The sequence below is a fragment of the Neofelis nebulosa genome, chromosome 10 (genome assembly GCF_028018385.1).
Source record: "Neofelis nebulosa isolate mNeoNeb1 chromosome 10, mNeoNeb1.pri, whole genome shotgun sequence".
Taxonomy (NCBI): domain Eukaryota; kingdom Metazoa; phylum Chordata; class Mammalia; order Carnivora; family Felidae; genus Neofelis; species Neofelis nebulosa.
Window position 1 is genome coordinate 54,680,951 of NC_080791.1, and position 234,049 is coordinate 54,914,999.

At 39.5% G+C, this 234,049-nt stretch overlaps 1 protein-coding gene, 1 long non-coding RNA gene and 1 pseudogene across 5 annotated transcripts; 2 read left to right on the plus strand and 1 right to left on the minus strand.

Annotated features, from left to right (window-relative positions):
* Positions 1–26,383: 26,383 nt before the first annotated feature.
* Positions 26,384–33,806, plus strand: LOC131487219 (uncharacterized). The gene is made up of 3 exons (XR_009249664.1): positions 26,384–28,763; positions 29,659–29,850; positions 30,807–33,806. It is a non-coding gene; the product is annotated as an uncharacterized LOC131487219 (long non-coding RNA).
* Positions 33,807–75,954: 42,148 nt separating this feature from the next.
* Positions 75,955–233,683, plus strand: PAK1 (p21 (RAC1) activated kinase 1). Of its 4 annotated transcripts, none has more exons than XM_058687674.1 (15): positions 75,955–76,488; positions 164,727–164,937; positions 185,049–185,149; positions 185,853–186,000; positions 189,275–189,312; positions 202,226–202,342; positions 203,979–204,153; positions 206,501–206,564; positions 210,398–210,446; positions 215,607–215,719; positions 219,020–219,137; positions 225,289–225,388; positions 227,418–227,614; positions 230,496–230,633; positions 232,352–233,683. In XM_058687674.1, the coding sequence occupies exons 2-15, from the start codon at positions 164,748–164,750 to the stop codon at positions 232,436–232,438; spliced, it is 1,635 nt and encodes a 544-aa protein (XP_058543657.1). In that variant the 5' UTR covers positions 75,955–76,488; positions 164,727–164,747; the 3' UTR covers positions 232,439–233,683. The 4 variants fall into 4 exon arrangements, with proteins under 4 accessions (XP_058543657.1, XP_058543659.1, XP_058543656.1 ...); XM_058687676.1 differs by having other exon boundaries at positions 164,730–164,937; XM_058687673.1 differs by lacking the exon at positions 75,955–76,488 and adding an exon at positions 147,024–147,222.
* On the minus strand, positions 99,919–147,921 carry LOC131486567 (uncharacterized; annotated as a pseudogene).
* Positions 233,684–234,049: the final 366 nt, after the last annotated feature.

The window sequence follows — 234,049 nt, forward strand, 5'->3', positions numbered from 1 at the left end:
GGGATACAGGAGTGCTGATGCATAGGGGCACTTATACCCCAATGTTTACAGCAGCACTTTCAACAATAGCCAAATTATGGAAAGAGCCTAAATGTCCATCAACTGATGAATGGATAAAGAAATTGTGGTTTATATACACAATGGAATACTACGTGGCAATGAGAAAGAATGAAATGTGGCTTTTTGTAGCAATGTGGATGGAACTGGAGAGTGTCATGCTAACTGAAATAAGTGATACAGAGAAAGACAGATACCATATGTTTTCACTCTTATGTGGATCTTGAGAAACTTAACAGAAGTCCATGGGGGAGGGGAAGAAAAAAAAAAAAAAGAGGTTAGAGAGGTAGGGAGCCAAAGCATAAGAGACTCTTAACTGAGAACAAACTGAGGGTTGATGGGGGGGGGGGGGGGCGAGGAGGGGAGGGTGGGTGATGGGTATTGAGGAGGGCACCTTTTGGGATGAGCACTAGGTGTTGTCTGGAAACCAATTTGACAATAAATTTCACATTTAAAAAATATTGAATAAAAAGCAATGTATCAGTTATAGTCTGTGCTCAGACTATACTATCTTGCTATACCTGTCTTGCGCAGAAATACTTGTCGAGAAATAGAGTAAAACCTCCTAAGTTCACAGAAATACATCCATTCATAGGCATTAAGATCTTGACATTTGCCTCCAGGTAAGCAGAAATGATTTCCAATGTTGTGTGGTAGTTATGGGAAATGGTAGAATGTAGTCCATCAGATTTCCACCTGGGACATCAGAGAAATATGTGTTAAAATTCTAGCTTTGACTCTTAGCTGCATGGTATTGGGCAAACAAAAATCTTTCTAGGGGTGCCTGGGTGGCTCCGTCAGTTAAGCAGCCAACCCTTGGTTTTGGCTCAGGTCATGATCTCACAGATTGTGGGTTCAAGCCCCACATGGGGCTCTGTGCTGACAGTGTAGAGTCTGCTTGGGATTCTCTCCCTGTCTCTCTCTGCCCCTCCCCAGCTTGTGCTCTCTCTCTCTCAAAATAAACATTTAAAAAATATCTTTCTAAACTTATTTCTTCATTTGTAAAATTTTTGCTCCTTAGATTTATTGTGACTTTCAAATAGCACATAAAAAGCTCTTGGTGAGTGTTTGACACTTAGCACTTAACGTATAGTAGCCATTATATATTAATTATTTATATAATAATTATTTATTGTTTTTCTCTATCTTTCTAGTGTTAGAAGTATAAGACACCTTAAAAACTATGTAGTGCTTTTTAAAATTTTAGAAAGTGCGAGTGGGAAAGTGGGGCAGGGAGAGATAAAGAGAATCTTAAGCAGGCTCCACGCTGAGCTTGATGCAGGGGCTTGATGCAGGGCTTGATCCCATGACTCTGAGATCATGACCTGAGCTGAAATGAAAAGTTAGACACTCAACTGACTGAGCCACCGAGGCACCCCCACACACAATTATGTAGTTTTGAAACCATCATAGAAACGTAACGATGGATGGAAATTAAAATGAACACACTAGTGTTTCAGCAAGGCTTGACTTAAAACAACAAATTTTTGTCTCCCTCTTTCTTGAAGCCTCCCCCTTCCCTTCACTTGTTTTTCTGTAGAATCCTTTGTTCCAGGAATGTGGTATCGATATTGACATCTTGCTGACCTCAGTGTATACTCAGTAAAGAGACTGGGATGGTGGGTGCCAGTGCTAGTCATGCGACCACCTCGAAGACATGATGGCATGGCTGATAGCATGTACCAGATTCCACCCAGATCCTGTATTTTCCTATTAAACCCCTCAGCCTTTTACCGCAGTCAAGCTTACAGTCTCGAAGGCATTAGCCTCCTGCAGCCTCATTTGCCTGACAAAGAAATAAACTGTCTTCCTTTTTTATACCCAAACTCTGTGTTTCATATTTCAGCTCCAGAGCACAGAGGTTGGTTTTTGACAACTGTCTAATGGTTCTCGACCTTGTGTGCATATTGGAATCATCTGGGGAACTTTAAAAAAATCTGTCTGTAAATTAGAGGCATCACATTTCCTGATTTCAAAATATATTTAGAAGCTACAGTAATTAAAATAATATGGTATTGACATAGAGACAGACAAATAGACCAGCGGAACAGAATAGAGAGCCAGAAGTAAACCCATGGATATACTACCAACTGATCTCTAGTAAGGGTGCTGAGATTATACAATGTGGAAAGGACAGTCTCTTCAACAAATGTTATTGGAAAACTGCATATCCACATTCAAAAGAATGAAATTGGATCCTTACCTTGTACCATACACAACAATCAACTCAAAATGGATTAAAGACTTAGATAGAGGACCTGAAACAGTGAAACTCCTAGAAGAAAACATAGGGGAAGAGCTTCTTGACGCTGGTCTTGGCAATGATTTCTTGGATATGACACCAAAAACATAAGCTTCAAAAGCAAACATAAATGAGTGAGATCATAACAAATTAAAAAGCTTGTGCACAGAAAAGGAAACAATCAAAGGTGAAAGGCAAAGTACAGAACAGGAGAAAATATTTGCAAACCATTTATCTAATAGGGGGTTAACATCCAAAATACACAAGGAACTCTTAAACCTGATAGCAAAAAACAAACAAACAAACAAACAAAAAACAAGTAGCCCAATTAAAAAGTGGGCAAAGGACTTGAAAAGACATTTCTCCAAAGAATAAATACAAATGGCCACCAGGTACATAAAGAAGTGCTCAACATCACTAATCATAAGGGAAATGCAAATCAAAACCACAATAAGGTACTACCTCACACCTGTTAGGATGTCTATTACAAAAACAAACAGATGAAAGGTAAGTATTGATAAAGCTAAATGAAAAATCGGAAGTCCTGTACATTGTTGGTGGGAATGTAAAATGATTCAGCCTCTGTGGAAAATAGTATGGAGATTCCTCAAAACATAAAAATAGAACTACCATATGACCCACAAATTCCACTTATGGTATATATCCAAAATAATTGAAATCAAGATTCTCAAAAAGATATTTGCACTCCCACGTTCATTGCAACATTATTCACAATAGCCAAATGTCCATCAGCAGATGAATGGATAAAGAAAATGTGGTATATACATACAATGGAATATTATTCAGCCTTAAAAAAGAAGGAAATCCTACTATTTGTGACAACATGGATGAACTTGGAGGACATTATAAGTGAAATAAACCAGTCTCAGAAGGACAAATACTGTATGATTTCCCCTTTTATAAGTAGTATCTAAACTAGTCAAATGTTTGGAGGCAAAGAATAGAATGGTGGTTGCCAGGGGCTAGGGGAGAGGGAAATGGGGAGTCGTTAAGTGGTGTAAGGTTTCAGTTACGCTAACTGAATAAACTCTACTGATCTGTTGTACAACATAGTGCATAGTTAATAGCATAGTATTGCACATTTAAAAATGTTAAGAGGGTATATCTCATGTTAAGTGTTTTTGCCACACACAAAAACGGGACAGTAACTTTTGAAGGTGATGGATGTGTTCATTACCTTGATGGTGGTGATAATGTCATGGTTGTACGTATATGGCCAAACTCATCAAATTGTCAGCATTAAATATGTAAATAATTATATCTCAATAAAGTTTAAAAAATATATATATATCTGCTGTCTGGAGGTCCAGCACCAGAAATTCTGATTTAGTTGGTCTGGGGTGCAGCATGGTCATTACAAGTTTTAAAAACTCTCTGGATGATTCCAATATGCAGCCAAGGTAAAGAAATACTTCGCTAGACCAATATCCTCACTGTAAAGATGGGAAAGAGGCCCTGAGAAAGGAAATGACTTGCCTGTTGATATGAGATCAAGAACTCAAACCAGGGTCCTCTTGAGCACATAACACTGCTTCAGAGTCACTTCCTGTGCTTCCACACAAACACTGCCCCAAATTGTCTCATGTCATATTCCCTGAACACATTGGGTCCACCCCTGTGTCAAAATCCACAGCAATACAAGCTGCCACTGGAGTGCTTATTGTGTGCCAGACACTGAACAAACCAAATTCTATGTGTTATGTGTAATCCATACAGCAAGCTTTCAAGGAAGGCATGAGTGTCCTCATTGGAAGAGGACGAGGCTGGGGGCACCTGGGTGGCTCAGTCGGTTAAGCGTCCGACTTCAGCTCAGGTCATGATCTCACAGTTCATGAGTTCAAGCCCCACATCGGACTCTGTGCTGACAGCTCAGAGCCTGGAGCCTGTTTCAGATTCTGTGTCTCCCTCTCTCTCTCTGACCCTCCCCCATTCATGCTCTGTCTCTCTCTGTCTCAAAAATAAATAAACGTTAAAAAAAATTAAAAAAAAAAAAGGAAGAGGACAAGGCTGATGTTCAAAGACTTGAAGAAACTAGCTGAAAGTCACAGCTAGTGAAAAAAAGCCAGGATTTGATTCAGGTCCACTGGACTTCAAATCTCTTTCACTACACTCACTGCCATTGTTCCCCCAACCCCTTACCTTCCTGGGTTATTTCTTCCCCAAGAACCAGCTCTAGTTTCACTCCATCTACAAAAGCCCTTCCACCCCATACCACAGGGATCTTTATATTTATCCAGCTTTCATGGCACTAATCACCCACATTAGCTACTTGGAAGGGTCTATCTCACATGGTAATTTCTTGTGTCATGTATATGATCTGTTTCCTTCTCCAAGAGGCTGAGAAGGAGAGGGACTTTCCTCCAACTGTGTTTCTGTCCTGGTCCTGTAGCTGTGTCGAGATACAGTGACTGCAAGATCATAATAGTATCTAGTCCTTTTTGAGACTCTTCCACTGGGAGTATCTGCAGAAGGGGAGCACCTATAGGCCCAAGTAGAGTTGAAAATTTGAACGGAGAAAGAATGGAATTTTCCTCAGGTTTGGATTTATAGCAACATTTACAAGTAAGCCTCTAGGTGTCAGTAGAAAGCCTAGTTTTAAGAGTGTGAGAGTCCAATGAAACCAAAATCTTCAGGCTAGGAGTTTTTCTCATTGTAACCATGAAGCTAAAGCTAGAATTCCCTCTGCAACATAACAACATGGAAGCAACATTCCTCTCAGCCCAGGGGTCAGTATAATAAGTCAGCCTCTTCCATGTTTGGACAGCTTTACTGGCATGCTGTTCTTGGTTTTATGTGAAACTGCTTCCTTGTAACTTCCACCTACTGTCCAAGGAAATTAAGTGGCAACAGCCCATGCACTGCACCTGGACCCAGGCATGTGGAAGGCCTGTTACAGCTGAGTCAGGCCTTCCACAAAGATTGATTACTCTAGGATGTTGCTGGCACCAGTGGGAGCCTTGCTGCTCTGGGCTAAGCATTATCCACCCTCAGAGCATACGGAAGGAGGCAAGAGAGCAACACACCTCTGGCAGGTTGTTATTCTCAACCAGGTTGCTATCATCTCTGCTAGACCCAGAGATGGAGAGAGTGACTCTTTCTAGCAAAGTCCAAAGACCTGGAAGGAAAGAAAAGCCCCCTTTTTACTCTGTTCTTCCCAAGGGCTCTTCTCCAATAGCCTGGTCTTTGCTTAGTCAAACCCATTCTTTCTCCTCAAAAAAATAGAGATTATCGCTGTACTTTCTGGTCCCAGCTGTATTCCTGAGAAATATATAGAACAAACCCAGTGTCTCTTCTAGGCATCTGAAGACAAAGATTAAGGCAGCCAACCAGCCAGCCACACATCCATCCATCCACCCATCCATCCATCCATCCATCCATTAAACATATCTTTACTGGGAGCTTACTATGTGTTGGGTATTTAGTATCCTAGTAGGCAGTTAATAAGTGGCAAATGGTATTATTAAAAATCTGATGATTAACTCAGTCACAAGTAAATCCACTTTTATATGGTGGATTTTTGAAAAGGGAATGGAGAGATAAGGGAACTAGCATTTACTGAATATGAACTACCTACCATGGCATTAACTGCTTGCTTTACAATGCTCTATATTATTAGAGACCTCCCACCATCTTTTGAGGTGGGTTATCTACATTTCCATTTTAAACAGGAGGAAGCTAAGGCTTAGAAAGCTTAAGTAACTTGACCAAGGAACTACAGCTAGTAAGTGGTGGGCTGGAGTTTGAATACTGAGCTCTCTAACTACAAAACCACCACACTGTGGGCCTCACACGGGAATCCTTAGGACAGTTGAAGCAACATCACGGTCGCTTCAGGCCATGTGTCTGAAATGAACACTTTTATTTTATCATTCTATTTTTAAAGTAATGCCCAACTCAGGGTGTGAAATCATGACCCTGAGATCAAGAGTCTCATGCTCTAGGGACTGAGCCAGCCAGGCGCCCCTGAACACTGTTTTAAATTAAATTAAATTTTCTTTTCAAGCTTTCAAACCTAAACCCCTCATTCTCTCTGCTGTATTTTTTAAATTAAGTTTACAAAGTGACTGCTTTGTTATTGTTTTCTATAGAAGTCAAATTTCCTGTCAATACTTTTCCATTATAAACTTGGACACATGACAAAGTATATGGAAATCAATAGCAGTAATTTGGGCATTCATCAGTTTCCCTCTAGAATTAGTTCTTTGATTATACTTCTTTTAATGGATAAATCATTGTGATCATATGAAAGAAAATTTTTAAGAAAATAAAAAAAGATTACCCCAAATCTCATATCCGAATACAACTACTTCCATTCTAATTCGTACCCATATGTGTGTGTGTGTGTGTGTGTGTGTGTGTGTGTGTGTATTTCAATTGTAAGTCCTTAATAAATGTAGGCTATTATAACTCCAGATGTTATATATATATATATATATTTTTTTTTTTCTTCACTCAACCTTACTTAGAATCATTTACCCATGTTTCTATGTAGTTTTCCTAATGGTCCCATTTAATAGCTGTCTAATAGTTTATCAAATTTCAGTCTATTTTTAAGGCCTTTAAAAAATGTTTTTAATGTTTATTTTTGAGAGAGAGAGAGAGAGACAGACAGACAGACAGACAGACAGACATAACATGAGCAGGGGAGGGGCAGAGAGAGAGGGAGACGCAGAATTGAAGAGGCTCCAGACTCTGAGCTATCAGCACAGAGCCCTACGTGAGGCTCAAATTCACAAACCGTGAGATCATGACCTGAGCCACCCAGGCACACCAATTTTAAGGCCTTTAGAAATGAAGTTCAGGGATTACTAACAAGATATATTCTCTCTCTCTTTAATTCATTATTTAAGCAATCTGCTTAACCATGACTTTCACTTTTTTTGTTGTATCCATTTAATGTATTATGACCTCAAGAAGACAAGGGGTAAAAAAGAAAAAAAAAAAAGAAAAGAGGACAGGGAAATATTTTTGTAGTCAGCAGGACATTTTCTTTTTGGTCTTAGAGGGTTTTGGTCAAAATCAGGTTTGCAATATTGGTATCACAGGAGAATGGTCATGAGTTTAATTGGTGTATGTTTCTTCTCAAGTCCTTAGTGTCCTGATCCATTCCCCTGCTGACTGAAGCCCTCAGCGGTAGCTTCTGAAAACCTATTTAGGCTTTCATGAGTCAGTTAACTCTTCAAGGCTTTGCTTTGTGGAACAGGTACTTCTTGGTAACTGCTTCTTATTCTTTCAGTGCCTGCTATCTCTGGCAGCAAGCCAAGTAATGAAGACCACCATTTGGTTGCTGGGTTTTGGTTTGTGTGTGAGTGCATGCATGCAATCTTAATTGTATCTTCCTGCAATCCCCTTTTCTTCAGCTTAAAGTTCGTCAGAGCCATCAGGAGAGAGACATAAATGTGATCAAAGTTAGAGTTTTTTCCAGCCTATACTGCAGGGTCCTGATGATCTCTAAGGTTTCTACTTGGAAAGGGGAGCTACTTTGACCATTTGACGGTCACCAGATGTCTATGAGGCCTGTCGAGGGGATGGGTCTTTCTAGTTATGCTTCTAGATCTGAAGACGAATTTTCTCTTGGTTTTAAGTAGGAGTTTAGACAGAGGAGAAGAAGACAAAATGTTGGATATGTTCATGCAAAGAGCTTCATCAAAATAGAAGAAATATTAAGAAATTGCAAACAAATGATAAAATGTTTCCTTTTATCTTTTTTTATATTTTTATTTTTTTCTTTTATCTTTTTAAAAAATATTTATTTATTCTTGAGAGAGAGAGTACAGGTGGGGAAAGGGCAGAGAGAGAGGGGACAGAGGATCCAAAGAGGGTTTTGCACTAATAACAGCGAGCCCAGTGTGAGGCTTGAAGTCATGAACCGCGAAATCAGGACCAGAGCCCAAGTCAGACGGTCAACTGACTGAGCCACCCAGGTTCCCTTAATGTTTCCTTTTATATTAAAACAAGCAGAATTCTTTCTGGATTGATTCATGCTAAACACTTCAGCCAGATGGAACTTCAGTAGGCTGTTGATATTTATGGATTTAGCATTCAAGGTTGATCTTCCTTGAGTAAAAGGAAGTCATATATCATTTTGCTGAGATCCAAATTGCATCCTGTGCACTTGGATATGGACACGAAGAAACGAATTATTTAGTTGGTATGTAACCTCGCTGATGGTCCATCTCTCACATTACGTAATGGCTTTGTAGTTATGTACTCAGTATTATGTATGAATTTTGTGGGTGAAAATGTATAATATAGTGGTATATGACTCTTTGGGGGTTCTCAAAGTTTTTGGATATATCCTTCAAAACTGTCAAAGTCTATCATTTTACAATTATACTATTATTTCCTGGCTCTGTGCCTTTGGTTTTTTACTCCTCTAGTCTGCCTATCTTTCCCCATGGCCAACTATTAAAATTATGCCTAACAGGGGCACCTGGGTGACTCAGTTGGTTAAGCATCCAACTTTGGCTCAGGTCATAATCTTGTGGTCTGTGGGTTCAAGCCTTGCATTGGGTTCTTCTGTGCTGACATCTCAGAGCCTGGAGTCTGCTTCGGATTCTGTATCTCCCTCTCTCTCTGCCCTTCCCCCACTCGTGCTCTGTCTCTCTCTCTCTCAAAAATAAATATTTAAAAAATTAAAAAAATAAAATTATATCTAACAAATGTATAGCCCCTCTCAGTGAAGTATTTCCTGATCATTTTCCATTAATGTAATCTCTCCCTCCTTTAGTATTCTTAGAATTTTATTTGTACCTTTTCTTGGTACAAATAAAATTTGTATTTTTTAAATTTGATATGACCTTGGATAATAATGACCTGTGTACTTCATTATATTTATGCCTCTGAGACTATATCATTTTCAGGGTACATCCGAGTCTTATTAATCTGAGAAGCCCCCCGCCCCCAGCAACTGCTCTATTTCCATAAAGCTCAGCACATTGTCCTCCTCATGACAGGGGCCAATAGATATTTGTTGGGTTGAATTGGGGTAAAGGCTGTTGTAGACTTTCTGTTATAGCAAAGGAAATGGACATCTTATGGATGATAGTTTTTTGCTGGATGTTGCCAGTACTTTTGATAGTGACCTAATAAATAAAACCATATTGCTATGTTCTTTTGATAACCTAACCTGGGGAAATATGTGAGCTCAACAGCTGCTGTAATATTAATGTTTAATATCATTTTCATCTTCTAATTTGACAGTTTTCTACCTGGTCCTGTTTTCCCTTTCTCATATCTAATTGTTATTCATGCCTCCTTTTTATTCCCTTTCTCATTACATCTTGTTGAATTCTCAGAAAAATAGAACACATGTTTTAAGGATCCAAGTCCAAATGAAGAGTTGACTTAAATAGACTTTCTCCTATTCAATTTACCAATTTAGCATCTATATCTTAGTGCAGTTTCTCTAGATTATAAAGCCTGGGGTCAAGATTAAAGTGCTGATTCTTGTGTTTATGTGTGGGAGGGGTAGGTATAAGCTCAGGAGAGTAAAAATAAAGGAGAAAGTCAAACAGTTCAGTGTGATGTGTTACCATGATGGCACTACTTTCAACAAGCCATGATAAGAAACAGCAGATGACTTCAGTAGATTCCTTGAGCCACAGAGCTTCTCTGCCATGGCCATAGGGAGAGATCCCAACCTTGATGTAGTCTGCAGAAGGGGAAAATGAGAAAAATGATCTGTCTACCTCACTTCCATCTCTAATGATAGATTTGTCAAGATTTCCCTACAAGAAGCTAACTCTCTTGTACTTTTATGCAACTTCTATGGTGCATTACCTGGTCCATTGACACCAGCTACAGAAGCAAGATTTCATGCTCTGTGGTATGACATTTCATCTTGTCTGAGAGTGAGGAGAAACCAGTGCAGATGAGAGGTTGTGCAGGTCATGCAGTTCTGGGGCTTCTATTCTGACTCCAGGGAACCCAGCAGAGGCAGCAGCAGCCCAGCAGGTGAGAGGTGCCTTTGGGAAGAAGGAAGCAGACGAGGGGAGTAAAGTTGTGTGGCATACATAGCCCACTTCTTCCTTCTTCCATCTCTTAAAATGAGTCATTGTTTGTGGTTTCGTTTTCAGTCTTCTTGTGTTCTCACACTACAATTAACTGTTTTCTACACACTAGTAATCACCAAGTTGATATTTATAGCCCAGATCTTTCTGCTCCAGATCCATGTATATGATGACTTACCTGTCAATACGTGGGTGTTCCACTCAGGACCTGAGGATGTCAGGAGTTCATCCTTTATCCTCTCCTCCAACTCCTACCAAACCTGCTTTTCTTCCTGTAGCCCTGTCTTGATAAATGTCACCAAGCCAAGAACCTAGCAGTTCTCCTAAATTCCTTTCTTCACTTCAGATTTCATACCCAAGGAGCTAATATTGATCTTTTTTTTAAACACCTCTCAGAACCAGACCTCTTCTCTGTTTTCACTACTGTTGTTTTATTTGAGAACTGTAATTGCTTCCTAAATATCCTCTCTGCCTTTGACCTTGTCTCTTTTCAATCCATTTTCCAAACTAAACCTGCAGTTATAATTTTAAAAGGCAAATCACCATGACCAAACAGGGCTTAATCCATGGATATAAGAAAAGTTCAGTGGTAAAAGTTACCTGTTTATATAATTTATGAAATCAATGTAAAATAGATTATGTATTGATCAATGATTTCAAGGAGAAAAATCATATGATCATCTTAACACAATGCTAAAAAGTTTGATAAAAATCAACATAAATTTTTGGTTTAAGAAAATCTTAATTAACATGTTAATATGTTAAGGAATATTGCTCTCAAACCAACAGCATATTATACCTAGCAATAAAACATTACAAGCATTTCCATTAAAGGTAATAATTTGACTGTCATTACCATTATTTAAGATTATTCTGAAGTGTCAATCGATGCAATAATGAGAAAAAGAGGTGAGGGAGGTATAAATACTTGATAGGAACAGACAAAATTATCATTATTTGAAGATTGTATGGTTCCTTGAAAAACTGTTAAAATGAACAAGAGAGTTCAGAGAATTTGGCAATTATTATTATTTTTTAGTTTAATTTTTTATTTTTAAAAATTTACATCCAAATTAGTTAGCATATAGTGCAACAATGATTTCAGGAGTAGATTCCTTAATGCTCCTTACCCTATTAGCCCATCCCCCCTCCCACAACCCCTCCAGTAACCCTCAGTTTGTTCTCCACATTTATGAGTCTCTTCTGTTTTGTCCCCTCCCCCCACCGTTTTTATATTATTTTTGTTTCCCTTCCCTTATGTTCATCTGTTTTGTCTCTTAAAATCCTCATAGGAGTGAAGTCATGTGATTTTTGTCTTTCTCTGACTGACTAATTTCGCTTAGCATAATACCCTCCAGTTCCATCCACATAGTTGCAAATGGCAAGATTTCATTCTTTTTGATTGCCGAGTAATAACCCATTGTGTGTGTGTGTGTGTGTGTATATGTGTATATATATATATATATATATATATATATATATATATACATCTTCTTTATCCATTTATCCATCGATGGACATGGACATTTGGGCTCTTTCCATACTTTGGCTATTGTTGATAGTGCTGCTATAAACATGGGGGTGTATGTGTCCCTTTGAAACAGCACACCTGTATCCCGTGGATAAATGCCTAGTAGTGCAATTGTGCTAGGTTGTAGGGTAGTTCTATTTTTAATTTTGGGGGGAACCTCCATACTGTTTTCCAGAGTACCTGCACCAGCTTGCAAGAAAATTCGGCAATTATGACAGAAATATTTAAAAACTAATACATATATCAGCAATAATTAGTTAAGAAAAACAATGGAATGAAGAACCCATATATCATGGTAATAAAAAAATCAAAGCACCTAGTAATAAACTTAATTATAAATATGCATATCTATAAAACTTTACCATGGATCTAAAAGGAGATTTGAATAAAAGGAGAGACATTATACTGTGTTGGAAGATTTAATATTGTAAAGATATTAATTTTCTTCAGGCTAAGCCTATTATTAACAAAATCCCAATAAAAATAACTTTTTATTTATTTATTTATTTATTTTTAAAAGTTTTATTTATTTTTGAGACAGGGAGAGACAGAGCATGAACAGGGGAGGGTCAGAGAGAGGGAGACACAGAATCCGAAACAGGCTCCAGGCTCTGAGCTGTCAGCACAGAGCCCTACTCGGGACTCGAACCCATGGACCATGAGATCATGACCTGAGCTGAAGTCGGCCGCTTAACCCACTGAGCCACCCAGGCACCCCAAAAATAACTTTTTTTTAATGTGAAAGAAATCTATTTAAAAATTTATTTTGAAAAATGTTTGCACTAGTTTTCAGTGAGTCAGAATGCTCTACTGCCTTTTCCTTAAGAAAGGATTGAAGTCTTCCCCTGGTCTGCACCCTTCCTCCCCTGGGGGTCCTAGCTTGTGTTTGCATGACTCCCCAGCTCCCAGGATCATGCTTTGAGAGGGACACACTGGCTGTAAACCTCGGGGGTAACTCTCCAGTCATGATGCAGACTTTAGAATGTCCTGTTTAAGATACAAAGTAAATGTTTTGAACGAAAACAAAAGAGAGAGAAGAAAAAAAAAGGGAAAAAGTAAGAAAGTCAAGCCCATCTTTAGGAAAATAATGCCAAAAAAGTCTTTTCCTACCAGATATTAAGGTGAACCAGCCAGATACAATAATTAAAACATCACTAGCTAAAAAGCACACTTCAGAAATGCATCCAAATACATGTAAGGATTTAGTACATTAAAAAGCCTGTGCCTCCTCCTATCGGTGGGGGATGTTAAGATAACTGTATCATTATGAAAACAAATCCAAATTCACAGTACATGAAGAAAAATTCCAGAAGGATTAAAAATTGTAATTTAAGAAGGAGAAAGTACAGGTGAATGTCAACAAAACTTCAGAGTAAGGAATGACTTTCTAAACATGAGACTAAAAGCAGAGCTCATAAAGGATGATAGATGTGGTTGTATAAAAATGTGAGTCTTTTACAGCAAAATTCACCATAAACTAAATTAAAAGACAGATGGTATAGGAAATATCCTTATTTTTTAAAAAAAATTTACATCCAAGTTAGTTAGCATATAGTGCAACAATGATTTCAGGAGTAGATTCCTTAATGCCCCTTACCATTTAGCCCATTCCCCCCCCCCCACAACCCCTCTAGTAACCCTCTGTTTGTTCTTCATATTTAAGAGTCTCTTATGTTTTTGTCTCCCTCCCTGTTTTTTATATTATTTTTGCTTAACTTCCCTTATGTTCCTCTGTTTTGTATCTTAAATTCCTCATAGGAGTGAAGTCATATGAGATTTGTCTTTCTCCAACTGACTAATTTCACTTACCATAATACCCTCTAGTTCCATCCACATAGTTGCAAATGGCAAGATTTCATTCTTCTTGATTGCAGAGTAATACTCCATTGTGCATATATATATATATATATATATATATATATATACACACATATACCACATCTTCTTTATCCATTCATCCATCGATGGACATTTGGGCTCTTTCCATACTTTGGCTATTGTTGATAGTGCTGCTATAAACATTGGGGTGCATGTGCCCTTTCGAAACAGCATATCTGTATCCCTTGGATAAATGCCTAGTAGTGCAATTGCTGGGTGGTAGGGTAGTTCTATTTTTAGTTTTTTGAGGAACCTCCATACTGTTTTCCTGAGTGGTCGCACCAGTTTGCATTCCCACCAGCTGTGCAAAAGTGATCATCTCTCTCCACATCCTTGCCAACATCTGTTGTTGCCTGAGTTGTTAACATTAGCCATTCTGACAGGTGTAAGGTGGTATCTCATTGTGGTTTTGATATGTATTTCCCTGATGATGGGTGATGTGGAGCATTTTTTCATGTGTCGGTTGGCCATCTGGATGTTTTCTTTGGAGAAGTGTCTATTCATGTCATTTGCCCATTTCTTCACTGGATTCTTTGTTTTTTGGGTGTTGAGTTTGATAAGTGCTTTATAGATTTTGGATACTAACCCTTTATCAGATATGTCGTTTGCAAATATCTTCTCCCATTCCATCGGTTTCCTTTTAGTTTTGATGATTGTTTCCTTTGCTGTGCCGAAGTTTTTATTTTGACGAGGTCCCAATAGTTCATTTTTGCTTTTGTTTCCCTTGCCTTTGGAGACAAGTTGAGTAAGAGTTGCTGCGGCCAAGGTCAAAAGGTTTTTCCTGCTTTCTCTTCTAGGATTTTGATGGCTTCTTATCTTACATTTAGGTCTCTCATCCATTTTAAGTTTATTTTTGTGTATGGTGTAAGAAAGTGGTCCAGGTTCATTTTTCTGCATGTCGCTGTCCAGTTTTCCCAGCACCACTTGCTGAAGAGACTGTCTTTATTCCATTGGATATTCTTTCCTGCTTTGTCAAAGATTAGTTGGCCATACGTTTGTGGGTCCATTTCTGGGTTCTCTATTCTGTTCCATTGATCTGAGTGTCTGTTTTTGTGCCATATAGGAAATATCCTTAACCAAAGGTTCATATCCTTAACATTCAAAGAACCTCCAAATCAATAAGTGAAAAATGAAACTGTATAATTGACCACAAAAGGTATTTTACACAAGAAAAATAAACCTCAAATGGCTAATAAACTAAAAAAGTTCAACTCTACTATTAGTCAAAGAAATGAAAATTAAAACCACACACAAAAAAATAAGGATAAATATATGCACTATTAACAAGGGTTAATAGATTCAAGCACTTTCAAACATTACTGGGTTCATCAACTCATACAGTCCTTGTAGAGGATATATAAAATCCATAAGGCAATGCTACTACTAGGAATGTATAACAAAGAAATAATTAAGGGTACATATCCATGTATATAATAAGGATATATATGCCCTTAATAATCTTTAATATATAACAGGGCACTGTCTATAATAATAAAGCATTGGAAACAACTTAAGTGTCCAAAAATAAGGAATGTATGCAGCCATTTCAAACAATATAGAAGAATAGGAACAAAAAAAAAAAAAAACTAAGGAAAGATATTTAAGATAAGAAAGTGATAATGGAAATGCAGCCAGTAGGGGGAAAGTATTAGCTGGACAACCTGGCACTAGAGTTCTGATAGGAAGGGACTGTTTTGACTTAGCAGAATAGCTTAGGAGCTCTTTGCAGTTTGGAGCAAAGCCAAAAGAGCCTTGAATTCCCTTGTGCAAAAGGGAAAGGGAATTGGAAATGAGTGCTTTGGAGTCTACATCTAGAGGAGATTGAAAAAGATAGGAAGGGAGGGAAGCTGGCAGCTGGTCCTGTCATAGTACCACATGGAGGGATGGCCTATGATAAGAATGACTAAGGGACTCAGAACTCCTCTCTGAAACTCAGTTTCAAGTTGTTCTCCAAATTGTGCTTCAATACAAGCTATCCTCTGTTTGCCCCCAAATCTTTTAAAAATATTTGCTAATATACCACCTTGTTTAGGCCATATTTGGAGGAAAGAAGGGATTGGAGAAGTGTAGAATGGACAATGTGCCCAAGAGGTGAAATAAGGGGCAAAGATCAGGCAGAAAATCAGTGCTAGAGGTTGTCAAAGAGAGCAAACCCCACCTCCATCTGTAACCTCCCCAGAACTCTCAGAGATATTGGAAGGGAGTTGAGTTCCATGTCATTCATAGGATAGGGGTTTGAGCAGAATTCTTTTACATCTCAAAAGTTGGGGAGGGGAGACTCCAGAAGGTTAGAGGACCCTGTAAAGTACATGGAAGATCGGGGTGGGAAAATTCACACACACTCACACACGCAAAAACTGCTGAGAAGGATACACAGCCTACAAAATGATGCTGAGATTATCAGCAATATTTATTTTCCTCTTTTAGTCATCTGTATTCTGATTCTTCTGTAATGAATCCATATTACTTGTGTAATTTTTAGAAATAAAAATGTACTGAGGTAGAGAGCTGATTGGTGGTAGCCAGGGCTGGGGAGAGGGGGCAATGGGGAGTGCCTGCTTAATGGCTATGGGTTTCCTGTTGGGTGATGAAAGAGTTTTAGATCTAACAGAAGTAGTGGTTGTATGACACTGTGAATGTGCCAAATGCCACTGAGTTGTTCACTTTAAAAAGATTAATTTTATGTGACGTGAATTTGACTTAAATAGAGAAAAAAGAAAAAACATCTATAGAGGCAAAAATATACAACATGAATCAGACTCTGTCACTCTTCTGCTTAAAATCCTTCAGGGACATCCTAACTCTTTAACATGGCAGACAAGGCTCTTCCTGCCCTGGCCCTGCCCCTGCTCCACCACAGCCACCCTTCCCCATCAACCTTACTCTCTAGCCATGCAAAACTGTGTGCACTTCTCTGAAGGAACCTATTCTTTCCTGCCTCCATGCCTTTGTATGGGTTTTCTTTTCCTGGAATGCCCTTCCCCTAGTTACTTTCCACTCATCCTTCAAAACTCAACATCTCCTTTGAGAAGATTTCCCTGATTCCATAGTCAGGGAGTGCCTCCTCCCTGTAACCCAAGAACCTTTGGGACATTGCCCAATTTTTTTTAAGTTTATTTATTTATTTTGCGGGGGGGAGGGAGGGACAGAGAGAGGGGGAGAAAAAGAAAGAATCCCAAGCAGGCTCCACACTGTCAGCACAGAGCCTGACTCCAGGCTTGAACTCACAAACCGTGAGATCATGACCTGAGCCAAAATCAAGAGTCAGATGCTTAACCAACTGAGCCATTCCGGGGCCCCATGGGCCATTTCCCAATTTCATCGGTGTAGGGGACTGTGAACCCTTGAAGGACAGGGCCTGAGACTTTCCTCTCTTTAGCCTCAGAACCTGGCACAGGACAGAAGCTATGATAAATGTGAAATGAATAAGAACAGACTTAGTCATTGAAAGTGACCCTAGGCATGAAATTGAAAATGATCTAGAGATGTTTAACTGGCTTACTGTGACATTTGTCACAGAAGAATGGGAGATCTTTTCTTTTTCTTCTTACTTTTTATGAATTATTTAGGAATTGAAGCATAGATCAAAATTCCAAATTAAATGTCAATATAAATAGCAAAATGGTCCCAGATGGGGCTTAGACGCTTGCAGAATACCAGTGGTCTCAGGAAAATAAAACTTAATTATTCAAAAAAGCTCAAATAAAATACAATAGAAACTTAATTACTTTCACAAAATACAAAAACAAGAAAAACTCATGATGGGTAGTAGAGAAAAGATTTTTTTTTGATACCTTGCTCCAAAACTAAAACATAATATTGCTATCTTAGGATTTTTGTTAAAAAATACCTAAGTCTTACAGGATTTTAAGTGACTCTAAACCCCTAATGAAATAATGGGTCTAGGCAAAATACAGGATTCTTACAGGATTTTAAGTGACTCTAAACCCCTAATGAAATAATGGGTCTAGGTGCTAATTTTATTAGGTGGAAGGTTGATGTGGAATTTCATAATGTATGTGTCAGGCTGACACCGCTGAACCCCTGTTCAACCTTAGCATTATTGAAAGTGGGACAGCCAGACACTAACTGCCTCCTAATAAATGCAGGAGGAAGTATACATCACCACTTTAGAAAAAATCTTGCCCAAAGGATCGAAACTGATTTAATGTCTTGAATCACCAGTTTGTGAGAAATATAAAGGATAGAGAAGCCTGTTAAACGACACCATAAAGATCTAAGGAATCAAATCAAGAAGATGGGAAATTCTACAAGACAAAGGACTCCATTTCTTCAATAAATGAGTCATAGTAAGCAAGAGAAGAGGGAAACCATAGATTCAAGGAGATAAAGATTCAACTGATATAAATTTGAATAACCAACAAGAAGATATTTTTGAGACAATCTGGGAAAATTTACATTGATTGGATATTGATAGTATTTTATAAAATAATTTTTTGTTGTTTACTTTTGAGATAGCATGAGCAGGGGAAGGGCAGGGAGAGAGAAAGAGAGGGACAGAGGATCCAAAGCAGTCTCTGCACTGGCAATAACAAGCCCAATGTGGGGCTTCAGCCCCAGAACCGTGAGGTCATCACTTGAGCTGAAGTCGGACGCTCAACTGACTAAGCCACCCAGATGCCCTGGCTATTGATAATATTAAGGAATGATTGTTAACTTTATGTGTGATAATGATATTTATCACATCATCATGTTTTTAAAAACTTTCTTATTTTTAGAGATTGAAGTATTTATGGTGAGATGATATGATGTCTTGAATTGGCATTAAAAAGATTCCTAAAAAATATATGTTGGGGGTAGATGAAACAATGACACAGAATATTAATAATTGTTGCTTCTGGATGATAATGAACACATGGATTCATTATACTATCCTTCCCCCTTTTGTGTATTAAAGAATAAACTTAACATTCAGCATCCATGTGGCACTGTTAATAAGTTCATCTACTGAGTCAGGACTATGTCATACTAAATGGCATGTCTTGGACCTTGTCTTGGAAGGTCTTGGACCTTGAAGTAAAAAAACCCCTGGGTTCAAATCCTAGCTCTGCTACTTACTAGCCCTGTCACCTTGAGCAAATTATTCACTTCTCAGAATTTGCTTGCTCATCTGTAAAGGGGGATAATATTACCTACTTCAGAAAGTTGGAGGAGCAAGTAAGATGATATATAAAGTGTCTAGTACTCGCCCAGCTCAGAATAAACACTCTGTAAGTGTTAACTACCTTGTATTAATCCAGCTATTTATTTCCTTTCTTGTTTTCTGAAACATAATTTAAATAATTCCAAAGTTGATGAAGTGAAAAGTGAAATCCCCCCAATTTCACTCTCCAGAGGAAGGAACTACCATTGACAGTTTGTTGCTGGTTTCTCTCCAGACTTTTTCTTTATATCTGTAAATATATAAAAGTACATTCATCCCTATACATATGGTATGGGTTATTTTTAAACAAAAATGAAATCATGTATTACATATTGTTCTGCAATTTACTTTTTCCACATTGCAATATTCAGCGTGTCTTTTTGTCAGTTCATGGGGCTCTGTACATGTGATTCAGTAAGTAATGTCGTTCATATGCATTTGCTCCCAGGTGTGAGCATTCCTGTGAACTAGAATCCTACAGCAGAATTGTTAGGTCAAGGGCACGTGTAGTATATCTATCTTCATAGTACCCAAAATGGTTCTACTGCCCCTCCACAAGTTATTGACTTACTTTCATATTAAGACCTATTGTCTATACATTTTTAAGTTGCATGCTGGGAGATACTGCCCTTACTGGTACCACTTATTTCTCAACAGGCACTGAAAATGTTTCAGAGGATAAATGTGTTGGATTAGCAAAAATCAGCCTCATGGAAAATAGCCGGGCTCCATTCTGCTATTTGTTCCCGTTAGAGGATAATGTGCTGCATGCTGTTTTCAAGGCTGAATGTAGCGGTGGATTGGATAAAATAAATGGGAGTCCTAGTTTTCTTTGTGAAAAGCCAGTGAAGATTATGTGAGGCAGGATCCTGAAAGAAAGCAGGGAATAAAAGCTCCTCTCAAAAGAGGTCCCAGCGGATGGCAGCTGTGAAAAGGTGGATGAGTAAAGAAAGAGGAAGTAAATCCTGCCTCAGTTCCCTGGGAAGTTCAAGATCACACTTTTCCCTTCCGTTGTTCTAGTGACTTAGGACAATTCCAGAGAAAGATGGTTTTGAGAAGAGAAGAAATCCAAATGGAATTCAATTTGGTCTTACTTATGTAAGAGCACCTGTCATGTGGTGCACAATAGTCCCAGGCAGAACTCCCAAGAAAGACCACTTTGTAAACCATCCTGCTGCTGTGGGGAGGTCAACAATTGTCCTTTGTCCGTGCAGCCCTCCCATCACCCCGCTATGGAATTGCTGGTCCAAACCGCTGCAGTAAGGTTTGGGCGAGGAGAAATTATTCCATTGTCTTTTAGAAATTAGATCAATAAGAGTGATGTCATTCATGATTTCCTTGGGTTCTGGCTGTTCCTGGTGTAGGAAATCATGTGCTGCCCCTTTGCTGCATATATTTCTCTAGATCCACAGGCAATATGGGCACATAGAAAATGACCCCATGTCAAGTGAGAATCTAAAGTTCCAAAAATCTTAACTTTTTTTTTTTAGGTGAAGTAAAATCAACATTTAGTATAGTGATTTCTAAAATAATACATGTAAAAACAAATAAGTAAATGTCTTAGTCTCTTTTGGACCTGGGGATAGTTTTTAAATCTAGGTTATTAATTCAATAAAACATGGATTTGTATTTGACCTTTAAAACATTTTTTCTCTTTGATTTCTTTTTTAGCCCTGGATCAAAGTCTTCTGCCGATCCATAGACAGGCGACCACAACAAATAACCAGTTTGCAAGTGAGTTTTAACATAGATATCTCCTTGATTTTTCTTTGACAGTTACCTTTAATTATTTCAGTAAATATTTAATGTCCCAGGTATACCGTCCTAGGTGCTAAGGATAAAACAGAAGAAAACAACAAAAATTCTTGCCCTTGAGGGTGTACATGCTAGTGGGGGAAGCTTCATTCATTCATTTACTCATTTGTTGAACAAGTGTTTATTGATTTTTTTTTAGTGTTTACTTTTATTTATTTTTTGAGACAGAGAGAGCAAGTGTGTATGCAAGTGGGAGAAGGGCAGAGAGAGAGAGAGATGGAGAGAGAGAATCCCAACCTGACTCCACACTCAGTGCAGAGCCTAATATGAGGCTCAATCTCACAACCGTGAGATCATGACCTGAGCTGAAATCAAGAGTCAGATGCTTAATTGACTGAGCCACCCAGGCGCCCCACATTTATTGATCTTCTAATATGACTAAAGCCTTAGGCCACACATTGTGCCTAAGCAGGATTTTATCTCTGCCCTCAGAATACAGTGGGAAAAATAAGACATGTGTGCATTTTTCCCTGCTGCTCCCCATATACAAAGAGTACGGAAGAGTGGTTCAAAGATGGTTTCTCAGAGGTGACAAGTCAGATGATACTGGAAGAACAAACTGATGAGGGGAAAAGACAGTCCAGGTGATGAGTAGTGATGAGACAGAGTGGGCCACAAGGTCCAGGACAGCTGAGGAGGTCAATGAATGCTGTTTAATGAATGACTGAAACTCCTCCAGGGGAACGTGAACTCTGAGAGGCAAGAGTTCTGGGAACTGCAAGTCCTTTCCTATGGCTGGAATTTAAAGTGTGTAGGGATGACGGGCAGGAGATAGGGCTTGGGGAAAGAGGCAGGGTCTGGATGTGAGGTAGGCCTGGCTAAGGAGTTTTGTTCCGAAGACAATTAGAAAATTCGTTGGGGGGGGGGGTGCCTGGGTGGCTCAGTCAGTTATGTGTCCAACTTCGGCTCAGGTCAAGATCTCATGGTCCATGGATTCAAGCCCCACATTGGGCTCTGTGCTGACAGCTCAAAGCTTGGAGCCTGCTTCAGATTCTGTGTCTCTCTCTTTCTCTGCCTCTCCCCCACTTGTGGTCTGTCTCTCTCTCTCTCTCTCAAAAATAAATAAATGTTTTTTAAAAAACTTAAAGAAAAAAAGAAAATTCATGGATCATTTTAAATAGCATTATGACATGGTCTGGTTGTGTTTTATTCTTTTCTTAAGAAAAGTGTATTTTTAAAGCTTTATTTTTAAACAGCATTTTAAAAATGATATATGTCTATTTTAGATGAACCTTTAGGGACTTTTTGTGTGAGCAATGATTTCATTATACTATTTCTGTAACTGGTACATTGCACATCTCTTTCTGCATCACAGTGGAGGAACCTTTCTCTCTCATTGGATTTGACACACAGAAGGCTCTCAGCAAAGATTTGCTGTTGTGAAATTCCACTCATGCTGGCAAGGGGCAGCTGGCTTAGATGAGGCCATGATCTGCCCCAAATATGCCACCCTGAGACACTGAAGCTTCACCACCTATCTGGGAATATTTAACAATTCCTTACTGCCACGTCATTGCCACTATATATATATTTTTTATCTCTTTCTAAAATTTTTACCATGGGAAAATTCAAATATTAATGTATAGGAAAGTAGAAAGGATGATATAATACACCCTCATGTTCCCATCACCCAACGTCAACAATTAACAACTCATAGCAGCCCATCTCATCTCATTTATATCCTTATCTCTCCCTGACCACTGCATTATTTTGAAGTAAATCCCAGACATCATATCTTTTCCTACGTGTCTCTAAAAGATAAGAACTTCTTTAGAAACATATCCACAATTATTACAACTAACAAAATAATTATTCTTTATTGTCATCAATATACAGTATTCAAATTCCAATTGTCTCTCTTTTATTTAAATTGGCTTATGGAATCATGATCTGCACAAGGTCCACATTTGTATGGACTGGTGTTTCCTAAGCCTCTTTCAATCAACATCTTCCTTCCTTCCTTCCTTCCTTCCTTCCTTCCTTCACCTTGCTAGCTGTTTATTTAACCTTAGGCTAAGTTGAAAACAACACTTTAAGGGTGCCATTTTCCTTCCTGCTCCCTTCATTGTTTTTTTTTTAATCCCTGACAATTTTTGAGATAAAGAATTGTATCCCATTATTGCAAAATATTCTTTGAATTTGCAAAGTATATCTAATGTTGCCTGGTTGTTTCTAGCCTGCCAGCTTTATTCAAGTGCCAAGTGCATACTGATCATGCCACATACACAAGTGAATTCTAGAAAATATAATGTTGAACATATTTTTAGAAAGGGAAAATGTTATCTAAACAGAAAAACAGTGGAGGATATCACAAAGAAAAATATCAATAGTGGGGTGACTGGGTGGCTTAGTTGGTTAAACTTCCAACTCTTGGTCATGATCTTGTGGTTTATAAGCTCAAGCCCCACGTCGTGCTCTGTGCTGACGGTGTGGGGTCTGCTTGGGATTCTCTGTCTCCTGTCTCCTCTCTCTGCTCCTCCCCTGCTTGCTCGCTCTCTTTCTCTAAATAAAAAAAATAAACAAACACTTTAAAAAGAAAAATATCAATAGAATTAAATATATGCTAAATTAGAATTTTTTGGCCAACAAACACAAAATGGAAGGACAAATGATGAGCCGAGGGGATAGTTGCCCTCTATGAGAGATATCAAGTTTGTAGCCTTAAACCATGTGATTGGGTCCAAATGGGTCCACTTACAAGATTACCCCAAATCCTGATTCTCTAGATCCCATCTTCCAGATTATCTGAAAGTTATGTTTTTCCACCCCCCCTCAGGATCCCCTGCCCCAATTATTCACTTGAGAAGCCTTAGGGTTGAGGGTGAGATTCTTACATTTAGTCCCTTTGTTCTATCTGTTGGTCTCACCATCCTGCTGCCCTATGGACCCCAGGAGCTATGCTGGGCCTCTGCTGACCTCATCTCTACCACCTGTTCCTTCCCTCCAGCAATCAGGAAAACACCCTTTACTTCTTATGAGTGATGATTTTCAAAGGAGTTTCCTGCAGAAGAGCTGCAGGGCCCCTAATGACCCAGTTCTTTTCATTATGCCATAGTCCCTTCTCCCAGAACTCACAAGCACGGTTGAAGTCAGAGGATGATCAGGCCCCTGTGGTACCTAAAACGTACCAGCATCTGCTGCATAAAGTATTTCCTGGCTACAAGGAAGGAAGCGGATGCTGACAGATGAAGCAGAAAAGGAGTCTGTTCAAAGAACATTGGGCCGCTCGTAAAATTGTTGCAAAGACTGGAGGAAACAATCTTCGAAGAAAATCACCCAAAACCATGCAGCTCAACTGGCCTAATGAGAAAACTAAGGATGTTGCCCCATCACCACTCAGCAACTACCTGCTGCCAAGAGCTCAGTTTGACTGTCACCACTGCTGCCAAAGGCATCTAGCTTCTTCTGCATCAGGAACTCAACCTTACAGACCATCCTGTCTCCCCAACCACATGGCTCTGCTGCCACCCTCGCCAGCAAGAGGAATGCATTATTCATCTTTTCCCCCTCCAAGCCCCCTTCCCCACCAGAATCCCACACAAGTGCATCTGACTGGAGGAGCGCAAGTCACATTCCTGTGTTCTTGCTGCAAAAGAGCAGGAGAGGGAAGGAAGATTCTGTCTTCTAATTTGGTGGAACTCAAAAGGGAAAATCCTGCTAACATCAGAAGGGTATTCAAAAGGTGCTTGGTACCCAAAGACCAGGACAGATGTCCACCAGAATGAATGACTTAGGCTGGGTATGATGGGGTGGTTTCTCTGAGATAGAGTGGTCTTACATTTACTGATTAAAATATGGACTGGGTTAAATATGAAATGACATGCAAGGTTATTCATGGAGGCATTATTTGTAATAACAAAAGATTGGAAACTATTCAAATGTCCAGTAATAGAGATTTGGTTGAATAAAAATCATGGTACATCAATACATGCATGGAAGATAATGCAGCTGAAAATAAAGGAGGAGGCATGATCTTTAAAATGTAAGTAAGTGAAAAAAACAAGTGGAGAATAATATGCATAATAGTTAATTTTTCTGTAAGAAAGGTTGGGGATATATATATAGGAATATGGGAATATATATATGGCTCAACCATAGAAATTATCATTTTTTCTGGTAAAATGGTCCATTATTGGCAATTTCATACAATTCAACATAATATAGGGTGGAAGAGACATGGGTGAATAAGAGATTCTGCAAATACATTATGTATTTCTTACATTGGAATCATATAGATGTGTTTTACACATTCAAAACATTAAATTGAAAATGAACTCATACGATTTTAAGACAAACTGCAAACAGTGTACCTGTTTATCAAGTTAATGATGTAGCTGCATAGAGAAGACAATTATTTGAAATGATTTCAAGTGATACTACAATATAGTATATTTGTTGTATGTACATTGTGGAATATATTTTAAGGGTAAAAAAATCTAATGCTTCATTCTATAGTTACATTGCTAGTAGTAGTCTTTGTGTTAGCATTTTGAAACTATTTTTATATAGTATAGTATATAGCAATAAATAATTATGTTAATGTTATTAGGAACCAAGATTTACAGTGTAAGAGAAGTAAAATGTAAAATCAAAGCATTAATATAAATATTAATGTTAAATTTGAATTAGAAATGTAATATTAAGAATAATTAGAAATAACAGTAGAAATATTAAAAATTTGGTATTAGAAATATGGTTTTTATTTTTTTCAAAAATATATCCTATTTCTGTGCTTTTCAGAAGGGCCTAGAAGGATTAAAAACCCATGGACAATGAACAACCTGTGGTGTCCAGATTGTGGTCCCTAAATAACCTTTCCCATTTAAAGGACCCGGGACTTCTTGGATGGCTGATTCCAAGTCTGGGACAGTACATGTACAAGATGAGGCAGGAACACCTTGCTGAGCCAAAAACTGTGAAGTTATCAAAGATCGGTGGGTTATATGGAAAGAACTCAAGAGCCCACAAGAAGGGGCCCCAATTGACCAAAAATGGGATAATTTAAGAATCTAAAAAAGTAGTGGTTGAATTTTATGGGAATACATAGAATATATAAAAGCCTACTGAGTTCGTGGGGGAGGAAGAGCACCAAAACAGACAAATTAACAAACTAGGTCACAATTCTTACTTTGAAAAATGGCAACTTAAGGGAAAAGAGTAAGCATTATGCTGCCTTTCCAATTAAATCTACATCCCAGGGTGACCAAATAGCTCTCTGAGGGCTATCGATGAGGAAGAGTTCTTCTTTACAGACAATTCCCAGCCAATAAGTGCAGAAGGAATGATGGAATTAGAAAGACCATCACTTTGCAATCCTAATGATATAACTGATTAAGGCAAAGATCAATAATGGATGAAAGCATTGGATGAAAAGCTTATGGAGAACTTTACAATGGAGAGATCTGGCTGACATCACCTGAATCTGCTGATCAATCTTTAGCAAGAGTAGGACAGCCAGATAACATGCACTTCTTGAGATGTCCCTTATGGAAAAAGAAAAGAACGTGAATCCAATAGGGCTTTTAGAACTAACCTCCGCTTACGTGAAATAAAGGAGGTAGAGGCTCAGATTTAAGTGCTGCTGCGAGGACATGAATGGATAAACTCAAAATATGAGATGTTCTTTTTTTTTTTTTTTTTTTTTTTTTTTTTTGAGAGAGAGACAGAGCATGAGCTGGGAGGGGCAGAGAGAGAGGGAGACACAGAAGCCAAAACAGGCTCCAGTCTCCAGGCTGCCAGCACAGGGCCTGATGCAGGGCTCAAACCCACAAACTGTGAGATAATGACCTGAGCCAAAGCCAGATACTTAGCTGACCGAGCCACTGAGGTGCCACCAGAATATGAGATTCCATAAAACAACTGAACATCAAGTCAATGGCATGAAGAAAAAAATGGTGGGGCAAAGTGGAGAGAGACTATTCTAAATTTTAAGACACTCGAACATAACCATCAAATGCAATGTGTGGACCTCATCTGGATGCTGAGTCTAAAAAAACCAACAATAACGAAGATATTTCTTCAGTATCAGAGAACTGTGAAAATGGTCTAAGAATTAGATGATATCAAGGAATTGTTACTTTTGTTAGGTGTGTTACTGGCATCATGGTTATATAAGAAAATATTCGTATATTTTAGAGATGCAAAGTGAAACATCGATAGACAAAATTACATGAGGTCTGGGACTTGCTTTAAAATTTTTTTTTAATGTTTTATTTAGTTTTGAGAGAGCGAGAGAGAATAAGTGGGAGGGGGCAGAGAGAGAGGGAGACACAGAATCTGCAAAGCAGGCTCCAGGCTCTGAGCTGTCAGCACAGAGCCCGATGTGGGGCTCAAACTCATGAACCCGAGATCATGATCTGAGCCAAAGTTGGACGCTTAACCGACTGAGCCACACAGGCGCCCCTAGGATTTGCTTTAAAAATGGTTCCACAGTGGGGAACCTGGCTGGCTCAGTTGGAAGAGCATGCAACCCTTGCTCTCAGGGCTGAGAGTTCAAGCCACACATTGTGCATGGAGCCTACTTTATTTAAAAAAATTTGTTTTTAATTTATTTTGAGAGAGACAGAGAGAAGGTGTGTGGGGGAGGAGCAGAGAGAGAGAGGAAGAAAGAGAATCCCAAGCAGGCTCCGCGAGGTCAGTGTGCAGAGCATGACACAGGGTTCGAACCCACAAAACAGATCATGACCAGAGTCAGTCGCTCAACCAATGGAACCATCCAGGCCCCCATAGGGCCTAATTTAAATAAATAAAAAAACAAACAAATAAAATGCTTCTGCAGAAAAAGGAGAAGGATAGACAAAGTAAGTGTTGTCAAATCCTAATAACTGCTGAATCTGAGTAATGGGTATATACTATTCTTTTTAATTTTGTTTTTATTTTTTTTTTGAAATTTTCCATAGTGAAAAGATAATGGAGACAGGCAAAATAGAAATCAATTCAGCCTGATCTTTGTATACCAATGGAGCACATACATGGAAAAAGTTATGGCAAAAGAGATTGACTTGCGGTCACTATCAGAGTGAAGGGGGAGTCACAAGCACCTGTGATGTCAGCGATCACGCCTTGAATGATGTGACCTTGGCAGGAGGACGGGCTGTTGGTGGGTTTAACAATTCTTTCTCACGTCTCCTTTTTCCTAACACCTGAGGTGGCATCTCAGCACATCCAAGTAGAGTACAGAGCAGTGTGCAATGTTCTTTTGCATCCAAAAAATGCTAATCACACTTGATATCTTTGCTAATTCACTGGGGAATAATTTTGGGTTCCATAGGTACATCTCAAGATTTAAATGGAACTGGGAAGAATTTAACAAGCATGTTGATTCTGTACGGATTGCCCCTCACCCCACCTCTCCTGACACTTCCTCTGTGACCATCCTGTTTGAGTAAGGGTGCTGGGTGAGGGAAGAAGAAACATTTTTTTTAGAGGAAGGATTACAAAAATTGGGGATGCAACCACAGCCAAGTGTGTGACCACTCTGCAGTCCAGAATGTGGGGCAGGTGGATATCATCAATTGATCAGCCCTCTTGCCCACGGGACTTGGCTTCTTGCCACACTACTCCAGGCAGCACCATATGGATGAAGTCTTCCTACTTGAAACGTCTTCAGACTGAATTGTAAAGCATTTGCCTCGCTGCTTTTTAATTTCTACAGTGGAACAAACGAGAAGAAAAATATCTTGAATAGAAACTCAAGGAATTTGGATTAGATTAGATGTGAAGAACAGCCTCACGCGAGGAAGCTGAAATGTGGAATAATTACGGCACTTAGAAAGATTATGATACTTTTTCTAAAACATCTATTAAAACTGGACAGATTCTGATTGTCTGGGATGGTCCAGGAATGATGAAGTTGACAACATGTTGTCTTTTGGCCTGTGTCAGGGCATCTAGCATTTTTGCCTGCCCAGCATCTTTTTCCCATCCTCCAACAGAAAATTCTTTCCTTTAGAGAAATGTATGTTTGGGAAGGAGCTGCTGCTTCCCTTCTACACTTGGTTTTAACTGTGCCCGAAGCAAGATTCAGTCCTGGAGAATTTAAATGTGAACAACAGGGGTGCCTGGCTGGCTTAGTGGGTAAAGTGTGTGACTCTTGATCTTGGGGTTGTAAGTTCAAGCCTTATGTTGGGTATAGAGATTACTTAAAAATATAATCTTAAAAAAATAGATACATAGAGAAATAAGTAAATAAGAACAACAATAAATTGCCTCCTCCTTCCCCTTAGTTTGGATTGTGCTAATGTCATTTCCAAGGAAAGAAAGTCTTGATTAGCATGGCATGTGAGATGCTTCATTCATTCCATTAACATTTATTAAGCTGTTGCAGTCTTTTTGACACCCTGGATATACAGAAAGGAAAGACAACCTTTGTTTCCAGGTGTTCACAGTTAAAGAGACAGTTACGATACAGTAGTTATATAATAGATGACATAGTACTTAATAGTTCCAAGCACTATTTTAAACATTTTGCATATACTAACATTAAATTCTTACAACAACCCTTTGAGATACGTTCTGTTACTTTTTTCGTTTTTGACACAGGGAAAGTGAGGCACAGAGAGGTTAAAGGAAATTGCCCACATTTACCCAGTTCAGGAGCTGAAGATCTGGGATTTAAACCAGGGTAGCCTGGCTTTTAACCACCACATTCTAGAGCTTTATTATCCCTAAGGATCAATGTTGGAATTATCCTGGAGAAAAATCAATAATAATGGCTACCATTCAGTAAGTGCTTCCTATGTACCCAGGTGCATTTCTGCCTTAACACATGAAGGCTTTTGAAAGATTTAATGCAGCAAAGATTAGGAGCCTCAGGGAACTGAGGCTCAGAGAGGTTAAGTGACTTGCAGAGATCACCCAGCGAAATGGCAAAGGGTGAATTTGGTCCCCTCATGTTCACTTACAAAGCCTTTGCCCTTTCTGTCACATTTCCCTCAAGGACCTTACCTTCCAGCTTTTCCACCAGAGGACGCTGTTCCTGGTCTGCACGTGGTCATCTTCTTGTAGCTTCACATGGTGAGGAGAGAGAGGAAGCAAGCCCTATCTTGTCTCTTCTTATCTCAGATGCTTATGACTCACTGCCAGTGACTGGGAAAGAGAATCTACACTGGGAATCCTCTAACATCAGAGAGTAGGTCATATTTTGCTCCCAACAGTACTCTTATAATTTGCGTATATACCTTGCAACCTGACTCCTGAGAATATATCTGCTCAGTGGGGGAGAGATTAAGAAGCTCTGTGTAAGTGTTCCTTTGGGAAAATAAAAAGGATGTTATTTATTTATTATTGTGGCAGCCATTCAAATGTTGAAGGAGGAGAAACTTGCTTTTGTTCTGCTTCCTGCCTTCAGGCCAAACATGTGAATAAGGCTCTTGGATAAGGTATGTGTCAGGTGTCCTGAAGACCAAGTGCCTATTTCATTAGAAGACCAGGCATTGGAGGCGGTATTTTGGTGGGAGATTTTCTGTGATCCACAGTAGGCACTTATGTCTAGTAAAACCACCCCCAATATAGAAGAGGCTCTGATGCACCTTCATGGAACTAACTCGGGATTAACTTCCAGAAAATTTATCAGCTAAGGCGCGTGGGAACTCCTGCATGCAAAAGTTTATGGGTGCTTACTAAGCACTTTAGGTAGATCAACTAATTAAGTCCTTACAACAACACCATTTACAAGTGAGAAAAATGTGGCACGAGGAAAATAAAGAACTGCCAATGGAGTTATAGATGTTTATCAGGAGGCAGTGATGGTTGCTAACAAACCCATTTCTTCTAGGCACATATGGTATCATTTAATTAAATAAAGTGTAAAGCTGTGAAATAGAAGTGTAGAAAGTTGAGATATTATTTCTATGAAAACTACGTTGAATGTTTTGGGAAGACATGAGAAAGGTGTTCCCTCCAAAAGCGCTATTGAATTAGGTATGAGCAAGACCACGCTCTTTCCTGTCTCCATGACTGTGCCTGTCACAGCTGATTAGAAGGTCTTTCTCACCTTTTCCTCCTCCGAATGCATCCTCCAGGATGACCTCTTCTTCTTCTTCTTCTTTTTTTTTTGTTTAAACAACAGAAATTTATTTTTCACAGTTCAGGAGACTGAGAAGTCCAAGACCAAGGTGCTGGCTGACTTTGCTCATAGTGAAGACCCTGTTGCTGATCTGCACATGGTCGTCTTCTTGTAGCTTCACATGGTGAGGAGGGAGAGGAAGCAAGCCCTCTCTTGTCTCTTCTTATAAAGACGCTCATCTTAAAGAAGATGTGGTATTACTCGCCAATCAAAAAGAATGAAATCTTGCCTTTTGCAACTACATGGATGGAACTGGAGGGTATTATGCTAAGTGAAATTAGTCAGAGAAAGACAAATATCATATGACTTCACTCATATGAGGACTTTAAGAGACAAAACAGATGAACGTAAGGGAAGGGAAACAAAAATAATATAAAAACAGGGAGGGGACAAAACAGAAGAGACCCATAAATATGGAGAACAAACTGAGGGTTACTGGAGGGGTTGTGGGAGGGGGGATGGGCTAAATGGGTAAGGGGCACTAAGGAATCTACTCCTGAAATCATTGTTGCACTATATGCTAACTAATTTGAATGTAAATTAAAAAAAAATTTTTTTTTTAATTAAAAAAAAAAAGAAAGATGCTCATCTTATCGTGAGGGCCCCACCCTGACAACCTAATTCCTTCCCAAAGCCTCCATCTCTAAATATCATCACATTGGTGATTAGGGGTTCAATGATTTTGGGGGTACATAAACCCAATAGTATAGGTCAAAATAAATTTGGCAACTGAAGTCAAGTCATTGCAAGTCTTTATATAGTTATTGTCTCAGTCACCAGGTCACTTTTAACAGCTCTCTCCCCATGCCACACTAGGATAGTGAATTGACCATTTAACCCTTTGATGACTGAAGAAATGTTGTAGGCCTTTACCTCCTCACTTTATTCTTCCTCTCACCACGTCCATTGCTTCCTTTCACCCACATGCCACCCCTCTACCAAAACCCTTGATTCTGAAACCTCATATGGCATTTAAGTTTCACTCCAAAATGAAAATTCTCTAAAAAACTTCTTTGTATTCTGTCATTTGAGGTCCTGCCCTTTCTCACTGTCCTCCAAGATGACCTCTTCTAAGAAGCCTTCTCTGGTAGCCTGAGTTTTACCAGTTTGGCTACTCATAATGGCAAGTTACTTACTCTCTCTGAGTCTTGGGAGTCTGCATCACTGAAATGGAGATAAGATTATCTACCTTGCAGGTCTGCCATGGAGATTAAGTGAGATGATGCTTGTAAAGTTACTCAACAAATGGTAATCATTGTGATGTGCTTGGTCCCATGCTAGGGGCTACAGAGCAGATGAACGAGACAGCCCCTTCCACAAGAAGCTGCAGATGAGCACATGACTGTCTGCCTGCTTTTGGCTTCAATTGCCCTGTAGTGAGCTGAAGCAGATTTTCACAAATATAAATGAAGACTTTTCTAGATGTTTTTAGACACCGACACCATTATGTCATCCAAGTTCTCAGTTAGCATTTGAATAATGCATCCTGAAGGCCTGAAGGGCATCACCACAGAGCCTTTCCAGATATGACTTTCTTATACTTCCTCACAAAATGATTTGTCCTGATGCTTAAAGGGCCATCAGAACGGCTTTAAGGGAAATAGGTTGTGATTCATGGAAACCACATGGAGTAGACTCTGGAATCTTTTCTCGCTGAGTTCAAATCATGGCTCTACTGGCTATTTGACCCCAGAACAGTTATACAATGGCTCTGAGTATCAATTTTCTCATCAGAAAAGTGGGAATAATAATTCTTATTTCATAAGAGGGTAAACAAGCAGACTGAGATGAAGCGTCAAGTGTTCAGTACAGTGCTTGGCAGATAGTCCATACCTAATTCATGTTAGTTTCCTAATAGGTGAATTTAAGTAGGTAGGGATGTAGTGGGTGCACATCTAAACTGTGAGCTGAGGGACTTCAAGCAGACCTTCTTCAGTGGTTTCTTTGTGCCACTGTCACAAAGACTGTAGTCTGAGCAGCCCATGGGTCTGACTTTGCACTTGGTCTCTTTCCAGTTTTCCAGTAGAAATGACTAATAATCAAATTATTATTCCATTATTTAAGTTGTGGGTTTCTCTTGAGTGAGGTAATCAGCTTCTGGGAGCCTCCATTTCTCTGTTTATAGCAGCTTGCAGATGCAAGGGCCTTGCAGGAAACAATGAAAGGAATAGAACTAATGAAATGCATCTGAGACAGCACGGATACTCATAGGTACCTGATGAAATGTGGCTACTAATAGCATAGCAGGAGACCTTCTTTTTGAAGTATAGTTGGGCCAGTTGATTCAAAAAGTTGATTCAGGCAGGAAATATTTAAAAAAAAAAAAATCCCTCACCATGCCCTACCAGTACCACTAAGATCATCAAACCTGTTAATTTCATCCCTCATGGTAGCTCCCATCCCCACTCCTGGCTTGTATGGTAGATGTGAGTCACCACCTCCAAAGGCTAGAAATACTGCTCCAGGCATAAAGTTTGGTTTGCAACTTTGCAGGCTTTCCTGCTCACAGAGACCACGTACGTGACCACAGGCTGAAGTCGGAGGAGAAGGGAGTGGGGGTGGCCCTCACCATGGACCACAGAAGAGGAAGATGTGGAGAAATCTGAAAGGAGGAGGTGGTTGGGGAGAACTGGAGGGAGGTGGAACCATGAAGTGGGAGCTACTTCCGTGGCCAGCTGTTCCTCATGCCGCTGAGTGCAGCGGGGCATCACAGCCTGCAGAACTGGGCTGGTCCTGAACACCTGGTTTGGAATGAGCACTTTTGCCCTGGAGGCCTTGGCAAGATTTCTTTCCCCATCCGACCCTTACCATGTTGGCACCATTGACTCTTGTAAGTCCCAGAATGTGGGGTGAAGAGATGTGGCCTCCTGGAGAGGTTATGGTGTCCTGAAGGGAAACCCCTTGTCTCCTTGTCAAAGTGATACTGAACTGAACCAGTTTGGCCTTGCCTCCATGTTGGGATGGCTGGGGAACACCCCACTATGTTAAGCATCTTGTAAATTATAAACTCTATTGATTTAGGGCTCTGTGTTTCTTTTTTCTTTTCTTTTCTTTTTTAAGTTTATTTATTTTGAGAGAGACAGAGAGAACGTGAGCGGGGGGGGGGGGGGGAGGGCGGTGCGGAGAGAGAGAATCCCAAACAGGCTCTGCGTTGTCAGCAGCCCCCCAATGGGGGGCTCGATCTCCCAAAACTGTAAGATCATGACCTGAGCCGAAATCGAGAATAAGATGCTCAACCGACTGAGCCACCTAGGCGCTCTGTAGAGCTCTGTGTTTTTGAATCAAACTGGAGCCTACCTCCACTCTGAACTGGAACCATACAGTTAATGCAAGATCCACCTGCTCATATTATAATCAAACACACACTTCTGATTTAGTTGTTCTTGCAGTTTAAAATTAGACGTTGTTGTCAGAAAAAAAAAAAAGAAAGCAGCTGTGTTTCAGTGCTATTCAGATCTGTGACTGACCCAGTTTTCAAAAATTAAAAATGTGGCATTGGTATTCATCACATCTTTGCGCCTTGCTCACATTCTTAAGATGAGCATTGAGAAGTGTTTTCTGAGCTGTGAGGCTATGGAAGAGAAAGGGCCTTGACCAGCCCTCCAGCAAAATTCCAGAGGTCCAGATCTTGCTGAGATTTACCTTCACATGCTGAAAGGAAGATGGCAAAAGAGACCGCTCCGAAGGGTAACCAGGAAAACCGTAAAAACCAAAATAATCATGGAATTGTTTATGCCAATGTTCTCAATATTTTTGCCACCACTACCCTCATGATAGAAGAGAGCTACAGAGTTGAAACCTTACTCAACCCTCCCCTCCCATCCCTGTGTGCGGAGGATCTGGCTGCCAGGATCCTCCCCCAAGCCTTGTGAGAACGTTGGTGGTTTATTCTAAAGATACCAAATAAATTAGGACTGTCCTCTGTGTCTGGTCTTTAGGATTTCCAGAGTGCCTGGTTATCTACGTGCTTGTTATATAAAGCACAGCTCTCTGCCTTCCCCAGTGGGAGTTACAGGTGGCTCCCCTCTTGTCCCATACTCAAGCATGTGTACACCATCAAACATGAGTGGACATTTAAGGAAAACAGTAAAGACAAGATAAACTAACAGAAACAAGTAGTAACACTAGAGGAAGTCAAGATAACTCAGGGGGAACAAACAAACAAAAAACTAAGGAAATGCATTTAAAAGAATCATCTGGGGCACCTGGCTGGCTCAGTTGGTAGGTATCTGACTTCAGCTCAGGTCATGATCTCATGGTTTGTGAGTTCGAGCCCTGTGTCAAGCTCTATGCTGACAGCTCAGAGCCTGGCACCTGCTTTGGATTCTGTGTCTCCCTCTCTCTCTGCCTTTCCCCTGCTTGAACTCTGTCTCTGTCTCTCTCTCAAAAATCAATAACATTAATAGAATCATCTGGGGGTGCCTGGGTGGCTCAGTGGCTTGTGTGTCTGACTCCTGATTTCAGCTCAGGTCATGATCTCAGGGTTTGTGGGGTGAAGGCCATGTTGGACTCTGTGCTGACAGCACAAAAGCTGCTTGACTCTCTCTCTGCCCCTCTTCAGTGCCCCTCTCTCTCTCTCTCTCAAAATAAGTAAATAAACTAAAGAAAAGAAAAGAATTGTCTAATTAGTATGCTCATAAAAGTTGGTGCATCCACAAAATAAGAGCAGCTTGTTATGAAAAAGCAAAAACTCAGAGTACAAAATGAAGGCTTTCCTAAAGGTGACAACAGTCCTAGTAGTTTCTATGACATCACCTAAAATGATCTGTGAAGCAACAAGGAAGTTTCCTAAACTATCAACTGCAAAAAGAATTTTGATTCAACCACAAGGGACTGAATTGTCTTTCTATGCTCTCCTTTGCAAATGATATTACAAAATCGTTATCCTATGAAGAGGGCTATCAAAAAGTAAGCAGCTAAAAGTTATAGTGAGAAAAAAGCATATAGAGGTGCGTCATGTGGTGAATTAATAACAAGCTTTGCTTTTCTCTGGCTGTGAGCCTTCTAAAAGTTGTGCTGTGCTATAATTTCTTTTCTTACTCTGAATAAAAATGTACCGTCAGCTATAATTTTGTATTCATAGTTTAATATCCTTTTTTTTCATGTGTGTGTTGCCAAAGCGAGTGCAATATTCTTTTTTTCAGGCCCCACAAAACCTGCATGTGCCCCTGGCAGTGAGCTCCATGGCCTGTGGATAGAACCGAGAAGTTGGCAAATGAACTGCAGAAGGATGTATGTATACTATCAGATTGCAATTCAGATACCATCAAACATATGGCTCACACTATTTATTGTGTATAGCTACATGTACAGGTAGTAAAAGTGTGAAAACATACACTAGAAGATACACACCATGTGTGAGAATAGTGGCCTTGGGGTCTGGGGTGCTCTACTTTGTACTTATTTTCTGAAGCAAGAATGAAAAAATGTTACCACATTTGAGCGATGGATACATGGATATGCTATTATTCCCAATGATTTTCTCTTTTCTATTTATTCATTTTTTAAATTTTTTGATGTTTTTATTTATTTTTAGACAGAGAGAAAACGTGAGCTGGGGAGGGGCAGAGAGAGAGGGAGATTGGAAGTGAAGCAGGCTGTGCACTGACAGCAGAGAGCCCAATGCAGGGCTCAAACTCACACCTCATGAGTGATGAGATCATGACCTGAGCTGAAGTCAGATGCTTAGCTGACTGAGCCACACAGGCTCCCCTCTCTCTTCTATTTAAATTGTACAGTTGTAAAGTCAGATTCCCTCCAAATTTGGGGGAAATTGTCAAACGGTCTTCTGGCGTCCAGTATTTCTCATGACACATTTTGTCAGTCAGATGGCATCCTTTGCGGGTGACCTGTTTTCCTCTCTTTATCCTTGTGGTGCTACTCTTTCATGACAATCTGTCAGCCTGTAGACGAGTCCCTCATCATGCTGGGCTTTTGTGAACTTTCCAAACTGAGAACCCTGGTCCTTTAGCTCCAAGTATTTCTATTCTATTAGTTCTCTGTCAATTTTATCCTTGCCTTTTCTGTTCTCTTGCTGGAACTCCTGTTAGTCAAATGGTAGGCTTTCTATTTTTGCCTCACATTTTATGTAGGCATTTCCCCCTATTTTATGGAAGGTTTCTTTTACCATCTTATAACACTTTTATTAAATTTTTGGCAATTATATTTTTAAGTCCCAAGATTTTTTACCTTTTTCATAACATCCTGTTTTTATTTTGTAGATGCTCTGTCTTCTATGAAGATATTAATGAAATGTTTTTAATTATACTAGCTGTTTCTTTTTTGTGTTGTTTTGTGGCTGGGTAGTTTAAAAGTATATACCAATGTGGAGTTTTCTTTAAAGCGTGAAAAGGTAGTGAGGGTCTACCCATTACAAATTCAAATCTTGCAATACAGATACAAAAACATTTCAGGATTCTAAAATATATTTTCAAAAACTCAGAAGACAAACCTGAATGCAAACAAAGTGGAAAAAGTTTATTCAAAAAGTTGATAAAACTCTAATTTTATCTAATTTATCTATTTAGATATTCTGATATCTAATTTTTAAAATTTTATTTATTTTTGAGAAAGAGACAGAGCAAGTGAGGGGGGGCAGAAAGAGAGAGAGAGAGAGAGAGACAGAGACAGAGACAGAGACAGAGAGAGAGAATCCTAAGCAGGTTCTGCTTGTCAGCACAGAGCCCTGTGTGGGACTCGAACCCATAAACCACGAGATCATGACCTGAGATGAAACCAAGAGTCGGACGTTTAACCAACTGAGCCACCCAGGCACTCCATCTAATATATAATGTTTAACTGAAATCTGGAAATATGTTTCTGAAGGTTTCAGTAAAATAAGTGAAAATTCAAGTCCTGATTTGGATGTGTATGCAACTTCCTACAGACTGTGTTACAGTATATGTTGGGTCTTTGTTCCTAGTTTCCAGCACAAAGCTCCTAAAACTGTCAGAATTTCCTAAGTGATAGGAATGCCTTTTGTTGTTCTTTATGAGCCCCTTTCAACCACACTTGGTTTATGCTAATGTGATGACTCAGAATGGGGCCCCATAATGGCTTCAGAGTGAGAGCTGGTTGCCAAAAAGACCAAATGGAAGAGTAGAGAGTGGGAACATTCCTCCCCACCCTCTGACTTCTGGGAAAATGAAGGGGACTGAAGGATGGGTTATAAAAGCTCTTGGGGCACCTGGATGGCTCAGTTGGTTGAGTGTCCCACTTCGGCTCAGGTCATGATCTCATGGTTCGTGGGTTTGAGCCCCATGTCAGGCTCTGTGCTGACAGCTCAGAACTTGGAGCCTGCTTCGGATTCTGTATCTTCCTTTCTCTCTGCCCCTCCCCCACTCACGCTCTGTGTGTGTCTCTCTCTCTCACAAATAAAATAAACATTAAAAAAAAATTTAAAGCTCTTGAACTACAATATTCAGAGAACTGAGTTGGTGAACACATCCATGTGCCAAGAGGGGGGCAAACCTTGACTCCCTGGGGACAGAGACTCCTGTACTCTGGCCCCATCTAGTCCTCTGACTATGTACCTCCTCATCTGCCTGCTTACCTTTTATGTGATAGTAAATATAGCACTTTCCCAAATTCTGTGAGTCATTGTAGTGAATTATCACCCAAGAAGGGCATTGTGGGAACCCCTGAATTTGTAATTTGTTGGGCAGAAGTGTGAGTAGCCTGGGTACCCACTTTGTGGCTGGCATCTGAAGTGGGAGCAATCCTGCGAGGCTGTGGGATCAGCGCTAACTCTGGAACTTAGTGTCAGAATTGAATTGAAGTGTTGGACACCCAGTTGGTATAGAATTGGTGTGGAACAATGACATGTATCTGGGGGCAGAAGACATCACAGACTCATTTGCCATTTGTGGTAATGTGTCCTGCAAACAAAAATTTTAATAAATTCTATTTTATGTGACTTCCATCAAAAAAGAAAAAATAAGTATATATTGAGTATGCCCTTGACAAGAGAGAATTTCTAGTTTGATTCACTGCCAATGAGAACCATATCCTCACTCTTATAATCTTACACATCAGATAATTGGAAGAATTGTCCACAGACTAACTTCAGGATCCATTATTGTTTCTCCTCCACTGCCCACATTCGTGTGCTGGACACCACAGGATGGGTCCACATTGAAAACCGTTGGACACTGCTGTCTCTGTGCTATCTGTCATAATTCTGGTACTGTTGGTAGAGTGGGCAGTAAGAATATTCTTGGAAGCTATTCCTATACCGGAATGGCTACTAATACCTATATGTGAAAGTGATTATGAACCACATAAATATATCCAGCTAGACCAAAACTAAAGTTATCCCTAAATTAGCTTATCTTTAGCAGCATCCCCCAAAATGCCTGTGGCCAACCACCACCACATTGCACAAGGCATAGCTGCAGTGGAAAGAAAGAGTGGTCTTAATTGCTTGTGGTGAAATGATTTTGCCTTTGCAAGATTTCAAAAACACATGACAAAGCAACCACATTGCTGCAGCTCTCCCCGTCTAGGAAGGGCCCGTGCAAGTGAAACTCCAGGAAGCTTCAGCTTCATGAGCGTCACAGGAAATCAAAATGCAGGCACTAGAGTCAGATTGCTCTGGTTCCAAGCACAGCGCCAGCAACTAGTAACTTCAGGACCTCAGGTAAGTTACTGTAATATGGGGGTCAAGATCATAATTATGTCATGGAGCTATTGTAAGGATTGCATGATATAATACTTGTAAATCACTTAGAGTAGTGCCTCACATGGTTAGCACGTCATTAACATTATCTTCCTGGTGTCTGGGGTGGGGGGGAGATTATCCAATCTCATGTTTTTGAACACTGTCTATATGCTAATGACTCCAAAGTTGAAAATGTGTATCTAAGCCCGATCTACCTCCGAACAATCTTCACAAAACTAATAATACCTGCTATTTATCCTTTGCTACCTTTTTTGTTGTTGTCGGGGTTCGGTTAACATATAGTATTTTATTAGTTTCAGGTGTACAACATAATGATTTGACATACGTATATGTGGTGGAATGATCACCAAAATAAGTCTAATTAACATATGTCACCTTCCATAGTTACAAAAAAACACTTTTTTCTTGTGATGACTTTTTTTTTTAATTTTTTTTTTAACGTTTATTTATTTTTGAGACAGAGAGAGACAGAGCATGAATGGGCGAGGGTCAGAGAGAGAGGGAGACACAGAATCTGGAGTAGGCTCCAGGCTCTGAGCTGTCAGCACAGAGCCCAACGCGGGGCTTGAACTCACGGACCGTGAGATCATGACCTGAGCCAAAGTTAGACACTTAACCGACTGGGCCACCCAGGTGCCCCTCTTGTGATGACTTTTAAGACCTACTCTAAGCAACTTCTAAATCTGCAATTCAGTAGTATTAACTATAGTCACCATGCTGTACAGTAAGTCCCACACCTTACTTATTTTATAACCAGAAGTTTGTACTTTTGGGTCCTTTTCACCCATTTCACCTTGCCCCTCCTCACTACCTTTTGAAATTAGTTCTTTGTACTATAATCTTTTAAATACGTTAAAAGGTAAGTAGTGTTGGAATAATCCAGTCGGAGATTATTCAAAAAAGTAAAAACAGAATTGCCATATGATCCAGAATTCCACTTCTGGGTATATGCCCCAAAGAACTGAAATCAAGGTCTTGAAAAGATGTCTGTACAACCATGTTCACAGAAGTATTAGTCATTTTGGCTAAAATGTAGAAGCAACCCCTGTGACCCAGTGCCAAGAACAGACCTGACGCATGGTAATAACTAACATTCGCTAGGTGCTTATTATATCCTGGGCACTTCAATGGGTTTTACATGTGTTCAATTATTTAGTCTTCATGTCAACTGTTTTAGGTATTATTAGGTACTACTATCACCGTTTTCTAGATGGTAAAACTGAGGTAGGGAGAAGGCTAGGCTTTACAGATCTAGACTCCAATCCAGGTCAGTTTGCTCCATGACCTTCACTCTTTTTTTTCCTCCTTAATTTCCCCCAGTTTTACTGAGATATAATTGACACATAACATTGTGTAAGTTTAAGTTCTATAACATGTAGATTTGCTACATTTATAAATTGCAAATGATTATCGCTATAGTATTACTACCACCTTCCTGCATCCAGCCACATAATTACCATTTCTTTTTTGTAGTGAGAACATTTGAGATCTACTCTCTTACTAACATTCAAGTGTATGATACAGTATTATTAGCTATAATCACAAGCCATACGTTAGAGCCCAAACTTGTTAATCTAATCACAGGGAGCTTGTGCCCTTTGAGCAATATCTTCCCCCCACCTCCCAACTCCTGGTAACCACCACTATACTCCCCATGACCTGCACTCTTAATCACTATATTACACAGCCTCTATGGCGCTCAACAACGTTACTCCTTTGCTAGTAAACATAATTTATTGTATCCAATACCACTCATCTTTTTTTCTTTCCTGAAGCTAAGACTTTCTCTTAAAATATGCTTATTTGGAGAGTTAACACTGTGCCAACTATTTCTAGCATACAGTTCATCTACCTACTAAAAAAGAGTAGGAAGGACCCTTAAGTTCTGGATTTGGGATAAGGAAATAATTGAGTCCACAAGAGTATCCAGTTATTAAAATAGAATGAATTCTACTCAGATTTTCTAGAAAAGGTAAATCTTTTTTAAAAAATAATTTATTTTGGGGGCGCCTGGGTGGCTCAGTCGGTTAAGTGTCCGACTTTGGTTCAGGTCATGATCTCGCGGTTTGTGGGTTCCAGCCCCGCATCGGGCTCTGTGCTGACAGCTCAGAGCCTGGAGCCTACTTTGGATTCTGTGTCTCCTTCTCTCTGCCCCTCCCCCACTTGTGCTCTGTCTCTCTCTGTCTATCAAAAATAAATAAATGTAAAAAATTATTTTTTAATTTACATCCACGTTAGTTAGCATATAGTGCAACAATGATTTCAATAGATTCCTTAATTCCCCTTACCGATTTAGCCCATGCCCCCTCCCACAACCCCTCCAGCAACCCTCTGTTTGTTCACCAAATTTAAGTCTCTTATGTTTTGTCCCCCTCCCTGTTTTTATATTATTTTTGTTTCCCTTCCCTTATGTTCATCTGTTTTGTATCTTAAAATCCTCATATGAGTGAAATCATATGATATTTGTCTAGAAAAGGTAAATCTTGGTTGCATGACAGATTGTATAGCTAATCTGCCAAACAATATTTGTGTATCTGGTGAAATCTCAGGGAAGCAATAGGAAAGGGAAGTCCACGATTTTACTTGATAGAAGACCACAGAGGAAGAAATAATAATACGTACCATTTACTTTGTTCCAGGCATGTCATTACCTTATTTAATTAAAAAATATTTTTTTACCCTTTGACCAATATCTCCCCATTTACCCCACCCTAAGCCCCTGTCAACCATTCTACTCTCTGTTTCTATGAGTTTGGCTTTTGTTAGATTCCACACATAAGTGAAATCATGCAGTCTTTCTTTCTGACTGGTTTATTTCACTTAGCATAATACCCTGAAGGTCCATCCATGTTGCAAATGGCAGGATTTATATATATACATATATATATGTATATGTATATATATAATATATATTATATAGTTATATATGTATACATATACACACACATATATATACATATATATCTCACATTTTCTTTATCCATTCATCTATTAACAGATTGTTTCTATATCTTGGCAGTTGTGAATAATGCTGCAATGAACATTAAGGTGAAGATACCTCTTTAAGATAGTGATTTCATTTCCTTCAGATATATCACCAAAAGTAGGCTTGTTGGATCATATGGTAATCCATTTTTAATATTTTGAGGAACTTCCATTGTATTTTCCACAGTTGCTATAAAAATTTACATTCCCTTAAACAGTGCACAAGGGTTCCCTTTTCTCCACATCTTTGATGACACTTTATCTCTTGTCTTTTTGATAATAGACCAATTTAACAGGTGTGAGATGATATCTCATAGTGGTTTTGATTTGCGTTTCCCTGATGATGAGTGATGTTGAGCATCTTTTCATGTGTCTGTTGGCCATCTATGTGTCTTCTTTGGGAAAATTTCTGTTCAGGTCCTCTGCTCATTTTTAAATGGATTATTGCTATTTGAGATACTTGAGTTCTTTATATAGTTTGGATATTAACCCCTTATCTGACATATGGTTTGCAAATATTTTCTCCCATTCCATAGGTCACTTTTTTATTTTGTTGATCATTTCTTTTGCTGCAGAAACTTTTTAGTTTGATGTAACCCCACTTTGTTTTTGCTTGTGTTACTTGTGCTTTTGGTATCATATTCAAGAAATTGTGGCCAAGGCCAATCCAAGGAGCTTTCTCCACATGTTTACCTCTAGAAGTTTTATGGTTTCTGGTCTTGAGTCTTCAAGTCCATTTTGAGTTGATTTTCATGAGTGGTATAAAGATAGGGGCCCAGGGGCACCTGCGTGGCTCAGCTGGTTGAGTGTCTGACTCTTGATTTATGCTCAGGTCATGATCTCGTAGTTCATGAGATCAAGTCCTGCATCAGGCTCTGAGCTGACAGTGTGGAGCTTACTTGGGATTCTCTCTCCCTCTCTCTGTCCCTCTCCCACTTGTGCACCCACATGCTGTCTCTCTCTCTCTCAAAATAAACATTAAAAAAGATAAAGATAGGGGTCCAATTTCATTATTTTACATGTGAATATCCAGTTTTCCCAACACCATTTATTGAAAAGACCTTCCTTTCCCCATTGAGTATTCTTGCCTCTCTTGTCAAATATTAGTTGATCATATATGCCTGAGTTTTTTTTAACATTTTACTTATTTTTTTGAGACAGCATCAGTAGGGGAGGGACAGAGAGAGAAGGGGATAGAGGATCCGAAGTAGGCTCTGCACTGACAGGCTGACAGCAATGAGCCTGACGTGGGGCTCAAACTCACGAATCACGAGATCACGACCTGAGCCAAAGTCAGACACTCAACTTACTGAACCACCCAGGTGCCCCGGGTTTTTTTTTCTTAATGTTTATTTATTTATTTTGAGAGAGAGAGAGAGAGAGAGAGAGAGTGAACCCATGAGTTGGGGAGGGACAGAGGGAGAGGGAGGGAGAGAATCCCAAGTAGGCTTCATGCTGTCATCGCAGAGCCCAACTTGGGGCTCAATTTCATGAACTGTGAGATCATGACCTGAGCTGAGATCAAGAGTTGGACACTTGATTGATTGAGCCCCCCAGATGTTCCAATGCATGAGTTTTTTTTATTCCTGGGCTCCTGATCTCGTTCCATTGGTCTATGTGTCTGTTTTTATACATTTGGTATTTAAAATATCTTTGTGTTAGTAGCTGGCATTTGCTTCATTTAGACAAAAGGAAACTGAGATAGCAGTATTTTGTATAATGTCACAGAGCTAGGGTGAAGGTGTATTCAAATCATTTTGATTCCAAACCTGTGCCTTCAGCTTTATACTATTACCTCCTGATATGGTGTGTGGAACTTGCTCCTAAACCTCAATAAACTTCTCTATTTCTTTTGTTCTCACCTGTTACCACATATAAGAACACAGGTGTATGCATGCTTGGATTTACAGGGTATTATTTCCATATGGGAGAACACGTACTTTCATATAATTTTGTATTATAAACAATGCCTTGTAAAGTTAACAATAATTCAGTGAGTTAATTGCATTTATATTGAGACTGTGTTGCAAATTGTTCAAACAGCACCACTTAAGAGGCATCCACACACACCACAGAAGCATGAGTGCAAACACAACATCTAGAGAGATGATGTTTACAGCAGCTTCAGCAACGAGGGTATGGATGAGTCACAACTGAATCATAATACATACATGTCTTAAAGTCTAGTTATTAGATAATGTTAGAACAAAAATGCTGCTGGTGCAAATACGTGTCACTACATCTTCTACAACACTTAACCTTAAACAAAAAAGGGAAAGCTAAATAACAGTAATTTTATTTTTTATTTTATTTTATTTTTTAAGTAGGCTTCATGCCCAGCACAGAGCCCAATGCAGAGCTTGAACTCATGACCCTGAGATCAAGGCCTGAACTGAGATCAAGGCTCAGATGCTCAACTGACTGAGCCACCTATGGTGCCCCTAAATAACAGTAACTTTAAAGAAGAAGAATACTAGCCATTGAAAATCCCAATAAGGGTGCCTGGGTGGCTCAGTTGATTGGGTGTCCGACTCTTGGTTTTGGCTCAGGTCATGATCCCAGGGTCATGGAATCAAGCCTCATGGCAGGCTCCACGTGGAGCCTGCTTGAGATTCTCTCTCTCTCTCTCTCTCTCTCTCTCTCTCTCTCTCTCCCTCCCTCCCTCTGCTCCTCTCTCTCCTTCATGCACACACTCTCTATCTAAAAATCAAAAGAAAATAAAGAGAATCACAACAAACTCAAGACAACACTATAAGGAAAACAGAGAATCTATTACCCAAGTTAAGAACATTCCAGCCATCTGGGTGAGGGATGAGCAATAGAAGGCTAATCGGGGTTCAAATATTGGCCTGGCAGCAAGACTTCTTAGTGGAATACTAAATTTAGAGTGTTTAATAAAGTCTGGTAATAGCCCAATTTTAGTCTCTGAATATCACATTTTAGTATTGGATAATTCACTTAGTGGATTACTAATGAAAATGAAAGCTTATAAAATATGAGCTCTGGGGTCAGTTTGAGGCCCATCAGTAGATACTAGCTCATTTTTTTAATGTTTATTTTTGAGAGAGAGAGAGAGAACAAATAGTGGGTGGGGCAGAGAGAGAAAGAGACACAGAATCCTAGGCAGGCTCCAGGCTCTGAGCTGTCAGCATGGAGCCTGATGCAGGACTCAAACTCACAGACTGCGAGATCATGACCTGAGCCAAAGTCGGACACTTAACTGACTGAAACACCCAAGTGCTCCAATGCCAGCTCACTTTTAAAAAATCTCTTACAGAGGGAAGAAAAGCATAAAGAATCAGAGTTATCAAAAAAGGCTGGTCTTCAATCCCCACTTTCCAGGGATGGGAACTTGAACAAGACTCTTAGCTGGTCTGGGCTTCAGTGTCTGTGAATCATCCATCCGTCATGGCAGTGTTAGAGAGCTGATTGTAAAATTTCCAGACATTTTGTAGTCCAGTTGTTAAACCATTGGCACCTTGATATTAGCCACAGTGGGAGTATTACACCACAAAAATTGGCAAAGGCTACAAACCAGGAAATGTTCCCCCCAGAAAACTGGTTTACCAGTTTTCATTCCTTACTCCCCTCCAAAATATCACCAAATTGTTGAAAGAGGAATAATGATTCTTCCGTGAGGATTAAATTGTTTTGGTGTTGAACCAGAGCCAGGTAATCAATAAACATTCATTTTGTAGGGTGGCCATCAGGCATAATCATGTTTAATTTCCATAGCGGCCTTTAGAGATAGAAATTATTATCCTCCAGGATAATTATGTTTTTGGAAACATGTAGAACACTGAAATTCAAAACATCATGGATGAATCTCACAGATATTACATTGAGTGAAAGAAGCCAGACACAAAATAATACAGACTGTATTATTCCATTTATATGAAATATATGAACTGATACAAGTGCGTGCACTGATGGAAGGTCATAGAAACCAGAATGCTTGTCTCTGGTGGGGAGGGGAGTGGTGAGAAGGCAAGTGAAGGACATGTTGGAGTGGTGGAGTGTTTCTCTCTCGTGATCCAGGTGGGGGATACACAAATGCATACCGATGCAACAATTCGTCGGGAAATACACTTATGATGATCACACCTTGTAATAAAGGACTTCTCACATCAACAAAAATTTAGTAAAAGGTAAATTGGATTGAAATTAAAAGGGAGGGTGCCTGGGTGACTCAGTCAGTTAAGCGGTGGCTCAGATCATGATATCAGGGTTTGTGGGATCAAGCCCTGTGTCGGGCTCTGGGCTGACAGTGTGGAGCCTGTTTGGAATTCTCTGTGTTCCTCTCTCTGCCCCTCCCTGCTCTTTCTCTCTCAAAATAAATAAATAAACATTTAAAAATGAGATTAAAAAGGAAAAGAAGAATTTGAGAAAGTATATTTTATAAACTGGAAAGCACCTTTCAAATGTTGGTTGCTCTCATTACACATCAAGCTTGAAGAACACAGAGCAGCAGTTTCCTTGACTATCTCTGTAGCTCCTGCTCCCATCATGATTTCCTGAACTCCAGGCCACAGCTCTCTTCTCCCCTGGACCCACACCTCTTTACTCCACAACTATATACTGGTGTTTTACTCCAGGTACCGTTCCTTTTTAAAAAAAAATTTTTTTTAACGTTTTATTTATTTTTGAGACAGGGAAAGACAGAGCATGAACAGGGGAGGGTCAGAGAGAGGGAGACACAGAACCTGAAACAGGCTCCAGGCTCTGAGCTGTCAGCACAGAGCCCGACGCGGGGCTCCAACTCACTGACCGAGAGATCATGACCTGAGCTGAAGTCGGCTGCTTAACCGACTGAGCCACCCAAGCCAGGTACTGTTCTTGGCACAGGGCCACATCAGTGAATGAAATAGACAAAGACCTTTGCCTTCATGGAGCTTACATGCCCTAGATATCTCTCCCTGGATGTACCTGAGATTGTCATGTATCCCCCACCTCCGTGATTGCACTGTCAACTTCTCAGGAACCTGGCAGGAAATCCCTGACCCCTCTCTCATAAATCACCCTTGGCTGACTATTCTGTGTCCCGAATGTCTCTCAAAACCTCCCACTTGTCTGTAATTTGACTGTCCTGCCCTATTCTCATCCTTTCTTTTCTGACTTCCTACAGGTCTCTCTGTCTCCAGTCTTTTTCCTGCTTATTTTTCAGACAGCAGCTAGAATGATTATAAAATGCAAATCAGAACCCAGTTGCTTTCTGCCTAAACCTGCCTGGTGGCCCTGACAGGTGAAAGTCTAAATTTCTTACCATGTCCTCATGTCCTCAGCTGTCAGGTGATGTCAGGTGATGGGCATAGCTGCTAAAACCTGAGTCGAAATTCCAGCTTACTAGCATGACATTGGGCAAAATTTTTTAGCTTCTCCATGCCTTATTTCCCATCTTTAAAATGGGAAAGACGATAGTACCAATCTCACAGTTGCTGTGGGGATTAAATTGGTTATTTCACACAAAGAGTAAGAATAGTGCCTGACCCTCAGTATAGATTTAAGAAGTGCTCATTTTCTAACAGCGTCGCTGTAATGTTTAAATAAGTTAAAACAGCTAAGAGGCTCTGCACAGCACCCATGTGTCTTTTTTTTTTTTTTCATTTTCTTATTTTGGAAAATATTTTATTTTATTTTTTTTATCAATATATGAAATTTATTGTCAAATTGGTTTCCATACAACACCCAGTGCTCATCCCAAAAGGTGCCCTTCTCCATACCCATCCCCCACCCTCCCCTCCCTCCCACCCCCGTCAACCCTCAGTTTGTTCTCAGTTTTTTTTTTTTTTTAATGTTTTTTATTTATTTTTGGGACAGAGAGAGACAGAGCATGAACGGGGGAGGGGCAGAGAGAGAGGGAGACACAGAATCGGAAACAGGCTCCAGGCTCCGAGCCATCAGCCCAGAGCCTGACGCGGGGCTCGAACTCACGGACCGCGAGATCGTGACCTGGCTGAAGTCGGACGCTTAACCGACTGCGCCACCCAGGCGCCCCAGTTTGTTCTCAGTTTTTAAGAGTCTCTTATGCTTTGGCTCTCTCCCACTCTAACCTCTTTTTTTTTTCCTTTTTTTTTTTTCCTTCCCCTCCCTCATGGGTTTCTGTTAAGTTTCTCAGGATCCACATAAGAGTGAAACCATATGGTATCTGTCTTTCTCTGTGTGGCTTATTTCACTTAGCATCACACTCTCCAGTTCCATCCACGTTGCTACAAAGGGCCATATTTCGTTCTTTCTCATTGCCATGTAGTACTCCATGTGTATATAAACCACAATTTCTTTATCCATTCATCAGTTGATGGACATTTAGGCTCTTTCCATAATTTGGCTATTGTTGAGAGTAGCACCCATGTGTCTTAAATGCTTTGTAATGTCATTGCTGTTATATCTCTAGCCTCACCCCTTTCCCCTCTTCACACAAACCTACCTCAGTCCTGCGGGTTATATCTCTCCCACACCTCCAGGCCTTGGTATAGGAGTTCTTCCCTTCCTATCTCTTTTCCTGTCCATCTCCCACCAATCCTTCATGGCTTTGTGCAGATACCAGTCCCTGGCTGCCCCACCCTCAGTTAGATTGGTTCCTCCTCCTCTGTGTTTCCCTCTTAGAACCTGTGTGCACTTCTATCACAGCACATTGTAATTGTTTATTTAATTTTTTAAATATTTATTTTTGAGAGAGACAGAGCTCAAGCCAGGGAGATGCAGAGAGAGGGAGACACAGAATCCGAAGCAGGCTCCAGGCTCTGAACTTTCAGCACAGAGCCCAATGCGGGGCTCAAACCCATGAACTATGAGATCATGACCTGAGCTGAAGTTAGACGCTTAACTGAGTGAGCCACCCAGGCTCCCCTATAATTGTTTATTTAAAATGTACTGAGAAGCATCCATCAACAGATGAATGGATAAGCAAAATGTGGTCTATGCACACAATGGAATATTATCCAGCCTTTAAAAGGAAGGACAGATATATGCTAAATCACAGATGAACCTTGAAAACATTATGCTAAGTAAAATAAGTCAGACACAAAAGGACAAATATTGTGATTCCACTTCTATGAAGTACCTAGAATAGACAAATTCATACTGACACAAAGTAGAACACAGGTTGCAGGAGCGGAGGAACAGGGAGAATGGGTACAGAGTTTCTGTTTGGGATGATGAAAAGGTTCTGGAGGTGGAGAGCAGTGATGTTTGCACAATATCATGAATATACTTACTACCACTGAATTGTACAATTAGAAATGGTTAAAATGGTAAATTCTGTGTTGCGTATCTTTTATGATAAAAACATTTTTTTTTGTAATGTGCAAAGAAACAATTTAGCCTACCTGTTCTAATCTTGGCTCGAAATCCTGGCTTCACCATGCTCTGTGACCTGGTGTAAGGTATGTAACTTCTCTAAGCTTCAGTTTCTACATCTGTAGAAATAGGTAATTTCCCTTCACTAAGTTGCATGTAGAATACTTGATGCAGAACCTGGATAATGGTAAGTACTCAGTAAGTGTTTTCTCTTATTATTAAATGGTGACCTCTTTGGGCGTAGGGTCTGTGTCTCCATCACGGTTATACCCCAGGTGCTCAACATGGTAGGTGCTCGGTGCATGTATGTGAAATGAATGAACGGCTCACAGTCTCCTACTTCAAGCCCCTACTCCAGCAATTCTCAAGTGTGGTCTGGGAGCCCATGGCGGATATGTCTGTGAGGTCAAGACTAGTTCCATAAAAATAGCATCAAGGTGCTACTTGCCTCTATTCTGGTCTTCACAGGAGTGCAGGGAGTAGGAAAATTTCATTGATGTGGCTTCAGATTCCACACTGCAACCAGTCTTTAAGAAACTCCCTCTAGTTGGGGCGCCTGGGTGGCTCAGTCGGTTAAGTGTCTGCCTCTTGATTTTAGCTCAGATTGTGATCTCATGGTTCGTGAGACCGAGCCCCACATCAGGCTCTGTGCTGACAGCATGGAGCCTGCTTGGGATTCTCTCTCTCTCCCCCACCTCTCTGACCCTCCTGCAAACTCTCTCAAAATAAATAGACTTACAAAAAAAACCTCCCACTAGTCAAGTTTTGGTGTAATAGCAAAGAAAAATATGCACTTACCTGAAAAAAGCAATTAAAATATTCCTCTCTTTCTCAACTACATATGGGTGGATGGATTTTCTTCATTATTCTTCAGCCCAAAGAACATATTGCAACAGATTAAATGTAGAAGCTGTTATGCATTTGTGTTCCATTACTCCAGATAGTAAAGAGATAATAAAAACATAAGCAATGCTCTTCTTTTCACTAAATGTTTTTGTTTGAGGAAATATGGTTATTTTTTATAAAAATATGCTCTTTAGGATAATGAACAAACATTATTTTGAAATAAACTCATAAGTATTTTAAAATTCCTCAGTTTTAATTTCTAGTCTAGTACATATTGGTAGACAGAACCCATATAAACAATGTTCTTTGGGATCAGTTATTTTTAAGAGTATAAAGGACCAAAAAGTTTGAGAACCACTGTCCTGCTTTGCACTTGGATCCCTGCCACCCCACCCAGGACAGCTGGTTTGTAGTGTGTGCTTGAACACTCCATGGGATGGAGAGGTCACCACCGCCTGGGTGGCTGGTTTTATCTTTGAACGACTCTGACAGCTAGAGAGCTCTGGCAAGGAGTCAAGAATCTGTGTTTTGGAGGCTCACATTCACTGGTTTTAGACCCACCCTTTAGTTACACACATCACAGTATAGACCCTTCTTCCAGGTCTGAGGACAGTCATTAGCTGCCCTTTGTGGTGGCCCCTGAGGGAATCAGCCTGTTCTTTGGATGACTAATGTGCGTGTGTATTTTTCTGAGTCAGCCAGTGATTTGTGGGAAGCATTGCCAAACCAGATAGCTACAGCTGCTTTTCCAGGAACCAGAAGATTATCTCCAGCCCCACACCAAATTTGAGAAACTCTTTTTGTTGTTTTTCCCAATATATTACAATTTTTGTTGGTTATAAATCGCACATACTTCTGAAGAAATGAAAATTGGGTCACAGCCCTGACTTTCCTGTGTTGGCATTTCTCTTTCAGGCTTGCCTTGAATGCCATTCTTTTCAAACATTCCCTGCAAACAGATATGTGCACTAGGTCTCCAGAGGTCTCTCGGGTTGACAGGCTGCCTGCCGCATGGTGAAGGGGGCAGCTGTTGGTCAGTCAGCAGCCCCTGAGGACAGCTGAGGCAAGGCACTCAGAGGGAACAGGAAGCTCCCCAGGAGTGTGATTCTTCTGCAGTCTGAAGGCACTTTAGGCCAGATCTCTTCAGGCTATGTGGGGTTGGAAGGGAGCTACGACAGCAGCGACTGGTAAATTCTTTTCTGCATTTTTTGGGGGTAAAATATGAAGTTCTTCCGGAAATTCTACTTCTGAGAATCTATCCTAAGGAAATGATGAGAGATTTAGATGGCATTATGTTCTGTCATTATTCATAAAATTTGGAGACAAGCTAAATGTTCTACAATAGAGGTTTAATTTTAAATCTATGTGTAAGGGGGCAGGGTTTAATTTTAAATCTATGTGTATGGGAAATCTCTGTATCTTTTCCTCAATCTTGCTGTGAAACTAAAACTGCTTAAAATATCAAGTCCTTTTTTAATATTTATTTTAAAATTTATTTTTAATGCTTATTTATTTTTGAGAGAGAGACAGAGTGTGAGGGCAGAGAGAGAGGGAGACACAGAATCCGAAGCAGGCTCCAGGCTCTGAGCTGTCAGCATAGATCCCAATGCAGTGCTTGAACCCACAAACTGTGAGATCATGACTTGAGCCAGTCAGACGCTTAACTGACTGAGCCAGCCAGGCGCCCCTGAGTACAGTTTTTAAATAAATATCTGTTGATGAAAATTTCTAAAAGGTAAATATTAGAAACTGTATATACATACAGTCTTGATTACATAATATTTTTGTGACAAAGTGAAAAAAAGTTTATCTTAATGGCACCAATATGTCTCATATGGAGGAAACTGTCTTTGTGGAAACATTCTGAAATGCCCAGCAGGCACAGATGTTAGCAGATGCCCACCTCAGAGAGGGGAAGCTGCTTTTCATGAAGCAAAGAGAGGAATCTGGTTTATTCTTTGTAAAAAGAAGGAGGAAGAAACAAGCACTCTTGCAATTGCAAATGACAGAAACTTAACTCTATCTAGCATGAGGGAAAAAACCCAGGTATCTAATTACAGATGGTTGGATTCAGGGACTCAAACTTTATCATTTATATGTGAGTTCTTTCTCCATCTCTTGATTTTCTTTTCTTTCGTTGGGATTCATTCTCAAGGGGCTCTTCACATATGGTGGCAAAGATGGGCACTAGCATTGCTAGGCTGACCTTTATTTCTACCAGTTCAGTGATCCTGAGAGGCAAGAGTCTTTCACTAACCAAGAATTCCCATAAGCCTGTCCCTGAATAGCAGTCTGGCCAGGGAGATGGAATGTACCGATTATTTGGGCTTGGCCACTTGTTTGAATCACTGGAATAGGGTGGGGTCCTCCCTGCACAAGTCGTTTGGAAGTTCTGAAAAGTAATTTCCAGGTTCCTGGCATGAAGCTTCTAAAACTTTTGGAATTTCCTGAGTGATAAAAGTGTCTTTATTACTCATGAGTCCCTTAGATCACTCCTGAGTTTATGCTACTGAAGACATTCATGGGGGGACCCTAGATAACTTCAGGATGGAGACTGGTCACCAGAAAGACCAACCTCTAATTAGAGGACTGGGACTTTAGCCAGCCCAGCCTCCAGGGAGGGGAGAGGGGTTGAAGACTGAGTTCAACCCCATGGCCCTGATTTAATCAATCATGCCTAAACAGTGAAATTCCAATAAAACTCTAGACACAAAAAAGCTCAGCAGAGGTTCCTGGTTGGTGAACACATTGTTGGGAGTATGAGGTGCTCTCATTCCATGGGGAGAGGATGCAGAAGCTGTGTGTTCAGGACCCTCCTAGACCTCACCCTGTGTGTCTCTTTATTTGGCTCATCTGATTTGTATCTCTTATAATAAAACTATAAATGCAAGTATAGTGCTATCCTCAGTTCTGTGAGTCATTATAGTGAATTATAGAGCCTGAGGGGCTTTGTGAGAACTCTCTGGATTTGTAGCCAGTTGGTCAGAAGTATAGGTGGCCTGGGACCACATTTGCTATAGGGGTCTGAAGTGGGGGCAGTGTTGGTGGGGATGGTGTTCTTAAACCTGTGGGATCCGCCAATGAGTCTGGGCGCTTAGTGTTTGAATCGAGTTGCAGTGTACCACATGATGTTAGAACAGTTGGGACTGAAACAGAATAGGTTTGAGTCGAATCCATACACCATAGAACATAGGAAGAGATGTGGAGTCAGTATCCCAGAGGCCAGGTGGCTATGGTAACAGAACATCTCTGGAAAAGAACTGAAATCTTGAGGATGGCTTCAGATTTCCACAGGATACGGAATTGGAGTCCAAGCCAATTTTATCTCAGTCCTTCAGAGAAGGAGGGTCCCCAGCTGAATGTGAATTACATATGTTCACTTTTATTATAGTAACCTGTGTTCAAAGGTTTTCACCTTTATGAACTGATTACAACCAGGTTTTCCAGGTGAGCAAACTTCTTTCGCTCACTCGTGGAAGGGCTTGCTATCTTACACATAGGTGTTCAAAGTCCTTCCAGTCACTCCCAGAGCCAGGTGTTGAAGTAGAGGATGGATGTGTCGGCTGATGCAGAATGGTGGGTTTGCCAGGTGAGTGCAAGAGAAAGTCAAGGGGGGCAAGATTTACTAGGATGTGTCTATTCTTTCTGTAGAAGCCAAAAATGCCAGGAAGTCCAGTGCTGTGTGTGTGTGTGTGTGAGTGTGTGCGTGTTGGTGGCACACGTCGACTCAGTGTTTTAGGAAGCCGTATGGACCCAGGACCAGTTGCCCTATAGAGTGGCCCCTCCACAAAAATATATAAGGCACACTATTGTGTTTTCCCCACTAATTAGCAATGAAAATTGTTATTTCCTTTGTCTTTTTTGCTTTTAAATCAGGGTTAATAATAAAATAAACTTAGTTAATATTTTATTACATTTATCATTATATGTTATTTATATAGTTATTGACATGGATATTTCCACAAATGAATATACAATAATTAATATAGTTATATATGTTGTATTATTATATTTAACAGTTTATAATTTTATTAATAGCTTATTATTTGAAATAAATTTATTTATTTATTTTTCCCCAAGCTTTTATTTAAATTACAGCTAGTTAACATACAGTGCAAAATTACTTTCAGGTGTAGAATTCAGTGACTCATCACTTACATACAACACCTGGTGCTCATCACAAATGCCCTCCTTAATCCCCATGCCCTGCCAACCTCCCCTCTGGTAATCATCAGTTTGTTCTCTATAGTTAAGAATCTGTTTCTTGGTTTGTCTCTTTTTTACCCCTATGTTCATTTGTTTTGTTTCCTTCTTTTTTTTTTTTTTAAATGTATTTTATTTTATTTTTGGGACAGAGAGAGACAGAGCATGAGCGGGTGAGGGGCAGAGAGAGAGGGAGACACAGAATCGGAAACAGGCTCCAGGCTCCGAGCCATCAGCCCAGAGCCCGACGCGGGGCTCGAACTCACGGACCGCGAGATCGTGACCTGGCTGAAGTCGGACGCTTAACCGACTGCGCCACCCAGGTGCCCCTGTTTTGTTTCTTAAATCCCACACATGAGTGAAATCATTATGATATTTGTCTTTCTCTGACTTATTTCGCTTAGTATAATACTCTCTAGCTCCATCCATGTCATTGCAAATGGCAAGATTTCATTCTTTTTTTTTTTTTTTTTTTTTTTTTAGAAACTTTCTTTTAAATTAATTTACTTATTTTGAGAGAGAGCACAGGTGGGGGCAGGGAGAGAGGAAGAGAGAGAGAATTCCAAGCAGGTTCTGCACTGGCAGTGCTGACCCTGAGGTGGGCCTCCAACTGTGAGATCATGACCTGAGCCAAAACCAAGAGCCAGACGCTTAACCTGCTGAGCCACCCAGGTGCTCCAGATTTCACTCTTTTTGATGGCTGAGCAATATTCCATTATACATATATATATGTACATTATACATATACATACATATATATCACATCTTTATCCATTCATTAGTCAATGGACATTTGGGCTCTCTCCATAGTTTGGCTATTGTTGATAATGCTGTTATAAACATTGGAGTGTATATATCCCTTCAAATCAGTATTTTTGTGTCCTTTGGGGAAATACCTAGTAGTACAATTGCTGGGTCATAAGGTAGTTCTATTTTTAACTTTTTGAGGAACCTCCACAGTTTTCCAGAGTGGCTGCACCAGTTTGCATTCCCACCAACAGTATAAGAGGGTTCCCCTTTCTCTGCATCCTCACCCATATCTGTCATTACCTGTGTTGTTCATTTTAGCTCTTCTGACAGGTGTGAGGTAATATCTCATTGTAGTTTTGATTTGTATTTCCCTGATGATGAGTGATTTGAACACCTTTTCATGTATCTGTTATCCATCTGTATGTCTTCTTTGGAGAAATGTCTATTCATGCCTTCCGCCCATTTTAATTGGATTATCGCATTTTTGGGTGTTGAGTTTTATAAGTTCTTTATATATTTTAGATACTAACCCTTTATCAGATAGATCATTTGCAAATATCTTCTCCCATTCCATAAGTTGCCTTTTAGCTTTGTTGATTATTTCCTTCGCTGTGCAGAGGCTTTTTATTTTGATGAAGTCCCAATAGTTTATTTTTGCTTTTGTTTCCCTTGCCTCAGGAGCCTAGTAAGAAGTTTCTATGGCTGATGTCAAAAAGGTTGCTGCCTGTGTTCTTCTCCAGGATTTTGATGGTTTCCTGTCTCACATTTAGATCTTTCATCCATTTTGAATTTATTTTTGTGTTTGGTGTAAAAAAGTGGTCCAGATTCATTCTTTTGCATGTTGCTGTCCACTTTTGCCAGCATCATTTGTTGAAGAGACTGTTTTTTTTTCCATTGAATATTCTTTCCTGCTTTGTCAAAGATTAGTTGCCCATATAGTTGTAGGTTCATTTCTGAGTTTTCTATATTATTCCATTGATCTATGTGCCTGTTTTTGTGCCAGTACCATACTGTCTTGATCACTGCAGCTTTGTAATATAACTTAAAGTCTGGAACTCTGATGCCTCCAGCTTTGGTTTCCTTTTTAACTAACTTGAATTTAAATAAGTAAAAAAAAAAAAAAAAAGATTGCCTTGGCTCTTTGGGGTCTTTTGTAGCTGCTCCATAAAAATTTTAAGATTGTTTGTTCTAGCTCTGTGAGAAATGCTGTTGGTATTTTGATAGGGATTGTGTTAAATGTGTAGATTGCTTTGGGTAATATAGACATTTTAACAATATTTGTGATTCCAATCCATGAGCATGGCATGTTTTTCCATCTCTTTGTGTTGTCTTTAATTTCTTTTATCAGTGTTTTATAGTTTTCAGAATACAGGTCTTTAACTTCTTTGGTTTATTTCTAGATATCTTATGGTTTTTGGCACGATTGTAAATAGGATTGATTCCTTGATTTCTCTTTCTGCTTCTTCATTACTGATGTATAGAAATGAACAGATTTCTGTACGTTGATTTTGTATCCTGCTACTTTACTGAATTTGTGCATCAGTTCTAGCAGTTTTTTTGGTCATCTGCAAATAGTGAAAGTTTGACTTCTTCCTTGCTGATTTGGATGCCTTTTGTTTCTTTTTGTTGTCTGATTGCTGAGGCTAGGACTTCCAGTACCATGTTGAATAACAGCGATGAAACTGGACATCCCTGTCTTTTTCCTGACCATGGAGGAAAAGCTCTTAGTTTTTCCCCATTGAGGATGATGTTAGCTGTGTGTTTTTTCATATATGGCCTTTATTATGTTGAGGTATGTTCCATCTAAACCTACTTTGTTGAGGGTTTTTATCATGAATGGATGTTGTACTTTGTCAAATGCTTTTTCTGTGTCTATTGAAAAGATCATATAGGGGGTACCTGGGTGGCTCAGCTGGTTAAGCATCTGACTCTTGATTTTGGTTCAGGTCATGATCTCATGGTTTGTGGGTTCGAATGCCACATCAGGCTCTGCACTGACAGATTGGAGACTTCTTGGGATTCTTTCTTTCTCCTCTCTTCATCTCCCCTGCTTGTTCACTCTCTCTCTCTCAAAGTAAATAAATAAACATTTTAAAAAAAAGGATGATATGGTTCTTATTTTTTCTTTTATTAATGTGGTATATCACACTGATTGATTTGTGAATATTGAACCACACTTACAGCCCCAAAATAAACTCCAATTGACTGTGGTAATTCTTTTAATGTACTATTGGATTCAATTTGCTAGTATTTTATTGAGAATTTTTGTGTCCATGTTCATCAGGGATAATAGCTTGTAGTTCTCTTTTTTTGTAGAGTCTTTGTCTGGTTTTGGTATCAAGTTAATGCTGGACTTATAGAATGAATTTGGAAGTTTTCCTTCCATTTCTGTTTTTTGAAATATTTTGAGAGGAATGGATATTAACTCTTTTTTAAATGTTTGGTAGAATTCTCCTGTGAAGCCATCTGGCCCTGGACTTTCAGTTGTTGGGAGATTTTTGATTACTGATTTAATATCTTTGCTGGTTACCAGTCTGTTCAACTTTTCTATTTTTTTCTGTTTCAGCTTTGGTAGTTTATATGTTTCTAGGAATTATTCCATTTCTTCCAGGTTGCCCAACTTAGTGGCATATAATTTTTCATAATATTCTTTTGTAATTATTTGTATTTCTGTGATGTTGGTTATTTCTCCTCTCTCATTTATGATTTTATTCATTTCAGTCATTTCTCTTTTCTTTTTGGTAAGTCTGGCTAGGGGGGTTATCAATTTTAATTTTTTCAAAGAACCAGCTCCTAGATTCGTTGATCTGTTCAATTTTTTTTTTTTTTTGGTCCCTATATCATTTATTTCTGCTCTAAACTTTATTATTTCCCTTCTTCTGCTGGCTTGATGCTTTTTTTTTTGTTGCTCTTGTTCTAGCACTTTTAGGTATAAAGTTAGGTTATTTTGGGGCGCCTGGGTGGCGCAGTCGGTTAAGCGTCCGACTTCAGCCAGGTCACGATCTCGCGGTCCGTGAGTTCGAGCCCCGCGTCAGGCTCTGGGCTGATGGCTCGGAGCCTGGAGCCTGTTTCCGATTCTGTGTCTCCCTCTCTCTCTGCCCCTCCCCCGTTCATGCTCTGTCTCTCTCTGTCCCAAAAATAAATAAAAAACGTTGAAAAAAAAAATTAAAAAAAAAAAAAGTTAGGTTATTTATTTGAGATGTTTCTTGTTTCTAGAGGTAGACCTGTATTGCTATATACTTCCCTCTTATGACAGCTTTTGCTGCATCCCAAAGGTTTGGACCACTGTGTTTTCGTTTTCATTTGTTTCTGTGTATTTTTAAATTTCTGCTTTGATTTTCTCGTTGACCCCTTAAGCATGTTGTTTAACCTCCACGTATTTGTATTCTTTTTAAATTTTTTCTTGTGGTTGACTTCAAGTTTCATAGTGTTGTGATCAGAAAATACACATGGTATGATCTCAGTCTTTTTATACTTATTGAGGGCTGATTTGTGACCCAGTATGTGATCTATTCTGAAGAATGTCCCATATGCACAGGAGAAGAATGTATATTCTGCTGCTTTAGGATGAAATGTTCTGAATATGTCTGTTAAGTTCTTCTGTGTCAGTGTGTCATTCAAAGCCCTTGTTTCCTTATTGATTTTCTGCTTAGATGATTTGTTTCTTGATATATGTGGGGTGTTAAAGTCCCGTACTATTATTGTATTTTTATCAGTGAGTTCCTTTATGTTTGTTATTAATTGTTTTATATATTTGGGTGCTCCATGTTAGGAGCATAAATGTTTACAGTTGTAAGATCTTCCTGTTGGATAGTCCCCTTTATTATTGATATTTCTGCAATACAAACATATAATGAATATAATATATGTTTATATTATATTAATCATTGTATTTACTAGTTTATAATTTTATTAGTAGTTCATTATTTGAAATAAACTTATTTAAAATGTACAATTTGGTAAGTATTGGCATATCTATATATCTATATATCTATATGTATCTATCTATCTATCTATCTATCTATCAATCTATACATATCTGTGAAGCCATTATAACAATCAGGATCATAAATATATCCATCACCCCAGTTTTCCATGCCCTTTGTAGTTGCCCCCTCCCACTCTTTCTCCCATCTCAGGCAACCACCTTTCTGTCACTGTAGATTAGTTCTCATTTTCTAGAATTTTCTATCAATGGGATCATATACTATATATTCTTTTTTACCTGACTTCTTTCACTCAGCATAATTGTGCTCATCAATTGTTCATTCACTCAACACTCATCAATTGTTCATTCATTTTTATTGCTGGGTAGTATTCCATTGATTGGATACACCTCAATTTGTCCATCCATTCACTTATTGATGAATATCTGTGCAATTTGATAAATTTTGACATACATCCACACCTGTGGCGTCATTGCCCCAACCAAGATACCCTTCACCACCAAAATTTACCTCCAGTGTTTGGCTATTTCAAGTAAAGCTGCTATGAATATTCATGCACAAGACTTGCTATGCATATATGCTTTCATATGCTTTCTCCCCAGTAACTATCTAAGGTTGGAATGATTAGCTCATATGACAAGTATATATTTAACTTTTAAAGACACCTACAAACTATTTTTTAAAAAACTGTTTTCCAGTCTAGTGTACATTTTACATTACCATGTGTTAGTGTTTGAGAGTTCAATTTCTTAGAAACTTTTTTTTATTTAAAAATTAAAAAACTTTTTAATGTTTATTCGTTTTTAAACTATTTCATTCATATTTATATCTTTTATAGCACTTACAGTCTGCTTAAAATACAGTTGTTTGTATACATTAAAAAACTTTATTTATTTTTCATTTATTTTATTTTATTTTATTTTTTAAATTTACATCCAAGTTAGCATATAGTACAACAATGATTTCAGGAGTAGATTCCTTAATGCCCCTTACCATTTAGCTCATACCCCCTCCCACAACCCTTCTAGTAACCCTCTGTTTGTTCTCCATATTTAAGAGTCTCTTATGTTTTGCCCCCTCCCACTTTTTATATTATTTTTGCTTCCTTTCCCTTGTGTTCATCTATTCTGTGTCTTAAAGTCCTCTTAGAAGTGAAGTCATATGATAATTGTCTTTCTCTGACTAATTTCGCTTAGCATAATACCCTCTAGTTCGATCCATGTAGTTGCAAACAGCAAGATTTCATTCTTTTTGATAGCCAAGTAATACTCCATTGTGTGTGTGTGTATATATACACACATGTATACGTGTATATGTATATATATACATGTATACATGTGTGTATATGTATATATATACACATACACGTATACATGTGTGTGTATATATACACACATATATACATGTATATATGTATATAACATATATATACACATGTATACATATATGTATATATGTGTGTATATGATATATATATATACATATATATATATTATATACACACATATATATATCACATCTTCTTTATCCATTCATCCATCGATGGACATTTGGGCTCTTTCCATACTTTGGCCATTGTTGATAGTGCTGCTATAAACATTGGGGTGCAAGTGCCCTTTTGAAACAGCATATCTGTATCCCTTGGATAAATACCTAGTAGTGCAATTGCTGGGTGGTAGGGTAGTTCTATTTTTAGTTTTTTGGGGAACCTCCATATTGTGTTCCAGAGTGGCTGCACCAGTTTGCATTCCCACCAGCAGTGCAAAAGAGATCCTCTTTCTCCGCATCCTTGCCAACATCTGTTGTTGCCTGACTTGTTAATATTAGCCATTCTGACAGGTGTGGGGTGGTATCTCATTGTGGTTTTGATTTGTATTTCCCTGATGATGAGTGATGTGGAGCATCTTTTCATGTTGGCCATCTGGATATTTTCTTTGGAGAAGTGTCTATTAATATCATTTGCCCATTTCTTCACTGGATTCTTTGTTTTTTGGGTGTTGAGTTTGATAAATGCTTTGTAGATTTTGGATACTAACCCTTTATCTGATATGTCATTTGCAAATATCTTCTCCCATTCTGTTGGTTGCCTTTAGTTTTGCTGATTGTTTCCTTTGCTGTGCAGAAGATTTTTATTTTGATGAGGTCCCAATAGTTCATTTTTGCTTTTGTTTCCCTTGCCTTTGGAGACATGTTGAGTAAGAAGTTGCTGCGGCCGAGGTCAAAAAGGTTTTTGCCAGCTTTCTCCTCAAGGATTTTGATGGCTTCCTATCTTACACTTAGGTCTTTCATCATTTTGAGTTTATTTTTGTGTATGGTGTAAGAAAGTGGTCCAGGTTCATTTTTCTGCATGTTGCTGTCCAGTTTTCCCAGCACCACTTGGTGAAGAGACTGTCTTTATTCCATTGGATATTTTTTCCTGCTTTGTCAAAGATGAGTTGGCCATACGTTTGTGGGTCCATTTCTGGGTTCTCTATTCTGTTCCATTGATCTGAGTGTCTGTTTTGTGCCACTGTATTTCTTTGAAACTCTTGTCAACACTTGGTTTGGCCAGTGTTTTTAGTATTTTACATTCTAAAAAGTATATAATAGTATTCCATCATGGCTTTAATTTGTTTTCTATAATGGCCAATGACATTCAACATATTTTCATGCACTGTGAATATTTTAGTGTCTTTCCTTGACTTTTTCCTGTTCTTTATATGTATATATCCATCCTTTGCTATATGAAAAAAAATGTTTTCCCAAATTCTTGCTCATTACTGAAATTTCATATTGGTAGCCAATAATATCCCTTATAATCAGTGTAATAACTGTGGTGTTTTTCTAATGGAAAAGTAACCTCAAGCTTGATTTTATAGTAATATTGACAGTGAGTTACAGCCTTCAGAGAACTCTAAATTGTGTTGTTTTATGAATAAAGGTGAAAAGTTCTCAAGCATCTGAGAATTTAGCAGTAGTTGCAGCGTTGATGTTTGCTCTTTCCTCATTTTTTGGCAGCTCTGCAAATTAGTGTGATGTGACAGTAACCAGTTTCCAGTGATTTGGGAACTGCTGTGTCCCAAATCAGAGTGATTTTGGTAGAAGCTAAAACATTTATTTCAGTGTAAGATGGTGGGCTCTGAGAACACAGGGAACATCAGCTAATGCAATCGTATTATATTCTCAGAGTCTCTAACTGCTCATCTTTAAATGGAATACTCTCTTTGGATTAGGCAGTTTCTGAAGGGTGCCCTGTGGGCATAAATTCATAGTGTGGAAGAGCTGGCCCAATTTTCACACTCCGATGAGAACACTGAGGTCCTGGGAAGTATAGAGATTTGACCAAGGGCACTCAATGAGTTAGTGGTCATGAGAACAGTTTAGGAATTGTGGGCACTGTTCACTGCCATTGTCTTGCCACTTCTTTGAGTGAGATGAATAGCGAGTAAATCATGAGGCCATCAAAGGGGAGTGCTGAAAGGAGAATTAGAAATTGTCTATGGAATCCTCTTGTACAATGAGAAAACTGAGACCTGCAGTAGGAAAGTAGGTTATCCAAGACTATGCTTAGTAAGTTTGTCACAGAAATGAGTTTGAAATCTGGGTTTTCAGAATGGCTGAGCAGGTCTGCTCCTCCTGGACTATGCACAAACATCCATGGGATTTGGGGAATTTCCTTGTGGAGGTGACAGACATTTGAGTTGTTGTGCCATGGGCGAATGGCATCATCCATATGCCCTCGACCAATGACTTTTTTTTTTTTCAACTTTTTTTTTATTATTTATTTTTGGGACAGAGAGAGACAGAGCATGAACGGGGGAGGGGCAGAGAGAGAGGGAGACACAGAATCGGAAACAGGCTCCAGGCTCCGAGCCATCAGCCCAGAGCCTGACGCGGGGCTCGAACTCACGGACCGCGAGATCGTGACCTGGCTGAAGTCGGACGCTTAACCGACTGCGCCACCCAGGCGCCCCGACCAGTGACTATTCCATGGCAACCTAGTTGAGGCTGAGGCTGCAAGGCCGAAAGGCGAAGGATGCTGTCCACAGCAGATGTAAAGTCATGAGATTTTATCTCTTTCCCTGCATCATTCATTCGGCTGTCCATTCCTCCATCCATTCTTGCAACTGTTCAACAAAACTTGCTCTGGGCATGATCCCTGCCATCAAGGAGATCCCTGATGATTGGGACAGGCAGACATGTAAAAAGCCAATTAAGATACAAAGTGTAATAAAGAGACAGCCAAAGTTTCATTGGAAAACCTAAAAGGTGGTGTCTTATCCATCTAGGGTGGACTAAGGCCACGAGGGCAGAAAAGGTTTCCAAGAGGTGGGATCCTGTGCTGGATCTAAACAGTTGAGCAGGAAATATTGAAATGAAGAACAATAAGGAGGAAATGCGTACCAGGATGAGGGAACAGCCTGAGGGAAGACACCACTAAAATTCTATGAATGATATGACCATTTATTTAAAAAGCATTTGTGTTTATTTACATGTGTATAGATATAAAAGAGGTTAGATGTTACAATGTTAACAATAGTTACCTATGGTGGGATTATAGGTGACCTTTAGAATGTCATTTTTTATTTTCCTCCATTTTTATTATGTTTTTTTTTAAAGTAATGAATGGGTGTCACTCAGGAAATAAAATAATAAAAATTATAAAAATTTTAAACCCTTTTCATAGAAGCTGTTCTTCCTTTGTGACTGAAAGTCCCCAAGATGGTAATGAAGGTTTTTATCAAGAAAGACTTTCTGCCAGGTTTGGGAAACTTTATTTCACATAGGTTTTCAGAAAAGACTTTATATTAGATTTCTATATATAAACACATATTTCCTACAATTTAAAGAGGCACAAAAATTCAGAAGCAAGGGTGTTAAAACACAGCTATTCCTTCAGACATTTATTTACCAAATATGTATCATGCGTCTCTTTGAAGGTCCACAGATGATTCAGGCAAGGAGATCCCTTCAAAGATAGGCCATACAGATAAAAATGAGAGTAAGACAAGGCAGAGAAGGCCAAGGCAGGAAGAGAGGTCAGCTGTGGCCCTGTGGGAGAGATAGGAGTCAGAGAGGGAGTGATAATGGGCTTTCATGGATCCCTACCACTTTTTTTTTTTAACGGTTATTTTGAGAGAGAGAGAGAGGGACGGGGTGTGGACGTGGGGTGGGGAGGGACAGAGAGAGACAGAGAGAGAAAATCTCAATCAGGATCCGCATAGCGCAAAGTCCAATGTGGGGCTCAATCTCATGAATTGGGAGGTCATGACCTGAGCCAAAATCAAGAGTAGGACATTTAACCTACTGAACCACCCAGGCGCCCTCCCCGCCCCACTATTCTTACCAGCATTAGTCCAAAAGACAGTGAACAACTACAACACTCAAAGTATAAATTGCAAACCATTAGCAGGTCATGAAATCAGTTTTATTTTATTTTTAAATTTTTTTTAACGTTTTATTTATTTTTGAGACAGAAAGAGACAGAGCATGAACGGGGGAGGGGCAGAGAGAGAGAGGGAGACAGAATCGGAAGCAGGCTCCAGGTTCTGAGCCATCAGCCCAGAGCCCGAAGTGGGGCTCAAACTCACAGACCGCGAGATCGTGACCTGAGCTGAAATTGGACGCTTAACCGACTGAGCCACCCAGGCGCCCCTATTTTATTTTATTTTTATTTTATTTTAGAGATAGAGAGAAAGCAAGGCAGAAGGGCAAAGGAAGAGGGAGAGAGAATCCCAAGCAGTCTCCTTACTCAGTATGGAGCCAGTTATGGGGCTCAATCCCATGACCCTGGGATCATGACCTGAGCCAAAATCAAGAGTCAGACGCTCAACTGACTGAGCCACCCAGGCGCCCCTTGAAATCAGTTTAAGTGGTTAAGGCTAGAAAATTTGGGGCCTTTTTTCTCAATGTTTATGTAGGTTTATTTTTTTATTTTTTTATCGAGGTATAATTGACCTATAACATTATTAGTTTCAGGTGTGCAACATAATGATTCAATGTTTGTATATATTGTACAATGGTCACCATAATAAGTCTAGTTAACACCCATCCCATACATAGTTACAAAAATTTCTTTTTTCATGGGACGAGGACTTTTAAGATTTACTCTCTTAACAACTTTCAAATATTCAATATAGTATTTATTAACTATATATTCCTTACGCTGCACATTACACCCCCCCGACTTATTGTAACTAGAAGTTTCTGTGTTTTGACCCCTTCATCCACTTTGCCACACCCTTCCCCCTGCATTTGGTTTGTTTTATTTTTTATTTTATTTTATTAAAATTTTTTCCCCATGTTTATTTATTTTTGAGAGAGAGTGAGAGAACGCAAGCTGGAGAGAAGCAGAGAGAGAGGGAGACACAGAATCTGAAGCAGGCTCCAGGCTCTGAGCTGTCAGCACAGAGCTCGACCATGAGATTATGACCTGAGCTGAAGTTGGAGGCTTAACCAACTGAGCCACCCAGGCACCCCGGTTTGTTTGTTTGTTTGTTTGCTTGTTTGTTTGTTTTTGATAAACTTTTTATGTTGAATAACTTCAGATTTATAGATAAGTTGCAAAGATACTTCAGAAAGTTCCTGCATATTCTTCATTCAAGCTTCCCCTAATGTTAACATCTTACATAGCCATTATACATGAGTCAAAACTAAGACATTAACATCGGTACAATATTATTAACTAAACTATAGATTTTATTTAGATTTCACCTGTTTTTCCACTTATGTGCTTTTTCTGCTCCAGGATCCAATCCAGGATACACACTGCATTTAGAAAACTAGTAAAAAGTGAAGTTATATAGAATATAATGGAAAATATCAGGGTACGTTTCACAGGCTAAGGATATGTATTGTTGCATGAAACTGGTTTCTATTAATATGTAAGTTGTATTTCTTATTGAAGGTAGCAGTTAAAAAAACCAAGAGAGATACACTCTTAGAAGGCACCTAAGATTTATGCATTCTTGCCATTATGGAGATTAATATTCTAGTGAAAAACAAAACAAAACATTTGCATACAACAATGTGAACACTGGTACAGAATCCAGAAATGCAAAATAACACAAGACAGTAGGTCTAAGAGTCAGAAGACACAGCAAGGTAGAGATCCTTTTGTTCTCCTCATACTGATGTACTGAACAGCCTTGCCCTTTGGAATAGAACAGAACTGGCCCCTACACGTCGCTGAGTTGGATGGAATTCTTGGATCAAGCAGCTGAATGGAATGCATCATAGGATAGAATGCACCACACACAGGACCTGAGCCCAGCACTACTCCCCTCAGTCTCCTCTCCTAGGCCCAGCTGTGCCCCTCATGAATGAATTAATGATTGTGAAAACAGCTGGTAAAATGCAGTTGGTATATGCACCTTGAGTGAGTCTCTTTCCCTCTGGACCTCAGTTTCCTCATCTGTAAAATGAGGACATGACTTTTGCCCTGGCTCCCTCATAGAGCCATTGAGAGACCAAATAGGAAGAAGAGAAGTGTTTTGAAAATTGTTAAGGGCTATACAGATCTATAGAAAAGTGATGATTTCAGATATGAATCCTCATTGATATTATTGTTCTTTGGACAGTAAACATTTTGAGAACAATGATTATATTATTTACCTTCATAATTCTGGTGCCTATCACCATGCCTGGCCCACAGGAGGCCCGCTTGGCAGACTCAGCTATACGTAGAGATAAGAGCCTAGGCACACCTTCCCCTCCCTGGACTTGCAGATGTTCACACAGTTCCCAAAGGTATCCCACCCCATGGTTTTCTCTTCCACCCAGCAGGGCAGAGTCCCCGCATGCTGATCCTGCACGTTTGGATCTAAGTACGAACCCTCTACCTTGCTCACTGGAGCAAGTTCTAGTTCTGGGTTCAAGCTAGTTCTGGGTTCAAACCACCCAGTTCAGTTTTTGTCTTTATTTCTGGTTTAAAAATAAACATCAGGTTATCCTTTAAAATAGCTTAAAAGACACACTATATAGTTATCCTTTAAAATAGTTTAAGACACACACATATGCATTATATATACTGAAAATACTGAAAATTACAACCAAGAAAAGCAAATCTTACCATAACACCTGGCTTTAAAAAATTATATAAAATAGGGGCGCCTGGGTGGCTCAGTTGGTTAAGCATCCAACTTTGGCTCAGGTCATGATCTCACAGTTCATGAGTTCGAGCCCTATGTCAGGCTCTGTGCTGACAGCTGAGAGCCTGGAGCCTGCTTCAGATTCTGTGTCCCCCTCTCCCGCTCGCACTTTGTCTCTGTCTCTCTCTCAAAAATAAACACTAAAAAATATATATATGAATTAAACCATAAAAAGTTTACCTTTTTACCTTTACCAAAAAACCTACCTTTACCTTTACCCTTCCAATCCCTGAGAGTAAACACTATTAACAACTTTTCCTATACTTACATTGATATATTTTTACCTACACTTTAAAAAACATATACAAACTATAGTGGTTACACCTCAGGTTTTTTTGGACTTTTTTTTTTTTGCTGCTGTTTCTGTTTTTGTTCATCTGCTTTGCACTCAGCAACATAGAAAGAACATCATTTTCAGGCCAATGCATAGAGATCCATTTAATTCCCTTTAATGCCTGCATAGTATTCTGCTGTGTAAATGTATCATTTACTCATTTAGTTAGTCAAATATTGATGGATATTTAGTTGTTTCCAGTTTTATGTAGCTATAATGCTGCAATACACAAACTTGAACTTCATGTATTTGTCTATTTTTTTTCTTGGTAGGATAGATTCCTAAAAGTGGGTGATAGTGAATACATGCTTTTAGTATTATTAGATGCTGCCAAAGTACCTTATATCAACAGTGTATAGAGTGTCCACTTCTACACATGGTAGGCATTATCAATCATTTTAGTATCTGTTGAGTGAATATTCCTAAGCCCATCAAACTGAATGTGGCAGAAATGATGAATTGGCTCACTCAACATCCAGTCCAACTGCCTTCTGGTATGTCTTCCTGTACAAGAAGGTGGAAACATAAATCACTTTTTCCAGACTTGTTTCCAGGCAGTGTCCACAAACTAGATGTACCCTTGCAGGACCTGAGTTTGAAACTGAGTTAAGTGGGGAGAGGGGCAGGGCACAAGGTGACCGTCTATGCTGGTGTGAACTGTGGTGCAGATGGCAGGAGCCAGCAGCCTTAAGAGAGGCTTTCCTATTGTGGTAAGGGCACCGCTCCCCTGGTGTTCCCACCGATAGGCCTTGGGGAATCACTTCTGAAAACCCAGTCTGGAGTCTTTACTTTCAGCACTCCCGATGATTTCTCAAGCAATTTATACCCTCAAATGTATGTTTTTATGCTTACACTGTCTAGAGTGGATTCTATGAGCTTGTTTCCTATTATATCCAATTGTTTGACATTGTCAAAGTATTAACCTCACTGAGGCCCAGCTTCCTTATTTGTAAAAAGGAGATAATAATACCTATCTATGGGGATGTTGTGAGGGTTAAATGGAATGATGTGTTCAAAGTGACCGACTCATTCTGGGTCCAACAAGGCTTGTGGGAAGTGGGTCCTTTTTCTCTTCCTTCTTTTTAAGCTCAATAACCCTGTAATATCTAGCTACAATGTCATCTCCTTTTTAAAAATTTATTTATTTTGAGAGAGAGAGAGAGAGAGAGAGAGAAGGGGTGAGGCAGAGAGAAAGGGAGAGAGAGAATCCCAGGCAGTCTCGGCAGTCTCACCCCTGGAAGGCCGTCTTCTCTGGGTTCCCACTACATTTAATTAATTCCTTTTACAGGTCATAAAATGTTGTACTGTGATTTCCTTAAAGATGTATTTGTCTTCCCAACTAGCTTTTGAACTCTTTGAGGGCAGGGGTGTTCACGATCCATCTCTATTTCTAGGGCCTGACACAGAGCAAAGGATGAGTGAAATATGTTGGTTGAATGAATTAGCCCTAATTCTGCCTTATTGAACTTCTCAGTTCCCACCCCTTGTTGTAACAGTCAAGTCTTAAGGTCCCCATTGTTATCTTAGACTGGGATCACTTGGCCACAAGAAAGAGGAAGCCTTTTAAACTAGCTCAAGCAAAGGCGGGTATGTCTGTTAAGCTTTAGGTGAAGGCAACAGAAATTAACTCTAGATGCTCTTAAGTACAAAAAGATTTTAAGAGACCTGAGGTACTCACAAGGTTGTTGCAAATATAGGAGAATTGAGTTGTAGGTTGGAATAACGACCCGAATAACCCTGCCAAACTGACTTGCCAGTGGAGCTACCAGCTCTGGCACAATCAGGGAGGTGGGGGATCAGAAACCCACCAAAGGAGCTATTGATGTTCAAGAATACGCAACACAGTTGCAACTGAGGGATCAGGATGCTGCTGCTGCTGTCATGACAACTACCTCTAGACTCCCACAATGTTAGTGGCTGGCCGCTGAGATATGGCTACAGAAAAACCCAGTCTCTATAACTGTTGTTCCCAGCAGCAACAGTCAAAGCAACAGGAAGATGGTCTCTGTCTCACTTCTGCCTTTCCAAACTGTCACTAGTGCCTCTAACTCATGGAGCCTTCTCTCCCACCCGACCTCTATTTGTTTTCTATTGCTCAGTCACAAATTACCACAAAGTTAGTTGCTTAAAAAAATACGTATTTATTATCTCACGTTCGGTGGGCTAGGAGTCTGGGAATGACTTAGATCCTTTACCCAGCATCTCCCAAGTCTACAATCACTGTGCTGGTGGGTTCCCTTATTATCAGAGGCTTCTGAGCTCTCTCAGTTGTTGGCAGAATTCATTTCCTTGTAGCTGTAGGACTTATGGTGATATGCTTTTTACAGACCAGAAGGAGAGAGAGAATGAGTCTGCTTGGAGCCTTATATACCCTGAGGGCACCAAGGAACAGTGACACTCCATAGTAATGAGCTCATCTAGTACTAAGATCTTGCCTTCTACATACAAGTTTTCAATGAAAGGAACCAGAACTCTTCGGGAAACCCTATGGTTTGAGGGTTGGGTCAAAGAAAGTATAAGAAAAGTCTAGAACATCTTGAGCCAAAAAGCAGGGAAGTGCTCAGAGAATGATGGGGGCATGTCAAAAGGACACTGAATGACACAACTACTTTAGAAAACAATTTAGCAATTCTTATAGAGTTAAACATAAGTTTACCCTGCAACTCATCCATTTCACACCCGAGAGAAAGGAAAACCTATATCCACACAAAGATTTGTACATGAATGATCCTGGTAGCTTTGTTCATGATAGCCCCAAACTTGAAATGTCTGTGAAGAGGTGAACGGAAAGTGTGCGACTCTTGATCTTGGGTTTGTGAGTTCAAGCCCCGTGGTGGGTGTAGAGATTACTAAAAAAAACAAGTAAACTTTAAAAAAAATATGAAAATTGAGCAAAAGATCTGAACTGGTACCTCACAAAAGAGGATATCCAAATGACCAACAAACTCATGAACATGTTTTTACCCTCATTAGTAATCAAAGGAACGCAAATTAAAATAATAATGCAATATCACTACATACCTACTTGAATGGTTAAAATAATAAAGATTGATAACATCGGGTATTGGTGGGGATGTGGGCTAATTGGAACACTCATACACTGCTGGTGAAAGTGTACATTGGTTGAATTATTTTGGAAAATAGGTTTGGCATTATCTACTACAGTGGGTTTGATAATGCGAACCTATAAATAAAACCTGCTTAATTTGTCAGCAGACATCTCTGGTGCTTGTTGTCACATTTCCTTAGCCTCCCTCTGATTTCAGCCACAATTGTGGTAGACAATTCCAACTTTCCTCCTGCTGCCAGCTTCTCACCTCAAGCGTTCCGTATTCTGCCTCAGGACCTTCTCCAATATCTGTAGTTGCTTGCTGGACCTCCAAGCAAAGCCACAGAACCCAGGGGAGTCAACAGCCCTGGGGACAACCCTCACCCAATGAGACATGGAAGTCAGTAGGACAAAAAGTTCTTGTCTTTCAGGTGGTTTATTCTGGGAGGCATTCTGTATGCTTCTCTGAGGTTCAGGCAGAAATGAGACCCTTACGGACACACTCTACATTGGCTTTCCCTTTTCCTAATCTCATTCCTGTTTCCTAGGGTCACCTCCCAAGTAAACTACCTGCACCCAAGTATTTATTTCACGCTCTGTTTTTTTGGAAACTGAAACTTAGGTAGTTGGGACCAAGACTGACCCCAAAGTGAACACCCACAGGATGGAATGATGAAACTGAATTACTCGTTGATCAGATGGCAACAAGGACTCAGTTGTTGGTGATAACCCCTGATATGTTACGCTTTCACGACCGAGTCCTTCACCTGTGGTAGACTGGAAGTACAAATGGAAGAAGTACATTAGATCATGCAGTACTTCCAGTATAGGGATTCTCAACCTCAAAGAAAGAAATTGCCCTCCTAAGGAGAAAAACTAAAAGCATCCTGGGTAGGGGGTGTGCAAAAAGGATAAAAACAGTTAAAAGGTACAAACTTCTTGTTACAAGACAAAGTCTTGGGGATGTAATGTACAGCATGGTGAATATCGTTGACAATACTGTTTTGCATATTTGAAAGTTGTTAAGAAAGTAGATTTTAAAAGTTCTTATCACAAGAAAAAAATTTGTAACTATATGTGGTAATGGATGTTAACTATATGGTGGTAATTCTTTATAATATATGCATGTATCAGATCATTATGTTGTACACCTAAAACAATCTTATATGTCAATTACATCTCAATAAAAATAAAGTATCCCTAGCCAGAGAAATTAAATACTAAGGAATAAGATTTTGTCAAATAGGGTTGATCTTTGGAGGCTACAAACCATTGTTACACTAAGATGCTTTTTTCCCACCTAAAAACAAATTTTCACATTGAATTGCTGAATTGTACACCTGAAACTAATATTACACTGTATGTTAACTAACTGGAATTTAAATAAAAACTTAAAAAAGAAGAACAAATTTTCATTTCTTTGGGGGAGATATTGCCCCTGATTGAGAATGCATGCTCTAGTGCTTGAATGGTATGGGGTAATGCTAATTCTAATTTCAAGGAGTTGCCTGGATTTTACGATCTTAAAAGCCTTTAAGAAAGGGGCACCTCGGGGCGCTTGGGTGGCTCAGCTCAGTTGGTTAAGTGTCTGACTCTAGATTTCAGCTCAGGTCAAGGTCTCACAGTTTGGTTCGTGAGTTCAAGCCCCACATCTGTCAGTGTGGAGCCTGCTTGGGATTCTCTCTCTCCCTCTCTCTCTGCCCCTCCTCTGGTTATGTACTCACACTCTCTCTCAAAATAAATACATAACTTAAAAAAAAAGAAAATTAAAAAAAGAAGAAAAAGAAAGGGGCACCTGGCTGGCACAGTTGGTAGAGCCTGTGGCTCTTGATCTTGGGGTTGTGAGTTCAAGCCCCACATTGGGCACAGAGTTTACTCAAAAAAATTTTTATTAAAATAAAAGCCTTGAAGAAAAGGAATATCAGGGTCAGGTCATCCACCTATCAATTCAGGACATGGTATGAACTCTAAAAGATCTCCACGGAAGATTTTTAAAGAACCCTCCTCTCCTGCAACTGGAGAGCAGACTATGCTGAAAATGAGCCTCACAATAAAACAGTTAGGGTGGCAGCGATCCCTCGAATGTTCTCTTATGCCGAAGTCAGGGGTCCTATAGGTAGGGAGTGGGACCATGAAGCCTGGGATGGAGGCATTTGTGTGGATGCAACTAAGAATTTTGTACCTCTAGCAAGTAGCCCCTTCCAATTGTTAGCAGAGAGCACTCACCCTTGATTTGACATTGCATTAGTTTCTTAGTGCTGCTGTAACAAGCTATCACAAATGTAGTGGTTTAAAACAACACACATTCATTATTTCACAGTTCTGTGGTTCAGAAGTCTGAAATGGGTATCACTGGACTAAAATCAAGGTGTCAGCAGGGCTCTGTTCCTTTCTGGAAGGAAGGATCTTTTTTCTTCCCTTTTCCAGCTTTTGGAGTTTTTATTTTTTAGTTGGTAGCTCTTTTCTGTATTCAAAGGGTGGGTAGAGTGTTTTGCACATTGAATCACATCTCACATCTGGCCTCTTCTGTAGTTGAATCTACCTCTTTTCCACTCCCCCCCTTTTTAAAAATTTTTAAAAATGTTTATTTATTTTTGAGAGAGAGAGAGAGAGAGAGAGAGAGAGACAGAATGTGAGTGGGGGAGGAGAAGAGAGAGAGGGAGACACACAATCCAAAGCAGGCTCCAGGCTCTGAGCTATCAGCACAGAGCCTGATGCGGGGCTTGAACTCACAAACTGTGAGATCATGACCTGAGCCGAAGTCGGACGCTTAACTGACTGAGCCACCCAGGTGCCCCATCCCCCACTTTCCATTTTCAAGGATCCTTGTCATTACACTGAATCTGCCTGGATAATCCAGAATAACCTCCTCATCTCAAGATCCTTAACTTAACCACATCTGCAAAGTCCCTTTTGTCATGGGGGGTAATATATTTATAGGTTCTCGGGATTAGAATGTGAACATTAGAATGTAAGCCATTATTCTGCCCACCACAGAGACCAAGCAAAAATAGTTTAGATTAAAATTAATTTGCTAGATTATGATCTTGGCTTAGAGTAACTCCTCTACACCTCAGTTTTCTCATCAACAAAATGGGGGGATGACAGTAGTCTGTCTCAAAGGGTTATTGGAGGTTTAAAGGAGTGCTTAGAACAGTGGCACACAGTGAAGCACTGTGTGAGCATTTGTTAAATACATTTTTATAACATATTTATTCTGACTGTGTGTCAGGCACTGTTCTAGATACTGGGAATAAGGATAGTATAGATAGGAGTAGGACTTGCTTTCAAGGAGCTCAGGAAGTTAGGTACACAAATACAGTTACTAGACTGTGGTACATGCCACAAGAGGCATGAAAGTAACGTAAGATTACAGCATCGTGAAGGCTCAGGGAAACTGAAGAAATATTAGTTGAATGAACAAATGAACATGATATTTGAGCTGGGCTTTGTAGAATGGATAGCCGTTGGCCAGTGAGATAAAGATTGAAGGGCTCCGAGACATGAAAAAATGTGTATTCAAAGAACGTTAAGCACCATTTCAGTGTGGCTGCAACAAAAGATATTCCATGTGAGATGAAGCTAGAAAGGCTGCTATAGGCACCTAGGTTGCACAGTGCCAAGTTAATGGGTTTGGATTTCATCCTGAAAGCAACGAAAGCCGTTCAGAGTGTTTAAACAGGGTAAGGCATCATCAGGTTTGTGGTTTTAAAAGGCTTCTCTGATCACCAGCAAGAATGACTGGATTTGGAGGGACTGAAACTGCTCCAGTTGTCCAGGTGATGGTAGTGAAGAGAAGGGCAAGGACTTGAGAAATATGTAGGAGACTCCAAACAGTCTCCTAAAGTTGGCGACCAGCTTGGTAAGAGTGTTGAGGGGATAAAAATGGGGGCTATGTCCTGGGTGATGTTAAGACCAGGAAGTAACCTGAGTAGTAAGTTTGGGGAAAAGTTGTAATAGGAATGGCCAATATTCCAAAGGGCTTAATATAAGCTAAGTTGTAGTTACTATTATTATGGTAAAACAGGCATAGAGAGATGGAGTTAAGGATACACAAGCACTATTTATTACGGAGAAATCTGTGGCTTAGAAATGTTAAGGTCCTATCGCTAACAGTACAGCTGGGAATTGAAACAAGGCACTCTGATTCCAGACCCTTAGTCGCCAACGTTGTTTCAGTTCTGGCATATAGAATTTGACGTACAGTAGGGTATGCAAGTGATGCTATCCAGGAGGTATTTGGAAGTATAAAATCTGAGCTCAGGAGAAAGGTTCCGGTTGAACGTAGCCTCTGCCGTAGAAGAAAAATGGGAAAGGAAACCCATTCTCTCTTTCAGTTCACAATAGTTCAAACCTCCATTATCATTTCGGGGTCTCCCCGCCCCGCGCCTCTCCCCACAAAGAAAACAAACAGTATAATAAAATAGCTTTCAGGTAACAGGAGATGGGATCCTTTTCAAATTCAGTTCTTGGCAATGAGCTAGCAGATGCAGCGGTGCTTTTTAACTTGAAGAGGAGGACCACAAGATCAGGGGGTCAGTTGTCTTTTTCGACCCTAGACTACTACACCATTAATGCCCCCAGAAATCATCACAAAACCTTCCTGGAGAAAGGCAGTGCAGAGTCTGCAGCCGCAAGAGGGTCAAAGGGGAGAGGAGACATGCGGGCGCAATGACATCACGCAACAGCCGGGTGATTCCCCAGCCTCTGGCGTCATGCGCCGATGACGTCATCCCAGGCGCTCGCCCCTCCCCCCTCCCCCCCCCCCCCAGCCCGGGTTGGCCTTGTTCACGTGGGTCGCGCCTGTCCTCCCCGCCCCCTCCCACCTGCGGGAGGCGGGGCGGGCCTGGCTCGGCCGGCGCCGCTGCCTCGCGGGGGAGGGGGCGGGGGCCCGTGGGAGAGGCGGTCGGGCCTGGCCGGGCGGCGTACAATAGCGCGGCTGCGGGCGGGGGAGGCGGCCGGGCTGTGGCTGCAGCTGGAGCCCTAGGTACCGGCGGCACTGTAGACGCCCCCTCCCGGCTTTCTCCCCACATCCCCTCCACTACGTTCCTCCCGCGCGCCTCCCCGCTGTCGCCCTCACCGGCTCTGCCGTCCTACTTCACAGACGCTTTCCCCTCAGAGTCTTAACCCCCTCTTTCACGGAGCCCCGTGCTCTCAAGATCCCCGCAAACAACTCCGCACCTCATTCCCCAGAGGCCGCCCGAGTCCCCTCACACTCCCGCCCCTCACAGCACCCCCTACTCCCGCGTCGCCTACCTCCAGCCCTCTCACGGTCGCTGACCCCCGCCCCCCGCCCCCGTCCTGAGGGGACTCCCCGGCTCGAGCAGGGTGGGGGAGGCGCCGAGCGCGCGGCGGCGGCGGCGGCGGGAGGGAGAAAGTGAAGCGGCTCCTCGCGCACACTCGCGCGCTCACTCCCCGGCTCGGCCGCCGCCACCAGGGTGGAGGAGGAGGAGGAGCGGAGTCGAGCCGAGCGAGCGCGGAAGGTGAGAGCCGGCCTCGCGCGCGGCCCAGGCTGCGCAGGCTGCCGGGCTGGGGCGCGAGGCGTCGCAGGCTGCCGGGCTGGGGCGCGAGGGTGGGGGCGGCGCGGGGTCAGGGCCGGGGCCCATTCATTCCCCGCGGCCGGGCCGGGCGTGCGGGCGGGGGCGCCAGGTAAGGTGGGGCGGGGCGCCGCCCGGCGTGGCCGGCGGCCCTCGGCGTACCAACAAAGGCCCCCCGTGCACTCCCCGGCGAGGCTGCCGCTCTCAGACGCTGGGGACCCGGGGGAGGTCCGGGGCGGGGGAGGGGCCCGGAGACCCGACAGGTCCGGGGCTCGGAGCCGCCTCCCTTGCGAACTTTGCGGTCCTTCGGCGCTAACCCTGGCGGGCCACCGGGAAGCCTAGCCGAGCGGCGTCCGATTCATTCTGCACGGAAAAAACTCCCTCCTGTCCAGGCCGGGGCAATCACCTCTAGGGTTCACCTCCTTGAAAAATACGGCTGGATGGAGCTTGACTTGGGCAGCCCCTCCCCCACCCCGGGAATACCCAACTTGTGGAGTTAAAAACAAACAAGGAAAGGAGACCTACGGTTACTTTACGCTTAATATTCCATTTCGAAAGACAGGATTATTTTGGCTTTTACTGTCTTGAATGTTTAAGCAGCAAATATTGCTGCGAGTATTTTGGGAAAATACTTAAGAAGTTTTGGGTATTTGTGGGTGTCGGGAGCAAAGTGCTTGTTGTTTGTTAAACCTCTTTGATAACTGTCTTCTGCTTTTTTCCCAGTACTGAAAGGTGAAGGGAAGGGTTGGTACTGTGGTTACCAGTAAAAATTCAAATTCATTAGTGTAGCCCATGTTTTAAAACTTGTTTCTGAGAAAAAGCTGTAGTTTTGCCTTGCTGTGCCTTTGTTGGGAGAAAACAGGAATCAACAATATACAGATGCCTCATTGGCCTTACCTTGTGACTTCACCTTAGTGACCTTGAGCAGGTCACTTCCAGCCTGAAAATTCCAGGACTTTGCTTTTATGCCCTAGAAATCGGCAGGTATCAAGCACCTACTCAGCTTTGAAGAGGCTACTGAATAATCCCGCCACATGCCTCCTCCCCCAGGTCTTTGCTAGCCTCCATCCTCAGACTCCTCTCAGGCAAAATTGACTTCCCTTTGGGATCCCCAGAGGCCCAGCAGGATTTTTATGGCACTTGTAACAATTTTTTTGTTCCTATTTGGGAAATCCTATATCGGGTACACCTCACTCGGCTGGAAACTCTATTTGTCAAAAAGGGTTTTGGGAACATGGACCCTGAAACATTCCCTGAAGCTTATCCATATCCTTACCTGTATGAGCTCATGGGTTTATCTGGTAAATTTGCTTACTCAGGCATTCGTTTACCCAACATTACTGGAGTCTGGAGAGCTCCTATGTTTTGGGTCTTCTGCTAGGACTATGGGGATTCAGATTCTATTAAGACATTCCCTGATTTCAAAGAGCTCAAAGTCTAGCGGGTGAGGTAAGACATGTAAACAAGGAAGGCCTGCCCTAGTAATCTCTGGGGGGCTCCAGTTGTACAAGAAGTAGTGTGCAATAATTGAGGCTGCAGGACCTGTTTTACAAGTCTTGTCCAGGCCAAAGTGAGTCTTGTGGGGAAGGTGGTGACCTGCCTCTCATTCATAAGACACCACTTGACAGAAAGCTTGTTCAGTTCAGTTAAATATACATTTACTAAGCTCCTGTTATGGGGCCCTGTGCTAGGCTTGGAGAAGGCAGTGCCTTGTGAAAGAAGGGCACTCTGTATCCGGAGAGATCTTTGTAAAATTAAACCAGATCACATCATGTCTTCCTCCCTCCCGACTAGTCATTGTCTAAAGACAAACTCTTTAACATGAATAAGAAACTCTCAAAGATCAGATTACTGCTTACCTCTGCAGATTCACTTTCTATAGCTTCCCTGCCATACTCTTTCTCATTTCTGCTTTTCCCTGGTGCTATTCTTTCCAATGGAAATGCTGGCCTCCCACCCACTACCTGCCTGTGGAGAAGTGCTTGTTGGACCTCTGGGAAGCAGTCCATTAGTCATTCCTCCTATTACTTCCATGGAATTGGTTGCTCTTCCAATCTCTGGCTCATGTACATACCACCCTTATAGCTCTCTATAGTACTCTATTGCAATTATTTGAGTTTATACCCCCCCACCCCCCGTAAATCTGTGAATTTCTTGAGGGTAGGATCTGTTTAATTTTAGTGCCTAGCAAAGTTCCCGGCTCTGAATATGTTTTTGAAATGAATGGATGTATGAAGAAGCAAATCAAGACCAATGGGATAGAGGCTTCTTAATCTTCTGGGTTACAACAATTAGCTCCAAGTGTGGTCCCTACCTGAATAGCATCAACATAATCTGGGAATTTGATAGAATGGCAAATTTGATAGAATGGCAACTTTTCCCATCCCAGGATCTACAAATGAAAAACTGTGGAGTTGCCCCCCCCCCCCACTTTAACAAGTCCCCTGGGCAATTCTGACACTTGATAAAGTTTGAAAACTACTGAGTTAAAAGATCTGCTTTTGATAATACGTCTCCTTGCCAGCTCCCTCACACTCTTCCTTTCTCTCTTCCCTCACTCCCTTCTTTTTTCTTCCTTAGCGCTTACTGCCTGACATCCCATCCCATCCCATCCCATCCCATCCCATCCCATCCCATCCCATCCCATCCCATCCCATCCCATCCCATCTGTTTGTCTTGTATCTTTTGCCACTAGATGGAAAGCTTCCTGAGAGTGTTTTGTCTGTTTTTTTTTTCCTGCTACTTTATTCCCATTGCCTAGAGTAGTGGCTGCATATAGCAGGCTTTCAGTTTTTGTTAAATGAGAATCATAAGATGATTTACTCCTATATATCGCCAGCTATGACATTGGGGTTTTATTAAAGAATAGTTCTCAGAATGAAGAGGAACCATAAGCTAATATGCAAATCCAAGTGGATTCTAGCATTTTTGGGGATTTATTTTAGACTGAGCTTATCTTCCCTTCCCTTTTACATCTGTCTTTCTCCACCAAAGCCTGCAGTTTTTTCAGCTATCGTTCTTTTAGCCAAGACCTGAAAACTGCTGTCAAAATATCTTAGGCTAGGATTATTTCTTGGGAATTTTCAACTTGGTTTTGCAAATCTAAATAAGCACCCTAACTTTTGAGTTTTTGGATTTCAAACTGTCTCTTCCGGATCTTCTGTGGTTTTTGTCTTTTTCTAGAGATACTTAAAGCCATACAAGGGCCTGTTTGACTCCACACAAAGGTTTCTCTTCCTTATGAAGCTCTTAAAATATTTTGTTTCTTTCACTTTCCTATTAGCCCTAAGATACCATATCCAGTTTTCTCCTTTCCTAACTTACCTCTGAGAGATTGGCTTCATTTGCTCATCCGTTTATTTATAAACAATTATTGAGACTTTCTCTACCATGTGCAAGGCCCCTTGGTGGGACAGGATGTTCAGGTACACATAGGATGCAGTTCAAGTCCTCAAGGTGTTAAAGATACTGCAACATGGTATGATAAGAGCTGAAATGAAGGGATAAAGTAGAGGGGTAAAAAAGTGATGTGTACTTTGGAAGATGGGAGAAAGCTGTCTTTCTAATTTTTTTTTTTTATCAGTTTAGGAATAGTTTATCAAACAAGTGTCATTTTGATAAGCAGACTTTTAAAAATATCTTGATTAAGAGATCGATGGCTTTGTTGGGGAAAACAAAAACAAAAATTAAGGTGGAATCAGTAGTTGCTAATTGAGACAATTCTTAATTGTGTTGTTGCTGGTTATAATGAATTTTTCTCCCCTCCCTCCCTTTTTGAAAGTTTATATTGAGAGAGAGAGAGCAGAGGAGGGGTCAGAGAAAGGGAGAGAGAGAATCCCAAGCAGGCCGTGCAATGTCAGCATCTTAGCACAGAGCCCAGTGCAGGGCTCAGTCTCACATGAACTGTGAGATCATGACCTGAGCTGAAATCAGGAGTCGGACACTTAACCGATTGAGCCACCCAGGTGCCCCTTGCCCCCTTTTTTATCTTTCTAAACCATAACCAGAAAGTAGGGGAAAAACCTTTTTTTTTTTTTTTTTTGTAAAGAGAGAAGTTGAAGGTTTTCAAAAGCATGTTCTATTTGATAGGTATCATTTTAATTCCTAAGGATTAATGTTGTAATTTGGAGTGGGAGGAATGGTCAGGCGACCTTAGTGTCTTATTACTGCATGACCTTATGGAAGTAGTTTTATTTCTGTACCTTTTGTCCAGCTGTAAAATGGGGATAGTAATAGTTGCTATGGCTAGCTTACAAGGGTATGAAGCAACTAAATGCAATATTGATTATAAAGGAACCTTTGGAAAGTATAGTTTGTTAGCAGTTATTAGGTGGTGATAAATCTTATTGAATACCTGTTATGTACCAGACATTATGTGAGTTGTTTTCTGCAATCTTCAAAATAATGTAATAATATACGATGATTGCTAGTATCTCTGTTTAATGGATAAAGAGGTTGAAGCTCAAACTGGCAAAGGGAATTTGTTCAAGGTTTTGCTGAAAGTAAGTGGTAGACCTCTGTTCCAGTTCATATTCACCTAATGCCAGCAATTATGTGTTATGTTCATTACCCAGGCTGCTTTAATTTTTCTGTATAGAGGATATAGGAACATTTTGCAAGTATATTGCTGTGAGAGTTAAAATAAATTTTTTCTTCATTTAGCCTGCTCTCTTTTTTTGTGCATAGAAAGATTGGTGAAGACAGATTTACATGCATTTACATTTATCATTCATACAGAGAAAAGAAGAACATTTTTGCTTGGTGTTTTTGTTTAGTCTTCACAACAGCCCTGTGAGATAGGTATTTCCATTTTATGAGTTAGGAGACTGGATTATAGAAGTCTTGATTTGCTCAAAGGCACATCATTAGCAAATGACTAAATACTGATTTAAAACTACATTTTTTGAATCTCAGTGCAATACTTCACTTTTGCCACTGTATCATATTGCCTTTTAAATTCTGTCAAACTAAACTTTGGAGCACTAGAAATATCCTTGTAGATTGCTTCTTACTCTCTTTAGCCTTTTCCTTCTAAGAAAATCCTGACTGAAGTCCACGGTATGAACCACAAAAAAAAAAAAAAAAAAAAAAAAAAAATTGCCGGTAAAACTGTCAGATATTCATGATATTGCAGACTTATAAGATAACACTTCCCTACTGAAGCTGAGAAATTAGGACTTTATCCAGCATTCTGTGTCACCTGTGTCTGAATATTCATTTCCCTTTGCTATCATAAGTTTATTAACATAATGTCATACATTTTTCTGCTCCTGCATTAAGCTTTATCTTTCACAAGTAACTTCTTCCACCACTGTATCCTCCCAGTCTTTGAGATGGGGGAAATGATCTACATGCTAGGATCCTCCAGATTATCCCCTCTCTAACAATAGTGTGATAAGTCTAGAAAGAACCAGAAGTTCATTGATCCCTCATTAATACGATTTTGTTTGGTATTAATTCCCTAAAATTGATTTAAGTTTTAGTTATAACAAGCCCCTTATATCTTGGCCCTTATTCATGGAGTCAGGGTGAGGTAATCTGCATGCAGCATTGGGAAGTTCATTCTTGTTTATGGGACTTTCTTATTCCATTTTCTACTTTCAGCCCTCATGTCCCTTTCAGACTGTGTAAGCACCAAGTGAGGCTGGCAAGAACATTTTTCTCCTTTACAGAATCTGCTGTTTGAATCTTTTGAGGTGACAAATGACAGTGACACAATATATATGACTTCCACCTTCATCTCCCTGCCTGTATCTTCAAGGCCCAGTTTTCCTTACTCTCTCCCTGATTCCCTCAAAGCTGGGATTAATGTATTTTTCATTTGAACCCTTGTCTCCATGTACTTTGTATGTTGCTGCAATATTACCACTTTCTAGGGAAGGAGATAGATGTAGGAGGGAGAGCACTAAATTTGAAGTTAGGCAAAGACCTATTTGGACATTTATTTAAATATGTTTCTTAGTTTGGAAAATAGAAATAATACCTAACTCACAGAGTTGTGAAAACTCAGTTAATAATACATGTGAAAATGAATGTTGTACACCTGAAACTAATATAACACTGTATCTTAGGTATACTGGGTTAAAAAAATAGTGTATGTAAAAATGAATTGTAGGGTGTTAGGTAGAATTGTTGTAACTTAATGACCTCAATTATTTATAGCAGTGGTTTTTAATTTTGGTTATTCATTTGAAATACTTGTGAAGATGTAAAAAAAAAACAAAAACAAACAAACAAAAAAAACAGTTGCCTGGGCTCTAAAGTCTGCTTAATTAAAATCTCTTGGAATCTCTATTTTTGAAGGTTTAAGGCGATTCTGATATGCAGCCAAGGTTGAGAAGTATTGCTTTATATTGTAATATTTTGTATAAAGTCTTTGGTAACTCCTATATGAAAATTAATGTTTTAATTGTTATTTAAGGTTCATTTGCTAGACACATATTGAACATCAAGGCATTGTCAGGGGCTCTGAAGGAGTAGATGAATAATACCTGGTCCCTACCCTTAAGTTTATAGTTGAGAAACAGACATGTCCATAGATAATTATATTGAGACAAAAATGACGTGTGGAGACATATGCTATGTGAAAACAGAGGAAAGGCATCTTCTCTACCTGAAATGGGGGTGGCCTGGCAAGGCTTCTTCTTCTTCTTCTTTTTTTTAATGTTTATTTTTGAGAGAGAGAGGGAGTAGAGGTGTGAGCAGGGGAGGGGCAGAGAGAGAGACACAGAATCTTAAGCAGATTCAATTCTGTCAGCGTAGAGCTTGATGTGGGGCTTGAACTCATGAGCCATGAGATCGTGACCCAGCCGAAATCAGAAGTCAGAATCTTAACTGACTGAGCCACCCAGGTGCCCCATGCCTGGCAAGCTTCTTAACGGAAGTGACAGCTAAGTTGTGTTCTGAGAGATGAACAGGAGTTAACCAAGCACAGTTGGAGAGGAGTAGGAAGAGAGGAGAGAGGAACAACCTTCTTGAAAGAGAGCAGTATGAGTGTTAGAAGTCTTGAGACTATGTTTGGGTATCCCTAAATATTTTAGTACATTTACAGGATGGGGTGCAAGGTAGGGAGCCATAAAAGCAGAGAGAAAGACAAGGCCTAGATGATGAAGGGCCTCTTGTATAGTGTATAAAGTATTGTCACTAATATTATCTCACTTTATTCTTTCAACAAGTATGTGGATTAGCTAGCTAGGACTGTAATTGTTTTATCTCCATTTTATAGAATAGGAAACAGAGGTTAACTGAATTGCCTGGACTGTACAGCATCACAGCTATGATTTGAAGCCAGGTCCTTTTGACTCCAGAATACAGAAGAATAAATGAAAAAAACCCAGAAAACCAAAAAAAAAAAAAAAAAAACCCCAAACCAACAAACCTATCAGTTTTATTGTGGAAATGTAACCAGTAATATCATTTATTTTCTTTTAATCTTCTTAAAACATGAGTTTGGGTTGGTGATCTCCCTGCTTCCCAGCCACCTGCTTTCCCCAGCCTCGTTGTTCACTGGGGATAAATGAGATCAGGAACGTATGAACATCAACAGCCTCATTATAACTGACCTCTTACCAAGGACTTTCAAGGTACCAAACACTTTACATTTTATTTTTACTTTACTCTTCAAAATAATCCTATAAGAGAAATGCTGTTTTATACTCATTTTACAGATGAGAAAATTTAGGAGCAGATAGATCAAACTGGGATTTGGAGACATTTTTATGATTATTACTCTATGACCATGGCAAGTCACTTAACCACGCAGAGCCTCAGTTTTCCTGAGCTGTTTTATAGATGCATTAAATCTTAGGCTAACTTCCCCAGCTCAAATATTGTATGACAGTGATTTTTTTTTACCTTTACTCTTTCTCCTCTTTCTTCTGTAATACTCTAAGACATAATCCATCAGTGACAGTGTTTTAGTATGGAAACAATTCTCAGTGGTGGGGAATGGCTGCAGAAGGACCTCGTATAGTGGAAGGACTTTTAGCCACCACCCCCCTCCCCAACACCTGTTGGAGAATTACTATTTTATAACATTTTCTTCCATTTAAGATTATTTTCCCATTTGGAGTCATCTGATCAGTCCTGAGTCAGATTTTTATTTGGTATCAGGATAGATTTTGCTTGATTAGTTTAAGAAATTATTGGTGTGCCTGGGTGGCTCAGTCAGTTAAGTGTCTGACTCTTGATTTTGGCTCAGGTCATGATCTCATAGTTTGTGGGATCGAGCTCTGCATCTGGCTCTGCTTGGGATTCTCTCTCTCCCTCTCTCTCTGTCCCTCCCTTTCTCTCTCTCTCAAAATAAATGAACATTAAAAAAAAAGTTATATATAATTTGCAAAGTAACTTAAAAAAATTTTTTTAACGTTTATTTTTGAGACAGAGAGAGACAGAGCATGAACGGGGGAGGGTCAGAGAGAGAGGGAGTCACAGATCTGAAACAGGCTCCAGGCTCTGAGCTGTCAGCAACAGATCCCGATGCGGGGCTCGAACTCACAGACCACGAGATCATGACCTGAGCCGAAGTTGGACGCTTAACCGACTGAGCCACCCAGGTGCCCCAAGTCTGCAAAGTAACTTAAAACAAGAAACCAGATAAGCAAAGGAGAAAAATTCATAATGATAGACCTTTGAAACTCCAAATTTTCTGAGCAGCCTAGAGACAATTTATATGTATTTAGATATTACTGTTTTCAAAACACTTTCATATACAATCTCATTTCATTCTATCTTTAAGGCATCTTGTTTTTACAGGTGGAAAGAAGGTAACGGCTTATCTATGATAACATGGCCATGAGTTTGGAAATTTGCAATCTCCAAATCTAGTGTTGGCTCTTGATCATTTGGGTATTGCTTGCAGTGGCACTTCCTTCATTTTCTCTTGATTTCTAAAAAATTCCTAGTTCCTTAGAGAATGGTAAAGCTATTTACAGCTTGTTCTTTTTCCCAAAATCATGTTTCTACCCACTAACTCTTGTCAGAGAATTGTCTTGACAATTCTGTCCCAGGCTAGTTGGGAATGGCTGCTGAACGTATTCTTATTTGTGGGCTTGTAGAGTAGGGGCAAAACACACACACTTTCACGTGCATAAAAACTCAGTATGTCTCTACAGTGTATCTATTTATCAATTCCTACATTGGTCTACAAATATTTATTGGTTGCTTCCTATGTGCCAAGCCTTGTGATTAATACTTGGGGTACAATCATAAATAATATAGAAATGATCCTTCTCATTACTCTTATAAAGCTTACATTCCAGAGGGGAATACAGAGAAAAGCATTAAACATACAAATAAATAGTTGCAGGTTTTGGTAAGTCCTACAAAAGAGATAAAGGACTAACGTAGAGAATTTTGGAGTGATGAAGGGGAAGGCTTCAATGAGGAGATGATGCTTTTAAACTGAGATATACAAGATAAGTAGTTATTAGCCATTCAGAGAACCCGATGTAGAGCATATCAGGCAGAGGGAACATTTTAAATGCACAAAGACCCTGAAAGTAGGTAAAAGTTTAGAGCTATGATGCTCAAGATGTTAACTACTAGAGAGTATGGCTACTGAACACTTGAAATGTGGCTGGTTCAAATACAGATGTGCTGTAGGTATGAAATACATACCAGATTTTGAAGATTTAGTACTGAAAAAAGAATTGAATACAACTCACTATTTATTATATAATAAAATGTTAGTATTTTAGATTAATTGGGTTAAAATAGATTTTCAAATTAATTTCACCTGTTTTGTTAGCTTTTAAAAACATAGCTACTAGAAAAATTAAGATTACATATGTGGCTCATGTTAATGGCTTGTATTATATTTCTATTAGCACTGGTTTAAGCTCAACATAGGAACTAAAAAAAAAAAAAGCCATTATGACTGGTGCACATGGAACAAGAGTGATGGTACTTGATAGAGTTGGGGTGATAGGAAGAGACCTTTCAAATTGCTACCCTATGCGATATCCTGTTTAATCCTGAGAGACTGAGAAGGGATTATTAAATCTGATTTTATAGACAGAGACAATTAGTGCCTGAGGGCCACTCTCCACCTGTATAGTGCCAGCACTTTTGGCATAGTATTTTGAGTTTAGAGTGTTCTCTATCGCTGTCCGCTAAAACAAAGAAGCAAATAAGTACTGATGGATAAATTGATTAATGTAAGTGGTTTTTAGACTGCGTCTTGGTATCTATAATATCTAAGTAGAACTCTTGGTCAAAGATTGAAATTTTCATTAAAAAAAAAAATCCTTCCTGTAGGCTTACTCTTGAAACTATTTGATGGTATACTTCTTTCAACTTTTTTGTATGTTTAAAAATTATAATAAAATATTAAGAGGGAAGTATGTGCAGTGAGCACCCATATACTCATTTAGATTCTGTAATGTTTTGCTGTATTTGATTATCTATCCATCCCTTAATCCATTCATCAATCCATCTTATTTTGAAGCAATTCCAAATAAGTTTCAGATGCCAGTGCGCTTCATCCTTAAACATTTTAGCATTTGTATCATTATTTGTTTACATAGAACTATACTCTTACCCACTACACGGTGGCATTATTTGATTAATATCTATCTGTCCTACTAGACCTTAAGCTCCAGAGAATTATTTCTTTTTAAGGCATGGCACCCTAAAGAGAATAAGTTTTAAAATGGCGCCCTTTTCTTTAAAATAAAAATTATCTTTTCTTGCTCACCATTGTAGTCACAGTTCCTAGCATATAGTAGCCACTTAATGAATATTTTTTGATTAAAAGAATGAACGTGGAGCCAACATCAAACCGAGTCATGACTTCTTTACTTAGAGCATTTGTTTGTTTCTCAAGTTCAACAAGCATACAAGAATCCTTTCAGTGCCTGGTGTTGGAGAGGGAAGGAGAGAAGAACCCTGGAGTGCTAAATATTTAGCTGCTCTGTACAAACATCTCTGATCTGAGTCAAAGTTGAATGCATGCCCTGAAGCTAGCTGGTTAAGGATGTGGGAAATTCTTAAGCTGATCAAACTGATCACTGCCTACTTTGCCATTCTGGGACTTCACTTCATTTGAGTTGAAGAATTCTATGTTACTGAAAAATGGCATTGGATTGAGGCCTTTGTAAGTATATTTGCCTTCTAGAGGGTCTGTTCTTTTTAGTACTATCCAAGGCGACATTTCAAAATTGGCAGTTTCCTTTTAGATTATCAGGAGTTTCTTTAAAGTGTTATGTAGTTTTAATAAGGCTTAACAATAACGTTACTAACTTTCTTCCATTAAAAATAACAAGGGCACCTGGGTGGCTCAGTTGGACTCAGTCGGCTCGGTTAAGCGTCCGACTTCGGCTCAGATCATGATCTCATGGTTTGTGAGTGCCAGACCCGCGCGCGCACTGACAGCACAGAGCCTGCTTTGGATCCTCTGTTTCCCTCTTTCTCTGCTCGCCTGCCACCGCTCACAGCATGTCTACTCTCTCTCTTTCAAAAATAAACATTTTAAAAAACTTAAAAAGTTTTTAAAAAATAACAGCTCTATTTCACAAACTATTTTGTAACACTATTCATATGTTTAAAATTTAGCCAGGATTCCATTATTCTAATGAATAACCACTTTGTTTCCTTTTTTCTTACATGTAAACATACACATTTACATAGTTGTAATCACAATGTAGACCTCAGTTTGTTGTTTATGGGTTTTTGTTGTTGTTGTTGTTGTTTTTTTTTTTTTTTTTTTTTTTTTTTTTATTATTTATTTTTGGGACAGACAGAGACAGAGCATGAACGGGGGAGGGGCAGAGAGAGAGGGAGACACAGAATTGGAAACAGGCTCCAGGTTCCGAGCCATCAGCCCAGAGCCTGACGCGGGGCTCGAACTCACAGACCGCGAGATCGTGACCTGGCTGAAGTCGGACGCTTAACCGACTGCGCCACCCAGGCGCCCCGTTGTTGTTGTTTTTTAAGTAGACTACATGACCCTGGGATCAACAGTCCGATGCTCTACAGACTGAGCCAGCCAGGTGCCCCCCTTTTTCCTTGATCTATAAACATTTCCCCATGTAATTTCTTAGTGCTCACTATAAAATTATTACCTGATATTCCATGATTTGCCTAAAATCATTGTGTCAGTCAGTGTTCTACCAGAGAAATAGAACCAGTAGAATTCTTTTTTCTCCAGGAAACCGCAGTTTTGCTCTTGAGGCCTTTCAGCTGATTGGATGAAGTCTACCCTTAGATTAGGAAGAACGATCTCCTTTATTTAATGTCAACTGACTGTAGATGTTTAATACATCTACAGAATACCTTCACAGCAATACCTAGATTAGTAGTTAGATTTAATCAAGTAACTGGGTACTATAGTGTAGCCAAATTGACACATAAAACTCAGAATCACTTAGGTTTTCTTTTCATGTTGTAAATCACACTGTAATTTTATCTGTAACACTACATATAGCTTTCTCCTTTAAAATATTTTTTTTTGGGGGGTGCCTGGGTGGCTCAGTCGGTTGAGCGTCCGACTTCAGCTCAGGTCACGATCTCACGGTTCGTGAGTTCAAGCCCCGCGTCAGGCTCTGGGCTGATGGCTCAGAGCCTGGAGCCTGCTTCTGATTCTGTGTCTCCCTCTCTCTCTCTGCCCCTCCCCCATTCATGCTCTGTCTCTCTCTGTTTCAAACAAATAAACATTAAAAAAAAATAAAATATTTTTTTTTTGGAATAAATTCCCATAGGTAGGATTACTGGGTAAAGGGATATAAAGACCTAATGTGCTCTTGACAGGACTTAATATTTGCAAGCTGAAAATACCGCCACAGTCTTTCTTTTAATGATTTCTTCAGGAGTTGGTCTATTCAGTGGACTCATTTCCCATTTCCAAAAACCTGTTTTTTGTTTTTTGTTTTTTTACCCCTGTTTTTTAGCTCTGAAAATAGCTGCTTTTCTTCAGGGTTATCTTCAGTTCTCCCTTCACTCTCCACCTGCCATGTTTTCCCCTGGGTTTCTCCTCCCCGCCCACCCCCATCCTCCTACCTCACTTTGCTTCCTGTATCACACATAAAATAGAAATTTCATATTCCTACTACTGAATCTAAGGATCTACTTGGATTTGCACCCATTTTTACCTTTGCGCCTTCCTTTACGATGAAGGAAGTGATTCTCCTTCACATACTTTTAGATTCCTTCCTATGGTCCTCTCTTAGAAACCTCACTTCACTGAATCTTTACATTTTGCTTTCTGCTGAGTTATAAGCAGCATTCAAGATGTTCTATTTAAATGAAAACAATTTCCCCCTTCCCTACCAAATAAAAGCGCTCCTGAAATCTCATGTCAGCCTCCAGCTAAACCCTGTCTTTGTTCTCCTTCAAAGCCAGTTTTCTTTAAATAGCTGTTTACAGCTTCTGTTTCCAGTGCCTTACCTCCTATTTACTTGAAAGCTTACTCCAGTCTACTTCTACCCTCACCACCGCATCACAACCACACTTACTAAGACCCATAATAACCCCTATTGTGCCAAATCTACTTAAAAAAAAAAAACAAAAACCAAAAACCATAGTGGCATACAAATACCCAGTAATCCCTTACTATCATAAAAATACTCAGTTGTGATTCAAATGTCATACTTTTTTTCTTCTTTAACAGTTGGAAGCAGAATCCAAATGAGGGCTACTTTGAGAGATTTGTTGATAGGTCTTTTCTGTCTTCTTTTACTCTCTAAGGTCCCTCTCAATCTCTTTTTTAACCCCTTTCAGCTTATTTGTTGAAGAAACCACATTGTTCTGTAGAGTTTCCTACTGTCTGGATTTTGCATTTCCCTGTTATGCTTTAACAAGCTCCTTGGTCCTCTATAATATTATGTGTAATTTAGTATTTGGAGGGTAATTCAGATTCAGGTTTATCTTTGTTTGTTTTGCATGATCACTTTATAGGTATCAGTGTGTGCTTTCAACAAGGGGATCTTAATGCCTGGATGTCTTTGTTTTTGTGATATTAACAGCCATGGAATTTCCTTTTCATTGTCAACTTACTGAACCTCTCTGTATATTTGCCTTTTTGATTACTCTCTCTTTAAAATATTCCTTTGCCAGGGCACCTGGGTGGCTCATTCATTTAAGCAACTGACTCTCGATTTCGGCTCAGGTCATGATCTGACAGTTGTGGGATGGAGCCCCGCATCAGGCTCCACACTGAGCTGAGCATGGGAGCCTGTTTGGGATTTTTCTCTCTTCCTCTCTGCCCCTCCCCCACTCGTGTGTGTGTGTATAAGCATGCACACACATGTGGTCTCTCTCTGTCTCTCACTCAAAATACATAATACATGTATTTTGTCTCACTCAAAATACATAAACTTATAAAAGCCTTTAAAAAGATATTCTTTTGCCTTCTGTGATATAACTTTCTTTGCCTCCTACCTCTGATCATTCCTTAGTTTATTTGTTGCCTTTTTTCTATTTTGATTTTAAAGTTTATTTTCAGAGAAAGCATGTGCATGCACATGTGCACATGCATGAGTTGGGGAGGTGCAAAGAGAGGGAGGGAGAGAGAGAATCCCAAGGAGGCTCCTTGTTGTCAGCTAGAGCCCTCTGCGGAGGTCGATCTCATCAACTGTGAGATCATGACCTGAGTCAAAATCAGGAGTCTGATGCTTGACTGACTGAGCCACTCAGGTGCCCCTATCTTGATTTTAAATGTTGAAATTCCTCAAGGGTAAGATTCTCTCCTCCTCTTACATCATACTTTCTGCTTGATCTCATTCATTGTCCTGTCTTTGAATACTGTATATATGCTGATAACTCCCATATTTTCCCAGATAGCTCTAGCCTAACCTCTGTCCTTAACTCTAGACCCGTATATCCTCTTATCCACTGGATATTTCCACTTTGAGATCTTACAACATTTGATACTTAATATGCTCTAGAAATGCATTCTTTTTTTTTTTTTTTAAGTTTATTTATTTTGAGAGAGAGAGAGAGAGAAAGTGTGTGTGCACGTGTGGGGACGAGGGGCAGAGAGAGAGGGGGTGAGAGAGATTGAGAGAGAGAAAGAATCCCAAGCAGACTTCTCACTGAGCAGAGACTGATGCAGGACTCAGTGTCACAAACTGTGAGATCATGACCCGAACCGAGATCAAGAGTCAAAGCTTAACCAACTGAGCCTCTCAGGTGCCCCTAAGTCTGCATTCTTGATCTTTTCCCACAAATTTGGTACTCCCTAAGTTATCCCTGTTTTAGTGGCATCTTTGTTTACCTAGTTACTCAAACCACAAATTTAAGATTTACCCCTGATACTTCCTTCTTTCCTATCCTTTATATGTACTCCACCCCCAATCTTGTCAATTTTACTTCCTGTGTATTTCTTGAGTCCATCTACCTCTCCCCATGTCTGTTGTCACCTCTCTAATCCAAGCCACAACCATCTCTACCCTAGACTATTATAGTAGTCTTTTAACTGAGCTCTTTGCTTAAAGCCTGTAAAAGCTTTTTGTTTTATTTGGAAGAAAATATAAAATCTTAAACATGATTTATAATGTTCCAAGAGACCTGACCTTTGTTTTTGTTTTTCTAACTTTATCTTGTGCCACTGTCCACTGCACTGACTGTGCTTTAGAGTGATTGGCACTTTTCCCCCTGTTCTGCAAAATTTGAGAAAGTCTTTTTGTTTTAAGTTTATTTATTTATTTTGAGAGAGAGAGTGTGTGCATGTGTGCACGTGAGCATGCAGGAGAGGGATAGAGAGGGGAAGGGATGGTCCCAAGCAGGCTCTGCTCTATCAGCACTGACCCCCATGTGGGGCTTGATCTCATGAACCGTGAGATCATCTCATGATGAACCAAAACCAAGAGTCGGATGCTTAACCACCTGAGCCCGCCTGAGAAAGTCTTCCCTGCCTCAGGGTCTTCATACCTGTTCTCCCCTGGTGTGTTCTTCCCCAATTCTGCCTTCTTCACAAGTCTGGTTTTTCTCTCCCCCCTGTATCTTCTTTTAGAAAACAAATATTAAGTAGCTGTTGTGAGCCAGAACCTGTCTAAAGAAGATCCCCACCCCCCACCCCCCGCCCCCCGCCATTATCCTTTGACAGTACTTCGTTATTTTCTGTAATGGCATTGGTAATGATCTGTAATTCTATACTTATCTGACTCTTTGTTATTGGCTAGACTTCCAGCTCCATGGAATCAAAGATCATATCTTTTTTATCCACCATTATACCTCATCACCTAATACAGTGTGTGGAACATAAGTGTTGTAAATCTTTGTTGAATGAGTGAGCTCACATTATCAAGGATTACTAAGCCTTGGCAGCTTTATTTCTGAAGTTTTTTCAAATTTGTTTTTATTTTTCTATCTCCTCTGCTTGGTTTACACCTTAATCTTCTTTTCTCTAGGCTTTTAATTACCTCATAACTAGTGTCTTGGCTACCAGTCTTTCTCTTTCATTCATTCATCATTCTGCCTGGAGTAATGTTTCTGATCCTCTTACTGTTCTGCCCAAAAGCAGTCACTGTGTCCCCATTGCCTGTAAGATAATATGTAAATTAAGTTGTTTTTCAGGGAACTTTATAATTTGACCCCACCTACTTCTTCAGCATCATTTCTCTTGACCCTATTTCATCTCTCTAAAAAGACTGTGTTTCATTCACTTTGAAATGTCATATGACCCTGTTTCCTCAGCCTAGAATTCCTTTTCTCTCTCTGCTATTAAAACTCCCTTCTTCAAGATCCAGCTTGGATGCCATGTCTTCCATGTAGTCTTCGAGTCCTCATCCAACCACTCATGATTATAAATTCCTGAGGGTGTGCTATACACTGAATGTTTATGTTTCTCTCAAATTTATATGTTAAATCTTAATACCCAATGTGATGATTGGGGAGGTGACACTTCTAGGAGGTGATTAGGTCATGAGGATGGAATCCTCATGAATGGGATTAGTGTTCTTATAAAGGAGACCCCAGATAGCTCCCTTGTCCCTAATGCTATGCAAGGACATAGTGAGAAGAGGGCATCTATGAACCAGGAAGAGAATTCTCACCAGACATTGAATCTTTTGGTGCTTTGATCTTGCCTCTAGAACTGTAAGAAACAAATTTCTGTTCTTTGGAAGCCACCCAGCCTATGGTGTTCTGTTACAGCAGCCTAAATGGACTAAGGCAGTGTAGTACTTTTTTTTCATTCCTTACTGTATACTTAGAATCTCGAACAGTGTGTGGCATGTAGTAGGCTGTCAATAAATAGTTGTTGAATGATTGAGTAAAATAATTTACTTATCTGCTCACTTAACAAATATTTATTAAACATGTTGAATGTCCATAGCACTCTGTCTTTCCTTTGCACCATAATTAGGAGTTCATTTGTTATCCATTGGAGCTGATCACTTGTAAAATTAATCCCCACTCAAGCATCCCTCCCTGCTCACCGTTGGGCTCTGTCCTCTTTACCCTTTCTCAGTAAGTGCCTTTCTAATGGTGGGTAATTCACATCTGACAATACGATGCAAATAGATTCTAAAATGAAAACTGGCATTTCTGCAAAACATTAAGACTTTTACGAATTTGAAATAAGGCAATATTGGAGAATGGTTTGAATCATACACACAAAAAAATCCTTGACACATGAGGATTAGGTAGAGCTAGACCAGTTTAAAATTGAAGGGAAAATTAACATGAGTAATGACATAATAGGAGATTCAGAGGACAATGATTTGAGTAACAAAGGATTAAGAGAGACCCTTGGGAAAGATTGGTGAAGCTCTTGAATATTTTTACAAAATTGATCCTCTTAACGTGTTTTAAAAGCCAAATGTGAAGTGGCAGATGTTCTTTGGTATAAGTATTACCTTATAGGCAATTATAACAAAGTTTTGTTAAATATTAAGAATTAGAAAAATTTGTTTTATGTATGATAAATTGAAGTCCCAATCATTTAAAAAAACTTTACTAGGCAATTTTGGTACCTCATCAGTTAACTTAAATGGCAGTTTTTGATATTAGTTATACTCAAGATAGTAAGAACCCCGCTGTATGTACTTGTTTCTCTATTAGCTTCAGTTCCCTGATGTTGGGGGTTATGCTTTATTCATTATATTCCTGTGGTGCCTAGCTCAGAGTCTGGTACTTCGGAGGTACCTAATAAATGCATAGGGACAGAAAGAAGTAAATAATTGTAGGGTTTGGAAGGGCTCCTTGAAAAGGTACTATTTGGGACAGAGCTTGTATGTCAGGTGAGTAGGGTTTGACTGTTACACTTTGTAAGGTCCAGAAGGAAAATCTCTCACTCTTTCTTTTGCTGGTTCCAGCCTAGTGTGTGCTTAAATATTCAGAGTCCGTTCTCTGCCTCAATAGCTCTTGTTCTCATTGTAATTCTTCCTGGAGATTGAGATGGAAATGAGGAAGGCTTTGGGCTGCTGCCTGGGCATCCACATTCATGAGAACTTAGAAATGCAGAGGGGCCAAATGCCAAACCTGACCTAGACGGATCCAGGTCAGCCAATCATTGCTTTCCTGCCTCTCCCTTTGTTCTCTGTGCTTCCAGTCTCCTATCTGCTGGAGGTGCTACAGCTGTTTATGCCAATTAATATAATGCTAATGTGCTCCTTAATGAAAGCATGGAAGCACATGGTCCCAGCTGGTAGATAAGAACTGTATAGGATCGACCTTCAGAGTACCCTTTCACTAACAATTGGTCAAGATACCTGAATACCTTTTCACATTGTTTTTGAAACCATGGAAACAAGCTGGAAGTTAACATAGTTTAGGGAATCTAATTCCTCATTTTATGGGATAAGGAAAAAAAAACCCTCAGAGATGATAAAGCTCATGCCAAATTAATAATTCCTTGCCTCCCATTTTAACAAAAATCTATCTGATGTAAATATAATTTTGTCCTCTCTATTATGCAGCATTTAAAACCTCTGCCACTGACCTAACTTTGAATCTTGTGGCCCTGCCACTTCCTTATGTGATCTGGGGAGAGTTAAGTAACCTGTGTAGTTTTAGTATCCTTATCCTTAAAATGGTACTAATAATAGTACCTGCTTCATAGGTTTGTTACTAAGATTACATGAGGCAATAATTGTAAAGCACTTAGCAGATTCTGGCACATAACAAGTGATCAGTAAGTGTTGTCTATCATTATGATTACAGCATAAGGAAGCTAAAATGAGTCTAATGACCAGTGCTTTAATTTCCAATTCTGTCTTTGAAACCTTTGTTGCTAATTCTTCTTCAGTTAGAATCCGAGCCTTGTGAAAGCAAGGATTTTTGTCTACTTGCTTCCCTGTATGTATCTTCAGTGTCTAGAGTAATTTTTAGCACATAGTAGATGCTTGATAAATATTTAGTAAATTAATGAATTCTCTTGGGGAATATCCTTTCTGAAAAACACCTACTTTTAGATACTCCAATGACTTGAATCTTTTTTCTTTACACCTGTTTATATGAATTTGCACTTGTCTTTATAGTATTTATATTGTGTCCTTGATCTTTTCAGATATCTTTGTTTCCCTCTACATTGTAAATCTTCATGGGTAGGAAACTGTGATCTCACTATGGGAATTTCCTTGTGGCTCCTAGTATAGCATTTTTTTTAAAAAAAATACACAGTTATTAAGACTTAGTAATTACTGACAACTGACTCTAAAAGTCACTTGTATTCAATACTAATTTATTGAGCAAACACCAGTATATGCTGCGGCATCAATCCCAACTCTAAGAAGTTGTGAGTTCATGGGGTCAGTCCTTGGTGGCAAGAGGCACTTTAATGCTTTTGTGAATGTTGTTCTTTACATATGAAATACCCCTCTCCTTCCTCCTTGCCCCTTCTCTGCCAGATGTCATATTGCTTGTTCTTTAGGGCTCAGTCTCCTCTGTCAAGTCTATTTACTTCCTTTCCTCTGTGATTAACTCCTTTTTATGTAAACCTCTTCATGGAAGAAGTAGATAGCTTTTGCAAATGAGACAATTTTGAGGGAGAGGACGTTCCAGACTGAGGAAAGAGTTGCTGCAAAGACAAGGAAGGAAAGGGTTAGCTGTTATGAGAACATGATTTTAAATAATATAAGTTATCTTTAGTGTAAGGCAGTTTAGTGGTCAGGTTTCTTATTAATAGGGGCAAGTAACAGAATCCACTCTAGCAAGTTCAAGGAAAAATGATTTACTAAAGGGTGCTAGAGAGATTAAAGAGCCTTTGTGAGAGTAAGAAATGGACCTAGGCTGGACTTCCAAGAACAAATTCCTTAAACCACACTGAAGAACTGAGCTGTTAAGGATGCCACAGTCTTTGCCATAATCTAGAAGCTGCAAAATCAGGAAGCTGTTGCTACAGCTGCTAGATCTAGAACTCTGCTGCCTCTGTGCAGTTTGCTCCAATAAGAGGGATGTCCTGTGTCTAGTCTCTCCACCCATCTAATTTCATTCCAAATCAGTATCTAGTGTGGAGCATCTGATTAGCAAAACTTAAATCACCCTTAGAAAGGAGACTGGGAGGGGCACCTGGGTGGCGCAGTCGGTTAAGCGTCCGACTTCAGCCAGGTCACGATCTCGCGGTCCGTGAGTTCGAGCCCCGCGTCAGGCTCTGGGCTGATGGCTCGGAGCCTGGAGCCTGTTTCCGATTCTGTGTCTCCCTCTCTCTCTGCCCCTCCCCCGTTCATGCTCTGTCTCTCTCTGTCCCAAAAATAAATAAAAAACATTAAAAAAAAAAAATTAAAAAAAAAAAAAAAGAAAGGAGACTGGGAAATGCGCGCGCGCGCGTGTGTGTGTGTGTGTGTGTATTCCCCAAGCTGCTTTCATCATGGTGATAAATTGGCTGATAGGAACAGTTAAGGAGGTAAGTTTTTTTGTTAACCAATGGGTGAGAGAGATACATAGAGAGGAAGGGGAAGGGAGGGAGGGAGAGAGAGAGGGAGAGAGGCAGAGAAAGAGACACTGACTTAATCTCCCAAAATGGGAAAAAAAATTCTTTAGTCCAACTGGATCAACTTAGGCTACTTGCCCATCCTGGAACCACAAGAGTTTCCAGAGGCATACCAGAAGCTAATTGGTTAAGGCTGAGTTCTTGAACTAATGGCTGTCAAGAATGGTTTAAATACTACGGTTTGAATGTAGAATCAAGACCTCTCCCTGGAGCTAGGGGTCAGCATTACTTGAGGACAGTGGTTTTCAAAGTGTGGTCACTTGGGAACTTGTTAAAAATGCAGATACTCAGGGCATGTACCAGATTCAGTGAATCAAAAACTCTGAGTGTGGGGCCCAGGAATCTGTTTTTTGTACAAGTCCTCCAGGTGATTATGATGCTGACAACAGACTAAAATTTGAGAAATGCCTTAGTAACACACGCTGCTGAGGGATGAATACTGGATAAAAATCAGGGCTCTATTAGGAAGGAGAAAGTAGAGAATGAATGCTGGATAGGCTGACAACAGCATCCGTTTCAAAACTGGGTAGGGGGTCAGTTAATGAGGAATCTTGAATTTCTACCACACAAGGTTGTTGTGAAATATAACACTAGATAACGTATGTGTGAAGGACCTGTGCAGTGAAGGAGGTAGATTCTAATGGGATGAGATAGAAAGTACATTGGGGATGCCTAGGTGGCTGAGTCGGTTGAGATCAGAATCTCATAGTCTGAATTTGAGCCCTGGATGGGGCTTGCTGCTGTCAGCTGTCAGCGCAGAGCCTGCTTGAGATCCTCCATCCCTCTCTCTCTCTGCCCCTCCCCTGTGCCCACACACACTTTCTCTCTCTTTCTCAGAAAAACAAAAAACAAACATTCAAAAAGAAAGTACATTGAACTTGGAGTCAGAGATTGGGTTCTCATCTTGGTCCCTTCTTTGAGCTTCAAACTCCTCTTCTGTAAAATAAGGAATATAACTACTAGAGTGTTGGAAGAATTAAATGAATGAATGTATGTGAAGGACTTAGGTAATTATTTAGCAATATTAATGAAATAAATAAATATTAGTAAAATAAATAAATATTAGTAAATATTTACCAAAAATACTTGGCCAAAGTCCTTTGAACTTTATTCTGAGGACAAGGGAAAGTGTACTCCCTTAGGACTGTCTTTCCTCCTAAGACAATTACCTCGTTCTCAGTAATTGTTTCAGGTCTCAGATTCTTGACCATATTTAGATTAGCTCTGATTTAATTTCATGAGCAATGGTTTCTGCCTCTGCAGTCTTTTCTTGGGGCATTATGTGAATTATTTACTCTGGCTGTCACAGGGATACAGGGATTTCTTTTCACTCTTATAACTAATATGTATTAATGGTGATGTGACCATACATATTTTATGTTTTCCTTGGCAGAATAACTGATTCCTTTTTATTTTCTTCTGTGAGATCATTTTAATTTGTAGCACTTTGCCCTCTCCGTCCTACTTTTTGTTTTTTACACATTTCATGTTTTCTAAATATAGAATATTTATAAAATTCTATTATGTTACAGTGGGAAAGGTGTTCAGGATTGGCTTGGACTCTTTCCTTTAGTTTTTTTTTTTTATGTGTATTAATTTTGAGAGAGAGAGAGAGAGAGAGAGACAGAGTATGAACGGGGGAGGGACAGAGAGATAGAGGGAGACACAGAATTTAAAGCAGGCTCCAGGCTCTGAGCTGTCAGCACAGAGCCTGATGTGGGGCTTGAACTCAAACCCTGAGATCATGACCTGAGCCAAAGTCGGACACTTAACTGACTGAGCCACCCAGGTGCCCCACTCTCCTTTACTTTATATAAGAAATTAAGGGAAGTAATTTGTCTAGTCTTGTATTCTACTTCTTGCCCTCTTCCTATCTCCTGCCATGGAAGAATTTATATCTGGGGTTAAATTTCATTTTTCCCCTATTAGTCGAAAGTCTATCTTAACTTGTTTATATCTGATGGGATTTAATTAAAGTCATTAGCAGGTCTGCTGAAAATGAAGCAGAGCTGATGTCCCAACCTAGGAAATAAGATTACCTAGTGAGTAGAAGTGTTGTGGATCCAGCAGTGGAAAGAAGGGCCCACCGTGGACATACTCTTCACTCCTAGGCATACTTGGCATGTTATTAGATGTGCTAGTTATTGGGTGTGCCAACATTGGAATATTAGTGGTCTTTTCTGTGTTTACATCTAGGGTGTTTGAGGAAGGAAGGAATAAAATCGAATGAACAATTTTTACTCTGGTGCTGAGCACTTCTAACTTTATACTATAAATAGCAATTAATATTTGTTTATTTGCGTTAGAAAGCTACTGTTGGGTGGCAAGGAAACCAGAGACCCTTCTTCTCATAGACTTGTTGGTACTAATTAAAACCCAGATTGCCAGCTGGAGGGCAACCTAAAAGTTTTCCAATTCAACACCTTTATTTTATGAATGAGAAAACTGAGACCAAGAGAAGAAAAAATAACTCACTCAGTATTTAAAACAATTTTTTTCTGGCTACAGATTTATTCAACACAAAACAATCTCTGGCTGACCACATCCATGACTAAATCCACCTGTAAACTGGAATTCACTTGCTGACCCAGCCCCAACTTCACCTTTCTTGTTGGCACCAGGGGGCACAGTGCTTTGTCTGTAGGTGTCTCTGTCAGCTTCCCCTCATGTGCGTCTTACAGGTTGCTCTCCCCCCACACCTTTGGGCCATGGCCTGACAGTTTCAGGATGGATATGGTGCAGAATGGCAGGCACAACCTCAGGGGGCAGATGGGGGTGTTCACAGAGATACTGGATAACCTTGTTGATAAGGTACTTGTAGAAATGTCTCCAGGCAAACAATTCCTTTATGTAGCCTTATGATTTGAGAGACTGCATAGCCTTGATAATGTTATGATTGGGCACATTCTTGTCTGCCAGCTCAGGGTGTTTAGGCATGTGGACGTCCTTCTTGGCCACCACTTTCCCTCCTTGAAAAGGAGCTCATAGATGGCTCTTCTTGGGCATCAACTTCTCAGCTGCTGCTGTGTATGGGGCCAGAACTGGAAAGGAAAAAACAACTCAGTATTACACAGTAAGTTAGTTACAGAGTCAGGACTATATCTCAGCACTTCTGATTCCCTGTTAAGTGCATTTCACTACACCCCTCTGCAGGGCAAATGTAAGAGGAAAGGTCAGGTAGTGGAAAGAGCATAGATCTGAGGGCAGAAGATCTGGGTGCAAACCATGGCTCTGCCATTTACTGACTTGTTCGTGAGAAAGTAATATCACTTCCTCAAGTGTGAGTTTCCTCATTTGTAAGATGGGATAATGCTGATACCTCTTTTACCTGCCTCATGGGGTTATTATTAGGATAAAAATGTGAGATGCAGTGGAAAAAAAGGCAGATGAAAGTGGACATGGCTAATTTGCCTATGGATTTTGGCCCCATCACCTATTAACTGTGTGATTTTTGGGCAAGTCATTTAGTTTCTGTGAACACAGTTTTGTTTTTTTTTTTTCCTTTGTAAAATTGGGACAATAGTAACTCTCTTACAGAGCTGTGTGGAGAACATTAGTGTATGTAAAGCATTTAATTTGGTGCCTGTTGCATAATAGCTGTTCAGTAAGTGAGATCTCAGAAGACTTAATTCTGTCTTCTCAGAACTGTTCCTTTAAGACTTAAAATAGATATAGCAGAACTCATTCTTCTGTAGCTTTAAAACTATTTTGAAAAGTTTGATTCAGAGGCTATAGGCAAGGTAAGGTATGGGCTTTGTGGTTAGATTTCTGCTTTAAACTGTAGTGGCCCGTAGTCAGGCTCTTTCTTCTGTCTTTCTTCTGTCCAGGGAAGGGCCTGTAGAAATGGCAGGCATTGCATATGGTGAATTGATTGAAGAAGAGGTAGAGGAAATTTGGTGGCTGGGAAACTTGGAAGGGAGAATGGAAATGGGAAAAGTAGTGCTACTTTTCATCACCACTGTCTACAGGCCACTGAGTATCAGTATGTGAGAACCTTTGTGGTGAAACCTTTTCTCATTGTGATCTCAGTCTCTGACAATATAAATGTCTCAAAGTGTTGGGACCATGTCTAAGTCCTCTGTTGCCCCAAATACCTGACCTACAGTAGATATGTGTGTATATATATATATATATATATATATATATATATATACACTCATATGTATACATATATTTGTATATGTATTTATTTAAACATTTATTTATTTATTTTGAGAGAGAGAGAGAGAGGGAAAGAGAGAATCCCACCCTGATGCTGGGCTCCATCTCATAAACCATGAGATCATGACCTGAGCTGAAATCAAGAGCTAGATGCTTAACTGACTGAGTCACCCAGGTGCCCCAATATGTAGTATATTTTTATTGGAAGAATGACTACTTGAAGTGGAGAAGTACTGTGGCCCATAGGGATCCATGAACCCCTGTGGCTCCTAATTTCTCATCCAAGCTCCACTTTGCTGAGATATTTGTATTTAAATAGGCTTTTATAGTCTTTAGCCTGATGGATTTGTGGGATTTCATGTCTTGGTTTTTTTAAGCTTTGCTCTACTGCCAACTTCCCTTTATCACCTTGGTTCAGGCCAGACAACTATTTCCTTCATTCCTAGTCATTGTGTGGCACCTGCCAGGTTCCTCTTTCTGGTTTTTAATTCTGGGTTGGAGTTGGTTGGTCTAAGGCACATGAGCTGGAGAACATGAGATTTGCATGATCAAGCAAACAGCATTTCCTTAGAAGTTCCAAGATTATGGGAAAGCATAATGCTGATAGGTTCTCTCCTTCTTTCCCCCCAAATAGGATACTCTCATATAAGCTATTAATTCAGTAAATATATACTAACCATGTATACTATAGATTAGATATTAGTCTGGGTACTTTGAATATATTATCTCACCAAATGCTTAGTGACCCTTTGAGTCCTCAATTCACAGATAAGGAATATAGAGTTTAGATAAAAGAAATGACTTGCCTTAGCTAGTAAAGGGTAGACCCAGGATTTGAACCCACGTCTTTATGACTCAAAAATCATCACTGATTGCCATGTCTGTTTACCTTACTGGAATGGAAACTCCTTGAAGGTAGAGGTCTTGTCTGATTCAAATCTGTATTCCCTATCAGCACAAGAACTGAAATAGAACCTTTTTTTTTTTTTTTTTTTTTTTACATTTTTTGAATTTTCTATTTAAAGTCCAGTTAGTTGGGGCGCCTGGGTGCCTCATTCAGTTAAGTGTCCGACTTTGGCTCAGGTCATGATCCCACAGTTCGTGGGTTCGAGCCCTGCGTCGGGCTCTGTGCTGACAGCTCAGAGCCTGGAGTCTGCCTCGGATTCTGTGTCTCCCTCTCTCTCTGTTCCTCCCCTGCCTTCACTCTGTCTCTCTCTCATTCTCCCAAAAATAAATAAAGATTAAAAAAATTAATAAAGTCCAGTTAGTTAACATCCAGTGTAATATTTAAAAAGTTTTAAAAAAATATTTATTTATTTTTAAGAGAGAGAGTGTGGAAGCCACAGAGAGGCAGAGAGAAAGGGAGACAGGATCTGAAGCAGGTTTTGTGCCGACAGCAGAGAGCCCAATGTGGGGCTCGAACTCAGAAACCAAACCGTGAGATCATGACCTGATACGAAGTTGGATGCTTAACTGACTGAGCCACCCAGGCAGCCCAACATACAGTGTAATATTAGTAACAGGTGTACAATATAGTGATTCAACACTTCCATACATCACCTAGTGTTCATCACAAGTATACTCCTTAAACCCTATCGCTTATTTAGCCCATCCCCCCCCCCTCCCCCCCCCCCCGGTAACCATCAGTTTGTTCTCCTTAGTTAAGAGTCTGTTTCTTGGTTTGCCTCTCACTATTTTTTCCGCCTTTGCTTATTTGTTTCTTGAATTCCAGATATGAGTGAAATCATATGGTATTTGTCTTTCTCTGAGTGAATTATTTTGCTTAGCAGAATATTCTCTAGCTCCATCCATGTCATTGCAAATGACAAGATTTCATTCTTTTTGATGGCTGAGTAATATCCACTGTGTGTGTGTGTGTGTGTGTGTGTGTGTGTGTATGTATCTTACAACTTCTTTATCCATTCATCAATCGATGGATACTTGGGCTGTTTCCATAGTTGGGCTATTGTAGATAATGCTGCTATAAACATTGGGGTGCATCTGTCCCTTTGAATTAGTATTTTGGATTCTTTGAGTGAATACCAGTAGTGCAATTGTTAGATTGTAGGGTAATTCTATTTTTAACTTAAAAAAAAAACTTTTTTTAATGTTTATATTTGAAAGGGAGAGAGAGACACACAGTGTGTGAGTGGGGGAGGGGCAGAGAGGGAGACACAGAATCTGATGCAGGCTCCAGACTCTGAGCTGTCAGCACAGAGCCTGATGTGGGGCTCGAACTTACGAGTGAGATCATGATCTGAGCTGAAGTTGGACACTTAACCGACTAAGCCACCTAGGAGCCTCTATTTTTAAATTTTTGAGCAGCCTCCATACTGTTTTCCAGAGTGGCTACACCAGTTTACATTCCCACCAATGGTGCAAGAGAGTTCCCTTTTCTCTGCATCCTTGCCAGTACCTGTTGTTTCTTGTGTTGTTGATTTTAGCCATTCTGACAGGTATGAGGTGATACCTCACTGTAGTTTTGATTTGCGTTTCCCTGATAATGAGTGAGGTTGAGCATCTTTTCTTGTGTCTGTTGGCCATGTGTAATTCTTGACATAGACTAATTTTTATTGAACATAGGATACATTGGAAGATCTAGACTTAGAGAGTAGGGCAATTGGGGTGAGGTGTTGAGAAACTGTTTTTGTAGTCTATGTTATTTGTGTGGGGGAACCTCAGTCCTCAAAGTGAATTTTTTTAATAACCCATGGGTCAAAAAGGAAAGAAAGTATCATTTACTCCAGAAATCCACAAGCATAACTAACACAAACATTAGAATGCTTTAAAGAACTTAGAGTCTTATTGGGAGAATAATACCTACTTCCTCCTACTTGAGGAAAATTGAGATAATACCAGTAAACGAGCCTACCTGCAGTGTAAAGTGTGTAAGTTGTTTTTAGGCCTGGCTCTTCCTTCTTTCCCTTCTCTGGGCTTCAGTTTCTCTGTACAGTGTGTTGGCCTGGATGCCCCTGTGGCTCCTGACAACTCCGACATTTAGGTAAGGGTATTGCAGTTGTTCTGTTGCTTCCTTCCTCCATTACAGAGTAGCACATACTTGATGTCTGTGATGTTCTGCATCCCTATAGCCCTTCTGTCTTTAAGCCTAGTTTCCTTTAAAGTCAGTTGCCTTCTTTAGTTTAGTTTTCTTTTTTAGGCTGTTTTTGTGTGGGCTAATGTTCCCTTTGGAGGTTGAATTGAATTGTGTAAGTATCTCAGGAAGTGGCAGAAGCACCTTCCTCAAACGTGGTTCCGTCAAAAGCCCATCAAGTCAAGTCCTGTCCCTAAAGAGGAAGAGAAAGCCTGGGCTCCTTAGCCAGTAGATAAAGAGTTTCTTCCTTGAGCTCTCTGGGCTAATTTCACCACTTAAAGAAGGGACATTTCCTTTTAAATTCCAAATACCCCACTCTGTATGTGATTAATATCCCTGGGTCGTTAAAAAAATGATTTATTTAAGTAATCTCTACACCCAATGTGGGGCTCAAACTCATGACTCCGAGATCGAGAGTTGCATGCTCCTTTGACTGAGCCAGCCAGGCACCCCATTGCTGGACCATTTTTATGTACTCTTCATTTCCCTCTACCTTCCTAAGTCTGACCCTTGGGTCATACAAAGTAAATTCAAGCTCTTCTCCATATCACAGTCCTTTATAATCACAATGGTGATTTTATTTCTTTTCTTTTCTACTAAATATTTTCTTCATGAGTTTCTCACATGATACTTCTCCTTCTCTCTCATATCAGTTTCCTCTCCACAAAAAATTTGTATGGGTAGGCTCTTTATGCTAATTTTCTGGTCTTGTGTAACTCATTCACTTCTCTCAGGTTTTCTCTCGCTGTTGCTTAAATAAGCCATATATACCTCTTTCATGTCTCCCTAACTTGTTTCTCATAGTTTCTTTTGTGTAACCTGTTTTTCATTGCTTTGTTGTACTTCTGCTCAGCAACCTTCAAAGCCCAGTTAAAATAACTCTGTCTCTGATACCTTCTCTGACACTGTCCTCCTGTTCCAGACAGAATATCCTTTTTTTCAGTGTTTATGTGATACTTTCTTCCAATAGCTATGACAGCATTTATTGTATTGTACTTTATTGTATTGTAATTATACTTGTTCATGTATCTGCCCTCTCCCTAAACACTTCCTCAGTTATTCCAGTGTTGGAAGTACCTGCCATATGCCAGGTGGTCAACAAAAGAAGCAACTAACATTACTGAGTGCCTTACTGCTGTGCAAGTTGCCATATACTGTCAATTAATCCTTACAATGGGTCTCTCATGTAGGTATTATACCCACTGTACAGATGAAGTAATTGAGACCCAGAGATGAGTGATTTATTTATTATCTCACAGAAGACTGGGATTCAAACCTGCTTGCTGACTTCAAAGCTTGAGCTGTATTTAGAACTATTCTTCTGACTTCTAATTCAGTATTCTTTCTGTGTACATTAGAAAAACACAAATTGAGTAAGTAGATGTGCTTAATGCGGTGATAGATAAGAGTTCAAATGGGAGTAGGGTGCAAACAGCGGTAGCACTCACATAATTGCTGTGTATTAAGAAATGATCCTGGAGTTGTTAATGCTTTAATCGGTACTGTAGGCAGTCCTAAAATTTGGCACTTACAAATGAATCTGTTTTAGCTGGTTAGCAGATGTAACAACACCTACCTTAGGGCATGTTCTGTTCTAAAAAGGAATGAAAAGCTTCTTCTCTGTCACAATCGTGGGTAATGTGGATGAGCTCAGCTTTGACCTGAAACAGTGGTAGTGCTTCTGAAATCTTTCACTTCCAAGCTTTGTCATAATTTTGTCAGGTGCTGATAACCTACTTTTTCAGAGTTGTAGAATCAGACAATTGAAATATGAATTGGAATATGGGGTTCTTACTCCAAATGTTTGAATAGCCTAAGCTCTTACCAGGGAGAACCTAAACACGAAGGACTTTTATGGAGTTAGTAAAGGAGGCCAAATTGTAGACCTTGGGAAACACTCCTGTCTGCTTGTTTTGTGGTGTGGGCTATTGAGTCATTCTATATTTTAAGTTGATTAATAGCAAATGTGTTACAGAAAGGTAACAAAAATAAGACTAGGGTTCAAGCTTCTGGTAGCCTTATGTGATTTGAGTCAAATAATTAATACTTCCTAACCCTATTCTTTTAGGTGTTTAGTGGTTTTTCCAGGGGATGTGATCCTTCTGTCTAAGGACCACACACCTCTGTTGCCCAGGGACCATGCTACACTGTAGCTTCTTTTACCTTTCTTTTTAAAAAAAGGTCACAAATCCTCCATTCACTCTGTATAGTCTAAAAATTTGTTGAAATCTGACATCTTCTGATGTCTCTTACCCATTCTCTTCCTTGTTGAGGTTTGTTTATACCTTTTAAAATATCTTTATATTATTTTAGTGTGATTTTGGGTAGGAACATAGGTAAATGTGTTTTTATTCTGCCAAATTGGACTACAAGCAAACTTCAAAGAATTTAAAGGTCAAGAAAATGAAGTTGCATTTATATCTGGAGTCACAAAACTTCGACATGAAAGTAAGTGAGAGTTAGAGGCTAGACCTTCCTAGGAGATGTCCTAGGTTTAGATTTTGACTTGATCATGTACTAGGTATATGACTTTGGACAAATTACCTCCCTAATCCTCGTTTTTTAAAAAGTTTATTTATTTTCAGAGAGAGATAGAGAGCTCCAGCAGGGATGGGGCAGAGAGAGAGAGAATCCCAAGCAGGCTCCACATTGTCAGTGCAGAGCCTGACGCAGGGCTCAGTCTCATGAACCATGAGATCATGACCTGAGCTGAAGTCAAGAGTTGGATACTTAACTCACTAAGCCACCCAGGTGCCCCCGCTAATCCTCACTTTTGAGATTGGATTTTTTTTTTTAAAAGAGAAAAGATACATCAGAAATTGCACTGAAATAATCATCAAAACATGAGTTTGCTTTTAGCAAACTATGGAATCTTGACCAAATCCTTTCTCCTTTTTGGGCCTCAGTTTCCCTCTATAAATTAGGAAGTTTTCCTTGATGACCTCTAAGTTCCTTACTATTCTAAGGAGTCTGAGATTTTCCTGATTCCTGAAGAGCACTGACCCTTTAATGCTAATGTCTAGCCCCTTGTTCAGGATGATGAAGGCCTAGGATTTAGACAAATAGAATTGAGTGCTCTGAAGTCTCTGTGTATGTATCTGCCTACCATTCTGACTAGAGCACAATACTTTAAAAACGGAAAGGAAGTGGGGCACCTGGGTGGATCGCCTGAGTGTCTGACTTTGGCTCAGGTCATGATCTCGTGGTTTGTGGGTTCAAGCCCCACACGGGGCTTGCAACTGTCAGTGCAGAGCCTGCCTCAGATCCTCTGTTGCTCTCTCTCTGCCCTCCCCCACTCACACTCTCTCAAAAATAAATTAAAAGAAAGGAAAGGAAGCAAAAATAAGATAAAAACAGAGAGGGAGACAAACCGTAAGAGACTCTTAAATACAAACTGAGGGTCACTGGAGGGGTGTTGGGGTGGAGGATAGGCTAAATGGGTATTGGGCATTAAGGAGGGCACCTGTTGGGATGAGCACTAGGTGTTATATGTAAGTGATGAATCACTAAATTCTGTTCCTGAAATCATTATTACACTGTATGTTCACTAACTTGGATTTAAATTAAATGTGTGTAAATATATATATGTGTGTGTGTGTGTGTGTGTGTGTGTGTGTATAAAATAAACAAAAAGGAGAAAAACCCAACATAGTAGCAATGACAATGAAATGTTCTCCATCTTGGAATTTCTACCCTATAGTGTTAAAGATCACAAGAACATCTGCAGTATAAAAAACCCCTTTGGCTTTTTAGTATAGTATTTCATTAAATTTGTTTGAAAACTAATTAATTTGGTGTGTGTGTATGTGGTGGAGATGCAAGATATCTATGAAAATCCTTTGGGAACCACTTTGGGAGGTCTGTCTAATGCACTGTGTTATTAGGAGTATTGTGCTAATTCATATTGATGTATCTAGCACGATATCCAGAATATATAAGGTGATGAATAAATGCTGCTATTTAAAATATTTAAAGGGGTGCCTGGGTGGCTCAGTCAGTTAAGCCTCCGACTGTGGCTCAGGTCATGATCTTATGGTTTGTGAGTTTGAGCCCCATGTCAGGCTCTGTGCTGACAGCTCAGAACGTGGAGCCTGCTTTAGATTCTGTGTCTCCCGCTCTCTCTGCCCCTCCCCCACTCACGCTCACACGCTCTCTCTCTCTCTCAAAAATAAATATTTAAAAAATTTAAAATATTAAAAAAAAAAGAGGAATTGCAGTATACAAACCCATGGCTCTTAGGCAATACATGGTAAACAGGCAGGTATTTTAAAACATTTCACCTTTTTTTGCTTTTTCTCCCGGAATTAAGACAAGCCAGGGCACCTGAGGTCTTAGCATGGAAAGGAGCAGCAATTTTGTTTTTTTGTAGTTGTGATTATTGTGTGTCTGCTCTAGCAGGAGAGAAAGACACTAAAATTATTATAACATTCAATGATGAATGTATAATAGAGGGATGTACAAAGTATTATCCAAGCAAGGAGTGGAAAGGGAGGAGAAGAGGCACTGAAGACTCCAGCAAGGAGGTGACATTTATGTGTGGAAGAATGTGCTTCCATTGAGCTTCCACTGAGCTTTACCAGTTTGAAAATGTGTTGAGGTCTACCATTTCTCTGGGCTTCACCAGAACCTAGAGGACTCCTTCTTTGGGAAGTCGTTGGAGCCTATTAGGAACTGAGAAGTTCTTTCGAAGTCTGATTTAGTGTTTTTCTGATGCTGGCTTGGACTTCTCTTTATACCAGTGGAGATCTGGAACAAGACACTTGGCCAGGCTGTTGTTCTTAGTCTGGTTGAGGTTTAGGTACTGTTGTTGTTGTGTTTTTAAAAAATTAATTAATTAATTAACTTAGAGAGAGAGAGAGAGAGAGAGAGCAAGCGAGCAGGGGAGAGGGGCAGAGGGAGAGAGAGAGAATCTTAAGAAGGCTTCACGCTCAGCGTGGAGTCCCACACGGGACTCAATCCCAGGGCCCGGGGATCATGACCTGAGCCAAAATCAAGAGCTCAGGTGCTCAACCAACTGGGCCACCCAGGCACCCTAAGATTCAGGTACTGTTAATGGATGTATGTTAGGTAAGCAGAAAATTATGTCTTCCCTTTCGAGAGCTGCCCGAGTGAATTTTTCGAGATAATTGTTTGGAATCTCTACTTTGTGTCATCCCAGGCAGCTGTGGGTTCTTTAGGACCTAACCTATTTAAGATACCTAAACATTTAATTCTCTTTAAGTATCTCAGCAATATATTTTTCCTTTTGGAGTAGAAGTTGGCTCTATTTTGACTTGCTACTTTTTGTTTTTTGGCTATTGGGTATCTAAACTTCTTAGTAAGTTCATAGGCTAGAATAGTCTAGCACAGAAATAGTGAGTAAAACATTTTTATTACATGAACAACAAATATTATTGTATTTATTTTATGCTACTTGCTGTGCTAGACCCTAGGTATATAAAAGTGAGTAAGATCTAGTTCCTCTCTTGGAGAAGCTCATAGACTTGTGGCAAAGAAAGAGAAAACAATACTTTAGGAATTGTTGGTTGACCATGTACCATTAATCATGATAAGCACTGGGGATGAATGAGAAAATCTCAACCCTTGATGTGCTTATAGCCTAGTGGGAGGTGGTAAGGTGAGAAGGAGCCCTGTAAGCCAGTAACTAATCCAATTAGTGGCATTTATCATAAAAGAGAGAGGGGTATGTGGCTGGCTCAGTCAGTGGAGCATGCACCTCTTGATCTTGGGGTTGTGGGTTCTAGCCCCATGCTGGGTGGAGAGGTTACTTAAAAATAAAATCTGTAAATTTTTTTTTTAAAAATAAAAGAGAGAGGGGCGCCTGGGTGGCGCAGTCGGTTAAGCGTCCGACTTCAGCCAGGTCACGATCTCGCGGTCCGTGAGTTCGAGCCCCGCGTCAGGCTCTGGGCTGATGGCTCGGAGCCTGGAGCCTGTTTCCGATTCTGTGTCTCCCTCTCTCTCTGCCCCTCCCCTGTTCATGCTCTGTCTCTCTCTGTCCCAAAAATAAATAAAAAACGTTGAAAAAAAATTAAAAAAAAATAAAAATAAAAATAAAAGAGAGAAATGGTATTGTGTGCCCTGAGGAAGGTATCATTTTAGAGTTGCACTAGATGGTCTGTTAGCCCTCTCTGAGTCTCAAACAATATAAAATTCTATGATTTTGTGAATTTTTCACTTATGGGTATCAGAGAGTAAGTGGTATTTTATATACAAAAAACTCATGAAGAAGAGTGTTGGAGAAGACATGAATAGACACTTTTCCAAAGAAGACATCCAGATGGCCAACAGACACATGAAGAAAATGCTCAACATCACTCATCATCAGGGAAATACAAATCAAAACCACACTGAGATACCACCTCACATCAGTCAGAGTGGCTAAAATTAACAACTCATGAAACAACAGATGCTGGCGAGAATGTGGAGAAATGGGAACCCTCTTGCACTGCTGGTGGGAATGCAAACTGGTGCAGCCACTCTGGAAAACAGTGTAGAGGTTCCTCAAAAAATTAAAAATAGAACTACCCTGTGACGCAGCAATAGCATTACTAGGAATTTATCCAAAGGATACAGGAGTGCTGATTCATAGGGGCACATGTACCCCAATGTTTATAGCAGCACTTTCAACAATAGCCAAATTATGGAAAGAGCCTAAATGTCCATCAGCTGATGAATGGATAAAGAAGATGTGGTATATATATACAATGGAATATTACTTGGCAGTCAGAAAGAGTGAAATCCTGCCATTTGCAACAACATGGATGGAACTGGAAGGTATTATGCTAAGTGAAATAAGTCAGAGAAAGACAGATATCATGTTTTCACTCATATGTGGAACTTGAGAAACTTGACAGAAGACCATGGGGGAAGGGAAGAGGAGAAAAATAATTACAAACAGCGAGGGAGGGAGGCAAACCATAAAAGACTCTTAAATACAGAGAACAAACCGATGGTTGGGTGGGGGAGGCTGGGGAAAGGGAAAATGGGTGATGGGAATCGAGGAGGATACTTGTTGGGGTGAGCACTGGGTGTTGTATGTAAGCAATGAGTCATGGGAATCTACCCCCAAAACCAAGAGCACACTGTATATACTGTATGTTAGCCAACTTGACAATAAATTATATTAAAAAATGTTAATAAATGCAACTAAAAATGTTAATTAGCAGAATAAAATAAAATAAAATAAAATAAAATAAAATAAAATAAAATAAAATAAAAATAGCTAATTCCAGTGTAACAGAATTATGGAAGTAGGAAAAGTGATTTTTTGGTTGTTCAATTCTTTTTTTTTTTTTTTTTTTTACTTTTCAAATTTAAAGGGTTTTTATTTACACACACATGCACACACACAGAGGTTTCCTTTCATTATGACTCAATGTGTTTTTTCTCATAATGATGGCAAATTCATATTAGTTTCTGTTGTTTTCCTCTGGGATTAAATGTTAAAGAAGGTGGGTACATGTGTACTTTTGTTTGATTTTAGACACAAGAGAATTTGAAATAAGAAAACAAGTATTACTTAGATATTTGATGACCATGACTGTTTTCTCTTCACCACATTACCCTAAAAGTTGCCACTTTCACTTAGCACAATTAAGCCAAATATCATGAGAAACACACTTGTAGTTGAACAAATTAATCACTCCTTGTGGTAAGGGGGAACACATCCTATGGTGAACCATGGGGTATCTCTGTAAGAAGGTCGAGAAAGGACCTGTTATAGGATTTGGAGCTTTGGTTGGGTAAATTTTGTGAGGGTGTAAGGAAGCTGGTTGTTCAATTCTAAAACAATAGTAGTGGCTGCAGAACATTTTCCAGAAAGTGATCAAGTGAGCAAATGTTTCCTCAATACTTTTTCTGAGACCAGTCTCTCCTTAAGAGTTGTAGATAAAAAAAAAAATGTATAAAATGGTGTTTCTGCCCTTGAGAGGCTTTGATTTTATTAGGACTGTAGGATTTCTATGCTAAAAAATTAAACAGTTCCACCAAATAAGCTGGGTACAAACTTGAAGTGTTTAGAGAAAGGTGAATCATTAGTTTCCTTGACCTCCTGTAACAAAATACCACAAACTGGTTGGCTTAGAACAAAAGAAAATTATAGTCACACAGTTCTGGAGGCCACAAGTCCAAAATCAAGGTGTCAGCCAGGGCCATACTGCCTTTGAAGGTGAAGGAAGGATCTGTTCCAGGCCCTTCTCCTAGCTTCTGGTAGCCTCAGGTGTTCCTTGGCTTGTAGATGGACATCTCCCTGTCTTTTCATAGACTCTCTCTCTCCTTGTGTATGTGTGTGTGAACTTCTTAGTAAGCATAGACCAAAATAGCCTAGCTGGAATTTGGAAATTTGTGTCCAAATTTCTCCTTGTAAGGACTCAAGTCATATTGCATTAGGGCCCCCCTTAATAACCTCATTTTAACTTGATTACCTCTGTAAAGACTCTATTTTAAAATAAAATCACATTCTGAAGTACTAGGGCTTAGGACTTTGACATATCTTATTTTGGGAGACACAGTTCAAACCCATAACCATAGGCTTGAGGATTAGGGGAAAGAACTCAGTCAGCTAGGAGTGGAATTAGCAGAGAGAAGTGGAGATACTGTGAGACAAGTCTGTACAGTATCTAAATCCTCATAAGAGGACACTCCAGGTAAATTCATCTTGGTAGAACCAAGGAGTTCTGAGATCCCCAAGCAGGGATATTTAGAGAAAAAAAGATTACTTCAATTTTCTTCTTAGTTGTTTTTGTTCATAGTGTACTTTTGTGGGCAACCTCTTTCTTTTTCTATAAGCACTTTTATTGCTCATGCCACATATCCAATCTTGACCATTAAGATATTGATTGCATGTTGAATAAAAATTTATTAAATTATTTAACTTACATAGTCATTTTTAGTAACAGAAGACATTTTCTTTGTAAATGTGATGAATTTATACAAAAAATGGATGACTTCATTCAAGGAATTTGACATTAGAAAATGAGAGTGGATCATGACATTTCTTAATCTGTGACTCCTGGGGTTAGGATAGTAGTTCTCAAGTTTGGCCACTCCAAGAAAGCTTAAAAATGTATTGACACTTAGATCCCACTCAGGACCAAATAAATTAAATTTGGAGTGGCGGGTGGGGCAGTAAAGGTAGGTATGGGGCCCAGGCATCAGTGTTTTAAAAAAGCTGTCCTGGTTTGTATACTTGGTTGTAGCACTGGTTTAGGGGAGTAAGAAAGAAACCAGATTCTTGTCCTTGCTGTGACCTTTGAACATTCCCTAAAGCTATTGAATCTTAGGTACCTCTGAGAATAAATCTAGGTATATTATCTCTGACATGTACCAGCTGTTTAATAACTACGAGCAAGTTACTGGAATTCTTTTTGGATCTCAGTTTTCTCATTTGTAGAATGGAGACAGTTAAAACTACCTTTGAGGTTTGCTATGACAATCAAATATTTGCAGATACTTCAGAATGCTTTGTAGATTAAAAGTACTATGTAATATGAGGGTTTAAAATTTTTTTCACTGGTAGATAACTTGCCCAAGATGTTATAACTGCTTGGTGCCCTAGACAAGACCAAAATCTACATCTCCTGAATCTTTTTATTTCCCCATTAATTTGAAAGGTGATTTTTCTTCCTTTCTCTTTCATGTTTTCAGTTCTTTTAGGTTGTATCTGAATGCCTTCTGTATTAGATACTTTCAGGCTACCAGGTATGGTAAGCAGCATGTTGGTTTAGTGGAAAGGACATGGTCTTTGGAGTTGCATGGATATGAAGTTCAATTCTGACTCCATTACTAACCAAATCACTTTAACCTCTCTAAGTTTCAGTTTCTTTGTATGTTAAACGGAGTATTAAGTGAGAAAATAATGTGAAAGCACTTAGCACTGTGCTTGGTATATAATACCAAACACTGATAATTGTTGCTTTTGTTATTATGAGAAGTAGTGATAGCAGAGAATTCATTCATTCATTCATTCATTCATTTATGAGAAAGCACACATGCACACCCCTGGGGGAAAGGGAGAGAGAGAGTCTTAAGAGGCTCCATGCCCAGCGTGGAGCCTGACAAGGGGGCTCAATCTCAAGACCATGAGATCAGGATCTGAGTTGACATTAACCGACTGAGCTATTCAGGTGCCCTGAGGGTAATACTTTTAATACAGTTGAATAAATGGTAAAAAAGAAGCTGTTCCATTTGACTTCACTGAACAGGGTCATCTCCTTTTGGTGGCTTTTGGGAGTGGGCTTGGTGGGATACCTTCCAAAGTCTTTATTATAACAATTTTAATCTGTATAGTTTTATACTGTTTTAAAGATAATTTTACAGGCTATTCTCACTTAATCCTCACCATCATGTGCAAAGAAAATATCCCAGTATATTTAACGAGGAAACCACAACTAAGAGAGATGAAGTGACTTTCAACCGGTCACCTTATGAGTAAGCAATAGAGACAATTATTGTTTAAGGGGAAATTCCAACCCTAGATGCCTTGGGTTTTGTTTCAGATGGACTTTTGGTTTCATAATGGGCTTTCGGATGTAAACCCAGAAGCCTTAGTTTTGTGGTTGTATTAGTTATGTACTGTTGCTTCAATAAATTGCCTGTAAAATTTATCAGCTTAAGAAAAAAATAAACATTATCTTACAGTTTCTGAGGGTGAGGAATTTTAGAGTGGCCAAGCTGGGTGGTTCTGGCTGTTATGTCTCAACTGAGATTACAGTCAAGCTGTTGCCCAGAGCTGCAGTTTTCTAGAGGTTCACCTGGGCCTGGTGGATTCCCTTCCACGCTCACTCATCTGGTTATTGGCTAGCTTCAGTTTTTAGCTGGCTGTTGACAGGCTGGTAGCATCAGTTCCTTGCTCACAACATGGCAGCTAGCTTCCCCACAATGAATGATCTGAGAGAGAAAAGAGCAACCAAAACAGAAGCTGCAGTGCCTTTTGTAATCTAATTTCATTAATGATATATCATCACTTCAACTGTATTCTTTTGATCACACAGACCAACCCTTCTACTAGGTGGGAAAGGATACACAAAGGTTTGAATACCAGGAGGCAGGGATCATTGGGTACTGTCTTGGAGGCTGGCTACCATAGTTGTAGAGAAACTGAGGCCCAGGCTGTATAATACATAGTTAAGGAGTTAACTTTAATATGCAAGTTTAGATTCTACTCCATGTTCCAGGTATGGTGGATATCAGGAAAATTCCCATGTCTTTAAGGGATGGTTTCTTAGGACACAGGGAACAGGGAATCCTGCAGAAGCCTCTTGAGTCTCATGTATTTACTATTGCTCTTTCTAAGTTGGTAACATAATCATGCCTGTTTTTACAAATAGACACTTTATTGAGTGGTTGGGAGCCTGAGAGGGTTTCTTTGCCATTGAGTGCTACCTGGTGAAATTAACCTTGGAAATCTTTACCTATTGAGAAAATTAGCTGAGGGAACTTTACAAGCCTCCAGCACTTAGTGCTTTAAAAACCCCTTTCACATTCACTTTTCATGTGATCATCTACAAGGAATAGTGTGATGAGATGGGAAATTGACTGCCATTTAAGTCAGTACATCTGAATTTGAGTTCCAGCTTAGGCACTAACTGTGATTTTGACAAAGTCACGTTCTCCCCCTTGACCCCAGTTTCCTTAAGTAACACAAGGAGGTGTAAACTAGGGTCTCAGGGTTTGGAAGTGCAACTTCACAGGCTATTGTGGTGAGACTGGGAAGTGGGAAGACGCTGAGGAAGGGGAACTTCCCCACCTCCTTTTCAGCCAGAGCAGCTATGCATTTACCTGTTTACATATTGTTGTTTCTGTAAGATTTGACTGGAAAAAAGAGTTTGAGAGGCTTTAAAAAAAAAACTTGGAAACCATTGGATTGAATGATTGCAGAAGCCTTCTCCGGGTAAAGACGGAGTTGGTTTTTCTGATGCCATTGGGCAAGCAGTAGCCTGGGGGTCCTGGCCTACTATCCTTTCTACATCTCTATAGATAGAACAGCAGAGCAGTGGACCTAGATGTCTTCTAAGAAATCTAGAGTTTCTGTCGCCCTTTCCCCCTTATATTTTTTTCCTTTAAGCCAGTAGTGGGAGAGGTGGGCAGTTTTCTTTAAGCCAGTGGTGGGAGAGGGGATGGCTAGTTCTTCATTTTTAATGTGGCATAGCTTCTTCTGGAATTAGGATCCAGATCTGGAGGAATGAATGAAGGCCTTTCTTGGAGAGGCAGAAGTCACTGAACAGGCTTCCTGGGAAAAGAGGGGGCTGGGTGAATCAGCAGCAGGTGAGAAGAACTGGTCTTAAAAGTTGGCCTCTGCCTCTTTAGGATTATATAGATGTAAAAATGCTTTCTCTAGCCTATTGTTGGTCCCCAAGCCCATCTACCTTTTGGAGACTAATAGAGAAGATAGAGGTGGGAGGAATTTCAGATGAATCTTGCTTACAGCAGCTTGGGAGGGCCCTTGTCTTTTGGTGGCTCCAATAGTTTTTATTATTTCCTTGTTGGCTCTAGAAAGCAGATCTTTACTAGCAGATTGAAGTTAGTCTTTAGCCATTTTTTCCGTACTCTCTGTTCTTTTATTTTCCAGGTAGTATTCTTTTTTTGGGATAGAAGCCTGGAAATGAATAGGTTAGTGGAAGGAGGATTGGATTTAGAATCAGTAGGTCTGAACAAAGCTCTGGCTCTCCCACTTACCTGTGTGACCTTGGGCAAGTTTCTTAATCTTTCTCAGTTTGTTTCCTCATATGTAAAATAGGATTGCTGTGAAGATTAAAGGAAGTAAGTATGTAAGGTACTGCATCTGCCCATAATATGTGCTCACTAGGTGATAAGTATTTACAATTATTTTTATATTTACGTTTTTGAGAATTTAGGATAGATGCTAATTATAAGATTACTATTTTATATTAGAGTAACAATGTCAGTACTGGAAAAAGTCTTACAATTCATCTTCTATATTCATTTTACAACTGGTGCATTTTATAATTGGAATTATTCAGGCTCCAAGTCAAGCAGTGAATGGCCCCAGATCACCAATAGAGGCAGCAGGGACTCAGTTTACAGTACATCATTCTCCAATTACAGGAGTGTCTTAGACTAGTCTGGGCAGCTGGGGCTGGGGTAGACATCTGTATAGGTTCCTAACTTTATGCTTTGAGGGCCATTAATCTATGTGTCCTGAGAAACCAGAGGCCACCTTGAGTTGGATACTGCTGGGTAGAGCCAATCTCTTAACTTTCCATTCTCCTGAGAGGTATTCCCTGGTGTGGACCTGGGCCCTTGAAAAGGTACTTCATGGTTCTTTCCTTGGCAACTAAACCTGTCCTTCCCTCTTCATAAAATAAAAACAAATCCTGAAAAGAGAAGACAAGTGTAGCCATGATGTCTCTGGCTGTGAATGACCCAGTGTGCTGGAACTGTAATATGGAAAGAAGGAGGGAAGGAGGCTGGAAAAGTTCAGAAAACTTTTTGAGTATTTTTTCCCCTTCAAAGTGTGCTAAGGGCTATTCCTTCTGTTTCTTTGTGAAGAGAAAATTGCAGAATTTTAGGACTGAAATTTCCTTGTAAGGACGTCTAATACAGCTTTTACCTCATGTTTGAATTTCTTCTGCAAAGTCCTACCAAGTATTTTGCCAATATCTGTTTGCATATTTCCATGATGGAGCGCTCTGTATTGATAGAGACCGTCATTTTCGTGGTTTGACATTTTGGCTCTTAAAACTAAAATCTACTCCTGTGTGGCTTCTAATCACTGGCCTCTCACAAGAAATTTAGTCTCTGGTGGATGAAATGGTGATGTCAGATCTGTGGGTGTGCATTGTCAATTCCACATCCAGCTAAGAGGATTAGGCAAGACAGAGCCTAGGAGCTTAGTTCCAGAGCCTCAAATTCATCCTGATGTCTTTGTGAGCAAATGGACTTTATTATAATTATTTAATCTTTTTCATGGACTTGCTAAATTTATTAGTACTAGAGTCACTAGAATTTATTATTAGAATTTATTAGTACTAGAAAGAAACTTGCTGATCATATGGCCTGTTTTTATCATTTCACAGATTAGTAACTGAGTCCCAGAGAGGTAAAGTTATCTGCCCAAAGACACACATAAATTCTGAGATTAGGATTCTGGTCTCCTGGTAGCAAGTGATGGATGTCATTTTATAGACAGCTCTTCTAGAAAAACTGTTATCAAACTCCAGAACTTTTTTTTTCAAGTGCCATGTGGCAGGTGTTCCTTGAGATTTCTATTAGGAGAGAGAGCATCAGTTAAAAATTTCATAGATTTCCATGTAAAAATAACATGCTATTTTTCAGTATCACAAGAGAAGGTTAAGGGTTCTATCCACAAACCTACAGGAGTTCATGTGCCAAATTCTTGAAAATTTATACTTCAAGACACAACTCAGAAATCTTCACTTTTGTGAAGTTTTCTGAGTATTCCCTCCCCCCATCCCCATTTCCTCATGGAAATGTTTCTCATTATGGTTCTCATGCTGTACAGGCAGTGTGGTATGGTGAAAAGAATATGGACATTGGATTCAAACAGGCAGGCTGGGTTGGATTTTGGATTCAAATAATTCATGTAAAGTGCTTATCAGAGTGCTGGACACACAATAAGAGTTCCTGAAATGTTAACTACTGTTATTGTAATTTTACTATTACTCATATCTTATCTCCCCCTTTAACCTGGGAGCTCTCAAGGGCAGTGTGTTTTTTCAAACCATGTAAGTCATAACTCATGGATTGTAGATTTAATGTAGTACATTGGACCACATTTTTAAAAAGCCAAATAGAATAGGCCAGAAAACAAATCAGAACACACGGTATATAGAAAGAGCAAAGTCTGTTTTGTGAAACTTGTATTTCAGTTTTATAGTTATAGATTGTGTGTGTGTGTGTACTGTGTCTCCATATAAATTGCATTCTTACTGTAGGTTGTAGTCAAAACAGTTTGAGAAACCCTGCTTTAGAGAAGAGACTGCCTGCTATTTATATCTTTTATTCACCGGAGCTGGTACAGTGTCTGGAACAAATCTGATGCCTGAAATTAATTGCTTAATATGTGATATAGATAGTAAATGCAATATAGGTTCAGAGAAAGGGGAAATTGTCTTGAGAATCATTTTAGTAACTTAGTTGAGAGCTTAGTTTTCTGATGTCTGAAAGATCTGGGGAAAAGTTGCAGCTCTGCTACTTATTGGCTAAGCAATAAGGCAAGTTACTTAACCTCTCATCATTTTCTTCATCTCTGAAATGGGGAAAATAATTATGTCAGGTTGTGAAGATTAAATGAGATAAAGTTACTAGAGTGGCCGGCACATTATGAGCACTTGCTTAATATTTTCATGGGCTGAAGCAGCCGTGGGAGGCTTTCTTGAGGAGGAGGCATTTGTCCTCTAAGTACTGGTATGAATTAGACATGAGAAATGTTTGAGATGTCCTGTATGTGGCTGAGTACCCTGTGAAAGCCATCCGTAGTCTTTTTCTCTTACATACTCTTTTTCCATGTTTTTTTCTCACCAAGGTACTCATAGTCTTTTTTTTCTCTTCAAAACCACTTCCTGGGAAGAAAGTCCAATGTCAGCTGTTACAACTTGCCTGTGGCCCCTCCCTAAGGCTAGTTCATTCCCATAGACAGAGAAAAGGAAATACTCCAGGTTGTCTGACTCAAGTTATACTTTCGGGAAGAATGCCTGCATAACCTCGGGAGAGAGTAGAGAGTGGTGGCCAAAGCAGCTGAGCTTGACCCCTGTGAAAAAAGGTAAATAGGAACGGTTCTTGGCCTCTGGTCCAAAGCCCAGACTGGAGCTCCAGAGGGCAGGTCCTTCTAAAGGTAGGCAAGTGGGAGGGTGGGGAGAAAGGTCACCCCTCTCTCTGACTTCTGATGATACTAGAAAAGAAATAGATCCAAATCTGGGAAGGGGGGATAGGGAGAGGAAGAGGGAGAAGGGTAGAAGGAGTAGGGAAGGGAAAGAAAGTGCTTGCAGAGTTATCTGAGTTAGCTCCATGGAAGGATAGCTAGTCTGGGAGTTAGGAGACCTGCATTCCGGTTCAGGCTTTCATCCTGAATCTCAGTTCTTTTGTAAAATACTTGCCCATTTTAGCCTTGGTAAATAAAAGGGCCTCTCTAAAACCTGTTTCTGTCTGAAACTTTTGTACCTGTTTAATAAAACCTAGAAGAGAGATGCAAGGGGCTCCTGGGTGGCTCGGTTAAGCGACCAACTTCGGCTTGGGTCATGATCTCACAGTTCATGAGTTTGAGCCCTGCATCATCAAGCTCTGTGCTGGTACTTCAGAGCCTGGAACCTGCTTTGGATTCTGGGTCTCCCTCTCTCTCTCTGCCCCTCTCCCGCTGGCACTCTGTCTCTCAAAAATAAATAAAACATTAAAAAAAAAACTTAAAAAAAAAGACAGATCCAAATAAAATAGCATTTCAGAGGAGGAGGAAGAGAGAACTGTTTGATTTCTTTAGCTATATTGAAGTTTTTCCACCTTGAGACTTGATATTTTGGATCATATAAGTCTGTGTTTGGGCTGGGGGATTGTTCTGTGCCCTCTAAGGTATTTAGCAGCATTCTTGTTCTTTACCCACTGGATGCCAGTAGCATCTACTCTTCCCTCCAGTTGTGACAAACAAAAAATGTCTCTAGGCATTGTCAATGTCCTCTGGGGGTACAAAATCAACCCTGATTGAGAACCAGTGGTCTATATACATGCAAACTGTAGAGAAAGCTCAAAGATAAAATTATTAATAATAATAGTAATAATATAATTTTATCCTTGTATAGTACTGTTATAAGCCTTCAAATATATTAGCTCATTTAATTTCCATAGTAAACCTAAGAATTAGGTACTATTATTGTTCATGTTTCACAAATGAGGAAACTGAGGGGAAGAGGTTAAGTGAATTAATGGCAGCTGATGTTTTTATCAGTTGTTATGTGTCAAGGACTCTGCTAAGTACCTTACATATATGTTATCTCATTTAATCCTCACGACCTCATTTAACCCACCTGTGAGGTGGATGCAGGGCTACCATAATTTTACAGATGGGAAGCTATAGTGTGCTTAACTCTGTACGAAGCCCTGGGGGTATGCTGGAGATTAGTTTCTAGAGTACTTTTTCCTATTTTATCTCCCAAAACGATACTGTGAAGTAGATAGTATTACCTCCATTTCGTAGCTGAAGAAACTGAGACTAAGGGACAGAAAGGGGGAGAAACTGGTGGAGCTGCCTGGCATTTGTTATATGTATGTTTTATGTTTTTTGTGGTTGACCATGATGCTTCCAGCCACACAAAGCAGCAGGCAGTCAGGTGACATGTGCAGAGAATCCTGAGCCCCTGTTTGTAATGGAAAGAGTTGAGAGGAGCTCCTTCTGATTTGAGGTTTTCTTTTGCACATGTGCTCTCCTAACCCACTTCTTACTTCCTGATTGACATTGGCTGTATGTCACAAGTTGTAATTATGAAATAATTGGCTTGTTTATATTTTTACTGTCTTCTGCAGTGTTCTATTCTGTAAGCTCCATAAGTGTAGACTTATGTGTAAACAGACTGTTTTGTTCACCACAATATCTCAGCACAGTGCCTTGCATGCAGTAATTACTTTTATTTGTGAAATTTCTGAATCAATAGGCATATAGGAAGGGAACTGAGAATCAAATTGATTTATTCAAGATTAGACAGCAATTTGGTAGCAATTTTGGGACTAGGTTTGATTTTTCCTATCCTCAGGCCTAGAATTCTTTGTAAGACATCGTGTTTCTTTCTATATACCTATCATATGATTGGGACTGTATGGTCTTGCTGTGTGGCTGTAGTCAAATCCCTCAGTTCTCCCTTCTATAAACAAAACTACTAAACAACTATTCTTTTCTCAATTTCAATCTTGGTTTCCACTAGTGATGTCCTGGTGTGGCCTCCAATCACAGGATAAGTATCTAGAAAAAACCAGGGAAGCCTCATTCTCCTTGCCAACCCAGAACTTCTGAATCACATTATCTCTCTTGAACAACTACTTCCTATTTCAGTGGTGATGTGGTAAGGGTATACTGATTAAAACAGAAAGTAGGTTTGAATGCAGAGGAAGAAGGCAATTATACCCCCTTTTTTATTCAGGACTGCATGCTGAGTGCCTGCTTTTAAACTCAGATTTGGGGGTCTGTTCATTTTCCTTTTAGCTTATGGGAAAATGCCACAGAGTTACTTAACTTAGATGAGAAAAATGTCCTTCTCTCCTTGTTGCATTCATTTTGGTCAGTAAGATTATTTTGGTCTAGTGACAAGAAATATTTATGAAGAGAAAATAAGTCTCTTAGGAGATCAGCTGTATGCAAAGCGCTTTCATGTCTGTTTTCTTACCTCATTTCCCAGCCATTTTGTAAAGGTAGTAATTGTTATTATTATCCTAATCTTACCAATAAAGAAAATAGATTCAGTGAGAAGTCAGGTTCATGCAGGTAGTGAGTAGTGGAACCAGGGTTTGAACTTCGGTCTGATTCTTAAGACCAGTGGGTGCTCTTGCCATTTTACCATACTGTGTATGTATGTGCGTGTGTGTGTTTAACAGCTTTATTTATTTATTTATTTTAATTTTATTTTTTAATATATGAAATTTACTGTCAAATTGGTTTCCATACAACACCCAGTGCTCATCCCAAAAGGTGCCCTCCCCAATACCCATCACCCACCCTGCCCTCCCTCCCACCCCCATCAACCCTCAGTTTGTTCTCAGTTTTTAACAGTCTCTTATGCTTTGGCTCTCTCCCACTCTAATCTCTCTTTTTTTTTTTTTCCTTCCCCTCCCCCATGGGTTCCTGTTAAGTTTCTCAGGATCCACATAAGAGTGAAACCATATGGTATCTGTCTTTCTCTGTATGGCTTATTTCACTTAGCATCACACTCTCCAGTTCCATCCACGTTGCTACAAAAGGCCATATTTCATTTTTTCTCATTGCCACGTAGTATTCCATTGTGTATATAAACCACAATTTCTTTATCCATTCATCAGTTGATGGACATTTAGGCTCTTTCCATAATTTGGCTATTGTTGAGAGTGCTGCTATAAACATTGGGGTACAAGTGCCCCTATGCATCAGTACTCCTGTATCCCTTGGCTAAATTCCTAGCAGTGCTATTGCTGGGTCATAGGGTAGGTCTATTTTTAATTTTCTGAGGAACCTCCACACTGCTTTCCAGAGCGGCTGCACCAATTTGCATTCCCACCAACAGTGCAAGAGGGTTCCTGTTTCTCCACATCCTCTCCAGCATCTATAGTCTCCTGATTTCTTCATTTTGGCCACTCTGACTGGCGTGAGGTGGTATCTGAGTGTGGTTTTGATTTGTATTTCCCTGATAAGGAGCGACGTTGAACATCTTTTCATGTGCCTGTTGGCCATCCAGATGTCTTCTTTAGAGAAGTGTCTATTCATGTTTTCTGCCCATTTCTTCACTGGGTTATTTGTTTTTCGGGTGTGGAGTTTGATGAGCTCTTTATAGATTTTGGATACTAGCCCTTTGTCCGATATGTCATTTGCAAATATCTTTTCCCATTCCGTTGGTTGCCTTTTAGTTTTGTTGGTTGTTTCCTTTGCTGTGTTTAACAGCTTTATTGAGATATAATTAACATGCCGAAAAATTCACCTACTTCACGTGTACAATTCACTGTTTTTTCAGTATATTCATAGACTTGTATCATCATCACCACAATCTAGTTGTAGAACATTTTATCCTCCTAAAAGAAACCCTGTATCCATTAGCAGACTCTTAACCATTCTTCTCTATCCTCATCATCCTCGCCCTAGGCAACTACTAATCTATTTTTTGTCTCTATAGACTTGATTTGCCTATTTTGGACATTTCATATAAATGGAATCATTCAATATGTAGTGTTTTGTATCTTGTTTCTTTCATTCGTGGTTTTAAGTTTCATCTATGTTGCTTTTTTTCTTAAGTTTTATTTATTTTCAGAGCGCATGAGCATGAGTGGGGGAGGGGTAGAGAGAGAGGGAGAGGGGGAGAGAGAATCCCAAGGAGGCTCCACACTGTCAGTGAGGAGCCTGATGTGGGGCTTAAACTCACAAGCCGTGAAGTAACAACCTGATCCAAAGTCGGATGCTTAACTGACGGAGCCACTCACGTGCCCCGAGGTTCATCTGTGTTGTAACACGTATCATTTCTTGTTATTGCTGAATGATATTTGGTGATTTTTTGGCCAAATAATATTCCATGGTTGGATATACCACATTTTATTTATTCATTCATCATTTGATGGACATTTGGGTTGTTTCTAATTTGTTGTTGTTATATATAGTGCTACTATGAGCATTTATGTACAATATCTGTGTGGATGTGTATTTTCATTTATTTTTAAAAATAATTTATTCATTTTTCAATTTACATCCAAGTTAGTTAGCATATAGAGCGACAATGATTTCAGGAGTAGATTTCTTAATGCCCCTTACCCATTTAGCCCATCCCCCCTCCCACAACTCCTGCAGCAACCCTCTGTTTGTTCTTCACATTTAAGAGTCTCTTATGTTTTTGTCCCCCTCCCTGTTTTTATATTATTTTTGCTTCCCTTCCCTTATGTTCATCTGTTTTGCATCTTAAAGTCCTCATATGAGTGAAGTCATATATTTGTCTTTCTCTAATTTCACTTAGCATAATACTCTCCAGTTCCATCCACGTAGTTTTAAATGGCAAGATTTCATTCTTCTTGATTGCCGAGTATTACTCCATTGTATATATATACCACCTCTTCTTTATCCATTCATCTGTCGATGGACATTTGGGCTCTTTCCATACTTTGCCCATTGTTGATAGCGCTGCTATAAACATTGGGGTGCATGTGCCCCTTCAAACCAGCACACTTGTATCCTTTAGATAAATACCTAGTAGTGCAATTGCTGGGTTGTAAGGTAGTTCTATTTTTAATTTTTTGAGGAACCTCCATACCCTTTTCCAGAGTGGCTGCACCAGTTTGCATTCCCACCAGCAGTGCAAAAGAGATCCTCTTTCTCTGCATCCTTGCCAACATCTGTTGTTGCCTGAGTTGTTAATGTTAGCCATTCTGACAGGTGTGAGGTGGTATCTCATTGTGGTTTTGATTTGTATTTCCCTGATGTGGAGTGATGTTGAGCATCTTTTCATGTGTCGGGTGGCCATCTGGATGTCTTCTTTGGAGAAGTGTCTATGCATGTCTTTTGCCCATTTGTTCACTGGGTTATTTGTTTTTTGGGTGTTGAGTTTGATAAGTTCTTTATAGATTTTGGATACTAACCCTTTATCTGATATGTCGTTTGCAAATATCTTCTCCCATTCCGTCGGTTGCCTTTTAGTTTTGCTGATTGTTTCCTTTGCAGTGCAGAAGCTTTTTATTTTGATGAGGTCCCAATATTTCATTTTTCTTTTGTTTCCCTTGCCTCTGGAGATGTGTTGAGTAAGAAGTTGCTGCGGCCCAGGTCAAAGAAGTTTTTGCCTGCTTTCTCCTCAAGGATTTTGATGGCTTCCTGTCTTACATTTAAGTCTTTCATCCATTTTGAGTTTATTTTTGTGAATGGTGTAAGAAAGTGGTCCAGGTTCATTCTTCTGCATGTCACTGTCCAGTTTTCCTAGCACCACTTGCTGAAGAGACTGTCTTTATTCCATTGAATATTCTTTCCTGCTTTGTCAAAGATTAGTTGGCCATACACTTGTGGGTCCATTTCTGGGTTCTCTATTCTGTTCCATTGATCTGAGTGTCTGTTTTTGTGCTGTGTTTTCATTTATTTTAAGTATATATTTAGGAGTGGAATTGCTTGATCATATGGTAACTGTTTTTATCCTTTTGAGGAACTTATAGACTTTTTGCAAAAGAACTGCACCATTTTACATTCCCCACAGCATTATATGATGGCTTTTATTTCTCCACTTCCGCACCAACACTTGTTACTATCTTTTTTTTAATGTTTATTTATTTTGAGAGAGAGACAGACAGAGAGAGAGCGAGTGAGCAGGGGACGGGCAGAGAGAGAGAGAGGGAGGGAGAGAATTCCAAGCAGCCTCTGTACTGTTAACACAGAGTTCAACTCAGGGCTCAATCTCACAAACTCTGAGATCATGACCTGAGCTGAAATCGATAAAGTCACTCAACTGGCTGAGCCACCTAGGCACCCCATCTATCTTTTTTATTATAGTCATCCTAGCGGGTGTGAAATCTAATTATGATTTTGATTTGAATTTCCCTAATGACTAATGATGTTGAGCAACTTTTCATGTGCTTATTGGCCATTTGTATATTTTTGGACAAATTTTTATTCAGATCCTTTGTCCATTTTTAAATTGGGGTGTCTTTTTACTATTATAGACTTACCTTGGAAGGCAGCTATGCTCACCATGATACCACCAACACTATTGTAGGCATACCTTGGAGATACTGTGGGTTTGGTCCCAGACCACTGCAATAACATGAACGTTACAATAAAGTGAGCCAAATGAATCTCTTTATTTCACAGTGCATATAAAAGTTGTGTTTATGGGGCACTTGGGTGGCTCAGTCAGTTTAGCATCCGACTTCGGCTTAGGTCGTGAGCTTATAGTTCTTGAGTTCAAGACCTGCATCCGGTGCTGCACTGACAGCTCAGAGCCTGGAACCTGCTTCAGATTCTGTGTCTCCCTCTCTCTTTGTTCCTCCGTTGCTCGTGCTCTCTCTCTCTCTCTCTCAAAAATAATTAAAGATTTAAAAAAAATTAAAAAAAATATGTTTACATTATACTGTAGTCTATTAAGTGTGCAATAGCATTATGTCTAAAAAAGCAATGTATGTACCTTAATTAAAAAATACTTTATTACTGGGGCACCTGAATGGCTCATTTGGTTAAGCATCCAACTCTTGATCTCACCCAGGTCTTGATGTCAGGGGTGTGAGTTCAAGCCCCACGTTGGGTTCCATGTTGGGCTCCATGCTGGGTGTGGAGCCTATTTAAAAGAAAATAATACTTTATTACTAAAAATGTGTACCATCATTTGAGCTTTTAGTGAGTTGTAATCTTTGTGCTGGTGGAGGGTCTTGCCTCCCTGTTGATGGCTGCTGACTGATCAGGGTGATGGTTGCTGAAGGTTAGGGTGGCTGTGGCAATTTCTTAACATAAGACAATGATAAAGTTTGCTGTGTTGATCGGCCCTTCTTTCATGAACGATTTTTCTGTGGGATGAGATGCTGTTTGCTAGCATTTTACCGTTGGTAGAATTTCTTTCAAAATTGGAGTCCATCCTCCAAAACCCTGCTGCTGCTTAATCCATTTAGTTTATGTAATATTCTAAATCCTTTCTGTCATTTGAAGAGTCTTCACAGCATCTTCACCAGGAGTAGATGCCATCTCAAGAAATACTTCCTTTGCTCATCCGTAAGAAGCCACTCCTCGTTTGTTCAAGTTTTATCATGAGATTGTAGCAATAAGTACAGATGTGGTGGAAAGAGCAAGAGAACTAGAGTTACAGGTGGAGCCTTAAGATCTGATTCACTAGAATGGTGAATCCTTTCTAGTGGTTTTCAGGGTTTCTTTGCCCAGATTTATCACAAGAATCAGTATCTATAGTAGCCTTACAAAATGTATATCTTAAATAATAAGAATTGAAAGTCGAAATGACTCCTCGATATATGTACTACAGAATGGGTATTGTATTAGTGGGCATGAAAACATTCATTTCATTGTATGTCTTCATCAGAACTCTTGAGTGACCAGGTGCGCTGTCAATGAGCAGTCATATTTTGAAAGCAATCCTTTTTTTCTGAACAGTTGGTCTCAATAGTGGGCTTAAAATCCTCAGTAAACCATGTTGTAAACAGATGTGGTCTCATCCAGGTTTTGTTCCGTTCATGGAGCACAGGCAGAATTGATTTAGCATGATTCTTCAAAGCCCTAGGATTTTCAGAACGGTAAGTGAGCACAGGCTTCAACTTAAAGTCACCAGCTACATCAGCCCCTAGCAAGAGAGTCAGCCTGTCCTTCGAAGTTTTGAAACCAAGCATTGACTTCTCCTCTCTAGCTATGGAAATCCTAGATGGCATCTTCCTCTAATAGAAGGCTGTGTTGTCTATATTGAAAATCTGTTGTTGAGGTAGCCACCTTCATGAATTATCTTAGCTACATCTTCTGGGTAAGTTACTGTAACTTCCACACCAGCACTTCATGCTTCACCTAACACTTTTATATTATGGAGATAGCTATTCTCCTTAAATCTCATCAACCAATCTCTGCTAGCTTCAAACTTTATTCTGCAGCTTCCTCACCCCTCTTAGTCTTCATAGAATTGAAGAGAGTTAGGGCTTTTGTCTGGGTTAAGATTTTGCTTAAGGCATAGTTGTGGCTGATTCAATCTTCTGTCCAGACCAGTCAGACTTTCTCCATATCAGCAATAAGGCTGTTTCACTTTCTTATCATTTGCATGTTCACTGGAGTAGCACCTTTAATTTCTTTCAAGGACTTTTCTTTTGCATTCACACCTTTGCTAACTGTTTGGCACAAGAGGCTTAGCTTTTAGCCTACCTCAGCCTTCAACATGCCTTCCTTACTAAGTTTAGTCATTTCTAGCTTTTGATTTAGATTGACAGACATGCAACTTTCTCTTTCACTTGAATACTTAGAGGCCATTGTAGACTTATTAGTTGACCTAATTTTAATACTGGGAGGCCCAAAGAGAGGGAGAGAGATGGGAGAACATTTGGTTGGTGGAGTGGTAAGAACACATGGAACATTTATCGATTAAGTTCTGCATCTTATATGGGTATGGTTTGTTGTACCTCACAGCAATGACAATAGTAACATGAAAGATCACTGGTCACAGATCATCAGAATAAATATAATAATAATGAAAAAGTTTGGAATTTTGTGAGAACTACCAAAATGTGGCACAGAGGCACAAAGCAAGCAAATGCTGTTGGAAACATGGCACCAATAAACTTGCTTTGCACCATATTGCCACAGATCTTCAATTTGTAAAAATTGTCCTCACAGGGTGTATGAGGTACAATAAAATGAGGTATGCTTGTATTGTAAGAGTTCTTTATGTAGTCTTACGGTCCCTTATCAGGTATATGATCTACAAATATTTTCTCCTGTGGATTTTCTTTTTGCTTTCTTGCTTTCACTTGCAGTACAAAAGGTTGTAATTTTGCTGTTGTCCAATTTATTTAGTTTTTCTTTTGTTGTTTGGGCTTTTGGTGCCATATATGAAAAATAATTGCCTAGTCCCAGGTCATGAATATCTATACTTAGGTTTTCTTCTAAGTGTTTTATAGTTTTAGCTCTTACATTTAGAGCTATGAATTACTTTTTGCATATGATATGAGGTAGTAGTCCAACTTCATACTTTTTCAGGTGGGTAATCAGTTGTCCCAGCACCGCTTGTTGAAAAGACTATTATTTTCTCATTAAATTATCTTGGCACTTTGTCAGAATCATTTGACCATAGATATAAGAGTTAATTCCTGGACTCCCAATTCTGTTTCATTGATCTACCTCTCTGTCTCTATGCCAGAATCACACTGTGTTCATTACAACTACTTTGTAGTAAGTTTTGAAATTGGGAAGTTTGAATCTTCCAGCTCTGTTCTTCTTTTTCAAGGTTGTACAAGTCTTACACTTCTTTTATTCTTTTTGATGCTATTGTAAATGTAATGAAAAAAAATTTTTCAGCTTTTGGATTGTTCATTGCTCATGTATGGAGATATAGTTGATTTTTGTATTGATCTTATATCTTTTGTATTAGTCTTGTATCCTGCAACCTGGTTGCACTCGTTTATTAATTCTAATAGTTATGTGTGCATGTGTGTGTGTATGTGTGGACTCCTCAGGATTTTCTATATATAAGATCATGTGACCTCAAATAGAAATCATTGTACTTCCTGTCTAATCTGGTTGCATTTATTTATTTATTTATTTACTTATTTATTTATTTATTTTGTCTAATTGCTCTGGCTAGAACCTCTAATATAATGTTAAATAAAGGTGGCAAAAGCAGATATTCTTTTCTTGTCCTGATTTTGGGGAGAAAGCATTCAATTATTTACCAATTTAAGTATGATACTAGGTGTGGGTTTTGTTGTGGATGCCCTTTATCACATTAAGGAAGTTTCCTTCTATTATTGGTTTCTTGAATGTTTTATCATGAAAAGCTGTTAGATTTTGTCAAATGCTTTTTATATGTCAGTAGAGATGATCTTACACTTTCTGTTCTTTACTCTGTTAATATGGTGTATTGACTGATCTTTTTTGGACGTTAAACCAACCTTATGCACCCTGGATCACACTGTGTTTTATGAGAAGTATTTTTGGGGTACTAACTGGTTATCAAGCCTGTGGAAGTACACACATGACTAAGATGTTTTGGGGCCATTCACTATAGTTTTGGAGACAGAAAAACACGTAGGTTTAAAGTTGAAAACACAGGAATACGATAAAGACAGCATCTTGTGTTGATATGTGATGGACAGTTACCAGATGAACTCTACAGTGACCTTATTTTCAGGCCATTCAGTGACAGTAGGGTTGGCATAGTGAAACTCTTTTGTCCTCAGATATGTCCTTTCCCTTCTCCAGGTCTTAGATTCACTGTCTGTACGTGGGAAAGTTGGACTTAGTGGTATGTAAGATTCCCTTTAGTTAAATAGCATGTTGTGAAATTACTTGCCTTCTGTGGGGCTTCCTTTACTTAGGTCCTTCTGAAAAGTTTGCTGTTTTGATAAATTCTAAGTGGCTGGGTAGTTAGGTGCCCCTTCTTATTCTGATTCTGAGTCGAGCAAAGATGCTTTGCTCCGTTTTAGTTGTCCTTAATCACACTCCCATCTCAGAGAGATTATTTCTTTTCATATTATTCCACATTCTGGTGAAAGGAGATAGCCCTTGAGAAGGGCCATTTCCTTTAGCAACACAAGCTCTGTGAGGGGCAAAGGCTTCTGGAGAGGGGGTTGGGAGTGTGTTTCAGGCTCACCTGTACATTTAACTAACTTAAAATTTGGCACATCAATTCATTCTATTCTTGTTTCCATTGCTCATCTGTCAAATTGAAAAAAGTGTACCACTATTATTACATAACCTTTCAGGGTAGTTATGAAGTGTAAATGATAGCCTAGATGCATTTAAAACTGTGTGTACACATTAGTTATTTGCAAAAGGTGGAGTTGCAAATAATATAGCAAAAATAATGTAAATAAAAACCAGTGTAAATATTAATGGTTAATATTAAACCAATGTAAATATTAATATTATTGTTGTAAATAATAATACAAATAATAGCAAAAAGTTACAAATAATATAGCAAAATGTAGCTAAACGATAGGTATGTTTTAAACCCCTACTGTTCATGACACTTTTGGTAGGTACTTTAAACATTATTTCTCCAGCACTTTAAAATTTTTTTTTTTAACGTTTTATTTATTTTTGAGACAGGGAGAGACAGAGCATGAACAGGGGAGGGTCAGAGAGAGGGAGACACAGAATCTGAAACAGGCTCCAGGCTCTGAGCTGTCAGCACAGAGCCCGACGCGGGGCTCGAACTCCCGGACCGCGAGATCATGACCTGAGCCGAAGTCGGCCGCTTAACCGACTGAGCCACCCAGGCGCCCCTCCAGCACTTTAAAATAAAAACATTATCGCCATTTGATAGGTGAGGAAATTCCAGTTCAAAAGGGTTAAATAATCAGGTCAAGGTGGCAGAGTCAGGAATCAAAACTGGATCTAATTCCAGAGTCCACATTCAATATGTTGCTGCGGTTGTCTCATTACTTTGATGTTCAGTTTGGTAACTTGCTCAAGATGGTGTTTTCTAGGCTTCTCTACTGAGAAGTTACTCTTTTCTCCTTCATAATTAAATAAGTATTTTGTAGGGAGGTACTATGAAACTATGTAAATATCCTTTTCTGTGCCAAGCTGTCTATATATTTATTTGTATCCATATGGACTCAATGGCTTCCTGTTTTATTCGGTAGGTAGTAAGCTATTGCTATTATTATTTATTTTGATGCTCAAATTCTCCCTGATTTGGCCAGTAGGAGCCCCATTCAAGTTGGCTTCTGTCTACTTTTCACATGTCCCTGCCATTCTTTGACCACTCCCTTGCTTTCTGGCCCAAGAAAATATTCTAGGCTCATCTTGTGCATTCTCAGCCCTAGCCCTGGAATAAACCATTTCACCAAGGAGCCTTTCATTTCTTTTAGTGGTAAGTGGTATTTAGAACCCAAGATCTGGCTGCTAGGTATGCTTGTTTCTGTTGGGCTTATGCTGCTCCTAGTCCCTCACAATAGACATAGTGAGGAATTGAGGTTCTAACTCCCCATTACAGGCTCTCTCCACTGTATGGATGCTTTCCTTATCCTGTGTGGGCTTCAATACCCTAGACCAGGCTGCTCTGTCATGGAGATTTCTTCTTTTTTTTTCAGCTTGGGTTCTGAAATGCGTACCAGGTACCTTCACCCTCATATGGATGCCCTCCTCACTATACTTAGATTCTTATATCCCACACCAGTCCATCTACCTGCTCTGTGCATGGATGCCCTTTTCACTTTGTTTGGGCTTCGGTTCTCCTTACCAGCCTGCTTCTCCTCCACCCCCCTCCCCAGTGCAGATTCTCCTCACCCTGTTTAGGCTCTGATCACGATGTTGGCTGCCCTCATCATTTTTTAACTGGGCTATTATAACACAGTAGCTTCCTAACAGTCTTACTGCTTTTAATCTTCCCGTATCTTTCACAGTTCTGCTAGAGTGATCTTTCTAAAATAGAAGTCAAATCATGCCACTGTTCTGTTTTAAAAATTTATAATAGTTCCCCTTGCCTGTAGAGTGAATTCCAAGTTCCTTAGACTGGCATGCAGGGCTCTCCAGAATCTGACCCAAATGTGCCTTTCCTGCCTCTTTTCTTTCTTTTTTTCCCCCTATTTTTTTTAATGTTTATTTGAGGGAGAGAGAGAGAGAGAGAGAGAGAGAGAGAGAGAGAGCAAGCAAGCAGGGGTGGGGCAGAGAGAGAGGGAGACACAGAATCTGAAGCAGGCTCCAGGCTCTTGAGCTGTCAGCACAGAGCCTGATGCAGGACTCGAACCCATGAACCGTGAGATCATGACCTGAGCTGAAGTCAGACACTTAATCAACTGAGTCACACAGGTGCCCCTCCTGCCTTGTTTCTTATTAACTCCTCTGTGCACCCTGCACTCCAGCCATGGTCATTGGCCATTCCTTATGTACCTATGCATGTACTCTTCTAAGTTTTTGCCTTTGTCTTATCCTCTCCTTGGCTTAGCCAACTCTTTTCTTTGGTATATGACAAAATCCCTTTGGATGCTTGTTCAGGTTTCTGGTGTGGACTATCACAGCCTGAGTACAGTATAGTCAAGAGGGCATCTATAAAGGGAAGAGGTTGCCTGGTGAAGCCTCTCTGACCTCCATCCATAGTCAAAATCAATCCCTTCCCCCCCCCCCCCCCCCCACTTCTGATGAAATACTTACTTCATTCTTCCTGTTTTCATGATTGACTTTTATCTGTTGCTCCTGATTCATTGGCTGCTCTTTGAATTCACCTAGCACATGGCATGTATCTAGTAGACTCTTAGGGAAAGTCGGTAGAACTTGTTGATGACTTCTGAGTTGTGAGTCTGTTGTTTTTCATCTGAAGTCTTTTTACAGGTCCTGCTGAGGTCCAAGAGGCTCAACTGCACGCAAGCGTTTGGGTTGTGGTACTGCTGGGTCAGATGCCTCCCTGTGTCAGAGCTCATTCTGAGAAAATTAAATATTCACACTGCTCTTCTTTTTTGTGCATTCCAAATATATCCTTAAAAAAAAATTCTCTACACTCTCATCCCAAATAAAAGACTTTCTGGCTACATGTATATGGGTATCTATGGCTGCAAATAATGGCAGCTACACAACTGTACCAAAAAATCCTTCCCCAAACTGTATGAAGGACAGTGTAATGACAACATGTGTCTTTTAACAGCCTGTCTATCATTTAGTCTGTTTTTGGAGAGGCATTTAGGCTGAAGTGTCAGCAAAGGAAGGTTAAACTTTCTCAATGACTTACTAATCTGTATTGTTCGGGTGCAGGAAGGGAGAAAAGAAGTGTCACTGGTTAGGTTCCTTGCAGAATATGTGGGTGTCTAGGGAGGAAGAAAACGATAGGGGATTGTATTTTCATAGGTCTCACTGCCAACCCCACTTACTCTAGTTGTTGTCACTGTCTTCTCTTGTTCTACTTATACCCTCCTCTGGGCCTTTGTCCAGGCTTTCTTTTTTCCTTTTTCTTAATTAATTAATTAAATGAGAGAGAGAGAGAGAGAGAGATAGAGAGATGAGAGCGAGCAGGGGAGAGCAGCAGAGGGAGAGAGAATCTTAAGCAGGCTCTACCCTCAGCATGGAGCCCAAATGGAGGGCTTAATCCCACGACCCTGGGATCATGACCTGAGCCAAAAGAAGAGTCAGACACTGAACCAACTGAGCCACTCAGGTGCCCCCAGGCTTCTCTTTTCTAAGTTTGAACTGATTTCAAAGACTAGGCTTTTTTCCATGCTTTATAATCATGACAATGAATGGCAAAAAAAAAAAAAAAAAAATTGTTTACTTGACCTTTCCTGTCAGATTTTTAGTCTAGTTAAAATAATTTCAAAATTGAGGTCAAGGGGAACCTGGGTGGCTCAGTCGGTTGAGTGTCCGACTTTGGCTCAGGTCATGATCTTGTGGTTCATGGGTTCAAGGCTGGCATCAGCCTCTGTGCTGACACCTCAGAGCCTAGAGCTTGCTTCAGATTCTTTGTCTCCTTCTCTCTCTGCTCCTCCTGACTTTCTCTCTCTCTCTCTCTCTCTCTCTGTCTCTCAAAAACAAATAAACATTAAAAAAATTTTTTTAAAATTGAGGTCAAAACATTTTCTAACATACGTATTCAGTTTTTAGCTCTTTCGGAGGCAGGGCACCACAGGGATTGCAGTCAAGCTTACCTACAAGGTACTTGTACTTACCTAAAAGGCTAACTTTTAGTCTGATTTTGTCTGAGAGACAATGTTCCATCTGCCTAGTGGTAATTGAAATTAAAGAAGAAGAAGGCTTTAGTTTCTCTACTGTTGGGGAAGCAGCATGAGAAGCTCTTTAGGATGTGATAGACCTGATTTCTAATTCCAGCTTTAGTATCTACTAGGTTTGCAGTCTTTGGCAAGTGTAAGTTCTCTGTGCCTTATTTTTCTTGTCTGTAAAATGAGGATAATAAAGCCAGTTTTTAGGAGCTGTAAGGATAAATGTGGTTCTTCTAGGCCAGACTCTGATTTTGACTTTGTCACTAACAATGGGAGTCATCACCCTAAGTATTGTCTCTGGCATAGTGTATCATTTCACGCATCTCAAGCCACTTTCCCATCATCTTATGTAATCTTCACAGTATGTTCAGGAAGGGAAAGATAGTGTGATTGTTCTCACTTGAAAAATGGGGAAACTGATGCTCAGAGAAGTGGCCTGTCCAAGGACCAGGACTTAAGAGTCTTAGTTTAGGACTACCTTTGTACACTGACCAGTTCTAGGAGAGAGCATTGTGGTAAAGATTGTCCTGAACTGAAAGTCAAGAACACCCTGATTAATGTCTTTGCTAGGAGAATTTGGGAATATCATCTCAGTTTCTATTTTAAAGCAAATATGCTAACTCTTCTGCCTAACTCGTGTTGGCTTGTTCATTCGGCAATTACCAAGTCTTTACTGTGCTGTACATTGTGGTAGGCCTGCCCTTCCCTCAAGCTGCTCACACTTCACCGTGGAGAACAGATAATCTGTATCAGTGAGAAGAGCTATAGCAAATGTGTGTGTGTGGTGGGGGGGTGGGACTGGCATTGGTAGTGCCAGTGGTCCGGGAGAGATGGCTTTGGGACTGGGTTTTGCTTGTGAGGAGAAATCTCACAGGATTTTATGTAAGAATTAAATTGGATAATGAGTATGACTGAGCTTTGTTTATTGTAATGAACTGCATAAATGTTAGAGACTGTCATATCTTATAGGAAGTACTTCTTTTTTAATACCTTACTAACCTAGTGGAACACCACAACAGGAGTCAAAGCTTAGTTAATGTGAGAAGAAAGATTTTAGTGGCAACAAAGATTGGAAGCTCATTAAAAAAAAAAAATCTGGGGGCACCTGGGTGGCTTAGTTGGTTAAGTGTCTGACTTTGGCTCGGGTCATGATCTCACGGCTTGTGGGTTTAGGCCTGCATCTGGCTCTGTGCTGACAGCTCAGAGCCTGGAGCCTGCTTCAGATTCTGTGTTCCTCTTTTGCTCTGCCCTTCCCTTGCTTATGCTCTGTCTGTCTCTCTCTCTCTCTCAAAAATAAATACACATTAAAAAAAATTTTTTTTTAAATCTGTATCTTATTTATTTATTTATTTATTTATTTATTAATATATGAAATTTACTGTCAAATTGGTTTCCATACAACACCCAGTGCTCATCCCAAAAGGTGCCCTCCTCAATACCCATCACCCACCCTGCCCTCCCTCCCACCCCCCATCAACCCTCAGTTTGTTCTCAGTTTTTAACAGTCTCTTATGCTTTGGCTCTCTCCCACTCTAACCTCTTTTTTTTTTTTTTTTTTTTTTTCCCTTCCCCTCCCCCATGGGTTTCTGTTACGTTTCTCAGGATCCACATAAGAGTGAAACCATATGGTATCTGTCTTTCTCTGTATGGCTTATTTCACTTAGCATCACACTCTCCAGTTCCATCCACGTTGCTACAAAAGGCCATATTTCATTCTTTCTCATTGCCACGTAGTATTCCATTGTGTATATAAACCACAATTTCTTTATCCATTCATCAGTTGATGGACATTTAGGCTCTTTCCATAATTTGGCTATTGTTGAGAGTGCTGCTATAAACATTGGGGTACAAGTGCCCCTATGCATCAGTACTCCTGTATCCCTTGGATAAATTCCTAGCAGTGCTATTGCTGGGTCATAGGGTAGGTCTATTTTTAATTTTCTGAGGAACCTCCACACTGCTTTCCAGAGCGGCTGCACCAATTTGCATTCCCACCAACAGTGCAAGAGGGTTCCCGTCTCTCCACATCCTCTCCAGCATCTATAGTCTCCTGATTTCTTCATTTTAAATCTGTATCTAAAGTGTTTTGAGTCTATGATTTCTTAAAATGGGGATATGCCTATTAAAATGTCTTTTGCTTTGATGACACAATGGACCTTCAAACTGCTTTTGGGTTTGTAAAGAATTTGTTTAATAATCTTAATAATCTTAATCTTAATAATCTTTAATCTTTTTTAAAAAGCTACTTGTGTTGCTGCAGTTTTAAATATTTAAGAGCTATATTTAACAAGCATGTATCCTGGGGTCTAAATGGGAGCAGATTAAGACAGAGAGCAATTGTGTGGCTGGGCCAAAAGATATGTGATACTTTTATTTTTTAGATTTGTTTTGATTCAGTAGATATAATTGTTAAGAACTTTGTATGTATGAGGCTTTGATTGGGTCCTGAGGAAACAAATGAATGAAACATTCTCTAACCAAAGGGACTTCTACTAGTCTGGCTGGAGATAGAAGACATCTGTGGTAAATTTTCATGAGGCACTCTAAGATCCTAAAGGATGAAGACCTACAAGCCTTGGGCAGGACCACAGCAGAGATGGCAAGTTTGGAGAGGTTAACACCTAAAGGTTAAAAGTTTGCCAGGAAACAAAGGGAGATAATGAGAGATAAGGCTGTTCCAATTAGAGATAACAGCATGAACAAAGGCATGGAGGCTTAGAGTAGTACCTGCTACTTAAAGCACTCAATAAATAAGAGATAAATTCCTTAGAATTCAATGCTGGGATATTGGAATTGATAAGACTTTGTTTTGTCCTTTTTTGGGGGAGATGGTAAGAGTATTTTTAGTTTGTTAGGGTTAGTGACAATGTGTAAGATGGAGTACTTTTTTTAATTTGTATTTTTGCTCTACCCACTTTTACAAAATTGGTGTATGATGGACGTAGAACATTATATTAGTTTCAGGTGTACAACATAATGATTGAGTATTTGTATACGTTGTGAAATGTTCACCACATTGTTAACATCTGTCACCATAGTTACAATATTTTTCTTTCCTTTTTCTTGTGATGAGGACTTTTAATATTCACTCTCTTAGCAACTTTCAAATATGTAACACAGTATATTTTACCATAATCACCATGGTAAAATCACCATGTAATGTTGTACATTACATTCCCAAGACTTACTTATTTTATAGCTGGAAGTTTGTGCCTTTTGACTCCCCTCACCTGTTTCACCAACCCTTTCCCCTGGCAACCACCAATCTGTTCTATGTGTTTATCTATGAGATTTTTTTTTTTTTTTAGATTCCACATATAAGTGAGATCATACATATTTGTTTTTCTCTGACGTTTCACTTAGCATAATGTTGAGGTCTATCCATGTTGTTGCAAATGCTAAGATTTCATCTTTTTTATGGTTGAACAGTATTCTGTTGTATGTATAGATCACATTTTTTTTAACCATTCATCCATCAATTGATACTTAGATTGTTTCCATATCTTGGCTATAGTAAATAGTGCTTCATCATGCATACATCTTTTTAAATTCATGTTTCTTTGGATAAATACCAGAAGTGGAATTTCTAGACCATATAGTAGTTCTATTTTGTTTTTTGTTTTGTTTTTTTTTAACTTTAAAAAAATGTTTTATTTACAGGGGCACCTGGGTGGCTCAGTTGGTTAAGCCTCCGACTTCGGCTCAGGTCATGACCTCATGGTCCATGGGTTTGAGCCCTGTGTCCGGCTCTGTGCTGATAGCTTGGAGCCTGGAACTGGCTTTGGATTATAAATAAATATAAAATAATTTTTTAAAAAATGTTTTATTTATCTTTGAGAGAGAGACAGAGCATAAGCAGGGAAGAGGCAGAGAGAGAGGGAGACACAGAATCCGAAGCAGACTCCAGGCTCCGAGCTGTCAGCACAGAGCACGTCACGGGGTTTGAACCCACAAACTGTGAGATCGTGACCTGAGCCAAAGTTGGACACTTAACTGACTGAGCCACCCAGGCTCCCCTATTTTCAGTTTTTTGAAGAATATTCATTCACTATGTTTTCCATAGTGGCTGTACCAACTTACATGCCCACCAGCAATGGACAAGGGCTCCCTTTTCTCCACATCCCAGCAACGCTTGTTATATTTTATCTTTCTGGTAACAGCCATTCTAACAGGTGTGAGGTGATATCTCACTGTGATTTTGATTTGCATTTCCCTCACAATTAGGGATGATAGGCTGTATTTTTAAAAAACAATTTACATATGGGAAGAAAAAGTACAAGGAACAGATAACTGAAGTGAATAGGTATCATTTGTTTTTACTGCATAGCATTTGGTGTTCCCCAACTTATGAGTCTTCTTGGGGGCAAAGATGCTATCCCCTAAAAGTGCTAAAAATGTATCTTATCTTAGATGGTTGCTTTTCAAATTGCTCCGCTTCTAGAGCAGTGACCTAGCTTTCACCAAAACTGCACTTGGATTTAGGATTTAATGACATGAGAGAAAAAGTAATGGGGAACTAACTTTCTGTCTTTGGTGGCAGAAGCAGTAGCATCGGCCTGCAAGTTTGAGTCTCTGGCATTGAAGTGGCATTGATGCTGGTGGCTCTTCAACTGAGGTTGAATTCTCACACTGCCAGAAGTGGCAGAGCTACCCATTCTAGCATCTGATGATCAGAAGTAATGGTAGTCATTTCTACTGACCGGGTTGTCAGTGTGGTTTTGGGCTTTGTGTTGGATTTGATGTAGAGGCAATAGAAAAAGTGAAGTCAAGGCCGAATCTAAATTTTGGCTAACTAACTGAAAGAGTTGAGTTGCTATTTACTGAGAGGGGGACGACTGAAGCAGGAACAGATTTTGGATCTGTTAAGTCCCACTGTCAGTGACACAGCTTTGTCTTCTCTTATATTTAAAAATGCTTTGCTTCTAAGATGTAGGTCTCCTAATGTTTGCATCCCTTATGACTAGCACTGTGTCTGGCATGTAGAACATATTCAGTAAGTAGTGAATGAATGATGAGATTATTTGCTCTTTTCTTGAATTATCAGACTATTTACTATTGTCTAAACAGAGTGAATGCTTTTTCCTCCTTTGAGTCTTTGCTTTTGTGGTTCCCTCAGGGGAATTCTCTACCATTATCCCCAATCTCAATACCTCTATCTATAAAAATTCTGCTTCTTCAATATCCAGTCCAAATGCTATCTCCTCCATTGCTTCTTTCTTTTCTTGCAGTATTTTTGTAAGCTGTTATTTTTATTTTTAATTTTTTAAGTTTATTTATTTATTTTGAGAGAGAGAGGGAGAGAGAGCACATGAGTGGGGTAGGGGCAGAGAGAAGGAGAGAGAATTCCAAGTAGGCTCCATGGTGACACGGTGCTGAACCCAATACGGGGCTCAAACTTACCAACCATGAGATCATGGCTTGAGCCAAAATCAAGAGTCTACACTTAGCCGATTGAGCCACCCAGGCATCTCTATTTATTTTATACTGTACCTCATTTCATGGTACTTAATAGGCAACTGGCCTTGCCATCTAATTACAAGAAAGAATAGTATGTTCGATGACTACTTTATAAGCAAAGTCATCATTATTGCCTGACTTCCTCCTACATTTAACTGGTGATATGGGAAAATTGTAATTTTCAATCAGTAAATGCGTTGTTCTTAAAATTATTTGTGGTTGCAAAATAATCAAATAAAAACAATCTTTCTTTTTCCTATGGGCTGTATAATCACTATACATAAGCCATTAGTTAGGTTGAAACCTGTAGTGTCTAAAGAAAATTTGCTAATTATTACCAATCATTAGCCTTTATATAGTGTTACCGAGGGTCATAAACTCATATGTGTATACAAGCCAGGTAAGTGACCTAAAAGGGCCTGGTCAGGCCTAAGGTGATTACATGGATAAAACATTACTGGTCAGGGTCCATGACTCAGAAGAATAACTTATGAATTATTTACTTTGTGAACCAAAGGACTATATAAATGCAAGGAGTAATTGCACCTAAAACAAGTTAACTGCCAACTTGTGTAAACTTGCGCAAATTATTTTTTATCTCTAAGATTTAATTTCTCTCTTTGAATGTACAGTTTTGGCTTTAAAGTCCCTTCTACCTCATTTGAGTCTGCTTTTTTATTTCTTTAGCTTATAGTTTCTTCCTTAATCGTAAGTTTGATTGGTTATTAGCCCTCAGTAATAAAGCTTCCTTCATTATTAGCCCTCAGTAATAAATAGAATTCTGGCTTCTTACCAGTATGCCTCATTTTCATGAGTCTTATGTTTTATCAGAGGGAGCCAAGTTTAGCCAAGCTTCCTATAGTAGCACCCACCATTGAAAGAAGCACCTAGCTGGCTGGCTGGCTAGGAGTGAGCCAGCTAGCCAGCCTTCTATAACTGAATCAGCACCTGGTTTTTGAGAACTGAAATCTACAATAGAAAATGTCTAAATTTGATCTTTCCTGCTGAAAATGTTAGTGGGCCTGCTTTATATTATATGATAATGTTTTGTTGTTTCTTCTACCTTATCCAGTTTATTTTGTTTATTCAGTTTTCTAGTGTGGGACTTTTCATTTTATATATGCTTGCCTCCACTATTAGTGGTGATTAGTGGAGACATAGGCCATTTCTAAGTTGTCTTTAATCCCTGAAGCCTAGTATAGGCAAGGACACATGGTAGATGTTTGATAAATTTTTGAAGAGATAGAATACTTATTAGATTTACAGGTGATAAAGACTGGAAGGGAAAACTATTCTAGATGGCAGAGAGAGAGAGAGAGAGTGCGCAAGTGAGCAAGTGAGCTTGCAAAGATGGGTTGAAGCCAACAAGATGGAATTTAAGGAGGATGACAGAGAAGTTCTACATTTTAAGTCTCAAAGAAATAGCAACATATGGGCAGGCTGGAGAAGACCTAGCATGATGCTATTCTTATAGAAATGGTGGTTTTGGCTGCCTGAGCTCAATGTCAGCAAAGACATTGCAGTGGCTAAAAACTAATGCAGCTTCAGACTAAATTATTGGAGGTAAGTAGAGTTAAAGGAGGTGATAGTCCAACAATGTTCTGAAGGGGACAGACTGCACTTAGAGTATCATGTTTATGCATAGTGGAAGATGTCCTAGATCACCACTACTCAAAGTAGAGTCTGACCTGTTCTCAGTCTACAATGAGATAAGCATAAAAATTGAGAGTGTTTAGAAATTTTTATAGCCACTTGACAGAGTAATTTTATGTTTAATGAATCTACTAAAAAAGAAAATGAGCTTTGTCTTGTATGTCCTTTATATTGCTTGAAACTTTTACTTTTTATTTTATTTTAATACATTTTATTTTTATTTTTATTTTAATACATTTTATTTTTAGATCAGTTTAAGGCTTACAGAAAAATTGATCAGAAAGTACAAAGAGCTCCTATGTACTCTCTTTCTACCACTCTCCCTTACACTTTGTCAGTGGTCAACATCTTACAGTGTTGTGAATTAGGTACAATTGATGAACCAATATTGACACATTATTACTAACTAAAGTCCATAGTTTATATTAGGGTACACTCTTTGTGCTGTACAGTTTTGTGGGTTTTGACAAGTGCATAATGTCATGTATCCTATCCACCATTACAATATCATATAGAATAGTTTCACTGTGTTAAAAGTGCCCAGTGTTCCACCTGCTAATCCTTACCCCAACCCCCTTCTAAACCCCTGGCAGCCACGGATATTTTTGCTGCTTTTATAGTTTTGCATTTTCCAAGAATATCATGCTTTTCAGCCTAGCTTTATACTTGACACTCTTTCACTTCAGGTTTTTCTGTGTCTTTTTGAGGTTTGAAAGTTCATTTCTTTTTATTGTTGAATAATAAACTGTTGTATGGATGTTTGTTTACCCATTGATCTATTGAAGGGTATCTTAGTTGCTTCGAAACTTTGACAATTAAGAATATGGCTATAATAAATATTTGTGGACAAGGTTTTGTGTGGACATAAATTTTCAACACACTTGGATAAATTCCTAGGAGTGCAATTGCCAATTGTATGGTAAGCCTATACTGTATTTAGCTTTATAAGAAACTGCCAAACTGTCTCCCAAAGTGGCTGTTCCATTTTGCATTCCCATCAGCAGTGAATGAGAATCCTTGTTGCTGTATACTCACCCACATTTGGTGTTATCAGTGTTTTGGGTTTTAGCCATTCCAATAGGTATGTAGTTGTACCTCATTATTGCCCCTAATGACATATGATGCTGATTGTCTCTTCATGTTCTCTATATCTTTGTTGGGGTGTCCAGATTATTTTATCCATTTTTTTTGATTGGGTTGTTTTCTTGCTGTTGAGTTTTAAGAGTTCTTTGTACATTTTGGATACAAGTTCTTTATCAGATATGTGTTTTGCCAATATTTTTTCAGTCTATGACTTTCCATTTTCTTAATGGGTATCTTTTGCAGAAGTTGTACATTTTAATAAAGTCCAATTTACCAACTTTTTATTTTATGGATCGTGATTTTGCTGTTGTATCTGAAAAGTCATAACCAAACTCTTTTTATTTTTATTTATTAGAGAGAGAGAGAGAGAGAGGGTGCAAGTGAATGAGGGGCAGAGAGATAGAATATCCCATTATGGGCAGAGAGACAGAGGGAGGAAAAGAGAGAGAGAGAGAGAGGGAGAGAGAGAGAGAGAGAGAGAGAGAGAGAGAGAGAGAAGTGGTGCTTACTTGGGACCCACGTTTTTACCCGAAGCAGGGCTGGAGCCAAGCAGGGCTCGAGCTCACCCAAAGTGGGGCTCGTGCTCACCTGATGTGGGACTCGAACTCACCAACTGTGAGATCGTGACCTGAGCCGAAGTCAGATGCTTAATGACTGAGCCATCCAGGCGCCCTTCAGTGTATATTTTTAAAGTTTCCCAGGTAATTTTGATGCAAAGGGAGAGTTGAAAACCATCATATTAAAACCGTAAACCATAAAGGTTGGTCCTGTTTACTGATGTTTCTATCCCTGGTGGCTTATACAAGATCTTAAGTAGTTATTGAATGAACAGGTGATGAATAGAACATGGGAGTATTTATCCTGGAGAAGAGAAGTGCGAGGACTTCATAGATTACCATAACATATATCTGAAAGCCTTTAATATTTGCTCTGAAGGATGTTTTCCAGGAGGCAGAATTGGAAGTTTACAGAGAGGCACCTGGCTGAATGTTAGGAAGCATTGTCTAATAGTGCTGTTTTCAAGGAAGCTGTCTGTACCTACATATATTTCAGCAGAACCTAGAAAACCATCTGTAAGAGGGGGGATGCTACATGGGGTGGAAAGTTGGGTAAGATCAGATGTTATGATTATTGATCATTACTTTGAAAAACTATGTCCAAAGCAGAAGACTGTTCCTGACTTTCATCAACTCTGTATACGTTGATACAAGGGTATGGGGTTAAAGGAACATCCTAAAACGACTTTGAAGCTGAGTTCTCATAGTGTCATAGGTCCCCCAGCCGGTGTTACTGACCAATTCTCTATAATGTGGGTGTCTTCAAGAAATTCCCTATCTCCTCCATCAAATTTGGGACTTCTGGTAAGTGGACTAGTATGGGTGCTCAGGGTCTGGGAAAGATGGAAGATACTTAACATAAGAGCTCTTTCTGTCCTCATGGAATTCTTCCCTTCCATCCTTCTGCAGTTAAATAATTTGGCCACATTGAATGGAGGTGTAGACATCTGACAAGGAAAATGGATAAATACCATAAAATTTCTGTCTAGCATCCTTAAATTATTGATCAGGCATAATGCTGGTTATCTGCTCTTTGCTAGGCAGTAGGGTTAGGGGTTATGGCAGTTGATCTAAAGATGACTAACATGGCAGAGAGAAGTAAAGCATAGGCTTAGGAGTCAGGCCAGAGTTGGGACAACTCAGCCGTTTTCTGGCTGTGTGGTCTTGGGGAAGTCACTCTCCTCTCTCATCCATCACATTCTATCTTTCACTAAGTTCTGCTGCAGCTTCTTCAAGCTGTATCCTTAGAATATGCTTGTTTTGTTTCAGCTCGTCTTCCAATATATTAGTCAAAATCATTATTATCTTCTCTTGCCTGGAGTTCTGAAAAAACCTAACTTGTTTTCTTGTTTCTATCATCCTCCCCTTTATTCTCCATTCAGCAATCAGTGATCTGTTAAAGATGTAAATTAGATCTCATTATTCTGCTTAAAATCACCCAAAGTCTTCTGATTGTTAAAACGGAACAAAACGCGAACTCCTAGTTCTGACCTGGAAGAGACCTTGCATAATCTGACTCCTGCCATATATCTCAAGAGCAGGGTGTAGAGGGGGGTAGTTAGTGGCATAATATTACCTCTTAGGGAGCATTTGGAAATGTATGAAGGCTTTTTTGTTTAATGTTAAATGATTGTGGGGGCACTGGTGGGGTTTAGGGGGTCTGGGCCAGGGTTAATGAATGTCCTGTAATGTGTTGCTCAGCTTAGGGCTCATTACAATGCCTGATTCACAATATGTGCTTAAGAAATACCTATTGTATGAAACCACGTTCTTCCTGGACCTCAGTTTTGACATGTGATTTGGTAGAGTGCCTACTTCATTGGGTTGTGGTGAGACAGACAAAACATTTTGTTTTTTTAAAAAATTCTTTTTAATGTTTATTTTTTGGGACAGAGAGTGAGTGGGGGAGGGACACACACACACACACACACACACACACACACACACAGAATCTGAGGCAGGCTCCAAGATCCCAGCTGTCAGCACAGAGCCAGTTGAGGGGCTTGAACTCACAGACTACTGGATCATGACCTGAGTCAAAGTACAACGCTTAACCGACTGAGCCACCCAGGTGCCCCTACACAAAACGTTTTGTAAAGCGTCTGGTACACAATAGCACTTAATAAATGGTAGCTGCTGCTGAGCTTTCTTTGCTTAGAAGCAGCTGTAAGTGCCCACCTAGAGTTTCCCCTCGGGCATTAGAATTAGAACCTGACACCTTGGTGGTATAGAGGCGTGGGTGCATCTATTTCCCTGAAGGCTGATCTGATAAAATACCTGGTTTGACCTGAAGTGCCCTTGAGTCCTTGTACAGATGCAGAAACTAAGGTACAGAGCGGGTCTGGTTCTCTTCCTTGACTCTGGGGCTCACCCAGGACTCTGACAGGCCCTGGAAAGCCTAGCCCCAGCGAGAAATTACCTCCTGCTAGGTAGCGGGACTAGGTGGAGGAGAATAGCTGAGAGGGTGGGAAGGTAGCAGTCTCCCCGCCCTCAGAGTTTCTTCGGGGGAGAGGGAGGGAGAAGCGCCGTTTACTCCCGCCTCCTTCCCTCCCTTCTTCCCCCGCCCCTTCTGCTTCACCAACCCCGAAGCTGCGCCTTCGCTGAGCCTTGCGAGGGCGGGAGCGTGCTGCAACCGAGAGCGGGAGCTGGGGCGGCTGAGCTGCTGGGAGCTCGGCCCCAGCTGAGTAGAGCGGCGCGGGTGGAGCCAGGGCGTTGTGCCGCTAGCTGGGCGGGAGAGGTGCGGCTCTGCGACAAAAACAGTAGCCAGAGATGCCGGGGCCAGCTCCCCCCACCAGGTAATGCTGGCCCACCCTGGGGCACGCCCAGCTGGGCACTGCTGGGAGGGGGAGGGGTCTCCATTGGCTTCCGGGGAGTGGTGCCGCACAGACCGGTGGGTTTAGGGTCTCTGAAGGAAAGAGACTCTAAGTGAAAGGGCTGAGGGCGGAACCCTCAGATGAGCCGGCCTAGGGCTAGGCCAGCACCTGGAATCAGCTCTGGCTAGGAAAGGTTGGGAAGGGGAAAATGGTTTGGGGGAACTGCTGTGCCTCAGGAGCCGTTCTCCTTTGCTAACACCCTCTCTTTGGTGGTTTGGGTGATGCTTTCTTCTACCTTGGTTTAGGTGCTGGCCTGCTGGGACCCTGGGGGTTTTCTCTTGGGTGCTGGGGAGGGTCATTATATTATAAATAACCTGTTAAGAGGTGGAGTAAACCGGGAGATAGAAGACCCAGGCTGGTCCTGTTCTGGTAGCCTCTGTGGGCCTCAGTTTCCTTATCTACACAGTGAAGAGCTTGATGTTCTTTTTGTAACTCTGGCTTCCCTAGACTGTAACTGCCTTTTGGAAAAGTAAGCTGGTTAAACCCTAGAATGGGCTGCAGAGATGTCCCCTTCAATCCTGTAGAAGACAGGGGAACTTGAGAGCAGGCCTTTGTATCCTGTCCTCCAGCCAGCCTTTTGGATGACATCTTGCTGGTCTGCTGAGGACCCAGAGACTTCATGGGCAAGGCAGAGGCTGATTATTTTAGTGTTGAGTGTAGGTATGTTGGATGTAGGGAGGTGGGGTTGGAAAGAAACAGGTCAAGGCATGTTAATGGTTTTTCTGTGAACTGGCCAGTGATTTGATACTTGAGTGTAAAGCTGCTTTAAAGTAGGCTATCTTTGGGGTGCCTAGGTGGCTCAGTCAGTGGAGTGTGTGACTCTTGATTTCAGCTCAGGTTGTGATCCCAGGGTCATGGAATCGAGCTCCGCATGGGGCTCAGTGCTGAGCCTGGAGCCTGCTTGAGATTCTCTCTCTCCCTCTATCCCTCTTCCCAGCTTGCTTGCATGCTCTCTCTCGTTCCCTCTAAAAAAATAAAATAAAATGTTAAAAAAAAAATAAACTAGGCTATCTTTTCTGGAGCCCCCTCCTTACTCAGCCTAGTTAATGACAGACCTTGGGGGCTGTGCAATGTCTTACTCTGTATAATTCTTTCCTTCTTAATCATCTGGGACCAAGAAACACTAGGCCTGATACTAACTTACCTGGATGATTTTGATCCCCTACCTCCCCCCAGTTTTTCTGTGACTGCCTCCTCGTCTTCCTCGCCCCATTTTTCTATTTCCTACTCCTGTTCATTTTTCCTTCCCCTGTTTTTTCTCCTGCCCTCCATTTTCTTTCTTCTTCTTGCTCTCCTCATACTTCCCTTTCTTATCCTTTACCCTCCATAGCTAGTTTTTCCTTCCCTCTCTTGGGTCCTTCTCTTCTTGGTTAGGCTTTCTTCTCTTTTCCTTTTAGAACTGTTGGTTAAACTTTCTCATTATTAATAAACCTACTGGTTTGTATGGACCTTTTTGTGGTGTTTGAGGTCCAAACACTCTCCGTTTCCTACCTATTTCCCTTACTTTGAGCTTTCATCTACAAATTCTGTGCCAGTCTGTCTCCTTACTTCATCTGTGCCTTGCTTTGGGCCTGCCAACAAGCAATCTATCTTCCAGGATTTGACCCCTACCTCCTTCCCAGAGGGGAGGGGGCAGCATAGGGAGTAAGCAAGATGGAAAATGGACAGCTTGAAGACTAGAGTGGGAGTAGAACAAGGTGTCCAGTAGGGCTGGGCCCATACTCTCTTTTGTGAGACAAGTGACTGGGAGAGGAAGAAAGGCTCTGTGGCAGCTTTCATTGTTGACCTGGAGGAAAAGAGGTGGACTTGTGAGCCAAGGGAAGAGTGGATAGCAGGGATGGGGTAGAGGGAGGAGGGTGGGGTACTGGAGAGAAGAACAATGGTCTTTTGAAGAAGAAGGTGGACTGGGAAAGTTAGGGGTTATTTGGAGGTTGAGGTAGGTATGGTGGGAAAGACTATAGTCTGGGAAAGAGGACCATATAGGTTAATTTCTTTCCCTCCGAAGGCCAGCTTTTTGGACTGTTTTGTTTCTCCTCAACAAACTCTTCTTGAGCAGTGTCCTCAAAGTAGGAGAAGTGAGAGAGGAAGCAGAGATAAGAAGACAAGGTTGCTATTTTCCTGGCACTCCCTGGGTAGACTATAATGTGGAATGCATATGTATACAAAAAGCTTTGAATATGACATCTATCATCACACATTCTCTGGATCATCTGTTCAGTGTTAGTTGTGGTGCCAGGTGCTGGGGATACAAAGATGGAAATTGGACTAAGTTGCTACCTTCCATTGCAGGTCAAGGAGTATGGGTGTCTATAACCTCATGTGATAAGTATATGTGGCAGAAGCACAAGGGGCTATGATAACACAGAGGGAGGGAACTTTTTATTCAGCAAGTCAGTGGCAGAGATTGGACCTAAATTCAAGTCTTCTCTAAAGGTGGTATCTGTTCTTTTATGCCATGTTGTCTTCAGACCCTGTGTATGCAGTGTACAAAGAGTGTTCTTACATTTTCTTTTCTGGTGCTGGACTCAAGGTACTACTGAAATGAAAACAGAGCAGTTCCACGTGGTAGGTCACTGTGCCATGGCTAAACGCTCATTACCTTGGAAGGGAAACTGACTTGGTCCCTGTTAATTTCTTCTGGCTCTAGGCCACTTGGGTGAGCTTCCTCTATGAGTCATTTGCTGTCTTCATCCCCTTCTACACCCCTCTATTTTCTTAAATTCAATTTCTGGTGGGCTTTAGAGGCCAGAGACCTGATAGAGCTAGGCTAGGCATTTCACTTCCATTGGCCTCTGTAAAATAGGGATTTAACACCTCACGGGGTTGGTGAAGATCAAATGAAATAATGAATGTGTGAAACTAATTTGTAAACTGTGAACTGATCTACAGATGTTACTGTGGTTATTTGTGAATGTATTTTCACCATGAAAAATGCTTAGATGCTATAGCATGAAAGAAATGCCTAGGGTTGCTCACTGACTGTTTTAAAACTGAGCCTCAATCTTTTTTTTTAATGTTTTATTTATTTTTGAGAGGGAGGGAGGGAGAGAGAGAATGAGTGAGAGAGAATGAATGAGAGAGGATGAGCAGGGGATGGGCAGAGAGAGAGGGAGACACAGGAAGCAGGCTCCAAGCTCTGAGTTGTCAGCACAGAGATGAGCACAGGGCTTGAATTCGTGAACCGCAAGATCATGACCTGAGCCAAAGTCGGGTGCTTAACCGACTGAGCCACCCAGGCACCCCTCAATCTTTTTTTAAAAGATTATTTATTTATTTATTTTGAGAGAGAGAGAGAGAGCTAGCACAAGTAGGGGAACAGCAGAGAGAGAGGGAGAGAATCCCAGGCTGTCTGCACAGAGCCTGATGCGGGGCTCAATCTCACACGAATTGTGAGATTGTGATCTGAGCCGAAATCAAGAGTCTGACAAGTAACGGTAACCTACTGAGCTACCCAGGTGCCATGAGTCTCAATCTTTAATAACAAAGGAAAAGGAGGGAGTTAGAATGAGGAGGATTTAGAGACTGACTGGTAATTGAACCCCATGCTAAAAACTGAAGTCAAGAGGTATAGTGATTTCTTTTAGGTCAAACAAATAGTAGGTGGCAAGTATAAAAGATATTATTTTTGGTGATGCCTTGTGATACAGGAAAAAAAAAAGAAGAGTAAAGAAAAGAAAGAAAGGAAGGTGGAGGGATTGAAAAGCAGACTGACCTCAGTTCAAATTTTGGTTCCACTACCTACTAACTACTTGGTTTTTAATCTCTCTAAGCTTCATATATAAAATTGAATATATTTATACCTACCTTGAAGAGTTACTGTAAAGCTTGAACATAATTATATAAAAAAGAAAAAAGTGTATAGTAGGCACTGAATATGCTTGCAAAAATAAACAAGTCTTAAGTTGTCTTCTTAAGAAAGCCTCCCTTGGGCACCTGTTGGGATGAGCACTGGGTGTTGTATGGAAACCAATTTGACAATAAATTTCATATTAAAAAAAAAGCCTTCCTTGACTCCAAGGCTATTAAGGGCCCTTCTTTGGGATTCATGAAGCACTCATGTTCTTCCTCTCACCACTGACAGTGGCACTTACCATGTCATGTCATACTGTCATTGCGGTTTATGTATCTGCCTATCCTATTAGTATGTGACTATTTGGAGGGTAGAGACAAGGTCTAGTAAATCTTGGTGTCTACTTTTGCTGAGCCCTATTTAGTTGCTAAGTATATATTAGTAAACACAAAAGACTTAGTTGCTCCTTTGTGAAGCTTTCTGTTTATTGATGGAGATGTATAATAAATAAGCAAATACAATTAAAATTTATCATAGATGCTGTGAATATCAAGAGTTTCATTTATTCATGTTAGGTTTAGGTACTTATGAGAAATACAGGTGGAATTGTCTAACAGATGTTACTAATCTGAAAGAGAGCTTTTGGGTAAAGATAGAAACTTGGATAACATCAACATATAGGTAATATGTAAAGCCATGGGAATGGATGAGATCATCTAGATGAGAATGTAACATATGAAGAAAGGAGGTTTCTAACCTTGGACATGTCGAGGATAGCTAGGAAGAGTCTGCAAAGGAGATAGGAGTACACAAAAAGGAGAAGCAGGTGAATGCTGCAGAGAGATTGAGTAAGGTGAAGACAGAATAGTAACCATTTGATTTGGCAACATGGAGATGATTGGTAATCTTGACTACTTTTGGTGCAATAGTAGAATATTACTTGGCAAATAGAAGAGGAGGAAGTGGAGATAGTATAAATAGACAATTCTTTTGAGAAGCTGTGCTATGAAGGGCAACAAGAAATGTGTGATGTTTTGAGGAAGATGTTGGTGTCTTTGAATGGGAGACACTATAACATGTTTATATTCACTCAGTATTCTCAGAACAGGCCAAAAATTTAGAGATCATCTTGATTTTTCCTTTTTTCTCACATCCAATCTCTAAATAAACCATTTGGCTCCACCTTCAAAATATCTATCTTTGCTTATACTGCTGTATACTGACTGCAATCCATTAAGGCATCATCAGTTTCTACCTGGACTATTATAATAATTTCTTAATGGTCTCTTTACTTTTCCTTTGCTCCCCTGCAGTCTGTTCTCTGCAACCAGAGTGGTTTAAACATAAATCAGAACACTACTCAAAACTCGTTAGTATCTTCTCATGCTTGACACAGAATTCAAACTTACTGTTTGTGGGACTGTAAAGTCCTACATAATCTGACCCCTGGCTATATCTCTAATCTTAGTTTTCTGCCATACTTTTCCTGGTTCAGTAAACTTTTGTCTTGCTGTCCTTTTTGCTGCCCTACATGCCCCCAAATAGTCTTATCTAGGACATTTGTACTTACTGCTCCCTCTGCTTAAAATGCTTCCAGGTATTACTAAGATTAGTTGTCTCATTTATTCAGGTCTTAAGTGTCTCTTCCTCAGAGAAGCCTCTCCTGATCATCTCGTCTTACATACCACCCATCCCTGTTCCTCTCCATATTCACATGTATTACTCTTTAATTTCCATTATGGATTTGACATTGCATATTTATTTGCTTATTTCTTTGTCTGCTTCTTCTACTAGTTCATAGAATTCACAAACACGGGGACTTTGTCTTATTCAGCTAGAGTAGTACTGGGATAATGTAGATGCTTGATAAATATTTGTTGAATGACTGAATATATCTAAAAAAGAGAGGGAGTGGGGGAGAGAGACTGATTAATTGATTGGTTGATTAATGTAGCTGAAAGAAATCATTCCAGGTGAGAGGGAGTGCAAGTAAAAGAGTAGAGGGAAAAGAGAGAATGGCTTTTGATGGGAGTAGGAACACTTCCTTCATTGTAACTGGGTGATGCAGGTGCAGACAGGCACATAGATTTGGGAGTGGGAAGATGGAATTCTCCTGCAAAGATTTCTATTTTCTCACAGAAGGTGAGTTCATCAGCAAAGGGGAAGGGGTGAGTGGGAAGCCCAATTGAGTGCTCATTTGAGGCAACGTAATCATATGTAGGGAGGTATTCATAATTTTCAAGTGAAAGCAGTCAATCAGGCAATGTTCTCTAGGACATTCAACTGCTTCAGTATAGAGACATTTGGGAGGGAGTTCAGGTATGCCAAAGCTGAGATTTTTCCAGTTGAATTTTGGAAAGGGAGAGGAGGCAAAGGGATTGATTATTTTGTTTTCTGTGTGTCATGTGTGTGTTTTAATCAGATTTGTTTAGATTGATCAGATTTATTTAAAGTATATATGTACAGTGAAAGCCTGTTATAAGCTGTCTTATTGTCCTACAGATTTTACTGAGAACCAGTCATCATTTGCCTGTAATTAATATCTTTTTTTGAGAGAGAGAAAACATGCGTGCACAAATGGGGGAGACAGAATCTTAATTAAGCAGGCTCCTCAGCCAGCACAGAGCCCGAGGCAGGGTTTGATCTCATGTCTCACCATGAGATCGTGACCTGAGCTGAAATCAAGAGTTGGATGCTCAACTGACTGAGCCACCCAGGCGCCCCCTGTAATTAATATCTTAAGTCTCAGTTCATTGGCCTCTACCCCAGTGTTAACAGTCTCCGATGGTAATATGACTGTGATACCATTGTGAACTTTGAGCACATTGTAGCGTATTTAGTAAATTCTAATTCCCCTTACTTTTTCCTTTTTTTTTATTGTGGTAAAATGTATATAACATAAAACTTACCATACTAACTATTTTTAAGTGTACAGGTCAGTGGCATTAAATACATTCACATTATTATGCAACCATCACCAGCATTCATCCTAGAACTCTTTTTATTTTATAAAACTGAAACTCGGCCTGTTAAACAGTAACTCTCCATTTCGCCTCCCACCAGCTTCTGGCAGCCACCATCATACTTTTTATCTTTATGATTTTGACTACTCTAAAGATCTCATATTATTGGAATCATATAGTATTTGTCTTTTTGTGATTGACTTATTTAACTTAGCATAGTGTTCTGAAGGTTCATCCATATTGTAGCATGTTACAGAATTTCTGTCCTTCCCTGAATAATATTTGAGTGTATGTGTATACTACATTTTGCTTATCTATTCATCTGCCAATGGATCCTTGTATTGCTTCTACATTTTAGCTATTGTGAATAATACTGTTATGGACACAGGTGTGCAAATGTCTCTTTTTTTTTTAATTTTTTTTTTTTAACGTTTATTTATTTTGAGACAGAGAGAGACAGAGCATGAACGGGGGAGGGGCAGAGAGAGAGAGGGAGACACAGAATCGGAAATAGGCTCCAGGCTCTGAGCCATCAGCCCAGAGCCTGACTCGGGGCTCAAACTCACGGACCGCAAGATCGTGACCTGAGCCGAAGTCGGATGCTTAACCGACTGAGCCACCCAGGCGCCCCGCAAATGTCTCTTTGAGACCCCATTTGTGTGTGTGTCTGTATACCCAGAAGTGGAATTGCTGGATCATATGGTAATTCTATTTTTAATTTTTTGAGGAACCACTACACTATTTTCCATAGTGGCTGTACCATCTTACATTCCCACCAGCAGTGAGCAAGGGTTCTAATTTCTCTACATCCTCACCAATACTTGTTGGTTTCTCTTTTTTTGATAGTAGCCATCCTAATGATGCAAGGTATTATCTCATTGTAGTTTTGACTTGCATTTTCCTGATGATTAGTGATGTTGAACATTTTTTCATGTGCTTATTGGCCATTCACATACCTTTTTTTGAAAAATGTCTATTCAGATCCTTTGCCCACTTTTGAATTGAGTTGTTAGGATTTTTGTTGTTGAGTTTTAGAGGACTGATGGGTTTTGATGTTTGAGTGATTTTTATGGACTGTAATTAAGGAAAAAGAGAAGTGAAGGCTGGAGGTACTAATGGATAGTGGATTAGAGCTCAATAGAAAGTCTAGGAATTGTAGTAGAACTTCTTGAGCAAGTGAGCTGCATGGCTTGGAGATTGTGTTAGAGTATATATGATTCATTCCAGATATTGGAGTTGATGCACATTTTGGTGATAAGGTCTAGGGTGTGATCATGGGGGTATTGGCCAGCTTGGACTGGACGTCTGCAATTGAAATGGCCAGAGTGTTGGAATGGTTATCATTGTGGCTGTAAAAGTCACCTAGAATGATAACTAGAGGGGTACCGAAGAAGACTGATCAAGGAACTAAAGCCTTTGAGTGAGGTGACCGGGAAGTGAGTATTAGGCAGGACGGAAGTGTGACAGGAACCAGTGGAGGCTGCTCAAAGGAAAGAGGTTTTTACAAGGAGAAAGGAATTGCTTGGAAATAGCTCTGAAAAGTTAAGGACAACACTGATATGTTGGGTATGAGAGAGAAAATAGCTTCCAATTGAGAGGGTTGCTGAAGTCTCTTTTTTAGGTGATAGCCAGGTTTCTTTTAAGAAAAGGAGGCAAGGGGAGTTAGCCCATGACAAATGGGAAGATACAGAGGAAATAGTGAAAGGGATCCAGAATTAGGAGGGGGTGAGGAATTTGATGAGATTAGAGGGCATACAGAAAAGGTAGGGGACAAGATTTTGGGTGATTGAGGATGACTGAAGTAAATGGACACTGGAAGCTTGATTGACTTAGTCCTGATTATCTTTTAGAGGAGAGAGGGCAGTCCACTCTTAAGCTGTGGTTCTTAACACTTCCAAGAGAAAATGTTCCTTTGAGGCAGCATGTGGCAGTGTGGGAAATCACAGGATATGTTTAGGCAGAGATTGACTAGAAGGTCATCCATGTAAGAGGCAGCTGAGTAGATTTCATTGTTCCTTGGGTGGTTGAACCAGATGGCCATATAGGTTCCTTTCAGCTCTCAGATTGTATGGGCCTCAGGTTTCAGTGATGATTTTCTTAGTTCAGGGCATCCATTGTGAAGTCTGATGGTTTGAAGCTTATCCTTAACTGTTGAGAATAGCTTAACTGGAACTGCAGGTCAGGAATTTCCCAAGATGGTAGGGAGAGGTATCAGACCTTTGGTACTAGTTTCTGCAGGTAACTCTAGTGGCTATCTGCACAGGTGGTAGAAGTGAGGAAGATATGTAGATCTGATTGGTGAGAGGAGGGAAGGGTGAAGGTACATGGCTGCCTTAAGTCTGTGACTCCAAATCTCTCTGCCTTTTCCATTTCATTTTGCTGCATCTCATACCTGTCTGATTCCAGGTATAGTCCTTTGTTCATTTTGTCTCAAACTATAATTAGTGTAGAAAGAGAGTGTTTTTAAGAGAATCAGAATAGTCAGAGGCTCATCATGTCCTCATTATTTCATTGAGTGATCTTAGGTAAATTTCATACCCCTATGGGTTTCAGGTTCCCAGCTATAAAATAAAGGTTTGGAACTGGCTGATTTTTCATGATCCTTCTAGCTCCTATGTTTTTTTCTTGTAAACAAGGCAGCCTTAGTCTGTGAACCTTTGCTAGTTACCTCATGTGTGCCAGGTTTGTGCTGGGTGGGACTTGGAGAATAGAGATTAATCAGACTCAGTTTTGTCCTTTGGCTTGTTCATAGTCTGGTGAGGTTATTATGATTATATGGAAACTGCTGCATAGAAGTATGTATAAAATGCTATTAAATTTTGGGGAAAGGATAGAAGTAGGGGGGTTTCTATGAAGGTTTCATAGAGAAAGTGAATCAAGCTGGGTATTGAAGAATGAGTAGGAGTTTGCTTGGCAGACAAGTTGGGACATTTAGGCAGAGAGAACAGTGTGGGCAAAGGCAGGGGCATGAAAGAATATCGAGTTGGAATGAACAAGTTTAGGGAATAATAGAGATGAAACTAGAAAGATGAATGGGGGATAAGAACGGATATTTATCTATTTTGTGCCAGGCAGCATGCTAGGTGCTTCTCTCTATATATGCTTTTTAAGTTCTCATACCTGTATAAAGTACATAGTCTTATGTGTATTTTACATGAGAGGAAACTGAGGGTCAGAAATTAAAGTAGCTTTCCTAACAGCCCAGAAACAGCCTCCACAGTTTTCCTCTCTGCTACTTCAGCAGTTGCTTTCTTGTTGCTAAACCAGAACAAGTGGCTGGAGGCTGCATAGAGGGAGTGCCTTTGACGTGTCAGAAGGACATCCCTCAGCAAATTCAAGACTGCAGCATTCCAGGCTCCTGCCAAAGAAAGCCTCCTGGCACAATTTAATTAAAGATCAGATTCTCATAACCAGGTGTCAAGGGCATGCAGTACTCCCCAGTTCTGGGTGGAGTGTTGGTCATGCCAGTCTCAGCTGCTTTGAGTTGTTGACTGACAGATATGGTTAATATATGGAATAGGTTTTATTTTCTCTTCTTCCTTTCTCTCTTTCATTTTAAATAATGGCCTGAGGGATTATTAGAGGTTATCTAGCCCACTCCTTTGCTTTTAGAGTGAACAGTGACATGTGGTGTAGTTGAAAAAGAGGTGGTCCTCTGGTTACACAGACTACATTTCAGATCCCCGCCTCTGTTGGCTCTGGGTGACTGGCACCATCTCTGACATTTTGCTTCTTCTGACTTGTTCACTGTTTTATCCCCAGCACCTAGCACAGCCTGGCAGACAGTAGGTGATGAATAAATATTTGCATGAATGAATGAGAAAAATGATACCAACCAAATAGATTTCCATGTTTTCTGTAAACTCCAAAGTGTTTTAGAATGTTACTGGTTATTAAACTGTCAGTGTCAAATGATGGCTGAAATCCTATTTGCAAAGATGGTTAGTTCAAGAGGTTTTGCAGGGACACTGGTTTTTAGAATTTTAGCAACCCTGTTAGGCAGTTCAGAGGACTCTTCTAAACTCCAAGTCCCATTGTGTGAGCTCAAGTCAGCGCAGAGTCCTCTGTGCAGACAGATGGCAGCTGGTCCCCTCCTCCAGGCAACACCTCTTTTTTCATTGTCATCTCTCCACAGCCTTTTTAAATCAAGTGTCATCTTTTATTTTTAACACAGGACATTCATTGCATGGATCTAGAACTGCTTAGAAGGGACCATTTTTCTGACCAGTGCTGTATGTGTTATAGAACATAAAAGGCTCTCTGTGATCACTGTGTCCTACTTTTTCATTTTCATGTTGTGTTCTACCACAGTGTACTCTCACGGTTGCTATTCCTGTGGTCTGGGATGCACTTGCCATTATCATTCTCTGTCAAAACCATCCATTTATTTATTGACTGTTTTGTTTGGTTCAGGTGCTATACCAATGCCTGGGCCTATTTTACACCAGTTAAATCAGAGCTCAGCATTGGTATCCATCCCCCCAACTTTTTATTAGGAGAAATTCCAAAAGTACAGCAAAGGTGGAAGAATTTTACAGTGAATACATGTATACCCACCACCTAGATTCTTCTGCCATTAACATTTTCAAGTATTTGCTTTATCACATTCATTATAAGTTATATATGGACAAGTATATCACATCCCTGTGTTCATTCATTAATCCATCTTATTTTTTTAAATGCATTTCAAAGTAAATTGCAAATATTAGTGTACTTCCCCCTAAGTACTTTGGCTGGTGCTTTAAAAAGCTCATAGGGGGTTCTAATAATCCAGAGTCAAAGACCACCAGTCTGACCTGTTTATTCTTTAAGCCCCTCCTTTTAACATCACCTCTTCTATGAAGCCTTGCTGATCACCTAAATTCAATATAGTCTTTCCTTTTTGTGTCTTCTGACATCTTACTGCTTATCCTGCTCTTATAGCACTATTCACAAGTGGCCTGGCGTTGTGCTTTTCTAGATCCTGTCTATCTTGCTTACTAGACTGTGAGAACCTCTAGAGTTAGATCATATTCCTTTATTTATCTCTGTGTCCCTGGTTTCCAACATGGCAGCTTATATGTAAGTACTCAGTAAAAATTTATTGATTTGAATTGTACTTAAATGAAGAATCTGCAGTGATAGCAAAAGGTGTCCATAACTTTCACATGCTTAGCCTCATGGAAGACATTAGTAAATATCAATCACATCCAGCCCAAACATGTTTATATTGTTGTATATTTGCCATTGGCTAGATTTGACTTACCTAAATCAAGAGTAGCAGAATTCAGGTCAGAAAAGGTACGAAGGGGCAGGGTGCCTAGGTGGCTCAGTCTGTTGAGTGTGGAGCCTGTGAGTTTGGAGTCTGCTTGGGATTCTCACTCTCTCCCTCTTCTGCTTGTGTGCTGTCTGTCTCTTTCTCTCTCTCTCAAACCAACCAAACAAACATTAAAAAAAAGAAAAGTTACAAAGGCGCTACAGTTACGTCAGGTATATTTGGAAAATTGTTTGGCAGAGTCTGAAAACATTGGAACCCCCACCTTTAAATTGCTGTGCGATCTTAAGCAATTTCATTCTGTGTTTTGGACCTCAGTGTTCCTATCTGTTATATGAGAGGGTCAGATTAGGTGGCTTCTAAGGTTGCTTCTGGCTTTGGTGTTATGTGTATCTTGGCTCTTTATACTGTGGCTGTGGCATCCAGATGTGATAAAGTGGAAGGAAGTAGCGGTTGGTGTGCACACTTCTTCCCTCAGTCCCTGTCCAGTTTCATCTAGTATGTAAAGTACCTTACACATAGTGGCTACTTGAAAAGCGTTTTCTTCCCCTTCTTTCTGCCCAAGCACGATGTCTTTATGCTTTTTATGGCAAAGGACACATCAAATCACTTCCCTTCCTTGGTTGCCTTCTTGACCAGTATCTGTCTAGTGACTACATAGTGGGAAACAACAGATTGCCCCTCATAGGTGAAGGGACTTTTATTAGAATTGTAGCTAGTAAATAGCAGAGCTAGGACTTAAATCCAGGTCTCTTGATTTTAGCCTCCAGTCATCTTTTTATTATATTGTCCTACCAATGGCTTTTTTGAAACCTCACAGTGATCCTGCATGTATTATAGAGCCATTCAGTTGATTCATAATACTTCAGTATAATTAGTTTCTCATAAATTATTAGGCTCCCTAAGCCTCTGGGGTATTGGTAAAATGTGGTCAGTCTATCTTTCCCCCTCTCTGTATTACCAGTTTGTTCTCTAGGATGGGTAGAAGGGTGCCATCTGAATGATCATTCTAAATGTTGGCCTTGAACCTAGCTTTATACTGCAGCATGTCAGAAGGCATGGGCTTGTTATCCTCCCAGATCTTTGGCCTGCACAGACTGTTAGAAGATTTAAGATGTGTTTGGTCTCCTTATTTAAGAGTTGAGTATGTTTTTCCTTTCTCCCCTCAGGATTGATGTTTTGGACTTGTTTTCCTGTAAAAAAAAAAAAAAAGTAAAATGGCATAGTTTTAAACATGTGCCAGTTATTGTCCTGAATGTAGATGGACAAAATGACCAGTGAGGGGATCTATGAAGTGTAAAGAGAGTAAAGACTGGTGGAGGAACCATAGGAAAAGACTGCTTGGAGGGCTGCAGGGAAACTGGAAAGTAGTATAGAAACATTAAGTCCAAGTAAGTTCAGAGGGAAGGATCAGGAAGATATAAAATTGTGTTCTGTGAGTGTAGTTGAAGGTACTGACAGTGTTTAGCATTGAGAAAATAGATTTGGGGGGTTTTGAAAGATGTTTTTAAGTATCTAAAGTTCAGTCTGGGGAAGAAGCAATAGACTTTTTGGAATAGCTGTGAGGTAAGATTTAGGACTAACAAATAGAAGTAGTTTTTATTTATTCATTTATTTGTTTACTTGCTCTTTGTTCATTTGTTCAACAAATCTTTATTGAGTATTCTTCTTATTTAAAAAATTTTTTTTAATTTTTTTTTTAAATTTATTTTTGAGACAGAGAGAGAGCATGAGTAGGGGAGGGGCAGAGAGAGAGGGAGACACAGAATCTGAAGCAGGTTCCAGGCTCTGAGCTGTCAGCACAGAGCCTGATGCAGAGCTCGAACTCACGGACTGTGAGATCATGACCTGAGCTGAAGTCGGACACTCAACCGACTGAGCCACCCAGGTGCCCCTATTGAGTTTTCTTTTTTTTTAATTAATTTATTTAAATTCAAGTTAGTTAACATACTGTGTAGTATTGGTTTCAGGAGTAGAACTCAGTGATTCATCACTTATGTGTAACACCCAGTGCCCATCACAAGTGCCCTCCTTAAAACCCATCCCCCATCTAGCCCATCCCCTGCCCATCTCCCCTCTAGCAACTTTTAGGTTGTTCTGTATTTAACAGTCTCTTATGGTTTGCCTCCCTCTCTGTTTTTATCCTATTTTTCCTTCCCTACCCCTATGTTCATCTGTCTTGTTTATTAAATTCCACATATGAGTGAAATCATATGATATTTGTCTTTATCTGACTGACTTACTTCGCTTAGCATAATACACTCTAGTTCCATCCATGTTGTTACATATGGCAAGATTTCATTCTTTTTGAATATTCTGTTCCAGACCTGGTGTTGAGGATTGAGAAATAAATATGACTGAACTTTCTTCTTCTTTTTTTTTTTAACGTTTACTAACTTATTTTGAGAGAGAGCGTGTGTGCACCCATAAGCAAGGAAGAGTGAAGAGAGACAGAAAGAGAGAATCCCAAGCAGGCTCTGCACTGTCAGTGTAGAGGCTGACACAGGGCTCCATCTCAGCTGAAATCAAGAGTCCCAAGAGTCCAAGGCTTAACTGACAGAACAGTTTTTGTTCATAGCATCCAAGCATCCTTGAACTTTGTTCTTGAGGAGTTCATAGTCTAAGTCTGGCAGAGGAGGGAGTGTATGGGGTGGAAATGTCTAAACAGATAATTGCAATGCAGTGTGAAATAGATAGAACTTAATATAAGTAAGAACTCTAAATGAAGTGACCAAAGATAGAATAGGCTGTCTTTTGAGACTGTAGATTTCCTAAAATTGGAAGTTTTCAAGCATAGGCTGGGTGACCTAGGCTGGAATGTGGTACAGAGGATTCAAGCATTGTATTCCAACAACAGATTTTAGGTTTTAATAATTTGGAATCATTTTGAAAATGGAGGGCTGCCCCTGAGAATTCTCCAAGTATGGTGAAAGAACTGAGAAATGAAGAAAACCCTGTATCAAAAAGGGTGATGAAGCCTTTCTTGGCATAATCTTGGGCTATAGCCCTCAAAGGGAGTTACATTCAATGAAACTGTTGGCTGAAGGACCAGAAAGGCAGGAAGGGCCTGCTTAGGCTATCAGGTAGCTGTGGGGAGTGTAATTTTGGAACTGGCAGTCCAGAGTAGGAAAGTACACTTGAGAACTGAGCCTGTGGAAATTCTCTTTGGGGGAGCTGAGGGACTTGAGTTGGGGCTGGAAGGGAAAGCAAAGGCAAATCTGCAAAGTGAAGCTGGAACAAATGGATAAAAAGCACACTACCCAGAGAGTTAGTATAGATTAATAAGATTGTCCTTGGGGCGCCTGGGTGGTGCAGTCGGTTAAGCGTCCGACTTCAGCCAGGTCACGATCTCACGGTCCGTGAGTTCGAGCCCCGCGTCGGGCTCTGGGCTGATGGCTCGGAGCCTGGAGCCTGTTTCCGATTCTGTGTCTCCCTCTCTCTCTCTGCCCCTCCCCCGTTCATGCTCTGTCTCTCTCTGTCCCAAAAATAAATTAAAAAAAAAAAAAGTTGAAAAAAAAAATAAGATTGTCCTTGCTTATTTGATTTCTTTTGTTCAAAAAGAGAAGGAGCAGTTGGTTTGCCAGAGGTAGGTGAGGATGAATTACACAAAGAGGTAAAGCTTGAATTTGGCCCTGAAAGATGAGTAAGATTTTTATCAGTCAGAGGAGGGAGAAATCATTGACAAGAAGCATTGGCAGGAGGGTAAGAAACTACTTGGCAAATCAGAAGAATAGAGGTTTCTAAGGTACAGTTTGAATGTAGGCTGTGTCCGGGTGTGATGGCTTAGTTTGTAAGGAACTTTAGCTTTTGTGATGGATTTTAAAGTAGAGGAGTGCTGTATTTTAGATCACTGATGGCATGTGGAGAAATAATTAAAAGACAAAATGGATGCAGGTGATCATTTAGTTCTGCATTTATTAGAAAATGTAAAAAATATTCAATTTTGTTCATAGTATTTATGTAATTGGCATCTACAGCAATGGTATTCAAATCTGGCTGGCATTGGGATCACTAAGTCTTAAAATTACAGAATTTGGACCATAACCCAGTCATACTAAATCACAATTTGTGGGGGTCAAAACAGGGCATCTGTATTCCTAAAAAGCTTGTGATGATTATTATGTTGGTTTATGTTTGTTTGTTATTTAATTAGAAACGTTCGTCTCTAAAGCATTGTTGTATTTTACTCCACGGAACTTATATTCTTAATGTTTATTTATTTTTGAGAGAGACAGAGACAGAATGTGAAGGGGTTAGGGGCAGAGAGAGAGGGAGACACAGAAGCAGAAGCAGGCTCCAGGCTCTGAGCTGTCAGCACAGAGCCCGACATGGGGCTCGAACTCAAGAGCTGTGAGATCATAACCTGAGCCAAAGTTGGACGCTCAACTGACTGAGCCACCAGGCGCCCTTCAGAATGTATATTCTCAGTAGTCATGGTTAGAGATATAATTGCTACTGTAACCTAGAAGAATAATGAGAGACTTTATTAATTGTGGACACATTCATGCCTGTCCATTGTCAAGGACACTTATTTAAGGTAAAAACACCTATCCTCATTAAAACTATTGGTACCATGATAGGAATTCCCCTTTAAAGATTTTATTCCTTCCCTTTACCAGAAGTATTGGGGATTACCAGTAAATTCAACACCATATATGACAGGATGGTTACTGCATTGGCCATCATGTGTTTAGAACCAGGTCAAATTTACTGGAGAGATGATCTAGGCCAAGGGGGCTAGAACTCCCCCTTCAACAAAGTTTTCCTGAAAAGGACTGGATAAATATTTTAGGTTTGTGAGCATATAGTTTCTATTGCAACTACTCAACTCATTGGAATGTGAAAGATGCCATAGACAATATGTAAATGAATGACTGTGTTCCAACAAGACTATTAACAAAATTGGCAGCTTTACTGACTTTTGATGTAGTGATACAGTCCATTCTAGAGAGGGAACATGATTTCCTAAAGCTACAGGATTAAAGGTTGGCAAAGAGTTACTATGTAGAATGCTGTTAGCAGTTTTATTTAATGAATGAATAAATGGAACCCAAGTGGTTAAGAAATTCTTCTAAAGCTAGTAAGTGGCACTGGGATTCACACTTAGTTTGGGATTCATATTTTAGCTGGGCCAAATTTCTGCCTTTTAAATGACATCATGGTGGTTCTCTGTGCTCTCCAGTGCCTTAGAGAAAAACAAGAACCTTGTGAATTTTCAGCAGTGCTTGGCACAGAGTAGGTATTACATCTTTGAGTATTGTTGACTGAATCGGACAGCAGTAGTTATGGTGTGCAGTGGAAGGATTTGAGCTGGGCCCTGGAGGATGGGTTGTATAGTTTGGACTTAAAAAATTTTTTAATATATATTTCCTTTAGCACGAAAATGATAAAAGAGTTATTTTGTTCTCTCTGATTCCAGTAGCTGCTGGTGGTGGTGACGATGTCAAATAACGGCCTAGACATTCAAGACAAACCTCCAGCCCCTCCAATGAGAAACACCAGCACTATGATTGGAGCTGGCAGCAAAGATGCTGGAACCCTAAACCATGGTTCCAAACCTCTGCCTCCAAACCCAGAGGAGAAGAAAAAGAAGGACCGATTTTACCGATCCATCTTACCTGGAGATAAAAGTACAGTATTTCATTTTTCTCATCATTTGTGTACTCTGTTTATTTTTCTTTTGCTTTTTTTGTTTATTTATTTATTTTATTAAATATAATTTATTGTCGAATTGGTTTCCATACAACACCCAGTGCTCATCCCAACAGGTGCCCTCCTCAATGCCCATCACCCACTTTCCCCTCCCCCTTCCGCCATTCAACCCTCAGTTTGTTCTCAGTATTTAAGAGTCTCTTATGGTTTGCCTCCTTCCCTCTCTGTAACTTTTTTATTTCCCTTTCCCCTCCCCCTTGGTCATCTATTAAGTTTCTCAGGATCCACCTATGAGTGAAAACATATGGTATGTGTCTTTCTCTGCCTGACTTATTTCACTTAGCATAATACCCTCCAATTTGTATACTTAAAACAATTTTTTTTGTAACCTAGATAAAAGATCTCTCCTTTCCTTGACTTAATTTTCCTTTAATGCCTTTTCTCACCTTAAATACTTCCTTTGTCTTTCTTTCCTAACGTGGCTGAAGTCAAATAGAAAATAGACTTATTTTTATATTTTATTAACTATATCTGAACAAAATTCTAAGAAAATAATTATTCTGTTACCAGAGTTTGGACAATCTAACACCAAATATTTACTTATTTTTTAAGTAAGTGATTAAACTTTTATGAACTCACAAAATATAAGAAATACTGGAATGTCTTCATTTGTAAATGTTTTTTTGTAAATATTTATTTATGTTGAGAGAGAGAGAGAGAACATGAGTAGGGGAGGGACAGAGAGAGGGAGACAGAGGATCAGAAGCATGCTCTGTGCCAGAGCCTAACACAAGGCTCAAACTCACCAACTGTGAACCATGACCTGAGCCAAAGTAGGAAGCTTAACTGACTGAGCCAACCAGGTGCTCCAAGAAATGTTTTTTTCTCAAGCTAGTTTCATTTGGAATGTCTTTCTGATTCTTGATTGCCTCTTATTTATTCGTATGCCCCCATCTCACATAGATTTGGAGATTAAATATCGTAAGAAGGGTAAGTAATAGCTGAGAAAAGGAAGCAGGACCCAGCATGAGTTTGCTAAGGATAAGTTATACTAGGTGGGCTCATTTTCTTTTTACTGATAAAACTTCTAGAAGAATAATCAGGATTTTAATAGTGTATATCATGAAGTCACTGAGATCCTATGGACAAGATCATGAAATAGAGGTTTGGGTATGGCTATTGATATGAGGTAAAATTCTCAGTCATGCTTGCAAGTCCTTTTCTTGTGGGGTGTTGACAAAATTGGCTTTCTGTTTATAAATAGTTATCATAGCTTCTGATTTAGATGGACCTGGTTCAAATCCTGTATTCATCACTTACCAGCTCTCTGACCTTAGGTATGTGAGTCACCTCCTTTGACTTTTAGTTTCCTATCTGCAAGAAACATTGGGATTTTCATATCTCTAAAATTGGGATAATATTTCACAGAGTTGTTGTGTGAAGATTACAGCAAATTTCCTAATTAAGTACCTTCCACACAGAAGGTACTCAAAAATTAGTACCCTTTCTCTTTACTCCTTTATTGAAGCTGGGAGGCATTAGACTATATGATAAAATCAGAATTGGGATTCTGAAGCAGTAGGCCAAATATAACAAGCACAATGTGAATTGCAGAAAATATCTTACGTTGCAGAAAAATGTAACTGCATAACTATAGATCAGTATAAGATGGTAGATGATAGTATTATTAACCAAATAGGGAACACGGGAAGAGGAACAAGTCAGGAGGTTTGTAGTTGGAGAGCAGGAAAGATGATGACTTTAAACACATCGCATTTGAGGTGAAAAGATAATTTTAGGCACTTTGCATCTGAGATGTCTTGACATAGAGATGTCTAATAGGCAGTGATATTACGTATAGGAAATGATGCTTGAATAACTGAAATGAGAACTATTGAGGATTATTATTGAGTATTTGGGGCTTGTGTCTTTGTGTGTGTTTACCCTTTCCTCTATTCCACCTTCATTGTGAGCCTTTTGGGGGCCTAGATAGAAGAGATAGGGGTAAGTTGCCTAGCTTTCATTTTCTGGCTAATTTATTTACGTAGTAGTGGTTAACTTCCTAGGATACAGGGGCTATGATCTAGGTGGTATTACCCTGCCCTAGAATCTTCTCCCACATATATAGTCACTTTGTATCCCTCAATTTAGGTGGATGCTTATTTTTAACATTGTGCTTTAACAACCATAGTTCTTTTTTTTTTTTTTTTCCCAGTGGCTGAAAACTTTATTTTTTTATTTAAATTTTAGTTAACATACAGTGCAATATTGAGTTCAGGAGTAGAATTCAGTGATTTATCATTTACATACAGTACCCACTGCTCTTCACAACTAGCAACCTCCTTAGTATCCATCACCCATCTAGCCCACCTCCCCACCTCTCTCCATCAACCCTCAGTTTGTTCTCTGTCATTAAGAGTTTCTTGTGGTTTGTTTCCCTTTCTTCTCTCCCTGCCCTGTCTTCTCATATTCTCATCTGTTTTGTTTCTTAAATTCCACATACGAATGAAGCCATATGGTATTTGTCTTTCTTTGATTGACTTATTTTGCTTAGCATAGTATATTCTGGCTCTACCCACGTCATTGCAAATGGCAAGATTTCATTCTTTTTGATGGCCAAGTAATATTCCACAATGTATATATACCACATCTTCTTTATCAATTCATCAGTCAGTGGACATTTGAACTCTCTCCATAGCTTGGCTATTGTTGATAATGCTGCTGTAAACATCAGGGTGCATGTATCCTTTGGAATCTTTGTATCCTTTGGGTAAGTATCTAAGAGTGGAATTGCTGGCTCATGGGGTAGTTCTATTTTTAATTTTTTGAGGAACCTCCATACTGTTCTCCAGAGTGGCTGCATCAGTTTGCATTCCCACCAACAGTCCGGGAGGGTTCCCTTTTCTGCACATCCTCGCCAACACCTGTTGTTTCCTGTGTCATTAATTTTAGCCATTCTGACAGGTGTGAGGTGGTATCTCATTGTGGTTTTGATTTGTATTTGCCTGATGATGAGTGATATTGAGCATCTTTTCATGTGTCTGTTACCCGTCTGGATGTCTTCTTTGGAAAAGTGTCTAATCATGTCTTCTGCCCATTTCTTAACTGGCTTATTTGTCTTTTGGGTTCAACAATAATTCTTGAACTCTATAAATAAGTAGGTCTTTGGCCCAAGTTTCTACATATAGTAGAAAGGACTTTTAAAATTAAAGTTGGAATTGTTCTTGCTGACTAACTAAGATTCCTGCCTCATAGATACCATCAAAATTAAAATTTTTTGTGTTTCAAAGGACACCATCAGGAAAGTTAAAAGATAACTCACAGAATGGTAGAAAATTTTCTTAAATCATATTTCTGATGAGGGACTTGTATCATACATATATGGAGAGCTATTACAACTTAACAATAAAAAGACAACTCAATTAAAAAATGGGTAAAGGATCCAAATAGACATTTCTCCCAAGAAGATATACAAATGGCCAATAAGCACATGAAAAGATGCTCAAAATCATTAGTCATCAGGGAAATGCAAATCAAAACCACAATGAGATGTCATTTCACACCCACTAGGATGACTATAGAATAACAAGTGCTGACAAGGATGTGGAGAAATTGGAACCCTCATACACTGCTGGTGGGAGTGTAAAATGGTACAGCCACTTAGAACAGTCTGGCAGTTTCTCAAAAGATTAATCATAGAATTACCATATGACCTAGAAATGGAAACATGTTCACACAATACTTACATATGAATGTTTATAGCAGCATTATGCATAATAGCTAAGAAGTAGAAACAACCCAAATATCCATCAACTGATGAATGGATAAATAAAATGTGGCATATCCTAACAAAGAAATATTACTTGGTAATAAAAAGAAATGGAGTTCTGATCCATGCTACAACATGGGGGAACTTTGAAAACATTATGCTAGTGAAAGAAGCCAGTCACAAAGGACCATATATTACATGATTCCATTTATATGAAATGTCCAGGCAAGTCCATAGGCAAAAAACAGATGAATGGTTGCCTGGCACTGTGGGAGGAGGCGGATGGGATCAGAGGGTGATGGCTAAGAGGTATGGAGTTTCTTTTTGGGGTGATGAAAATGTTCTAAAATTGATTGTGAGAATGGTTCCCTAGCTCCATTAATATACAAAAAGCCACTGAATTTTACACTATATGGATGAATTGTATGGTTTTAAAACCTTTTTTTTTTTTTAAAGAAGATTCTTGCCTAAAACAGCAGGTACAAGTATAACCCTCAGACATCATTGAGAACGAAAGGGATGATCTTATGTACTGAATGGGGAGATGGGGTTCTGAATATCTGGGTTGTGGTCTTAGTTCTGTTATAAATTGGCTGCCTTTTTTTGGGTCAGTTATTTCTCTGTAGACTTCAGTGCCTTTATCTAAAAAACTAGAGTCAAACCAGTAGACATATAAAGTCTCTTACAGTTTTGAAATCCTGTAATTCTATAAATAAGATTATAAAGATGAAATTGGATTGGGCTGTATATGTAGGTGGAAAGAAAGTAGGCCATTGTAAAGTACTTTAATTAACGATAAAGCTGTAGACCCAGAGGTTTTGCTTGGACACTCTTGCTGAGTGATCTTTGGTCAAATCTGTCTGAAAATAAATCTCATAGCTCAAGATCAAAGCTGTATCTTTATAAATTCAAAGCATAGATGTAGAAAGCATAGAGTTATAAGTAGCTCTTGTGAAATAATCTAGTAACCTCTCTTTCATCCCCTAGTTACAGATTTTCTATGCATGCCCTGAGACCAGAGATTTCACCCCTTTAAAGAACACCTACCTAGATGGCTATATTATAATGCTATAATTCATACAAAATGAAATAAGTGCTTCTTTCCCCCTTTTGTTTGGATCCTTTGTTCAGTTTAATTCTGTGCTTGTTGATATTATCTTTCAAACAACAAGCATTTTTGCCCTTCGCCCTGTGCCTCATTTAGTCCTGTCAGGATACAAACCAGTATTGGCAGTCTTTGAAGTGGTATGCCCTTACTAAAGTATTTGGTCTAGAAATGGTCTAGAACTGGACTTAGAGAACCCAGATTGAGTCCTATCTCTGACATTTATTCTGTGATTTCTTTTCCTTTTACCAGTTGATTTTAATCTCAGTATCCTCATCTGTAAAGTGGGAATAATCATAATTCCCTATCATGAATAGGCTTTTGTCATTTGACATAGTAGACATAAAGTAGTAGACATTTTCTAAACTGTAAAACATTACAAATATGAGGGGTTTTGTTTGTTTGTCTTAATGGGAAACTCATTTCTTGTTTTAATCTGATGCCCACAAGTCATTTTCAGTTGAGGAGGCTGAGGTTTAGAGAAAATTAAATTGCTCAAGATCTCACAACTGGAAAATGGTCGAGATGAGTGTGGAACTAAATCTTCCTAAAGTATCTGTTACAGCATAACCTACTCTCTCTGTTAGTTGTTCTCAACCCAGATTACTCATCTGACTCACCCATGGTGCTTTTAAAAAATAATAGGTGTCTAGGTCCTACCCGGACTTTTGGAGCCAAAATTACCAGAGTGGTAGTTTTAGGTCTCTAAAGAGATTTGGGAAACGAGAAAGAAGAGTCTTTGTGGCCTGCAGTAGTGGTTGAGATTTGAGCTGGCAATGGTTAGAATGCTTGTGGGCATTACCTAATGCTGACCTCCAGCACGGCTTCAGTGTGTGCCTGGGGAAATGCATAAATAATTGGAAGAAGCTGTAATTGAAGGCCTGTAATAGGCGGCGCTGGGTTGCAGAATTCTATGTGGGAAAGCCTGGTACCTGTGGTTGGGGTCTGGAGCCTTTGGCTTATTCTAAGAAGTCCCGCAGCATTTAGTTTGGAATCTTTTTCTGGCTGAATTTTCACAACCAAAGTGGAATTCTCCAGGCTTGGGAAGAGGTGAGCAAAGTTAATTTTAAAACTGGACTACATCAGTGTTTATCTCTCCCAAGTTTGGAGTGTTTTACTGCCTTGAGCTCAGATTAACTCCGCTGAACCAATGAGAGGTACTTCTTAAAAATAAATCTTTTTAAAAAATAAATAAGGCCAGTAATTTGTGCTGAAACCCGGATGGCTATACCGCACCATAGGATTTGGCAGTGTCAGCCTCATTTCCCATGCTATTTGAAAACCAAATGGACTACAGATAGGGTTAAATCAGGATGGGTGAGGTTGCAAGTTTCCTTTTCTACTTTGTTTCTTCAAGCTGGTCATCTCTAGTTACATGACATCAGGATGATTCTTTCTTTTTTCTTCTCAGCCACAGTTTGTCTGTCTTAATGAGTAGGTTGGGAACTCTTACTCTGCAACTCTCTCACATTGATGATAACTCATGTTTGTAAAGCTCTTTAGCTTATAAAGCATATACATTTTCTTTACCTTAGTTGATCCTGAAATTAATAATAATAATAATAATAATAATAATAATAAAATAGTAGTAGTAATAACAAATAGTAATAACACGATAGTAATAACCATAAAATGGTAACAACAATAACCCAGCTACTATCTATTGAATGCCTATTAATTTCCATACAGTATTTTAGGAGCTTTGATGTTTGTAAAATATACCAGCCCTTTTAGGTAGATAAATATTTCCATTTTGTAGTCCGTAAACTCAGGTTCACAGTGATTAAGTAACTTTCCCAAGGTGATCTAGTTAGGGGGTGGCTGAGTTGGGATTGAAGCTGATTCCACTGTAAAGCACTGATACTCTTATGCTTAGCAGGTCAACAACTTGCCCAGGGGCACATGCTGCATAGTTGTAGTGCATGGAATCTGAATTTGAATCATTGTCTCTTGACTTCTGGACCATACCCTTTCATTCTTCTAAGTCTTTGGACACCATATAGTGTTTGAGGGCTCCCATCCTGGAGATATTCATACAAGCGCCTTTAGTAGAACTGATTTGGTTGTTTCTTTTGCTTTAAAACAACTTTGCATTGAATGACATTCATTCTATCACTTACTGGCATATTCATTTAGTCTGCAATATGGGGAAGGCACAGTGCATACAAAAGAAACCATGTTGGAGTTTAAGCACTTGAAGTTGTCGCCATTGCCCATCCCTGACTTTGAGACTTTTGGTAACTTGCTTTACCTTTCTTAGCCTCAGTTCTTTTACCTATAGTATTGGTACACAATAATATTTATCTCATAGAATTGTTGTAAGGATTATGAGACTAAAGATGTGAAAAATGTTATGCAAAGTAAGCCTTGTTAAGACTTGGTAAAACTTTGGTGGCTATTATTGCTTGCAGTCATAGTTTTCTTTTGGAATCTGTGATTAACACTTCAGAGTTGTTACGATATTTACAAAATAGCAGCTCTTGACAGGGTTCCTCTAAGGTAGAATTAAAAAATGGTTTTGGGGTAAGCTACCTTTCTCTGTCCACATATAGGCCTGTATTTCCTGTTGGTTGAGATAGGGCTAATGGGAAGGCCAGATTAAGCTATTTTGGGCATTGAGACTAAGCAGACCCAAGAACAGGTTTCCCAAGAAGTTCTCAAGAGTTCTTTGTAATATCTGTCAGAAGCAGGAGTCTAAGCTCTGGATATGGGCTTGGATCTCTGGAACAAATAATATATTTGAAACTGAGGCCAAAAAGGTAAGCCTCTTAAAACTACAAATCTTAGATACTCTTTATTTCTTTCTTATTCTAATTCTCTCTCTTTTCCCTTTTTTTCCCTTTCTTCCCTTCTTCCTCTGTGTTCTCTGATTCACTTACATAGTTTTTGTCCACAGGGTTGGAAGCACTGATGTACATATGATACTAGGAGTTTAGCTTGGCAACCAGTTATATGTTCAAGATTTTCTAAGGAATTAATAGTATAAAGTATTCTGTTTGGGGTTTGGTTCCTCCTGCAGTGTTCTCACTTACTTGTTGTATGGCCTTGGACAACTTCCTGAACTTCTCTAGGCTTTCCTGTCTTTAAAATGAAAAAGTTGGAGGTGCCTGGGTGGCTCAGTCAGTTAGCATCTGACTCTTGATTTTGGCTCAGGTCATGATCTCATGGTTTATGAGATTACACCCTGTGTCGGGCTCTGTACTGACGGCGTGGAGCCTGCTTGGAATTCTCTCTCTCCCTCTCTGCCCTTCCCCCCCATCAAAAATAAATAAATAAACTTTAAAAAAATAAAATGAAAAAAAATTGGACTAAATGCTCTGTAAGTTCGTATGTGGCTCATGAACCATGGTTTCTTATAGGTCCCCTCATTGCACTTTCACCTTTATTTGTAAAATGCACGTTTCAGAAGTGTACAGTTTAGTGTTGCATTGACCACATCTATGTGGCCACTAACCTGTCCAACAAAAAAGGATATAACCACCCCCCTAGAAGCTCCGTTTGTTTTCTCTTGCAGGCACTAACATCTCTCTCTTTCCCAAAGGTAAACCCATTAATGAGTTGCTATATATAGAATCATACAATGTATATTCTTTTCTTTGTCTTCATTTGATTAACACTGTTTATAAGATTTATCTGCAATTTTACATACAGTTTAGCTCATTTCCATTGCTATATAATATTCTCTTATAGGATTATTTTCCATTGTACTATCGATGAACATCAGGTTGGTGTCAGTGGTAGACTCTTATGGGTAATGTTTTCTGATCACACTTGTGCATATTTTTATAGATGTGTTCACACTTTTTTGTTGGGCACATATACATAGTGAAAATGCTGGATCATGCAGATACTTATGCTAAACTTTGGTTGATAATTAAAAAATTCAAAGTTCAAACACATGGCTGTTCAGTTTATATTCCCACCAGTCATGCATAAGAGTTGCACTTCACTTTTTTGTCACCACTTAGTTTTGTCAGTCTTTAATGAGGTTTAGCAGCTTTTCATGTTAATTGGCCATTTGGATATTCTTTTTTGTGAAGTGCTTATTCAAGTGTTTTGCCCATTTAAGAAAAAAATTTTTTTATTGATTTTCAGGAGTTCTTACCTAGATATAAGCCTTTTGCCAGTTGAATATATAGCAAATATCTTCATTTATGCACTTAATGGTATCTTTGATATATATATGACATGGTGTCTTTGATAGAATTAAATATAGCTAAATGTATTATTTCCTTTTTGTTTTCTGTTCTGTTTTTGGAATCTTTACCTACTATAAGTTATGAAGATTTTTCTATTTGAATTTTTTCTATGTTCATATACACAATCCTATTATCTGTGAATTGTGATAATTTTGTTTCTTCCTTTTTAATCCTTCTTCTTTTCTTTCCTAGTTGCACTGACTAATACCTTCAGTATTGTGATAAATAGCAGTGACACCCTTAATCTTATTTGTAATCTCAGAGGAAAACTGTCAACATTTTACCATTAAGTTTGATGTTGGTGCTAGTGTTTTTGGTAATTAGCTTTTATTAGATTAAATGGATTCCCTTATAATCCTAGTTTGCTATGAATGTGTAATCACAATTGGATATAAAATTTTAGCAAATACATTTTCTCCTTTATTTTATTATTATGGTATATTGCATTTACTTTTTTTAAAATACTGAGATATAATTCATATACCATACGGTTCAGTGGTTTTTAGTATAGTCACGAGATTGTACAACATCACAATGCTCTAATTCCAGTACATTTTCCACCACCCTAAAAAGAAACCCTGTACTTCGCCATATTTCCTCCTTCCCCTTGGCAACCGCTAATCTACTTTCTGTCTATGGATTTGACTTCTCTGGACATTTTATATAAATAGAATCATACAATATGTGGCCGTTTGTGACTTGCTTCTTTCACTTGGCATGATGTTTTTAGGTTCATCCATGTTGTAGCATGGGTCAGGACTTCATTTCTTTTTACAGCTTAATAATATTTTGTTGTATGGATATACCATTTATCTGTTTATCAGTTGAGGGACATTTTGGTTTCTATGTTTTGATTATTTTAAATAATGTTGCTATGAACATTCACTTACAAGTCGTTGTGCAGATTAAGGTTTTCATCAGATTCCTCTAGACTCATACTTACTAGTCATCATAGAAAAATGTGCTAGCAGCAGCAGCAGCAGTTGTCCCAGGCAGCCTGACGTTTGTGGCCTTGGGATCTGGGACTACCAGTATCCTGAGTTTGCTTTATTTCCTCCATTGTATCATCCCTCAGTCCCATGCTTGGAGTACATCTCTAATAAGAGCTTATTAAATTTGGTTGACTTGCTGGGCAGATAGAAAGCTGGGGCAAAGTTCACTGTTTTCTGGCCCTTTGTTTATTCTGTTTCCTTCTGGAATGCCCTTTTCCATTTCTGCCTGACCAACTCCTGTTATTCTTCATGATTTCTTTCAGGTATTATCTTCTCCAGAAAGATGATTTTTACCTACCTTTATCTATACCTGAACATGGATCATTGACCTATTTTGCAGATTGAAGACTTGATCTAAGAAGAAGAAAGTGACTTTTCTAGGGTCATAAAGTGAATTAATGGCAAAGATAATACTGGATCCATCCTCCACTGACTCCTAGTCCAGGACAGATTTCTTTTAACTTCCTGACCTCAGTGTTCTCAGCTCTGAGATGGGGATAATCTATGCTGTCTGGTTCTTGGAGTTGTTGTAAGGAGCCAGTGAGGCAGTGACTGTGAAAAGGCTTTGTGAAGGGCTATACACATGTGAGTGTGATTGTTACTTCCAGTAAGGCATTCAGTGAGTGCCAGGTAGCTCTGTGACTAGGTGGCTTCTCCAGTTCTGTCCTGCTTTCCTGCCTCAGGTGTCCTGTTTCCTGCTGATGCTCTCCAGCCAGTGACTACTCAGCCTAAATAGCATGGCACGCAGGATAAATTCTGCCCATTAGGGTTCTTTTCCCCCCTGCACTTCCCTCCTCTCCCACTTCAGCCAAGCCCTTCTTTTCTTATACTTGTTCTGGTCTGTGTTAAACTGCTATTTCAGTAAGTAGTTGCTTCCAGTCAAATCAGTCAGTAAGGATCAGAGGCTATCACAAAGGGTAAAAGACTTGATCGGGTGAACTGAGTCTTACCACCATATGCTCTGTGATACAGTGAGTCGGTTTACTTCTTAGGGCCTCTTACTTCAGGAAGTAGAATAACAGACTCTAAGGTTACTTCTTAATGTTTTGGGGGTGTTCTGGAATTAACCTATTCTGTGTTGGGTCCTCAATGGAAGATTTGGAAGTATAACGATCATAATTAGAAGCCATGATTATGGTCCTCAGGAAGCTTACATTTTAAGTAAAGGGGTAAGTCTTTAAAATAGCAAGGAATCATACAAGACAGGAAATGACTAAATGCATGGTGGTGTGGCAGACTCAGTGTCTTGGGAATTCACAGAGGGAGAAAAGTCAGGAAGAAGTAAGTGGGACTTGGACCAGTCTTTAAAAGATGACTGAGAATTTGACAGGGAGATTGGGAGGAAGAGCATTCCAAAGTAAGGAGAAGAAAAAGAGCAAAAACTTGGAGGTGGGAATATGGGAGGTGTATGCAAAGGTTATGGGACAAAAAGTGACCAGTGGAAGCCAACTTCAGCATTACCCTGTATGTTCATGTGTTAAATGATTTCATTTCCTTGGGGCTCTTTTCTATAGATTACTCATCCTCTAAGCCCCTCTCTTTTTGTGTCTCCATTACTGGAGTTTCTTTTGTATTTGACATTCTATGCCTATAATGGCATGTTATATAGTATATTAATAACATAAATTAGAAATAATATGTAAAAATATAAGGTATAGAAGTATAAAATACAAATCCAAATAAAACATAAAAGGGGCGCCTGGGTGGCTCAGTCCGTTAAGCGTCCGACTTCAGCTCAGGTCATGATCTCACAGCTCGTAAGTTCGAGCCCCTCAGCAGGCTCTGTGCTGACAGCTCGGAACCTAGAGCCTGCTTTGGATTCTGTGCCTACCTCTCTCTCTGCCCCTAACCCACTCGCATTCTGTCTCTGTCTCTCTCAAAAATAAACTTAAAAAAACAAAAACATAAAAGTTGTTTTTCCCTACCATCTTTTAAATGACTAGATCAGGGGAAATTTAGGAACAATAAGCAGTTCCAAAGCCCTGCAACATGTCCCATGCATTCTAGCTATGAGTAAGACAGATGGACTTATGTCATAAATGACTGCTTTATTTGGGCCCTGCTAAACTCTTGGCCTTTCCTTTCTAAAAACAGCTGCTTCTTGAAGGGAAATTGCCAAGTGCTGAATTGCTTAAACTCTAGCAATTGGCATGTAGGCAAATAGTTCTTATTAAGACACTGAGGAAAGGAACTTTGGAATCAGACTTGGGTTCAAATCCCAGCTCTTACTAACTGTGTGAGCTTGAGCAAATTATTTAATGTTTTTTTTTTGTTTGTTTGTTTTTTGTTTTTTGTTTCTTCATCTGTAAAATGACAATCATAATAATCTATCTCATAGGATTTTAAGAACTCAGGAAAAGAATGTGTTAAGTTATGGTATCTTACACATGGTAAGTTCTTATTTAATATTATTTCTTTTCCTTTTATACCAAAGTATATTTTCTTGACTCAACTTGAAATTCTTTAGGGAAGGTGAAATAATAGAATGTAAAGGGCCTTGGCTTTGAAGCCACACCTTTTGAATTGCAGTCACTTCAATAACTGTAGGCAAGTCTGTGCTTCAGTTACTTAATCTATAAGTAAAATTAATTGCCTCTCAGGATTGTGGTAATTATATGAGATGATGTGAATGGAGTACCTATTAAAAACTGTAGGATGCCATGTCAAGAGGAATCCAGCTACAGAGTCTTGAGAGTATTCATCCCTCTGTTTTCATAGACTCATGGAATGTAGGAGCTAGAAGGGTCCTTAACAATCATCTCATCCATTCTCTCCATTGTTCATATGGGAAAGCTGAGAATCTGGACTGTATGGTGTGTAGAGGCAAAACTGGCCTGAACTCTAGAACCTTCTTGTTCCTCCCACCACATTTTTCATCAGGATTTTCATTTCATCAGGGTTACCCAGTTATCCTGGGTCTGTGAGACATTAGGACTTCAGAATTTCTTTGGGCCAATGTACTGAGCTCCCACAGAGCAGGGTTTTCAAACAGGACTGATGATGGCTGGGTAACAAGGATTGTGAAAGTCAGGTCAGATCTTGTAAAAATGAAACATTTATTCCTGTCCTGGAAAGAATTTACCTGTTTTAGGCAGATTTCCTTAGACTCCTTGCCAAGTTGAGTTAGGTATATGGTTATTTGTTACTTTCTTCACTCGCTGTCTGTACACCTGTTTTGTGCCAGGCGTGTGGTAGCCATTGAGGATCCATAATGAATTGGACATGGCCCCTGCACTTGGGACTCAGTGTGGTTTTTCCCAGGAGAAACCCTTAAAATAGGCAATTACTATAATGGTGCTGTGGGAACAGAGCAAAGGGTGAAGGACTGCCCAACCTAGAGATCAGGGAGGACTTCAGAGAAAAGATGACCTTTAAGTTGAGACCTGAAAAGGATAAATAAAGGCTGAGGTAGCAAGGGAAGGGAAAAGGAAAGGCAGGATTCATAGGCAAAAGGAGTAGCTTGAGAAAATGTGAAGAGGTGTAAAAGAACCCATTATGTTTGGTGACGTAACTGATTCAGTGTAGTTGGTGTAGAGTGTGTGAAACATAAGTAGCAGGAGGTTAAAAGAGGGTACAAGTTTATAGAGCGGAGCTTCTGAAACTTTTTTTTTAATAGCATAGTTTTAAGTTCACAGAAAAATTGAGTGGAAGGTATCCAGATTTACTGTATACCTCCTGCCCTCACATATGTACAACCTTTCCCACAATTAGCATCTTGTACCAGGGTGGTGCATTTGTTTCAATTGATGCACTGACATCAACATATCATGTTCACCTTAGGTCTGTATTTTATGTTAGGGTTCATTCTTGGTGTTGTACACTCAATGGGTTTGGACAAATGAATAATGACATATATCCACCATGATAGTATTGTACAGAGTAGTTTCACGGCCCTAAAATTCCTCTGTGCTCTACTAATTTATCGCTTCTTCCCTCCTAACCCCTGGCAACCACTGATTCTTATGCCGTTTCCATAGTTTTGCCTTTTCTAGAATGTCATATAATTGGAATAATACAGTTCATAGTCTTTTCAGGTTGATTTGTTTTCCTAGTAATATGTATTTATAGTTCCTCATTGTCTTTTCATGGCTTAATAGCTCATTTCTTTTTAGTGCTAAATAATATTCCATTTCCTGGAGGAACCACAGTTTATTTATCCACTCACCTACTGAAAGATATCTTGGTTGCTTCTAAGTTTTGGCAGTTATGAATAAAGCTGCTGTAAATATCCATGTGCAAGTTTTTATGTGAACATAAGTTTTCAGCTCATTTGGGTGAATAGCAAGGAGTGCAATTGCTGGATTGTATGGTAAGAGTGTGTTTAATTTTGTAAGAAACTGCCAACCTGTCTTCCAAAGTGACTTACCATTTTGCATTCCTGCCAGCAAGGAATAAACACTCTTTTTTTAAAAAAATTGTTTAATGTTTATTTATTTTTGAGAGAGAGAGAGAGACAGAGTGTAAGCAGGGAAAGGGTGGAGAGAGAGGGAGACACAGAATCTAAAGAAAGCTCCAGGCTCCAAGCTGTCAGCACAGAGCCTGACATGGGGCTCAAACATGAACCGTGAGGTCATGACCTGAGCTGAAGTTGGACGCTTAACTGACTGAGCCACCCAGATTCCCCAAGGAATAAACATTCTTGTTGTTTCATAGCCTTGTTGGCATTTGATATTTTTAAGGTGTGTAGTGGTATTTCATTGTCATTTTAATTTGCAATTCCCTAATGACACATGATGTTGCACATCTTTCCCACCTGTATATCTTTTTTGGTAGTTATTGTTCAGGTCTTTTGCCCATTTTATTAATCAGGTTGTTTGTCTTATTGTTGAGTTTTAAGAGTTCTTAATATATTTTGGATAACAATCCTTTATCAGATAAGTCTTTTACAAATATTTTCTTTTATCTGTGGCTTTTCTTCTCATTCTCCTGATTCTCAAACTTTTATATGCACATGAATCATTTCTGATCTCATTAAAATTCAGATTCTGATTCAGTAGGTCTGGGTTGGAGCTTGAGATCCTACATTCCCAGTAGTCTCCCAAGTTGTGCTGATGCTGCTTAGAATATCAAGGCTATAGATCACCTTGGCTGCTGTCTGCATTGGAGGGGACCAGAATGCAGGTGACAGGTGACTTTTAGAATGATCCAGGCCATAGATAACAATGCCTGAAAGAGGGTGGTAACAATGAAAATGGAGGAGAGTGGATAAATTTGATTTCTGTATAGCAGAGGAAATCATTAGTAACCTGGGGACTGAATGTAAGAGAGATGGGGAGAAAGAGGAGAGATCACATAATCATGAGCAGCGGTAGTCTATAAGAGGCAGAGTGACAGAATAGGAGGGCCTTGTGGCTGGGAGTCTGAAGACCCCAGTTCTGGGTGCAGGTCTGCTTCTAACTTGTGACCTTGTGCAGGTTATTTAACCTCTTGGAACCTCTGTTTCTTCTTCTCTCAATAGGCACCTTAACCACTGCCCTGCTCATCACACAGTTGTTTTGAGGCTCTGGTGAAATAATATATGTGAGCACTAGAGCATGATACAAATGAAGGTGATTATTGTAATTATTATGAAATGTAAATCTGTTGTAAAGTGCTATAAGGTATACTGGTACTTTCTTTGCCCAGGAATGTTCAGTCTGGTAGTGAGGTTCAGACAAGTCAACCTGGAAAGGTAATAGAACAAGTGGATCATATATATGCATGCAGCTCTCTTGAGCACTGGGGCCTTAACTGTGGATTTGGCCACCTGTTTTCGTCCACAGCCTATACTTTAAAAAAATTATTTGTATTGTAGTGTAGTTGACACACATTATATTAGTTTCAGGTGTGCAACATAGTGATTCAAGTTTACACATTATGCTATGTTCACAAGTGTAGGTACCATCTGTCACCATATGGTGCTATTATAGTACCATTGATTATATTCCTTATGCAGTGCCTTTTATTCCCGTGACTTATTCGTTCCATAGCTGGAAGCCTTATCTCCTACTCCCCTACACTCATGTTGCCCATCCCCGACCCCCCTCCCCTCTGGCAACTATCAGTTTGTTCTCTGTATTTATAGCTCTAATTCTGCTTTTTGTTTGTTGATTCATTTTTTTTTAAAGATTCCACATATGAGTGAAAATCATATGATATTTGTCTTTCTCAGTCTGACTTATTTCACTTAGCATAATATCTTCTGGTCCATCCATGTTGTTGCAAATGGCACTATCATCCCTTTTTTATAGCTGCATAATATTCCTGTGTGTGTGTGCATATATAAACACACACACCCACAGCTTCTTTATCCATTTATCTATCAATGCACACTTAGGTTGCTTAGATACATGTACATATAGGGGTGCATGTATCTATTCAAATTAGTGTTTCTGTTTTCTTTGAGTAAATGCCCAGTAGTTCAATTACTAGATCATATGGTAGTTCTATTTTTAACTTTTTGAGGAACCCCATACTGTTTTCCACATTGCTGTACCAATTTACATTCCCACCAACTGTGCACAAGGTTTCCTTTCCCTCTACATCCCCACCAATACTTGTTATTTCTTGTCTTTTTGATTTTAGCCACTCTGTCAGATGTCACATGATATCTCATTGTGGTTTTGATTTGCATTTCCCTGATGATGAGTGATGTTGAGCATCTTTTCATGTTTCTTGGCCATCTATATCTTCTTTGGGAAAATGACTATTTGTGTCCTCTGCCCATTGTTAAATCAGATTGGTGTGTGTGTGTGTGTGTGTGTGTGTGTGTGTGTGTGTGTGTGTAGTTATATAAGTACTTTTTTTAAAGTTTATATATTTTAAGAGAGAGTGCATGTGTGCACCTGCTTGTGTGCAAGTGGGGGAGGGTCACAGGGAGGGAGAGAGAGAGAAAGAGAAAGAGAGAGAGAATCCCAAGCAGACTATGCACTGTTAGCACAGACCCTGACGTGGAGCCCTGTCTCATCATGATCTATGAGATCATGACCTGAGCTGAAATCCAGAGTTGAGCACTTAACTGACTGGGCCACCCAGGTGCCCCTCACTTCTTTGCATGTTTTGGATATTAACCCCTTATTGGATATATCATTTGCAAGTACCTTCTCCTATTCAGTAGGTTGCCTTTTTTGTTAATGGTTTTGCTGCACAAAAGCTTTTATTTTGATACAGTCCCAATAGTTTATTTTTGCTTTTGTTTTCCTTGCCTTTGGAGACAAGGGGAAGTGTTAGAAAAATGTTGCTACGGTCAACGTTGGAGAAATTATTGCCTGTGCTCTCTTCTAGGATTTTTATAGTTTCATCTCTTACATTTAGGTCTAATCCATTTTGAAATTATTTTTGTGTTTGGTGTTAGAAAGTGGTCCAGTTTCATTCTTTTATATGTAGCTGTCCAGTTTATAGGTTTGGTGGGGTTTTTTTGGATTTTTATAGTTTCATCTCTTACATTTAGGTCTAATCCATTTTGAAATTATTTTTGTGTTTGGTGTTAGAAAGTGGTCCACTTTCATTCTTTTACATGTAGCTGTCCAGTTTTCCTAGCACCATTTATTGAACAAACTGTCTTTTCCCCATCCAAATTCTTGTCTCCTTTGTCATAGATTAATTGACTATTTAAGCATGGGTTTATTTCTGGGCTCTCTGTTCTGTTCCATTGATCTATGTGTCTGTTTTTGTGCCAGCACCATACTGTTTTGATTGCTATAATTCAGCCTATACTTTTAATCTGATCTCCAAGGATAGGCTCAGACAAGCCTGGCATTCAGCCTTTGTCTGACCGTAGCCAAGTTCTTCAGTACTGCTCATTGAATTTTTTTAGAGGTGAATTTTGGGCTTACAATGTTTTTGTTTGTTTGTTTCTGTTTTTTTGTGTTTTTTTTGTTCTGTTTTGTTTTTGTTTTTTGTTGTTGTTTGTTTGTTTGTTTTAGCTTTGCTGTCGTGTAATCATGGGCATTTCTAGGAGGGAAAATGTCTTGTCATGGAGCCAGGGACTTTGGGCCTTAACTGTGACTGTATGTAACATAATGTCTACAAAGAGAAAACTCTGGTGATTTCATTGAGAGATTGATAGTGGGGAAGACTGGAGACTTAGGGTTCCTGGGCTTTGTTTGCTGATTTGCCTTAAAGAGAGGATATTCTAGTCTTGCCTCACAGGCCTATGAGCCTCCATGGCCAATTTATAATGCTTTTAGGATAGACTTGTCACTGAAACTCAGGAATGATAAAGCAAATTATTAAAAATAAGTACTTATGTTTCCTTACCTATAAAATGAAGATGTTAATATCTGTTTTGTAGGGTTGTATGGAGTATTTGGTGACATATGATGCATATAAAATTCTTAGCACATGCTTGGCACATGGTAAAAGCTCAATTAATAGTAGCTTTTGCAGTTAGCTTCTGAACCCAGTTCTCCCAGGTATGTGTATGGAGTTCCCTGGAAGTTTAGACCAGATGGCCTTCTCCTTTGTCTTCTCCTTAGAACGTTGAAGGAGGAGGAGCCTTCGTTGAAGGGATAAGGAGGGTTTCTACAGCTCTTTAAAATCTGAGCTCTGTAGGTCCCCATCTAGGAAGAAAGATTATCTGGCTGAGCCTTGGAAATTGTTTAAGCCTGTTTCAGTGGGATTACATTTGCAGATGGCTGCTGAAGTCTAGCCTGATACCAAGACCTTGAAACTCCTTTTAGTTGGAAGAGGGTTAGATTTACTAGAGCTTCTGTAGATTTACTAGGTACCACAAACTAAGCAGCTTAGACCACAGAAATGGATTGTTTCAGTTCTGGAAACAAGAATTCCGAGATCAAGTTGTATGCAGGGTTGGTTCCTTTTGAAGGCTGTGAAGAAAAATCTGTTTCATGCCTCTCCCTTAGCTTCTGGTGGCTTGCTGGCAATCTTTGGTATTTCTTGGCTTGAAACAGCATCACTCTGACTTCTCTGTTCATCTTCATATGGTATTCTCCTTGTGTGCATCTGTCTCCACATTTCTTATTTTTGTAAGGATACCAGTCTTATTGGCTTAGGGGTCCCCCCTACTCCAGTATGACCTATTGTAACTTAAACTAATTATATCTGCAATGACCCTATTTCTAAATAAGGTCACATTCTGAGGTACCTGGAATTGGGACATATGAATTTGGGGGTACATAATTCAACCCCTGACAAGGGTACTTTGCTTTAGCAATACAATTCCTTAACTATTGAAGCTTTTTCTGCCAGGTCAGCAGGACCTCTGTGAACATCTACTTTATGCAAGACGTTTGATGGGAGAAAGATGACTACATCTTTTTCTTTTAATGATCCGTTAAGGTCCTAGCCTAGGGATGCAGCACAGCATGGTGGTTTTGAGCTCAGGCTCTGGGCCAGACTGCCTGGGTTTGTGCCTGGATGCTGCCAACTACTAACCATGTGATCTTGAGCAAGTAACTTGATCTCTGTGCTTCAGTTTCTTTATCTGCAAAATAAGGATAGTACCTAACTTCTAGGGTTGCCATGAAGCTAAAGTGAATTCATACATGTAAAGAACGAAAACTGTTGCCTCGTAAGCACCTGATAAAATATTAGCGATTTATATTATTAAAATACCACCCAGACCTAAAATTCTGTAATTTAGGGAACCTTAAAGCAGTCCATAATCAAATACCAAACCAGTGGGATGTAGGTCATAGAAGCTCATAGAATGTAGGATGTCAGGGCTGGAAGGATCTTTAGATACCATCTGCCTTAGCTTTCTCTTTGGAGATGGAAAAACCAGTGTTCAGAAAAAGAAAGTTACTCACCCTAGATCAAATGTCTCATTAGATCTGAAGAACATTTGAAGAAAATTCTTTCTATCCCTTTCTTACTTTAGTTCAACAAAAAAATAAGTCTTTAATCATGTTTTGAGCACCCACTCCAATCTAAATGTAGCATTTGGCTTGTCAATACATATGTGAAGTAGACGGTCCTTAGCCTTTAAAGGAGCCTACAGCTCAAAAAACAGTTAAATAAGCAAAAAAAAAAAAAAGTAATAATGTCCTTGTTTTTTATTTCCTTTTCTCTGTTTCTCTTGCAGCAAATAAAAAGAAGGAGAAGGAACGGCCAGAGATTTCTCTTCCTTCAGATTTTGAGCACACAATTCACGTTGGTTTTGATGCTGTCACAGGGGAGTTTACAGTAAGTCCTGGGTCACAGAAAGGCCTTTGATCTTTGAGAGTTCTGACTATGTACTGTTAGATTCATTTTTTACCCTAGTATTCCTGATGCCTCTGTCTTTGCCTGAGATCCTCATTACTATCTTCTTATATTCATGAGAGGGACATTTTCCTCATCTCTAAAGTTTTATCAGAAAACGCTTTGAATCACCATTTCTTAAGTAGACCTTAGTTAAGTGGCTCCTTGGCACTATGATATAAAGACAAATCATACATGGTTCCTGTTCTGAAGAAGGAATAGCCTAGTGAAAGGGCGAACATCTCAAGAAATGACTAATCCAGGGGCGCCTGGGTGGCGCAGTCGGTTAAGCGTCCGACTTCAGCCAGGTCACGATCTCGCGGTCCGTGAGTTTGAGCCCCGCGTCAGGCTCTGGGCTGATGGCCTGGAGCCTGTTTCCGATTCTGTGTCTCCCTCTCTCTGCACCTCCCCCGTTCATGCTCTGTCTCTCTCTGTCCCAAAAATAAATAAAAAAAAAAAAAAGAAATGACTAATCCAATGAGATAGGTATTATAAAAAAGGCTTATATAGAGCTCTGAGGGTATAGAGAGAAAGAAATAACTAAACCCGTCTTTAACTGCCAGCAGGTATTAGAGTTAGCTTTGATTTTCCTTCAGGATCCCCTCCAACTATGCCTTCCTGACAACGTTGTATGTCTCTCTTATAGGGAATGCCAGAGCAGTGGGCTCGCTTGCTTCAAACATCAAATATCACTAAGTCAGAGCAGAAGAAAAACCCACAAGCTGTTCTGGATGTATTGGAATTTTATAACTCAAAGAAGACCTCCAACAGCCAGAAGTACATGAGCTTTACAGGTATGGGGATTGAATCCAGAATAGTCTAGGGGAAAAAAAATGTTTTCACCTGGATGGAAAAGCTCCACATGCCTATTGGTATGGGGTAAGAGGAGAAAGTATTGGAAAGAGTGGAGACAATACTTTAACTAAGATGGACTTTTGGAATTTGAGAGCCAAAATGATGAGTTTTTGCATCAAACCTGAGTATTTTGAAACTGCACCTTCTTTATAAGTAGCATGGTATATGTATATATTGAGCCTCAAAATGGGAATAATAATTTCCGTCTCCAGAGAGTGTAATGAGGAATAAATGAGCTCACTGGTATGAAAGTTATTTATAAGTTGTAAACAGCACCATGGAAATGTAGCTATCATTATCATTATTAATTTTAATATCATTGTTATTTAATAACACATTTCATGTGTATCTTCTAAGTAGGCAAGCCCAATTTCTTCCTCAAGGAATTAATTTTTATCACTCAGATGTAAAATAGGCCAGTAATAATATATGTTCTTTAGATGTACCTCTCCGTAACGGACTGTGTCTTTCAGTGTTTTTAATGGCAGAATTGGGATTTGAATCCAGACCTCCCAATTCCTAGACTAGCACCTTTGGAGTTTACTATCTGCTTCTAGGAACTCTATCTGGAGCACCTCCTCCCATAGCAGGGACATTTTCCTTTTCCTGGATATGTTATTAGAAGGCCTACATTTCCAGAAACTTGCCTTTTATAGTAGCATCTTAGAATGTTAGAGCAAGATGTATCATCCGTATATACTACTTCCAGGTCCTCCTTGTTTTGCAGACACTAAAGCCAAGAAAGACCTTTCTAATATGGCTAAATTAATGGCAGAACTGGTCTCTTAACTCCAAGTCTGGTACTCTTTCCAGTGTTCATGCTGTCTCTTTGAAAGAGCAGTATTGTTGGGGAAGGTGAGAACCAGGATGAACTAGCCGATTTTGAAGGATGCTTTCCCCAGCAAGTGTCTGGCTTGTATCAAAGGGCACAGATGGTGAGGATGACAAACTGCAGCTTTGCCCATGCTGCCATGGTGGTACCCAGGAGAGGGTCATGCGTGTTCCCAGCAGTACTTCCTTCCTCACGTCTGGCTCTGTTGGCTCTGTCTCACTTCTCTCATTGAGGGACTGGGTCATTCCAAGGAGGAATTAGGGTTGAGGGGTGCTGGGTGGGAGAGCTTTCTAGTCAGAAGATTAGAGTTTATGTTTTAAGGTGTTTGTCACGAACCTCAGATTAGAAAAGCTGGCTTTGAAAGTCTTAGCAGCAGAGTCTTTGGAAGAATCTCTGTGTTTATGTGTACGTGTGTGTAGATGTGTACAAGTACCAGATATGTATATGGAAGCATACCTCTGTGGGTTTGCATACGTTTAGAATTAAAGACCACTTAGGTATTCATGAATTAATATGTATATAGATACACACATTCAGGTAATTGTGTATATGTTCACCTTTGCGTGCATATATGAATAACAGTATATATATATATATATATATATAGAATGTTTAGATATGTGTTCATACTTCTTCTGTGTGTATAAATTTACACACACGTGTATATGTAAATGTGTGTGTGTGTGTGCGCACATGCAAGTGCAGAATTTTTAGTTTTTTAGAAGTTGAAGACCAGGGCCATTTCTAGGCAATATTGTATATTTGGCACAGTTGTTTTTTTTTTTTTTTTTTTTTTACCTTTTATTCAGTATTGAGAGACAGAGCGTGAGTGGGAGAGGGGCAGAGAGCGCAGGGGACACAGAATCTGAAGCAGGCTCCAGGCTCTGAGCTGTCAGCACAGAGCCCTATGCCGGGCTCAAACTCACAAATGGTGAGAGCATGGCCTGAGCCAAAGTCGGCCGCTCAACCAACTGAGCCACCCAGGTGCCCTTAGCACAGTTTTTGTTTAATGTCATCTCTCTCCTTTACCTGTTTCCCTTCTTCTCATACTATTGATTCTGAGAGTACTACTTTAACTTGTATATGCTTGCACATGAATTATCTCACTGATTCTCATGATGGTCTTAGGGGCTTGGTATGACAAGGACTATTATCCCCAGTTCACAGACTCAGAGAAATTAATTAGCCTCAGAAAAACTGAGTGATTTACTCAGGGTGAATCAAGTGCTATGTGATGGAATTATGTTTAGAGTATATCCTGAATTGATTTCTCCTGGGTATAGCTGGCTGTTCAGGGTTTAAGAATATATTGTCATAGCTTATAGGTTCATGGTTTGTCGTAGGACCAAAGAAGCTGTACCTGACACTTTCTTATATGATGGAATTGGGATCTTGGACATTCTCTGGACTTGGTTTTTGGTGAGGAATATGTTGGGTTTGGTAGAATATTTCTCCTTAATTCCATTGATGTTGAACTGGCTAAGTCAGTTTTTTCTAAGGCCTGTAGGAATTAAAGAATAAAACCAAACATAATATTTGGCTTTTAAACTTATTTTCTTGCTAAGATCTTCATTGAGTCTATGTTTCATATTTCATTAAATCTAAGATATCATTAATTCTAAACCTGCATCATTATTTTATATACCACTAAAGAGAAAAAAGTTGCCAATTAAACCATGAAATGCCTTTGATTATAGGACACATCTCTATTTCATAGATATTAATGTAAAAAATTTACATTTTGGAATCAATGAACTCTGGTAATTGCCTCATTGAGGAAACTTGAATTTGTTCTTAGAAATAAGACCCTGCCTTAAATTAGACTTGACATGATTAATGCTTTTCTTTTCTTAAACTTTAATTTTTCTCAGTTTTTCCCTATAAGGAATAGACATGCATGCAGAAGGATCTTTTCTAAAAGTTGAAGCCACAAACTGGTCATGATTTATCATGGATAGCTCAGGACATGAATTCTTTTCCATTTTCTTAGATTGCAGGAAATTTCCTTGACCATTGAGACCTGATGATGATATAGTTGATGATGTGGACACAGTTCTGACATAGTATTTAGAATTAGACCAGGATTCAAATCTTGACTCCCGTTTAACCTGTGTATACCCTGGGCAATTTACTTAACTTCTCTGAACGTCAGTTTCAAAATCTATAAAAGTAGACATAATAATAGTACTCAGAACTGTAGTGAGGATTAAAGGAGGTAATGTATCTAATGTGCTTTAGCCTGGTGTTGGGCCCATAGTACTAGTAATACCATTATTCTCTCAGCCTGGCAAGTGCTTGACTGGATAGGCTTCCTTAGCCCTCAAGAATGGATTAATTGTAGTTGTTTACTGACTGAGTCCCTTGTCTGTTTCCCTTTGCAGATAAATCAGCTGAAGATTATAATTCTTCTAACACTTTGGTAAGTCTTAATTTTCTTTATTCTGATATGGGCAGACTTGGTGGTTAGTGATCCAGACTGTGTGGTAGATGCAGAGCCTGGGCTGGAAAAAAACTCATCTTGGCTACTGCCCCTCACCCCACCAGGCCTCATAGTTTTTACCTATACAGTAAAGGAACTGGACTTAATAAACTGTTAAGTATCCCTTCCAGATTTAATTTTTTTAGTGTTCCAGAAATCCTAACCTTGGAACCAGAACTGGTTAGACTCAGTTTTTCATTTGTAGCTTTGAACCTTGGAGAGACAAGTTGCCTTTCTGAGTTTCAGTTTTTTCATCAATAAAATGAGAATGATATACTTTGCCTTAACTAGACGTGTCTTCAAATACCTGAATTTAGAAGAGAATTCCCTCTTTTTGTTGGTATGGTCTACAAAACCAGGATTAGGACTAATTGTTGAAGGGAGCAGATTCTGTTCATTTAAAGTCATTCATTCTGTCCTCTGACATTGTAGTGACTGCCTGTCACTTGAAGGGATATTACACTGATGAATTGGCTGGAAAATAAAGCTAGATGATCTCATTCTCAAAAATTTAAAAATAGAACTGCCTTACAATCCAGTAATTCCACTACTGGATATTTACCCAAAGAATATAAAAAGACAAATTCAAAAATTTTTTAAATGTTTATTTATTTTTGAGAGAGAGAGAGAGAGACAGAGTATGAGCAGGGGAGGGACAGAGAGAGAGAGAAAGAGAGAGAGAGAGAGAGAGAGGCACAGAATCCAAAGCAGGCTCCAGGCTCTGAGCTGTCAGCACAGAGCCTGATGCGGGGCTCAAATCCATGAACTGTGAGATCATGACCTGAGCTGAAGTCAGATGCTCAACCCACTGAGCCACGTAGGTGCTCTTAAAAACACAAATTATGCTGTTTATTGCAGCATTATTTACAATAGCCAAATTATGGAAGCAACCTAACCATCCATTGATAGATGAATGGGTAAAGAAGATGTGGCGTATATACATGTGTGTGTGTGTGTGTGTGTGTGTGTGTGTGTGTGTGTGTAATATTATTCAGGCATTAAAAAAGAATGAAGTTTGCCATTTGCAGCAACATTGGTGGAGCTAGAATATTATGCTAAAAGGAATAAGTCAGAAAAAGACAAATTCTATGATTTCACTCATATGTGGAATTTAAAAAACAAACGAACAAAGAAAAAATAAGAGAGAGAGACAAGCCAAGAAACGGACTCTATAAGAGAGCAAATTGATGGTTACCACAGGGCAGGTGGGGGTGGGTGGGTAAAATAAGTGATAGGGACTAAGAGTACACTTATCATGGTGAGCCCTGAATAAGGTATAGAATTGTTGAAAACTATTGCATACTGTATGTCAACTATACTGGAGTTAAAATTTAAAAAAACCAAAAAAAAAAAAAAAAAAAAAAAAAAAAGCTAGATGACCTTAAAGGTCTCTCTGCCTCTCTCAACTTACAAATTCCATTTTTCAGAGCAGATAAAATGAGATGCTGATGTTTGAAAGAGTCTTACAAATAGTACGCCTATGATATGTATAAGTATACTGCTATTCTTTACACCTGATGTTTTCTCTTATACAGAGGTGGTTTTGTCATATTGATTTACTAAATATTTACAAAATCCCCACTCTGTGCCAGGTCCTGTGTGGAGAAGTGACAATATAGGAAATAAATCAGTCATTGTCCCAACTCCTAAGAGTGTCCCAGGCTTATGAAGGCAAAAATAGTTACATACAGTACAGTGTGCTAAAACTTCATGGGGCCAAGGGTTATGTCTGACTTGTTAATTGCCATATCTATGGCATCTGGCAAGTAACCATTTACTGAATGAAAGATTGGATGTTTAAGAGAAAATTTCTTGATTGTAGAGTCTGAGCTTAAGGAGTTTGTTATGTAGGGCAAGAATTAAGGAGAGATGAGGATATTCCAGACAAAGAGAAAATAAATACCTCATGCAAAGACAAGGAGGTTCACAAGGTATGCTTTAATTGGGAACTGCAAGTAGTTTGTTATGATTGGAATGTGAAGTGTGAATGGACTAGAGGTAGGTGATGAGGAGGAATGGTGGCAGGTCAGATCATGTAGAAGTTTTATCTTTATCTTAAGAGTAATGAGAAGCTATTGAAGAATTTTAAGCAGGGCAACAGTAAGTTCTCACACAATACTGAGTCACCATTAAAATACTTTAATCCGTGCTTCCAGCAGTAGACATTGATTTACTTGAGTCATTTACATTCCTATCAATCATAGAAAAATGTTCACATGTCCATTGCCTTTGTAGCATACTGTGTCCTTTTGTAGTCACTACTTCTTTTAATCCTCACAGGAGTTTAATGAGTTGGGTTATATCATTGTTTCATAGATGATAAAACTGAAATAGAGAAAGGGTTAATGACAGTAGGTATCTGATTCCCAGTCTGCATTGCTTTCCCCTGAAAGCAATGGAATAATCTTTTTTTTTTGTCAGATGGATGTAATTAAAGGAGGGGGAAGAATTTGTAAATGTTAAGATCTTTGGGAGTTTCTCCCCATTACAGAGCAGCAAATTATTGAAGAAGAGGCCTAAACAAAGATGAGCTGTGCTTTGTGGCTCAAATGTGGTTATGCTTTTATAGGAGTGATGGCCGTCACTATCACGGCCCGGCTAATGTGTGCCAGGCACTATCCTAATAACTATGTATGGTTAGTGTGATTAGCCCTCACAGTTACCTTGTGAAGAAAGCATTATCCATCCCCATTTCACAGGTAGAAAAACAGACTTTCCTGAAGACTCATAATTAGTGATGGTGGCAGAACCAGATTAGAACTAGGGTCTTCTGAGTCCCAGTCCAGGATTCTTTTCACTGTGGCAGGGAACTGAGAAAGATGATGTCAGAGAGGTCTTATAAAGGAGACTACAGTAAAGCCATAGCTATGTTATTCGTACATGAAGAGCAGGAGCCCTGGGGCTCATGCCATATGTCAGAGGGCATAACACCTGCTTGGTAAACACCTGTGCTGGTTTACTATCTAAAATTAAAACTACTCAGTCTATCAATGACATTTCCGCCCCCCCCCCCCAATTCATAACATTTTTCCCTGTGATTCAGTATTCTGTATTTCTTTACTAGTTTTACATGGGAGATTATGGTTTGTTTTGTGGTAGCATGTCATTATTTTCCATATTGGTTTCCCATATCATCCCACTTGATGTGTGAAATAATTGGATAGGATTGTTATTCTCATAACACAGGTTAAGAAGTAGAGACTTGGACTTTAAGTGACTTTCTCCCAACCCTTGAATAAAGTAGTAGTAGAAACCAGTACAAAATCCCATTGTCTTGAGCATGCATTTATTCATTCATACTATAAATATTTACTTAGCACCTTCTTTGTGCCCAGGTGCTGGTGATACAAAAATGAATATGCACTATCTTAGTCCTTGAAGAATAAAATTAACAGCAGACTAGAGGGATGAGGGCTGCAAGAGAGGTATGAATAATGTATGAGGGGGGGTCATATTTGATAGAGTGATTTATTCTGCCTGGTAGTGGAGGGAAGTTTGTAGAGAGTTGTCGGTCCCTAATGATTTATTCATTAAAAAATAAATCTTTAAGGTTCCTTCTGGCACTGAAATTTTGTTACTTGTGGCTTAATGGTTTGAGGTCTGGCTTTCAGATTCTCTAGCATGTTAGCACATGAATTCTCATTTATAAAATGAACAGCTAGGGGCGCCTGGGTGGCGCAGTCGGTTAAGCGTCCGACTTCAGCCAGGTCACGATCTCGCGGTCCGTGAGTTCGAGCCCCGCGTCAGGCTCTGGGCTGATGGCTCGGAGCCTGGAGCCTGTTTCGGATTCTGTGTCTCCCTCTCTCTCTGCCCCTCCCCGTTCATGCTCTGTCTCTCTCTGTCCCAAAAATAAATAAAAAATGTTGAAAAAAAAAAAATTTTAAAAAAAATAAAAAAAATAAAAAAAATAAAATAAAATGAACAGCTATTATGTGATAGGCTCTTTAGGTGTTGGGGCATCAAGGACTGGTAAGGTCTTTGCTCTTAATTTCACAACTCAGTAAAAAAAAATTCACAATTTAGTGAGGAATCAGAACATGTAAACAGGGATTTATAATATCTTGTCAGGTAAACACAGGTAATGAATGATACCAGGCAGAAAAAAGGGAAATGCTTTTTTGTCTGAGGTAGCATGAACAAAAGTCAAGTAAAGGATCCATCGTGTCAAGCCAAAAACCTTGAACTGTGTGTTGGAGCTTTATATAGGAGATTGATACAGCTAGATCTGCATTTTAGTCTAAACTAACATCCTTGAAAGATTCCTCTGGAAATTGGATCAGAGTACTAGAATGAATTCATGTATCTATCTCTCTTGCTATCACAGATTTCTTTTTTTTAATAATTTTTTTTAATGTTTGTTTATTTTTGAGAGATAGAGACATAGCGTGAGTGGAGGAGGGGCAGAGAGAGAGAGACAGAGAGACAGAATCCGAAGCAGGCTCCAGGCTTCGAGCTGTCAGCACAGAGCCCGACTTGGGGCTTGAACCCATGACTGTGAGATTATGACCTAAGCCAAAGTCAGATGCTTAACTGACTGAGCCACTCAGGTGCCCTTACCCCAAATTTCTTAATTTCAGAAAAGATATATTTAAAAAATGAATACAAAACAGTGCTCCAAAACAAAAACGGGACATAAATAAACCATTGTCATGGAAGATAGAAAGCAAAGATCAGATTGATGACAGCAGAAAAAAACCACAGCTTAAAATATGTGGAAAAGAAAACTCCTAGAAAGATAAGAGTAGTTGAGAGAATACATATAAGAAGCAGGAAGGAGTCCTGGATCATCTTAAAGGGTAAATTAAAAATTAATGAAAATTCTGCATTTGAAACAGAAAGGACAGTCTTCATCGTACAGTGAGCAAAAGGTAGCAGAATTTTGATCCTAAGCTTAAGCCAGATAATTTTGTCCAGAAAGTAAACACCTACTTGAAGAGAACTCCTGCTGTAGTATAGGGGCCTAAGACAGAAGCAGAGCAGAACCTGAGTTAACTACAGATCTCTACAGCAGTATGAAGAAGGAGGAAACGAAAAGTAGCTCTGCAGTGGAAGCAAATGCATTAAATTCTTCCATCCCAAGATGGAGATACTTTTCATAACTGGGAGAAGAGGAATCTCAGTCTTATGTGCTCTTCCATGCCAACATACCCTAAAGTGATGCTTGCCAGTAACCACGTACAAACGCCATAACTCATGTAGAGACTGTATGAGACTTTCCAATCAGAGGAGAGGACAGTGGAAAAACAGACTCACAACTGCAGAGGAAACTCATGCTACTCATGTACACTGTTCAATCTAGTTTTTCACTTCTAAGTGTGAATAGAAAGCCCAGGATCTCTGGATACTTAAGGGGAACAAAGCATTAAAGGGAAGGATCAGAAACAGAAAGTAAAACTGGCCCCAGAGGAAATAGATAATTAAAAGAATTTCCAAAAAAATATATGGTATATTCACAGAGATTTTATAGATGTTGCATCCACAAAAACAGTGCTATTAGATTAGAGGATGAAAAAGATTTCTTAGAAATTAAGACTATGATTAAAGAAATCCAGAGGATTAAAAAATACATATAAAAGTGAATTAGTGATACAAAATATAAAGACACTGGGAAAATAGGGGAATAAGGGACAAAAGGGGGTTACTTAAGGAGATTCAAGAAGAATTATAGAATTGGGGCACTAAAGTAGAAAAAATAACCAAAGGCATAATAGAAGAAAAATCCCTCAGCTAAAAAAAGCATGACTCTTCAGATGAAAGGGTGTACCAGTTATCAAGTCAGATAACTGCAGAGACCCCAAGGATGAAGAGAAAGATCTTCAAATCTTTCAAAGAGAATATACACCTAATGTTCCTCATTAGCAATAGTGGGCCAAGGAGCAGTATCTTTAGAGGTATGAGGAAAAGTTATTAGACCCAAGAATTCTGTGCCTAATCAAACTAGCACTCAAGAATGCATGAGGTAAAAATAAAGACCTGCACAGATACAGATGTAATTACTACCCACAGATAATCTCTGCAAGGCTAAACACTGAATAGTAACAGTAATTACCTTCAGAGTTGATGGTGATTAAGAATATTCACTTAAAAATAATTTTTACCCAAGTATTAGATTAAAAAGTCAAATAGGACTAAAATTCTTGTAATTTACAGTTGTTCTGGGATCTCTCTTCACCATTGTCTTGACAGTCCCTTTGTATTTCTGTGTTGGTGTTGCTATTTTCTTTATGCTGTGTCTTCCTTATTTTTGGTTTACTTTTGCAGTTTGGTGGAGCTCATCTTCCAGTAGCTTTGAGAAAGTAAATGGGAAGTAAATATTTAATGTTTCCAACTCTCAAAATGGAGCATCTCTATTCTACCCTCAGATTTGATTGATACTTTGGCTGAGTCTAGAGTTCTAGAATGGAAATAATTTTCCATCAGTATTTGAAAAACATTGTACTTTTGTCATCTAGCTTTCAGCATTGGCTATTGAAGTCTGAAGCTGTTTTATTTCTGCTTTTTTGTATCTGGCCTTTTTTTTTCACTTGAAAAGTTTGTGGCATTTTCTTTATCACCATTGCTTTCAAATTTCACATTTATATCCCTATATTCATCTATTTATTTTGCAAGTGGCTTTGTGGACTCTTTCAACCTTGGAAATTCAAGCCTTCAGTTCTAGGAAATTTGCTTGGCTTATTTCATTGGTGATCTCTTCTGTTTTCTTTGTTTCTTCTTTCTGGAACTCCTGTTATTTAGATTTTGGACCTCCTGGACTGATTCTCTATTTTTCTTATATTTTCTCTATTTCCCTTGCCTTGATTTTTTATTCTTATTTTTGGAGACTTCCCCAACTTCATCTTTCAGTCTGTCTATTGAATTTTTAATTTCTGTTTTCATGTTTAATTGTGAAGAGCTTATTTATTTATTTATTTATTTATTTATTTATTTTTAATTAAAGTATCCCGTTCTGTTTCCAGAATCGGTATCTTTGCTTATCCCTGAGATGAATGATAGGCTTTTTAAATAAAAAAAAAATTTTTAAGTTTATTTATTTTTTATTTTTTTTTAATTTTTTTTTTCAACGTTTTTTATTTATTTTTGGGACAGAGAGAGACAGAGCATGAACGGGGGAGGGGCAGAGAGAGGGAGACACAGAATTGGAAACAGGCTCCAGGCTCCGAGCCATCAGCCCAGAGCCTGACGCGGGGCTCGAACTCACAGACCGCGAGATCGTGACCTGGCTGAAGTCGGACGCTTAACCGACTGCGCCACCCAGGCGCCCCAAGTTTATTTATTTTTTAGAGGGAGAGAGAGAGACAGAGCATAAACGGGGGAGGGACAGAGACAGAGGGAGACGCAGAATCCCAAGTAGGCTCTAGGCTCTGAGCTATCAGCACAGAGACTGACACAGGGCTCAAACTCATGAACTGTGAGATCATGACCAGAGCTGAAGTCGGATGCTTAATCAGCTGAGTCACCCAGGCACCCCTAGGCTTTTTTTTTTTTTTTTAATATATTTTTCTCCCTGTCTAGTCTGTTTATTCCAAGTGTCCTTTTTTTCCCCATTCATTTTGGTTTCTTCCTCTTAAGTTAGAAGTACCCTGTGGATATTTGGTAATCCTTGGGGATATATGCCCATATTTATAATTGTGGTACTAAAGACTTTAATAGAATTTTAAGCTCATTGTTTGTGTCATTGAATTGTAAGTATATAATTGTAAAATGTATACCTTTAAAAGTAATTTGGGGCGCCTAGGTGGCTCAGTTTATTAAGCATCCTACTCTTGATTTTGGCTCAGGTCATGATCTCATGGTTCATGAGATCAAGCCCCGTGTCAAGCTCTGCGCTGACAGAGTGGAGTGTGCTTGGGATTCTCTCTCTCCCTCTCTCTGCTTCTTCTCTACTTGCATGTGTACTCTTTTCTGTCTAAAAATTAAAAAATTTTAAGTAATTTAATAAATTTTTAGAGTTATGCAGTCATTGCTATCTAGTTTTTTTGTTTGTATCGGTATAGAGTAATCCAGCTGGACCATTTGCTGAAACCTCCTATATTTTATCTTAGAACTGAGGCTGGTAAGAAACCGAGAAGGATCTTCTAATCTCCTGCTTTGAGAATAAAAGTTAGACTCCTAGAGTTCTAGGAGCCTAGAAAGGGAAGCGGGGTAGGGGTCTCAGCATTCAGTATATTCTCTTAATTACCCTGTTTTTGATTTGATAGTCTTAACATTTGACTGTGCCTGACATCCCTAATCCAGAAATTCTCTGTTTTCCCTTCCAGAGACTAGACCTCCAGTTTTCTGCTAGGGGTGGGAAGGGCAACCACATAGTGGTGTAGAGTAGGTGAAGAGATTTAGGGATCTAACTACATCTTAAATAACTTTCATTGAATCTGCCTTTAGTACTCTCCCCTTCCCCTCTACTTCATCTTCAAATTCAGAAGTATACAGTGTTACCAGTTCCTGTGCCTTTGAGGATTCTGCTTCATAGATAAATAGATTGGTTTTCAGCTTTGAATTCAGCCTCCTTGAGTCAGTTACTGCTCATCCATTAGTCATTGCCTCCCTTTTTTTTTTTTTTTGCTGCTCTTACCTTCTCTCTTGCTCTCCTCATTCTTCTGGGTTTAATGCCTTTAAAAGACTATTTCTTTATTATAGTTCTAGTGAGATTTCAAGATGTAGATTCCCACGTTCAACTTGCCATCTTTACCAGGCATTCCTGAGGACTGTTCACTTTTAATTCCTTACATTTCTAGATTATTTAAAATATATAATGAGAATCTACTGGCTTTAGATATAATTTAAAATTTTTACTTTTAAAAAAGCAGGTTTATTGAGGCAGTGTTTATATACCATGAAATTCACCCACCCTAATTGTACAATGCAGTGGGTTTTTTTTTTAATGTTTATACTTGTGTAGCCATCACCACACTCTACTTTTTAGAACATTCCCATCACCTTGAAAAGTTCCCTTGTTAACTTTTACAGTTCATTCAAACTCCCATGCCCAGCCCTGGAAAACCACTGATCTTCTTTCTGTCTGTATAAATTTGCCCTTCTAGACATTTTACTGAAATGTGCGCATAGCATATAGTCTTGTGTCTAGATTCTTGGCATAAAGTTTGCAAAATTAATCCCTGTTGAATCTTGCATCAGTACTTCATTTCTTTTTAGGTCTCAATAATATTCCATTGTATTGATATACTACATGTTTAATCTGCTCACCAGTTGATGGGCATTTGGGTTGTTTCTACTTTTTGGCTATTAATAATGCTCATTCATGTATAAATTGTATGTGGATGTATACTTTCATTTCTCTTGGATATATACCAAGGAGTAGAATTGCTAGGTCATATGATAACTCAATGTTTAACATTTTATTTATTTATTTTTTTACTTATTATTTTTAAAAATTTATTTACTTTGAGAGAGATAAAGAGAGTGAGACAGAGCATGTGAGTGAGGGAGGGGTAGAGGGAGAGGGAGAGAGTATCCCAAGCAGGCTCCACACTGTCAGTATACAGCTCAACGTGGGGCTTGAACTCACAAGCCGTTAGATTGTGAACTAAGCTGAAATCAGGAGTCAGATGTTTAACTGACTGAGCCAGCCAGGCACCCTTACTTATTTTTTTTTTTTTAAGTTTATTTATTTTGAGAGAGAGAGACACACACACACAGTGCAGGGGAGGGGCAGAGAGAGAGAGGGAGGGAGAGAAGGCCCAAGCAGGCCCTGCACTGTTAGTGCAGAGCCCAGTGTGAGGCTTGAACTCACGAACTGTGAGATCATGACCTGAGCCAAAATCAAGGGTTGGATGCTTAACTGACTGAGCCATCCAGGTGCCCTCTATGTTTAACATTTTAAGGAACTGCCAGACTATATTTCACAGTGGCTGTTCCATATTATACTCCTACCAGCAATTATGAGGGTTCAAATTCCTCTATATCTTCCTTCACTTTTGTTATTCTCTATCTTTTGATTATAGCCATTTTAGTGAGTGTGAAATGGTATCTCATTGTTGATTTGATTTGTATTTCTCAATGGGTAGTGATGTTGAGCATCTTTTCATGTATTTTTTTTTTTTTTTTTTTGCCATTTGGTTATCTCTTTGGAGAAATGTCTTTCCTGTTGTTGATTCCTAATTTAATTCCAAGGTGTCAAATAATACGTTTTATGTGTTTTTAATCCTTTAAAATTCATTATGATGTGTCTTGTGGCCTAGCATATGGCTTATTCTGAAGAATGATCTATATGTGGTTAAAAAGAATGTGTATTCTGCAGATCTTGGGTAGAATGTCCTATATATGTCAGTTAGGTTGAATTGATTGGTGGTATTGTTCAAATTTTCTATGTCCTTGCTAATTTTTATCCTAGTTCTGTTAATTATTGACATCTCCTTGAGGTCTGTTACAGCTTTTGCTTTCTGCTTGGCTGTTTTGATTCTTTTATGTATATGCACACAGCTAGGCATGTGAGACTAGTGTGGGGCCTCTCTCATGACTGCTGTGACTGTGAGCAGTCCCAGCCAGAATTTGTTTGCCTATCCAGGACTGCAGTCTCAGGCTAGTAGATCTGAGTTGTGGCCTCTTCTGCTACCAGCTCTGGGAGGTTACCTCCACTGACAGCACCACGGGGCCTGGGGATTGTCCACTGCTCCAAATGAAGGTGACCCCTCTTAGATGATGCAGTTATAACCTGCCTTGCCCTGGAAGAGCCCCCACTCTGATGGGGCTGGGGCAGGCGGGATGGATGGAAGCAGCCCTGGGCCAGAGCATCGGAGGTTCCTACTGCTTTTACCCAAAGTTCAGCAGGTTTTATGTCATAAGCATTTCTCAGCAATATATGTAGACCTCCTAGAAGTATTGGAACACACCAAGCATGTTTCCATCTCAGGATCTTTGTACTCCTTCTACCTGCCGTGAATATTCTTTTCCCAAAGAGTCCCATGGCTTGCTGTCTCAGTTCATTCAGGCATCTGCTTATATAACTTCTCATTAGAGAGCCCTTTCCATGACTACTCTATCTAAATTAACATTCCCCATTCCTAACCAATTACTGCTCTCATACATGTACCTTATTACTACCTGGAACTTTGGTAATTAATTTTGACTGTATTCTCTTCTAAAATGCAAGCATAGGACCAGGGTCTATATTCGTTTTGTTCTTTAATATAGCCTCAGAGCCTAAAATAGAGCCAGGTACACAGTGAATGAATACATGAGTTGAAGTCACTGCTTTTGTTAAAATAGAGGTTTGTGGTTATTAGACATAATAACAATTTAGTTGATTCCTCACATCCTTCTAGCTCCTTAGCATTTATTTACAAAGTGTTTTTATGCCCACATCACTTCATTTCATCCTCCTTTGGCCCTCAGGCAGAGAGCTGCTATCATTATCCCCATTTTATAGACAAGAAACTTGTGGCTCAGGGCGGGACAGCTCTGCCTAAGGACACAGGGATAAAAAGTAAAAATTTGGGTTAAAAACCTATATCTCTTGATAGTGGTAGTTTTTTTTTTTTATGTTTATTTATTTTGAGAGAGAGAGAGAGAGCACACTATTGGGTTCAACCACCAGCAGGGGAGGGGCAAAGAAAGGGAGAGAGGGAGAATCCCAAGTAGGCTCCTGCATTGTCAGTGCAGAGCCTGACGCGGGGCTCAAACTCACAAAATTGTGAGACTATGACCTGAGACGAAATCAAGAGCCAGCTGACTGAGCCACCCAGGTGCCCTGGACTGGTGGTTGTTAATATTACCACCCAAGGCCAGTACCTGTGGAAAACAGAATGTGTTGCTAAGAAAGATGATGAAATGCCCTTTTCTACAGAGTTAAAGGAAGCAAGTAAATATGTTAAATTATGTTTACAGTATATATCGGGATCCCAGGGCCACAGCATGATGAAGAGATTGCTGAGTAACTTTGTTCCCATTTTGGGTTTCTAGTTACATTTTTGTCGAGTGGAATAGTGGAGAGAAAAGAAATAGTAGAGAGCAGAAAGATGTCAAAATATGTGATGTGACAGGGAAAGACCTCTGTTGGATTTCAGAACGGGAAGTAATTTAAGGTTACCCCTCCAATTATACCCCTCCTCTTCCTCCACATGCTTCAAATAATGAATCTTGAGACCAAGAGGATCAATTCATCACCTGTTGGCACCAAAGCTACTTGCTTACATATACCCAGGACTGCCAATTTTTAATTAAAAGTTATGCCCTGCACCAGCAGTCCTGTTCAAATCTATGAGATTGCCAGTTTTCCTCCCTTAGTATGTCCAATGTGGTAAAGATCAGTCTCCCACACAGTAGTTCTTGCCTAGTATTCCACTAGGTAAGTTCCTTCACTTAGCTCCTGTCATTCTGACTCCTGACTTTCCTCTCTCCAGAAGCCCCAAATGGCAGGCAGGAGGGGAGTTCACCCTCTCTCTGTCCCCCATATCAGATACAGAAAGGAGTAAGGAATTATAATGATAAACTTTGTGAAGTTTCAAACTTTTGATCCCTTTCCCACATTTTGTACTTTGTTACCTGTTCAGTGAAGAGAGTCAAATTCATAGAATAAGGGAAGGAACTATGAGCTTGTGTTCAGAGTTTGGACTAGGCAAGGCAAGTAGAGAATCTGTAAGCTGGCTTCCTAATCCACAAGTAGGCTTTGGGTGGGAGAAGGAAACCCCCAAGGGACTAGTGGGTAGTAGTAGCTAAAAGAAAAGGGAGAAGCTGACTGAGTTCCTGGGACTGGCTACACAAAGGTGGAGAGTTTGGAGTCTGATTCGGGTGTGAGAAGGGGTGTCTGAATGAGATTACTCCTGGGGTTTGGCAATTCTGGTAGCTTAAGTCTCATGTCAGCTGGACCTGATGAAACCGGCTTTTCTCTGCTGTATAGAATGTGAAGACGGTGTCTGAGACTCCTGCAGTGCCACCAGTTTCAGAAGATGAAGATGATGATGATGATGCTACCCCTCCTCCAGTGATTGCTCCACGCCCAGAGCACACAAAATCTGTGAGTCTTTGGAGATGTGGACAGCTTTGGGATTTGACAGAGCTTACAGGGGGAGTTATAAGGCCTAGAGGCCTAGAGGTTTAATGCTGTGGTAAGGGTCCTTGGATTTTTGCAGCTGGTGAAATCACAGAACCACCTTGACTGAAAAGTACTTTCTGTATGATTAAAGATATGAGATAGTGTCTTTATTTATCACTGGTTTGCAGATAGTCCTGAAGTATCCTAGATAATTGGTGTTTATACCAACCTAACTCTAGTTTGCTTAGCCTGTTCCTCACAGACAGGAAGATATATAGAATTAATGTTACTTAGTGCAGGACTTACATAAATTATTCTAGTCTCCTGGGAAGCAACAAAGCAGCCTGCTGCAGATCTTTTCTTCTCTGTTAAATGTGTAGCATTCTACCTCTTAGAACATCATTGATGATACTGAAAGGCCCAAAGGAATTTATAAATATGTTAGTGCTATTAATATGCTGGACATCAGGAGTGCATTTTGATGCTGGATATTGGCAGTGATTTTTATTTAACTTCCTTTGAGGTTCTTGCATTTCAAAATAGCCACAGTCCCTCTGCCCTCACTTTGTACATTCTGGTCCCCATGCCTTTTACTTGATTTAGCATCAGTGCACACTAACTTATCATCAGATGATACTCTATTAGATGATTCTTTGTTTGGAATTTTAATATGACAAGAGCTTTACAATGAAAGAATGATCTAGGGCTTACACTCTGTGCTAATACAAAAAAAAAAAAAGGCTGCCTTTTGAGTAGAGGATTCAGAGAGCTGTTCAACCATAAGTTGATTGACTGACTATAGGAGATGCTGTGACGGAAATTTAAGGGGTTTAGATGAACTTTTAGGATGAGAACTTTTAAACAGAATCTGTGGAATCACCCTTTCTGTAGGTCACCATGAGCTTCACAATAGGAGAGTTGTCAAGATAGCTCACCTTGATACGGCCTTTTTTCAGTTTGCAAGCATGTTTATTTAAAAAAAAATTTTCCCACTAAACCAAGAACTTCTCAAAAACAGAGGAAATATATATGTATGAATAGTGCTTAACATAGTTCGTGGCAGATAACAGAAAGGAAGTAAATATCTAATGAACAAATGAATTGGTAAATTTGATCTTCATAGCATTCCTTTTTTTTTAAATTTTTTTAAATATTCATTTTATGAGAGACAGACAGAGACAGACAGTGTAAACGAGGGAGGGGCAGAGAAAGAGGGAGACACAGAACCTTCTGAAGCAGGCTTCAGGCTCCAAGCTATCAGCACAGAGCCTGATGCGGGGCTCGACTCATGAACTGTGATATCATGACCCGAGCTGAAGCTGGTTGCTTAACCGACTGAGCCACCCAGGCACCCCAATTCATAGTATTCCTTTCTAAAAGGACACTGTTAATTCCTAATTTATGTTGTGTATGTGAGAACAAGGAAGGCCATTCCACCCACAGAGGATGGGCCTGGGGCACAGAGGAAGAGGAGCATAGATTTTGACCTAGGAGAAGGGTTGAGTTTATTGGGATTTGTTCTTCTGTGGATGTTCTAACACACATGTGTAAGAGGCTCCTGAGCATCACCTGTGCTAACAAAGACTGGCCTTGCCAAATTCTTGCACCAACGATGCAGGTATACACACGGTCTGTGATTGAACCGCTTCCTGTTACTCCAACTCGGGATGTGGCTACATCTCCCATTTCACCTACTGAGAATAATACCATTCCACCAGATGCTCTGACCCGGAATACTGAGAAGCAGAAGAAGAAGCCTAAAATGTCTGATGAGGAGATCTTGGAGAAATTACGTAAGCACTTTGTAGCCTTCTCGACTTGCCTTTTGTATGTGACTGGATGAGCACAAAGATGGAAAACCATTGCTAAAAGGATCTTGGTCCTAGGCTTGGTCTATGTGGCTGGCTGGCTATGCTTGATATCTTAGCCACATAAGGTTTGCTTCTCACCTTGCCCCTGCAGCCACCTCCTCTGTCTCAGCAGCCCTGATAGGATATCACGTTAGAATGGGAATGTGATGAGAATGTGGATTGCTTACTTCAAGGGCTAGGTATCTCTCAACCTTAGGCATGGGTTATGGAGATGAAAAATAGCTTTTATCTAGTGATTAGTCTGGGATGTTGTGTTGAGAAAGACTGAGGCTTTATTCATACCTGGTCAGAAAGATTCCTGTGATTATTGATGCTTGCCATTGACCAAGGAGAAGATGGATCTGCCATCTTGGTTGTAGGAAAAGAGTGAAGGGAAACTAACATTTTGTGAGCCTGTGCTATGTACCAAATGACAAGCAAGGTATTTCCTTGATTTTTTTTGTTGTTGTTAATTTATTCCTTATGAAGATAGACATTATAATCTTCATTTTTTGGAGTTAAGGTATTTGAGGCTCTGGTTATGCTAAATACCCTGCCCAAAGATCACACAGCCAGAAAGTAACAGGGCTGAGGTTAGAGCCCTTGTGCTTCTGTAATGAAAGCATGCTGCCTCTTGGTCTCAGGTGGTAACTTCTGTTTCACTTTCTTTAGTGGCAAGAAATGAGGGTGTGTTAGAATAGCTTGTTGCTGTGTTTCAGTAAACTGTAAGAGAATTTCTGCCTGAAGGAAGGACTAGGTTAGTGTTTGGGCTTGGAAAAATCATTTGATGAGGACTTCAATTTATTCTTTGTACCTATTTAGTTCTTTTTTACTAAAAAAAATTTTTTTAATGTTTATTTAGTTTTGAGAGAGAGAGAGAGAGAGAGACAGAGTGAGAGCAGGGGAGGGGCAGAGAGAGAGGGAGACACAGAATGTGAAGCAGGCTCCAGGCTCTGAGCTGTCAGCACAGAGCCCGATGTATGGCTTGAACCCATGAGCCATGAGATCATGACCTGAGCTGAGATCAGACACCTAACTGACTGAGTCACCCTGGCACCCCTGTACCTATTTACTTCTAAAGGGGATTTGATGTGACTTATTTGGCCAAATCTGCAAACTAGCATTGCTTTTTAAAGCCTAGGTTTCTGGTTCTTTAGCTTAGCCACTTTCAATTGCTTCCTGATAATTCTTATTTGACTTTTTAAAAAATGTCACTCTTTTAATAGTTGCCCTTGCCCAGAGCCCTTATGAAATGAAGTAGGAAAAGCCACTTATCTAGCCATCTGTTTACTCCTATATGTAGTGTTTTTCTCTGAACCAGATTTGTTTTAAAGCACTAATACTTAGAACATAGAATTAGGAACAGCAGACTAGCCTGGGAGTTAAAGGCACTTGGGTTGAAGCCCCAGCCTTGCCACTGACTTGGGGTCTTGGGCAATTTCCTATTGTTCTCTAGGCTTCCCTATTCTCATCTTTTAGATTAGGATGTTAATAACTGTCTTATTTGTAAATCAAATGAGATAATATATGTGAAATTTATCAAATATTAGTAATTGGTGTTGGGGAGAGCACACTGGACTGGGAGACCAAAAACCAAACTCCTAATCTTAGTTCTGACCACCAATTTGCTGTGTGACCTTGGGAAGAAGTATCTTCCCTTCTGTGGGCCTTGGTTTCACCATCTAGGTGGTGAAACCCAACCTCTCTCATACCTTTGTGTCTTTGCACTTGATACACTTCCTTCTGTAACCCCTTCTTGACTTTCCTCTCCCTGGCTAACTCCTACTTACCCTGTAAAAATCAGATATCACTTCCTTTCTGAAGACTTTCCAGTCTGTATTTTATGCCTCTTTCTGTATTACAACAATTGGATTTTCATGGAACTTTATGCTAACTTTTCTATTTCTTCCATGAGACTGAACTTCTTGAGAGCAGGGACTGTTTTAACTATGTCTCATCTATCCCTTTATTCCTAGTATTCAACATAGGGCTTCGTACATAGTAAGTGAGCATATTAAATGAGTAAATGTTTATTGAATGAATGAATTTAAAAATGAATGGTGGCCTTTAGGAGTTTAGAAATGGAATAGAATATGATGAATAAAAGCCGTAAGGAGATGAAATTTTTGGTTGGAACTTACGGGCAAGAGCTAAGGATGTACTGAGTATGGTTTTGGGTGTTTGAGATAGTTTTTTAATCCTTGCCAGCTCCAGGGTTTGGGGGAACATGGGCCCTGCTTTGTATCTTGATCTGGGAAAAAATGATTCATGGTCTCTGTTTCTTTCAAAGGGAGCATAGTGAGTGTGGGCGATCCTAAGAAGAAATATACACGGTTTGAGAAGATTGGACAAGGGTTAGTAGGGGCATTTTCTTTCCCTAGAGAAATGACTTAAAAATTGTGTATGCTGGTATATATGATTTTGCTTTTGTTTTGCCTCTCATAAACCTTGTTCTTTCTCTACCTCATCCCTCACCCATCTGGAAGTGTTATGTTAGGCTGACTTCAGGTTTGGCAGAATTATGCTTAGTATGAGAGATGTGCCATTTAGCTGACCATGTTGCTAAAAATAACCCTTCAGTGAGAGTGCAAAAGCCATTTATTTTCTTAGCACAAAACCTGCTTCCCAAATTATAGCTCTGCTTTTTCAGATTAACCCTGTTGACCTGGCGCTGAGACCTACCAGCACTAATGTGAAATGGAAGACTCTGAACTACAGACCCTTCTGCTAGTGTAATGGGACCTGCTTTTCTAGGTGGATGCCAGGATTCATGTCTCCTGCTCTCTGATTTCTTCTGTGAATCTTGCATGCTGCCCTCAGTGTACTGAAGTCAGCAACTCTTACCTGAGTTCCTGTTTATGTGCTAGGCACTATGAATACAGCTATGAATCTGATACAAACTCTGTCTTCAAAGACCTCATGTTTATGATAAGTCTTAAAAGTGTTTGGCCATTATTTTGAGCAAAAGAAGCCAGATATAAAAGAGCAGACACTATATGATGTGTGTTTATGTGAAGTTCAAGAGAAGGCAAAACTCATTTATGCTAATAGAAGTCAGAAAAATGGTTGTGTCTGGGAAGGGCATGTGAATTGGGAAGGGGCATAAGGAACCTTTGGGGTGATCTTAATGGTGAACACATGGGTGTGTACATATTGAAAAATCATCAAGTTGCACACTGAAAATTTGTGCAGTTTACTTTAGTCAAGTCATATCTCTGTATAAAAAAGCAAAATAATGAGATTTCTATAGACCTACCCAAATAGCTAAAATTAAAGAGAAACTGGAAAAAAAAAGCACCTGACTTACAGAAAGCTCTCAGTTAATTGAATGAAAGCATTGTTGCTAATGAAGTCTTTGAAGTTTTCTGTTTTAGTTTTCTTTCTTATGAATCCAAGAACTTCTGAAAATAAAGTATTGCATTATATAATGATGTGTTTGTACATCATTCTACAGCTTACATCTGTTATTTGCATCTGTTGTTTAATTTAATCCTCAAAATAACCCTGGACATGAGTGGATCTTATTTTTTTCCTGGTCCAGTGCTTTTCCTACCAGACATGCTTTTGCGAGTCTGAACTGATATAAGGTAGTTAACACCTTGAAGAGAAATCATATTGCTTGTCTCAAAATAACCTGGGATGGCATTTCCTTTACCTAACTACATTACAATATTAAGAATGTAGAAGAAAGGTGCATGGACAAGTGTGGGCAAGTCAGGTTGCATCTCTGGACTTCAATTTCTTCATCTGTAAATTTAAGAGAGGGCTTGTGGACTCAGAGCCTTTCACTTCTGACTTCAGAACTTCTGACTTTTCTTTCTTTTTTTTTTTTAATTTTTTTAAACGTTTATTTATTTTTGAGAGAGATAGAGAGTCAGAGTGCAAGCAGGGGAGGGACAGGGAGAGAGGGAGACACACATGCTGAAGCAAGCTCCAGACTCTGAGCTATCAGCACAGAGACCAACATGGGGCTCGAATTCACAAACTGCAAGATCATGACTTGAGTCGAAGTTGATACTTAAACGACTGAGCCACCCAGGTGCCCCTCTGACTTTTTTTTTTTAATTCAGAAATGAACATCAGAAATGTAACATATATAGGCATAAATAGGCAACATCTGAAAAATGTTTTTTCCTTGCTTTTTTGACAGGTCTGTTAGTGTGCTAAGGGAGGAATGAAAAATGTATTAAGCTCCTACACATTCCATGATTTTAAAATGCCACAGGGCACCTGGCTGGCTCAGTTGGTAGAACATGCAACTCTTGATCTGAGGGTCGTGAGTTCAAGCCCCATGTTGGGCATGGAGCCTACTTAAAAAAAAATAGTAAAAAATAAATGCTACATAAATATGATGAATTGATAGTTACAATTTTTGTTTGCTTTTTATCCCTTAAGACCTGAAGAATTTTTTTTGACCTGGAATTCATATGTCTTTTTTTAAGGTACAAATAATCAAGTATTAACTAGTGGGCCTGACATCTAAATCTCTGTAATCATGGAGACATAGTCCCAAGATGTCCAGTCCCTTGGGGCCTGGGCATATTTGCCCTTTAAGAATGATGCTTATGGTAGGATGGAAGAAGATGAGTATAGAAAAATAGACACCGGCTTAATGACAGAAAATGACTAGAGATAGAATGATCAGGCAATGGGAAGGTAACTGCCAATACAAATAATCCACTTCTTATAGCCCGTATCTTATGATCGCAATTTCCTGGCATATAAGTATACTTCTAACTAAAGAGTGGTGGTGTGGAAGCTGGTGACCATAATTTTGAGCTGCAAGGCCTACAAGTGACTTTTCTCCCTAAACGGACCTGATTTCCCTGGGTAGCATAATCTCAGGGCTTGCCTGGAATGCATTTGGTAATATATAGACTTTAAGATTTCTTCAAATTGCACATATGTATCTGACATACAGCATGTACAGTTATAAATGTTGTTGCATATTACTCACCTACAGATATACAGGGTTCATGGTTATAGGCATAAAATTAAGTTTTTAGTTATTTAGAACGGACATGATTCCTTTCCTAGCATTATTCATAGTTTGTCTCTGCCTTTCTTCTTCCCACTCTCTGTCTCTGTTTGTATGTGTGAGTGTGTGTGTGTGTGTGTGTGTATATATATGTTTGTGTATTATACATGTACATATGTGTGTATATGAGGTTATTTTTACCTTGGGGATGGGGTAAGAATTATATCGGATTTTCGGGCAACATATGTGTTTGAAAAACCATATTTAATATTTTATGTTTGAAAAAATGAAAAATAAAAACCTATTTTACAATATAAACTGCAAAATAAAATTCACATATCCTCTTGATAGGATAAATGATTAAAAAATCACTGTTCTAAAGGTTCATAAGATTAAAGCACCATGAGATTAATTTTCTATTTTTTAGTACTTACAGTTTTTTAATGTAAATTATAATTGAATATAACACAGATAAGTGTACAACTCAATGAATTTTATAAAATGAACACACCCATGTAACCAGTACCTACATTAAGAAATAGAACATTACTATTACCCCAGAAGTCCGTATTTCTTTTGCTAAAAATATAAGCAGGTCAACCCTCCCCGCCGCCTCCCTCCACCTCATTCTGAACATTTCCCTTGGACCCCTTTCCCCTCACTCACCCCTGGTTGAAAACCATAGATCTGACCTTACTAAGGTTTACAAATGAAGAGCTTGAGGCTGCAAGGGGTTAAAGGAACCTGCCAAGGGTGATGGAGAAGAGAGGAGGAAGAGCAAGAACAGAAAACTAGTATATAATCAAGACCTGTTATATTCTAGGCACTTGGCTAAGTGCTTTATGAACTAATTGATTTAAATTCTCTTATAGTCTCTTACCTCTTATCTTCACTTTGCCAACGAGGAAAGTGAAGCTCAGGGAAATTAAATCACTTGTTCAAGATCATATGGCTTATAGATACTAGGTAGACATTTCATTTTGGAACCTAAGTCTTTTGGCCCCTGGAGCCTGTGTTCTCTTTCTGCCGTGTACTGCCATGTACATATGAGAATAGAGTAGGGGGAGGGGGGACTGGGGAGGGTTATTTTTGCTGCTATTATTATTAACACTTGCATTGCCAGGTCGTGTGTAGATCTACATTTGACAAATGTCACTTCATTTAATACCTGTGTTGTTTTTTTTTCTCTCTCTCTCACCTGTCACGTAGTGCTTCAGGCACTGTGTACACTGCAATGGATGTGGCCACAGGACAGGAGGTGAGTATTAACCACCGACTCTTGCTCCTTCAGTTCTACTGTTTCTTTTTATATTTGGTTAATTTTTAGTTCTTCTTAGCTCAATAGGGACACTTCTAGTTTCTCACTATAGGAGACTAGAACTAAACAGAGGAGTAACATAATGAGACTTACAGATTTTGGAAAAAGTCTCTGTGGCTACAGCATGGAGAACAGATTGGAGGAGTTAAGCTTGGAGCAGGTGAGTCAGGTGGTTATTGCATAATTTTAGGTGAGAGGTGATGGTTTGGACTGAGGCAGTAGCATAGTATGAATGGGAGGAAGTGGCTGGATTTGAGGGGTACACAGGTAGATTTGCCAGAATCTGGGGATTGATGAATGTGAGGATGACTCACAAGTGAGTGATCCTAGTTAAGTAGAAAGTAAAAAGGTGGAGGTATAGGTTTGAAGAAGTTGGATATTGTCTGAGAGATCTTCTTGTGGCACTGCCTAGTGGTGGATGATTGTTTATACAAGTTTGGTGTTTGGTAGAGAAATCTGACGTAGAAGAGATTTAAACACACATCTCTTGACTCCTGATGTAGTGATCCTTTCGTTAGTCTGCGCCCAGAATTCCAGCAGACGTTGAGGTCCTCATTTGGAGGCACCTCTTTGTCTTTCTCATTTCATTAAGCTGGCAGAACTCTGACTTTATTGCTAAGGCCTGCTGACCCTACATCTTCAGCAGAAGGAAGCCGTGAAGGGAATATAGAGTACTTGAGTTTTCCTTGCATTCTGTTCTTTGATTGTAGAGCAGGAATGTTGGCAGGAGGGCTGGGGATGGGAGCTGCTCGTGGAAGTACTTAGGTTGCAGAGTCCTGGGACTCAGAGGTTGTGAGAGAGACCTCTTGTTCCCGTGATAGAGTACGGCTCCTGGGAGGGAAGCTACTAAGACCTGCTTGTGGATGTTTGGTGGTTGAAACCCCTGGTATACTGGAGCAGTCATGGTCAATAGGAATAGCACATATTTCACCTTGCTCTTGTGAGTCTTTTACAAGCATCAAAACCAAATATTGAGGCTCCGTTGACGGTAGGTCAACTTAAAAAACAAAATAATTATTTAAGGATTTAGTCATTGTTCTTTGAGATGAATTCAATAACCCAGATGCTTACTGTTGTTAGCACTTAAATGATTTTAGGCAAGTCATGTGACTTCTCTGAATCTGAATTTTATTTATGAAATGTACATGATAATGTATACATACCTACCAAAAGTGTTGGAAGAATTCAGTAAAGCAATGTACGTGAAAATGCATCATAAACTTGAAGAATTAAAGTTATGTATTTATTACATTCAGTAAAAAATTCCATATTTATTATTTTTTATTTGTTCCACAAAGCAATTGCTGAAGATTTGCCTTATGCCACACTTTGTGCTAAGAACTGTGTGAAATATTGAATCCTGTGCAGGCACGCAGACATTAAAATCATATATAAGTGTTAGAGACCACACTTGCCATTGGGCACATATAAAAGTCTTGTAGTGTGGAGAATAGATCAGAGGACAGGAACCTGCGTTAAAGTAATGGTGATTAAGGAAGGTATTACTGTGCCAGTTTTAAACATGGTGAATTAGAGGCAGAGGCAGAAAAGAGGTGATTATACCAATCCTAAAAAGAACCCTGTGAGGTAGGTAATATTATTTCCTTTTACTGATTAAGATTTTGAGGCTCAGAGAGTTTAGCTAACTTTTGCAAGTTTGTGCTGCTAGCAGTTAGCAAGGACTGGGTTAGAATCTTGATTCTAAAACCTAGACCTGTGTTCTCCAAGCTGCAAGGCCACAACAGAGCTAAGGTTAGGTACTAGGGCTCCTTGTCCTGTTTCTGGGCTCTGGGGCCCTACAGCCCTTGATGGGAGACAGGCTAGTGATTGGCATTTCCTGGAAAGGCCTGGAACCTGCATGTGTGAGAAGCTGGCCACAGGAAATAGAAACTTGACTTCACTGTATGCCTGCCTTGTGGTTACAAAACTATGAATGGAAGCAAGTCCATTAGGGTGGCTAATGTAGTGTGGTCAGGAAGGCCTCATTTCCTGCCCCAGGGAGCATAAATCGTTAGTGGAGCTGGCAAGATGCTCTCAGTCTTTGTGAGTGAGTGCTTATTGGGGGTTATCCACCTGGGAAGAACAGAACTGTTGTGTGTCACATATAGGAAGATTAGCATGTTAGTGCCAGGAAGTCTCCCAGTTACAGATCCAACAATTATTTTTCAAACCCATTTTTAGAGGGAATGTGTTTTATAGAAGGAATAGATTGGAAGAGACTTTGGAGTCATATGGACCTGAGGGCATTGATTATGACCTTGGTCAATTTCTTAAAAGTCTTAGTCTCAATTTCTTTACTTGAAAATACAGATAATGGTTTTTACTTGGAGGGTTGTTGTTACTTTTTACTGAGATAATGTAACTAGAGCACCTAACCTAGCACCTGGCACGCAGTAAGCACTGAATAAACAGTGTTGTCGTTGGTTGGTTTTTGCTGTCGTTCCTGTTGATGTGGTCATTCTTGCTGCTCTGGGTTAGATATTCCTCAAATACAGTCATTACTACAATTCATGGTTTTTATTGTTCTCTTCCTTTATTATTAAAAATTTTTACTTGTATTTGAGTAATGCATTGGCCACTATCTCCTATTTAGTCCTCAAAACAATCCTGCAAAAAAGGGAACCAAGGGTGGGATTATTATCCTCAATATACTGATGGAGAGACCAAGGCACAGAAAACTTGTGATTGGTCAAGGTCAGTAAATGACAGCCTCAGAGCTTAGGTTCCCAGAGCTCAGGTTCTCAGAGCACAAGCCCAATTCTTTTTCTTTTATAGAAATGCTATGTGCTGTCCTAAGAGGGACGGATTGTGTGAAGGGCATTTAGCCTAGCACATATTTAGTAGCTTTTGAAAAGGATTCCTGGTATCCTGCTACTGCCTCTGTGTTATTCTCTACTTGCCAGTCATCTCCCTTGCTGCTTCCAGCAGCCACCTCTTTGAGGTTTGTAAGCACCGTCCCATTCTTTAGGATGGCCAGAGGAACTCCAAAGGTATTCCTTTGGCCCCAGATTTTAATATATATTATAAAGGTCACTATAGTTAATACATCTTTAGATCAATATGTTGCTCTTCAGATATTAGAAAAAGCTAATAATCAAACATTATGGAAAGCTACAGCCAGACCAGAAGCCTGACCTCATAGGAGACCCCACTCCGAAGCAAATTTTTCTTGCTTGCGGTGAGGAATGGAAGTAGTCAAGTGTTTAAAAGAATCATTTCTGTTCTTATTGATGAACTGAATCTCTGCAGAAGATTGCCTATACTTTACTTAAAGAAATATGAGTTACGTTTTTTTTCCCATAAAAATGTGGATTATTCATTTTTTACAGCTCTTGCTGCTTCTGGAAAGACTCATTTAGTTGTTCTGTTAGGTTGTCCCTGTTCTTGTCTGTTAAGCAGGAAAAGAAAATATCTCTAGGGAGTAAACATTTAGCAAATAATTTAAGCTCTGTGGAATAGTCTATTGCTGATGCTATTTATAGTCTAAAAACAAAGTTCTTATCAACCCACTGAATTCTCTCTTTCTCTCTTCATTTCCACAAACATTTGTTGAGCAACCACTGTGTGTCAGGTCCTGTGCTTGGCACCAGGGATTCTGAGTTTTCAAATGAGCTCTCAAGCTTCTAGAGATACACACCCTAACTAATCATCATAAAGGCACTATGTGGTAAGTTCCCTAAGAGAGCTATAAATATGATCTTATGAGGCTTTAAAGAAGAGAAAAAAGCCTATCTGGTTTGGAGAATGAGATTTCTTTTGGCCTGACACAAAGTATAAATAGCTTTTGAACATGTGGAAAGGATGCAAGGTACTCCAAATGGAGAGATCAGATCACAGAGTATGTGAAGGAATACAGTGGGAAGTAAGATAGGGGTCAGATCATGAGAACTTTGAATGTTGGGCTGAGGAGCATCTAGGCAAACAGAAACCATTTATGTATTTGAGCAGAGCAGGGTGTTATCAAATGTGCACTATGGGGAAGATTAATTTGGCCTTGTGTGCAGGGTAAATTGGCATCACTTTTGAGGGTTCTAATCCTAACTTTGCTACTGAATCACTTGTATACAAATAACATATCCTCTCTGAATCATGATTTCCATATCTGTCAAAAGGAATCAATATTAATGCTTAACTCATAGTGTGTCTCTGAGGGTTAAATGAAATAAACCTGAGAATACCTTACCTAATACTTGATACATAGAAGAAATGGACGCAAAAGTGTCTTGGAAACTAACTTATACCTTATATTTGTGTTATGTGGAAATTCATTTCCACAGACAAAAAACCTATTAAATTCTTTTTGATACATAAATATTAAGGATCTCATCCCCTTTTTCTCTTCTCTCTTAATGTGATCAACTCTGATTTATCTTTCCACACCAAGTTCAAAAAGTCATCCCCCCCTTTATGAAGCGTCTCAACATTGCCATATTGAAGGAGGTCTTGCTCTATTTTGTGTTTCTGTAACACTTCGTATGGACTTTTGTTATGGCATACCTCTTTTATATTGTGATTAAAAAAAATATTTTTCTCTTATGAATATTTTATTAATAGAAGGTTTGATCCTCAAACTTTGGTGCACATCAGAATCAGCTGGAGCATTTATTAAAACAGAATTTCTGATTCTGTCTGGGTGGGACCTAAAAAATTTCAATTTCTTGGGCACCTGGATGGCTCAATCAGTTAAGCATTAGACTCTTGATTTCAGCTTAGACTCTTGATTTCAGCTTCAGATCATGATCTCACAGTTCATGAGGTCGAGTCCCGTGTTGGGCTGTATGCTGGCAGCATGGAGCCTGCTTGGGATTCTTGTTCTTCCTCTCTCTCTGCTCCTCCCCCACTTGCGTGTGTTCTCTCTCTCTCTCTCTCAAAATAAATAAATAGCCATTAAAAAAATAAAAATTTTAATTTCTAACAAGTTGCCAAATGATGTTGATGCTGCTGGTCCAGGAACCTCACATTGAATACACGGGTTTATGTGAATTCTGCAAGGGCTAAGACTGATTCGTCTCTGTCTCCTTAGTGTTTAAATTCTGGTACTAAGTAGTCACTCAGTAAATGTTGAGTGACTGGTTGCTCATTGAATGTACTCTGTTTCAGGTGGCCATTAAGCAGATGAACCTTCAGCAGCAGCCGAAGAAAGAGCTGATTATTAATGAGATCCTGGTCATGAGGGAAAACAAGAACCCAAATATTGTCAACTACTTGGACAGGTATGAAGTAATAGGTCTTGTCAGAGAGATCAGCCTGGGACTGATGGGTGGTGGAATTATTAGTGGAGAAGGCATCACCAGCACTCTAAACTGCCTTCATTTAAGAATCTTCTGTGATGCTTGGCTGTCTGCCTCTGACCCTGTATACTGCTGGACACCTCTGATTGCTGCACAGTCTTTCTGGGTTAGATGAACCCTACCACCCTGTAGCTTCTGACACCTGGTCCCAGAACCGTTTGTTCTGCCTCACAGAGGCCCTTCAGCCCATCTGCCAGAATCAGCCATGTAAGTCTTTAAATCATTTCACATTCCAGATCTTTCCTTATCCTACTCACCCTCCTGAATAAGTTCTAGTTTATCTTTCTCATTCTCTCAAAATTTGACAGTCTGTAGTTTCATTTGAGATTGACCAATATGGAAAGAATAAGAACTTCTCTTGTTCTAAATTCAACATGATTTCATCCACTGTTTTATTTTTAGGAAGCCTGTTTCATTGTTGACCTCTAGTTAGTCTGTAGTCAATTTAAATCTCTGATCCCTTTTTTTCTTTTTTTTAAATGGGAGCTTGCCTTAAACTGGTAATGTAGAACTTTTTAGGAACCTTCATTAAATCCCATTTTGATTATGTCAGCCCATTATTCCAGCTCATCAGAATTCTGTTCTTAAACATAATAATAGTGGTTATAGCTAACATTTGTGTTATGCTTTACTTTGCACCAAGTACTTTCATGAACATATCCAATTGTGAAATAGGGTTTACTACCTGTATTTTACTGAGAAGAAACTGAGGTTCATAGAAGTTAATAACTTGTCCAAGACCAGTAAGACAGTAAGTAGCAAATGAGGGTTTTGGATTTGAATATTCCTAGCACCAACATCCATACCCTTTCCATCATATCATGTTCTTTTCTCCTATATGTGAAAAAAGAAAGTGAGCTTCTTGCCTGGGTTTTAGAGACATCACAGGTTGAGGTGCTATTGGACTAAGTCTTGGACTCTAACTTTTTTTAATATTTATGTTGCATTGTCAGCTATATTTCATTTCTGCCAGATTCTGCCAGATTTCTTCTTTTGCATCTAAAACATTGGTAGGCTTCGGTTTCTTTAAAGAAGAAAAGAGTTGGACTTTGACCTTTCCAATGCATAATGTTGATAACTATAGCAAATAAAGCCTTCTTCCTTTTTGAGGAATGATTGTCTTTCCATGATGCGGATCATGACTGGCTTTGAAAAATCCTCTGAAAGTTATTATTCACCTTCCCATCTCTTTGAAGAACTTATTATATAGAGAGTATAGCTTGGAAAAACTCCTGAAGGCTATAAGGGTACCAGATTTTGGCTTAGGATGAGGAAAAATGAAAGCTTCCCAATAAAAGTATGTCCTATCTCATTAAAAAGTGAGTGTCTTATCACTGGAGGTATCTAAACGATAAAATGCATGACCATGTTATTGAAGGAATTTGTGTCCTGGGAATAAGATAAGAAAATTTATAAATTTGTTTATCAATTGTGCCTTTGCTGGTGTTTCCAGAGGCTTGTGCTGTGAAACCAGAAGTAAGTAAGGTTCAATCCCTGCCTTCAAATAAAAAAATACCCAGGAGCTCCTGTGGGAGCACAGAGGAGGGTGCCCTTACCCTGAGCAGTAAGTGAAGGTATTGCAGTTGAGCGTCTGATTCTTGTGAGTTGTCCCAGGGGAGAGCTCCATCCGATTTGTTCTTCTCCAAATGTGTGATGCTCTGAGGCTTTACCTTGGAGATGTGATTTTTGATGGTACCTTGGCATACAGTGTAGCCACAGAGTTTTGGGGACAACCTGTATCTGTTTGTGCATTGTCTTAGCTTTGCACAGCAAAGCCCAGGTATGTCATGTCAGGCCCAGGTAAAGAGGCTCTCTTTTCCAAGTGTCCAGAGATAGTCTCTTGAACCCTCATATTTCTTCCTCCCAATCAGTCCAAGCTGGCAGATGTCTCCTTGATGTGCTGGATGAGAGGGCATAATGTGCATTCTTTGTCAGGGAAGAAATAGGCTCATGCCAGTGGAGAGTTTTTTACCTAGTCCTAAATTATCTTTTAGTCCAAGTCCCCATCATCTTCTCTCTCAAAAGAGATTCAAGTTGAAGAACATCTTAATCTGTCACATATATTCTTCCTGGAAACTAAAAAAAAACAAAACAAAAAACTACAAGACTTTGAGTTACAAAGAATATAGAAGCTATGTAGAGAGTACTAGATTCAGAATCAAGAGAATAGGATTCAAATCCTACCCTTTGCTGAAGGCTTTTCTTTTTTTTAACAGTCTCTGTCTGCCCAGAAGTAGTCCCAATATCAGGGTGACAATAAGATGACATACCACACAGCTCAAGTCAGTCCAATATAACTTCTTTGTCTAAAGCTAGCAGAAAAGTCTGTAGGGCTCTAGGCTAGTCTTTTTATTTGTTTCATTCTGCAGCTAAAAAGACTGACCAGAGAGGCTAAGTGATCTTTTTATTTATCACATAATAGGGCTGAATGATCCAATCCCTGAGTGATAGTATTGGTCGTAACTCATGTCTCAATAATCTCTGTAGGGATACAGCACTAAATGGCAGCCCTTGGCTTACCAGAAGAGGCTTTGGCTCTGCAGGCTTTGTTGAATTCATTTCATTTTTAGAATCATGTAAAGTGGAGATCATTGCCAACATAATATGTGTATGATACTTTATAGCTTTTAAATGGCTTTTATAGCCATTATTTCATTTAATATTTACAATCAATTATCTTTTATTTTGCTCATTGATTTATTCAGGAAACATTGGCATCTACTGTGTTAGACTCTGGGGATAGAGTCTTGAACAAGACCCAGTACTTGGTCTCATGGATCTCAGATTTAGAACTCTCAAGGAGGTTTTGTGACTTGCTCTAATGCTGGTGACATGGATTCCAAATCCCATCTTTGTCAAATGTTTGGTTGCTCTCTGCCTCGATGCTTCTAGATGTGTGGAAATGATGCCTAATTTTGAGAAGCGTTGCTTTGTATTGTGATGAAATGTAATTTTATTATATCTTCAACCTAATAATCTTAGTTCTACTCTTTTGGGCTTCACAGAATAATCTGCTTTGTTTCCTCCAGGAGAATCCACAAGGGATATCAAGTTAGTGTTTCTATCCCCCAGATTTTGCTTTTCCCCGGAAAAAAGAACCCTAGACTTTTCCAGAGCTGATGGAGATACAGGTTCACTCTGTGTATATGCTGAGCCTTTGAAACCCATTGCTATGGCTCAGTGTGCTCTGTTCCTTCTTACCCCTTTTCTATACTCCTACAGTTACCTCGTGGGAGATGAGCTGTGGGTTGTCATGGAATACTTGGCTGGAGGCTCTTTGACAGATGTGGTAACAGAAACTTGCATGGATGAAGGCCAGATCGCAGCTGTCTGCCGTGAGGTAAGGCCAATGGCCAACCAGCCTTGAGCAGGAAGTGGTCTTCATATCAGTGTCTATCAGGGTTTTTTACTTGATGGGATTTCTGCCTGGGCACTGAAGGTGGAAGAAATTTGCTGGACTCTCCCATTATTCTTTTGTTTAGCTGTTTTGAATTTTCTATCACTATGATCTATTATTTAAAGATAACTTTATTCTGATTATAAAAGTATAGACCCATTGTAGAAAAATTAGAAATTACATATATATATATGTAAAGTCACTCAATTTCAACCTTAAAGGTGACTGCTATAAATACTTTGTAGTATTTTTCTCTTTTACATGGATATATATTTTAATCATATTTTTATTCTACTTTCCTGTTCTCTTCGTGTGCTGCGAAGGAAATAAAACAGATTAAGAAGGTAGTGACAGAGGAGGTACTATTTTAGACAGAGTAGTCAGGGATGGTTTTGCCATAGATTTGAATAAAGATCTGAATATACGAAAAAGCAAGCCACACAAAAATCTGGGGTAAAATACTTCCAGGCAAAAGAAATGGAAAATGAAACTTAAATAGGTATTCTCTTTTCTCCTCATTGCTATTAAATGTCAAAGGTCTGTAATATGCTGGTGTAAGAGGAGAAAAAAAAAATTCACAAAGTTTCTGTGAGAAGCAATATCCTCAGGGAGAGCCCCATGTTTTTAAAGCTTTTATTTAAGCTCAGTCGGTTGAGTGTCTGACTTTGGCTCAGGTCATGATCTCACAGTCTATGAGTTCAAGCCCCACGTCGGGCTCTGTGCTGACAGCCCAGAGCCTGGAGTCTGCTTCAGATTCTGTGTCCCTCTCTCACTCTGCTGTTCACCTGCTCCTGCTCTGTCTGTCTCTCTCTCTCTGTCTCTCTTAAGAATAAATAAGACATTAAAAAAAATTAAGTTTAAATTCCAGTCAGTTAACATACAATGTCATATTAGCTTCAGGTGTACAATATAGTGATTCAGCACTTCCATATATTACCCATTGCTCATCACAAGTGCAGTCCTTAATCCCCATCCCCTCTTTAACCCACCCCTCCTCCCCACCTCCCCTGTGGTAACCATCAGTTTGTTCTCTATAGTTAAGGGTCTTTTTCTTGGTTTGCCTCTCTCTCTCTCTCTCTCTCTCTCTCTCTCTCTCTCCCTCTCTCTCTCTCTCTCTTTTTTTCCCTTTCCTGGTTTGTTTTGTTTCTTAAATTCCACATATGAGTGAAATCACATGGTATTTGTCTTTCTCTGACTTATTTCACTTAGCATAATACTATCTAGCTCAATCCATATCATTGCACATGGCAAGATTTCATTCTTTTTTATGTCTAAGTAATATTCCATTATATATATATATATATATATATATATATATATATATATATACACACACACACACACATACCACAACTTCCCTTTACATTCATCAGTTGATGAATACTTGGACTGTTTCCATAATTTGGCTATTGTAGATAATGCTGCTATAAACATCAGGGTGTGTGTATCCTTCTGAATTAGTATTTTTATATTTTTGGGGGGTAAATACCTAGTAGTACAATTGCTAGATCGCAGGGTAGTTCTATTTTTAACTTTTTGAGGAACCTCCGTACTGTTTTCCAGAGTCGCTGCACCAGTTTACATTCCCTCCAACTGTGCAAGAGGGTTCCCCTTTCTCCACATCCTCACCAACACCTGTTGTTTCTTGTGTTGCTGATTTTAGCCATTCTGCAGATAGGTGTGAAATGATATCTCATTGTTTTGACTTGTATTTCCCTGATGATAAGTGATATTGAACATCTTTTCATGTGTCTATCGGCCATCTGTATGTCTTCTTTGGAAAAATATCTATTCATGTCTTTTGCCTTTGTTTTAATTGGATTATTTGTTTTTTGGATGTTGAGTTTTACAAGTCTTTTATATATTTTGGATATTACCCCTTTATTAGATATGTCATTGCAAATATCTTCTCCAATTCCATAGGTTGCCTTTTAGTTTTGTTGATTATTTCCTTTGCTGTGCAGAAGTTTTTATCTTGATGAAGTCCCAATAGTTTATTTTTGCTTTTGTTTCCCTTGCCTCAGGAGACATATCTAAAAAGAGGTTGCAATGGCCAGATGTCAAAGAGGTTACTACCTGTGTTCTCCTCTAGGATTTTTATGGTTTCATGTCTCACATTTAGGTCTTTAATGAATTTTGATTTTATTTTTATCTGTGGTATAAGAAAGTGGTCCAGTTTAATTCTTTTGGATGTTTCTGTCCAGTTTTCTCAACACCATTTTTTGAAGAGACTATCTTTTTCCTGTTGGATATACTTTCAGTTTTGTTGAACATTAATTGACTGTATAGTTTTTGGTTCATTTCTAGATTTTCTATTCTGTTCCATGACCTATGTGTCTGTTTTCGTGCCAGTACCATCCTGTTTTGATTACTACAGGTTTGTAATATAACTTGAAGTCTGGAATTGTGATGCCTCCAGCTTTGTTTTCTTTTTTAAGATTGCTTTGGTTATTTGGGGTCTTTTGTGGTTCCATGCAAATTTTCAGATTTTTTGTTATAGCTCTGCGAAAAATGTTTTTGGTATTTTGATACAGATTGCATTAAATGTGTAGATTGCTTTGGGTAGTATAGACATTTCAACAATATTTGTGATTCCAGTTCATGAGCATGGAATGTCTTTCCATTTCTTTGCTTCATCTTGAATTTCTTTCATCAGTGTTTTAGAGTTTTCAGAGTACAGGTCTTTCACTTCTTTGGTTAGGTTTATTCCTTGGTATCTTATTGGTTTTGGTACAGCTGTAAATGGGATTGATTCCTTGATTTCTCTTTTTGTTTCTTCATTATTTGTATATAGAAATGCAACAGATTTCTGGATGTTGATTTTGTATCCTGTGACTATTGAATTTGTATATCAGTTCTAGCAATTTTGGTGGGGTGGGGGTGTTTAGTGTTTTCTATATAGAGTAGCATGTCATCTGCAAAGAGTAAACATTTGACTTCTTCCTTGCCAATTTGGATGCCCTTAATTTCTTTTTATCGTCTGACTCTTGTGGATAGCCATATTTTTATTAGAGGAAGAAGATGAAGGAAATATTCAGAGAAGTTGAGGATATTGGATGTTTTGCTGATAAGAGACTGGAACTTTACAGTAGCCCAATAATAGAAAAGTTTCAGAATTAGGGAAAAGTAGATTAGGTGATTAGAAGATGAGATTCAGAGTATTATGGGATTAAGTTCAATATTATGATTGGGGTTTGATGATGTAAGATCTGGAGGCATTCAGATGGAAAAATGTAGTTGTATATTTAATCAATATTAGGAAAAGTGAAGTCACGTGAAATCAATTTCATCCTAGAAAATATGATCACCCTGCATCCTGGGATCTGGAACACACACATGTAGGTTAATGGAATTAACATAGACCTGGGATTCTTAGGAGCTATGGCTTCTTTTCTTTGCTCCACTGTTAATACAGTGTTTCTCAACTTTTTAAAATTATTATTATCTCTCCCTGAGGGAGCCTTTTAAGACATTTTTTCCTAATCCCATTCCCCCCCCATGAAATATTAATACCATAGATATACTGCATATCTGTTTATGTATTGTGGCCCTTTGGGAAGCCACAAACCACTGTAATATCTAAAATATTTTTCACTCACCCCAGGAGCTAACTTGCACTGACTGAGGATACATGCATATGTATGCTTAGGGAAATCAATTTGCTTCAATTTATATATCTTTAAAATGGGAATTCACCCTGTATATACGTTAGGGGCGCCATATGGATCAAAAAGCACTTAAAAAAATTTTTTTTAATGTTGCACAAATAGGTGACATTACTATTATCTTTAAGTTCTAAGAGATCATCCCTCTTTTAAAAAATAGTTTTATTGAGATATAATTCACATACCATATAATTCATCCATTAAAAAGTATATAATTTAATGGTATTTAGCATATTGAGTTACACAACCATCACCATAATCAATTTTAAAATATTTTCATCACGACTCCCCCCCAATAAAACTCCTTACCCATTCATTAGTAGGCACTGCCCCACCCACCCCATTTCTTGACCCCTCCCCCAAACGCTATGCAACCACTAATCTCTTTTCTGTCTCTATAGATTTACTTGTTCTGGACATTTAATATAAATGGAAACGGCTTCTTTTCCCTAGTATAATATTTTGAAAGTTCATCCATGTTATAATGTACATTAGTCCTTCATTCTTTTTATTAACAAATAAGATTCCATTTATTTATCATTCATCAATCAATGGACATTTGGGTCATTTCCACTTTTTGGCTATTATGAATAATAACATATGTACTTGTACAAATTTTTGGTTGGATATCTGTTTTCATTTCTCTTGGGTATAAGCCTAGGAGTGGAACTTCTGGTCATATAGCAACTCGGTGTACTTGCTTAAGAAATGTCCAAACTGTTTTCCAAAGTGGCTGTATTTTTTGATATTCCTACAAACAATGTATGAGGGTTCTAATTTCTCAAAGTTATTTTTTTATCATAATTTTTGACATCCAGAAATCAGGGTCTCCAGCCTCCTAAGGAAAGCAACTCTTACTTTTTTAGGCAAAAGCTGCTTCTGAATATTTGTTTGTTCTTAATTTAGCCATTGCTATGTTCTTAGAAAGTGAAGTATTAATTTGAAAACATTGAAGTAGTATTTTCCAATTGGTTTGCATCTTCAGTATTTTTCAGTTGGTAGAAGCTTCTAAAATGTTAGCTTTTTGTTATGGACTTAAACTAGTAGATTTAGTAGCAAACCTGAGGTTATTTTTTCTTATCCCCATGTTTTACAGATGGGAAAACAGTAGCCTGGAGAGAGTAAGTGATTTGTTTAGAATGTTAGTATCATTAGTCAGGAAGTGGCAGCACCAGGCATTTTCATTGTTCCATTAGCCTCTGTGTTATTCACTCTGCCTGCTAATTATAGATGTTTTCCAAGATTCTTTTCTTGCTTTTGTCTTCTATAACATTTGCCAGTTGCAGCCATAACTATAACTTAAAAAAAAATCACCTGGTCACAAACGACTCAAATATTTATCTCAAGTCCATATCTCCGTATAGAACTTAAGACTCATATGTTCAGTTGTCTACTGAATATTTGTCTGCAAATGCTTATACGTATATAAAATTTAACATACCCAAAACAGTACAAATTATCTCCTCGCCAATAAGAGTTTTCTGACTTAACTGTTGCTTGTTCTTTAAAATAAGTTTCTTTTTTTTTTTTTAATGTTTATTTATTTATTTTGAGAAAGAGAGAGAATGTGAACAAGGGAGGGGAAGAGAGAGGGGGGGAGAGACTATCCCAAGCAGGCTCCGTGCTGTTAGCACAGAGCCGGCACGGGGCTGGATCCCATGAAACATAAGATCGTGACCTGAGCTAAAATCAAGAGTTGGACATTTAACCAACTGAGCCACTCAGGCGCCCCCTAACTTCACTGTTTCTAATATCACTTTCATATGTCTCAGATATGACTCTCTTTGTCACTTTCCTCCGGTTTTATCGTTATAAAATCATTTCCATTCTTCCTCAGTAGTTTTTCTTGGGCCTCAGCTTCTTTGTTAAGGATCTAATGTTTGATAAAAAAACAAAAAACAAAAAAACTCCAAAATGGATTGGAGGAACTTTTGTACCTAAAAACTATTGGGGCGCCTGGGTGGCTCTGTCAGTTGAGTGTCTGACTTCAGCTCAGGTCATAATCTCATGGTTCATGGGTTTGAGCCCTGGGTCAGGCTCTCTGCTGAGCCCACTTCGGATCCCATGTCTCTCCCTCTCTCTCTGCCCCTCCCCCACTCACACGTATGTGTTCTCTCTTTCTCTCTCTCTCAAAATAAATAAACATTAAAAAAAGGAAACTATTGTAAGGTGTACTATAATTACAGTAAGATATGGTAAGGCATATTATAAGAAAGGCATAAAGCAGGACCAAATTAGAAGAGTGCTTAGCCAGGAGACAGGAGATTAGGCTGTAGACCTGCCTCCACCACAGATTGGGAGCAAGTTCTGTTTACTCACTGGGCCCCCACTTTCTTGGTCATAAAATGAGGAGGTTGGATTAGTTGATTTTCTATAAGTTTTCATATTATAAGTCCTTTTTTTCTCCCTCTGCTCATCGACTTCAATAGTGCCTGCAGGCTTTGGAGTTTCTGCATTCGAACCAGGTCATTCACAGAGACATCAAGAGTGACAATATCCTGTTGGGAATGGATGGTTCTGTCAAGCTAAGTGAGTAGGAATGAAGATACTTCTCTTCCTGATGGGACCCTGTCTCCTGGGGGAGGGTAATCATATAATAGTAGCTACAAGACTGAGCAAGGGGTCTTCGCTTACAGGCACATGTTGGAGATATTGAGGGTCAGTTCCAGACCATTGCATTAAAACGAATATTGCAGTAAAGCAAGTCAAATGAATTTTTTGGTTTCCCAGTGCATATAAAAGTTATGTTTACACTACACTGAAGTCGATTAAGTGTGTAATAGCATTATGTCCAAAAAAACGATGTACATATCTTAATTAAAAAATACTTTCTTGCTAAAAATTGCTAACCATTATCTGAACTTTCAGTGAGTTGTAATCTTTGTTTTTGTGAAGAGTCTTGCTTCGATGTTGATGGCTGTGCACTGATCAGGGTGGTGGTTGGTGAAGGCTGGGGTGGCTGTGGCAGTTTCTTAAAATAAGACAGTAATGAAGTTTGCTGCATTGACTGATTCTCTTCCACTTCATGAACAACTTCTCTGTAGCATGCAATGCTGTTTGATAGCATTTTACCCACAGTGGATCAGCTTTCATAATGGGAGTCAGTCCTCTCAAACCCTGCTACTGCCTTATCAACTAAATTTATGTAATATTTTAAATCCTTTGTGTCATTTCAACGATCTTCATGGCATCTTCACCAGGAGTAGATTCCATCTCAAGAAATACTTTCTTTGCCCATCAGTGAGAAGCCATTCCTCACCTGTTCAGGTTTTATCATGAGATTGCACTAATTCAGTCACATCTTCAGGCTGTACTTGTAATTCTAGTTCTCTTGCTATTTCTACCACATCTGCAGTCAGAACATAGACATTTATTGATTTAAATAAGTTCACCATCTTATATGGGTGCAGTTCGTGATGCCCCAACACAATTACAGTGGTAACATCAAAGATCACTGGTCATAGACCACCATAACAGATGTAATTATAATGAAAAAGTTAGAAATATTATGAGAATTACCAAAATATAACACAGAGACATGAAGTGAGTAAATGCTCATCACAGAATTGCTACAAACCTTCAATTTGTAAAAATCTGTGATGTGCAATAAAGTGAAGTGCAATAAAATGAGGTGTGTCTGTGTTTCCTGGGATATGCAAGCTCTTTATAGTACTCAGCACTATGCAGGATGTCATTTCTTTTTTTCCCCGTCCATTTATATGTTTAGCCAAAAGAAATTTACTGAATGCCAACTGTGTGCTATGTCCAGTGATGGCACCAAGGATACTTTTGCTTGTCTTCAAGTAGCTCTCAGTCTAGTAGTGGAGAAATTAGTGTAGTTTCTTTGATTCATTCATTCAGCACACTTTTATCAAATATCTATTATACCTAGGCCCTCTGGGAATAAAAAAATGAGTGGGAAGACATAGCCTTTTCTATCAAAGGCCTCAATTTAAATAAACATATAATTGCAATACAATAAGAATGAACTATAAGCAGAACATTTTGTTTGAAAGTGTGAGGATCAGTAGCCCAGACAGACAGCTGTGTTACAGATGGGCAACTTATGGGAAGATTGTTAGCAGTCTTTGTCCAGGGGCACAGGGTGAGAAATTAATAAAAGCACGGCCATTCCTACTTGTAGGTGATTAGGGCATAAGTCTGGGACTCATTCCCAGAAAATAAAACAAGGACCTAGACTGCCAGATTCTGGGACATGGGTGTGGATTTCAAGAAGAAAGCAGAATTGGGGCAAGTAATCAAGGCCAAAACGGGCACCTTTGGCTCTAATGCCTAGTTCTTCTAGTTTGAGGAGGGGTAGGAGGCCAGAGATGATGTTTCTTTTGTTTGTCTTGTTTCTTTTCAATGTCGGACAGAGGACAGGCTAAGAGCTGGATTTGAAGGTGGCAGTCATGTGATTCCAGGTCTGGAGAGAGAAGGGATTGCCATGGCTGGGAGCTAGGCAGAGCTTGACAGCTAGGGATAGGTACATAGTCAATACTTATGGAAGGTGTACCCTAAATATATGTCCATTCTTTCTTTTCTTTTCTTTTTCTAGCTGACTTTGGATTCTGTGCCCAGATCACCCCAGAGCAGAGCAAACGGAGCACCATGGTGGGAACCCCATACTGGATGGCACCAGAGGTTGTGACACGGAAAGCCTATGGGCCCAAGGTTGACATCTGGTCCCTGGGCATCATGGCCATTGAAATGATTGAAGGGGAGCCCCCATACCTCAATGAAAATCCTCTCAGAGTGAGTGTTACTAGTCCCATTTCAAGATGTTTGGGCTATTGTCTTTAGTCCCAGGAAATGAGACTCAGGCTATTCCCTACAGTTTTCAACCTGGATCTGTCTTTTCTAGATAAAACTAGGCACTATTGGATTTAAAGAAAAGAGATATTCACAGTCACTCATTTATTCAACAATTATTTGAGTTCCTGCCATGTAAAAGAAAGCCATGTTCTAATGGCAATGAAGAAATTAATAAATAGTAACAGAGGGTAAGTGCTGTGAAATAAAGCTGAGTAAAGGGCTTATGAGAGTGATGGGGAAAGAGGGACAAATGTACTATTTTATTTAGAGTAGAGAAGGAAGTCCTCCCTTATAAGTTATTTGAGCAGAAACCTGAAGAAAGGAGCAAGCCATGCAATTAACCTGATGCAAGAGTTTCCCAGGTATCAAGTATATAAACGACTTGATTTGAGAACACACTTGTATCCAGGAAAAAACCAAAGAGGGCAGTGTTCCTAAGTGAGTGAGTGGGGAGGAGAATAGTAGACAAGGTCAGAGAACTAGGAGGGGACCAAATCAGACCTTGTGACCATCTTGAGAACTTGGCTTTTATTCTGTAAGAGATTGGAAGCCATTGAAGGATTTTGAGGTGAGGAGTAGTATGATGTAATTTATGTTATGAATTAACCATTTTGGCTGCTTTCATAGAAAGCAGACTCTGAAATACTGTTATAATCATTCAGGTAATAGTGGTAACTTGGACTATGTTGGTGACATGAAGAGTGGTTAGACTCAGGAAATATCTTGAACATACAGCTGACAAGGTGAATTAGATATCAGAGAAAGAGGAATCAATAATGCCTATGAGATTTGGGGCCTTAATTGCTGAAAAAGTTCAGTTGCCATTTACTAGGAAGGTCGAAGAGCAAGTAAAATTGGATAATAGAGTTTGTTTTTAATGTGTTAATTTGAAATGTTTATTAGACATCCAAGTAGAGATGTCGCACAGAGTTGGGCATAGGAGTCTGGAGTTTAATGGTGAGAGGTCAGAGCTATAAATACAAATTTATCAGGAAGTAGTATATAGTTGGTTTACTTAAGCATTGGAACGAGATGATTGATGCGATCACTCACCTAGGGAGTAAGGTTTGAGTACTGAGCCCTGGGGTACTCTCATGTTTACAGTTTGGAGGAACTAGCAAAGTAGACCAAGGAATGGCCTTTCTAGAACTGAGAGAAGTGTGTTCCGGAGGCCAAGAGAACAAAGTGTTTGGAGAAGAACTGTGTTCTTTGGAGAAGGACATTGGCTGTGTCAAATGTCACTGATTGTATGAGATAAAGTTGAGAAATACACATTATATTTGCCAATGTGGATGTTAGTGATGAGCTTGACAGTCAGTGGAGTGATGGTACTGAAATGATAGCCTAATTAGAGTAAATCCACCAGAATGGGAGAAGTTGAGATGGCATGTGAAAGCAATTGTTGTTGTTTAAGGAGTTTTGCTCTTAAGAGAAAAGAGAAATGGAGCAGGAACTAGAAGTAGAGTTGAGGGAGGGTTTAGTTTAGTTGTTTTTTTTTTTAAAGATATTATTACATCATGTTTGTGTGGGCATAGCAATCATCTAGTGCAAAGGAGGAAAGTCGTCATGTCCAAGAGAGAAGTGACATCTGTAGGAGTGATGTCCTTAAGTTGATGAGAGGGGTTGGATCAAGTATTGAAGTAAAGAGTATTAGATTAGAGTATGGACAATTTATCCATTGCAATAAGAGAGGGAAGGCAGAGTATATGAATACAGATGTATGTTGGTAATTTTGGTCATGGGCAAATAGGAGAATTATTCTGATTGCTTTTATTTTCTTATTTTTCCCAACCTCCCCTCCATTGCAGGAATTCTCTGTGCGTTTTTGGTAGGTGGTCATCCAATCTTAACTGGATACCTTTGGGTAGCTCTGATTATTGGAAAGTGCTTCAGTGTACCAAACTGAAACTGCCTGAAGGTCCCAGCTTTGGTCTCTGAATCCACATACTACTCATCTTCCCCCATCTTCCAGTAGCCTTGAAAATGATGACTGGTAGGGTGTGATGGAAATAAGACTGGGATTAGAATCAGAGAACAGAAGCTCATATGATTAAGTTGATACTTGGCATATCCCTTTATGTTTCTGGACCTTATTTGTGAAATGGGGATAATTCTTGCCTAGCCCATTATCCAGATTTATTATTGTGGTCATTAAATGAGGTAGTGTTTGTGTAAATACTTTGTGAATTAAAGTGCTCAGTGCTTGAAAAGGACCGTTTTGTTTTGTTTTGTTTTGTTTTGTTTTGTTTTGTCTTGTTTTTTTAACTTATCCCATAAGATGCTCCATGTTAGGGGAACTGGGAGGCAACAGGGAAACAGATTGTTGCTTTACAGACATTTCCTTTCTATATTCCTCTCTGTTAGAAGAAATCAGTTCTTAGATGACTCAGGTGCCAAGGCATCAGGAATAATTTCCTCCAGCAAATGGGCAGGTGTTTAATTCTTCAGGCTAAATGAATAATAAGCCCCTTAGTTCTATAATCAAGAATAATAATAAAGCCATGGGTCTGGAACACACTTCATAAGTTTATAAAGTGCTTTCCAATATACTATCTTGTTTTATATTTACAGACATGTGATATAGATATAGATAGGCACTATTATCATCCCTGTTTTTACAGATGAGGAATTTGGAAACTCACTGACTTGCACATGATCACATGGCCTTTAAATGTTAAATAAAATCCTTAGGTCATATTCTTTCCAGTCTCTTTGTGTCCTAGAGGCGTAAAGCAGCCGACCATATTTCTAGAGGGCAAGTGTGGGGACTAGGAGAGAACCCTAGCTGGAGCCTACGGTGATTCTTCATTTGTATTGCCAGGCCTTGTACCTCATTGCCACCAATGGGACCCCGGAGCTTCAGAACCCAGAGAAGCTATCAGCTTTTTTCCGGGACTTTCTGAACCGCTGTCTTGAGATGGATGTGGAGAAGAGAGGTTCAGCTAAAGAGCTGCTGCAGGTAACTGTCCTTAAGCAGAGAAGCTCCAAATTCAAGGGATCACTAAACCAAGTCTTTTTTGCTTCATTTTTGCACGTGAGGCACTACTAGGCCTCTCTCCTACAACTTACCTCCACTCAACTTCTATTCCTACTTCCCTAACCTCTTTCATCCCTGGGCCTTTGCTCAAGCTATTCCCTGAGGCTGTTCCTCAGTCTGTTAAAACTACACATAGGCTTAGCTTAAAAATCTGCTTACTGAGCTCCTGTTGAATTTTGCCTGTATTATCACCATAGTTGAGTCTTACCTAATATAAAATGGAATCATACAATATGAAAACTTGTGCCTGGCTTCTTTCACTCATCATAGTGTCTATGGGATTCATCCTGTTGTCAGCATATCAATTATTCATTCTTTTCTTTATTTATTTTATTATATTTTTAATGTTTATTTCTGAGACAGAGAGAGACATAGCATGAGTGGGGGAGGGGCAGAGAGAGAGGGAGATGCAGAATCTGAAGCAGGCTCCAGGCTCTGAGCTGTCAGCACAGAGCTGGACACGGGGCTTGAACTCACAAACGGTGAGATCATGACCTGAGCTGAAGTCAGTCGCTCAACGGACTGAGCCACCCAGGTACCCCAATTATTCATTCTTTTGAATTGCTGTGTAATTTTCTGTATAGTATTATATAAATATCACATTCATTCTTTCATTCTCTTGGACATTTGGGTTCTTTTTAGTTATGACTATTTTTTAAATATTTATTTAAAATACTCTTTTTAAAAAATATATATTATATATATGTATATATTTTACTTAAATTCAAATTAGTTAACATGTAGTGTAATAATGAGTTCAGGAATAGAATTTAGTGATTCATCACTTATATATAATACCCACTGCTCCTCCCAACAAGTGCCCTTCTTTTTTTTTTTTTTTTTTAACGTTTATTTATTTTTGAGACAGAGAGAGACAGAGCATGAACGGGGGAGGGGCAGAGAGAGAGGGAGACACAGAATTGGAAGCAGGCTCCAGGCTCTGAGCCATCAGCCCAGAGCCTGACGCGGGGCTCGAACTCACAGACCATGAGATCATGACCTGAGCTGAAGTCGGACGCTTAACCGACTGAGCCACCCAGGTGCCCCAACAAGTGCCCTTCTTAATGTCCATCACCCATTTAGCCCATCCCCACACCCAACACTCCGCCAGCCACCCTCAGTTTGTTCTCTGTATTTAAGAGTCTCTTATGGTTGTACCCTTTCTGTTTTTATCTTATTTTTGCTTCTCTTCCTCTCTGTTCATCTGTTTTGTTTACTAAATTCCACATATGAGTGAAATCATATGATATTTGTCTTTGTCTGACTTATTTTGCTATAATATACTCTAGTTCCATCCACGTTGTTGCAAATGGCCAGTTATGACTATTGTAAGTAAAGTGACTATGAACATTCTTGTGTGTGTCTTTTGGTGGATACACAAACTCTTTTCTGTTGGAAATATACCTGTGAGTGGAAATGCTGGGATATAGCAGAGATGTGTGTTTGAGTGGTAGGTAGATACTGTCAGTTTTCCAAAATGGTTTGTTACCTTTTAAAGATGTTCTTCAACTTGGGGATGATCTGAAGCTTTCCAGACAGAGCCTTGTGCAAACATGGATAGCCTTATTAACATCTTATAATGGTTACTGAGGAAGAATGGTAAATAGTCATGTGTCTTTTGCTCTTTTTTTCCTTTCTAGCATCAGTTCCTGAAGATTGCCAAGCCCCTTTCCAGCCTCACTCCACTGATTGCTGCAGCAAAGGAGGCAACCAAGAACAATCACTAAAACCACGCTTGCCCCAGCCTCATTGTGCCAAGACTTCTGTGAAATAAATGCTCATTTTAGAAATTCAAGCCCCCGATGCCCTCTCTTCCTTGCCTTGCTCCTCCCATTTCCTGGTCTAGCGCTCTCATGTCTTTGATCCTTGAGAACTATGTGTCCAGCATTGAAGAGAACCGCAACTGACTAATGAGATGATGTCCATTTCTAAATAAGGAATTTCCTCCCAATTCATGGATGTGAGGGTGGTTTACCATCAAGGGCTTCTTTGAATAAACCCGTGGACTCCTTTTCCCATCCCCTCCATCTCTCACCTGCCAGTCAGTTCTTGACTCCATAATTTTTGGCTTTGTAACATTATCAATTTATAATCAGTTGAGACTTCTTTAGTGCTTGCTTTTCTTTGACTGAACTGCCCAAACACCTATTGTACTTGAAAATTGGAAGTGCTGGAGGAATGCCATGAGGGTTGATAATCTGCCAAGGATGTGAAATGGCTCATCTTCCTGGACCATGGCTTTGGCGCAGCTGATCCTGCTATGGGAGAGAGAGCTACCATGTTTTCTCTTTGTGTATGCTTCTAGCAGCTATTTGGGAGGATCTTCACCCAGTAGTGTTCCCCGTGCTATTTCTTGTGAAATGGTCTTGGCTATGTAGCAGCTTTTGATTCCCTACATCCCCTAGGCTGCTGCCCCAATTCTGTCCTTGTTTAGAACATTGAGAGGTTTCCCAAGGCACATGCTGGGTGAGAACAGTGTGAGAAGTCAGGGGAAAAAATGTAGCTGCTTTTAGAACAAAGTCAGGTATCAGCACCTGTCCCGCTGTACCTATGTGTTGTTTTGAGAACTCAGCTTCTTTTTCCATCTGGAATAAGGAGCTGAAAGATTAACTTAGATCTTCTGATGGCCTGAATCTTTGGGTCAGAGGGAAGGACCTCGAAATGTGAAACTACATGTTAGTTTTGGATGGATTTGGCAACCTGATAAGATACTCTGCCGGCTGTGAAGGGACCCTGTTTTTACAATGCATGGCCAAGCTCTCTGCAAATGGAAATGCTTGCACTGGGTGTTGGGGATGTTTGCTACCTCCTGCTATCTTTGTGGTTTTGGTCCTCCCACTATGATAGGACCCCTGGCCAGCATTGTGGCTTGTCATGTCAGTCCCATTGGCTACCTTGTCATGCTCTGAGGTACCACTGCCTCTGTAGCACAAGTTTTATTTCCTTCAATAAAAGGAGATGAAAATATTCTACTTGGAGTATGCCTTTCTTCTTTGCCCTTTTCCTTTCTTTTCTAATTTTTTATTTATTTTTATTTTTATTATTTTATTCTATTTTTTTAAATATGAAATTTATTGTCAAATTGGTTTCCATACGACACCCAGTGCTCATCTAATTTTTTATTTTAAAATAATTTCAAACTTGTAAGAAAACTTAAAATATATATTATAAAATATATATATATATTTTTCTCTTTGAACCATCTGAGATTAAGTTACCTTTACCACCATGTACTTCAATGTGTATTCATTCCTGTTAACACTTTTATTTTAAATATAAATTAAGAGAACTGTTTATATATTACAAGGTATTCACTCAGACAGTTGTGGAAACTGAGA

Excerpts from the sequence above, each read along its gene's own strand:
- PAK1 (XM_058687674.1), top strand. The coding sequence starts at position 164,748 with ATGTCAAATAACGGCCTAGACATTCAAGACAAACCTCCAGCCCCTCCA. Across the intron at positions 219,138-225,288 it reads TCGCAGCTGTCTGCCGTGAG|TGCCTGCAGGCTTTGGAGTT; the intron begins GTAAGGCCAATG and ends CGACTTCAATAG. Across the intron at positions 230,634-232,351 it reads CAGCTAAAGAGCTGCTGCAG|CATCAGTTCCTGAAGATTGC; the intron begins GTAACTGTCCTT and ends TTTCCTTTCTAG.